The sequence below is a fragment of the Bicyclus anynana genome, chromosome 4 (assembly GCF_947172395.1).
Source record: "Bicyclus anynana chromosome 4, ilBicAnyn1.1, whole genome shotgun sequence".
In the NCBI taxonomy this organism is placed as follows: domain Eukaryota; kingdom Metazoa; phylum Arthropoda; class Insecta; order Lepidoptera; family Nymphalidae; genus Bicyclus; species Bicyclus anynana.
The window spans coordinates 6,959,945-7,248,302 of NC_069086.1; the positions used below are offsets into that span (position 1 = coordinate 6,959,945).

The window sequence follows — 288,358 nt, forward strand, 5'->3', positions numbered from 1 at the left end:
CATAATTCCTAAATTTATAGCTACATTATTGCAAATCCTATAAGTTATCATAAAAAATAATTGATTTTAATGTTTTTAAACCTAGAAACAAACAGTGTAATATTAGTAAACATGCTAGTCAATCTATTTTGAATTAAATACAAATTGATAGGTGGATCACAAAATATATAAAAAACCGGGCAAGTTCGAGTCTTACTTTCCGACTGAGGTTCCGTACAATACTGAAAGAAATTGTTAGTATAAATTAATTTCCTTTAGCTATTTTTTTATAAAGGGCTATTTTTTTTTCGATTTTGTTCACAGCTCCAATGTGACTCAGTATTTCATATTAATTTCAACTTTATATCTCTACGCGTTCCTGAGAAAAAGGAACCTTAACAAATAGACAAAACGAAATGATCTTACAGGATTCCTTATTTCCTTAAAGGAAAACCAAGGATTTTTCCAGAACTTTATAAGTTTACACAACACAGCACTGTGTTGGTATGTTTTATAACTCCCAAATAATTTACCAATAAATACATAAATTGGTAGTGTTTTAAATCTTACAAAAATTGGTAGTGTTTTAGGAACAATTTTGTTTGGTGAACACAGTAAAGCCGAATATCATTAATATTATAAATAATATATCAATCATTTAAAAAATAAAATATTTTTAGAAGAAGAAATTTAGTGACGAAGTAATTTAAAACTAATTTTAAAACTTATAATAACTTAGTACTATTTTACAGTAGTTCAATAAAAATGCCAAAGAATAATCGCTATTAAGGTACTCTTGAAACTTTCGTGGGTCGCATTTGATGAGTGCTACTCAGTGGCGTGCACTTCATATAATCAATAACGCACTACTTATCCTGAGGGCACATTATTCATTGCGAAATTGCTATCTTTTTTTTCAATGGGGATGACTAGGTTTGAATATATTGATTTTTATGATACATTCGGGTAAATAAGGTCAATGTTAACTATTTATACGTAAAAAGCAAAGATTGTCTGGATATTTGCTAAATAAATCTATATATATGAAAATGAATTGCTGTTCGTTAGTCTCGCTAAAACTCGAGAACGGCTGAACGGATATATCTTACGGAGTAGGGTAGGGGTAGAGTAGGGTTAGGGTAGGGGTAGAGTAGTGTAGAGTAGGGATAGGGAAGAAGTACACATAAGTCATAGCGAAGCTTGACAGGGTCCGCTAGTAAGTTTATAAAAATTCAAAATCTATTAAAAATCTTTTATCGCAATTAGATGAAAATTCATACAGTTTTAGCTTCCTTACATTAAATGTGACATTTTTTAATATATGAACTATAAACATAGAACGCACAAATAACAAAGATATCAGTAATTTTGTTTGAACGACCTTTTGTGTTACCTACGACGTTATTAGTTCGTACCATTTTGTATGGGGCGTTTTTCAGGGATCCGCGGCAGCGCCGCAAATCTGACCCTTTAAATCCCTGTAGCTCCGAAAGTAATGATCGCAGATACCCTGTTACTTTTACAAAATAGCTTTACTATTACCATACTCTTAATTTATATACAATTCAAAATACAGTCATCATCCCTATTCTTTACAATTTAGCCCGTGACTGCAATCTCTGACTTCTTGACTGTAAGTGAAGATGCAATCTAAGATGGAAGCCAGCTAACTTGTTAGAATGAAAATCCACACCCCTTTATGTTTCTACATTGTACCACCGCACCATAGGCGATAGGGCGCCTTGGACAAAAAAAAATGAAAAAAAAAAGGCTTGGCATGGCTTCACCAGCCATACCTGGACGAATTAAGAAAACCTCGACCGGCCCAGCTGGGTATCGAACTCAGGATCCTCATCTCCGTCCGATCGTGCACTGTGTAATATAAACAACTGTTTCATACAAAATGTATGTCACATTTCAAATCCTTGCCCCGTCCGGACCACATATATGGTATGACCCAGTCTAATATAAATCATCCCTAATGCTCAGTTCGGCGTGTTGCAACTTCAGAACAGACTTATGACAAAAGACGCAGTCCAAGACACCCTGTTAGTGATCAAGCATGCTTGACAAACCTTATTCATTTAGTAATGTTTGAAACAAACCAGCAGATGATCAAATTGATTGACAAAGACGTTTGTTTTGACGAAAAGTTCGATCGTATACAGGTCCTTAAAAATAGATGCAGACAAATATCATATATAGGTACCTACATATACAGGGTGTATCATAATTAATGAAACAAATGCAAGTTGAAGACATCACAAGAATTTAAAACTAATATTGAATTAATTTTGAATAAAAAAACAAAGTTTTATTTCAAATATGAAAATGTAATACTTAGTTACCCTACATTTTTTAACTAATCACAGGGCAACGGGCACTAATGTATAAATACTATACCCAGGCCGTACTTATATTAAAAAACTTATATTGCTGACTCCCGCGACTTCGTCCGCGTGGAATTCAGTTTCTCACAAATATCGCGGGAACCATGGGTTGTTCCGGGATGAAAAGTATCCTATGTGTTAATCCAGAATTAAATCTATTTCCATTCCAAATATCAGACAAATCGCGTCCATAGCCGCAGCGTAAAGGAGGAACAAACATACACACACACAAACTTTCGCCTTTATAATATTAGTGTGATTGTGTTATAGAGTGGAATATATAGAGTAAGAATTTTAGTTTACGATAGTTCGCATTATTGTGGATATTGTAAGTTCGCACTTTGTAGATAATATACGGGGTCGCCATTCCAGCACTTTGGGACCCCAACGTCCATCGGCTCTTTGAACTATGTGTCCCGCCCATTGCCACTTCAGCTTCGCGACTCGCTGAGCTATGTCAGTGACTTTGATTTGTCTGCGGATCGATCTGATTCGATCACGCAGTGAAACTCCTAACATAGCCTGTTCCATCGCCCGCTGTGTGACTCTGAGCCTTCTTATGAGTGATCTTCCATTATTGTGTTTGATTCTTTAATAGTGACACCCTGTATAAATGTATATAGTATATCTATCTAAACATACGAGTGGGTCCGTGTGTCTGTGCGTGCGTCGCGACATGAGTCGGCAGGTAGAGCGACTCTGAGCCTTCTTATGAGTGATGTATCTTCCATTATTGTGTTTGATTCTTTAATAGTGACACCCTGTATAAATGTATTTAGTATATCTAGCTAAACACACGGTGTGTCTGTTCGTGTGTCGCGACATGAGTCGTCAGGTAGAGCGACTCTGAGCCTTCTTATGAGTGATGTATCTTCCATTATTGTGTTTGATTCTTTAATAGTGACACCCTGTATAAATGTATTTAGTATATCTAGCTAAACACACGGTGTGTCTGTTCGTGTGTCGCGACATGAGTCGTCAGGTAGAGCGACTCTGAGCCTTCTTATGAGTGATGTATCTTCCATTATTGTGTTTGATTCTTTAATAGTGACACCCTGTATAAATGTATTTAGTATATCTAGCTAAACACACGGTGTGTCTGTTCGTGTGTCGCGACATGAGTCGTCAGGTAGAGCGACTCTGAGCCTTCTTATGAGTGATGTATCTTCCATTATTGTGTTTGATTCTTTAATAGTGACACCCTGTATAAATGTATTTAGTATATCTAGCTAAACACACGGTGTGTCTGTTCGTGTGTCGCGACATGAGTCGTCAGGTAGAGCGACTCTGAGCCTTCTTATGAGTGATGTATCTTCCATTATTGTGTTTGATTCTTTAATAATGACACCCTGTATAAATGTATATAGTATATCTAGCTAAACATACGAGTGGGTCCGTGTGTCTGTGCGTGCGTCGCGACGTGCGTGGGCAGGTAGAGCGGCAGGTGTCACACTTGCTCTATCATAGGGAACTGCTCGGGGTCGTCGCTCGGCGGCAGAGTCTCCGCGTCGTACAGACTCGCGTGGAGAGCTACCACTGTCACTGTTGCTCCTGGAATATTTTTTTTTAATTCTGAATAGATTTGCGCTTGACTACTATCATGCCAGGTGGAAGGCAATGATGAGGTCTATAGGTTGGAGTGCGCTTGCCTAGAAAATGCCTATTCACACACACCACAACAAAAACATCTCGAGACAAATGTCAACTAATAGCGACGCAACTATAAATATCACTCTCTCTTTCATTGCGTTGGGAGGACTGGGACAACTCTGTCGCTATTCATCAATCTTCACAAGATATGTCATTGATGCATGCATGCCTACTGGAAAGTCATTGAGAAATGCAGGCCTACTGGAGAGTCGACCGATTTATATAGGTCATTATATAGGTCATAGTAGATCTAGTTATTAACCGACATCAAAAAAAGGACAAGGTTTTCAATTCGACGCGCATGTTTTTAGACGTGACAATGTCTTAAAATTCGATGGAGCCGGCTGCATACTCCAAAAAAAGATGACGTCATGCGTCGTTCCCTCACTCTAGGGTTGCCAACTTTTTTTACAAGAATTAAAGTATATTTTGGTCTATGAAGATTATTAAACAGTATTTTAGAAAAACGAACATTTTCTTTTGAAAAATGCAACCATTCCATCAGTATTTTCTTATGACGTTCAACTATCGTCAATAAAACGACTTTACAGACAACCGATTTTTTTTTAATGTTTGTTACATCATTCGTAATTTATTTGAAAATTATTTTTTTGTTTCAAAGAGTATAACTTCCAGATTGGTTCCCATTTAATTTTCACAAAAATTGATAAAATCATAATAACTGATACACGTCTTTGAAGACGGTTCCATTTTTATGTTAAAAAGATTATAGCAAATATCTCACCCAAGACCCAAAATAGGACAGCCCCAGCGCCGGCTAGCCAGCACAGCGCCATCGAGCCCGCCGCCGCCACCGCGTACTGCTGGGTCTTGGTCAGTTCCCAACCACCAATCTAGTAGGAAGGTTTCACAGACACTGTGTAAGTATGAGAGACTAGCTTACAGTGCACAGGTGTAGCCACAAAGGAATAGTGAAAGTTCTCATGTGGGTAAAAGTAGGATAATTGAGGGTGCAATCCTATTATGGTGGAGCAAGTAAAACCATTGAACGACTGTCGTCTCTGGTTCCTGGTCTCACTATAACGACACCGATGTTTACCGTTGAACGATGATCGTGGCTAGGTGTTCCCATCAGATCGGGCCGATATTCAGTCAGTTTACCGTCTCTGTTTATCGTGACGATCTTTTACCGTTTAAAGCCGTGCTAAACGATACATTACATTAACACGGTAATCTGTCGTCACAGCAAAGCAAGGATTTTGTGAACATCCCCATTTACAAGCCACAAAACTTCAGACTACACTGTAAACATTCGCTATAAGATAATGGGAACACTGACTAATAGGATGTACATACCACTTTAGTATTTTAGTCGAGTACGAACAATTTATGGATTTACTGGCCAAAAATCATTCCTACTCAACTACTAAAGCAGTCTGAACTAGGCCTAAGTGTGGATTGAATCAAATCTTTGAAAGGAATTGATGATTTTGAAATGGATTATTAATGAAGATCTTGAATGTATGTACATAATAATTGCTCATATTACTACATTAGTAATGTAAAAAATATATAACATCACTTGATGTTATATATTTCTTACATTACTAATTTTGCATGTCCACCATCAAAGTAATGTTTTATATATCAAAAATCAAATCTCTAAAATTTCGAGTTTCAGAATAGTTTTAGCATACAGAAGTAAAGTAAGCAAAGGAAAAACTTACTCTCGGCTGAAAAATAAAACAAAATAAAACTTGAATAACTTGACTGTTAAGATGATTGTAAATAAATAGTATTAGTAGGATTATGCTACAAAAAAGTCTAAATTATTTTAATTAAATAAAGGAGTATCCAAAAAGTATACCTTCCAAGTATTAGGTCCAGATGTAAGCTTCCTGTAGCCAAAAAAGCTTGCTACCATTGCAATTAACAGCAAAGGTGATGTGATTCTGAAATATTGATTCAAAGATTATATTATTAGTTTCAATATTGTTTATATAATATTGAGCTTGTTTGTATGTTACATTCTCAATTGACTATGATAAAATTTCTCATTAAGGTTGTTGGAAGACAGATAAACTGATGGTAAAACTGGCCCTAAAAATCACAATTTCTTTTTTCTCGGTTTTACCACCTTCTAGTAAGTCTCAAATAACTTATTCCCAAGACATAAGTAACAAAGTTACAAAAGGTAGTGAAACCAGTCCTACCTGCGGGTATCTCGGGAGCTTCCCTTCATCATTAATCACTGCTGAGCTCGAGTCTCCTCTCAGAATGAGAGGCCAATAGTCCACCACATTGGCCCAATGCGGATTGGCAGACTTCACACACACAGTGAATTAAGAAAATTCTCAGGTATGTAGGTTTCCTCACGATGTTTTCCTTCACCATTTGAGACACATGATATTGAATTTCTTAAAATGCGCACAACTGAAATGTTGGAGGTGCATGCCCCGGACTGGATTCGAACCCACACCCTACGGAATCAGGGGATCATATCCACTGGGGTGTCACAGATAAATTATTATATTTACAGTATAAAACAATAAAAATATTGATCAAGACTATAAATATTTAACTTTAGTAAAGATAACTTACAAACAATAAGCAAACAAGCCCAAAAACACTATAAGATAATTTGCTTGAAAATGTTCTACATTTCTATAAAATCTCCGGGACAATCTTGGTAAAGAAGCTGGAGCCTGAAAATTAAAAGAAAATCATTTTAAACACATACTTTGGTTTGTAATTCCGATAATGTAAAAAAAAAACATGTCATGCATAAGGAAAACTAATTCTTTGTTTTAATCATAGCAAAAATTAAAAAATTTAAATGATTATATGGCAATTTGTTATTTTCTATTAAAAAAAGGATGACAAGTTATTAATTAATTACTTATGGGATGCATTAACTAATTAACTTTGACTGTTAACAAACACTCCCCTTTTCCACTCAAGTCACTCTTCCCGCCTATCCCATAAAGAATTACACAACAAGAAATGTGAACGGCTCAAATGGCACGAGCTCAAGTCGCCTTATAGCATAAGTTTTTCCCGCCAACTGATCGCTACCCCTCTCTAAACTCCCTACTGTTTACAGAAATAAGTTGTACCACCTAGCGTCGGCATGAGCAACACAAGATCGAGCAACGTCATATCCGTCTCAGACTACTATTTCCTACAATATGATAAGTAGTAATAAAAATTAACCCAAAGTTTGAGGCACCTTAAAGTTTTCAGTGGCTACAAATTGTGTCCACGGGCGGCGCGTGTTCAACACTCCCATCACTAGGGCCGGAGCTGCACCGCTGCGGACATGCTGCAGCAATCTGTAGTACACCAAACATGTAAACAACTAATCTTTTATACATATATAAATAAAATTAAAGTGTCTGTCTGTGATTTCAATAAAATTCTGTTTTCTCAGGTGTTTATTTACACAACCGTTTTGAAGTAAAGGAAGCCCATAAAGTGGTGAAATAGAAGTTGAAAGTATACATTGATTTCCACACGAAGTTGCGGGCGTTTGCTAGTAGTCTATACTCCAAGATTAGCTCTTACTTTTCTCATGGAACAAAACCTATGCAGATGGGCTGATACACTGGGCATTGTTAGTTTATAAATGTGAAATTTACTATAAGTACTTAAATGTACAGATGTACTAAATAGATTAGGACGCAATTTAGATACAGATAGTTTATATCTTGAATAAAAAATAAAGGATCCTTTATTGGAGACAGGAGACTGAAAGTATAAACAGATTTTTATGTGATATCAGTTGAATGGATTAGCTAGGATATATTGGAACTGGATTAAGCTTAGCTAGGAGAGATTGGAGCAAATATAGTTTACTTTCTAGCTACTTACAACTTTTGTCATGCTTATCACGCACTCAACTTATCTAGGTAAGCCACTGATCATCCAATAGGCATCTGATAAAACCAATTGTGTGTTGGTCTCGATGTGCATGAAATCATTCATATTTAAACCAACACACATTCAGTTTTATCAAATGCCCTGCTCCTAACAAACAGATTGGGTTTTGAATTACTTAACCTCGATAAATGGGAGGATGGAGCTAGGGAAGTGGGGGGAGGAGTGGTTACCCCTACCCTATCCCTCCAATCTCCTCGAAGCGGAGAGTCATAGTTTTTTGAATCATGCAAACTTATTGGATGGTCAGTGGCTGACATTATGTACATGTACATTTTTGCTTAGGTATTCCTTATGTAAACAGTGATTAAACTATGTAACTAACTATTAAACTACGTAAGCTAGTATAAATTGTTAGTGTGCTATTAAATAAATAAATAAGTTATATTATATACAAATCTTGCAAATAATATTTTTAAAAGTTGTGAATGATTAATGCTCACAGAATTATTCTTGGTACCTACATTTTGTGTTCCAACTTCAAATGGATCAGTGTATGAATCGTGATAAAGTAGTAAGGTTTATTAATTGGAGAACAAATTATAAAACGTATATTGGCATACAAACGTTAAGAAAAGTAATAATTAAAACAGAAATAATGACAAGCTAGAGCAATAACAAACCACGTATCACCCTTGTTTTGTTAGTAAAACTTACAATTCCATTTCATTGACATACTTTTGTAATCCTTTCTTTTCCGGAGTAGCATTAATTTCACCAGAAATCTCAATATTTACGTTCTCAGCCATTAATAATTTGAGCCTCACAAAAATTGAGTATTTTGATTTTGATATTTTCTATTTTGACGTTTCACTTTTTTAACCACAGCACAGCACAGATCATAGTAAGAACATAAACGATCACAGAAGTCAAATGAAGGTTCTTTTTTCTTGTAATCACAGAATTTATCTAGTACTCCATATATACCTACGATACCTACTAATTACCAGTCTTGACCAAAAAAAATCGAAAAGAAAATCAACTGGTTCTGACTTAAGCGTGACAAAAATACTGAAATATATTTTTGTATATATTTATGTTTCGTATTCATAGCTTTTTAGGCTGAGACGGATATGACGTCAGGTGGCGCGTAGTTTCCAGAGTGAGGAGTTAGAGAGGGGTAGCGATTGGTTGGCGGGAACGACTTGCAATTTATGGCGCTCGTCGTGGGGTCGGCTTCAATATGCTACTGTGAACCATAACCTTTGTTAGACATTGGTTTTCTTATTTTTGTAATTCAGAGTCTGCTAAAACTAGGTAATAAAGAAAATAATTAATATCGGTTCTGTGGTTCAACCTGCTTTAGCCCACGCCCACGTTTAGCTGTGAAAAAAAAATTATACAGACATCAGAACATACAATTCGCACTATTCCACGAAAAAAGTCCCGTAGACGCGGCGATAATGTCTTGAATGAATAATGTTAACTATTTTTAAATGTTAGCTTTCTGTATTCTCCGTTGAAAACAAAAAAATCTCGTGAAAGAATTATTTCGATACGTTAATTAATTCCCGAGATATAGAATTTTAAAGCGCGCGGTGATCAGCTCGCGTTTAACGCCGTGACGTCATCAAACAACATTTGCTTGCCCGTTATAGGCAATTTCGTACTTCTGCTTTAACTACTGACGAATTAGAACGACGGTTAGAATTGAAAAATTATTATTGTGTTGAAAAGCCCGTTTAACGAGTAAGACTATATGCTACATTACATCACGCTTCGACCAATAGGAGCAAAGCACCGATCAAAAATATGGCCAAAACGGGGAAAATAATGTTTGGTCGTCGGCTAGTGCTAGTCTTCTCAATATATAAATGCTAATATATAACTGCTAATTAATATATAATGCTAAATAAAGGTCATTCTCACAAAATCTCGAAAAACGCTTGACGTACAAAGATGAAATTTGGCAGGGAGGTAATCTATAGTTAGTAGGTATCTGCTTATATTGGATTTTCGATAGGGCCGGATTAAAGAGGTCTAGAGGCTCTCACAAGTTTGTATGAAAGTCTTTCATTTATTATGCTACAAACTGGAAATTTAGTAGGGAGGTGGTTTATAGTTGGTAGACGTCTGTTACAAACCCATTTTACAACAGGGCCGGATTAAAGAGGTCTAGAGGCTCTCACAAGTCTGTATGAAAATCTTTCATTTATTATGCTACAAACTTGAAATTGAGCAGGGTTTATAGTTGGTAGACGTCTGTTACAAACCCATTTTACGACAGGGCTGGATTAAAGAGGTCTAAAGGCTTTTAAGCTAGATCTCCTTAATCCGGCCCTATCGCAAAATTCATTCTATAACAAACGTACACCAACTCTGTTAAACTGTTTACTACCTCCTAGCCAAAGGAATTTTTTTGGGTTGAGTAAGTGCCAATGGCTCCATGTGGGACCACTACGGCGTCACCAGGGGGTTTGGGCGACTGCAAAAACATCGCCTGATGAGACCCGAAGGCTGAAAAAAAGATAGAGAACAGAACGACTGTCTAAAGGCGTCTCCTATGAAACTCGGACCTCGGCTTAGAGGGCCATTCGGGAGGGTGTAACCGTGACCGTCAATCTAAAGAGCGCGCTTTAATTTGAAGAAATTTTAATTTAATATAAAACATCAAAGAGGAGTTACTTAAACAGTCTGTAGACGCTGCTGTGTGTTTATTTCTCTGTCTACGGTGTTTTGGCTGTGTAATACCGGAAATATGAGAGTCTATGCTTTATCAAACAGGATATAGAGTTTTTGCGTCATTTCATGGCTGGCTTTGGAGCTTGAGCTTGATTTACTTTTGTTACGAAAGAGAGCTGGGTTTTCTTTGAAAGTGGCGATTTCTGTCAGATTACCTTTTATTTACATGTCGGCGATCTTTACTCGGTAATGTTTCGCAAAGTGATTATAATTGCGACAAAGTGATAATGTTTTGGATTTATTAGGTGCAAAATCTGCCAAAACAAAATGAACGACGGGGATTGGATTTGCGGCGATCCAAATTGCGGTAATATAAATTTTGCACGTCGTTCCTCATGTTACCGTTGCAATAAAGAAAGACCCGAAGCAGCGAAACCATGTAAAAAGAAACTCGGAACGGAGATTGGAAAATCTGCAGCGGAAAAGTCTCGGGGGCTTTTCAATGCCGACGACTGGCAGTGCAATAAATGTGCTAATGTGAACTGGGCCCGGCGCCCAACTTGCAATGTGTGCAATGCGCCAAAATTTGGCGAAGTGAGTAGTTTACGTATCTAGAATCTTCATCGTTATTATTAATATAAGGATTACTTATTATTACAACTGTAATATTTTAGGTGGAAGCTCGCACAGGCTACGGCGGAGGATACAATGAGCGCGGTGTGGTGGAGTACCGAAGACGTGAATCTTCATCAGAAGATGAGTTTGATGAGTTTGGACGAAGGAAACGGAAGCGACTACTAAACTCTGATGATAAGGTATGGATCACATTTTTTTGTATTATTGACACTAAATATTCCAGTCATTTAAAACAGTTTTTTAATTCTTAATTTTAAAACTGTTTTCTTCAACCTATAGTTAAACCTTCAAAATATAAAATTACCAGTAATTTTATATTTTATCATTAATGTGGCAGATAAAGGAATTTTCAAGCTAAGAAGATGTATGTTTACTGCTAAGTGAGATAAGTTTTGAAGCACATCATTATTAAAGTGGAGATAATTTTTCCTGCCTTCAGGTTGGCATCACTGAAGGACCAGTTAACAAAATTTTGCCACCAACATTGCTGCAGAAGGGAATAAAAATGGACCCTGTAAAGCCAGTGCCAGCGCCAACTGATTCATTGCAGGCTAAAAAACAAAAACGCAAAATCAATGGTAGTCTTAGTGATGGTTCAGTGTGTGATCATCCTCCACCAAAAAGATTTGTACCCAAGAGAAATAACAATATCCCTTATCATTACAACTCAAGGAGAACAATGATACCACAAAACTTTAACAATCACTTTAGAAATAATGGTTTCCAACGTAAAAGATTTCCTAGCATGGGTGACAAAGATCATACTGGATCGTCTGGGTACGAAACTGGTTCCAAAAGGGGCAGAAATGCCTTTAAATCTAATAACCCAGTAATGGAAAATAGAGTTTCATCCACAAACAATGTGGTCTACAAGTTCACAGGGCCTACACCAGCTGAAGACTTTGAAGTTACTTATACAGTTAAAGAAAGAGTAACAGCAGCTGCCTTTGCTATTGTGTATCACAATTGCAAAGTGAGTACTCAAAAATTTGAGGAATTGTATGACAAACCTGCACCTGACTTTAAAACTATCTTTGCATGGAGACAAAGGCTGTTACAAACAGGATGCTTAGTTGATGGACACTTAGAAATGCCAAAAACAGATGTGGAAAAGTCTGTGCCTGCTGTAACTAGTGTGTGCACTAACAGACCAAAGATTACAGAAAGGCTACCAAATCCTGAAGAAATTCCTTTATCTTCTGATTGTGAGGATGAACATCCTCAACCATCATTAGAGAAACATTCTTCTTTTGTTGGAAGTGACAAAAATGAAAGTGTGGAGGTTTTGCAAAACAGTGCAATCGAAAATGAAAATAAAGCTGGCTCAGTAAGCACTGTAGATGACAGGGGATCACATGGAGGTAGTCATTCAGCTTCAACACACCGTAGGACCAGGTCTAGTTCACGCGACAGTCAAGATTCTAATTATCCAGATTCTGACATAGAGAGAACAAACTCTAAAGTTAAGAGGAAAAGCCCAACTATAAAATCAAACAATACAAGACATTCCAATAAGGAGTCATCAGATTCCGAATCAGTATCTTACAATAGTGATGAAGTTGATTTCAGATCAAGGGTTTTTGGCAACAGAAAAGTCAAACGTAAACAGAAAAAGCATTCCATTCCAGTTACGCCAACAAACACATATGCACCAAATGAAAATCACTCTTATCAAGGTTATAGCACTGTTAAACCAATCGAACAATCTCCTTTAACTACAGGTAATATTTACACAATGAATTTACATAACATGAGTGTAAAGCAGCACGATAATCCTCTTGACACTGATGGGTGTTCTATAGAATATGTACCTACAAGGATGGCTGCAACAGCTAAGAAAAATTATCAAGATTTTAAGGACAATGTTAAGAGAAAAGGATTTTGGGCTAAAGCAAATGGAAATACTTTTGCTAACAACAAAATAAAGAATCAAACAGACCTAAAGCCACAGACAAGAAGTAATTTCATTACAACACCTATTGTTGATAAGGTTAATAACTATTTGAGTGAGCCTAGACAGTACATTTCCACTCCATGTTCACCAGTTTTAAATCAAAATGAAAATGACTTTACAAAAGATGAATTTGAAACAAATGTCTCAATTGATCAATATCTGCCATTTGATAAACCATTACAAACAGAAGTACCTTTTATTAAGCCATTAAAAACAGATTTACCTTTTATTAAGCCAGTAGAAACAAATTTACCTTTTATTAAGCCAGTAGAAACAGTACAAAACTGCAATGTCTCTGTGACACCTGACCTGAATAACTCAAGTGTGTTTGAGGTGGTGCAGTCAAATTCCATGGGCAAAAATAAAAGCATTATGGATATTTTCAATACCAATGAGACTACAGAAGCCAGTCCTGAAAGAAACAGTGATTTAGAAAGATTTGACACACGAAAAACCTATGAAACTAAATGGGATGAAGATGATGACGCTCTCTATAGTACATCAGAACCAGTTGATGATCACCCCACACAAACTCGGTGCACTCCTTCACCTACGAGTGTTGTATTTGTTCGAACCGAAAGTCCTGTGACAAACATGTTGTATGCAACAAGTGATGAATGTTCTCCTAGACCGACCAGTACAGTTAACACAGAATTCATGAAAGACACTTTGCTAGATCTATTAAAAGATTTGCAGGGTGACAATGATTCCATACTCGGTAACAATGGCCCGTGTCATAAGGATTTAAATGAAAATACCAATGAAATCTACCAAGTACAACAACAAATTAAAGTTCCAAGTTTACCAATAACAAGCAAAGTTCCACCAACTCCAGAACTTATTCCTATGGAAATAGTAGAAGAAATTAAATCTATGGCAAATGAAAGACCAGAAACGCCTATTGTTAATTTCCCTAAAACGATAAGTCCTTCAAAAAAAGTACACATTTTGGAATCTATAACAATCAAACCGTCAGACGGTCAAATAAATACTGGTGTCATAAATAATGTAGAAAAAGTGAATGTTCATAAATTGCCAGTTGTTATAGAACAACCTAAACAGAATGTACTACAGCAAAATATAATGCAGTCTGAAGTCAGTTTACCTGCAATACAAAGTTCGTCTCAATTAGATCTGTCAAATTTATTATCTGGGATAAATACAAATGCTATTATGTTAGCTCTACAAAATTTGCAGCAGTTTACACAACAATCAACAAATGAAAATCCAAACATAGATTTAAATGGTTCAAATCAGGATAACCAGGCATGTGTAACTGAAGTTGTTGAAACAATAAATCTAACAAATGATGAATGGGAAAATGAATCCAATCCTGACGAGAGAATAGAAAGGGAGTTGGAGAAGTTAGATGGCAACCCAAGTGATGCTCGTTTTTTGAGCGACATTTTTGATCCAGGACCAGTTGTGATACCAGCGAATCTGTGTAAAAATTTAAACATAAATCTCAAGTCTACTGAAGATAATAAAACTAAAACACAAACACCGCATTTAAATGAAAACGCGCCTGTGATAGGAAACTTTAAAAGTTTTGCCCTACCAAAGCCGATAATGTTGAATAGGTTAAAGTTAGCAGTTAAGCAACCTGAAAAGAGCAGTAAATCATGTAATGGAAAACGATTAAAAAAATCGAAAAAGGTGTGTATAACAATCATTGCTGTACTAAGTCATCCTATAAATTATGTATATAAAACAGTTTGTATAAAAATAATGGATGACATGATATCTTAATGATGTCTTTCTTGGGTTGTTCCTTTATTGAGAATTTGTTTCAGAGTAAAGCATCTGGTTCTCAAGGAACTGAAGTGGGTGGTGAGGAAGAGGACGAGGAAGAATCCGGAGATGACGCTGACCTCTCTAAGTATGATCTGTGGGGCAGCGATGGGGAACAGGGCAACTCATCCAAAATGGGTTAGCGGTGTTGCTTTGTGAATTCATATTTAGTCAATTTTAAACACATAAAACTTTGTATCAGTTATAAATATAATTTTAGTTGCAATTATAATTTATACATTTGCAATTTCTAGTAATTGTCTTGTACATTTTTAGATAACGAAGAGAAATCCAATTCTAATGAAAATACTAAAGATGAGAGACAAAGTCTACTGGACAAAAATGGAAAACCTGAAACAAAAAGTAAAAGAAGGTAATATACCATGAAACAGATAGTGGATATCATTAATTCACTATCAACTTATCTATAAAGTCCACGGAAGTGGAGCGAGGTAGCGGAGCCGAGAAACAGAGAAATATAATCAATAGGATTGCATAACATCTCCGCTCCACTTAAGTGACTTGCGAGCTAGTTTACAAATTCATATAAAACTGGTGGTAAGCGGAGTGGGGTAAAATAAATTAAATTCAACATTTATTTATTTAACTTAACACATTAGTCGGTTTCTCTGCTACGGTTTACTCCGCTCTGGTGGACAGGCAGCCTAACTAAAAAGGTTTTTTTAATCTATTCATGTTAGAACTACAAGTATGTCATTAAATGAAGGTTTAATATTTCAGAAGCAGTAGTTCATCGTCATCATCGAGTTCGTCTTCAAGTTCCAGTTCGAGTCACAGCTCTGGACCAGACCTACCAGCAAACAAGTAAGATTACTTATTTCTATTACATTATTTTGAAACTAAATATTGAGCTTTTCGAAAAAATACACATTATGTTTTCACCACAGTAATTATATATCGTATTTTTTACATAAGTAGGCCAGTAATTTGATTGCCTTGCAAAGTATAGGAATGATGACTGTTTTTAAAATTGTATATAAATTAAGAGTATGCTAATAATCGAATTGATTTTGCAAATATCCAGACAATCTTTGCTTTTTATGTATAAATTAGTTAACATTGACCTTATTTACCCGAATGTATCATAAAAATCAATATATTGAATCCTAGTCATCATCCCCATGATGGTCCTTGCGTCCAGAAAAAAAAATAAAAATGTCCTATAAAAATTGACTGACAACATAACCACTTGATTTCAAATCACTCTTAATATCCATACTGCAAAAGTCGGTTCCTAGGATGCAATTTTTTCATTTAAAATATTCATCATTCTGCCATAATTTCCATAATTTCACTTTGTTCATAATTTTGGCTGATTCACCATAAAATTCATATAATATATACAAAGTTTAACTTGTATAATCATGAATCAATGTTGTGTATCAATTTTGGTTGTGGGTCCAAGAACTACAACTTTATTGTGATCATAGCTACCTTCAATGTGTGTTTCTTGTGATTCTACATAAAATATTATTGTATATATCATACTAAAAGTGCAGTAATAATATTTAAAGTACCAGAAAATTTGCAAAAGAGACGTGATAGACCAGTGGTTATGACCTCTGCCTTCGATTCGGAGGGCGTAGGTTTGAATCCGGTCTGGGGCATGCACCTCCAATTCAGTTGTGTGCATTTTAATAAATTAAATATCACGTGATAAAGATCGTGAGGTAACCTGCATATTTGAGAATTTTCTTAATTCTGTATCTGTGTGAAGTCTGCCAATCCGCATTGAGCCAGCGTGGTGGACCAAGGCCTAACACCTGTCATTTTGAGAGGAGACTCGTGCTCAACAGTGGGTTGTTGATGTTGATGTTGTTGTACCAGAACATTAAATGTAATTATTCTACAGATTCGACGACTTTAATCTGAACAGTGAGCGCGAAGGTTCACCGAAGGCGCGCAAGTCTCGGTCTCGTTCCCGCTCGCCGCGACCGCGCTCTGGCAGTGCGCCGGCGCGACGCAAGTCGCGCGACAGTCGCTCAGGGGGGGAATCTAGGTTTGTACACTAATAAACACTACTGTTGCATAGCCCTTGAAGCATTAAACTATGTGTGTGGCCAGTTGGACTCGTAACGTTAGGATAAGACGTTTAGTTTATAGCCATAATTTACTCTATACACAGTGTAAATTATTATATAAAATATAAAATAAAAGCTTTTTTTGTTATTTTTCTCATTGTTATTATTAAATGAAAAAAAGTTTTGTTTATGCAAATCTTTGTAGAATCTAAAAAAAATTTACTAATAAAACTTTCAAATACTGTGGCGTTAGGAAGTTCCTGCAGAAGGCCTGCCTGAAATGATAATGATAAACTACGAATTAGAAAAAAGATAATTAAATTTATAAAATGTACCCCATTATCTCATATTGTGTTGTATAGTCTTATTAGAAACCTAATAGAAATTAAAAGTTAAAACTAGGCTAAAATGAAAAAGCATATTGACAGCAGTTTTTGACAACTGATCCAATGGTTGAACATTCACAGATCGTCGCGCGACAACGCGTCACGCGAGAAGTCGCGCGACAGAGAACGACGCGACAGATCGCGCGGCAGTCGCGAGCGCAAGGAGCGCCGCTACAGTCGCGATGGCAACAACCACTACAGCGCGCGGGGTCGACACCGCTAGCATGTACAAGTAAGATTCAATTTTTTTTTTTGGGTTTTGCGAATTTGTTGTAAACGATATTCAAAAAAATACAGGCATATTGCATAGTTGTAGGAATGATAGTTCTTTTCTAAAATTTTCGTCTGTCTGTCTTTCTGTTTGTCCGGGCTAATCTATGTAACTGCTGAACCGGTTATAACAGGACTTGCACCGGTAATCTGACGGGCGTCCGCTAGTCTATAAATAAAAACTAAACACACTATTGGACAAAGAACATTTTTTTTATATGGAATAAGCTCGTGGTCAAGCCATGATCTCGCTTGATGTGGCCTAAGGTGAATGTTTTTGACGGCCTCCGTGGCGCAGTGGTATGCGCGGTGGATTTAATGACGGAGGTCCTGGGTTCGATCCCCGGCTGGGCCGATTGAGGTTTTCTTTTTTTTTTGGCGGATTTTCATTCTCCTCCTAACAAATTAGCCCGCTTCCATCTTAGATTACATCATCACTTACCATCAGGTGAGATTGTAGTCAAGGGCTAACTTGTAAAGAGTAAAAAAAAAAATAAGGTATGAATGCCCTTGCCTAAGAAATGCATTTTCTATTCTCTCTCTTCTTAAAGATGCCCAGGTTGTAATTAGGACACACTGACTTCGGGAGACTTCTGAGAGTTCCATACCCTAGCCATGCGTATAAGAACGTAATGGAAAATTTCAAATGTAATGGAATACGTAGACTAACTTTTAGTTACATTTCGAATTCGAATTTTTGGAATTTTGAGGTTTTTCGATATGGGGAATAAGTACCTAAAAAAAAACTTAAAATGGTCCTATTTCTGTTTTTACAGTGTTCTACAATCTCGCCAGAACGGAGTGACGATCCAAACGGATTATAAAACATTAATTATGTACTATATTATAGTAAATAACTGTAAAAATTACGTGTAATTTAGCTTTTGATCCTTCAAATATCAGTAGTGATACTGTTTGAGTTTGCATTGCATGCATATTTCTTTGTATGTTTGTAGGAAATATTTTTAATTAGGCCAATGCGGCTAATTTGTAATGTAACTTTTATGTATTTAAACTAAAAATATCACTTACAACATTTTTAAGTATAACAGTAATGTAAATAGTATGATTTTAGCATACAATGTTATGTCAACTGTTTATATTATTTTTGTATTACCAACTGGCGTAAAATATGTCAGAGAATATTCTTTCAGCAGCTGTGAGTGTTTACGTACAACATGCGGGAGCGGGAGCGGGCGCGGAGGCGGGCGCGGTTGACTAGGTGTGCTAGTGTTGACGTTTGGGGGAATGTGACGTGCGTGTGTTCGTGCGTGCGTGTGTGCGTGTGTTCGTGCGTGTGTGTGTGTGTAAGTATGTTTGTTCCTCCCTCCTTTACGCTGCGGCTACTAAAGCGATTTGGCTGAAAAAGGAAATAGATTTTACTCTGGATTAAACACTACTGTTTATCCCGGAAAAATCCATGGTTCCCGCGGGATATGTGAAAAACGGACTCCCATGCGGATGAGGTCGCGGGCGTCCGCTACTAAATAAATCAAAAACATCAAAAATAATTTAGAATTCACAATTGTTGACATTTTTAAATGTGTATTTTTGTTGTTGTGTGTTGTGTTGATTGATAAATGACACTGATTTGGACATTGTGATGGTTCATTCTCACGTGTTTTTTGGACGTGAGCACTTGCGCATTGTGACGTGTGTTTTATATTTTGTGACCGCGCCCGCGTGCCAATGTGAACAACCTTAGCTATTAAAACTTGAAAAATATTATCAGCATCATGAAAGTACATGGTTTACAATTTTACATTGTTGTTATATTAAGGAAAGCTAGAAATACATTACAAAACATTGGCCTTTAAATAACATTTTAAGCGGCAGCATATATTTCTTAATTCCCTTTTATCATGATACTTAGATATTTTGAATACATAAATGCGTAAAATATGATATAGGTATCTGTGTTATATCGACAAATTGTGTTTAATTATTTTTATTTGACATTATCCTTGACAATTTTGCGCTGAAAAAGTTTGCAAGCGAATTTTAGTAATTGATCGAATTTATTTCTTTTGGAAAGTCAAAATGGTTGACCGTGTAAATAATATGCCAATTCCTTTAAACCGGCCCGGTTTAGCCCGAAATTGCCAGAAAAAAAAAGTGTTTTTTTGTTTTTAATTTTTTTTAGTTTATTTCCTACAAATACCGACTTCTAAACAATGTTTATTCAAAAAACAATTACGTTTTTTTAATATTGCATTATAAAATGCACTTTTATTTTGACTGTGTATACATTTTAAGGATGAAACTATGGAATCGTTTTAACGCCTTTCTTAAGTTAGAATTTCATTTTTATGTTTTTTACGACATCTACAAACTAAGGGCAATTAGTTTAGATAAGTATTGTAGAGCTTTTTCAAAATGTCAACGCATTAAGTAAAAATGTCCACGTGCTTTTTGTATAAATAAAGTTTTATTAAATAATTTCCGCTGTTTAGATAAAAATGAAAACTTATGTGATTTAATTTAACGACTTGTAAATAATAGAATTTCTTTGTATTAACGTGTAGGTTTGTCTCTTTAGGCATATATTTGTTTTTTTTTGGCGTACCTACTTTTGAAGTCACGCTTATGTTATTCTTTAGGTTGACTATATAGACGGGCTATATTTGAACAGCAATATTCACTTACTATATATGAAGTTGTAGCTTTTGCATATATGATAAAAATCGTTAATTGTGATCATCTGTATTACTAACTGACCCGAAATAGTTCTGCAGCCTGCCACAGACTTTTCTAATTATGCATTTAAACATACATATAAAAAGTCCTGAATCACATCTGTCTGTCTATTCGCAATAAACTCGAAGACTACTGAAGGGATAGATATGCAGTTTTCAGTAATAGTAAATTATATATCTAGTCAGGATTTTGTGTAAATTGTTGAAATTATAACGAAAATAGTTGGAATTGTTGGCAAAAGAATCTGGTAACTTACGTAAAATACGCTGCTGAATCCCTGAATATTTTTCTTTTGTAAATCAACCAAAAAGTCCGCGAAGATTTTCGCGACGCGGAGAATTCATGACTTATGATATGACATGATAGACTATGGACACAAATAGGACATTAAATTAAATTAACTAAATTGTAGTCAGTTTGAACGGCAGTCCAGGATCCGTGGAGCATTTTTTCTGTTACTAGCCAGACTTTTTTACTGTTGCCTAAATAATAGTATTACAACTCAACAGCCACAATGTCCTACAAATTGCGTGGTACATTATCTCATTCCGACACTCACAAATTGTTATTACCTGGTAACCCAGTTAGCTACCAGAATCAAGAATTTTCTTAAATAAATAATTTGAGCGTCTCATCAAGGTGAAGCTACTTACGGAAAATTAACTTGATAGTAATCAATTGTAAAAATTTTCAACGGATCCTGGGCTATTACCTAGTAACTCTATTCTAGATGGTTTTCAATCTCGATAATTATGTATCTAACGGTTGAAACAATCTTACGATGACATGTACTTATAATGATGAGTTGCATAATGCAATGAACATCCTCTGCAATATACTTAACTGAATTTGTCCAAATATAGCTCGTTTATACAGTAATTGTGTTTAGGTCTATAACTAAGGTGAACTATATATGGTAATTGATTTACCAATAAAATCCGTTTAAACAAAGCTTTGATTTTTATTTTCATGATTTCAAAAAATAATTAAAAACCTTTTATATTCTCATCTTCGATTACACTCAGTGTTGTTGCATAGTCGATCACTGGTCTATGCGTTCTGAAACAAATTATAAGTATACAGGATGCTCGGGAGTATTTCCTATAACTCTAGGTTTATATTCCCTATGGAAAATTAATTAAAAATGTCTAAGGAACATGTGTTCTAAAATGAATGTAAAGGAAAATTAATAGCAGCGTTTTACCTGAAATAAAACGCATATTAAAATACTTACCTCACTGGAAGCTTTATATTGAGAGTAGCATTTCCGTTTCCGTCGATTTCATACCAGTTTTCGTACTTTTTATGACGTCACGTCTGGCTATGTGGCGCCACCTGGCGGTGTCGGGCTCGGGAAGTTTCGTAAATCGCTGAGCGCGACTTTAGCTCATTGGCTCAATATATCACCAGGCAGGAATTACTTAAAGCTTCCAGTGAGGTAAGTATTTTAATATGCGTTTTATTTCAGGTAAAACGCTGCTATTAAAATATTGACCGTAACTGGAAGCTTTATATTGAGAGCCTGTTTGTTTTCGCCTGGTGACGCCACATTATGGTATTATTTCGCCAATGTGATTATTAAAATAAAACTTTTTATAACAATATTATCTCTAATTCGATTAGGCTTTATTTAGAGAACAAGCTAGTAACGAAGTTTGACTTACTGTGTCTGTGCATAATACAATATTCCATTTTGTTGGAATGTAGCAAAAATACATGTCTACGGTACAATGGTAGCCAGTAATAAGTATCTATTGTCTGTGGATATTATTTATTCAAACTGTCAACTCTTTGACATTCAAGTGTCATAATATGTCATCAGCCATTTACTATATTTTACAAATATTAATAAATAAAACAGTTAGCAGTGCTTAACGTGTTTTCGTTCATCTCGCGACTCCAACTCTCAACACATTCAAAAATAATCAATGAACTAAAAACATACCATACATTTTTTGGATTGGAGTTCAATACTTTTAATTTTAGGGATTTCATCATATAATTGATATTTCACACTAAATTATTTAGGAAAAACACTGCTGACCGATATAGTCGTTATGAAGATTTCTTACGTGACGTCTTTACTCATTCTGCTATAACCATATGCGAGGCGGTTTTTTAAAAAATTTATTACTAATATTAATTCTTGCTGCATTTAGTCGTAGTGGATAGTTATTTTATTTAATAATGAAATAGACTTATTATTTCCTAAAGAAAAATTATGATAGTGATTATTTTATTTACAAATAATTTCCAGCCAGAGTAAATACTTCTATCGGTTTTTGAGCCAAATTGCGGCCAAAATTAAATAAAATCATCAGATTTTATACTATGTTATCCCTATAATAAGTAATGTTAGGTCATATACACGCCTTTCAGAGTGTACCTACAAAGATATAACTATTGAAAAAATAACTTATTAAGAAGTTACTAACATTCCAAACTGGTGGCATGGAATTTTTAGGCTTTCTTAACAATTTGGCATGAATTTAAGGATATGCTTTACAAAGTTATTGATCTCTTAAGTAGGTTACTTGAAGATTCAAGAAACTTAAACTGAGTCAGTTCTTAGACATTAGGTCATATAATGTACTAAAACTTTTACTTTTAGACAAACACTACACAAGCCGATTTTTAAGTTTTGACAGGAAATTAAAAATAATTTCAGGTTTTCCCATATTTCTTGAAGACTACCTCTAACAGTTTTGTAACTGCTAAGTCCGTTGTCGTGATTATAATAAATTTGTCTTCATTCTATAGAATTATCGGTACTGCTAGCACTCGGAATCTGAGATCCAAATGACATAAGACTTACTCTTATCAAGGCTATTAAATATATTCCTGTCAACCGATTCTGATGATTCTCTGAGAATCAGTGTAAGTGGTGGCGATACCATAAAGCAAGTGGGAAATTCCCTATACACACTGTACACATCGTATAAAACAACTTGAGCGTAAGTTACATCTCGGGATACGTACAAGTAATCATGGACTACGTGTACCTTATTTAATGAGTCAGATCAGAATAGATCAGTCACCGACATACCCTATTTCACAATCACTTTTTCTATGCTACAGTAATGAAAGCGCCAAGTATGGAAGATGGCGATGTTGTATAACAAGTGATTTGCATGCTTGTTGTTCCTGCCGCGTATACTATTGTGTACTGTCGTGAACTTAGTGATAGTCTAATTAAGGTTATTAGACATAAAGATCTTGCAATTTTAACTGTTATATTCTATATTTAAACTCATCTCTCTTTTCCTCCGTAATATGTAACGGCAGTCATTTTGTCCTATTGAATGTTGCTTAGGAGGTGAGTTTGATTCTAGGGGCATATACGAGTAGTATGACATACATTTCCTTTTTATTGGAATGCAGTACCTATTCCTCTCGTGACCATGAATACCTCAGAGGGTGAATGTTTAATAACGCTGCCCAAGCGTGGTCAAAGGCATCTGCTACTAACAAAAACACTGGCTGAGGGTGTCAGTGAAGTAAGGTCATTCATTCATTCAATGGTAACGGGCAAGTTTTCGATATAGTCTACATCTACGCTTCGTATTATTTTCTTAGTAAATGATAAAATTGTCTATTCTTAATTCTACATATCTCTTACAAAACATGCTGCGAATTCGATAGCATTGAGAAAGTATTTGAGAAAGAGACATGCATAGTTCAAATGACAAGGAAGTAATGTCCAACAATTCCCTGTATACAAAACGTAGGAAGCACCTTTGGGATTTTATTACATACACATGCAAGTAGGCTTGTGTTCTTCAAACTGAGTTTTTGATGCTGTGCGTATTTAGCAAGTGGAAATGAGGTTAAATATTGGTTCGGCTTCAGTATTAACAACAGAGCATGGTGCTTTTATGATCCTTTGTATTTCATTAAGTAGACAATTGTTGATATTTCTTCCAAAACAGGAGTGTGGAACGATGTTCCATATAGATTAAGAAAAACACGAGGTTATTCGAGAGAACGGTAGGAGATAACCTCAGATTAACCTCTGTACGTTTCTGGTGCCACCATTTTCTCCCACTGAAAAAGGTGGTGAAAAAGGTGGCTAAAAAGACCGCTTGAAATGAAGTCTATCTCAAAATACTTTAGGTTTTCTGGATGCATTAAACTTTAAAGCATACATAATACCCTTGATGGGCCTCGAGCCCCTGAAAAAGGATTCATTTAGAATCCTTTGTTGTAATAGAAATTTTTATGTTACCGCTTATGCGTTTTTCTACATTTGCTAGGTGACGGAGGGTATCATAATATGTTTTACCTTTTCGTTTGTTTCTAAGTTTTATGAAACCTGGAGTATGGTTATAAATTTTGCAAATAATAAACTGTATACATCCAGTAATACCTTTAAAAAACTTTGATGTATTCGGAAAAATAAGTTTCCTGCCTTTAACCTCTATACCAAAATGTACATGATGTTTTAATCTGACGCTTTCGTTCATCAGATTTTTACGCCATTGTTACAAAGTAATTAATTCACCCATTGGTTACAAATCTAGTTGGCCTATTCACTATTTCGGTCTTTATTATCAACCTATATCAATTGGAAAAATGTCATTGACCTACTGTGGGATATTCACGAGTAAGCAATAAATGACATTTTTACATAGAAACTCAATTTTGTATATGTCAACTAGCAAACGTAAAAGATAGTTTCCTTGTGCATGGAAAAATGCTTTTGTAATTCCTATACCCAAAATAAAAAATCCTACTTCTTTTTCTCATTTTCGGCCTATCTCAATTCTTCCGTTCCTCTCTAAGGTTCTTGAACGTATTGTCCATCAGCAACTTCAACATTTCCTTTCTGAATTTCACATCTTAAGCCCATACCAATCAGGTTTTCAACCCGGACATAGTACCGTCACTGCTCTTGTGAAGGTTTGTGACGACATCAGACACAATATGGACAACCAACTACTCAGCGTTGTGGCGTTACTTGACTTTAGTAATGCGTTCAACACTGTTGATTTTGATATTCTTTTAGGCATACTGAAGTCAATTAACATTTCTAGCAGTGCTGTCTCTTGGTTTAACAGTTACTTGCGCGGTCGCCAGCAATGTATTAAAACTGATAGCTCATTCTCAACGTACAGCCCACTCACGGCAGGTGTACCACAGGGTGGCGTCTTATCACCTCTTCTTTTCGCTATTTACATTAACACTATTACTCAATTTCTTTCCTCTTCCTATCATCTTTATGCTGACGACCTTCAAGTGTACACTGCTGCCCCGTCTTATGATATATGTACTGCTATTGAAAATCTAAATAGTGATCTGAGTAAAATTAATACTTGGAGTGCATCCTACGGTCTAAGTGTTAATCCAAAAAAGTCCCAGGTTGCCATACTGGGTGGTTCCAAACAACTTGAAAAGATTGCGTCGATTAGTTTACCTCCCATTCTACTTGGCGATGCAGTTGTCAGCATTAGCCCGACTGTGAAAAACTTAGGATTATTAATTGACAATACATTATCCTGGCGCCCACAAATTGCTGAGGTGAGCCGAAAAATTTTTGCCACTATCGGATGCCTTAGACGTTGGAAGAATTTTCTTCCTATTAAAACAAAAATTTCCTTAGCGCATTCTCTTATTCTTCCACTCTTAGACTATGCCGACTCTTCCTATCCTGACTTGTCTGAAGAACAGCTCAACAAACTTGAGCGTCTTCAGAATATGTGTATTAGATTCATCTTCTGTTTACGCAAGTTTGATCACATATCTGAATATCGTGCTCGTCTGAAATGGCTTCCTATCAGACAACGTCGTAAACTGCATATTCTGTCTCTTTTATACTCCATCCTTTATCATCCTTGCACTCCTTCTTATTTAAAACAGAAATTTTCTTTTCATGGCTCAAATACTGAGCGCCAAAATTTGAGAGCTTGTACAAACAGTCGGTTGCATGTTCCTCCTAGCCACACTAAGTTCTATAATAAGTCATTTACACGTACATCAATTATTCTCTGGAATGGTCTTCCTTATGAAATACGTAATTCAAAGACACTGGGAACTTTTAAAAGTCGTTTATTCAAATATTACCTGTATAGTTGTAATTCGTAGTTTCTTTATAATTATTACTCAGGTATATTTATATATTTATTTTATTATATATTATGTATATTTTATATTTATACATGTATTATATATAAATATACTATTTTAATTATTATATATATATTTTTTTTGTTGCACTATCCCGCATTTAATTACATTAATTCCTTTATCCAAAGGTTGTCTGGTAGATATTGCTATAAGCAATAAGACCGCCTTTGCACATACTTGTTTTCTATGTTTTCTTTTGTTTTCTTTGTTATTGTTTTTGTTTTGTGCAATAAAGTATAAATAAATAAAAAAATAAATAGTGAGTCAGCCTGCAAGGGCTTTAGGACATTAGTCTCTTGTACATTGCTGATAAACACCCCGCGAGAGTGGATTATAATGATCATACAGGCAAGGCTGCGCAAGCGTTCCAAGCGATGGAATCTTAACATTTTTCATGCATTACCCTCGCGAGGGGTGGCGATCACACACACGACATCGACACGGGTATTTGAATAATTTATATAGATAGATAAGATATTCGTATCCATACATCGTTGATAAACACCCTGCGAGGGTGGATTGTATTGATCATGCAAGCAAGGCTGTGCATGAACGTGTGCGCATTACAGATATGTATATTCCGTGTTGTATGTTCCACGCGATGGAACATTACTCTTCATGCATACGCCCGCGACGGTGGCGATCAAGGACACCGGTATTTGAATAATTTATATAAAGAGATAAACACCCCGCGAGGGTGGGTTGTAATTATCATGCAAGCATGGCTATGCATGAGCGTTTGCGCATTGTATGTATATTCCGTGTTGTGTATTCTACGTGATGAAATTTCAACACTTTTCGTGCCTTGCCCTTGCGAGGGGCGGCGATCCTCAGTATTTGACTGGAAATACGTCTAGGAATGTTAACACTTTCTATAACCTCGTCCCCATGAGGGGCGGTAATCTATTAGTCCGGTATTTGACTGTGCAAATACGTCTAGGAATATTTAAACTTTCTATACCTTACTCAGTAAGTTGGTTTTGCAAATACGTCCAGGAACGTTCAAAAACTGTGTATACCTTGCCCCCGCGAGGGGCGGTAATCTATTAGACCTATATTTGACTGCAAATGTGTCCAGCGACGTTAACAGTGTCTACGCCTTGCCCCTGCGTGGGGTGGCGATTTATAAGGCCAGTAATTTACATCCAATCAAAATTCCTGTGCTAAATTCTGGCGGGATTTGTGAACCTTTTTTCAATGCCGGTTTGAATTGAAGTAACAATATGTTTGAGTAACTTCCAAAAACTCTTTGTCTAACTTGTCTTCGAGCATTCGTAATTTACGTACTCCTTTGAAACGAAAGCCACTGGCCACGCGTTCGTTTTGTAGTATATATGTTAGACAACAGTCTATTGCTAGAACGTTCACTTTGGTTTCTGAGTTCACATTTTTAGGAAGCCTGCTGGGCCCCGCCACTTTTAATACTATTTTAACTGTTGAAAAATCACTACAAAGAAAATATTATTATATACATGCAAGTACGAAAACATTTGCAAAAAAGCAAGACTTTCAAACACATGAAGTAGTGATCCGAACGGAAAAACCGTTAAAATAATGATCACGTACTATTTTCAAACGAAATTTGAAATTTTACATTTACATTTTACATAATTTTACGTTAATTACATTAACGTTGTATGTAACAACGTAATAATTACAACGTAATAAAATATAAAGTACTCACAGCGAATTTACTTCACTTATTACACTTTATCTTGCAATGTCGGGTACCAACTGATTGCAAGATGTTGCTTCGACGGTAAACAAAACGCCAATGAGCTAAAGTCGCGCTCAGCGATTTACGAAACTTCCCGAGCCCGACACCGCCAGGTGGCGCCACATAGCCAGACGTGACGTCATAAAAAGTACGAAAACTGGTATGAAATCGACGGAAACGGAAATGCTACTCTCAATATAAAGCTTCCAGTTACGGTCAATATTTTAATAACAGTTTGTGTAACGTGTAGAAAACGTGTAGAAACGGAACTAACAACACTATTCAACTTGTCAGTTGGTAGTGTCAATGCTGTCAAAAGTGATTATTCTATCGGCGTTGTCTCATGCCCTACAGACTATTTTAGTATTTTAGTCGAGTACGAACAATTAGTGGGCGGTAAATCCATAAATTGTTTGTACTCTACTAAAATACTTAAGTACCTAGTCTGATCTAGGCCATAAGGTTACGTTTACGTTTCTTGTATTCGTGTTGCTATAGTGGCGCCTCTATTAATTTCTACTCTTTTTTGCCAGGCTATAAAAATGTCAAAGAAACATAGTGTTCTAAAATAAACGTAGGGATTGTATAAACATTTACTTAATTCAGGAAAATGATCTAATGAGAATCAAGGATGTACAAATTAAAATATGCTTACCTAGACAGCGGCACTCCTGTAAAATAAAAAAAAATGTAATAATCAATTTCAGTTTTAAGAACTTGTAGCAAAATGTCGCATGAAATAATTGAACGGAAACAGCCGTATCAGATGAGTTGACAATACCACACAGTACGGGTAGTACGTGCCTAAAAATCACCGCAAAAAGTGAACGGGTAGCAGAAGAATACGTGCCTACAAAATCACGAGGTCGAGGTCCTTGGTTTGATTCCTGTGTCTGACCGAGTTACTGAGCTTTCCTTTACTCTACTTTTAGTAAAATTTCCCAGAGATGGGAAGTTGTTGGTGTTGCAACTTACAACCCCGTACTTCGGAGATAACGTAAAGCCGGTCGGTCCTGGTCAAGGAATTTACCGTAAACAGTATTACCCTATGTATGCCGTGATAGCCCAGTGGATATGACCTCTGCCTCCGATTCCGGAGGGTGTCAGTTCGAATTCGGTCCGGGGCCTCCAACTTTTCAGTTGTGAGCATTTTAAGAAATTAAATATCCTGAGGAAACCTGCATACCAGAGAAATTTCTTAATTCTCTGCGTGTATGAAGTCTGCCAATCCCCATGGACCAGCGTAGAGGACTATTGGTCTAACCGCTCTCATTGGGGAGGAGACTCAGCAGTAAGCTGAATATGGGTTGATAACGAGTATCACCCTAAGCCCACAAACCTGCATTGAAACAGCATTGTGGGTCTAAGCTCCACATACCCCTCTCCTATAAGGTAGGCTCGGCCCTGCAGTAGACCGTTAAAATAAACCGATAATTTTGTTATTTTTTACTACTAATCAAGATATCTTACCGCTGTCATTAATTCAGAGCTTGGATGAACTGGGGGGCTCCTTTTTGCTTTTTTCGGAGTACAGATCTCCGTTGTCCCGTCTGTAATAAAATAACGGTATATTATTATTTTGTTTCTTGTTCAACAAACAAACATTAAGATAGGTATATGTAGTGTGATACACATGGTCTATTTTCATTTCGGAAGACGTTTGGATTTGGGTGTAATGACAAGGTGAACAGAATGGGCTACGTATATGTGTGAAGTAGCATTGACAACGCAGACACGTGTATAAGTTATTAATATCTGTGGAAGCAACAGTTTTTGGTAAACGGGTTTCGACCTCACACGCCTCCCCTTCTATCACTGTACATAATTTTACAATGCGTTTCGGTTGTGCTGACGTTCCTTTAGTTTTCATACACAAATGGCTTTTTATGTAACCTCATTGTTACATCATCTGAAGTCTTGTTGTCTTGAAAATTACTATAACTATTAAAAACTATTTGGACTGACCTGTACCAACATTAGCCCCCTCTACAGTGCTCACTTTGTACATCTGAAAGAAAAATATAATAAGTAAAGATTAAAAAACAGTTAAGCAATGATCTCGGATGGTGAGGAAAGAGATGACAAGTTTTGGAAATATATAGCTAAGGAGATGCAGGGGATCAGCTGTTTCAGATTTAAAAAAATATGGCCAACTGCTTGATGAAGTGCCCGAGGCAGGCCACGCGCTTCGCCGGAGTGGTCACCGTGTGAGAACCGATGCAGTAGCGGCTGCCAATGTGTTTGCCATACTGTGACGACTGCGGGGAACCGACGCAGTAGCAGCTGCCAATGCCATACTGTGGCGACTGAGACTATCCTACATTGTCCTGATAGTCTTTACCCTGCCGTCGTCTTCGGCCGCTAGTCCCGAGGACAGGGACACAACATCCGGCCCCCACTGCTTGATGGCAGGCCACGCGCTGCGCTGGGGTGGTCACCATGTGGGAACCGCCGCAGTAGCGGTTGCAAATGTGTTTGTCATACTGTGACGACTGAGGCTATCCTACATTGTCCGGATAGTCTTTACCCTGCCGTCGTCTCCGGCCGCTAGTCCCGAGGACAGGGGCACAACGTCCGGCCCCCACTGCTTGATGAAGTGTCCGAGGCGAGCCACGCGCTGCGCCGGGGTGGTCACCGTGTGGGAACCGCCGCAGTAGCGGTTGCAAATGTGCTTGCCCGTGTCTGATCTGCGGATTTATTCATTTAATTACCTACGAGTATTAGCACAATAGCTTTATAATTGATGTCGCTAAATATGGGACTGACAGAATGGAACAGACACAGAAAATAATTCTTAAAGATCTCCATTTTGTTTTTTATCACCCCCTTAGGTGTTTTTAAAAGTAGGTATAGCCTCGATTTCTACTTTCTTATACCTAATAAGATCCTTATATCGTTGTCATTATCAACTCATATTCAGCTCACTCCTAAGCTCGTGTCTCCTCTCAGAATGCGAGGGGTTAGGCCAATAGTCCATCACGCTGGCCCATGGATGCGAAAAATTGGCAGATTTCACACGCAGAGGATAAAGAAAATTATCTGGTATGCAGGTTTCCACTCGACGTTTTCCTTCACCGTTTGAGACACGTGATATTTAATTTCTTAAAATACACACATCTGAAATGTTGGAGGTGCATGCCCCGGACCGGATTCGAAAACACACCCTCCATTGGAGATACAGATTTATAGGCGTGCAGGAGAAATCCGCAAGGCCACAGATTCGACTCCTAACTATAGATAGCAGATACTCCTAAGTTTAACGACCCTCCGCAATAACCTAATGTGTAAGATTCTTTATTGCCTAACAGGATTCGTCCGCCTATTTTTAAGTTTTCACTTCAAGCAACTTAACTTACGCCAACAAATCAAATCCCTTATTATTTATTATTTATGAACTTTTTAGGTACCTACCTATGCTCATGCATTTCCCCATGAATACCTATTCACTTCAGTACCTTTCTGATCAATTCCCACGTGAATAAATAGGTAAGTAGGAAAGAGGTGCCAACGTACTTGGGCCTTTGCGGTTGTTTCTGCTGACCCATTTGTTTGTCGATGTTCTCCCAGTCATGCATATTCCGTTGAGTCACGTTCGCCGCCTGCGCCTTGCGTATCGTATCTATTATTCACAAATCAGATGAACGTCTGTATCAAGAGAATCAACATCAAAGTCTCAGTCAATTTACAATCCGGTATACCTTTGCACACATAGAACCAATGTATGGGTGCTAAACAACTTAACATCTCGAAGAGCATGGGCGTAGCCAGGATTGTATCTAGGGTGGGGGGGGGGCGCTATACTTACCGAATTTCAGCCTCAGTTTCGGTTTCGTCCGGTTTTCGTAAGTAACCAACCGTCCTGGGGGGGGGGGGGGTCATCCTCGAGTACTTCGGTCACATTGCCAGGAGAGAAGGAGATAACTTAGAGAAACTAGTGATCACTGGCAAAGTGGGAGGAAAGAGACCTCCAGAAAGTAGCCCGATGCGTTGGTCAGACCAAATCCGCGCCACTCTCTACACCAAGGTTCTGAAAGTCTCTGAAAGTCGCGAAAAGCCGAGCCACATGTCGCAACAGTATTGAGGAATACGAAGCAAGGAGAAGGAGGACCTTTGCACACGTATATCAGAAAAAAATCAGACGCAGTTGTTAGTGCTTTAGTTTTCAAAAGAGAGGTCCTGAATTTAATTCTCAGTGCGGTACATTTAGGATTTTATACTTATTTTCTAAATTGATTCAGGTCTGTTTAGGTGGCAGGTAGTGTCCTGCACTGCTTTCATTTGTGGGTACCCAAGCTGTGACTTATTGTTAGTTAATTATTTGTTACACTTTCACAGAGATATCTCTGAACCGATTAAACAAATACAAAAGGAAAGCTACTTTTTTAATCTTTACAAGTTAGCCCTTGACTACAGTCTCGCCAGATGCTAAGTGATGATGCAATCTTAGGTGGAAGCGGGCTAACTTGTAGGAGCAGGATGAAAATCCAAACCCCTTTGGGAACACTAAATAGCTTGGCGGTACGGCTTTGTCGCTAAGGTGGCATCTAGCCACGGCTTTATCCTCCCACCAGCTAGACCTGGACCAATTACTCTTAATTGGTCCAGGTCTAGCTGGTGGGAGGCTCCAACCGTGGCCGATTGAGGTTGTCTATCTGATGTCAGAAGGCCGTACCTATATATTTTGTCTCTGTGATGCTCCCACAGGAATGGAACCTAAGCGGTTGATACCGCAGGCCGTCTGCTAGTATAATACCTAATATAATATAATAGGAAAAGGTATTACCTAGTTCGTAGCTAAGATACGGTTTCATAGAAAGGTTGGCCGGCATCGGCCTGGACACTGGCAGCGCAGATGGTGCGTCCATTGGCATCACCACCTTCGCATCGCAGGAGATACAATTCACATCCCTGGTTAAACAAAAAGGTTCACCTTCAAAACATTGATGACGAAGAAGATAGACCACGACGGTATGTGGAATTTCATAGCTAGTAATAGACTAACACTTCGCAAGACATGTTTTAAAAGTGCTGCCAATGTGAGGCGTAGATTTAAAGCATCATGTGTGCCTGGTACTTAAGGTCAAGTACCTACACCGGCAACCTTGCCCTTAATAACGAAACATAGCGTGGCGATGAAAATCAGCATGGCGATTGGCGTTGGCGATACGAGTAGTAGGTAGGTACTTCCCCATACTAATGTATACTATCGTAAGTGCCTAAACAAATTAGGTAAATCTAGCCTAAAGAGACGGTACTGACATTTGAGGGTCGTAGTCACAAACAGTTTTCGCTCGGTCAAAACCAACGACATTTTATACTATAGAATATAGATGGTTTGATCATGAGACAGATGATTATACGTAAGTACCTAGGGACGTACCTAAACCCTGTCTCCTAATCCCTTTTCTATAAAAGATGCCTATTCACGTCTCTATGTAAATATTGTTACGAACTAGGGTTCGAAGATTTCGAATGATACACGTTGTGACTTGTATGAGACTTTATTCCACTTCTTATTCCGAGTATCAATATACACTTCCAAACGTAGGCAATTCGTTGTTTAAAATCATAGCCGAGATCACTATTGTCCACTTGTATCGCTTGTGTCACTTCGATGTTACTCCACTTCGTTCCGAAATTACACGGATTTTTTTTTATTTTTATGCCTGGCCTGGTGCATCACGTCGGTCGCGTATTTTAAACCCATCACAATGATTTTAGATTGTTCTGGGAACGCCTACACGCGAGTTGTTTATTCCACGAATTTCGACGAAAAAACAATAACAAAAGATAACGCGATTTAAATAACTCTTATACCTACCTTAATAAACGTCGCTTAGTGCCTGCTGCCTCAACCTCAAGCCGCATGGCCGCTATTTTCTTCAGATTATCCTGCAGTTGCTTCAGTTTGGTGTGGAAGAAATCTTTCAAGGGAGACAGTTCCATTTTATCCAACTTCAGTTCGATTTCTCTTTGAATATCGTCCAGAGCTTGCTGCCATAATGCCTCCTAAAGTTTGAATAATTTTGTTTCAGACTTTCAGTACTTAGTAGTAAAATATGTAGACAAAAGGTAAAAATAGATTATTTCATTTTTACTAACGACAGCCCTACCGGATCTACCAGCTAACTACTGTTTTCCAACAAACAAATTTGAAATGAAGGTAGAACAGGCATGAATATTCATAATTTATTTATTTTAAATTATGTATAATTTGTTTTTAAAATGTTATTCAAAATATATTAACTAAACTACCTCCCTACCAAATGTACTGTACTGAACTGGCGACATCAAGCGAGTCGCAGGGATTCGTTGGATGCAGGCGGCTCAGTATCGTGATGTTTGGAAGTCCCTACAAAAGGCCTATGTGATGCAGTGGATGTCCATCGGCTGATATGATGATGACTATGTTAGATACCCACCTGTACATTGAGCTTTCCAATTGCATCCTCCAGTCCTCGTGATAGATCATCGCATGCTACTTCAAATTGATCGTGCGATACTTTTCTTGCAAGCAAACGCAGATCTGCTTTCTCCGCCATAGCTTCAATCATGTCTTCGCGGTCTAGTTTGATTGTTTTTAGCAACTCTATTTGTTCAAGCAATGCCTGTAATATTTTTAATAGGATATTATCTATACTAATATTATAAAGCTGAAGAGTTTGTTTGTTTGTTCGATTGAACGCGGTAATCTCAGGAACTACTGGTCCGATCTGAAAAATTCTTTCAGCGTTAGATAGCCCATTTATCGAGGAAGGCTATAGGCTTGTGCAAACCAAGAGAGCGCCGCGATACGCATAATAACAAAAGCGATGTCGTGAGTGTGGTTTGCCTAAACAGCCAAAAACGCGAGGTTGTTAAAAGAAAAAAAAGAACGAGAAAGAGGGTAGATCGATTCTTCCCCTAACAGCTGACTTCACTTCTCATCTCGCAACTTCAGTTCCGTCGTCACCACGATCCATGCAACTGGGTCGAAATATCGACATTAAAAATCTCGTCTTTTTATCCCGTACCCGTTTAAATAACATTCATATCAGGCGGTGAGTCGGAACACCGTGGGGTTTTAGTCGGTTGAAGTCCGACATAACCTTCTTGCCTCCCTGTGGCGAGAAGGTATCCATGAGGATTTCCCCACGTTAAAAAAAAAAGGTCTGGCTGTGGCTAGTTACCACCCTACTGGCAAAACGTACCGCAAAGCGATTTAGCGTTCCGGTTCGATGTCGTGTAAAAACAGAAAGAGGTGTGGAACGTCATCCTTTCCTAAAAAGCCCGCTTCCATCTTAGATTGCATCATCAGGTGAGATTGTAGAAAATTTCTAACTCGTAAAGAGACTTCAGAGAGATTATACTGTACGAGAGATTTGAAAAATATCTAACATTCATATTATACTGTCTATCTTCTTTTTCCTCTGCCAACTGGAGCGCTGTTTCGTGCACTTGTTTGAGCTGTTGTTGCATCTCTTGTACAGTTTCGAAGAGTTTCATTAGACCTGTTTTGAAATAGCTCAATGAAAAGTCAGTTGTATAAGTATGTATTTGTAGAAACCTTCATACTTAATTATTGAGACAATATTAAGTATAAACGCGAAAGTTTGTTACTCTTTAACGCCGATGCTAACCCGATTTGGCTGAAATTTGAAACGAAGACAGATAATATCCTTGATTAACACATGGTCTACTTTTCATCCCGGAAAAATCAATGGTTCCCACGGGATTTGTGAAAAACTGAATTCCACGCGGACGTAGTCGCGGGCGTCCGGTAGTACCAATTATATTAGCTATTCGGATATAACAAAACAAAAAAATTACACAATATTTATATATATTAAACAGTTTTCTCACCTTGCAAATCCTTTATAAGGTCAGGAGACATTTTTCCTAGTGATAACTCCTGAGTTAAATCATTGACTTGCTTCATTAAGTATTCCAATTGATCTTGGAAAGAATTGATCTGTAATGCAATCATACTCGTGTTAATATAGTCATCACCATCATGGGCTGAATAATCATAATCATTACAACCGATGGACGTCCACTGCAGGACATAGGCCTTTTGTAGGGACTTTCAAACATCACGATCTATCCAGCGAATCCCTGTGTTAGTTGAATAATGGTGATGATGATAATTACAACATTTCATCATCATTAACAACCCATATTCGGCTCACTCTTGAGCTCGAGTCTCCTCTTAAAATGAGAGGGGTTAGGCCAACTGTCCACCACGCTGGCCCAATGCGAATTACCAGACTTCACAATCACACACGTAGAGAATTACCTAAGAGAATTCTCAGATATTGAGGTTTCTCATGATGTTTTTCCTTCACCGTTTGAGACACGTGACATTTAATTTCTTAAAATGCACATAACTGAAAAGTTGGAGGTGCATGCCCCGTATCGGATTCGAACCTACGCCCTCCGAATCGAAGGGGTTATATCCACTGGGCTATCACGGCTCCGAAACTACGCCATGGATTTTAATGCAGTTTTCATCATTACATAAGAGTGATTCAAGAGGTTTATACGTATTCCGTTGAAGAAGTTCCGCTTTTCCTAATGTAGGACAACTTCCGAAATAACAGCTTCAGTCCAACAGTGATAATTCGTGGGTTGAATTCCATACTAATATTAAAAAGAAGAAAGATTTGATTGTTTGTCTGTTTGCATTGAATATGTTCTGAAAATAGTGAACCGATTTAAAAATTCTTTCACTGTTGGGAAGCTACACTATCCCCGAGTGTTATATGCTATATTTTATCCCCGTATTCCTACGGGAACGGGAACCACTCGGGTGAAGTACCTAATAAAGAAAATGAGTAAGGTTCATTTACCTGATCCTGCACGCCTCCGTCAGATTTACCAATTTCGTCACAGCATTCTTTGAGACGTTTTTCCAGTGCAATGATCCTCTCCATCACATCTTGCAGTGGAAATTCAGATTTTCTGCTTGCTGTCACTATAGTATGAAATGAATGTTATGGTATGTGGAAGTAGGGACTTATATTTTCAAGTTGACGGCAGCAGCAAACAAATGGGTTACCTACTCAGTCAATGATGTTATATACTGTTAGATTTGTTACTAGGTCATGAAAAATGAGGCTCTCAAAAGAGGAAATTTCCACATCTGAATGTTATGTGTAGTCAACAAAGAACGTTATTTAAACAATTTCTAAATATCGTCTACAATGTCGATTTGTGTGTTCAGGTAGTGTAAAAACTATATACATAAATAAATAATGGAATTAAAGACAAAATTGTGCATGTGTGCGCTCAGTTTTGTAGTCTATTATATTATACGGATCACTTTTTGCAGTGATTTTTTAGGGATATAACCGATCTATAATATAAAATTATCATTGTACTCAGTCTATTCCGGGTAGTCCGTTTGATTTTGGAAGGTAGGTAAGGAGTACAGGCAACCGTTTGACGAATGCATTGTTGAATTAAAGTGACTGCGTGTGTTTGTGCGCACACTGTGATATCCAAGGAACATATATTTACTGAAGTGATAACGATCCTTCAGTTTAGGCAGAGTTGGTTTAGGTATACACACAATCTCGGTTTGTCTGTCATCTAACCGTCCATACCTACGTCCATAGACAAACAAGACTTCCTATAATAGATAGAATGTGCCAGCTGAAAATCAGCACTGTGCCTCTGTCCTAACTATTGCTTGGTTGATGCAGCCTATTATTGACATCCTTCTTATCAAGGTTTTGCCAAACTTCTTTTTTAATATTTGCCATATGACCAATACTCTCCATTCTCCTCCAATTAGCCGGACCATTGAATAATGTTAGATTGGTAAATGTATGTATGCATACCTGTGTATGTTAGGTAAGATTATGTTGCATTTTTTAAAGTAAACTGCATATTTAATAATAATAATAAGGTTTAAACTTACCTGATGGTGCCGCTCGCGCGGGTGTTGGAACGTCTCGTACTCCGGGTGCTGGAGGTGGAGGCATATCTGGAGTCACATTTATTTATTCTTACAGTTGCCATAAGAATGCCAAGCCTACCTTATATTATAGTACGAGATAGCTTTATGCTTAACTGTAACTGGTTGCCTTTGATTAAGGGTTTCCTAGATTTTGTATGAAAAATATGTTTCGCCGCAATTTAACTAGGCAAAGTCACAGGCGTCAAGTAGTCATAGATTCTAATGTGACCGTGTTTGTCTATATATTTAAATACGGCTTACCTGGACGAGATTCTTGTAAATCCGCTACAACAGTGTAGAATGAGTTGGTTAAATTGTTGAGATCGCCGCGTAGACTTTGCAAAGCAGCATATATTGCTGCTATTTCTTGTACTGATGCATCTGGCGCAGGTTGGAGTGGTGGCTGTGGTATTGCGGCTGGTGGTGGTGGTACTGCAGTGGTTGCTGAGGTAATCGCGGCTGGTGGTGGTGGTATGGCAGCGGTTGCCGAGGTAATCGCGGCTGGTGGTACTCCTGATTCAGGTAATCTATGTCAAACATCAGAGAATATGATTAAAATCATTGTAGACAAAATATAGAGTAGATAGCGTACAAGCTACGTCTTTCTGAATTGGATTCAAAGTGCCAAGACACGGTTAAGGTTTTTAACTAGAGTAGGTGCCAGGTGGTAATTGAACAAAATGCATTTTCCAATAGACTTCGGAGAGTAGGCGGTTCACTATTAGAATACCTACTCTTAATTTACATACAATTAAAAAAAACTGTCACTATCCCTATTCCCGTATGCTAATAAAAATAATTAGATAAGTAATAATTACTTACTGTCCCGCGGGTAGTTTTTTCACAAAATCCTGTAGATTAACCGTGTCTGATATCAGGTCTTGGACCAATGAGCTTAGCTTAGTCAACCCTGTCTCAGCAGCCTCCAGTCGAGAAGATACATTCAAAGAAGTCCACATATCAGTTATGGCTTTTAAGTTTGTTTGTGACCTATAAAATTAAAATATGGCAATGATAAGGAATGGCGACCCCGCACTAGAAAGCGCAGTGTTGGTCGAATGCAAGTGGCACTCAGTATCGTGGATGTTTGGAACTCTCTCCAATAGACCTATGTCCTGCAGTGGACGTCCATCGCTGATGATGATGATGATGAAATTAGCGTTCTAAAATCAGTGCAATATGAAAAATCCTTTTCGGTGATTTGAAAACCTGGGATACCTTCGTTGTTTTATAAAAGCTGCAAGTTAGAAGTCTCTAAAAAGGCCTTTGTCCTGCTGTGGACTTCCATCAGCTGATGTCATGTTGATCATAACAGTTGTTCAATTGATACATTAAAATAAAACTAGCAATGTCAAATAACCTGACTTCCTCTAGAATTTCTTGATTCTTTGGCATACTCCCATAGACACGACTCTTTAGATCGTCAACTGTGTTTTCAAGGATGTTGAACTTGCTGATGGTGACAAGCGACAGTTTCTCGGTGGACGTCATCGTCTGCGGAACGCGTCGAGACGGAGGCGATCTCGCTCTCGTAGGGCTGGTGACTACTAAGATTTTATAGAATGGAAGATAATGATATAATATACTATTAGATATGTTACGTGTCCACAAAATCACCGCAAAAAGTGATCCGAACTCAGCTACTAAACTGAGCACACAATTTGTGTTCTTTGGAGCAAAGGAAAGCACTTATATAGTTAATCAAATGCGGCAGTGTCAATGAATAAAGTATTGAACAAATATAACAACTCATTAATGCTTAACTATCCGGCATCTACCTGTATTTTATCGCAGTTTTCCAGGTTGAACTCAACCCTTTTAATTTGTACTAAAATTGCTTAAACCATTTACTAGCGGAAGTTGATTGTTTTCACAAATCATCAACATTTTCTTGGAAATTGAATGACATCATTATTTTGAATTTATTAAATTGATATTTTACACACCTGACAACTCTGATGATCTTTTTCGCCGTTCAACTGTTACAGAAGGAATGCATTTATAATACTTTACTTGATTAATGTTAATAAGTTATTAATTGTTACTCATAAATCACCTCAAAATAATTAACTATGATTATTCTTACCGACTAACATTGTTTCCTTATCCGCTACTTGTGGCGGTGGGACTGGTTCAACTAAAAAAAAACAACATTTTATAAAAAGAAAATAATATAAATAAAAATAGCAAAGCTTGTTAGATGCACATACCTTGCTGCGGTTCCTCTGAAGGTTTCTAAAATAAAGAATAGTTAGATTAATTTAAAATATATCTATTAAATAAAAAAATATAGTAGCTAAGGTTCATCATCATTATCAACCCATATTCGGTTTACGGCTAAGCACTAGTCTTAGAGGAGTTTCAGGGAGGAGGAGGGGGGAGGAGGAGGAGAGAGGAAAATTCAGAAAATTCTTAGGTATGTATAGGTTTCCTCACGATGTTTTTCCATCATCATTAGAAATACCTACGTGACATTGAGTTAAAATACACATGACTGAAAAGTTGGAGGTGCATGCTCTGGACCGGATTCGAACCTCGCCCTCCGGAATCTGAGGCCCAGGTCATATCCACTGGGTTATCTCGGCTCTTAGCTACTCGTAAGGTTAAGTCTAAATATATAAATATTCGTTGGCAAATTAGAGAAAAATCTCAGGTTACAGGATAATGAAAAATGACTTGTAAAGATGTATAAAAGTGGTAATATTACCAACCTTTCCATCAGTTTCGACGATATACTCGTTAATTACTATAGTCTGTTGGTTTTCTCTGCTGCCTGGCACTGGTAGACTTGCAACTTCACCGCGCAATTCCACATTCTTGCCAAGCACGCGCATCTGTTGTGCCAAGCAGTGCAAAACTGTTTGAAGCATACAAAAGTCCACCACGCCATTCTGAAAAATAAAATCAATTACAATAAATAATTTGTTTATTTAGTTACTTTTCGCGAAAAACCAATGAAACCAAGCGACGCCGCATTCACACCGACAAAAGCCTGGCCTATTCACTAAGTTGTCGTTTCAATAACAACCACATCTTTCGTATTCCGTAAAACCCATAGTTAACGAAAATAACAATGTCAAACACACTGGTAATTTTTATCAGTTAGTAATAGCTTAATATTGAATACTAAATCACATAACTTAGGAATCACTAACAAAAGTTACCTATACTGATGACACTCCCATGAAATACTGGGGTGTGAAGTCGTGCGCGCGGGCAGAGGGAAGGCCTGCGCGGGTATAAAGTCGTGCGCACCTCCCGGCCCGCGCGTACCATCGGGAGTGTTACAAACGTATTTACCAAGCTTATAGTTGGTCATTTTCGTTTAAGTACTCAAATTTTCGGTTAAATTCGTCGGAGATTTGCGGAAAAATAAAGTATTTAGCAAAATTAACTTATCATATTAATTATTTTCCATAACTGAAAAATAACGCCTTCTTCTATTTTCAAGCACTATAGATAAAGAGTGTCACACACAAGCTAAGAATATAGATAACCAAACTAAGTTTAATTCTAGAGATAAATGGAATCGAGGGAAATGGTATTCTACAAGTCATTATTAAGATACCTCAGGAGTGCCGATAGCGAGATCAATCATCTCACTGATGTTGAGTAGCACTGATTCATCTGTAACAATTTAATCAGTAGGTACTTTTTAAATCAAAAAATGTAAAAATCCAGATGCTTATTTGACATGGATTACCTATGTTGTAGGAAAAAGGAAACCGGAATAACTTTTAATGTACTCTTTTCTCTTTTTAACTCTATTCTCTCTTTTTAACTTTCAATGTTGAGCGCGTGTCTCCTCTCAGAATGACAGGGGTTAGGCCTTAGTCCACCACGCTGGCTAAATGCGGATTGGCAGACTTCAAACACGTAGAGGGTTAAGAAAATTTTCAGGTATGCGTTTCCTCACGATGTTTTTCCTTCACCGTTTGAGACACGTGATATTTAATTTCTTAAAATGCACATAACTGAAAAGTTGGTTGGCCATATCCAATGACTGGGCTATTGCGGCTCTCAAAATTGATAATCCTCCAAAATACTTTTACTTTTTTGATATGAGCAAAGTTTTTAATTTAGCATTACATAAACTTTTATTTTAAAAATGTGAGTGATATGGAGAGGAATAATAAATAATTGGTTGAAATCCTACCTTAACAACCGTAGACTATATACTGCGAATAATTATAAACCGAAACTAAGAAAAGGTTACTTACAAATCAACGATTAAAACTAGCCATTGGCTTCCACAAGGAGCAGTGTTAGGTCCATTACTCTTCTTAATCTATATAAAAACTTACCAGATATAACACAACATAGGTACTAACTTTTCGTAGCAGCATTCGTACCTGGCATAACAAAAATACTTTTAATTCAGAAAAAATAATACGATTAGAATCATCGTGAAAGTAAGTATCACTAGATAAATATAGAAGTCATGGATGCGACTCCTGGGACGGGCTATGAAATACTAAGTTTTTATTGAAAATTCTCAGCCCATAGTTGAAGGTATCACACCCCCGTGCTTTGGAACGCACGTTGAGTCAATCCCGGTTACAATCATTAACTACTGATAAAGAGATTTTAATTTTAAATTTTCGACTTTGATTATTACCATTGACTCATGACATAACCTGAAATTTAAGTGCTTGTAAACTTAGCTTAATTAAAATAAATGAATTTTGACTTTGATAGTGATTGTTAAATTCTCAAATCATTTACCATAAATACACCATCCTCATTTCTAAATATTTTTTTTCTTTACTAGTTAAAACTGCAATCTCACCTAATGGTGAGTGATGATGCTATCTAAGATGGAAACGGGCTAATTTGTTAGACGTAGGATGAAAATCCATTTCGGTTTCTACACGACATCGTACCGGAACGCTAAATCGCTTGGCGGTACGTCTTTGCCGGTAGGGTAAAAACTAACGACGGCCGAAACCTCCCACCAGCCATATCATATATCTCATAAGAGGAGGGTAATGTAGAATTGGGATAGAGAAAAAGTGCACATCATAAGTCAAAGCAAAGCTTTGACCGAGTCCGCTAGTATCTCATATACGAGTATCTCATCATCTCTATTAGCAGGGTCATGTAGTGAGCCGTTAAAATAAGCAAATTCCATGATGATGATTATAACGAAATATCCCTAATGGTGTACGATTTTATATGTGAACAGGATTTTACGAATATGCTATGCATCTCATCTCTTGATAACGAATATTAGAAACACCAAACAATCGTATTTGGAGACACAGGAAATTAGTTCACGCATGTATAAATTAGCCGCTATAGTAAATAACGGCGTTAAGCCATGCGTTACGATAGTCATGACACGCTTCATCACACTGGATAACTACTACCAGAGTCGTTGGGAGACAACATAATCACCGCGCACAGATCTTTACAGCCATATTGACATCCTAAGATGAAAAACGCCGGTTCTTCTTTACATTTCTAACGCTAACGCTAACGCAGCAGCCTAACCCTGAAGATAAACCCCGAGGGCGCTCCAAATACCGTCTGGCTTGGCATTGACACCGACTTTAGAGCCAACAAACTAAAAAGGACGGATGGCCCAAGATCAGGCAAAATGGGCGAGAATATGCCGAAGGAAGAAGAAGATTATCAGCTTATTTTAAAGGGCCAGGGCCTCCCTCCTTATAGCTTAGCTTCGACCCACTACGCTTCTCGAATGCCCACCATGGGCATGATAATGTTATACTCTTTTATGTTATGACCTCTTTTATAGGACTGACAACTTAAGCTAGCCACCCACCATCCAATAAGCCCGCATGCCTGCAGACTAACGGTTTGACATCAAGCATTCACTACAGGCATCTGGGTTTATCGGAAGGTGGGTGGCTAGCATTAACGTACTTGCCGAGGCATAGGGTGTAAAACCACCAATATCTCCACTCCGGGTGTTAATTTTTCATTGAAAATTTCTTAGAATAAGCAAAAGTTCAGTATTTCATAGCTCGACTCAGTACTAAAACACAGGACTTCATAAACCGATGCTACACCTCGTGCGGATTAACTTGACACCTGACTCGAATGACATTTGTACTGTGTTTGTTTGGTTGTGTTTGAAAGCCAGGTGTCAAGATAATGTGCACGAGTTATACGTGAGATAACCACTGGATCAACAAGAACCGTAATCGAGATCATAGAAGGTTGTAAACTTACCGGCCATTTTATTTTCTTAAAATGTCGCTATTTTTTATGATAATAATAATACGAAATACAAACATATATTTTTATAAATCAATACATAATATTTCTATAACCATTGTACATGACATATTTGCGTTGTCAGCTTTATTTCAATTTGACAACACTTAATTTTTAAATTTTTCTTCAGTTTCGTAAGAGGTTACTTATACACACAGGTCGTATTATAATTTATCCTCTATGTAATTATCAAATCAAAATCTTTATCGTGAATCTTCTTTGATAATAATCCGTTTTGGTTTTGTATTTTATCCTGTTTAGATAGTTAGAACGAGACGTGAAAGTTAGAACTTGTTTTATAATATGCAATAAATAGTGGTCAGTTCTAATTCGCTAATTTCTAGTTAGCTTAGTTTACAAGCTCTTTTGAAACATCAAGTGACGGTTTAGAGTGACTATATAGGTTGGCAAATTCGTTCGTAACACTCCCGATGCCCCACGCGCAAGACTTCATACCCGCGCAGATTTCCCCTCGTCACCCGCATATCATGGGATCATGTCATCAACAAACTACTGATTTAAAAGGCAGATTCCATTGAGAAGAGCAGCAATTGCTATTTTAAAATAATTTTCTAGCGGACCCCTCGATTCACCTGCGTAGTTTCCGTTCCCGTGGGTTGAAATATAACCCATGTTACTCTCTGTTAATGTAGCTTTCCATTGGTGAAAGAATTTTTAAAATCAGTCCAATCGTTTCGGAGGTACAAACTAATCTGTCCTCTTTATAAGATTTGGATAAATTAATTATTTGTCCTTACAATTACTTATTATCAGATTTCGATTAATTCACGTTTGTTTTAAGTAGGTAACTAACGAACAACGATGCTATTTAAGCTTGTGGAAATGCCAAGCGATGCCCTCGACTATAAATAAGGCCTCAGTTTGTAAACTGCCAAGTGAAAGCAAAAGCAAAACCATCTAGAGTTGCGAGGACCACCCGATGCTTTCGAGTTCACCTGCCTCTCAACATCCTGTTTGCTCTATATAACTTCGTTTATAATAGGAATGAGATTTATTTAATGATATTTTAGGGTTTTTTTTAATAAACACTACAATGCGATCATGCACTTACAAGGCTTTTTAATTTTATGAGCTGTCTTTAAAGTACTGGATTTTGTATTTTTGTATTTGGCCCACTTGATTTAAAGTGGCAAGTGCATAGTTTTTTAAATAACATTATAAGCTAGCAACACACTTTACAATGCGCTGCTTTGTGACCATACAAGGCTTTTTAAATTTGAATTTTAGCGTTTTGCATTTTTTAATTTGGCCCACTTAAAGTGGCACATGCATAGTTTATTAAATAACATTATAAACTAGTAACACACTCTACAATGCGCTGCTCTGAGTCCATCAACTACAAGTTAAGCCTGTATAATCTAACCGGAAAACTAAAAAGCCATGTTACAGAAAAATAGGAACCAATCTAGTAAATAACATTTCAGTGACAGTTGCACTTGTCATTTTACTAACTGGAATTAGTCCTCCGAATTACTACGTATCAGCAATGCTGCTTGGCAGAAGACAAAATATAACCGTTTTCCCCCCAAAGGGCAGAAAACGATTATTTAGGTTTCAGCCAAAGCTTGATCCACTTACGAGATTACCCTCCAAATTTTGCCCGTTTGCAGTGTTCCTACCCTACATTTCATTGGGTAAATGAGGTTTTGACATAACATCACGCCGTCATCCGCCGGCATGTCGCTTGACAGTTGTCAATGTCAATCAGTACTCTCGTAAGCCGGCAAGGCATGAAATTTTAGTGGATCAAGCTTTGGCTGAAACCTAAATAATCGTTTTCTGCCCTTTGGGGGGAAAACGGTTATATTTAGGTGTTCGAGCCTTCAGCTTGATCCACTTACGAGATGTGTTTATATTCTGCCGGCGATGGCAAGGCGTACTGTGATGACCATTTTTTATGATAGTAAAAGAAATGATAATCATTATACATGTAAATTAATGATCAACGACGTTTAAATTATCAGTATATAAATCAGTATATTATCAGTGATTATCATAGAGACAAAATATTTTTCTCATCTCTGAAGTAATTAACTAGATATCAAATTTAATTGATATTAAAATTATTGTCATTTAATTAATCACAGTTATTAATGTAGATTTCACCCAAAAGTAACACACATATTTTTATTAATTGATATTTTATTTAATGGTAAAAACAAAACCTATACAACCCATATATTCATTTAAATTGGTGTAAATATGCTGCACTTAATGCTGTAAAGTAGTAAAGTAAACCTCAAAACATCTGAGGAACTTCTTCAAGACAGCGTAGATATATTGACTACCCACTTTAAATTTCTATTGTATTTTATTAAATCTGTATTTACAGATGCTTTTAAAATTATCTGAGAAAGCTGAAAACGTGCTAATTTCAATAAGCTTCGCAGTTATACCGAAATGACTGCGAGCAGCTACTTTAATCTTTGTCTTCTGCTAGACATAATAAACAAACCAGATTCATTGACATGTCCAATAATTTCTTTACCCAAATATAACAAATTTGTAATATCAGTTTGTACTAATAGATATAGCCCTCTGACTACATAAAGTTAACCAAACCAATGTTTGATCTGTATTTTGTCAGAACCGTACTGTGTATAGTCAAAACATGAACTCTCCACTCAAGATAAAAACAAGGAGTCATGACATGCTACTTAAAATAAGCTATCAGTTGAGTATTTAAATAGACTCATAGGTGACCAACCATGTTAGAGGTTTTGGTTTTAAAATTGGTTTCAATGCTAGTCTAACTTTAGGTTGATCAAGTACCTAGGTAATTATCTACTCGATAATTTTTGGGTTTATAAACCTATTTGACTAAGGATTTCTAAAGATCAATAGTTCTGAGTACGAGTTCTGATTTATTTATTAAGTATTTGCAAAAATGAAGTCCTACCGAAGTAGGATCTAACTGTTAACCCATTCCAACATATCCAGGCTTGATTACACGTATTAATTGTGAATTTACGCCAAGCTGTTTCTAAAATATTCTGTCCTCTGTTGCCAAGGACCTTAGTAGTACAGCAAGCACATACAATATGTTACTGAATGTGACCTGTTGGTACTCGCGAAAGAAATGTTAGATTGTTAATTGTAAATGGTTGGCTCTTGGTTCTCTGGTACAATGGAGACCTGGAGAAGAGGAATATCATAAACTTTCTCTCCTATCTGGAGCTACCAGAAGATAGGTTCTCAAGCAGTGATTAAGATGTCTCGAATTATAGGTACTAGCGTTAAAGATGGAAATAAGCTAGGGCCACCACAGCCTTTAGTTTAAGTCTTTGCTGAAGACGTCGACGAAAAGCAATCATATTTTAGATTGGTTAGATCACTGCCCTTGTACTGGTAAACAAGTCTACTTCTGGTTTTTCCATCACCTTGAATGTTGTCTGAAGAGCTTCATAACTTTAGAATTTAATCTTGCAATTCTAATAATCGGTATAGACCCGTCTATAATCCCAGAAAAGTACCTGGCTTAGGTATATTTGAAGTTGGTTAGCTAAATCTAGAATTTACTGCTTAATGCAAAGAGGTATAGATTTATATATTTGTTATCTTCTTGAAATATTGCATACAGTTTTTTCTATCTAAGGTCCTTTCTCACTCGCTCTCTCATAGAAAATCCAATACAATCCATAATATCTCTTTAAGCTTGTGTCAAACATGTTGCCGTTCATTTTAGAAACTGTTTATGAATATTAAGTTTCTTATAGTTCTCTACTGAATCCTATTGCATCTGATGTTATAAAATTTCAAGTAGATGGTCTTCTCTAATACGTATGCAGATATATTGTATAATGTATACTGAATGAGGCGAGGAGCATGCATAATTTATAAATATTATACACTGCTATAACAGTTGCAAGCCACCATGCCCACCAGCGAGATTTCTTTATGAGTAAGTAGCATTTCTTGACTGTTCTTTTGTACTGTCTTTGGCGACATACAGGCGATTTTCCTATTTGTGTTGACATGAGATTGAATTTTCGATAGTTTATATAGATACCACCCAATATTGGGTAGCTGTATCTACCACCTATATGATGAATAGAGGCAGTATGCTTGAATCGTTGTTAAAAAGAATATCATCTATAAGTAAAGTAACTAAGTATAAGTAGGATGAAATCTGAATTACTTAGCTAAATATATATCCATTAACAAATCTATACAGAGTTATCATTCTACAAAGTAGACATTTTTCAAAAGTTTAAGAACAGAAACCGTCTATGAGGCAGGGAAAGATGTGGCTTGTGATACCTTTGCCTGTACGTTCAAGATATATAAAGCGACGGAATGATTGTATCGGCAAATCAAATAAGCTTTTGTGGGCAAGAGTAATTAATTAATACGGCCATATTTTCCCCTTGAAGGAGAAGGAAATATTTATTCGTTCCTAACTCTCTTAATTTCCCCACAATATATGTATTATATGAAAAAATTTCCATAGATTAATTTTAAATCTATCATATATGACAGATTGACAAACTTAGAGAAGAAATGCAAACAAAGTGTAATTTTAGATCCAGGCACACTTAATTAAGTGCATGAATATTTTGAGCACTAAGATCTTTTCTGACTTCAAATATAATTTATTTATTTTTCCTTCTCATATTTAGTTCGTGGACATTTTCTCGAGCCATAGCTTCTATGGAGTGACCTGTTTTAATTGGGTCTGGTACCGGGAATCGAACCCGAGCCTTTATGTGTGAGCCAAGTATCTAGCCAATAATGACTAACCCATACCGGAAAATATTTATTTATTACATCTTGCATTTTAATATGATAAAGCCAGTTGACTTTCGGTGGCTAAATGGGTGTTGTACAGTGAAATACATTGCAAAAGATTGTGGAATCTCTTATTTGAGGCTTTATATATAGGTCTCAGGCATTGTATGATTGCCACCCTTTTTGTATCTAAAGTGCAGTCATGTATCACGAGTATCTGAAGTGCAACATTTACTGTCACTGTCACTGCATTATGAAGTGATTGTCTGTGAACGCGGGGTCATCTTTGCTAATGCACTATTTAGTATTATCTTCAGTCAAGTGAAGACTGGACTGTTGTTGTATATTCGAATATTCGCGAAGCTTCTGAGAATGATATCCTTGCTTGGCTAGGAATTTTTACTGCATGTCCCATTTTGCTTTAAGATAAAGTATTTATCAAAATAAAAAGATTAGTTTCCTGGTCTTGCTTGTCTTGCTAAGATAATCTTCTAACTGAACGGGAGCAATCCAACAACATTCAGTATTTATATACTCTAATAACATTGTATGATGCTTGGTTCTAAGATTTTATTACGTTGCTCCAATAAACTTTCTGTGCAAAGTAAATTTTTCTTCCGATACAGTCAAGATGAGGCAACTTCGTCCATAAGGAAGGCCATCAACTGAATCTCTTAATATATACAAAGCCTCTCAAAATAGAGGAAGGGCAGTAAGGACAAAGAACATCCGTTTTAAAGAACCTATTATCGTATGCATCGATCAGAAAGATTTGTTTCATTGTTGAAAGTAGGAAATAAATCAGGACTCACAGCAGTAGTTAAATAATTATGTTAGCTTCAAATGATAAGTATGCTTTTGCGTTCTCTAAGCCCATGTGAGCTTTAGACACTATAAACATGCGGTAGATGGAGAGTAGGTATAGTGAAACGCAGTAAACGCGTAATTTTCATATTCCACTGAAATCTTTTCTTCGAACACATCCAGGTTTGATGTGTTACCAAGGAGCTTCAATATTGATAATACAAATTCATCAAGCATTTATAACTTTCTTAAAGACTCCCAATCAACTTGAGTTATGTATTCCATGATCTATAAAGATCGTCATTAAGCTGATTACTGACGTTCAGGGACCCTGGTAATTGAAGAGTACCCAAATACGCGCCTTAGACTTCAGGCGCGCAGCCGACAAGGCAGCTGTCAGAGGTCACTTAAAGGACAAGCAAATAGCAAATAGCTGACAAATAGGCATCGTAAACGCCGGCCGTCTCAGCCAAAGCATCGACGGTCAACTCAGATGACGTCTCAGTTAGCGAATCAGCCGTGCAGCCGACATTCCAGGCGACGCGTTGGTCAACATCCCAGACAACGCGTCAGCCGATATTTTAGACAACGTCTCAATCAGCGAATCAGCCGACATCTCAAACGACACGTCAGCCGACATCTCAGATGAAGTCCCATTAAACGACACCTCAGCCTCAGTCTGTGCGGCCGACGTCTGCACAGCCGACGTCTCAGCCGACGTCTGTACAGCCGACGTCTCAGCCGACGTCTGTACAGCCGACGTCTCAGCCGACGTCTGTACAGCCGACGTCTGTACACCCGACGTCTCAGCCGACGTCTGTACAGCCGACGTCACAGCCGACGTCTGAGCAGCCGACGTCTCAGCCGACGTCTGATCAGCCGACGTCTCAGCCGACGTCTGAGCAGCCGACGTCTCAGCCGACATCTCGGCTGACGTCTCAGCCGACGTCTGAGCAGCCGACGTCTCAGCTGACGTCTGCGCAGCCGACATCTCGGCCGACGTCTCAGCCGACGTCTGAGCAGCTGACGTCTGCGCAGCCGACATCTCGGCCGACGTCTCAGCCGTAGTCTGAGCAGCCGACGTCTCAGCCGACGTCTCAGCCGACGTCTCAGACGACGTCCCAGGTGGGACGTCATCTGCTCATCATTCAGTAGGACTATACAGCGAGTCTGCCGTCCGAAGAGCGGGCATTCGCTAAGATGAAAAAGAGAAAAACTCTCATTCAGTATAGATCTACATAGCAAGTCTGCCGTCCGAAGAGCGGGCATTCGCTAAGATGAAAAAGCTTGTCGGGAGTCACGTGGACACTCGACAGCGAACAATACACATCGGTCGTACAAGATGGCTACGATTTTTTCGTTACTGTCTTCATTTGGTAACTAGGTCTATCCAGCGAGTCTACCGTCCGGAGAGCGGGTATTCGCTTAGAATTGAGAATAATCTCTCATCTAACTAGACCGTTGACAAAAATATTCTCCAACAAATTTCACTGTGCACTACCACTATTTATTAATATTCACATTTAACACTGCTCACTTAACAAAATTTGAAGACGTACTGATTGACATTGACAACTGTCAAGCGACATGCCGGCGGATGACGGCGTGATGTTATGTCAAAACCTCATTTACCCAATGAAATGTAGGGTAGGAACACTGCAAACGGGCAAAATTTGGAGGGTAATCTCGTAAGTGGATCAAGCTGAAGGCTCGAACACCTAAATAACACTACTACAAATGAATTAAAAACCCAAACAAAACAAAGATTTTTACCTACCCACCACATTATACGAAGTAAGTAATGATATTATACGAAATAATTAATTAAATTAAAAAGCTCTCGAAAAACTCGAGGGTGGCTATGAGGGTAGGTACAGAAAAAGGTTCCAAACCGTCAGACATTCTCATTCCAATCCAATCTCATCGCCATAAAATTAGGCCAACGTTGGTTAATGTACCTACGGGTTTGTACGAATTTCGCTTGCAACTGACCTAGTTTTGGAATATAAATTCTACACATATTATGTAGATCGTATAGGTGTTTATTTTCGCCGGCGTATTCATTCTGTGATAAACTGCAAAACTTTTTGTATACGAGTAGATACATATTTTTAAAAATAAGCGTTTCTTTGCGGTGTATGATGATAAACATTTCTCTCTCTTCTCTTGTTTTTATTATGAAGATAATTTACATGTTTGGCTTAAGGCACACATTGTTTTGCGCTAGTCTAAACCGCAAAACCGACGTGTTCTGTGCAATCTATGAGACTTATCTAATATCCTGTACTTACCTAATACGAAGTACGACATAATCTATACTTTATGGCAGGGTTTCTCAAACTTCGGCTCCACAAACCCCTGTTAAATTTTCCAAGTGACAGTGAACCCCTTAGTAACTAATGAACACCCCCCCACCAAAGAAAAAATAATTTGACTGTTGAAGAAAATAAGGTTTTTATTTGAATAAAAGGTAGCACATAAAGTACCAAAAGGAATATCTTTGTAATATTAATGTGATGGGTGTGCTTGCTTCTTGTCGCAAATGGATTTAATGTTAGGAGTAATTTTGGACAATTTTAAACATAATTCTAACTTAGTGTCAGTTACGTAAATCTTGTCGCGAACCCCCTGCCGTTGAATGGCGAACACCTAGGGGTTCGCGGACCCCACTTTGAGAAACCTTGCTCTATGGCAATTGGGAATGCCTCACTTTATTTTAACCGAGAGGTTCTAGGATTGATTTTTTAACTCGAATCAATTAGGAATTTTATATTTTCTATAAATAGGCTTTGCACTGGTCTGGTGATAGTCTTCAAGCTCAGCAAATGATCATCAATCAAATCATCTACAATTTATACAGCTTCAAGGCACGAGTGAAAAGGCACTTTGTAGGCCAATGCGACCCATTCTTGAAATCATCTTTGCTTTCCATCAAGAGTGATTATAGTCAGACTAGCCTATGCCTACTGCCAATCGATTTAACGTATGATGGTGTAGAATCCTTAAAAAAGGTCATGATTTTAATGTTTGCTACCACATACTGACTGCCGACTGGGTTCTCAAGTTCAAGGTAGATAACAAACAAAAAAGATAATCCCATGCTACCTACTGAAACAGAGAAATGTTGCCCGCAAAACAGTAAACAGTTCAAAACGAACTGTAAACAATGTGAGAAGGTTTCTTTACTTTGTATCCATAAATATTGACGTAGGACATACGCCGAGATAAACCATGGAATGGAAACAACGGGTAAATTGAATCGAATATAGGTACGCTTTGTAACGATGAGTTGGTTTGTTTCGATAATTACATGTCGACCGCTAAAATACGTGCGTTGTTTATTTTGTTTATTATCAACAATACGTCAGATTCTTACTACTACAAGTTCCTTCCCTCGCTGAAGGCGAAATCTATAGACCACACTCCCACCGCAGCAATTTCCGAGATGTTGAATGATAGATAATGTATCCAAATTACAGCTTGTAGCGTGCGAACGGTTCGTACTTTGTATTTTATGTGATGTGTGTGAGTGTTTAAAATTTAAAGTCTTATACAAACTGGATCAGACCATCCATTTGGATGTCAATGCGGCTCGGTAAACGTACGTGGTGATGGCGTACCTGTATTTATATGGGTATAAAGTGCTGTTTGGTTTCGACTTTCGTTCTTATTTCGGCGAAATATCAGGATCCTATTTTTTTAACAGGCAGGTGACCGGTCGAGCGAGCGGGATGGGTGTCTCCTTCGTACGAAAGCTCGCGAGAGTCGGGAATTTGAGATACAGTCTCGCGTCGGCACGGACTGCGGTCGACCGCCTCGCGTTCTGCCATTGGGTTGTATTTCGTCGGAGTCGAACGTTCGCTAACTTTACGTATAACATCGTAGATTCAATATTGTTCTGTTTAATAAACTTCTCTTACTTTGTTATATTAGTTAATACCAATATAATTTTATTTGTGTTTCGATTAATTTAGTTCTTGCACTTGAGAGTATTTTGTGTTTTTTTGAAATTTGTGAAAGCATCGAGTGCATGCGAGTGGCAAATCCTGTTGCACCTTCACTAGTGGTGAGTATTTTTTTTTTATTTCAAAAGTTTAAGGCGAAATAGGCTTTGGTATTATAATGTACCGGTTAGTAGTTATTTTGTTGCATTTAAAGGTGCGATAGATGACTTCGCCTTATCTTTAATGAATAGGCTCTTAGATAAGATAAACATCTAAATACCTACCTACTTATTGTTTAAAGTAGGTTTAATTGTGACATACTTTGATACTTATTAGAATTAAGATTTATTTTGAATAATTAAAGGATATTTTTTTAAACTGTTTTTAAAATGTACCGTTTCTTTAGGATCGCGGATTCGCGGTGAAGTTTAATGTAGGGTAGGAGGATTTTTTTGGGAGAGTTAAAACTACAGGGATGGAATTAGGTAGATATAACCCGTGCGCATTAATGTGACGCCTGGTTACTACCAAAGACATCTATACAAACACAGTGCCATCATTCGAGGCAGGTGTCAAGTTAATCAGCACGAGCTGTACCTTACTTTTCGAACTTTTCGATTTAAGTCCCGAGACCTAAAAGTAAATATTGAATGATCGCTACCGTTGGAATTTATAAACAATGGTGTAAGTTTATAGTTATTTATCAATTCACTATAAGAAAATTTATATTAGGTATATACCTACTTACCCATTATTGCGTGAAAATAACAGTTAAGTAATCGAGTCTCGCTTCAGATGCTGGTTAATTATGTAGGTAATCAGAGTTTAATAAACGATGTCAAACAAATTAAGTATTTTGTTTAGTTCAAAAGTTCCTATAGCCACCTTCAGATTCCATTGTCAGACTACCTCCATGATGCAGTATTTTTGCATTATCATTGAAGACATGAAAATACCCAAGTATACCTACCTGCTGGCCCATTCACTAATTTGGTCTTCATTAACAAGCTATTAAAATAAACATCAAATCAACTGAGAAATGTCATCTAGGTAGTTACTGTATGATATCCACGAAAGGTTGTCAGTATACACCGGTGATATTTGTTATACATTTAACCTCAATTTCGTATAAGTTAAACTTAGTGAATAAGCTTACTGGTGGTACTGGTGAATCTTTGGTTAGCGTATGCGGCTTCGGGCTTGTACATAGGTATGTTTTCTGTGCTTCGGGTCCCGAGGTCATGGGTTCATGTCAGGCTTAAACATCTTAGGCAAATTTCATGAGACCCGTACTTCATTACTTTTACCAGGGGTCGAGCTTTCCTGCGAGATCGGGTCAAGATATTTTCTGTAAAATTCTCAGCCCCGAGTTAGGTGATGTCAGTGGTGTGCATACCATAGATGCAAAAGACGCCCTGCCTACCCTGGGAACTCATTACGAACCTGTATTGAGATACGAAATTTCCATTTTTTACCTATAGTGCATAGTCTAGTTAAAACACTGTGCACACCAGTGGTGTCACAACCCCCTTGCCTTGGAGAGCACGCTAACTTATCGGACATTTAACGTCTGATAAGTAATGATCGTTAAAGCTCATTATCACCCTAAACCCGCAAAACATTCACGCAGCTAGGGTTTAAGCTACATGTGCATTCTCTTTTATAATAGGTGTGTTAACCCTTCAAGTTAATAGGCTAATGATTAATAATAATAAACTATTATCGCATGTACTTAAATATACTTGGTATAGGTAAACATTTAATACTGTCATAATATCAGCTGAGCCTGCTCTAGACGCTCTATCCATTACAGTGTCACTGACATTAAACCGGTAACAAATTTCAGGACAGCAGCCACTGTACATTTCAGGCGTACTAGAGGAAAATCTCATGTTAGATGTTATATTACAAGTAGGTAGGTACGAGATAAAGGTAACAATAATTAAGGTAAGGTAGGTAGGTATATTGGGCAAAAATAATTGTTTTAATATGTTTTAACTGTTTTTTAAAGTCATAGCATCTATTTTAGGCTCTCTTCAGACTATTAGAAAAGCGTAAAATCTCACTTCTGATATAAGTTGGTTTTATTTATTTTAGGCTTCATTATTTCGGAATCTAAACCAAACCCAGTAGGTAAAATTATAAACAGTAAACTAAAGTAAAGGGAACTCACAAGACAAATATAATTATTTTTAAAAATTAAAGGCATTTAAATCGACTATCATTATTATTATAATGAAAATGTTTATGTTTATGTAATAGCAGACGCCGCGCGGTTTGCCCTGCGTATTTCGCGTTCCCGGGGATATAATATAGCCTATAGACACTCGGGGATAGTGTAGCTTCTCATCAGAAAAATATTTTTTTAAATCGGTTCATTAGTTTCAGAGCCTATTCAATGCAAACAAACAAACAATCAAATCAAATCAAATATTAGTATATATAATAGGTACCTACTCCTACATACTCATACAATAAACATTGTTTTATTATACCTACCATAGCAGCCGTCTTTAATTAATTCATTTATTTTTTACCCTCGAAAAGTTTGAGTTAAAATAGGTATTTTCCTTAAAATTAACGTTAACAGATCTTTGATTTTCATTATTCATTTTCAGATTCATTCTATTTATATTTTTAAACATGGGAGTTTTGGGCCGTGGCTAGTTATCACCCTACTGGCAAAGACGACCAAGCGATTTAGCTTTCCGGTACGATGCCGTGTAGAAACCGAAAGGGGCGTGGATTTTCATCCTTCTTCTAACAAGTTAGCTCGCTTCCATCTTAGATTGCATCATCACTTACCATCAGGTGAGATTGTAGTCAAGGGCTAACTTTTAAAGAATAAAAAAAAAGAAAAAAAAAAGAGAATCCACTATCCCATATCGAATGGCTTGGTGGGGCTGCATCCGACAAAGGGCACAATGGGGCCGATTGTATGACAATAGACCCCACGGTCCAGTGCCCGAGCCGTGGAATGAAAACCGGTCAAGTCTGACCCTCAATTGATTTTTTTTTACTTTCTATTCACAACATTTGTATGTGAAGAAAGTTTTATAACTACCCGCTAAGTCAGTCTACCTTGTGGATTATTTTCTTTTAACAGGTGTTTACCTGTATAGGAAGCCGTGATAGCCTAGTGGATATGACCTGCCATATCTCAATTCATCATTTCATCTTCATCATCTCCTTTACCTTATCCCACTTAAGTGGGATCGGAAATATTAAGTCGACCTCTTCTACTCGATTCTATAATTCGTCACCCTGTCATATCCTTTTACACACATTTGTCCTCTAAAACACTCCTGAGTCTCTTTTTTCGCCTTTCTCTCCTCTTTCTTCTGGTACTCGTTATATGACTTTCGTCCCTATGTTAACCAATCTAACCATTAACTCCTCAACTTTTCTGTCACTGGCGCCACTTTCAGAATCCTCCTTATGTGATCTACCATGCTGCTCCAATATGGCTTGGCGGCATAATAGTGATAAGGTTTGACTATTTAACCGTCACATGACCGGGACCGACGGCTATTTTTTTCATTTTATAGTAATACTAGCGGACGCCTGCGATTTCGTCCGCTCGAAATTCAGTTTTTCCCAAATCCCGCGGAAACCATGAATTTTTCCGAGATGAAAAGTAGTATGTGTTAATCCAGAGTAAAATCTATTTCCATTCCAAATTCCAGCCAAATCGCTTCAGTAGCCGCAGAGTAATAGAGGAACAAACATACTTATATATTTACACACTTGCACACAAACTTTCGCCTTTATAATATTAGTGTGAGTGTGATTTTTACCTGTTAGAAACACTAATAATGCTCTGCCCAAATCTCAATTACGATGGTAAATCTCGCTTGGAGATTATCCAAATACAAGTGTATTATGTAAACAACTGCGCATTCTCAATTATCCGACTCTCATACTGTTTAGACTGTAATCTGACACGATTGGATAGACTCAGATACCAGATATTCGACGGTCTCCGTGGCGCAGTGGTATGCGCGGTGGGTTTACAAGACGGAGGTCCTGGGTTCGATCCCCGACTGGGCCGATTGAGGTTTTCTTAATTGGTCCATGTCCGGCTGGTGGGAGGCTACAGCCGTGGCTAGTTACCATCCTACCGGCAAAGACGCACTGCTAAGCGATTTAGCGTTCCGATACGATGTCGTTTAGAAACTGAAAAGGGTGTAAATGCTTCTACGATATTACCTATTTACTTTGTATTATTTATTCAGTAGCGGACGTCCCAAAGTTTCATCTGCGAAGTCTCCGTTCACGTGGAAATATGGTATAAAATCTTCTTATAACATCAGCTATCTGAGGGCCTAGTGGTAGTTTGATACTGTTACTGTCACGTAACGTAAACGCGAATTTCCAAGGAATTGAAATAGCGCCATCTAGTGGCACTACTCCACAACTGTTTCAATTCCATATAAATTTGCGTTTACGTCAACGTGATAGTAACAGTATGAAAATATTGAAAACTCGCAATAGGCACACTGCACGTGAAAGTACCGTCGAAATCGATTCAGCCGTTTCAGAGATTAGCCGGAAAGAATAGGTATTAAAATGACAAACAGACACTATTTTATTTATCTGTTTACTTATTTGTATATTTATTATTGTTTATACATACCTAATAACCTCAAAAGCGTAATATAAAAATTATCTCCTATTTACAATGTAATGCTGTCTACTAGGATTACATAAAACGTACGATAAACACGCATACTTGTACTTAACTAGCCAGTAACCCGATACACGAAACAAACCGAGACAGAGATTGTTTTATCAATGTGTTGCGGCATGAAATATTGATTGTGGTCTCCTATACGTTTCCAAAATCATCACATTACGTAATCAGTAATTGTAGGGACTATGAGCACACTATGAGCCTCTGAAGGATTTTCCTCATCTTATAAAACTTTGTCTTATACTAACATCGATCGTAGATCCTTAGATGGGCCTCAAAGCGTCGCGGAATTGTCATTGGTTTCGCACATTGAGTACGTCATCACTCGTAAACCATTTCTCTTTATTCATGTTGTGGCTTTTGTTTTTACACTTCCGAATTGAACACGAAAGCATAATTAAGGGATTAAAATAAAATAAAAAAAAACAGTAAATATTTTTTAAGTCCACGTCCACTTACAGCATGCGCTTGTTACGTACTAAGATAAGATGTGCGTGCACCTCTTTGGGTAATGACATAAAATTGTGCGTTCTTTAGTATGGAGGGGCCCATCTAACGATTTATATCGATGTATACCAACTCCTACGAGTACCATAGGTAGGCAACAATGTTGATGATGATGAGTTTGGAGCATTGTGGCTTTGAGAAGCAGGTATCAATCAAGTTGTGCGAGAATCTTTATCAACCCATAATCGGCTCACTGCTGAGCTCGAGCCTCCTCTCAGAATGACAGGGGTTAGGCCAATAGTCTACCACGCAATGCGGATTGGCAGACTTCACACACGCAGAGAATTAAGAAAATTCTCTGGTATGCAGGTTTTTTACGATGTTTTTCCTTCACCACCTTTTTAATTTCTTAAAATGCACACAACTGAAAAGTTGGAGGTGCATTACTTGGACCGGATTCGAACCCACACCCTCCGGAATCGGAGGCAGAGGTCATATCCACTGGGCTAGCACTCGGGGATAATGTAGCTTCCCAACAGATAAGAATCAATCAATTCAATGCAAACAATCAATCAAATGTTTCCCCTTAATAATATTAAGTATAGATTTCTCGCATGATTAAGAAAAGTCCCATATTAATTATACAATCAATATTGAAATCGTTCGGCGTCTCTAAGTGGAGTGCGTCCGCCGCATGCGAAATTAGTGCATAAATAGATTATAATTGGTATTGCGTTTGTTTCCAGACGATTTACTTTTTAGCCTCGTCTTCAGTATTTCTCTACGCAAACACTGGGGAATCGGGAGCGTTTAATAGCACGCATTGTGATTAGCATAGCATGCATGATGTAATTATAAACAAAATACTATCTGCTGGCACACAGACTTTGCCGTATGTTATTAAATCAGGAGTAAATCTTATAGATAAACAATTTAGTGAAAGTAACAGGGTATCTGCAATCATTATTTTCGTAGTTACAGGGTCAAAATTGCGGCGCTGCCACGGATCCCTGAAAAACGCCCCGTACAAAATGGCACGAATTAATGACGTCGTAGATCATAATGATCGTTAGATTTATATGTACGGGCGTTCAAACAAATTATACCTTTGTTATTTGTGTGTTTATGTTTATATAGTTAATATATTGAAAAATGTCACGTTTAATGTAAGGAAGCTAAGCAACAAACAACTGTATAAATTTTCGTCTAATTACGATAAAAGATTTTTAATAGATTTGGAAATTTTATAATCTTATTTATTTTGCAAACATCCAGACAATCTTTTTACGGATAAATTATTCGGGTAAATACCTTATTTATCCGAATGTCTCATATAAATCAATATATTCAAACCTAGGGGTTGTCAGTCAGCCACTAGATGATAATTTTTATCTATAATCTCAATTTTGATCAGTAAGCATTATACATATTATTGAGAATACGAAATTGCGTGATTACTAACAAAAGCTATAGATATATTAAATATAGTATATACGTCATAAACCGTGAATTAGCTTGCTGGTTATTTTGCCCTGCCCTTGTGTCAATAGTAAACCTTAGAAATGGAGATCAAAATTAAGTTATAATCATCTTTATAATCTTTAGCCGGTTCTACCACCGATAGGGTCAATAGTAAACCTTAGAAATGGAGATCAAAATTAAGTTATAATCATCTTTATAATCTTTAGCCTGTTCTACCACCGATAGGGTCAATAGTAAACCTTAGAAATGGAGATCAAAATTAAGTTATAATCATCTTTATAATCTTTAGCCGGTTCTACCACCGATAGGGTCAATAGTAAACCTTAGAAATGGAGATCGAAATTAAGTTATAATCATCTTTATAATCTTTAGCCGGTTCTACCACCGATAGGGTCAATAGTAAACCTTAGAAATGGAGATCAAAATTAAGTTATAATCATCTTTATAATCTTTAGCCGGTTCTACCACCGATAGGATAGCTAACTTATTGACAAGTTTTGTTTTTGTCATTTTACATAAAGTAAGAAAGTGACAACAAAGTAACATCATTATTCAGTTATCTGAAAGTGGTGATACCGGGTTCGGCTTATTCTTACAAATAGAAATGTGATTCGTTTTTCGAGGCATCTAAACTGCCTATATGCAAAAAATCTTTTTGTTTTACCACTGAAGCAAGTAGCCTATTTCACCCTCGGAAAAAAAGCTTTGAGACAACAATAAAATCACTACCGCCTTCGTAGCGAAAAAAATTTCACGTAGATACTCACATTAAGTATGGACATCATTGGACATTGTGATTGCTATGTGAGCCGATACTTTGTAATCTAGTAGGCTATCAGGAAGTTCGGACCATAGAGAATGAGTAGGAAATTGCTTTATTATCCGCGCTTCTATATAAATTGTACCGAAAATTATATCAACTTATACTGTACTAGCGGACGCCCGCGACTTCGTCCGCGTGAAAATCGATGTAAACTTTCAACCCATATTTCACACCCTTTCTTTTTATATTTTTGCAAGTTTTTAATAATAATAATGATAATTGATTATAAAACACGGCTAAAACTCACGTGATATTAGGACGGCGTATGAATGGTTCTTGCAACGCGGCACGATCCGAACTGTTTTAGTTGTGAGTTTGGATCGTGCCACGTTGCAAGAACCAGCTTATGACTAAGGGCCCCGTGTGGTTCGAAACTAGTCGGGCATACTCCGACCTAATATCACTTGAGTTTTAGCCGTGTTTCGTAACCAATTAATATGAATAACACTCACGATAGTTTAAATTCAAAAATAATAATAATCTCCTACCCCTACCCTACCCCACCCTACCTCTAGTCTACCCATTTTTATATATGTACCTACTACCTATAGATTACGTAGAAAACGTTTATTTTTTATAATACCCATCTTCAAATATACATCTTAACAAGTCTATTTAATAAGCTAAACGACCATGACAAGCAATCTAGACCAAAAGTAGGACGAAACGGACATAAATTAATAAATTCTATAGCAATGAAGGCCAATTCAATTCTGTAGCATGGAAAGAAAGTTAATGTTTGATTCCTTGAGTGAAAACTAACGATTTATCTTACCTAGCATATTCACTTTATATCAGACGACCCGCGGTTTCACCCGCGTTTCCGTTGGAATACGGGGATAAAATATAGCCTATGCCACTCATAAATAACTTGACTTTCTATTGGTAACAGAATTTTCAAAATCGGTTCAGTAGATCTAGAGATTTCCCCCTACAACCTCACAAACTTTACCTCATAATAGATAATACTTGCCGACGTTCAGCGGTTTCACAAGCGTAATTTCCGTTCCCTTCGGATTACGGGGATAAAATATAGCCTATGACACTCACAAATAACGTGGTTTTCTATTTGTAAAATAATTTCCGGTTCATTAGATCCAAAGATTACCCAACAACCTTACAAACTTTAACTATATAATATTAGTAAAGCTATATACGAAAAGAACAGACGAACAACGATGGCAGGACTCGAAACCAGGACCTTGTGATAAAATTCGACATGAGCTAACTATTGTGCCAATGAGGCATACTGAGACATTTTGACGGTCTCCGTGGCGCAGTGGAATGCGCAGTGGATTTACAAGACGGAGGTCCCGGGTTCGATCCCCGGCTGGGCCGATTAAGATTTTCTTAATTGGTCCGGCTTGGGAGACTTCGGTGGTGGCTAGTTACCACCCTACCGGCAAAGACGTACCGCTAAGCGATTTAGCGTTCCGGTACGATGTCGTGTACAAACCGAAAGGGTGTGGTTTTTTATCCTACTCCTAACGAGTTAGCCCGTTTCCATCTTAGATTGCATTATCACTATCAAGTAAGATTGTAGTCTAGGGCTAACATGTAAATAAAAAAAACATACATACAGCTGAACGTAGAACCTCCTCCTTTTTGGAAGTCGGTTAATAAAAAAAAAATAAAGAGGCACTCATACGTCCTTAGGAATAAAACTATTTAGGTAATTAAAATGATGACGTCGACATTTATCTAGGTCTTGGTTGACCTCCCAGTGAACCTTAAATTCGGGACATTTGCCACAAATTAATGCTAAAGGACTAGTTAAAGAGGAACAGAGGTTATATAGCTCGGCCTCGAATGTCAATGGCCTGGTGAACCTTTTGCTTTTAGACGCCATTGGCGAATACTTGTAAAGTCAATATGAATAAGTCTGCACATCTTTTATGTACATAATTCAATGTTTGAGCAACATATTTTTATATCTGACTAGCGGACGCCCGCGACTTCGTCCGCGTGGAATTCCTGCGGGAACCATGCATTTTTCCGGGATGATAAGAAGAATACGATGTGTTAATCCATAATAAAAGCTATTTCCATTCCAAATTTCAGCAAAATCGCTTTAGTAGCTGCAGCGTTAAAGAGGAACAAACATACTTACACACTTACACAAACTTTCCCCTTTATAATATCAGTGTGATTGATTATTTGCTATATGCTCCATAATGAGAAGGCAGCAACGTCATTATGGGAAGATTTGGCGAATGCCGAAGCCTATGTTGTTTTTCTCTGTCTATCTATACATATTTTAGAATCAAAATCCTCCGCTGCGTGTGCACCGCCGTCTTAAGCTCGGCTCCGATATCTGACGTCACCCAGACGTGGGCTTTTTAACTCACGATCTCGGGGGCGCCCGGACTGATACACTCAGGCCAAAACACCCTTCCCGAACGGCCCTCTAAGTCGAGGCCCGAGTCTCAGAGGAGACGCCCTTAGAGAGTCGTTCCGCCCACTACTTTCTTCTGCCTTCGGGCCCCATCAGGCGATGCTTCTGCGCTCGCCCAAACCCCCCGGTGACGCCGCTGAGGTCCCATAAGGAGCCTACGGCACTTACACAATCAGAAAAAAAAAAAAAAACTTAAGCTCGACTGGGGCCCTTGGGCACACAAGAATTTGGGGCCTTTTGGAAAGAAACAAAACGAATTGCTTATACTATTTTTTTCTTACTACGTATGGCCATTTATTGTAGATAAGCAAATATTATAATTATGTCATCTTAGAATGCTGCTGGTTTTTTGGTTACGATTACGATAAGTTTCTTTTTGGGATTTTGTTGAGCAAAATATTCTATTAGGTATATACTTAGTCAACATTTTGAAGGATATTGTCAGTCTTTCGGGGCCCCCTCAGAACTGGGGCCCTGGGCACGGGCCCCGTGTGCCCTTATGGTAAAGACGGTATTGTGCGTGTGTCTGTTCGCGATAAACTGGAAAAGTACTGAATGGATTTGACATGTGGTTTTCACCAATAGATAATGGTAAAATGTCAAACATTATATATCCGGATGAATGATTATATATAATTCGTACAGTTTACGTACGACTAGCTTCCGTAATAAAGCTAATGATGATAAATCCACAAAGCTATAAACTTACTACCGTTAACATACCAAGTGTAGAACAAAAAACATTTTAATCTGCGATACAGACATAATCATTATCTCCTTAATCTTTAAGAGCCTGTCGGTTAATATTAAAAATACTTATTTCTTATTGTGTTCTTGAAACAATGCTCCGTAATGAGACGTAAAGGGGTCTTTAACAAGGTGTTACACTTGTCGGCGATGAGCAAAGGGAACACAGAAAAAACAAGCAATTACTGTTTCATTCATCTGTTCAAACTTCTCGGAAGATAAAAGATTAATATTAAATACACTTAAAACATAAACATCATCGTCAGCCTATCCACTGCATGGCATTGCCTACTATGGAAAATGGGCTTGAATGTACCATCCTGCAGGGTTATTATGTATCTCGGTGTACCATTCGAATAATGAGTTTTTCAACATTTTTCGTTTATGCAAGAATATAACTTCGTATTTTGAATGAAATCACATTAGTATCTTCATTTTACGTAAAGTGGCCTGTGGCAGTATTATAGAAGTGGTAGTAGGAAGTGGTAAGATTATTTCAACAAAAAACTCTTATTTACTAAATCAATATTATTTCGTTGTCATTGCAGCATTATAAAGTAATTTCATTGTTGAAAGTTGAAATAATCATGTTAGATGACCGTAAAACAAAAAAAAAATCATTGTCGTAGTCAGTTGACGTAGTCGAGGTCATTTCGTTGAAATAACTGTTAGATATTCACAATTCGGAAAATACAATTAGAAACGATATAGTGCCTTATTTATTACTTGAATGGTACACCGAGTTACATAATAACCTTGCAGATCTACAGGGGTGGCGGATAACTTTATGATGATTATTGGTGGATGTCAATGCTTAATGTACTTTTATTTAAGGCTCGAAAGTGAAAAACCTAAACCTGCTAAAGTTTCTGAAAAGGAATAATAGTCAAAATTTCATTTAATTTAATTTAATAACCCGATCTGGAACTCTAGCACTCATAATCATTACCTTAGGGAGTCCCTTCACTACCTATATTATGATACCTATATGATGATGAAAATGAAGAATAAAATTTCATCATCATCATCGTCAATAAAAATAAAATTTCAATATTTATTAACTCATCCTTAGACTATTTTTAATCAGGACGAGTATGAATTAGTCATTATTTCATTAATTAACATTAATTATAACATAAAATAAACTCAATTTACGTCACTATTATATGTATTGGGGGTTAAGCCACGATAAACGCGAAAAGATTTCATCGTCGCGTTAACGTTGAAATCAAGGTTGTAAGCTTAGATAGTAGAAATGCGGAACTCCGTAATACACCAAGAAATGAATGCACACTTTCATGAATGCTTAATGGGGGACATTTCTCACGAAAAACCGTGAAGTATGGTCAGGTACATCCAAGTTTTTAACCGTAACTTGAAGGGGCTCTCGGTTCTCGCCCTCTTTTTATGACGCCTCGGGTTGCCCTCGGCGGGGTTCTACAAAAGAAGTTATGAATGACTGGCGTTCTTTATCTTCCGTTCATTATAAAACGTTAAATAAAATCTTGAGATACTTACTGTGACAACAGCGACAATTATTATCATTATATAAGTGACGCATAACAATGGTTTGTCTTACTTGAAAGTGCAGAAACCGTGGAGTCATTAAGAAATACAGCCCATACTTACCATTTTAAGGGTTAACTACTTGTGTTGTTTTTGGTTTAGATTATAGGTAAGAAACGTGTAAAGATTTAGTAATTTACTTATAACAATGCGCTCATGCGATTAGATTAAACCTATAGTTTGTTGTAAATTAAACATTATTATCTCCTCTAAAAATAGTGTGCTGGTAAAAACTAGCCAAGACGTTTAGACAGCAACATGTTTAATTGGATTTTTTTTGTATTTTTCTCGAAGTAGGTACCTAATTGACAACCTAAATCATGTAAAAACATATCTATACTATTATTATAAAGCTGAAGAGTTAGTTTGTATGTTTGTTTGATTGAACGCGCTAATCGATGGTCCGATTTAAAAAATTCTTTCAGTGTTAGATAGCCCATTTATCGAGCAAGGCTATAGGCTATTTAATCCTGTATTCCTACAGGAACGGGAACCACGCGGGTGAAACCGCGCGGTGTCAGCTAGTAAATTTATAAAATTTAAATAATCTTTTTAACACAAAAATGGAACCGACTTCAAAGATGTATTTCAGTTATTTTAATTTTAACACAAAATTACTAAGCCGATTTTCATGAAAATATTAAATAACGCAGTTATAATTTTCAAAATTGGTTAGTAAATGACGTAGTTATGAGGTAACAAATATTTTAAAAAAAAGAAAAAGAAACAACAAACGTGTCGAATTTAGAACCTCCTCCTTTATTTGAAGTCGGTCAGTAAATAGGTATAATATGGTTTAGAAACTTATTTAAAAATAACACATACATGAAAGCCACATCGAAATACCTTATTGTAATACAGCCTGCCTGGTTTTTATTTCCATAGCAGTGAACCAGTGACTACTAGGAATGCAGGAGTATGTGGGCGTTGTATATTTTTTTGTAATCACAGATTAAAATGTAATGGAATATTATATTACAGACGCCACATCGTCGGCGCGTTCGTTCAAAAAACCCTGACAAATTTGAGGTAAACTCGCGCACCGAGGGTTCCATTCTTTGAAAATGTAGTAAATATTAGATGTGTACCGATCATTGCCTTAGCGAAAAGGTCTTAAGTGCATTAAAAACTTAACTTTGACATCTAATAATTGTTATTTCTATTATCGATATATCTTAAGTTTGCCAACTGCACATTAGTTTTTGTAACTCACTATAAGATTCCGGTTTTTTTGTATTATAAGGCATGCGAAATGTCATGATTCTATTATGAAAAGCAAGACAACAGTGGGTTTGGATGTCATTGCAAATGAAAATGTGCGGCGTATCATAAATGGCTGCCGTTTTGCCTTTTGAGTTACGGAACCATAAAAGGATAGAACGACAAAATACCGTAGACTATCAACACCTGCCCCCGTAGATTGAAGAACAAATAATCTCTACCGAGGACGGGATGTGCGATTGCGTTAGTGTAATGTTTTTAATTTAATATGTTTTGCAATATAATTTATATCCTTTCTTCAGATCATCTATTAGCATAGAAAATAGTAGTCTGAGGCGGATATAACGTCGTTCGATCTCGTGTTCGCTCGTGCCGACGATAGGTGGCGCGACTTGTCTCCGTAAAGAGTAGGGAGTTAGAGATGGGTACCGATCGGGCAGGAACGACTGGCGATATAAGGCGCCCGCCGTACGGTCGGCTTCAGTATTCTCATGGCTGAATTGTCCATATTTCTTGTTGTGTACTTAATTCTTTATGGGTTATTTGGGATAGGCGGGGAGAATTGCTTGAGCAGTGAATGTATGCAGTGTAGGCATGTCAAAAGGAATCCCTTTAACTTGCAACCGGGGTCATAAGCTTCTGGGACTGCTCAAGCTATTCTCTGCCATTCTAGGGTCTTATTTTAGTTACAGTTTGGTTTGTTGATTAAATTGTCCTGACAAATATTGTGAATATTGCCTTTCTTCGACATTGGTTTTCTTATTTTTGTAGTCCACTTCTGAGTCTGCTAAAATAGTATAAACTATTTCATAATATGATGTACTAATTGTACAGAAACAAGAACACAGTCTAGTACCTATAATATGTTTTATTAGTTTTCTGCAGATATGTTTGCAAAAAAGTCTTTCTTTAACTATTCTGTTCCATTTCACGCCTGCCACTTGCCTAATGTTATCATTTCATCTCTTCTGTGGCCTACATCTTGGTCTTTTCCTTCTCCCTTTGTCACTAATTTAATTTGTCATAGTGGCAAATATACCTACTCTATTTTTCTAGTCATAATTATGGCCTCTCCATCGCCTTCTGATTTTATGGGTATTATCACGATTTTAGATAACGTCGTCATTTTATATTTTTTGTAGTCTACCACTTCTTCTTTTTCCTTCTCAAAGGTACACTTAAGTTACTAATTTTCTGCATTTGTCTAGTCCTTTAATCATGTGTCTTGCTCATCGCCAATTAAGGCTTCTGATTTTGTGTTATATAAGACCTTTGTACGTACATATTTGCTTTATTTGTCGAACTCGATTGCGTATCGGGAGGTTGCAACTTTTCTTGCCGCGATTTATCTTGACATTCATGTTTGACGCCCATGTTTGGTTACGCTATGTACTAAACAATAAAAAATATAATGTACATATTAGATGTAATCCTATAGCAACTAGGTATTAATGTTCTAGCGTATTTATATCTGTGGAAGTGCCGAATAAGGTGTGATCCTGAGGGAGCATCCAAATATGGACGCTAAAGATTCCAGTATAATTAATGCATTCTCAGTAATAGACAGCGGCATAGATTAAAATGGTATGATGATAGTCACTCGCTACGTGATTAGATGACCGGATGATAAGAAATGATGAGTAGATAGTAGATCTTTTTTATACTTTGTACACATTTGGTAACTTGAAACGATGTGCTGTGCAGGTATTTAAACCATCTACATGTTACCAAGCAATAACTCGTTTATTAGAAACGATAATCGATGTTTTATTACGTGTCAATAATATTCTAGAACTAACTGACGCCGCGCGATTTCACCCGTGTGGTTCCCGTTCCTGTAGGAATACGGAAATAATATATAGCCTTAAGCTTTCCTCGATAAATGGGCTATCTAACACAGAAAGTATTTTTCAAATCGGTCCAGAAGTTCCTGAGATTAGCGCAATCAAACAAACAAACTCTTCAGCTTTTTAATATTAGTTTAGACATACATGAAAGTAATAGAAATGAGAGAGCTTCATATATAAATCAGGTTCTTTATATGTGCATTATGTTATAGACATACGATATTATAGCTTCTTTATAGGTAAACCAAGAAAGGTTTACCTATAAAGTACTTATTCTCTTCCTTAACATTTGTGTCATGTTATCCTTGCGTTTTGCAAGAAAAGTTTTATAGATCATCATCATCACATTAGCCGATTGATGTGTACTGCTAGACATATAAAGCTTTAATAGAATCTTTCATAAACAAAGTACATCAATAGTGCCCTGTAACACTTGTCTGTACGGTCAACCGGCTAAGTGCGAGCTAATAATAAAAATAAAACACCAATCAATAAAATTATTTCATTTGAAACTTATGAAAATAAAATTAATAACTTAAATTTATAGACATACTTATTGCTTAGTTATAACTATCACTTAAGTTTAATAATTATGTATAATCCAGAAAACATTTAAAAATGCGATGTCACACCTACAATATTTTTGAACACTTAAACAATGATAGATGCCGGCCCATCACTATTATTTTTGGTTACCCTTAGGGTCCACTCCACATACATTAGTATTTAGTATGTTAGACTATTATTATTATTACTTTATGCTTTTTTAGAGTTCCGAACGTACGCAGTACAAAAACAGAATATATAATATAACTCGCGCACATTTCAATGTCTGTTTTTTGTAACGTACATCTATTAAAATTGTAAATAACTAGTAACTAGTGGTCTAAAATGTTACTTTAAAAAGGCTAGACGGTCGTTTAACTAAATAATAATAATAATAAAAGCCTTTTATTCAGACAGTATTACAGTTAAAATTAATACGTATCTTAAGTATTCTATTACTGAAATTTTTAACATAAATATTATATTAATGAGATTCTCACCACGCTGGCTGAGTGGACTGCTCAATCTATAAACATTGGCTTTCAGTGCACCAAGAGCCTAATAAAAAGTAGCAGAACATACGAACATGTATAGATAATACCTATACTAGTTAGACAATTAAATTAGTGTAATGTCAATTTTAATTACTATTTACTATTTTTGTATTGTTATTATTATGTTTGTTTTACACTGGGTTTTTACCTTTAAATAAAAACTATTATTATTATTATTATTATTATATTTAATTCCTTACACTCTATTACATACTTAATTATTTGTTTTGCATCAATATCTCTGTCTGTCTGTATGCCACTGTTGGCAAAGGCCTCCTCCAACTTTCTCCATTTTTCTCAATCCTGTGCAGTTCTTGTCGTGCCTTCTAACTAAAAGGAGCCGATAATTCCAGTACGGTACACCATAATACTCACAACTCAGCCATGTCGTGGTATATAGACTAGTAATGGAATTGTAGGCGTTAAACCTTATCCGGCAAAGTGTCGGCGTACCCATTCTATAAATAAACTTCATCCCTACTCAGAGAGGATTAAAGGGGTTGAAAAAATTAAGCTTTAATGTCTGAAACATTTAGGTACTTAGATAAATGGGCAAACATTTTGTTAGTATGAATTAATGTAATATTTATAGTAGGTATATGAACTACTAGCAGACTATGTAATTAAAAAGTATTCAATGACTACTCCCTTCACGATTTCTTGCATCTTATTCTATACTAGAGTTTAGATTTTAGGTTAAAATTTTCGTCAACTATCTATAGTAATACTAGTTTGTTTGTTTGCTTGAACGCGCTAATCTCAGGAACTACTGGTCCGATTTGGAAAAATATTTCAGAGTTAGATAGCCCATTTATCGAGGAAAGCTATAGGGTATATATTATCCCCGCATTCTTATGGGAACGGGAACCACGCGGACGAAACCGCGCGGCGTCAGGAGTGAGATAATTTTGCACGTTAACAGCTAAGCGAAAATATGTTAAATTAATATCTTTAACGTTAAATATGCGAAATCTGTATATCAATCCTGTATTAATAATTAGCATTTCAACAGTCTTTGACTGGTAAATCAAGTTTTTATTATGAATTTTTAAGAAGGGTGTCAAGAGTTGTCGGACGGCTTTGATCGCTTTAATAAGTAATTTCTTTTCGAATTTATTCTAGAATAACCCCGGTATCTTTCAAGTTCATTCCGCTACCAATCCATCCTCGGTAGCTTACGGTAAAATAAATAATCAGGATCTATTTAAACAGTGTTGCTTCGAGTGTATGTGGAGTGTGTTAATAGACGTTGAAAATATTGAAAGACTTGGTTCATTGAGCTCGTTAGAAATCTCTGCGAATTCTCTGACCATTATTTCGTCTATTAATATATGTACATTATTCTATTTTGGAACCACAGACTAATCAATAATAGGCACACGGAACACGACGGTGTCGTAGCCTCGTCAAATACAAAATTCAAAAACGAATACATTCTAGAGTCAGTACGACACGACGCGTCGCATCAGTAACTTTCAATATTATTTAAGAATAATGGCGTCATAAGTTTTTAAATATTTTAAAAACTGTTCACATAAACTAAAGAAATAAGTTTTTATGGGTTTAAGCGGCTTCACGACGCTGCTTGTAAAGACTCACATATTTATTGTGTTTGGAACATAATATGAATTTGTCTTATAATAATGAGTAGGTAAGATTGATAGCAGATGAATTCACTTCAAACCTTTTCTAATTACTTACTTTTTAAGTAGTAAAAAAACCTTTTTTTGTTTTTTAATCATAACAATACATAGAAACGTCATAGCCCAGTGGATCGTTTAAAATACAGTCCACTAAAATCACTCCCCGGGGGAATCTCCCCCACATTTATTGGCCTTCGTAGCCAGATATTAAGTTTTCTTTATTCTATTTATTCGAAACACGCCATACACGTATTTTCTTATATTTTATATCCTAAAATCATTATAATCGGAATTCGAATGACGCCATACCTATTGTTTCATTCTTTGTTCGTTCTTCGCATTCAAAGTTAAATTATATAGGTCAAGTTCTAGATGATCCATTTATTTCGTTAAAAACTGCATAATATAATAATAATAATTAGTGCCGCGTAAGTTTCGTAACCCATAAATCATAAATAATAATTCATTCGTAAGTAATAATCTAAGTTTTCGTAAAAGTGATAATTTTTATTACGAAGTGAGGTACCTACCTACCTTACTAATTTTCGTTAGTTTCGCCAGTTATTTTATTCGTTTCGTTCGTATTATTTTATCTTAAATATATCGTAATTGTTTGTAATTGTTCTTTATACCTACTCGAGGTGTATTGAATTAGTTCATTTTAGTTCGTTTTAGTTTTGAGATTACGTTGAGTGAAGTAAGTTCGATCGGATTCATGTAGCATTTATACCATACGATACGATTACGACTCACGACATTGTTCGAAAATATATTTAATTTTTTCATTTTGTTTTTTTTTTATATTTGAGTTTTTATGTTTTCGTGTAGTAAGCCGTTCTGTAGTGGGCACGGCAGTGAATACGCCAAGTTCGGTAAATAAAAAATATTTTTATTCTTGAACTTTTTTTATTATTTTTTTTTATTTTTATTTATAGTTTATTAATTATTTTACAATATGACGGAATCAACAGAGCACGCTGCTTTAATGCATCGCAGGTTGCATCGAGCGCGAATTGAATACTATAATTGAGTTAGGTATGGAGGTAAACTCAGACGTGAATTCTTATCGAAAATTTATGGTTTCTTGTATGGGACCCCGTATACAGGACCAATTTGAACAAATTCAATCGTCTATTGAAACTTTGGAACTGGAAAGCACAAAAGTTTTGAAACCTGAACACAGCAATATTCGTTCGACTTTTAATGACTTAATTAGAGAAATTATGAGTATTAAATTCGGTTTAGAGGAATCTACTTCCGAACCAAAACCGGAAGTAAATCAAAATTTAAATTCAAATTATACTGCAGTAAAATTACCGCCTTTATCGGTACCACCTTTTTCCGGTGATTATAAAGAGTGGAATTCTTTTAGTGATTTGTTCTTATCATTAATCGATCGTAATAAAGATCTTTCAGATGTAGCTAAATTTCAATATTTATTATCGTACGTTCGTGGCGATGCTAGTAAATTGTTAAAAGGAATGTCGATTACCAGTAGTAATTATAGAAAAGCATGGAGCATTTTAGAATATAATTATAAAAATGAACGATTAATAGCAATGCAACATATGGACGCTTTATATAAACTTCCAAATTTAAATTCACCGTCCGCCTCCGGACTACGCACTATTCTTAGTGGGTTCTTAGAAAACATTGGTGCCTTAGATTCTATGGGTTTCCCTATCGAGGAGTGGGACTTCGTGTTATTTCACATGTTGTATAGAAAGTTGGATCAAGATACGCGACTTACTGGACCAGTAAAGTCTACTCCATGTCAGTACTCAGATATATTATGAATTCTACTGTTATTTCGTCTATTTTGGAAAATGTACCGTAAAACAAAAGTTGAAGGGCCGAGTTGTTAATGGAAAAGCGCTGTCGCTCCAGCTGGGCGACTGAAAGGCGATCGACCTTTTGTGATTGTATCAAAAAATAGCTGTTAGAAACTCGCACAATTCTAGATAAAAATAATAATTTGAATAAAAGTATATAAATCCAATGAAAGTTTTTTATCACGAAATTTCGAAAATCGCTTGAGAACAAAGTTGAAATTTGGCAGGGAGGTAGTTTATACTTAGTAGATGTCCGCTAAGAACGGATTTTGCGACAGGGCCGGACTAAGAATCTCTAAGGGCGGATTCTGTATTTCTTATTTGAGCATTAATTACTTAATTAAATTAAACCTATAGATGGAGTTTAAGTTTACATCAATTTAAAGGCCAATTTAATATATTGAAGATGATGGTAATAAATTTTGCGAGCAATATAAATAGCTTAGATTTTCTAGATTATTTAAATTTTAAGTAGTATTGATTCTCTCCAGATTATTAGATAATTTAACATAATATACAAAATATATACTAATAATGTAAAACATGTAAAATATTTAATGATGTTCATATTCATTAAATATTATTTAATATTAAATTATAAGAGCCGTGATAGCCCAGTGGATATGACCCCTGCTTCCGATTCCGGAGGGTGTGGGTTCGAATCCGAACCGAGGCATGCACCTCCAACTTTTCAGATGTGTGCATTTTAAGAAATTAGATATCACGTGACTCAAACGGTGAAGGAAAACATCGTTAGGAAACCTACATACCAGAGAATTTTCTTAATTCTCTGCGTGTGTGAAGTCTGCCAATCCGCATTGGGCCAGCGGCGTGGCCTAACCCCTCTCATTCTGAGACTCAAGCTCAGCAGTGAGCCGAATATGGGTTGATAACGATTAAATTATAACATTTAATTCTGTAAAATCATAAAAATAGTTTAAGGTAGGTGTTCTGTTTAAAACACGAAACTCGAGCTAAGTAAACCAGATATAAAACATTTTAGTGGAATTTGTCTAACTACACAAAAGTGTTGAACTGCACAATGCTTTAGTTTTCCAGTTTATTGAAGTTTGTTTTGCTTGAAACAGAAAATACGAAACTTCGTCCGAGCGGCTGTGTGGAACATAAAAAGCTTAGCACAAATGACAAAAAGTATTAAATTATATATTTGGAAATATAAGAAAAATACGAGTGTTAGAGATATTTGCTCAGGTTGAGCTTATAAAGCTCTGAAATAATGTTACTAATTTAATTAAAGGAATAGGTTCTCAATTCAACGCGTATGTTTTTTTTTTTATCTCAAAACTTTGTCATTTCTTAAACGATTTAGAAAATTCTGTTTTTGTTTGAAAATTATAGTTCCAGATTAGTCCCTGTAAGGGCCAGGCTTAATAAAACACTTACTTTGTTAAAACGGCTTAAATCGGCAACGTACGTGGTGACAGTTAGGCGCTTGGCGTAAAAGTCGTTTGTATATTTAAAAGGCTGTCAAAGTATGACTTATGCTGTCACCATATACGCTGCATTTTTGCCTCTTTATTATAAGACACAGATTAAACAATAAGAATGGTATTTGCGTCGCTAACAGTACCATTAAATTTTCATGAAAATCGGTTTAGTAATTTTGTGTTAAAATAAAAATAACAAAAAATCACAAACTAAAAAGCGAAAAGTAACATTGTATATGCTACCTTCTGATCACCTTGAAGGCGGTGCCAACACAGTGATGCATTAACTTAGGCTGATTAAATCATAAAGTGTTAGGATTCAAAGACAGTTCTTTCCTGTGGTTCTTTCAGAAACGGCTTTCATTAATACGTCACCGGCTTTGCGCCTTCAAAGTGATCTGAAGGTAGCAAATACGATATTATTTTTCGCTTTTTAGTTTTGTGATTTTAAAGTCGGTTTATTTTTTTTTTGTTTTTATATAGTCACAAAGGTCTGGCTACCACAGGCTCTAAATCTATAATTAGTGTTACAACAGCATTGGTCTCACGAGGGCGAAGTCCCTGTGTACTAAATCGACAGTAATCAAAGCATATCAACACCTTGGGAACTGAATATTAATTAGACATTCATTTTGAATAATTGTTGTTTTCGCTTTCACTAACTGAATCCACTTTTACTAGTTATTGAAATGCTATTGATGCTTTTCTTGTCACTAAGAAAGTATGAACGTTGCATTAAACTGTTGCTAATTTGTACTAAGTGACTAACTCTAAAGCCGCGTACATACTGTAATTTTATTGTTATTTAGTACTAATTATGTACTATGTTTTGTAGCGATAGTTTGTTTAACTTAACTTAACTTAATTATTAATAATTAACCCTAACTTATATATATAGAATAGATTGGCATTAATAAAATAAAGATCAATCAGGATGCACTGGCGGATAGCACGTGAAAATCGACAAAAAGATTCCATCTATACTACAGCCATTATTGATGAGCACTGGAACCACTGTGGTGGACATAGGCCTTTTGTAGGGACATCCAAACGTCATACTGAGCCGTCTGCATCCAGCAAATCCCTGCGACTCGCTTGATGCTTGATGTCGTTGTCGTGTATGCGTTTTACTTAATATTAAAATGCGCTTTTGAATTAACAAACACATGCAAAAGATTGTATATATTTTTGATTATAGAGATTTTAACTTAAAGTAAATAATTAGGTTTGGTTGTGGTTTAATAAAATTAAGTTTTTGTGTGATCGCGGCCTAAGCCTCGAAACTCGTTTATCAATACAGAAGGCCTTTGAACCTCAACAGGACATTTAATAGGATGTTATTAGGTTTTTTATTAGATGTGACGTTAGGACTTGTAAATTTAATTTTCACAATTAATTTAATCTCGGTTAATATATTATTTAGTCACGCTAAAGGCGCGCTAAATTGAATGCAACTTGATGGATACTTAAAACATTAGAGGTGATTTCTGTTTGTTTAGAAAAAGCTCCGGAGAAAGCTAACTTTCTTTAGACAAGAAGTACCTATGTTTATATTTTTTTAACCGACTTCTAAATATAAGAAAGGTTTTCAACTCGCCAAAATCCTTTATATTTTACTTTTAATACAATACTAGCAGACGCCTAAAACCCTTACAATTTTGAAGAACAGACTTACTCACAAAACTTCCCACCTAATGCCGCCCCCTCCTCTTTAAAGTAGGTAAACCTATACTCCTCGTGAGTCCAGCATGAGTGTGGCGGTTTACAAAAAAAATTGTTGTCGCCGCGTTGCAACGACGCCGCCGCATTTCAATTTACATGTTTTTAATAATTAGATTTTAACTATTAGGTTAATAATTATAAAATGTGAAATATAAATGTATGTATAAATAAAATAACAATAATAATAGGATTAACATAGACTAAAAATACTTAAAATTAAATTGGCAGCACTGTCTAGTTCGCTTGACATCGTGCGGCATCACTATTGGCTCCCGCTAAAAGCGGTGAGTTGCGATTGGCTCCCTCTAAAAGTGAATGTTTGTAAAAGAAAAGGTTGTGGGAGATCGCACCTGAGGCGATTGGGACCTCTGATAATTTAGGAGTAGTTCAAGAGATTAGCGCATTTAAACAAAGAAACTCTTCCGTTATATAACATTATCTAGTATAGATTATGAAGTTTGTTGAACTTAAATGTAAAAAAAAAAAAACATACATACAGCCGAACGTAGAACCTCCTCCTTTTTGGAAGTCGGTTTAATAGGATATTATGGCCTAGTACCTAGCAATAGTATTACAACAGTGACATGGACTACATATAATCGAAAATGTACTGCTTCTTTACTGTATTAGAAAATATTCTTTTTGTATTTGTCCAAACTTAACATCGGTTAAGCGTCAGTGTTCTTATACAATAACTGGGTGGGTAGTTGTCTTTGTATGCCCACGTTTGGCCTTCGTGCTTCGATGAACGCACCGACCGTCCAGCAAGGTTACAATCATTACTTATGAGCCCATTACCTACGCAACATATGGTTGTTAACTTATGTTATTTTTAGTAGCAGTTGAGCATAGATTAATCAATCAATCTTCTCCTTTAAGCCCTTATTCGCACGAGAGATTTTTTAACGGACGTTTAAAAAGCGTTCAAATACTACAAATGCATTCCCAAGTATATGTTAACACGCCGGTATTTTTAAAACACCACATTTTTTATTGAGCAATGTTGCATTTTCAATTTTGGATGTTGGATTTCCAGAACCTCATTCAACTTACTATACGCTACGCCCGCTAACGCTGGGTTTTAACGCATCGCTTTTTTAACTCTTGTGCGAATGAGGCTTAAGGAGAATGGTTCTAAATAGGCTGAAGAAGAATAATAGAGCTCTTTATGCAAGATCTGAACAAAAACATGAGGAATAACAAACGTCTGATATAACGAATGATTATATGTGTTGCATTGCTCCTCTCAACCTGAGGTTAAATTATAATACACCATCATCATCATCATCATCATCATCATCATCATCATCATTAACAACCTTTATTCGACTCACTGTTGAGCACGACTCTCCTCTCAAAATTTAGGCTTATAGTTCACCACGCTGGCCCGATGCGGATTGGCAGACTTCACACGCATAAATAATTAAGATAATTCTCAGATATGCGGGTTTCTCCATAATGTTTTTCCTTCACCGTTTGAGAAACATGATTTTTAATTTCAAATGCACATGACTTAAAATTTTAAGGTACATGCCCCCGACCGGTTTCGAACCTGCGCCCTGTCAATCGAATTTTGTAGTTATATCTACTGGACTATCACGGCTCTATTAATCAATGTACAGTATAATTATACCTGTAATAATATCCTTTAGATTGGAACACGGTGATACTGTTTAACCACAGAAATTACATGCCGGTTTTATTTTCCCGGACGACCTCTTTCACAAATTGCTCTATTAGTAAAATTCATGCATTTTTATAAAGCCAGCCAGTGTGTTTATTATTTATTCCAAAAGATTTTACACAAGACTTCGCCGCGACATATTTAGATTAGAATTCTTATACACATAAGCCCCCATTCGCACGAGAGTTTTTTAAACGGACGTTAAAAAAGCGTTCAAATACAACAAATACATTCCCAAGTATATGTTCAAACGACAACGTTTTTAATACACGACACTTTTTCAAACAGTGTTGCATTTCAATTTTGGGCTTCGGAAGTAGACCCTCATTTAATTTCATACTACCTATATTGGAACGTTTTTTAAAACATCCGTTAAAAAAACTCTTGTGCGAATGGGGGCTAAGCGTGTGGAAGCGTAATCTTTGTTCCAAGGCTATACGATTAAGATAAGTACGGTTATTATGTAAACGTTGCTTTAATATGCTAAAAGCTCAGTTAGAGCTAAATGAGATATCTCGAATGCGAACGATGCCTTAATCTAAACAAGATCGTGGAGGATATCTTTGAAAGTTTCACATTCGCAATATTATAAATTGTGCACGCTTTTATGAGATTCTGCACAGTGTAAAGAACGGTATCTTAGTCTAAGAGACGACGGTCAAAAGATTTATAGTCTTCGAAACTATAATAAATCATGACCTTTTCATGATCCTTTTTATAAACTAGCTGACCATAAATTGGTGAATTATATGTCAGCTCGTCTCACAAGCTTAATAATAAAATTCAGTGATTTCTTTTCCTAGATTGAAAAGTACATTATCGGCATAAAAGACTCTCCGTCATTTTTATTTTACTTCGAAATCGCAGCGCACGATGTAAGTGTGATCTCCGATAATACCTCTACTATATATTCCGCGCCACGAAATAAGTCCCAACTCCCATAGACGCGGCGCATATGGCTTAATGGAACTCATTATCATTTGGTAAAGGCGGTCATAATGTCACTTGTGTAAGGCGCTGTCAATTTTAGTTCCAGTTTTAGCCGCGGGATTTCTTTAGTGGCGTGTAGTCTAGTCCTCTACTCATAGAAGTCACATAAACGAATAAAAGAGTGTCAAGTAACATGGTACTCTAAAGTGTTTTGTTACCGACTTAATATTTTAATAACGCTAACAGCTCGGTTAGAAGGAAATAGGATATCTTGCGATGTGCGCGATGCCTTAATCTGAACATGATCGTCAACGATATCTTTAAAAGTTTTGCATTAGCAATATTATAAATTGTGTACGGTTTTATGCGATTCTGCACATTATATATATTATTATACACTAAGTAGGGTTATCCTAGTGTGTGACACGACGGCGACGGTCTAAAGTTTTACGAGTATAGTCCCGGAACCTGGCAAGGATTTTCATACCTACATCAAGGCCAAGCATATTGTAGCACTTAGCTATTAAGGTAACTCGTAAGTAGGTATATATTGAAAATAAAAATGGAATAAAAAATAGTTAACAACTTTTAATTTATTAAAAGACGAAGTTATGTTTCATTTGTAATTCTAACTTCATTATATATAATTTGTAATAAAAAGGTTCGATTTTTCTGACGGAACACACAGATCAAGTAATCGAATTTTCTGTGAAACGAGTCTAAGCAATGTGATTGATAGTCTGTGTAAATGTGTGTGTGTGTATTACACAAAGAATAGCTATGTGTAGTGTAAGGACGTATAATATAAATGTATACCTCTTGGTGTTAAGTACTTTCGATGTGTGAGTTTACCTCGTCCCCCTCAAAAACCGATAGACAATTTTGTTTTTAAATTTGGGTGCAATGCATCTCGATATGTAATTCGTCGGTCTATACGGTATCAGACCAAAATATTGACCTTTTCCAATAAAGCACACGAATGATGAATATAGAATGTAATGTAAACGCTCGCTAAATATTATTGGTCACACGCTCTTGGTCTAGTCGGCCCGTTATGGAATGTCATCTCGATTTGATATTATCCGTAGTCGGTACACTGTTACCGCAATGTGGTGTTGCTATATCTTAAGAAATAATTGCTGCGTAATTAGTTCCTTCATCTTGTAATATAATAGCGAAATGCCAATCTCCTTATTCTTAGGAACTATATACCAAACTATGAAATTATTTTACGATAATTAATTCATAAATTGGGGAAAGTGAAATTAATAGATTTTAGTAAAAAACTTTAATATTAAGTTGCGTTTATGGTCAACATAATTATCAACCATTTAACGGCCCATTGCAAGGTCAGGCCTCCCTTTTTTATAGGAGAGGGGATATGGAGCTTAAACTTACCACACTGTTCCAATGCGGGTTGGCGGGCACCAACTTTAACACAAACTTTACGAGTACATCTTTATAATATTGGTTTTCTAGAGATGTAAACGGGAACGAGAACTACGGTGAAACCGCGGAGCGCTGAAGTGTCTTAGAGAGAGATTTTAATTACCACTTTCATAAATTATTTTTAACCGACTTCAAAAAGGAGGAGGTTTTCAATTCGGTCGGTATTTTTTTTTTTTATGTATGTACACCGATTACTCAAAGACGCCTGGACCGATTTTAAAAATTCTTTTTTTGTTTGAAACGGTATAGCCCCCATTTGGTCCCATTGCCATCATGTGAAGATCTGATGATGGAATCCTGGAGAAATTGAGGGGAACTTTCGAAAATTATATGAGTGTCTAGTGTGTTAGTAAACTTTTCCATTAAGTACTTTTAAGCACTACAAATTCATGAAGGTTTAAAATCGATCTGATGATGCAGCCATAAAACAGACGAGGAAACTCCTCGGCGATTTACAGCAGTTACCTTGTGTTTGGGCTTGATTAATTTGTATTAATGAGAACTTTCCACGTAGTTAGTTTGTGACTGTCATTTAGGTGTTTGGTGATGAAGACAAGATAATTTAAGCCATTTCTGATAGGACCACATGAAACAACACTGTCTGCGAAATCGAAATCTATAAGATATTCTCACATGGCTTGAATTAATACATCACCGGCTTAGCACCGCCTTCATACTAATCAGCAGGTAGAACATATTATGATGTTATTTTTCGCTTTTTAGTTTAGTGGGTACGTTTTTAGGTTTTGAAGTCGGTTGTATTTTTTTATTAAAATTTTTATTATTATTGGTTATATATATATTGGTTATATATATATTTTTATTGGTTAGTTACAAAGTTTATAACAAACTCCGGAAAACCAAGAGCATAGCTTATTTATTCAAAACAGATGTCGATTAAGTAACCAAAAGGAATGTTAACAGATATATCTAATTAAAACATTTATATTCATATTTGCAGTACATTTTCATTTAATACTGCGTTGATTAGAGGATCGGCGCGAGGTGCGCTTAATAAAGTACCTTCCGAGGCACGGCGGGAATGTAAATGGTCAATTTTATTAACAGTATTTACATCCACAGCTAGTCCAAATGACTTTCGATTAAAGACGCAAATATCCTATTTAATTGTTTTCTTGTTTTGCCGATGTAGTAGGAACTAGAGGTGAATTGTTTTCGGTACAAACCATTCCATCCCTATATGTCATTGGCTTATAGAATTCGTACGAAGCGATTTGCTTCTTCGTTTCATATACATTTGACGGCCTCCGTGGCGCAGTGGTGTGCGCGGTGGATTTACAAGACGGAGGTCCTGGGTTCGATTCCCAGCTGGGCCGATTGAGGTTTTCTTAATTGGTCCAGGTCTGGCTGGTGGGAGGATTCGGCCGTGGCTAGTTACCACCCTACCGACAAAGACGTACCGCCAAGCGATTTAGCGTTCCGGTACGATGTCGTGTAGAAACCGAAAGGGGTGTGGATTTTCATTCTCCTCCTAACAAGTTAGCCCGCTACCATCTTAGCTAGATTGCATCATCACTAACCATCAGGTGAGATTGTCAATAGGGATGATGACAGTTTTTTAAATTGTATATAAATTAAGAGTATACTAATAGTAAAGCAATTTTGTAAAAGGAACAGGGTATCTGCGATCATTACTTTCGGAGCTACAGGGATTTAAAGAGTCAGATTTGCGGCGCTGCCGCGGATCCCTGAAAAACGCCCCATACAAAATGGCTTGAAATAATGACGTCATAGGCAATGTAAAGATCGTTAGATTTGTATGCGCGTTCAAACAAAATTACTAATATCTTTGTTATTTGTGCGTTTATGTTTATAGTTCATATATTAAAAAATGTCACATTTAATGTAAGGAAGCTAAAACTGTATGAATTTTCATCTAATTACGATAAAATATTTTTAATAGTTTTTGAAATTTTATAATCTCATTTATTTTGCAAATATCCAGACAATCTTTGCTTTTTATGTATAAATTATATAGTTAACATTGACCCTATTTACCCGAATGTATCATCGAAATCAATATACTCAAACCTAGTCATCATCCCCATTGTTGTTGAATCAAGGGCTAACTTGTAAAGGATAATAAAAAAAAAAAACGCATGGCTAGAGTATGGAAGTCTCTTCCGAAATCAGTGTTGCATTATTCTTACAACCTGGGCATGTTTAAGAAGAGAGTGAATAGGCTACCTCCTAGGCGAGTTTTGCCTTGGACGTGGACCACATCTGCACTTAAGCGCGGGCTTATTCCTTCCAAAAAACTAAATAAAATACAACTTAGAGTTGCACTTTTAAACGTTAAGTTGCTACGGGTTCGGAAGGCACACAGTGGTACTTTAGAAAGACGGTTTACAGCGTTGTAAGAGGTTTAAGGTGAACAGACATTTATATGTATTAAGTATGACAGACGATTTGGAGTGTAAAATACCACATAATAATTATGTACCTACTAGCGACCGCCCGTGACTTCGTCCGCATGGAATTTAGTTTTTCACAAATCCCTCAGGAACCGTGGATTTTTCCGGGATGAAAAGTAGCCTATGTATTAATCCTGAGTAAAATCTATTTCCATTCTGAATTTCAACCAAATCGGTTCAGTAATTGCGGCGTTAAAGAGTAACAAACATCCATACAAACTTTTGCGTTTAAAATATTAGTAGGGTTATTAAATTATAATCTGCCTGTGGTAATCAATTAATATTAATAATAGACTAGCAGAACCTCGCGGTTTCACCCCCGTTCCAATAAGGAGTTAAAATATAGCCTATAGCACTCAAGGTCAGTGTAGTTAAAATATAGCCTATTCTATGCAAATAAGCAATCAAATCTTTCTTTTTAAAATATTAGTAGGTATAGATTAGTATTCAAATGGAACTGCCGTTCCGTTCTATGATAGTATCACCCTTTTCCTAATAAAGGACGCGGTCGTTTTGTATTTCGGACTTCCTCAAATTGTTTCAACGTAATCGGATTCTGATGACGTCATTAACTCCAGCACTGAACTGGACTTTGCGAGGATAATACGGGGAAATTGAATAAGGGGCTGCCTCGCTTTTACTGTTCGCACGTGCACAATGTTTTGACTGTTGCATACATAATCTTTTTAACATAAAAATGGAACCGTCTTTAAAGGTGTATTTCAGTTTTTGATTTTAACACAAAATTACTAAACCGATTTTGATGAAAATGAAAGCATGACATGACTTGACTTAAAACCTACTGACGGACAATGATTGACGATGGATTGTGCTTGACCACTTTCGCCCTAATAGAATAAATAATTAGATAAAAATAATTATTATTACTTGAGGACTGGCTAAGCCATGATTAAAAAAAATCAGTGTAATCTGAATTATATATTAGTGAGTAATTAGGGGAGAGTCTGGTATATTGTACTTACTGCTTAATTACTATTTTTTTTTTTGGCTAAGTGGCTAAACTAAAAATTAAGCGGTAACACATCTACTATACACTACGTATACTATACTATAGTACTAATGTATAATTCAGATTTTGAAAAAAAATGATATTGATTTTCTATCCCGTGAATAAATATTAGATACCCTTTTATTTTTGTCAAAGTATTTATCTGTCGTTGGTTTATGGTTGTAAGAGAAAATCGTTTTCTAATAAAAATTGATTGTAGTAATTGTGTTTGTCTGTAGATTAAAACATGAAATTGACTACTTGTTTAGACACTTCCAAAGCTCACTATAGGCTGAACTGTATATTATGGAAAGAAGTTAAAAAAAATATACCTTCCTCAATAAACGATGACGGAAACGGCGACGCAGCCATTTTTTATGTTATTTCGAGTATTCTTTTATGTTTTCCCTACATTATTAGTTGATTTATCGTTTATTATTAGACGATGACTGTCAGTGTAATATATAATTTTATTTTATATCGCGATCCGCCCATAAAACCCACATCATTATACGCATTAGCATATTTTATCAACTTACTTGTTATGAAACACATCTCTTATTACATATAAAGACTTTACTTTAATGAATAAATTCGGATTTCAAAGAATAGGCTTTCATATAAAGTTTCACTTCTCGTGAATCGTATAGAAAAATATTTTTGAAAAACGAAACGTTACAAAATTGCGATTTCTTATTTCTTGCATTAGCCTCAGCTTCAAATAGCAGAATAAAGTATTGACGGCCTCCGCGGCGCAGTGGTATGCGCAGTGGGCTTACAAGACGGAGGTCCTGGGTTCGATTCCCGGCTGGACCGATTGAGGTTTTCTTAATTGGTCCAGGTGTGGCTGGTGGACTGACTAGTTACCACCCTACCGACAAAGACGTACCGCCAAGCGATTTAGCGTTCCGGTGCGACGTCGTATAGAAACCGAAAGGGGAGGGGGGGGTCTCCTCCTAACAAGTTAGCCCGATTCCATCTTAGATTGCATCATCACTTACCATCAGGTGAGATTGTAGTCAAGGGCTAACTTGTAAAGAATTAAAAAAAAAAGTATTAAACACCAAAAACAAAAAAAAAAAAATATGAAGAAAAAATATTTTCTCATACATTTTGTATAGACCGGTATTTTTGACGATATCTCAAAAGCTTCAGATATTACCCAACCATCCAAATGAAGCTCTGGATAACGTCTGTCTGGGTGCGCTATATGCAGTTGCAACGTTTATGGCAAACAATGAATTTTCATACTCTTGATTTTTTTACTATTTTCAAAAAGTAAAGAAAACGTTTTCATCAGCAACAATGTCCCAAGCCTCCCTCTGCCATAACAATCAGTTTTGTAATAAAGAGACGTGCTCCGAATCTGTCTGAATGGAATGATATAAATTGAAATGATACTTTAAGGACAAATTATAAGCTCGAAATAGGGTTCTCAAAACAATAAATCCTACTAATATTATCAACGCGATAGTTTGTATGGATGTTTGTTACTTTTTAACGCCGCAACTACTGAACTGATTTGGCTGAAATTTGGAATAGAAATATTTCATACCGAAAAAATCCATGGTTCCCGAGGGTTTTGTGAAAACTAAATTTCACGCGGACGAAGTCGCGGGCGTCCGCTAGTATGAGATAAAAGCTATTAGATACAGTTTAGCTGAGTTTACAGAAACAATTAGTGTTTTGACAGATTAGATCGAACTAGAATACTATTTATTTATTATACTTAATACTAATACATAATCAAATGTATAAAAATGTACTACGGCTACGTATTAAATACATATTAGGTTATGAAACTGTTAGGTACTATTGTCACGGTATTTTCTACTTTGTCTTGAATAGATATGTCGAGTAGGTATTTTCTACTTTGTCTTGAATAGATATGTTGAATGATGTACTTGTATGCTACGACGCATTTCCTCAATATTTTCAAACTCAGTTTTAATTAAACATTTTTGTGGTTTTATTTAAAATATACAGTTTCAACTTGTGACAAACAAGTAAAAAGTTAACTTTTTCAGTCACATTTTTAATCTGAGGTTACATATTGGCAAGTGAAAATCGTACTATATCTATTGACACGAATACCTCAGCACGCCAATCACTTGTCTATTTACTTTTCTAACTATGATTGACTCTTTGTTTATTTTTAAAAGAGCCATTTCTTATATTTGAATAATATGTTTAATATGTTTGTCAACCCTAGACGTGTTATGATGTGGCTTAATCAATGCTGCACCGGCCAGCCATGCGAAAGCATTCTGATATGGCTCATTTATTTCATTGCGGCTTAAAAAAATTAAGGGTTCCTGTCTTTACATTGGAATGTACCTTGTAAAACTGCCGACTATGTTTTTTCCTCCGGAGAATTCACTTGATGTGCAGTGACAAAAATTTTAACTCTTTGATTTTAAAGATTTAGAAACTGCGTTTCTGTTTAGCAGACTACATAAAAATATATGTAAGAATATTGTACGCACGGAGTTGCATAACGCAGTTCTTCGTTTCGTTTGTATTGATTTAATTATTACTAAATTATCTACTAATTTAGTCAGTGTCATTCGGGACAGATTAAGAACTTCAAGCATACCCCTACTGAAATTAATAACACGATTGTCGAAACATATATTTATTTATACGCAGGTTACAGAGGTCCTTCATAGAAACAAGAAATAGAGTTGGGCCTAAAATACTGCCCTGTAGAACACCATAAGCAATTTGTAGCTCATGAATTTTTTAAAAATTTATGTTAATGTCAAAGTCAAGAAGTAAGCATCAGTGTTCTTAAATTTCATAAATAGCCCCTGAATATAAATAGATTGGTACAGGTATGTAGAAGTTTCAATGTAAGTTAATAAAATTTTAATGAAATGAGCTTAGAGCGGCCGCCGACCTTTGACTAAGTTCCAAAACAAACGAGTAAATTCAAATCCATTCGTTTAAATCCACCCGCAGCTTTTGTACGTTAAATACAGCCTCAAAGGTTTCGAATTTCCACGTAAAAGCATAGGACTGTGTATAACTAAGCCCGAGTTAGTAATTCATCGTCCACCTGGCATTGATTACGAAAACCAAAGATATACTGTCTTGGAAAAAATCATACAACAAAGTCCTTCGCCGCGTCTATCCATCTCTCTGTTCGTGACAAACTCGACTACTACTGAAAGGATTTTTATGCGCTTTCACCAATAGAGTGATTCATGACTATTTAACATTAATCCAACGAGAAATCACTGCTACTTGATGGAGTGCCCCATGTTTTGAATCTAACACCAAGGATAGTTAGCATAATTATCTAGTAAATGTTTTTAAACCTTCCTCCTCCTTCCTTTCTTCGTTATGCTGTATGGTAATGTCGTTAGTAGGCATATGATTCGACGTCGCTCTCTCTTCATTGAGATGGGAAGAATGTTTTCAATTCCGCGGCTATTTGTTGACAATCGGCATTTGCCTTTCTCTAGTCTCCAGATATGTCCTGGCCTACAGGCAGTTTCGTACCACCAAATCTGCTGCGAAGCATTTTGGGATTGATATACTTTCGAGTCAAATTAGGTACACAGCCATGAGATGTTATGGGCATCGTAAATAAATATATTAACATAACAAAGCCAAGTGTAACAGTGAGAGTAATATCAGTGGTATCGGTCGGTATACAATTTATACAGTCCGGTATATCCTTAAGACACACTACGCAATATTTATTAGGTACTAAACTGTCCCTATAAGGAAGACCACAGCTCCCTGGCTCGCAGAATTTAAATTTGTGCTCGTCCATACTACCATACAGGGAACCATATATTTGATATTTAATCCAGTAGGGCAGAAGAATAACAATAAACTATACTTTATGATGGTACTATTTTATTTGATATTATATTCGATAATGAGATACTTGTGGCTTGACTGAGTTCTCATAAAGAAAGTAATGCATAAATAGTAGCCACAAAAGTATAGTACACTTATTTACACGTAAAGATTAGTACACTTTTTATTAAAATTGTGTAGACTGTAAATAAACTACACTTTTTAATACGACTTCAAAAAGTACGGATATTATATTCACCTTTTTGTATGTTCATTATTATCTCCAGCGATTCTGAAAGTTTCACCTTTCAGAAGCTTGAGTTATTATTAGCAAGTAAATCATAAGACACCCAACCAACTAAAAGAGCTTTTTTTTATAAATTCGCTACGTGGACGAATTCAAATATATTTCATATAACTTAATGATAAAGAATTAACAATAAGAAACCTTATTATGCAAGATAATCCATGAAATAGCGCTATCAATACCTATAACAAGTGAAATATATTCTAAAAGCCACGACGATTTGCATGACTCATTGAAGGAATTTATATGAGGACCCAGCTGAATTAATTAGACAGTGGAAGACGTCGAAGTGTCTGCCGGGAGTAAAATACGACACTTCCTGATTAAGATGGTATCATTTTACATTGACGTATGGTGGTTATTTAAAGTTGACAACTAATTGATGTTAATCATGTCAATAGAATGAATAGCAGACGTTGAATTTATATTAAATAATTGGTTCACAGACCAATTACCAATGGACCAGTATCGCACCCAAATTCAAAAATAAAAAATAGTAACCTAAATACTGAATAGGCCAGCAGTAAACGCTAAAGCTAACGCTAACGCTTACCACGCACTATTCAATGACATTTATATTCTGTACTCACTTCTATCCACACTGAAGGACAATTATTTGTTTGCCCCATGAATATATTATTCGTTATCATCTAAATTTCAGGCGTGTATTCAACCACGTACTAATATATTCGACAAAAATTATCCCACTTACTCATAACTGTTTAAAAGTTACGCTGTATAACGCCGATTGTGCTGACGAGGATTACCTTTAGCAAACTTGGGTACGAACGTGAAAAATATCCAACAAACCGGAAAAATATGGAGGTAACAGTATAAATATTTGGCGTCGAAAGGACTTGGAATTATGTTCCGAGTTACGCCTTGGAGGGTTTCCAAGGGCTTCCCATACGAAATATAAGCAAAATTTGTCATGACCGCTCATAACTCCGGCTAAGCTGTATCAGATTTCGCGTATGTCTACCCTTTTATTAACCACCGATGCAAAAAGAGGGGTGTTATAAGTTTGACGTGTCTGTCAGTTTGTCTGTGGCACCATAGTTCCTGAACAGATGCAAGACTTTTTTTTTTACTTTTAATTTAGTTTGTTTTGTATGAAAAGTTATTTATGTGCAAGTATTTTTAGACAATTTAATGAAAATCAGTAGAGCCGTTTAAAAGTTCTGGGGGGTTAAAGTGGGGAAGAATAACCGAATGTCGGCAAATATACTCGAGTGGGGTCTCAAATGAAAACGCACAGAAAGAGAATATTGACTTGATCGAGAGTGTAATTAATAATTTCATGACCTTCGCAGGTTTTTCAAAATTTTAAATTTTATGTTATAAAAATAAGTAAAAATGATTCCTTAAAATAATGAGGAAACTGTGAACATATACAAGGAAATTATTTATTATGTTTAGAACACTTAATATAGTGAGCATGGACTTTTTTTTAAAGCAAAACTGGTCTATGTAGAGGTTGTTTACTTTATTTTTAAATGATCTTGTATTTGAATTTTGAATTTAGACTGACAACTGACGTAATTATAATTAGGTAATTATTAACTCTGTTTCTTGGTAATTCTCTTGTTTTTATTGTAAGTGATAGGCAAGTGACATGCCATAATTAACCAGTAAAATATTTTATTTAATACTTTTTGATTTTGTTACATCGGATAAGTAGATAGTCCGCACGGTAAGCAAGGCAGCTATGGGAGCTTACGATATTCTTCTTTGTCGAAATTAAACTTCAACGATTGTGAAAATCATATTATTTATATCATATTACTAGGAAAATGTTGAATCTGCAAGTGGAAGGACATAAGAAGAGAGGAAGGCCATAGGAGTTGATGATGAGTTGACAAGTAATAGAGACGAATGGAAAAGATTGACATATTTTTCCGACCCCACTTAAGTGGGATAAGGTTAAGGAGATGATAATGATGATGATTGTGAAAATCATTATTATAATTCTGACATTTTCGCTTTTTTTTTAGTTTTGGTTCCTCTACTCGTCTGGTAGTTGTCTGTCGCTTAGAAAAAAATTAGACATTAGATAATGATCGCAAAAAAACTGCGACCTGTTTGATTGGCGCCAGACCGAAGACATTTTAATTAACTCAACGACAATTTGGGTAATTAATCATTCGGAATCGTATTAAAGTCAAGAATGACGGGGGGGGGGGGGGGGGGGAGGTTTGGTCTGTCTGTCTTTGAATTTTTACTATACATATAACTTACTACTAATAATAAATAACTTTATAACAGCAATCTCTGCTAGCGCTCTCTATATTTAGTTTATAGTAGCGCCCGCCCGTGACTTCATCCGTACCTTCAACTCTTCCCTACTCCCACCCTATACCTACCGAATAAACCGATGGCTTTTTACTAGAGTAAAGAGTCTGATTCTGTATACTGAGCAAGAAATTCCAAATAGACAGACTATTTTAAGTGTTTGTATTAATTTGATTTCACCTAAATTAGATAAAGAAATATAGAAATAAGAAACTCCTAAGAAATGCCAAACGAAATTAACTTGGGACTTTATGTAAAAGTTTAAAATAAACACATTTTATGCATCTAAATTATGAGAACGAAGATATACAGTATAACAAATTAATAATTTATTTGAATTAATAAAATTTTTGTACCGGTAATGGTAATTAAAAATCGATCGAGATTTTATTGAAACATAATTGTGGAATGTGGTTTGAGTCAGTCGAAATGAAGCCATATTTTATGGTCAACTTCTCGGAATCTTTTCCACGACGGTATCGTGTAATATAATACATATTATATTCATATTGATAATAATTAATTAAACCAACGACATAATAAGGGTGTGTAGTGATTCATTTTGAAAGTATTCTCATTTCCTTCAAAATTACCATATTTTTGTAAGTTAAAAATTGACGATTGATTGATAGACGTCCATGATACTAATGTTACTAATGCTATAGGGCCGTGGCGCAGTGGCATGCGCGGTGGATTTACAAGACGGTGGTCCTGGGTTCGATGCCCAGCTGGGCAGATAGAGATTTTCTTAATTTGTCCAGGTCTGGCTGGGAGGCTTTGGCCGTGGCTAGTTACCACCCCACCGGAAAAAAACGTACCGCCAAGCGATTTAGCGTTCCGGTACGATGCCGTGTAGAAACCGTGTAGGGGTGTGGATTTTCATCCTCCTCCTAACAAGTTAGCCCGCTTCCATTTTAGACTGTATCATCACTTACTATCAGGTGATATGGTAAGTGGTAGTCATGGGCTAACTTGTAAAGAATAATATATATATATATAAAAGTTACCTTTTCTAAGCCAAGCTGAATCAATTTTGATGAATTTTGCGCAGTGCGGAGATCAATGAATCTCGGAGCAGGATACTTTGTGTCGCGAAAATATAAATAGAAGAAGGTGAAATAGTGTTTGATTTTTCAAGTTATCTTCATGAATTAATATATTGGTACATTAATATCGACCTTCGCTAGTTTCATAAGTGTTTGTGGTTTATAATAAACATCAGTACCGCGAACAAGGACGCTATACTCATAGTAAGGGAGCCGAAGAGAGGATTCTTGCAGTTACTCGAGCGCGGCAGAAAACATAAGGGACTATACCTTCCACGTTGTTGAGTACCTCCACCAAGTAATGGATTGAAAACGCTCTTTATATTGGTGGGTACGTTTAGGGCAACCAAAAAAAAAAACTTAAGTAAAGTACTCAACCAGCACGTCAGATAAGGATATAGTAGATTAGTTAATTACTAAAAGGTGTGCATTACGAAAATCTGATTTGAGCTTATTGTTATGGAATCGGAGATTACTCAAAGTTTACTTAATTACTCAAATTACGCGCTATTATTTTTATACTTATTTTGAAGAGAATAATCGCTATGACTATTCTATTTTCTGACTATTTCAGAAAGCCAAAGTAATAAAAATTGCTTTTTAAATCTGTAATTATTTTCTAGAGCTAAAAGGAAAAAATTAAATAACCATTTAATCTTCATATCATTTTATCTACCAAATGTAATCGGTCCCCATGACGTAGTAACTGCAAATTTAGCATCCCGGGCTCCTCTACTACTATATATTACTGGAAGACTTTATTGTTTTGTAAACTTAAACCGTTGGTGTTCGATGTCACGTGTAGGTACTATTGCGCAGTCGGCGGTACTGGGAAATTGTTGCATATTATTTCACACGTAGAGTGTAAACAAACGTCTTTATCCTTGCGGTTTTTTGCATATGGGATTTTTGCTTTGAATTTTTTGCGTTTCCCATTGGTAGAGGAATGTAAATATTTTAGTTGGTCATGTACGCAAATACGTGCATAGAGTTTTTGTTCTTGTAACTTACATAACAACGATTTTGAGATTTTGGAAATATGCTAAGAGTTTGTTGAATATTTCTTTTTGTTATAGTAGCTAATAACTAACAGACCACTTGGAAAGTTAGGCTTAAATGAAAATACCTAAACCAAGATCGGAATATTTGTGACTTTTTCGATCGACTCAATAACGATGAACGATAGATAAAAAAGGTAGATAACCTTAATTGTAGAACGTATAAACAGCGACAAAACATAAAACATATTGAGTTAAAACTTTCGTATCTTAACGGAGAACCAAAAAAAACCTTAATTTCAGTTGAGAATTTGAAGTTAAGCTTTATCTAGACTCTCCCACGTCATATTCAAAATTTAGTTTTCTCGGTTAGTTTGCATTTCCAAATGTATTTAAGATAATTACATATTATACCAACTGGACTACATCGCCTATAAACGGAGCACACGTCCTACAAAGTGCTGCCCTGTGTCCATATATGGTATGCCTTATCTGCCTGTAATAACCTCGCCCTTCAGACTGGAACAAAGCTATTTGTCGGAAGAAATAAGTACGGCAGTACTTCCCCGGATGCGCTCGATCGCAAAAAACTCTACTGCTACTAGAGAGAGAGACGAATATCTTAGCATTCCATGGATTCACCGTGCGGGTGCCGGGTCCATCGTGTGGTAGAGAGAAAAACTCCGAGCAGAGTCCTGGACTTGTGACTACATGATGTAGGGTTAAGGAATTCCTTGACGATTGATCAACACTCCCCGTTCTCTGCTCGTGTTGTTCTCCCTGCCTAGCTAAATTTGGTAAGATCCTATAAGAACGAGTATCCAAAGCTGCTCTAAGCTTTGGATACTCGTTCTTACATAGAACTAGCTGCACTTCTAGAGAGGCCAACGTCTTTAAGCAAGTCATAGGGAGATTTTGCTGGAAATCCTCTTGCACCTACTTCTACGGCGTACAGACTAACTACATAGCCATTTTTAGTTAGTTAATTTGTTAGGTCATAATATTTATTTACTTTTATACTGTGGTCTTTCGGAATGTTATTCTAACACGGCATAGTAAGCTCTACAATAGGTACGTTATTTACTTATTTTCTAATTCTTTTGGCGCCATCTTCATTCATCACGTTAATCGTAACATCAACTATATTGTAAGTAGATACATATTAAGTATTTCTACTCTCGTAATATAGTAAAGATTATTTTACAATTACAATTGAATAAAAAAACTTCCAGTAGCGGTGATAGGTATAGAAATTGATACTTCGGTTTTCGTTCGGGAAATCGAGGCTTACCCTGCTCAATCTTGTGTGCACACCACTGAATTCAGCCCTGTATGTTTCGAACCTTTGTTCTCATGAGCATTATCTAGGCATTCCACATCCGCGCGCAGTGATAGACCTATAATACTTCCAACGTCACGTATGTAAATAAAGTGTTATTGTGTGCTACATAATAATTGCAAGGTTCCCTCGCTATGCCGGCTGTGTTGACACCACCCACTATATTATATTTTAAAATAGCTTAAATTTACAGTAAGGGTTTATTTACACGAGCAGAATGTTACCAACGGCAGCTGGCAACTGCTACCGACGACTGCAGTCAACGGCAATTGACTGCAGTCGACGGCAGTCGTCGGCAGCAGTTGCTGCTCGTGTAAATGAACTCTAAAAAGTCTGTAAAAAAATTATCTTTCACTGTAGATTCAAGTGACTAGCCCTAATAGCTTAGACTCACCTCGCAACTTTTATGCAGACTTAAATTTCGTCCATCTCATCTAATCTCATCTCACATCACTTTACCTCATCTCTTCTCATCATAAGTCACCTCACCTCACCTCATCCCATCTCATTTAATTTCGTCGTCTATCGGCTGATAAGGTATGGAGTCCTCAGGGTAAGCAATGCATTTTTGTGATATATGAAGTGCACGGCACTGCGTTTACGTCACCTGCGCGGTAAGAAGGTCACGCATACACAGGATTACTATTGGTAGGGCGCCAAATCATCCATTAGCAATCGTATCGGTGCATCTATAAATCCACGTAGGTTGATGACATATTTATTTAGACAAAGTAATAAATAGACATACATATAGCTATTTATTATCTACTTTTATAGACAGACACATGTGTAAATAATAACAAGTGAGCCGTGATAGCCCAGTGGATATGACCTCTGCCTCCGATTACGGAGGGTGTGTGTTCTAATCCGGTCCGGGGCATGCACCTCCAACTTTTCAGTTGTGTGCATTTTAAGAAATTAAATATCACGTGTCTCAAACGGTGAAGGAAAACATCGTGAGAAAACCTGCATACCAGACAATTTTTTAATTCTCTGCGTGTGTGAAGTCTGCCAATCCGCATTGGCCAGCGTGGTGGACTATTGGCCTAACCCCTTTCATTCTGAGAGGAGACTCGAGCTCAGCAGTGAGCCGTATATGGGTTGATAACGACGACTTAACGACATAGTTCAACGAGTCGTGAATCGGAAGTGGCAATGGCGGGGTACATAGTTTGAAGAGCCGATTGACATTGTGGTCTTAAGGTCCTGGAATGTTGACCCAGATGATGATGATGATGACATGCCAAAATACGCGCATGATTTCTGAGCAACAAAATTGTAAAGAATGTGTTGCATGGTTAATGTATCCAATTGAACTCGTTAAAATATACCCAAAAATATTTTTCCATTTTTAGACGTTTTTTTTTAATATTTATTCAACGTCTGTCGGCTCTGTTAGTTTTAAATAATCGAATGAACAGGATTAGTCAAGTAAAACGCAACATGAGTTCAGTTTATTCATATTTTGTCTTTGTGATTATGCCGACTTATGGGTGGATAAATATTAACATACGACATTAACGGCAAAAAATAATTAAAAGCCACAGCGTCAAAAATCTTATCGTTTATATTTATTCAAAATACTGAGGACAAAACAGCCGGCGACAAAGTCGTACCGTTTTTGTGTCTAGATGATTTGACTTTATAATGCGTCCACTTCACATAACAAATGTTTTTGTTTTAAAAAACAAAATTCAACTGCGTAGTATAGAATTTCATGGGTGCTATGTCGCTTTTTAGTGTCGTTTTTTCCGATATTCTGTTTTGTTTACAGTGTTATTTGCTACTTCAATTCTATTCATTCTTTTTCAATTCAATGAGGGCATACTGGTGATATGCATGTTTTCAATTTATTAAAAGCACCATGTGGACTGACGACATCAAGCGAGTCGCAGGTATTCGCTGGATGCAGGTGGCTCAGTATCGTGATGTTTGGAAGTCCATACAAAAGGCCTATGTCCTGAGGTCCGACCTGATAATGATGATGAAAAGCTCATTGTTACATGTAGTATGCAGGCACCTTCGATTGTAATGCTCAATTTGGATTAATTTGGTATTGAATAATATTTATTCCACTAAGATTCAGGGCTGAAGCTAACCTTGGAGATGTTAAATTTCTACGACCGAGGTCTACCACTAGGTGACTCTTTCCCCGGTATCTGACATCTATTCAGTAGGGCATGACTGAATATTGGGAAATGGTTCCCGCTCTGGAAAATATTCACTCATGCCTCATACGGCTAGTGAACTTTTCTATAAGAACCAGAAGCGTTAGCTGTAGGGCGTTCCAAAAAAGTGGACAAACATACATACATACCCTCAAAGACATTACCCTCTTTCTGACGCAGTCGAAAACGCAGTAAAGAAAACAAATTTGTTGATAAAACATGACAAGCTTCCGAATATCTGAAGTCCTTTTAACACGTTTGATTAAAGTTATTACAGGGGAAGAGATATTTGTGGAGACTATTAATTTTAATTGTAACAAAGCGACTCCCACTTAACCAATTCGGTTGCTATTTCCATACGGCGCCTTCATCTGCCTAATGACTTAATGTGTAGTGATTACATGGGCGTGCCTGTGCATTCATAACAGGTTTCCAACTTGTGGAATTCACCATATTATTTATTATCATTTAATTTCGTGTACTCCGTCTAAGTTTGGCGGTCGAAGGCCCATTAAACAAATTAATAGATGGGTTAACACCAAGGAAGTTGCGTAAACTGTTAGAGATTTGTACCGTAAATTGAAACTAAAAGGGTTAAAGGTATAACGGCCTTTACCCTCTCTTATTTATAACCGAGTGGTTTATCTGAACTCCAAAAGCGTAGTTTTCACCATGATAAGCTTTAAGCACGAATTAGTGTTATTTATGGCCATTTCAAGTTTCAGAACCGGGGAAATTCTAAATACATGATTTTATATGAGTTTTACACCGGTTTTCTATTGATGGCGTTCGTTGTTCATACAAGTTTCTACTGATTAGGAGTTTTCGCGATCAAATTCATATTGCTTTATTTCAAGCCGGCTTTATTTGCAAGCACTTTTGAAATTTGAAAGATTCTACTAAGTACTAACTAATCGGAAGGCAGAATCTACCGAGAAGAGATGGCAAGAATGTCCGTAATTATTCTTTTAAATTAAACAGTAGGTATTAACAAGAAAGAAGCATTTCATAACTTCGACTACAGGCTATTTTAGCACATTAAAATTTACCTTAGGATTAGGATTTCTTTACTTTTCATTATAGGCTTTATAAAAGGGGTGAGATACTATACATACTTTCAGAGGTAATTTACAGATCGCGTATCTATAATAATTTGTTAGCGGTTTATCTATTTGTTGCCAAAATGTCTTTTTAATGTTAATCAGGTGATTTTTTAGAAGACACTGCTACTCGACTACAAGATGTTAGGTACTGACATTGAAAAAAGCGGTTTATATGTTGATTCTATGTATCTTTTTGTCGTTAGTCTAATGACTAGCGTTTACCGGTCATGAATCCTGAGTCGTGATTATTCCTCAGAAACATTATCATCGTGATGCCAAAAAAAGGCATTGGAAAAATGTGTGGGTCTCTAAATTTCCTCTCCTGAACATTGCTGTGGATCATTAAATTGCCATATCGCATTGGGCCAGCCTAACCTCTCTAAATCTGGGAGGTGACTCGTGCTAGCCGAGTATGGGTTGTAATTATCATTAGAACAGGTTAATGATGATGACTGTATGATTTTGTAAAGTGTGTAGCCTAAGCAATATGATCTATCTGCTTTTGCTTATTCGGTACTTATGTTCAAAACTGCCGTTTTCAACACTTGTTATGACTGAAAATAAATTAAATTTCTCATGTGTTCAGAACTACAAAGCGCAGTAAATTTGTGGCTGACATCACAGTTCTATGCAATCGTCTAATATTAGCTGAATGTTGGTCCAAACGAGTATTTTAGTATGTTTTGGCACAGAATAGTGTTACCAGGCTTACATCGTGAAATTATAGGATAAAAAGTTGAACTAGTTTGACGATAAATCGAGAGTTTCTTGTTGAAATTCTCTACTTAGGCCTATTTATATTTAAATGAAATGAAAATACACTTTATTATACACCACAAACAAACATACAAAACGGTAAGAGCAGTTGGACTCATCGCCGAGGGGTGGTGGTTCAATCCTCACCCCGTTGGCTTATTGTCGTACCCACTCCTAGCACAGACTTTCCCGACTAGTTGGAGGGGAATGGGACTATTGGTCATATTATAATAGATAGGGCAAAAATTCTTAATAATAAAAATGCACCATACGCGACGTTATACATTTTTTTCTAAATATCCTATTTGATCATGTTTAGTCCACTGTCGGCTGAAATCGTCAAGATTTAGAATGTGCTAGACTAGACTAGTTATAGGTTGAATAAAGATTTGTCACTTAACATCCGGTGCAATTGAAATAAAATGAAATCAAATGAAAAATCCTATAGAATTCTGTGCTTGTAGCATTCATTTGATTGTCCTCAAATCTAGTAAGAACCATTATTGAGAATAATTCATTGTCGTAATCCTTTAAGTTACATTAGATGTTCACAAATGTAGTCACCAATGGCTTTTGTTATCTATTATTTTTAAAGAAGTATAAATAAAAATAAAAGTTGCCTCTACATTCACAAAGCTTTTAGCGTTGGTACTATAACAAAGTCCGAGCTTAACATCGTTACGTTTTACCAACCTGTCCAAAACTGGGAATTTCCGATAAACGAGATACGCATGGCGACTCGAGCCGTGAGCTTGCCAGGAAGAGAAATCCTATTACAAGAACAAATTGACTACGCAGACAGCAGACCAGTCATTGTTCTTTTTGTTTTATTCAGTGATTTACTTGAGGGTTTAGTCCACATCTAACAAGAAATCGACTGCTGTAGATAAATTATTGATTAATTTGAGGAGGTAAATTTGAGAAAGTTATCTATACGTTCTCACGAAATATGAAGCAAACGACTTCCATAGCTTGGCAAATTCGTTGATGATACTCCGATGATATGCGGGCGACGGGCGGAACGACTGCGCGAGTGTGAAATCGTGCGTGCGGGCAAGTGACGTGCATCAGTCGTGGGTTTTTCATTCATCGCTACACGCCCCCCGCCCTGCGGGCAACATTGGGAGTGTTACGAACGATGTTGCCAAGCTATAGTTAAGGGTATGTATGGTATTTGGCATTTGTTACAATAGAGGTTTGTTCCTACGGATATTATATCCCTTGAATTACTCGACTGGTAATGTTGCGTGAAAACCAGTTCTGTCAATCCATCGATGTCTGACTAAAGATGAGGACATCTTTAGTCTGTACACAAATCAAAAGCCAGATTCATAATTGTCTGACGTTTCGTGTCGTGACGCATTAGAACAGAATCGGTAAGCCAACGTTTACACTTATGTGTTGTGACATGTCGTGATGGCTTTTGATGTGTCGCATACAAAATGTATGAAACTGATTCTGTTCTGATGCGTCACAACACGACACGTCAGACAAATGTAAATCCGGCTTAAATAGAAAACTTACGGCTTCAAAAGAATACGACTTAATTAACGTTCTTTCGAGTTATGTTACAATTTTAAGTACGTAAGCATACATAGTGTTAGTAGGTAGTTTTTAAGCATTAATTGTATCCGTACGTAAATAAATTGCAATAAAATCATAATGGACATAAAATCAACAACATTATCATCATTAGGCCTCCTGTATTGGATGCAACGTTTTCCAAACACCATGACCTCGAACCGAAACTATATCCAGCGCTTCTGCACAGAATTACGGAAAAATACTTGAAACTACTTGAAACTACTCGACGGATTTTAACGAAACTTGGTACAGTTATTCTTCATACTTCTGGGCAGGTTATAGTATAATTTTCATCACGCTACGATCAATAGAAGCAGAGCAGTGAAGATAAATGTTGGGAAAACGGGAGAAGTTAATCCATTTTTACAGCGATACTACTGGACTGGGATTAAAGAGATCTTATGTCGGACAAAGTCGCGGGCGTCTGCTAGTCAAAATATTTTTTTTGATCTTATGTACGACTCGCATACGCGCCGCCATGGCGGAAAGGTCGTGAGATAATTACTATTTTAGCTTTATTAAATCATCAGTTTCAAAAGTCATCCCGTCTAGACACTACATCCTTTAATTTTTTTTATCAATCTGCGAGTCACAGACCTTCAAACGGTCGATAATGAGTTTTTGATTGCAGCGTACTGGTTAACTGTTGTTTGTCTTTTTTTGTTATATTAATGAATACCTATTGGATCTCTTTGGTATAATGAGTCAAGTATCCGCCTTGCTAGCTGAAGGAACTGGATTCAATTCCTGATACCCGCTGTTTGTTACTTTCATTAAAAAGGTGTTGCTGGTTAGTTAATCTATTTGTTTTACCACTAGCAGACTCCCGCTGTTTTACTTGCATCCCCGAGAATACGGAGAAAAAATAAAGCACAAGTTAAACGATGTCAATTTAGCTTTCTAATGGTGAAGGAATTTTTAAAATCGGTCAAGTATTTTGATTTAAATCGTATCAAACGAACAAAAAATCAAATCATCATCATTTTTTTTATTATTTACAAATTAGCCCTTAACTACAATCTCGCGGTGGTATGCACGGCAAGTGGTATGCGCGGTGGATTTACAAAACTGAGGTCCTGGGTTCGATCCCCGGCAGGTCCGATTGAGATTTTCTTAATTGCTCCAGGACTGGCTGGTGGGAGGCTTAGGCCGCGGTTAGTTACCACCCTACTGACAAAGACGTACCGCCAAGCGATTTAGCGTTCCGGGACGATGTCGTGTAGAAACCAAAAAGGAGTGTGGATTTTCATCGTTCTCCTAACAAATTAGCCCGCTTCCATCTTAGATTTCATCATCAATTACCATCAGGTGAGATTGTAGTCAAGGGCTAACTTGTTAACAATAAAAAAATACAAAAAAAAGTAACGCTTTCGAAAGGGGAACATAAGGGCACCTCAGGACTACTAAAAACTCGTCAGAAATAAATCCTCGATTACGTTAACTCTAGGATTAAACGATTAGCGACAATTTGTCTAAACATTTATCATTTGCGTAGTCCTTAAAAGTTTACAACATTACTAGAATTTATTGGTTAATACATATGAGGTTTACATATGCACAATAATATGGACTACGCTTCGTACAATAATAACAATCGTGGTAGCACGTGTTAAATGTGTAAATTACGCTCATTGTTTAGTCTGTTACGCTAACTCGGGGTATACCGATACGTTGAACGTTGGGTATGTATTTATTTGTGTTGGCGAATAAAATAACGTATTGTATAGACAATGTTCGACGTAGAGGCGCCACATGGCCCGATCTGCGAATGAACACGCCCGTGGGAAAATCTGTATGCGAATCTACTGTCTAGTTGCTATTATTATCAAGGATATCTAACAGTTTGTTTATTACAGCTACGAATGCTTCGTGACCTTTATCTTACTCAAGTGGGGTGGACACAATGAATAATTTTTACTTTTAAAATTATATACTTACTTGTTTTTTAATTACTAATCAACGCTTCTGTGACCTTTCTCTCACATTCTTCTAATGTGATTTTCATACAACCCCTATATTTCATATACCATGATAACAAGTTGCTCTCGAGTTTTCTTTTTTTATTTAGTTTTACGGATATGGATATTAGTCACTTAAGGCCTTCTCAAGTTTTCTACCCAATAGCACCACAGACAATGATAAAATCTATACTAATATTATAAAGCTGAAGAGTTTGTTTGTTTGATTGAATGCGCTAATCTCAGGAACTACTGGTCCGATTTGAAAAATTCTTTCAGTGTTAGATAGACCATTTATCGACGAAGACTATAGGCTATATATTATCCCCATATTATTACGAGAACAGGAACCACGCGGGTGAAACCGCGCGGCGTCAGCTAGTTAAGAAGATACATCGTAATCATTTAACTAAGGAATGAGCACTCGTCAATACCGACTTTGAAGCATCAATAGCCGGGCCGGACTCATCACTGAGAGGTTGGGGTTCGGACAAATAAAAAAAAAAAAACATTTTAAGCCATCAATAGCACAGAGTGAATACCGAGCGGTCATGATTTTGAACTTTGCCCATTGGACTATTTTCGTACCCATAATACAGACTTTGATTGGAGAGCGAGGGGAATATTAAACACATTTAAAAAATATAAGAAAATATGAAACTTTTTGTAAAATAAATTAAATTAGCATTTGCATTAGGTATTGTTTGAATTATGTTTTGTTAGTTTTCCGTTGTTGCTTTTTTAATTACAGTAGGTACCTAATCTAATTTTAATTTATTCTACCTAGCTCAACTTCTTCTTTAATTCAAGTATACATTGTGTAACTTTTTATGTTTGACTACTAATGAATAAACATGATGACATAGAGGTAAAACATCTACTTCAATGCATGATATATGTATGTACGAATACGAAGCACTTGCTAACTTATAATAATCATAAATCATATTTATAGCTCGCTCGTCACACTTCCTAGTAGGCAAGTTTACGAGGCAATATGAGTCTAAAAGGCTGTCACGATTTGTTGAGCATGTCATGTAATATAAGAACTAACAAGTCGCAGCAATTGCTTGCATACGCTGACATGCATGTAGTTTTTTTTTAAAATATTTTAGGACTATACTTACTTCGGTAAGTAGCTCTAAAATAGCCTTGACGACTAACACATACATGTATGCGGTTTCACCCGCGTGGTTCTCGTTCCCGTAGGAATACGGGAATAATATATAGCCTATAGCCTTCCTCGATAAATAGGCTATCTAACACTGAAAGAACTTTTCAAATCAGACTAGTAGTTCCTGAGATGAGCGTTCAATCAAACAAACAAACAAACTCTTCAGCTTTATAATATTAGTATAGATTAGTGGATAGTTACCTCCCTGCCAAATTTCATCTTTCTACGTCAAACGGTTTTCTATATTTCATGATGAGTAACTTTTTGCTTTTTATTTATTTTATATATTTAGATACATGAATACATATAAATAAATACTAATGTAGAAAGACAAACATCCAGACACATCCATGTTCATCTCACAATCATCACAAATTGGACCCATGGCCTTGAATGCAGTGGTCAGTGTCCTAATATTACCAACTGCACCAATCGGAAATTTCTGGAAAATTGTAATTGACCAGTTATTCGGTTTAATATGAGATTTGTATCTAGCAGATAGTAGAGCAGCTTCATTAGTAGTATTGCAAACGATTGTTGATTTTGTGATCCCGAAGTCAATGATATTTTATACTTTTTATATTATAATAAGAGCTGTGATAGCCCAGTGGATATGACCTCTGCCTCCGATTCTGGAGGGTGTGGGTTCGAATCCGGTCCGGGGCATGCACCTCCAACTTTTCAGTTGTGTGCATTTTAAGAAATTAAATATCACGTGTCTCAATCGGTGAAGGAAAACATCGTGAGGAAACCTGCATACCAAAGAATTTTCTTAATTCTCTGCGTGTGTGAAGTCTGCCAATCCGCATTGGGCCAGCGTGGTGGACTATTGGCCTTACCCCTCTCATTCTGAGAGGAGACTCGAGCTCATCAGTGAGCCGAATATGGGTTGATGACGACGATATTATAATAAGCGACCAAATAAAATTAAGACAATTTTATTTAGTCGCTTACAAAACAACGAAAGTTATTTAAATACATAATAGATATCTAAATATTGTCTACAATGTGGAGTTGTGTGTTTAGAAAGTGTAAAAACTATATATACACAAATATTATAATGTAAGTAAACACAAAATTGTGCTTAAGTGCGCTCAGTGAAATCGCCAAATTCGGTGATTTTGCTGTGATTTTGTAGGTACATATCTATATAAAATAATCATTGGCTAAAGCATAAAGCTACACGAGTAACATATCAAGTCTTTTATAGCTGAGCATTTCCAACTAAGAGTACTCGTTGTAGAGCTGTATTGTCGTGGTCATGGTGGCATTGCGCCATGGGCTAATGAAAATATCGCGTGGAGGCCGATCGTTTATATCCTGTGAACCAATCTTGAACGTTCATTTTGTTTATGTCCCGGATTTCGTGCCACTGCTTTGGTACTGCGTAACGTTTGTTGGGCATTTAAAGAGCATTTACTGGGCTTGTTTATGATACCCTCTGTTTGTTTGTTAATTTACTGTATATAGTTGTTTGTTACACGAACTGAATGCATACTAGAGGATTTTCCTTACAGGTTATGGTTTATATGAATATATGACTAGCTTGAAATTATCGTTTATTACGCATTGCGTTTATAAAACTAAATAAGAATACTGATGGAGGAATGTTAAGGCTTTAGGAAAAAGAAGAAGGGAACAGGAATATTGGATATATTTAATATGTGCCAATTACTCTTAAAAAAAAGTGTATTATCAGTATTTTTATCAACGTTAAACACAGATTAACGATCTAATACTCGTTTAACTACAGCAACGTTTAATATACTGTTCGTTAGCGTTTATTAAACGATACTTCGATTTGGCATCTGTCTAAATAATTAATTCACTATTCGCTCGCTATTCTCTACAAATCATTCGACGAATTAAAACGAAATGACTTCGCAATTGAATTTGAAAAATTTGTTGGATTGTCCTGCGCAGGATTATAAGGTAACTCGGTGTACCATTCAAATAATAAGTCACTACGTCGTTTTACATCGCATCTTCGTAATTGTGATCGTCTCCTTAACATAGTTATTTCAACGAAATTATCTTGACTACGTCATTTTACATCAAATAGCAGTGATCGTTTTGTTTTACGATCATCTAACATGAATAGTTCAACGAAAATACGTAAATAACGGTTTTTCGTTGAAATATTTTACTCATTGCTACTGCTACTTCAATATTACTGCCACTTTACATAAAATGAAGATATTTATGTATAATGTACATATTATTGCATAAACGAAAATATGATGAAAAACGATATAGTGACTCATTATTTAAATATACACCCAGTTGCTTAAGAACCCTACCGAAGACAATCTACAATGTTCAATTGCGAAGTCATTTCGCTTTATTTCTTCGAATGTTTTTGTAGATACATAATTACCCTGCTGGTACGCGGAGTATAGCAAAGTTAATGAATTGATTAACATTATGAACTTCCGTAAAGTAATCTCTGTTTTGATTCAATATTTGCTTATATCGAGGCGGTCTGGAATTGAACTTCGGACGTGAACAAATAAAAGTTGTTTGACAGGTGAATTAAACGATTCTCTCAGCTTGACCCCTGTCACTTCACCCACATTCGCAAGTGCCCTTTTGGTAGCACTTTCTGGGCCACACAGAATACTTTTCTCTTGTTTCATATTTTTTATTGAGGTTGGTATTTTCCATTCCGCAAGTTGATTTTTGCCTTGAGTGAGTGTTGTAAACCGTTTTGTTATTTTTATTGATTTTTGCCGTCTTGGTTTCTTTTCTCGCTTTAAATAAATATGCTAATATCTTTTAATTGTGACCAATTTTCCCGTTACTAAATTGTTACAGGAAAATAAAACAAAAATACATAAAAAGGAAAATTAAACACTACTGCGCAAAAATTGTTTATTTCTATAAGTAGGTACTGGTTTTATTTATTTATTACTTTATCGGTTCAGTAGATCCAGATACCAGGGGGTAAAAAATCAACCTTTATCTACGAATCTAAGGTACCTAGTAGGGAGCCTGAGTTGTGATAGCCCAGTGGATATGACCTCTGCCTCCCGATTCCGGAGGGTGTGTGTTCGAATCCGGTCCGGGGCATGCACCTTATCCATCAAACATCATACACATCTATTGATATGCACCTCGAACTTTTCAGTTGTGTGCATTTTAAGAAATTAAATATCACGTGTTTCAAATGAAGATTAAGGCAAAACATCGTGAGCAGACCTGCAATACCAGAGAATCTTCTTAATTCTCTGCGTGTGTGAAGTCTGCCTCGAGCTCAGCATTGAGCCATATATGGAGGGACTACCCCTAAATCACATTTATTTAGACTTGATTCTAATGAAAGTTGAAACTATCAAAGATAAAATATGTAACCTCGGATAGCAAGATCAGTTTCAGCCATTATTACTAATCAAGAACAACCATAAACGACCAGCTTTAAATGGTGCTATCAATATCAATACTAAAGGCAGGTCTACACTGTAATTTTTATTCGAAATTCTAATTTTTTGGAAATGCCAATGGGTATTCTAACTCTCAATAATAACAGTACTACTTTCAAAATCTCCGAAAGGAGTGTGGATTTTCATCCTCCTCCTAACAAGTTAGCCCAATTCCATTTTAGACTGCATCATCACTTACCATCAGGTGAGATTGTAGTCAAGGGCTAACTTGTAAAGAATAAAAAAAAAATCACCTTAACGAGACTTCATACTTATTTTTATTTTATTTTCACTTACTTATTTGCTATGCATGTGTTGACTTTTCAGCTCTCATAAAATTATGAAGGTTTGGTTATCCATCCTACCATTATTTTGTAGTTTTAAGCCTCTGTACTTTCAAAACGCATATAAGGTGTTTGGAAGTCGTCCTCCGTGTCATCTGTTTAGTATTTAGTCATGTCTGTTGACTATTAGAGAATAGAAAGTGCACTTTTGTTTGCGCTCTCACATGAGCACTATGTCTTTTGTGTTGTGTCGTTCCGTCGTTCAAGCTTAATTCGATCATCGAAGAAAATATTATACATTGATAAAATGTGTGAGGCATGAAGTTTTTCGACGCTCCAACAAAAATACAATCAATTTCAAAAAGACCTTCAATTTCAATTTATATTTGGTTATAGAAGGTGAAATTGTTAGAAGAATCAAAAGGTTCTTGTAACTTTACTAGGTTCTCTAATTCTGTGAGTGAAGGGTTTTTTTTTAATTCTTTACAAGTTAGCCCTTGACTACAATTTCACCTGATGGTAAGTGATGATTCAGTCTAAGATGGAAGCAGGCTAACTTGTTAGGAGGACGATGAAAATCCACACCCCTTTCGGTTTCTACACGGCATCGTACCGGAACGCTAAATCGCTTGGCGGTACGTCTTTGACGGTAGGGTGGTAACTAGCCACGGCCGAAGCCTACCACCAGCCAAAAACTCAGCCTAGACAGGTACACATCTACTTTTCTAGGGTCAGCCTGGAAAAGTAGATGTGTACCTATCTTAACAATTGCATACCCAATCAACAAGAGCAATTCAATTTGAGTGGCGGCCACACATCGGTACGTTACTTATTTAAACTGATTGATCTTAGTCTGTAGAACGAGAGTTGGCGGTAGCTAGATACACTTCATTTTTTTTTTTTATAAAAGCTGTCACTCCGAAATTAATTGTCATCACGAGCTTATTAAGTACGTTTAGGGTATGATACTAGAGCGATCTGACACATCTTATTTTCTTCCTTTGAATACCTGGTATTTGTGGAGACTTGCTCTGTGTCAGGTACCAGGTTACGCAACTACTCGAAGACGCCAAGATCAATTTGTAATTATTTTTTGTTTGATAGCTTAGACCATTAAAAAGAAAGGACCTGCCTCGTACCCCGTTACCCCTCTGTCAAAGATCGAGAATCAATGATCTAACGCGTTTATAAAAACTGTTGCTATAGAATCGATGGTTCATTGTTGTAATCGTTTTCGTCGTGTAAAGAACTCCCTAAAAATGCCGGTTTGTGTAGTTGAATGGCATAAAAAACGGCCAAAAACATGTAGTGTAGTAAAAGATGGAGTAACGTTTCATTTGTTAGTATTTCTACCATAATTTTATCAAAATTGTAATTAAAAAACGATTTCTAAAAATAATCGATTCTTTTGACGGAATAGCAAAAAATCGATCAAGTAATCGAACATTCTATTTATATATTCTGTGGATAGTCTAAGCGATGTGTTGGTTAGTCTGTGTAAAAATTACGCGTGTGTCTATTGCGAGTCAATTATAAAGTGTCAACTAGCCTATTGTCTACCCTACTTACTTACCTATGGTAAGAACATAGTCTAACAAAGTTTCAACCTTCACAAAACGAGGTCTGACTATCTCAGGCGCTGAGTCCACTGGAGTACGCCGCATTAGCACATTCGCGTCGCCTCGCGGTTGAAACAAATGCTGCGTATTTATCAACCGCTCGTTCGCTTATGGGTTGAACTTTATAATTTATCGCATTATTATCACCCGACACGTACTTTCGAGCTTTGGTTAATGTGAAATAAGATTTGTTGCGGCTTAAGAGAGTTATTTTAATCTGTGTTAAAGATATTTTCGTTTTATTGTGTAATCCTTTCTCGATAATTTGCTGAGCTTTTAGTCGGTGTTTCATCATTGGGTCGTAAAGATGTTACGCATATTTAATTGAAAAGTTTTTGTTTCTTTTCATATGATTTATGTAAAGACTTGATGTTTAAAATATATACTGCAAACAACGATATATATAAATTATATATGTGCCAGTGAATACCTAACTATTATGAAAATATAATTTTTAACCGACTTCCAAGAAGGAGGAAGTTCTACGTTCGGGTGTGGGTTTTTTATGTATTTCCAGCGATAATTCCGTCATTTATGGACCGATTTTGAAAATTCTTTTTTTATTTAGAAGGGTTTACTTCTAGGGTGGTCCCATTAGTTTCAACTAGTTAGATATTACGATTATTAAGACTATTATAATACGGGAGCAACAATCAAAGACCGCGTCGGTGACATAACTGATTTATTACCAAAGTACCCACATACAACACGCCCCCCCTTAAAAAAAAAGTACTTATACAAAAAAAAAACGCAAGCAATAAGAATAGTAAACAAAAAATAATGAAAATTATAGGATAGATCGTCCAATACAATTTGTCTCAAAATCATACGGAGATACAACTAATTTATATATCAACATGCAAAGTAAATTTAGTTTTAATAAACGAGATAAAACGTAAACTTAACATTTTCCATATTTCCCAGTAAACCTACCGGCACGTCTGGGGCGTGTGCGCGGTTCGTCTGTAACATTAATCGGAGGCGGAAATGGTTCAGCAGTGTCGCATACATTTACACCAGATGTATTAAGTACATTCGCACCTGACGGCGCCGAATCGACGTTGGAATCGGGTTGACCCTCCTCTGGCTCATTAAACTCATTAGAGGCGGAGCTTTCAATAGCAGGAACGGAAGAGTATCGAGCTGGCTTTCTCACTGATAACAGCTGATCTATGTGACGTTGGAATTCTCGACCGTCAGACGTGCGTACTCTATAAGTACAGGGGGTCTCCCGAGCCGTAACATCAGCTGGTAACCATTTGTCCTGCCTCGGACTGTAATTACGGGCTAAGACTGCACTACCGACCTCCACGCTCCTGTCCAATCCAGGTTTTTGCTGTCCCGATTTCTCTTGAGAAGTTACCATGCGATCCGCCGCAGACGGTTTCAGCACATCGAGTCGCCCGCGCAGGCGCCGGCCCAGGAGGGCGACAGCTGGCGCGACTCCCGTACTCGCATGTTCCGCATTACGGTACTGGAATAAGAATTTGTTGACCGCCGTATCAATATCCATACCTTCATGCACCGCTTTCTTCATAGCCTTCTTCACGGACTTCACGGCGTTTTCCGCGGCACCGTTTCCCGCCGGTCTGTATGGACTGGTTATAGTATGTGTAATTAAATTTTTACGCATATACTCGGCGAATTCGAACGAACTAAATGGAGGGCCTCCATCGCTGACCACGACCGATGGTAATCCAAAACGTGCGAACAATTCGCGTAGCTTACCTATAGTGGCTGTGGCTGTGGTACCATCGTTCATTTTTTGTACTTCAACCCACTTACTGTGAGCATCCACCGTGATTAAATAACGCTTACCTCTAAATTCCGCAAAATCAATATGCAAACGGCTCCAGGGGTTCGCCGGGAAAGCCCACGGATGCAGCTGGGCACGCGGCGGCGCGTCGCGCTGCTGGCAGCATGCGGAGCATTCGCGGGTTAAACTTTCTATTTCAGCATCTAGCTGAGGCCAGTAAACATACCCCCTAGCGATAGATTTCATCTTTACGACGCCCAGATGCCCCTCGTGAAGTTCGCGTAGCACCCGGCGTCGCAGCACCTCTGGTACCACAACCCTATGATTGTATAAAAGGCACCCCTTTTCAATGCTTAGACTGTCCTTGCGGTAAAAATAAGGTTTTTCGACTTCTGCTACTTTGGAAGGCCAACCGGTTTCCACATATCGATAGATATTTTTTAAAACACAATCATTCACGGTATTTCGCGCCACTTCCTTAGCGGAAATCGGGAATGAGTCTTCAACGTAATTTATGTACGCCATTGGTTCCATTTCCGCCTCTCTACGTTCATACGGCAAAGGCAGACGCGATAAAGCGTCACTACAGTTGTCCTTAGATTTTACAAATTCTATTTCAAAATCATACGCTGCTAATCGTACCGCGTATCTCAACAATCTACTGGCAACTGTCTGAGGCAACCCTGATTTTGAGCCGAATATAAACACAAGGGGTTTATGGTCAGTCTTAATAATAAAATTACGACCGTACAAATAATGATGATTTTTACTAACCCCACTGACAATGGCTAAGGCCTCTTTATCTAATTGACTATACGCGCGCTCGGCCTTATTTAACGTCCGCGACGCGAAACATATAGGGCGCTCCTCGCCATTCGGGTAGCGATGTGCTAGTGTGCTCCCGATGCCGTACGAACTACTGTCTACAGATAGCACCAACGGCAGCGTCGGGTCGTAATGAACAAGAATATTCTTATTTATTATCATGTTCTTAATTGTTTCGAAGGCTTTGTCACATTTTCGCGACCAATTCCAACTAATATTCTTCTTCAACAACTCGTGCAAGGGTGCCAGCACCGTACTGATGTTAGCCAAAAACTTAGAGTAATAGTTGACCAACCCCAAAAATGAACGCAACTGTGGTACATCGGTTGGCGCGGGTGCGTCGACAATTGCTTTAACTTTGTTCGGATCTGGATGTAATCCGTTTTTATCAATAACAAAACCAACGTAGGTTATACTATCTTGTAAGAATGAACATTTCTCATACTTAATTCTAAGACCGACATCACGTAAGCGTCCCAAAACGCGTTTTAAATTAGCAACATGTTCCGCCCTGTCCCGGCCGGTCACCGCGATGTCGTCCAGATAAACTACTACTCCGCTCAACCCACGCAGGGTCTCCTCCATGAACTTTTGAAACTTCTCGGGAATGCAATTCAATCCATATGGCGTGCGTTTATACACAAACGTACCTATGTGTGTTGATATCGCGCTATAGGGCTGAGAATCTTCATCTAATAGTAATTGCTGATACGCGTTAGTGAGGTCGATCTTAGAAAACTGTTGACCACCACTCAAAGCGGCAAATAATTCTTCGATTCGTGGTAGTGGGTAGGGCTCCCGTAACAATTTCGGGTTTATGGTCACTTTGTAGTCTCCACAGATGCGGATTTCACCCGACTTTTTAATTACCGGCACGATTGGGGTTCCAAAATCGGAATAATCCACTTTAACTATGGTACCTTCTACCACGAGCCGATCCAACTCTTTCTCGACTGGCACGCGTAAGGCTAAAGGCAACTGTCGCGCTTTAAAAAATACCGGAGTCTTATCTTTGAGTTTTAATGACATCCTTACCGAACATGTACCTAATCCAGGCGCGAACACGGTAGGAAACTCTTGACGCAGACTCTCCACTATGGTGTCATTTCTTAAATTACAAAGAAAATCATTAATTTGTAACGCATCAATTTTTAAATGACGAAGCCAAGAACGACCCATCAGCGGAGGGCCCCCGTCCTTAATGACAAATAATTTCAGTTGACTCGCCTTGTACGTTTCCAGTGTGACGTCGACTAACAAATAACCTACCGGTTCAATTAAAGTTCCCGTATAGGAACGTAAACGAACATTGTTTTCCCTTAATGTACAATTTTTAAAATATCGCTCATAACAGTCATAGTTAATCGTAGATAACTTACTGCCAGTGTCCAGCTCGAAATCCAAATACACACTGTTCGGATTCACAGCACATTCGTTTACCTGTACACGCACACTATATGGGCGATCACCTAGGCCGCACACTTTTAAACTAAACATTTCACTTTCCGATGCACTATCACTATCAAGATATTGAATTTTACCCCGTGCGCGACCTTGAACTTCACTGTCGTTAGTTCCGCTCCGTCTCGCGCTCTTCGCACCGCACGACGAACGAACGTGCCCCCTGCGCCCGCACCGCCAGCAGGTCACCGCAGTCGACCAGCCGCGCGCGGCGCCGGGGCCGCCACCGCCACGGCCGCGCGCAGCACGACCCTCTGCCGCCACCCGGAGCAGGGGCTCCGCCGCGGGTGCACACTCTCCGCCAGCCGTACTCGATGACACACTTGCTTGCGCGTGTCTATCCGCCGCCTCAAGCGCGAAAGCCAATTCCACAGCTCTCTTGTAGGTCAATTCGGGTTCAGCAAATAAACGAGACCTCATATCGTCACTAGCCAACCCGGATACGAATTGATCTCTTAAATTTTCTTCGAGATTCGATCGAAAATTACACGTACTCGCTAGATGTTTCAGTGCTTGAAGGTATTGACTGAGTGGTTCGCCGGCCCTCTGTCGGCGCAAACGAAAAACATGTCGCTCCGCTATGTCGGATCGTTTCGGTTCAATATGTTCGCCGATTAATTTCACCAAATCCGCGAATGTTTTTGTTTCCGGGTTATTAGGAGCACACAAATCACTCATGAGATCATACGTAGGTTGGCCCACCACCGTAATCAACGTTGCGACTTTTAAATCATCGTCGATTTTATTGAGTTGAATGAACTGTTCCACGCGTCGTATGTAAGCCGACCATTTTTTGCTATTTAAATCGAAGCACTCGATTTTTCCAATAGGCATTTTGAATGACACTCACAAACACAAACACTAGGTATAATTTTTCTCGTCGCCAGTTAGATATTACGATTATTAAGACTATTATAATACGGGAGCAACAATCAAAGACCGCGTCGGTGACATAACTGATTTATTACCAAAGTACCCACATACAACAGTTTTATGTTTGTTATATTGAATGTAAACTAACGAAATTATTCAATAAATTGAACTTATTTTATTGTAAAATATTAAAATATATAATTGTAACGCAATATATAACTGAAAGCTTTTCCAGCGATGTTTCTTAGACATCACTTTTCTTGAAATTATTTCACTTTTTTTAGATATTTACATCACAATCAATTCAGTTGTTTACAAAACATGATAGATAAAAATTAGGAAATCGAATATTTTTAAATATACCAGAGCTATTTAATGATGGGTAGGTATTAGGTACGTTTCAAAACTTCAAATTAACTTGTTATCCACAGAAAATCATCTGTTAATCACTTTAAAGGTACATTACTAACTATTCTGTCTATGTAGAGCAACATGAAGTTAAGTAAGCTCACGTCAAAGTATTTTAAACGTTCATTAGATCGAATGTTGTATTCCAGAATGATCGGTGATGTGGTGGCATAATGGTGCTGATTACCTGCATTTACGACTGACCTTCTAACTGAATGTTTACCACCGAAGTAATTGACGTCTTTCAAAATAAACACAGATATTTAGGTGCATTTAACGCAGACTGTTGAAATACTGTTTGGTACCCATGCACGAGATTTAGTTTATCTACCAGCTTATTGTTTTGGTACAGTTTGTTCTCTCAAATTAAAAATGTCAATGTTTTTTTATTGAGAAAGAATACAATAAGGAACTATCCTAACAACTATAAAATCATGCCCACGTGGAATGGTTGCGAGAATATTGGGTGCATTTCCTCGCTGGACAGCCAAGGTGATTCTTTGCGCTAAAAATGAGCCAAATTTAATAAAGGTTTTTTTTTAATATTGACTAATTGACATATTAAACTGCATATGTTTTAATCTTCCGCGAAATAGAGTAGCATTGCTCGTGCCATTGGTAGGTAAGGAAGCCAATTATTTAGTTAATTAAGGCTTTGGAAGGTAGCAGCTTTAAAGGACAATAGGGTAGGAAAATGAGTGGATATTACCTCTGCCTCCGATTCCGGAGGGTGTAGGTTCGAATCCCAACCACCAACTTTTCAGTTATGTACATTTAAAAAAAAAATATCACGTGTCCCAAACGGTGAAGAAAAAACATCGTGAAGAACCTGCATACATGAGAATTTTCTTACTTTTCTACGTGTGTGAATTCTGCCAATCCGCATTGGGCCAATGTAGTGGACTATTGGCCTAACCTCTCTCATTCTGAAGGGAGGCTCGTGCTCGAAGCAGTGAGTCGAATATGGGTTGATAATGATGATGTTAGGAGAACAGGCTGACAAACTTTCAGCCCTAAATAAAATTAGGTGTGTCTGACTTTCGCATACTCTTACTCCATAATTAAATTCTGTGAATTTAAATATTCGTTTAAGATACAAAATCCTGGTAACACAAAACACGAACGCCTCAAGAGCAGTATTATTCTCGGAAAGAACATTTCCTAATTGTTATTCCTTTCGCCTTGTCTCCGTTCTCCTTCATTTAAATACTCTCAAAAGTGTCAAACCTCTCGGCTGTTGTACTGGTACTGGTAGGTATGTCTGCAGGCGTGGAACACTCAATATTGTTAACAGGCGCCGACTCCGATCGTGATGTACTGACTATGAAGCCAATAAGGTCCTATGGACCCGCCTTGTAGCACGCCCGGGATGCTTTCAATTTTAGAATCGGAATATCTCACATTAGGAACGATACCACGACGAATTAAGCCCCATTCGCACGAGAGCTTTTTTATCGGACGTTAAAAAAGCATTCAAATATGACTTGACGCGAATTCGTCTACGTGGAATTTAGTTTTTCACTAAGCCCTCAGGAACCAAAGATTTTTTCGGGGTAAAAAGTAGCCTATGTGTTAATCCAGGCTATAATATATCTCAATACCAAATTTCAGCTAATTCGGTTCAGCAGTCGAGGCGTAAAAGAGTAAAACATTCATATCATCAAAATCACCAATTTTCGCAAATCTCAGGAAACCATGGATTTTTTGGGATAAAAAGTAACTTTCCCGTTTATAATATTAGTAGGAAGTAGGATGTTAAATGAAGGTCTGTTTCCAACGCCCAAAATTGAAAATGCAACACTATTCGAAAAAAAGCGTCATGTTTTAAAAACGCTATCGTGTGCACATATACTTGGAAATGCATTTGTTGTATTTTAACGCTTTTCTATCGTCCGTTAAAAAAGCTATCTTGCGAATGGGGGCTAAGTGTGCTTAATCAAAAAAGTACGCATTACATAAGGAATGTAGATTTTTTATTGTTTTTGTTTATTCTAGTGAAGTTATTTTGATAATGCTTGGGATAACGATTTCTAGTTCTCATGTTATCTGAATTTGCTCTGTTTGAGGGTAGAATTCTGACGTGGATAGTTCCGAACCTATCGATATGAATTAGTTTACCATTCCCTTTTCTTAATGATCTTAAAACGTATGTAAATAAATTGTACAGTCACAGATTAAAGAAGAATAGGCAGATGGAGCGCACGGAACACGACGGTGTCGTAGCCGCTCCAAATACAAAATTCTAATACATTCTCGATGCGACACGAAGCGTCGCATCAGTAGTTTTCAATATTTTTCAAGAAAAATGGCGTCTTAAGTTTTTAAATATTTTAAAAATTTTAAATTCTGAAACTATAGAAATAAGATGGAGTATTTTTTATTGGAAATTATTGATTTAGTGTCAAATTTTAAAATGCAAAATAAGAAAAAAGTTTGTACCTATATGCGGATGTCAAGGAGACGCGTGACTTTTTTTAAGGATTTCACCGGCTTCACCACGCTGCTTGTAAAGACTCATTCTGGATCATCTTTATTCTGTGTGTGCGAAAAACCGAGATGAACTTTAAAGTAAAATTTTATTATAATAACATTTATATCTTACTTGATGGTGCTTAAAAATTATAGAATCTTAAACGTTTACGAAAAGCAAACATGTGCTGACAAACTCGTAAATCATTTTGGCTATTTTTCAATTTAACCGCGCCGTGTGTAAGCCCAGAAGATTTATCACCAACATTTTTATGCTTGACCAAGCAAACGCTCCTCTTTCGAAGATTTATACGGATAACTTGGATCATAATACGAGTAGGTAGGGTTTTATGACCCTGGTAATGTTTAAGGCACGTTTAAGGACTTGTTTTGCAGAGACAAAGGTAAAAGTATACGACTTCTTAACTTAAACAAAATAAAAGATCTTAGAAAGGTCAATTCACTATTTATTATGTGCCGAGAAATAAATGATACGAAAGGGCATGAAAGGGTGTTTTGTTTTATTCTGGTCATAAATTAGATTACACAGATGTTTTATTAGTAATAGACAAGGTACTAAAATTTTCAGTAGCTTGATTAAATCTTAATAGTGGTCTGGATACTTTCAGAGGTTCAGTTTTAGTTACAGAATTTAATTGTATTTTATTATTACTCAAAGTATTTTTTGAAATTGATAGGTTAAATTTTAGGAATAGAAGAAGCAAATTACTTAGTAATAAATTATATCGAAATATTTTTGTGTATAAATGGCGTAATATACAACAGGTATGTTTTAGATACAAAATTTAATTGTATTTTTTCGTTACTCAAAGTATTATTTGAAATTGATAGACTAAATTTTAGGAATTAGGTAATAAATTCTATCAAAATATTTTTGTATATAAATAGCGACTATTGACATTCTCTACATATACATTATACAACAGATACTGTTCCGTATGTTTTTTTTTTTCTTTTTTTTTTATTCTTTACAAGTTAGCCCTTGACTACAATCTCACCTGATGGTAAGTGATGCAGTCTAAGATGGAAGCGGGCTAACTTGTTAGGAGAAGGATGAAAATCCACACCCCTTTCAGTTTCTACACGGCATCGTACCGGAACGCTAAATCGCTTGGCGGTACGTCTTTGCCGGTAGGGTGGTAACTAGCCACGGCCGAAGCCTCCCACCAGCCAGACCTGGACAAATTAAGAAAATCTCAATCTGCCCAGCCGGGGATCGAACCCAGGACCTCCGTCTTGTAAATCCACCGCGCATACCACTGCGTCACGGAGGCCGTCAAAATGTAGATATTGTATAGCTATTAGTGAGAGTTATACTAGAAGAATAACCTTATTCTTTCTCACAATGAAAAAAAACTCATTATAATTAAAAATCACGTCTTTTCTTTCCTAAATCATTCAGTTTAATGCTGAGACCTTTCACGGAATGTTGTTGGGATTACGACATAAAATTTTAAAGAGACGTCGGTAATTGTTCTCTAAATGGCGATTGCCGCCCGGCTGTTAACGAACGTAGTAAACAAGTGCACTTAAAATGTAATGAAGCTCGACTTAAAAATGCGATTCGCTGTAGACATAAGTTTTTTGGTAAGGGTAAGCCGTGCGCATACATAAACAGAGGTTCTTACCGCTTCTTTCTTCACAAGTTTGAAATAAACTTTATCCTTTGTTCTTTTGCGAATATTAATTGAACAGTTTTAGGTACAAGTAGGGTAATTTATATGCTCCTTTAGTTTGGGTAGTCTGAAAGAGATCAGTCTTAATGTTAGGGGCCTTTTTAACCGACTTCCAAAAAGGAGGAGGTTCTACATTTTTGTCATCTACACTAAAGAGGAGAGATTTAGTAGTGCCTTTGTAGCTGAATGTTTAACTAAAACATTCATGATTTTTTCAATTTAATATTTACAAAGCAGCGAATTCAACTATTTAAGGCAATTGTTTAATTTTCTGTTAAGTTAATTACTTCGAAAATAAAACAGATCTTTAACTATCTTTTAATACGACGATTCTGTCTGGGTTTTAAAGTTAAATAGCAAGTAGTGCCAGAATGAAACAGTAACAAAAAAATCGAAACAACAAATTTTGGTAATCCAATTTCATAACACGATCTTGAACTTTTAAATACTTTCCTTACTGTGTGAGAATTTGGGCAGTGAGTAATTGCGGCGTATAATTCCAAAATTAATGGAAAGAATAAAGTTTGTTTAAGCCATTAACGAGATTTACTGGGTATGGTGTGTAAAACTTCGCGAAATTGGTGATTAGTCGCTGATTTATGTGGTCCAATTAAGTACCACCTAACTTAAATTGAACGACATGTGTTTGCGATTATAATTATTATAACTAAAACCCAAATTATATACCTAGCTGACGCCGAGTGCTTACACCCGCGTGGTGCCCGTTCCCGTAGGAATACGGGGATAATATATAGTCTATGGCCTTCCTCGATAAATGGGCGATCTAACACTGAAAGAATTTTTCAAATCAGACCAGTACTTCTTGAAATTAGCGCGTTCCAACAAACAAACTCATCAGCTTTATAGTATTAGTATAGATATAAAAACTGAATCACAGTATAAAAAGTTACACTTATAGAATTTCAATTCGAAAGACGTTTTTAATTAGGAAGAGCAAATCAAGATTAAAGAACTGTGATAGCCAATTCCGGAGGGTGTGGGTTCGAATCCGGTTCGGGGCATGCACCTCCAACTTTTCAGTTGTGTGCATTTTAAGAAATTAAATATCACGTGTCTCAATCGGTGAAGGAAAACATCGTGAGGAAACCTGCATACCAGAGAATTATCTTAATTCTCTGCGTGTGTGAAGTCTGCCAATCCGCATTGGGCCAGCGTGGTGGACTATTGGCCTAACCCCTCTCATTCTGAGAGGAGACTCGAGCTCAGCAGTGAGCCGAATATGGGTTGATGACGAATCAAGTTTAAGTATACAACGGATACGATTAGTACGAGTAATAGCAGTTATTGAGTTTTGCTTATTTGCTCTATGGTAACAGTTTAGGCAAATACATTTCTAGTGATTTACCTTCTTGCCAATTTTACAAATGCTGTTTTGTTTATTGTAAATAGAAAGCCCGTTTTCTCGTTGGCAAGAAACGGGCTATAATATCAACAAACAACAGTGTTAGCAAAGAATAACAAAGGGCGTCAATGAACCGAATGTTTACATCAGGAAGTTTCATTTCTGCAACTCTCACAATCCGGTAGTTAACGTTTTGTTTATAGAGCTTAATAACATTTTATGAACCGAGTGCCAGCGACTTAGTCTATGGACTATATTTATCTATATTAATATTCATATACTAATACTATAAGGGTGAAAAGTTTGTGGTATTGTGGAGGGTAATACCCCTACTGAACCGATATTGAAAGTTTATTTACTACTAGAAAGCCACATTATTTGTGAGTCTCATAGGATATATTTTATGCCCATATTCTGACGGCAACGGGAACTGAGCGGGTGAAACTGCCGGGCGTCGGCTATTGTTTTTTAATTTAACAATTTTATTAAGTGAGTATTTGCATGGAAAATAAGAGTTCAAGTCCTGAAGTGGGCCATATGGCTCATGACGATAACCAGATCGAATTAACTAATTTCTGTTAATGAAATTATTTGAATTTGAGGATATACATATTATTTTAAATGATATGCGTTTGGTCGTTGTTTTACTTTTACAATAATGACGAAAATTTGTTGGCGCCAGCACAGAAAATATATGTACAAGCGCCAGGTTACCTATACTTATTATATTATTTATTGAACATCACCAAATTAAAAATAAAGTTGTATGACTTTGCTTATAGTCATCATCATCATCATCATATCAGCCGATGGACGTCCACTGCAGGATATAGGCCTTTTGTAAGGACTTTCAAACATCACGATACTGAGCCACCTGCATCCAGCCAATCCCTGCGACTCGCTTGATGTCGTCAGTCCACCTGGTTGGGGGTCGGCTAACACTGTGCTTACTAGTGCGGGGTCGCCATTCCAGCACTTTGGGACCCCAACGTCCATCGGCTCTTCAAACTATGTGTGTGTTGCTTATAGTGTAATGCCAAATGATCAAAAAGGAATATTTTAGAAGGAAGGATTAAGGTGGTCTTAATTGGTCCAGGTCTGGATGGTGGGAGGCTTCGGCCGTGGCTAGTTACCACCCTACCTGCAGACGTACCGCCAAGCGATTTAGCGTTCCGGTACGATGTCGTGTAGAAACCGAAAGGGGTGTGGATTTTGATCCTCCTCTCAAAGTTAAGAGAAGGATCAAAATTAAATTGCATCATCACTTGCCATCAGCTAACTTGTAAACAATAAAAAAAACATTAACATAAACAAACATAACATAACATAAACAAACATCACGATACTGAGCCACCTGCATCCAGCGAATCCCTGCGACTCGCTTGATGTCGTCAGTCCACCTGGTTGGGGGTCGGCCAACACTGCACTTACTAGTGCGGGGTCGCCATTCCAGCACTTTGGGACCCCAACATCCATCGGCTCTTCGAACTATGTGTGTGTTGCTTATAGTGTATAATGCCAAATGATCAAAAAGGATTATTTTTAAAATCTAACTAACATACAATGTTACAAATGCTTGATAGTTTATTAGGTACATATTTTTAAACTATTGTATTTTCACCTAAAGGCCCTTAGTGTATGTAACCCGTGAACAACGGCTATACAATTTTGCCGAAAGGTCGAGAAAATTACGAACATGCTAAAAGCTTTCACATAAATTATCGATAGCTACAAAGCCCACGGACTTCGTCAGAACCGTTTTTACTGATAAAACTTAAAGTGACTATTAAGTCTCCGTTTTCCATTCCCATAGTGCTCTACCTATTTTTGAAAAGTTAAATAGGTATTATCTAATATGTATACTTAGTCCGCTTCCACTAAGCGCGCGTAAATCTGGGTCAAATCTAAGTTGGTACAATATAAAATTGATATTCTTCGTTATTTCAATACACTACATTTTAGTAAATTGTCCAATGGGCGGGCTACGAACCCACGATCTTCTGGAGCTGAGTCTGGCCCCATTACATGGTGTTATTGAGTCTTAAAATAATATAATAAAGCCTCGTTAATTTATAATATAGCCCCGTTAATAGTTATTAATGCCACTGTCATATTTTAATGGGGCCTTTGTACCACGAGTGATGTTTTGTTTTGCACGTAGAAAAAATATTGAATGCCACTGCACGTAATTAGCGACAACTCGTGCTGTCTAATGTCACTCGTGCTACAAAAGTTTTAAGTGCAATTTAATTTCTTAAATGCACATACCTAACTAAAAAGTTGGAGGTGTATGCCCCGGACCTACGCCCTCCGAAATCGGAGGCAGTGGTCATATCCACTGGGCTATCACGGGTATAATGAATAGCTTTGTGATTTTATGGTTTGAGGTTTTATATTCAGTAGATTACGAATTATGAGTAGAATTTTTTAATAGACAGAAGTCGGTTAGTAATGTTCTTATAATAAGTAAGTAGAGTAGTGCATCTAGATGCTAGGAGCGTATTCTTGTCTGTCGGTCGTCCACATCGATCGTCGTGAGCCCCTATCAATTACGTCACGGTTTGCACTGCGATAAATCAAGATCAATGGCGCGCGCGCTGGGGTGGCCCTAGCAACATACTCGTCGGTTGTATACTTATCAGAGCTTTTATACTTGACCTTTGCGTCTATATTTGTGTTTGCGTTTATACTGTTTAACGTGAGACTGTGCCAGACTGTGACAACTAACAGTTGGTAGTGGATCTATATTTACTAAATTAGCTAACTTTAACGCATGTTTGCTATCTATTTAACATCAAATCAATAAGCACCGCATTTTATGTATTCCTTCATCATTATCAACCCATATTCGGCTCACTGCTGAGCTCGAGTCTCCTCTCAGAATGAAAGGGGTTAGGCCAATAGTCCACCACGCTGGCCCAATGCGGATTGGCAGACTTCACACACGCAGAGAATTAAGAAAATTATAATTCTCTGTTATGCAGGTTTCCTCACGATGTTTTTTCTTCACCGTTTGAGACACGTGATATTTAATTTCTTAAAATGCACACATCAATCAAATCTCAATGTCATCTACCTACCTATATGATAACAACAAAGTCAGTAAGCGCCGGATGACATTTTTTATCTCAATTTTAAATATTGGATAGAAGCAGGCGTTACTTTGCGGAAGTTCATCGTGATTATATAATGATATATATATATATATATTACTGACTTTGCAATTGCACGTTGTAGAGTCAACATCTCCTGAGGATGCTCCGGTTTCGTGGTGAAACGTACGTAGAGAGTATTTTGTCGGACCTGGGTGACGTTGTCGCATGGGTTCGTCGACTTTTCGCGGATGATAGCAAAATAAATAAATCATTATATATCTCAATTTTAGCGCATTAAATACATAGTGCACGAAGTCACGTGACTAATTGACAATGGTAAACGTGACGATACGAAATTTAATAACAATAGCTAGTTATAAATTTCGTATATAACCACTAACATTACATACGTCAAAATTAGTGAATTGGCCTGCAGGTGGGTCAATGACTAACTTGTCATTTAATAACAATGGCGATTAATTAGTGTAATAAAAAAACTAATTAACCTAAATCCAATTTCCGAATAGGTTTTACGTTTTTCATTTCAATTGGCTAAGTGAATTAAGTGAATCTATTGAAATTGAAGGGAGCAGTTCATTTCTCCAAAGGGCCCCACCATCGATTCGTGCAAGTTCAATTCTGTTAAAAGCACCTCGCCATTGGTTCATAGATAAATTGCCATGAAATAAATGTTTCACTTTATTATCTACAGTAACAAAGTATCAATATTAATAGCTGCAATAAAATTGCACAGTTAATATTTATAGTTATTTACGATGGCTATATGACATTCATATATTAGTACAGTGTTAGGTACAATATAAAACCTAGTATACATAGTAGGCACTTGTGTATAGAAGGGCAATATTCACGGCTTGTATTAATTTCTCTTGCAAATTCAACATTTTTCTAGTAATATGACTTTCATCTCTCCGCAAATGTCCATACCAAGGTGTCACTGGCGCTACTTTTAGATTTCCTCTATATATACTCTTTTCTCCATTCTTCTCATTTCCTTCATTCTTTTCTCCATTCTTGTCATACCAACTATCCGCCTAGCCTGGACAATCACAAATAACGTGGCTTTCAACTGGTAAAAGAATTTTCAAAATTGGTTATTTTTTTTTATATTCTTTACAAGTTAGCCCTTAACTACAATCTCACCTGATGGTAAATGATGATACAGGTTAAGATGTAACTTGTTAGGAGGAGGATGAAAATCCACACTCCTTTCGGTTTCTACACGACATCATACCGGAACGCTAAATCGCTTGGCGGTACGTCTTTGGTGGTAACTAGCCACGGCCGAAGCCTCCCACCGGCCAAACCTGGACCAATTAAGAAAATCTCAATCTGCCCAGCCGGGGATCGAACCCAGGACCTCCATTTTGTAAATCCACCGCGCATACCACTGCGCCACGGAAACGTCAAAAGGTCGTTTAGTAGATCCAGAGATTACTTTCTCTACAACCTCATAAACTTTACTTCTTTATAATATTAGTACAGGTACATTAGTATAAATTATAACAATAAGTAGAAGTAGTAGTAGAAACAAATATTAGAGTTAAAATAGCAGATACTCTTTGAATACGAGTTAGAGATAGGCCGTAACTCGGGCAACTATTGTTATCTAATCGAAGTTGTGTTGGTCGCAATATTATTAAAATAAATAAATTAATTGTAATTTTGCTTGTTTCAGGTGAATCATGATGGCTACTGAAAATGCACATCGCTCTTTGAGAGTGATAAAAATGCTGGTAACATGAAAATCTATCAAGAAATGTTAGAATAATCGAAAGCACTAACCACACTTCATAGAAGTTTTATTTTTGTGATACAATTAAAATACTAATTATAAGATGAATTTTAAAATTATATCCCTACTTTTAACATGGAACTTCATCCTTATAACTGCTAAAAGAGATTCCTTGGAAGACGACGATTCTCGGGCCAGGGAATTACGAAATAAAGAAAATAATCGAAATCGGACTACATTTAATGGAACCCTGACAGATTTACCAGAAAGGAGATATTTGAGACATAGAAACAGTTCAAGAAACCGTGGTGATCGTCGACGCTTCTGGGAAAGGGATCACGAAGTTAGACGCGACAGGAGAAGAGGCTCCGAAGCTCATTCCTCAGAGGAATTGTCAAACCGAACAGATCCATATAAAAGAGATGAAAAGCCTCGCAAATCTGATAAGCATTGGAATAAAAGTGACACCGAGAAAGTAAACGATAGAAGGAAAACTGCTAATCAGAATAAAACACCCGATAGATCATCAACAGTCCGAGAGAATACAACTAGATTTAAACCGAAGACTGCTAACAAATGGCAATCGGGCGGTTATATTCCGTATCCTCAGCCGAGGGAGAAGAAACCCAATATAATTTTGATATTAACAGATGATCAGGATGTGGAGCTAGGGAGTTTAAACTTCATGCCGCGGACAATGAAGGCTATTAGAAGTGCAGGAGCAGAGTTTCGTCATGCCTATACAACAACACCAATGTGCTGTCCGTCTAGGTAATTGACTTTGCATATTATTTATATTCCATAGATGACATTCCTTTTTGTGACAGAGTTCTCCGGGGAAGAAGGTTATGCTTATTTCGCCGTCAAGCAGCATTGGGTGTTATGATCTAAAGAGATCTCATGAGAGAGAAAGATCTCATGCACTTTCTAAGATGTGTTTCTTGGAAGCCCTATGTAGTGTTGCTCTGTTTGTAGACTTTCTGTTTTTCCAATTACCATCAATGGGCCATCTGGTTAGATAATTGTCAGTATATAAGACTAGTAGACGCCACGCGGCTTCACCCGCGTGGTTCCCTGTCCCGTAAGAATAAGGAGATAAAAATAGCCTATATTAGCCTTTCTCAATAAATGGGCTATCTAACACTGAAAGAATTTTTTAAATCAGACCAGTAGTTCCAGAGATTAGCGCGTTCAAATAAACAAACTAACAAACTCTTCAGCTTTATAATATTAGTATAGATAAAGATATCAATCACAAAACAGCTCAACAGCTCGTGATACACATTGATTCGCAAGTTTTTAAACAAGGCTCGAAGAATCGCAGAATTGCTTAAATAGATTTATGTTAATACTATAATCTACCGTCTTACCTTTGCATGTTGTATATTGCAGTCATAAATTGAAAATACTCGTGTTCGCAGAGTTGCGAGAAACATAATATTCGTTATATTATGCGAGTATGATTATAGGGGTTAGCCACGATAATGGAGAATAGGTCGTTTGTTCCGGTTTATCAATAGAGGATATGAGCAACTAGATAATGTGGTGCGTCTTAATGTGATGACCAGACTTTGTGCGATTTCTGTACTTGAATACAATCGATTAAGACGATCTGTACAATACAAGTATTGTTCGATTTTTAATAAAAGTCATATGATATTACCCTAGATTAAAAATTAGGCTACTTCTCATCTCGGAAACTATGGGTGCTGTAGGATTTTGTGAATAAAAGAAAAGAATTTCACGCGAAGGGAGTCGCAGTCATCCGCTACTTGATAATTATATAATAATATATTTATATATATTAAATAGCTGAGGGATTGGGCTTTTGCAATCTGCTACCTCCCAAAGCCTCCCCGTTCAAAACTCCGTATATTTGTCTATGTTAGGTAGGAACATGAGCTGAAAACAGTTTTTATAAATGAGGTCTAGCAATCACAGGTTGTCGAACTGCTAAACAAAGCTTGCAAGCTCGTACACATAAAATTAAATTGAGCAAGATTAACTTTAATATAAATGAAGCTTTTTTACATGAACTGTCACCAAGTACCTATTTTATTAATTTTTTTTTTCACAGGAGCTCCCTCTTGACCGGTGTGTACGTTCACAATCACAACGTATACACCAACAACGACAACTGTTCGTCGCCGATGTGGCAGGCCAAGCACGAGTCCAACACATTCGCTACATACTTGTCCAACGCTGGATATCGCACTGGTAAGTTGTTGAAACTGAACTAATTCATTCTACTACTTATCAGGCAATTATTTCAATAAGTTACACAATTTGAATTTGTTCATTATCAACCCATATTTGGCTCACTGTTGAGCACGAGTCTCCTCTCAGAATGATAGGGATTTAGCCAATAGTCTACCATGCTGGCCTAATGCGGATTGATAGACTTCACACACGTTTTTTTAACGTATACGTTATAAACCTCTCGCTAAAATCACTTACGGATACATAGGAATACGCAAACAGAATAGAAAAGTTCGCAACCTTATTATGATATACTAGCGGACGCCCGCGACTTCGTCCGCGTAAACTACCCCTAGCCTACCCTACCACTACCCCAACCCTACCCAAGCCCTACATCTACCCTACCCCTACGCTACCCTACCCCTAACCCCATCCTACCCCTACCCCCATCCCACCCCTACCCTCCCCGTACCCTATCCCTTTCCTACCCCTATCTCACCCGTACCCCTATCTCACGCCTATCCTACCCCTACCCTACCACTTCCCTATCCTACCCGTACCTCTACCCTACCACTACACTAACCCTACCCCTACCCTACCACTACCCTAAACCCGGCCCTAAACCTACCCTACCCCTACACTACCCCTACGCTTCCCTATCCGTACCCTACCCTACCCTGTAACTTCTCTATCTTACTCCTACCCTTAGCAAAATCGGTCCAGTCCTTCGAGAGTGGTGGTATGACCAAGAGAAATAGAGACTTCTATGCTAATAATATAAAGAGGTAAAGTTCGTGTGGTTGTAGGAGGTAATCTCTGGATCTACTGGACCGATTTGAAAAATTGTTTTACCAATAGAAAGCTACGTTATTTGCGAGTGTCATAGGCTATTTGATCCCCATATTCACACGGGAACGGGAACTACGTAAATGAAAGCGCCGGGCGTCATATAGCGGAATTTCTGCGTCTTTTAGAAATTTTGTATTATTTCCGAAACTATTTAACTAATTAACATACTGTAAAGGGCAAATCTTATCTCCATAATATCCTTGTGATTATTAAATAATTTATTTTAATAAGGATTAAAGTTTAGTTGTATAAATAATGACGTTAACCTAAGTATATAAAATTAATAATGTTTAAAACACAAAAGGTACTATATCTGCTAATATATAGAAGATAGATATATGGTGTCGCGGACTTTTTTGGAGAACTATTAAAGATACATAAAGTCTCCATACATTAATTTCAATTTTACACAATAATTAATGCAGCGCATGCGAATAAGTCTGTTTAAGAGGATTTTCAGTCCGACCTGTATGACAAAAACTGTGATAACTCGGCTAATATATATGATACCAATATAAAATATAGCCTATAGCACTCCCCGATAATGTAGCATTCTACTGGTGAAAGAATTTTTAAAATCGGACCAGTAGTTCCGAAGATTACCCCATTTAAAAAATGTGACAAACTTACAAACTTTACCTCTTTATAATATTAGTATAGATTAGTATAGATATATTAAAAGGCCATCAACGTAGCGACTTAGTTCAAGATTCAGGACGGAAAGTGAAAAACAAGATAGTGCATTTAATTGTGCACATCTTGTCTAAAATGCATAACAGGACAGAAGACTAAATTAAACTCTTAAAATACATACCTACATGCCAGAGAGACACTATTATAAATTGTAATGTATTCTAGAAGATATTTAGTAGTTCCCGTTCTCGGGAATATGGAAATAAAATAAAGCCTATTTATTCAGAGAAAAAGAATCTATTTAACGGTTAATTCTTTTTTTTAATCGGTCGAATAGTTTTTGACTTATATCGTAACAATCAAAAAACTAATCATACTAACTAACATTAGTTACAAACTAGAAAAGACGTTAGATTATATTAATACGCTGTTTTAAAAATCTTGATAAATCTATTGAATGATTAAAAAAGTAGGCCAAGAGTGCGTTGCTTCAAACAAACCCGAACGGATACAAAAAATAAATCACATTATCATAAATAAAAATGTATGAAACATTAACAAGCACCGACACAGTTTTTCCCATACTAATAATGCAGCTAATCGGTCCATCGGAATGAAATTTAATGGTTGCAATTACATACTAGCTGTCAAGTATTTACTAGCTAATGGTACATTAATATTGATGTCGGTAACGAGTAGAGGGAGAGTTAATCAGCGGCGTTATTTTATATGAACAACCTTATGAGGTACGAGATATTAATGAAAAAAAAATTATAATTAATGTAATTTTTTCATTCAGATTATGTTAGAGTTTGAAATACGTGCAATTTACATTTATACTAAGCACCCACATAGATCTCCATTCCGTGATACTTATGGGATACTCCACATTATAATGTGTTAGCCATTGCCTCGCGGTTTTACCCCCATAGTTTCCGTTCTCGTAAGAATACGGTAATAAAATATAGCCTATGACACTCACAAATAACCTGGTTTTGTAGTAGTAAAAGAATTTTCAAAACCGGTTTAGTAGGTCCAGATTACCTCTTAAAACACCACAAACTTTATCTTTTTATAAAATTAGTAGGTATGTATAGTTTTGTGTTAATTTCCATTTTAGATTAGAAGTTACAAGTGGTGTAACGAACCCGCGTTTTTTAGGTATATTTTATTAAATATTTTGTTTTACAATTTTTGAGCTCCTGTAATCAATTTTAGGTTGGACATTCCTCTTAAAAACAATTTATGAACTATACACAAATTGTATTGTAATATGTTGATCTGAACGCGATGTATAGATTTTGAACTTGAAATTTCATTAATGTTATGTAAGTCGAAAAATTCAGAAAAAACTGCTGTAGAGTTGAAAACCTACAATATATTTAAAAAAAATTGTAATCAATATAGACTAAAAAAACAAAGCTTTCGCCAGCTCTCAGACTATATAGATATATTGTAAACAATAGCAAATAGACACATGATACTTACCACACCTGAGAATGCAAGGTGCTTAGGTTTACAAATTGTGTATACGGGCTAAGGTGAAATATGATAAATATTTCTATTCTGCACTACTTTTAGGGCGGGTACACATCTACTTCTATAGACAATCTTTTGACTTATGAACTATTACTTTTTTCATAACTGGTTGAACGTCTTTGGGAAGTTGTAATCCTTGTGTTATATGAGTAACTACGTATTCCAGTTTAAAGAAGGAAAGGAAGAAAAAACGTTTGAAAAATTGTGCCATACACCACAATGCCAAATCAGTGTCTGGTGCTTCAACCACCAAAACAATTGAAGATCAAAACGAAGGTAGTTGATGCATCATTTGACGGCCTCCGTGGCGCAGTGGTATGCGCGGTGGATTTACAAGACGGAGGTCCTGGGTTCGATCCCCGGCTGGGCAGATTGAGATTTTCTTAAATCAAAAACCACTCCCAACAACAAACACCAATGAAGCTACAAAACCACTAGTTTCGAAAATAAAGTTCAATATTCGTAGGGATTCACTGGATGCAGGCGGCTCAGGATCGTGATGTTTGAAAGTCTGTAAGGACTTTTCCTTTCTTTTCTGGGAAGTCCTTATGTCCTGCAGTGGACGTCCATCTACTGATATGATATTGATTGAATGACTGATGGCTTAAAATTTAAAAAAAAAACCCTGACTTCAATCCTGGCCGACTTGAATTTTAAATTGAATCATGAGCTGAGGTACATATTTTATAGAATATTTCTGGTTCGGTTACGAATTTTTATGCCTACAAAAACTATATATAAACCATATAGATCATATCAGTTTTCAAAAAAACCATACCATATCATAATAATCGATCCAATCTTTCATTCAGTATTTTACAACATTGCAATATAAAAACTCGTGATCGAACGTGATACCAACATAAGCCGAGGAGCGTTGAACGTTCGTCCGACAAATACCTACGGGTTTTAATGATGCCATAAGTTCAGGAATGCCGGCTGACTTACTACTTTCATATCAGCTTTACTTACGACCATTGCCATGTCCGTCCTCGAGAAGCCACTATTTGTTGCTTCTACCTTCTACTGTTCTTATTACAATAAATGAAATTGTAAATATTTTCTAACTACAACACAATCTCTAGTTGCTACAAATATAGACTTAGAACTTTTGTTTTTGGGTTTGTTAAATTATGGGCTTTCCAGAATAGATTAATTTTGCCAGAAATTCTACATTCATAATATAGCTAACGATAACGGACAAAATTGATCGTACAAGGCGAAAGTTTTCATAATGTCAAAAACTAAGGAAACGCTTTATGTAACGCTTTTTAATTCCGTGAGTAATTCCGCATTAGGCCAGCGTGGTGGACTATTGGCCTTACCCCTCTCATTCTGAGAGGAGACTCGAGCTCAGCAGTGAGCCGAATATGGGTTGATGACGACGATTCAATATTATCGTTAAACATTGTTTGGGATTATAAACTATGTTAGTTTGAATGATATTTATATATAATAGAATGTATATTTATCGCTGTGGGACAAATATGAGTAAAAGAGCTGTTGATTTAGGAAAAAACAAAAATCTTTTAAATGATAAAGAGAACTATTGTAACCCATACGACTATAATAGGAATAATAAAAATTGCGCATTGTTTTGAAAATATAGAATTGAAATAACTAATACAACGATTCTTAGGAAATCTCTTTCAATAATAATAATAATCAATCAATTATATTCATTAAATTAATTGCTCGCGTATAAAGCAAGTGGGAATATTTATAGACTGCTACGTAATTCAAATATATAAAATTCCACTTAGATGACTCTATGTCAAGGGTATATTAAATATTGGATTTTAATGGTAAATCTCAGAACACCTAGTCAAAGGTACAATAAACAGAAGCAGTAGCTTTTGTGTTCGTTCCTACTTCGTACCATTTATTCCAATGTAATGAAACTATGGTGAATTATCTAGTCTACACACGAAGGGAAATACCGTTTTAATAGTTTTTAAAGTGGCTTCAGCAAGCTGGGAAAGGCTTATATAGTAGGTATGATTTATTTTATATTAAAGACTCCTTAAAGTTATGTACCTATCTTAAAATATTATTCAACATTATTTCATATTAACTTGTCATTAATCAATCTTAATATATGATATATATATGGTCTCACCTTAAGATTCTCATCACGCAACTTACATTTTATTGTAGCACTAGCTGACGCCGCGTGGTTTCATCCGCGTGGTTTCCGTTCCCGTAAGAATACGGGAATAATATATTATAGCCTTTCTCGATAAATGGGCTATCTAACACTGAAATAATTTTTCAAACCGGGTCAGTAGTTTCTGAGATTCAAAACAAACAGACAAACAAACTCTTCAGCTTTATAATATTAGTATAGATTTAATCTCTGGCTCTAATTCACTGGTTCTGGTTCTCTGGTTTCACTGGTGCAATAAATCTGGTTTAATTATCTGGTTTAAATGATTGCTTGAAATTATCTATTAATTAATTATTATAAGTGTTATCGCCGTGTTACAACGATTTGCGGTACGGACGGCTTCAGTGTGCTCGTGGCGTTTGAGCCGTCCACATCTCTTGTTGTGTAATTCTTTATGGGTTACTCGGGATAGGCGGGGAGAATGACTTGAGTGGAAAAGGGGAGTGTTTGATATCAGTCAAAGGATCCTTTAACCCTACTCACATCGTTCACAAGTACGTGACTTCACTCAAAGTCATTCTCTGCCATTTTAGGGTCTTATTTTGGTTACACTTTGATTTGTTAATTAAGTTGTCCTGACAAGTGTTGTGAATCATAACCTTTGTTCGACATTAGTTTTCTTAATTTTGTAATCACCTTTGAGTCCACTAAAATAAGTGATATGCTGAACACAATATTGATATGAGTTAGGAGTACTTGCAGTTTGTAATTTCTAGCCAAAAAGTTTTCAAGACTGCTATTTAAAGTTTTCGTAAGAGAATGTTCACGATACTACTACTACTACCCATTTAGGTTATAACCTACTCTTTGTTTCACGAATGAAGCATATCTTTTACCGAGAATTCCGATTCTGGACTATATTTATACCCACCATCCTTGCTTGTCCGCTCGTTATCTTATCACGCAGCACAAAGGCACATAAGTCAATACTGATGGTGGAGCCGACAGAAGTAATTGTATAAGCAACATGTAAGATTTGTTCTAAATATTGTATCATAGGTCGGGGCGTGGGCGCACGTGGGACGCCGGACGTTGGCTATTTGGACGCGTCATTTGCGGTTGCCAGCAGACTTGCTTTCTTGAGATAAATATGTTCTCGACAACATTTTGCTACGAACCAAACATGTATGACAGAACAGGTTGGCCATAATGAGACGAATATCTAAAGATACGAGTTCGTAGACAGACAGCATCTTACCTTGTATATTATATATTCCAGACAACATGTCGCCAGGGAAGGTACTCGTATTTTATAGAAATACATAGAAAGACATGCGTCGACTGCTGCTTCTGTCTACAGCCGTCTATGAACTCATACTCATATCTTTGGCATTTCATTCATTTGTGACACTGGCATAGTTCTAAAGGACCCATTTAATACGCGCGTCATAACCTTCACTTTGTTGTTCTCCCTTCCCAATAAAATTTGGTAGGCTCCTACTAAACCAGCTTGAGATACCCGTTTTAATATACAACTTGCTGCAGTTCTAGTGAGGCCAATCTCTTCAAGCAGGTAATACAGAGATTTTTCTGGTAGATATGTCCTCTCGTAATCACTTTTACCACATGTAAACTAACAACAATATCTATTAACTTAGACTGTGTGGTCTTTATCCCAGACGAAACCTGTCAGTATCATTATAAAATGACAACAAGTGTAACAACCTCTTAAGTGGCCAATCACTCGTGTATCATAAATTCCGTAAAGTCTTATTATACCTATACAACTTGGCTTAAGTTTAAGCTGAAAATTTTTGCCTCACCTGTATTTTTATACTCAAAATGGCATTAAATAAAAAGGCTATTGGAACGGCGTAATTTGCAAGTTCATTTTTGTAAACATTATTTATATTTTGTCCGTTTTACTGTGTTGGTCTTCTTAATGTCTTCATTTGCATTTCTTTCATTTGTCCTTCTTCTTTTTAAGGTGCCTCTCCGACTAGCGAAGGTTGGCAGTCAGTTTCTTGAACTCGTCTCTATCCTTCGCGAGGCGAAATAATTGTGCAACGCTCGCGATCTTGTCCACCGTTTGCTCTTTTCAACTGGTAACCCTATTCGAGTTACCGTCACGTATGAATAAATTCAGATAGAAATGTCCTTGCCGGTATTTGGGGACGATTGTACTCCATCCGGCGAAGACGGGCAGTGATTTGAGCAGGACGGAAAGAATCGTTTGCAAACGTCGCATTGTCGTCAATAAAACGAAACGCTGTGAATCACTTGTGCGGAATGCTAGCGAAATAAGTATCTCCTTTGCAAAATAATGTGTTTTCCAAGTAAGTTTATCTCTCGATATCGTTTAACTTAAGCCTTTTTATAAATTTATAATTCTTACGAGTATATGTAAGAAATTCTGTTTTTCGTTTTGCACATAATACGGAGAAATCGAGAATCCGATGCTAATAGTTAAACTACTTTTGCATTTGTTGTAACTTTGTCACAAAATGAGAATTTCATTACAAATCCTAGATATTTGTTCTCATGTTCTTTAATACATTTACGTTATATAAGATGGACCAAGCAAATGAACTACGTGCCTGATTATCGTCAGTTCCTGATGATAAGTGGAAGACCTTCAACTATATAGACAGAGTAACACATCAAGATACAGGGCTTGCAAGGAACACGTCCTACAAAATGTTGTCGTTACTGGTTTTACTCTATCAATTCATCATCTCATCATCTCCTTACCCTTATCCCACTTAAGTGGGGTTGGAAAAATATGTCAATCTTTTCCACTCGTCTCTATTACTCGTCAACTCATCATCCACTCCTTTCACACACATGTCCTTTTTCACACAATCCAACCATCTCTTCTTTGACCTTCCTCTCCTCTTATGTCCTTCCACTTGCACACTCAACATTTTTCTTGTAATACGACTTTCCTCCCTACGCATTACATGTCCATTTCTATCACTGGCGCCACGTTCAGATTTCATCTTATATATCGATCAATTCATCAATTACGCACTAGAAATATGTACCGAAGTGACAAAAAGTAGCCGAGACAAGATACTCCATTCCAGTTGTGCACGCTCCGTGTTTCCACATGTTTTATGTTCTCCAATTGTAGTCCCATACGCCATGGGCCGTGGCACGTGTCGGCAATTTATCACGGAGTCGTTAAAGAGTCCATTTAGCTTGTGAATTTATGTTCCAAACGAGCTATCATAAGTTCCATGCTTTCCTCTGCGACAGTGACGTGGGCGCTACGGCCCACCGTTTCAGAAGACTTGAGACTCTTCGATTTAATCACATAGATTGCTGCTTCCGTTAAGAAACGAAAGTGGGCGTAGGTCGGTTTCCTATCTAGTATGTTTATTGTGAGATAAGCGGTCTTACTTGTCTTATCGTTGTAGATTCGTATGAATGGCAGCGAAACTGGTCTTTTAATTAAAGATAGTTAACTATTATACATTTTATTATTAAAGTCGCTCAGCGAGCTATGGAGAGGGCTATGTTAGGAGTCTTTCTGAAGGATAAAATCCGGTACGAGGAAATCCGTAGGAGAACGAAAATAATCGATGTAGCCTGAAGGATAAGCAAACAGAAGTGGCGGTGACGGGCCATATCTGTCGTAGAACAGATGGCCGCTGGGGCAGACGTGTCCTGGAGTGGAGACTGCGTACCAGCAAGCGCAGTGTAGGACGCCCTCCAGCAAGATGGTCCGAGGTAGTGGGAAGATAGTATATCAAGAAGGTAGTGGGAAGGGGCTGGATGAGGAAGGGGAGGATCGTGTGTGATGGCGCGTTCCCGGAAAGGCCTACTGGCCTATGTCCAGCAGTGGACGAACATAGCCTGTTGATGACGACAAACTATTATCATAATTGATGTCATTAATGATTCTTTCAAATGTATTTGCAGCCGTAATACTTGGATTGCAGAAAATGCATTTTAAATGGGGAATAATTGATTTATTACGCTATTCTCTGCAAAAAGTCTTTAGGAGATGACTAGTCTGTATACTATGTTTCTTCACAATCACAAAAGGCAACATCGCCCGAGGAAGCTTGGGTATCCCAGTGAAACGTCCTTAGACGATTCTCTGTTGTATCTGGATTTTATTGTTGGTTCTTACTTCATAGAGATTTGTCGGTTTTTTTCTGAGAATAACAAAATGGGTAAATTATTTCGTATTCATAATGAAGTTGCTACGGCAAACACATTTTACTTGCAATTTTCTGCATAGTTTAGTTTAAACAAAGTTTTATGTATCATCCAGCATATACACTTCTTTGAAATAGTAATTGAATATATTCCTATAATGCTATAATTTCTAGTATTCATACATAGCCTCAAGGCTCTCTGAGAAATATAAACATACATCAATTCAAACATCGTGCTTTTGCCATATATGAACGTTATGATGCAAACGTACAATGACTTGTTTATTATGGTCCTGAACTGTCGAGTCTGTCAACGAGGTCACATGGTATACGAGTATCTGGTTATTCCTCGCTATCCATCGTAAATATCTTACTCTGTTTGCATTCTTATGACGTATTTAAGTTTATACCTAGGCAGTTTTCGACGATACGTTTATTGAGACCTAGTCGAGACTGGCGACTATTATTCTTACAACAGTCTCTTATAAAGCGTCATAAATTTAACAGTGGATACGTTACACTTGGCAAGTATACATTACAATTTGAATAGTTTTGCAAGGTGAAATATCTCGATCTCATCTTAAAACTAACCTCCAACGTAGAATGATATTGTTACCACTGCATGTAGGAACCTCCCTCAGGCTAAAATGCTCTACTTGATGGCTCAAAAACTATTGGCTAGGGAGAACACTGTAATTTTTGTTTCGCGAAATAAGTAAAGCCAAAATACTGTAACTCAAATTACCATTTTATGCTTTTATAAACTATGTCTTCTTTTGAATTACAGTCTTGTTGGTATACTCATATCTCCATAAATATTTAAAAAAATCATTTTTTTTTTATTGGGGTATAAAGCTCATTAAAATTAGTCAAATGAGCGCTATAAACCCAAAACACTGTAACTCAAGTTACAGTGTTTTGGGTAAACTTCTGCCGTGTAAACCCAAAACACTGTAACTCAAGTTACCGTGTTTTGGGTTTACACGGCAGAAGTGTACACACACTTGTGTGTAGTCCGATGGGATGGTTACATTGACACGTCTGAAGAGCTGAAATATACCTACGTATAGCACAATGACGGTTCTCATTTGCTCTCTAAAGCACGGGAACAACTATAAATTACTTTTGGTTTATTGGAACCATCATGACGACGTAGAAACTATCATGGACCTTAAACTTCTAGTATTACATGATAATTTATTTATTTAGAGTCATCTGTCTGCCAACATGACGAACAATGTCACATGTTATCGGTTCTCGGCTGTCAAGCCGTTAGCGCTGCAGCCATATGAGATTACTTGATTGTGAGTGGCTGACAAGGTATCCTGGATGAAAACTATATCCATAAGCATAGAAATATGTCTAAATAATATAATAATAGATCAGCAAACGCCTCAGAGAGGCAACAGGCGACCCTCGGGCGGGCAGCTTTCTCGCGCAAAGATTTTCAATCGCAATTCAACGCGGGAATGCTGCCTGCGTGATGGGCACCCTACCAAGGGCGGCAAATTTTGATAGGTATTTTTAGGTATTAGTTTTAATTTTAATTTATTTTAATTTTGTAGTTGTAGTTATGATATTAGAATGATATATCCTTATATTTTATTTTTATAATAAGTTTAGCCTATTTAAGTATTATCTTCATTAATAAAATATTTTTCATATATTTACTACAATAATTGCTTTCTCCTAAGTGTTTCTAAATCTAAAACACGTTAGACATGTAGGCTATCTAATTCATGGCATAGTCAAATTTTGATTGAATTTGCTTCCGAAAATATATCTGTTAGCTCTATATAAAATTAAAACGTTTTCAGCCACCATTCATAAGAAAGGAATGCATAACACTAGACCACACATTCAGTGAGTAGCGATGCGCAAATGTGAAATATTTTTACGATCTGGCAACTGAATAGGTTCAAATGAGCAATCTAGTCAAGCGTCCATTGAAACGAATGGAGTGGAGATATTTTGCGATTGTTCAGCGCATAAAAGAGTGCCTACATTCAGAATATTTCTATTTTCTAAGCAAATACTCCTTTAATCTATTTAGCTTCATGCTACAGTATTTTACGTGAACAAATTGAATGAATCCAAAGGGTTCATTCAATCATTTATGGGTTTTAGACACGTAGCGATTTCTCGTGTTCTTGAACCGTAGTGATTGGGTCACAGTACTAAGAGTTACATATATATACTGTGGTAATGGGTAAAAAGAAAAGAATCATGCATATCTAAATGACAAACAGTACCTACTTGTATCCTTAACTACAGACATATTTTGGAAGAACGTGCTGGAATAGCGACCTCCCACCAGGTGGACCTGACGACATCAGGCGAGTCGTAGGGATTCGTTTGATGCAGGTGGCTCAGGATTGTGATGTTTGGAAGTCCCTACAAAAGGCCTATGTCGTGCAATGGAAGTCCATCGGCTGTTATGATGGTACATACGATTAAATATAATACAATTGTGTGAATTATATGTGACATCATTAAGTGGTACAAGTAAGTATAATAGCTTAGTGGTAAACAAAATCATTTCAATCATTGCGCATCAGTGGTATGATGAATAATAAATCCCAACTAATATTAATACGAATTAATGTGTGTTGTTACATTGAAGGAAAAACTTAACTATGCGGTTGGAAAATTGTTTTCCCGTATCGAATTTGTATATCTACTCTGTAAGAATGTTATTATAACTTGTAAAACAAAGGAATTCACTAATTCCAAATAATAGTAAGAAAGCTAAAATAATCCGTTTTGTTTATTTTCTAAGCTTCTATACGAATATTATAAAGAGGTCAAGTTTGTGAAGTTGTAGGGGGTAACATCGGGATCTACTGAACCGATTTTGAAAATTCTTTAACCAATAGAAAGCCACGTTCTTTGTGAGTGTCATAGGATACATTTTAACCCCATATTCCCAAAAGAACGGGGTATAAAATAAAAAGGAATGAGATGCAAATAATGAGGTTGTTGTATGTAGGTATAATAACTTACTCGATAGAGGAATGTGTTTGATTACTTGTAAATCTTGTTTTCCATTTACATCGTGAAATAGTGGATGCGTTTATTGTAAACTTGATTGCGTGGGCGCAGCACAGCCGCCATACTGTCTGCTACGTGTATTTGTGTTCGGGCCACTTTTGTTTTTATTATTCGAAATAGACACTGTTTAGGCAGTTTATTTATTTTCGGATAATGTGAAGTGTGTGATGTGAAAGTCGTATGACACGTACATACATCCATTTAAAGTAGGCGTTCACAAATTTGCCTGGTGGGAGGCTTCGGCTTTCGGCCGTGGCTAGTTACCACCCTACCGGCGAAGACGTACCGCCAAGCCATTTAGCGTTCCGGTACGATGTCGTGTAGAAACCGAAAGGTGTGTGGATTTTCATCCTCCTCCTAACAAGTTAACCCGCTTCCATCTTATACCTACTGCATCATCACTTACCACCAGGTGAGATTGTAGTCAAGGGCTAACTTGTATAGAATTAAAAAAAACGGATTTTTACCCGAGTACTTGATAAATATCATGAAGTAGCTTACTAATAAAGTGCGGAGTGCCAGTTGCCATATCTTGTCGATATCGACAGTCTTACATTTGTCAGTCTGGTATGTTAAAATGCAAGGATAGATAAAAGCGTTTGTTACATGGATAGTCGGAATTAATAGAATTACTTTGTATGTTTTTTTTAGTTGAATAAAAATTTTTATGCAGTTCGACTCCTATAAGTGGACTTGTCAACACCTTGAAGTTATGGCAAATATTCCGCAACACCCTGTATAATAACTAAATCCATTTTGCTGTTAGAAAATATGAGGTACTAAAGAATACTTACATCAATGATAATTTTATACTATAGATTGATTACGTCCCTACAAAATCAAAAAAATCAAAGTCCCCGCAAAAAGTGATCCGAATAGTAGGCTACAACATAATGCACACACGTGCGTAATTTTGTCTTCAATTTAATTATATATTTATGTATAGTTTTTACACTTCCTGAACACACAATTCGACATTGTAGACGATATTTAGGTATTATTTGTTGAAATAACGTTCGTTGTTGACCACAACTAACATTGAGTTGACTATAATTTTCCTCTTTTGAGCGCCTCATTTTTCATGCGCTAGTAACACATCTAACACTATTTAATATCATTGACTTACATACATACAAGCGCGAAAAACCCCTTCTTGGCAGTCGCGTAAAAAGAACATAGAATAAAGACAATTTGAACTATTTCTACATAAACCGATTTAATGTATTCTTATATAATTACAGTTACATTTAAAGCCTACTGTCCATTAACGAGAAAATGCTATCCTTACTCTGTTCTACATTTTATGAAACTGGTTCAAACAAATTGTTTATTCAGTAAACATTTACTGGGCGTGTCGTAGGCTGTAGATAATGCACTTGTCGTGTTTAAGATAAAATTATGTTTATTTAGAGTAGGACCTTTTTTTATTCTTTACAAGTTAGCCCTTGACTACAATCTCACCTGATGGTAAGTGATGATGCAATCTAAAATGGATGAAATCCACACCCCTTTTCGATTTCTAAACGACATCATGAAACGCTAAATCCCTTGATCGATTTGGCTGAAATTTGGAATGGAAATAGATTTTACTCTGGATTAACGCTGGCCCAATGCTGGATTGGCAGACTTCACACACGAAGAATTAAGAAAATTTTTAGGTATGCCGGTTTCTTTACGATGTTTTTCCTTCACCATTTGAGACAAATGATATTAAATTTCTTAAAATGCACATAACTGAAAAGTTTGAGGTGCATGCTCCGGACCGGATTCAAACCTACACCGTCGGGAATCGGAGGCAGAGGTCATATCCACTAAGCTATCACGGCTCACTAACATGCGTTAGAAATAAACAAGGTGGTAGTACTATCCCAAGTGTACCTACTCTATACCAGTAACCAGAGCCCTACTGTAAAACAATGTATAAACAACTATAAAAGTTTACAAAGGTAACCATTATGAGCCACAAGTTAGCCAACCTTGGGATGATAATAGTCCATTACGGAGTCGCATAATGCTTGTGGCTGTAAGCAATGCTGTTTCGCACCTGTGTCGTTAAGGGTCATGACCCACTTGCAATTCTACGTACACTTACTTTGTAGTTTATTATATAGTTAGCTTGTTTGGGTTGTTAGTTGCTTAATACTAAGCAACGTGACAAGAATACTCTACTAGATAAACTCTATAGTTAGATTAAATCTTAGTTAAAACGAAATAACTAGACTGTTGTTATATAACAAAGATTTAATCTATGCTTTAATAAAATTTTAATAAAAAAAAATACAACCGACTTCAAAACCTAAAGACGTACCCACTAAACTAAAAAGTGAAAAATAACATCATAATATTATTATGTTCTACCTGCTGAGTAGTTCGAAGACGGTGCTCAAAAATTTTTCAGATCCTGACATGATGAATATGGGAACACATGGGGAGTAGGTATACCCTTTAAAACAAAAAAATATTTTTTTCAAGTCGGTTCAGGCGTCTACGAGTAATCGATATACATACATTAATTAAAAAAAAAAGAAACCGGTGAACTTGAGAACCTCCTCCTTTTTGAAGTCGCTTAAAAATAAAAATCACTAGCGGAAGCGCGAAACTTCGCGTAAAATCTGTTCCCATAATCCCGAAAGAACCATGGATTTTTCGGGCCAAAAAGTCATCTATATGTTCTGCTTCAAGGTCGACTTTGTCCCTGTACCAAAATTTATCAAAATCGGTTCCGTGGTTTCGCCGTGAAAAGGTAACAGACAAATAGACAGTCAGTCTCAATATATTATGTCATCATCATTATAAGCACTTTTTAACACGTTCGCTGCGGCACTGACATTTTTGACCTCGTACTAAAACTTTATGTGGTGTGGTACGAGGTTCGTCGACCTCGTAACTGTTTAAGAGGCTAGACTTACGAGGTCAATTGACCTCGTATCACAGCGAACGTATTAAACGGCCTACTACAGGACGAGTCCCTGTAGCGAAATGGCACGTCAATTCTCTTTCTACGATTGCAAACGCTTCGATAACTACAAAAATGTATGGGAATGACAGATCTTGATGACGTGACCTGACTATAGCAAATGTCATTCGCGTACATAGCATAACACCCTCCGGAATCGGAGACAGAGCTCATATCCTCTGAGTTCTGACGGCCTCCGTGGCGCAGTGGATATACAAGACGGAGGTCCTGGGTTCGATCCCCGGCTGGGCAGATTGAGACTTTCTTAATTTGTCCAGGTCTGGCTGGTGGGAGGCTCCGACCGTGGCTAGTTACCACCCTACCGGCAAAGACGTACCGCGAAGTGATTTAGCGTTCCGGTACGATGCCGTATAAAAACCGAAAGGTGTGGATTTTCATCCTCCTCCTAACAATTTAGTCCGCTTCCATCTTAGACTGCATCATCACTTACCATCAGGTGAGATTGTAGTCAAGGGCTAACTTGTAAAGAATAAAAAAAAAAAAGAGCTAGCACACTCGTAGGTACGGTTGTTAAAAATCATATCAAAGTTATAAAAGAAGGTAATTATTATGAGCTCGAGGATCCAGACTTCTCTTGTTTCTTGATTGTTCTTTCTGTGACACTTTGCGATCGCGGGCCGTATTTATGCGGCTCGGGGACCGAACAGCCGGGCCGTATCTTTGACATGTCTGTCCTAGAACAAAGAGCCGTAAAGCTAGTTTAATGAACAAAAAATACCAGTCCCCAATAAACAACACAACTTTCATTCAACTGCGTAATATAATACCGCCTAATAAAATCATTAAGGTATGGAAAGATAAAACAACTTTATAGAGGCTATAAACTCCTACGATAGCTTATCAAAATACAGTTAGTAAGTAAATATTGATCAATACCACAAGGCGAGTTGGTATGGACGCCGCCCTGTCTACTTTTATTAAGCACTTTGATATTGGAATTTCGATCTTTGCTTGGCATTATAAATGAATGGGTAAACCGGTAAAGGCATTGCAAGCTCTATATCTATACTAATATTATAAAGCTGAAGAGTTTGTTTGTTTCATTGAACGCTCAGGAACTACAGGTCCGATTTGAAAAATGCTTTCAGTGTTAGATAGCCCATTTATCGAGGAAGGTTATAGGTTATATATTATCTCCGTATTCCTACGGGAACGGGAACCACGCGGATGAAATCTCTCGGCGTCAGCTATTATGTAATATGAGTGAATGTATGAAAATGTTTATAGAACTGTGTTAAATTAAGGATGGCATCAGTAGCAACAGCGAAAATAAACAAAATGCCACGTTCATCATCATCATTATCATTAACAAACCATATTCGGCTCACTGTTGAGCACGAGTCTCCTCTAAAAACGAGAGGGGTTAAGCTAATAGCTCACCACACTGACCCCCAGACTTCACATCACGTAAAGAATTGATAAAATTCTCATGTATACAGGTTTCCTCACGATGTTGTTCCTTCACCGTTAGAGATACGTGATATATTATTTTTTCAAAATTGGCGTTACATCCTCTTTGCTCGTAGAACAAAGCCGTTGATCGTCTTGATCACTTTCAAAAGTGCTTATAAACGCGTACGCCTTGGTTTTTTTTAATTAAGATGGTCACTTATTAGGAAAAATCATTTTCAAAGGAAATGTGTCCAAAATTGTATGGATCAGTCATTGTACCCTAGCGGAAATAAAAGAAAATATTTACGAATTTACTTTAATTCTTTCGAAATAATATTCATTATCTCCCTAAAAATGTTAATAACCTAACGTTTGCTGTCAATTGTCATGTCATAGTTGCTTTAATCTTAATATAACTAAAAAACTTGGGTTTTAATTTTATTTATTTCTTTTTATTTAGTTAGATTGATTTATTTACTTATTTAAATTTTAATAAAATCCTGGTGTTTTTTAAATTTTAATGATACTTTGTTTTTAAAATGTTTCGCTTTAATTGTATCAATAGAACGGTACTAAAACCTTATCATTGGCATCCATCAGGAATGATTATAGCCAATCTAGAGCTATTTTAAAAATTATATACGAAAAAAACACTACTAATATTTATAACCCAGACATCTAAGACGTCGACATTTTACATAAGCATTTACGAGGACGTACTTAATAGGTGTGTTAACATCGGAAAAGGTTAATGGCAATCCGTTTCGTAATCGTAAAAGTTGTAAACGTTGCGTGGGGGAAGTGGCCCTTCAGACCGTGGGCGATATCAACCTGACTGAATAACAAACCAGGCACCTACGTTGGGCCTAAATTTGGTCAGGTATTTACACAAAAAAAAAACAAAAATCATTTATTTCAAGTAGGCTCAGTTTACAAGCACTTTTGACACGTCAGTTGACTATTTGTAAAGATTCTACCACCGGTTCGGACGGCAGGTTCTGCTGAGAAGATACCGGCAAGAAACTCAACAGTTGCTCTTTTGAAAAAGTCATACAGTATTATAATTTACAATTGATAACAATTACAATTTCTTATAGTTTTATTTCCTGTTATACTATTATAGTAGTATTATATGTACACAATTATAATACACAATGGGGATGATGACTAGGTTTTAATATATTGATTTTTATGATACATTCGGGTAAATAAGGTCAATGTTAACTAATTTGTACATAAAAAGCAAAGATTGACTAGATATTTGCAAAATAAATGAGATAATAAAATTTCAAAATCTACTAAAAATATTTTATCGTAATTAGATGAAAATTCATACAGTTTTAGCTTCCTTACATTAAATGTGACATTTTTTAATATTTGAACTATAAACATAAACGCAGAAACAACAAAGATATTAGTAATTTTGTTTAAACGCCCATACTAATCTAACGATCATTAATTGCCTACGACGTCATAAGTGCGTACCATTTTGTATGGGGCGTTTTTCAGGGATCCGCGGCAGCGCCCCAAATCTGACCCTTTAAATCCCTGTAGCTCCGAAAGTAATAATCGCAGATACCCTGTTACTTTTACAAAATTGCTTTACTATTAGCGTACTCTTAATTTATATACAATTTAAAAAACTGTCATCATCCCTGCGTCTGCTAGTAGCAGACGCAATGCAGTTTCACTCACGTGGTTCCCGTTCCCGTAGGAATACGGAGATAAAAAGCAGCCTTTCTAGACTATTATCTTACTGAATTTAATCCAGATCCGCTAAGCTGTTTTGGAATTATACTCGTATACGTATACTGCCCCTGTAGCCAAGTGACACGTCGATTCTCTTTCTACGATCGCAAACGCTTCGAAAAATGTATGGGAATGACATTTTCGATAGAAAGGTCACGTGATCAAGATCTGTCATTCCCATAAATTTTTCTAGTTTTCGAAGCGTTAGCGATTGTAGAAAGAGAATCGACGTGCCACTTGGCTACAGGGGTTGGTTAGTTACACCAGTATATATATTTTTGTTTTGATTATATGTATGCATATATATAAATAGCCTATAGCACTCGGGGGGTAGTGTAGCTTTACAATAGTGTAGTTTCAAGGCAAGCAATCGAACAATCAAAGCTTAACTCTCTAAGATATTAGTATAGACTTGCCGATGCCCCGTGGTATCACCCGCGTAGTTCACGTTCCCGTGAAAATACAGGAATAAAATATAAAGAATTTATCGTCCTTTAATTTTTTCTGTACCGTGCTGGTACAGTATAAAGAACCAAAAAGCGCAATATGCACCTCAAAGCCCGACCTCGAACTCAGGACCGCGTGATCCCAAACCACATAAGGTAACCACTAGACTAAGCATTGTTCAATTAGTCGCTGCTTGTATTATGAAGATACAGTTTTGAACGTGGTGTCAGGCAATTAGTGCCTGTCCTGTTGTTAAGCAGGACGTACACGGCCGTAATGTCAACACTCCCAATTGCCGAATAGACGTTGGTTAGCGGAAGTTCATTAGGAACAATATTCTCTTATTTATAATAGCTAGCGGATGCCCGCTACTCCGTCCGCGTGGAATTCAGTTTTTCACAAATACTAACGTTTAATCCGATTTCGCAGGGCCCCAACTAAAACGCGTCTTAGACAGGAAAGCGTACGGGATATGTGTGGGGGATAGCTGTGAAAAATATAATTACTAATGTATACATACATATTATAAAAATTAGTGTATTTGGTGTAAAGACTACTTATTATGATATTTCTGGTATGACAAAAAGATTTGGATGAAGTAGCAAGCAATTACGAAATTTTCAATTAAATGTTCCTTTTGCAGTGCGTCTTCAAAATTTTTAGTTTAGAATAGCATCATGTAAAGGGTCGTCTGCTGTCAGGTTCTTTCAGTTCTTTATGATATCATGTCTAGTCCTGCAACCTTGTTTAAAATACATTTTACAAATTGCGTGTTCCCGTTCAATACGCCTACGAGTCGTAGGCGTATTAAACGGGATGACGAATCGTATTAAGAGTTGGGAAATGTATGAAAACATGTCTTAAGTTCTAGGGGCTGGCGTAAAATGACGTATTAAGCGAGAAATCGTTTTAAGCGTGATCGTCTTAACTGTAACTTTACTACTGTACTGTGATAACCATGGATTTTTCCGTGATGAAAACTAGCCTATTTGTTAATCCACAAAAGAATCTATTACCATTCCAAATTTCAGTCAAATCGCTTCAGTAGCCGCAGCGCAAAGGAGGAAAAAACATACACACAAACTTTCACCTTTATAAAATTACTGTGACTAGCTGCGTCCATCGATTTCGCTCGCATAGATTACTTTACCGTGGAAATATGGAGATAAAAGTAGCCTTTCTCGACTATATATTTTACTGAATTTCATCCAGATCTTTGGAATTATATATACTTCTGTAAGTAACCCCGACTTTGTTTTATTTAGGTGCATGTTCCTATAGGTCAATAACTAGCTGACCCGGCTAATGTTACACGAATTATATGAACTTTAATAGATAAATACTTAAATCGCGACAAAAATTACTCTACGACCTGTTCTCCTACCAAATATACAACATTTCCATTAAAATTAGTTTAACAGATTTGAGCATTTTTGTGAAATACAGGGTTTTTTATAATATTTACTTTTTATTTCTGAATAATTTCCTTTTTTGAGAAAAACCAAAGCAGGCGTTTTTCGCACTGATTCGTCGGTTTTTCACGGAGAATAGCTGAATAAATTTATCATTATTCATTGTTCCACTCCAGATTTGTAAATTGAATTAGCATTAGAAGTGAAAATATAAATAAGTAGACATGAAAAAAAATGTAAGTGGGAAAAAAGTTTGTCACACTCAATTAAATATTTTCTTTATTCAACAAATAACGAAATAAATTTTGCCTATTATTCTAATTACAACTCTTTCTTCTTAAAAAAAATTATATTCTTTAATTAATATTATAATTATGATTATGATATTACGATTTTTCTTTAAGGTTTTTTATATAGTATTGCCTCAGCAAGCAGCGCACATTAGAAAATCTTCTTGACGAAATGATAACTTTGTTATGAGTGGTTTGTGGACGGATACGAATTACGATCTCTCTCTAGAATTGGTTGTGATTCGAAAAATATAAGAATAAAGAGCCGTGATAGCCCAGTGGTTATGACCTCTGCCTCCGATTCCTCAGTTCCTCCGACTTTTCAGTTGTGTGCATTTTAAGAAATTAAATATCATGTGTCTCAATCGGTGAAGGAAAACATCGTGACGAAACCTGCATACCAGAGAATATTCTTAATTCTCTGCGTGTGTGAAGTCTGCCAATCCGCATTGGCAGACTTCACACACGCAGAGAATTAAAATCCAGCGTGGTGGACTATTGGCCTTACCCCTCTCATTCTGAGAGGAGACTCGAGCTCAGCAGTGAGCCGAATATGGATTGATGACGACGACGACGAAAAATAAAAAAAAACGGGAATGACAATGACAACCGATTTATTAAGAACACTGATGATAAGATTGGCTAGAATAAACTGACACACTCGAAAAACCCGCCATACGTAACTTGGCCATAAGTATTTGATAAAATTAGAGAAAGTTCTTTAATTTTTGTTTTTCTCTATTTCTGTTGTTATCTATGCTACTCAGAGAAGTAGAAGTCAGTTCACTTCAAAGTGACGGCCCTGAGATGCCCCTTCCGTTTTTACTAATTACCTTCATAATGAAAGTTCGTGGACGTGACATTAAGACGCGTTCTCTAAATAAAACTTCTTATGTTTCTCTTTGAAGGTGTATATTTTTGTCGTCTAAAGGGCATTCGAAACTTTTAAAACAAGTGTCCCAAACTTCTTGGCAAACTGCGGTGTAATTCCGCTATTTTAAACTCGTCGATGTAATATTCGCCTATAACAACTTTTATTATAATTTGAACTTTATGGGATGACAAAAATAAATTGTCACTAACGACGTAGTTGCCATGGAAACGAGCGATGTCACATCGCTGTAAGTTAACAGAATGCAGGGCTGGACTTCTCCATTATTATTTAATTTCTACATTATTATTAGCTAACAAAGCTGCCTGCAAATTATCAAATTATTTGACAAACACGTTTGATCTCTTGACAAAAAGTTTGATCGTTTACAAGGCGCTTTAAAGTTCTTTACAAAATAATTCACATTTAAAAAATTTCACTTTCTCATAACTGCTCGTCTGCTCGCGGTCTATTGCTTAGTCAGACGCTAATTTTCCTAACGCTGCCAAAAATTCTAAAGATTAAGCTACTTTGGCGAAACTCCATAGTACCCTAACGTATTCCTCTACGGTATTACCACGGAGTTCTAAATTACAATGGTCACAACACAGGCTGTGACCACAATTTATATTAAACCAACGTTACTATGTGGAATGTGGCCTCGGTAAAAAACCGACAGAGATCTTTGCCGCATCTGCCGCTATATCGATAAAAAAAAAATTAATTAAAAAGCATTCGTCCTTCGGCCAACAATTCCCATTATTCCCATATTTATCGCCGGCAATTGAATGCGGGGCATCTTATTTTTCCCAGCGGCGACGCCGTCCGATGGGGCACCATTGTATTCCTAATTAAGTTGTCAATCGATCCTCGTCCTTGCCTTGAACTCATTAATATCGCCCACCCACTGCAGTCCGTTAGGAATCGACTTCGTTTTGTTTTGCCAGTGTCACATACCAAGCGATAAATATCGAACGGTTCGATATTTTGGTGAATTATTTTTAGACGGCCTCCGTGGCGCAGTGATATGCGCGGTGGATTTATAAGACTTAGGTACTGGGTTCGATCCTCGGCTGGGTCGATTAAGGATAAAGAAAAAAAAATAGCTGATAACTCAACACGTTTACAAGTTGTGATTGTGTTTCTTATGTTGTCGATGAATGAAGACTTGATGTAATTTTCAGTTACTTTTCAATACGTCGTCATATCTGCTGTTTCGTAGATATTACAGAAGCACTATGTATAATGTGATGGGTTGAGTTAAAAACATTTACATAAAATTACTTATTTGTTTACTTTAGTACACTTTTACTACAATTACAATTAGTATTTGCGGCCGGGGTCGTGGTTTTATTAACTACTTTACGGAAGACTGCCTAGAAGCAATTTTCCTAAAACTCGTGAACTAGGTATATATTTATTTTTCTTTTTGATTGGCACCATTTTTTATATATTGTATAACAGGAAACAGGATACATATACTTTCATTTATTTTCATTCATCTACTGAAATATTTAAGTGACACCTAACAGATAGGGATTATGCTCAGTGGCGTGCACTTTATAGATGCAAAAATGCACTGCCTACCCTTTGAACTCCTTGCAAAACTGTATTGGAGTACAAATTTTCTACTAGAGTATTATGCTTACCCTAGGTGAAAACTTTGTGCACTCCACAGATCATGCTGGTTATAAACTCCTATAAACCGTAAACTCGTAAGTTTACCAAAGAATTCGGTAGCGTTAGCGGTTTGACTACAAATCGGTAAGCTTCCTCCATCTCACCTCGTGGGCGTAGCACGTGGCGCCTCGCCGCCTCGCAACCCATTCAGAATTTATATCAATGACATTGTGTTTGTCAATGACTCTTACTTACGCCGGCTACACACGAGCGCCAACGTTGACCATATTTGTCCAACATGTAGATCTAGATAGATACACTCTTTATTGCTCATAACAAAATATAAAAAAAACTACAATATTCATCAAGAAAAAAATAAGTACGTAGAAATATACACAAATGAGAAATATGCACAAAGGTGGTCTGGTCTTATCGCTAATAGCCTCCTACAGACAACCCGCATTGTAAGATTCATGTTATAGAAAACGGATAGTGCAATAATAAATTTGCATGAGCAAAACGAGTTTGATCGTATGATCATTTTATCAGAAGTATGTGTGCAAAACTTGCAAACCGTTCACACGTTGGTGTCAACTTTAGTCTTGTTGCAAAACGCATCGAGTACCTACGTCGTACAAGAATGTCATTATCATCCACAAAATCGCTACCTGAATTAATGCTGCTGAGTTTTATTTCCGACTCTTAATGTAATCCTCGTACATTGTCATACTCCCAAACATACGAGTACAAACTGGATGTCATTTGAATTTCGAATTTTATTGAATTCTAACTGGCTCCTATATCTATTGTAAGGAACACGAATCGTAATATTTTTTCGGAAACGTTGTCTCTGCTATAGCGGGATAGAGTTAGTATACATAAACATGTATCATCATTATCAACCTATATTAGACTGACTGCTGAGCTGAAGTCTCCCCCCCGAATGTGAGGGGTTAGTCCAATAGTCCACCACGTTGGCCCAATGAGGAAGACTTCACACACGCAGCGAATTAAGTAAATTCTCTGTTTTTCTTTCACCGTTTGAGACACATAATATTTAATTTCTTAAAATGCACACAACCGAAAAGTTGGAGGTGCATGCCACGGATCGGATCCGAACCCACACCCTCCGGAATCGGAGGCAGAGGTCATATCCACTGGGCTATTACGGCTCTCATATAAACATGTATGCCTCCCATTAACCGGCCACTGTTGGTACAAACGTTGGAGTGTTGGACCATCGTGTGGAGCCGGCCTTACTCTTTGATAATGCGACGATGCGTCCGTATTATGTAAATGATTGGATTCTTAATACGCCCAGTGGGTGACGGTTTTCATTAACACCTACGTGAGTGGAGCAACATTAAATCACATTTGTTGATTTAATTTCACATTTCAATTGCAGCGACCAGTTCTTACCGGCAAAAAATTCTTATTACGGTACAGCGTTTGTATTCATTAATTGATTTTCATGAATATTTCAAACTAGTAAGTGTAGCCATTGGACCAAAACACCTGCTAGTTAAGAGGCCTCAATATAAATTGTTTCAAAATATAGTTCTGTGGTTGCCAATCCTAAATTTGTAAGATTATTATTAAAGCTGGGAATTAAAGTACCTTTCTGTTATAAATTCAAAAGTGCACAAGTACGACAGTCATTATGTCAAAAAAAACTGAGAAAGCTTTTGGATATGCCGTAAGGGGAGCCTAAAAAATCTCGACCAAGATATCCTATGTGCATTTTCCGCCATCTTGAAAAAAGGGGAAAATTCACTTTTTTCAGGCTCTCGGTTGAAATACGAAAAATTTGACTCAATACTTTTTTGGTGCTCTTCTAAGCTCTATAATTAAGGTATTTTAAGTGTAAATAACCCCCCCACCTTATAATAGGACTAAAGAAAAGTCAAAATTGAGAAAGGATCAGCCTGGCTGTCCAGCACGGAAATGCAACCAGTATTGTTTCCACGTGGGCATGATTTGTACAGTTATTAAGATAAGTTAGCGTAAGTTCCGTTGTATTCTTTCTCAAAAAAAGAAAACAAAAAATAAAATATAATCCTCAAATTGTAACAGCATCCGTAATATTAATCACTATGAAATGCTCTTTACTTACACCACATTTAGACACCTACTAGTAAGCGTAACTTGCAGCTGCTGTGACCTAAAATAAACATTTTAAAGCTTTAATACTATCATCGCAATTATCTAGAAATGTTGACTCACTATCTCCTTAGAAATTGAACACGAAACACAAATAGCTGTGACTGGTAAATTAGCGTCTACTCGTGATAGTAGGGGAGCCCGGTATTTTAAATTTGCAGTTACTGAATCGTCATTGGAATCGATTAGATTTGGTAAGATGATAGAGATAATAAATGGTTATATACATTTTTCGCTATCAGCGGTGGTGAAAAAATACAGACTCTAAAGACAGTTTTTATTACTTTGGCTTACTGAAATCATCAGAAATCATGAGCGATTATTCAGGAGATTATTTCATTCAAAATAAATAAAAAAATTACCGCGTCTGTGGTTCGATAACAGAAATATAAAGGTTTTATTTTGTAACTTTGTAACCCTCCCATTCCATTACGTTAGGCTGAAATCTCAGATTTTCAAAATGCACACGTTTTAGCTATCATCTCACCTACCTTATCTTAATCTGACGTGCTGGTTGAGTATTTCTGAAGCTAGTTTTTTTTGGTTGCCCTAAACGTATCCACCAATATTAAGGGCTCATACTTGGTGGAGGTAGTGAACAACGTGCAAGGTATAGTCCCTTATGTTCATCTGCCGCGCTCGAGTAACTGCAAAAATCCTCTCTTCGGCTCCCCTACTATGATACCTCGAGCATTTTGATAAGTCGTTGCAAGCTGGCGGCTAACGTATTGCCACTGAATCGGGAATAATCTACCAGTTAATTGCTCACCGACTTCTATTATTGTCTATGTTCTAATTAAGTTTTGCGGTTTCTGAATAATAAACCATGTTGAAATTTCGGAAGTGTCTAATAAGTATAAACGGTGTAAACTATTTCTGCCTATTTCCTATTTTGGTCTTTATTATCAAAAATAAAAACCGAATCAATAGACAAAATGTCATCCATATACTATGATACTAATTATAAATGTCATCCGGTGATTACGGTGGATATCATTTATAGTAGATGACACTTTGATGTCCACTTTAATAGGTTGTTAATAAAGACTATAATAGTGAATCGGCCTACTCGATACTTCTGTAAAACGGAGTTTCTGGTTTTGTATACGTATGTAATTATAAATTACTAGCGGACGCCCGCGACTTCGTCCGCGTAAATTTCGATGTCAACTTTACTACTACCCCTACCCTACCACTACCCCAACCCTACCCTACCCAACCCCTACATCTACGCTACCCCTACCCTACCCTACCCCTACCCCCACCCTACACCTACCCTACCCCTACCTTACCTACACCCTACCCCCATCCTACCCCTACCCTCCCCGTACCCTATCCCTTTCCTACCCCTATCTTACCCGTACCCCTATCTCACGCCTACCCTACCTCTACCCTACCACTTCTCTATCCTACCCGTACACCGTAGTGGTAGGGTACCATGGGTACCCTACCACTACCCTACCTCTATCCCTACCCTACCACTACCCTAAACCCGGCCCTAAACCTACCCTACCCCTACGCTTCCTTACCGGTACCCTACCCTACCCTGTAACTTCTCTATCTTACTCCTATCCTTAGCAAAATCGGTCCAGTCCTACGAGAGTGGTGGTATGACCAAGAGAAATAGAGACTTCTATGCTAATAATATAAAGAGGTAAAGTTCGTGTGGTTGTAGGAGGTAATCTCTGGATCTACTGGACCGATTTGGAAAATTGTTTTACCAATAGAAAGCTACGTTATTTGCGAGTGTCATAGGCTATGTTTGATCCCCATATTCACACGGGAACGGGAACTACGTAAATGAAAGCGCCGGGCGTCATATAGCGGAATTTCTGCGTCTTTTAGAAATTTTGTATTATCTCCGAAACTATTTAAGTAATTAACATACTGTAAAGTGCAAATCTTATCTCCATATTATCCTTGTGATTATTAAATAATTTATTTTAATAAGGATTAAAGTTTAGTTGTATAAATAATGAAGTAAACCTAAGTATATAAAATTAATAATTTTTAAAACACAAAAGGTACTATATCTGCTAATATATAGAAGATAGATATATGGTGTCGCGGACTTTCTTGTAGAACTTTTAAAGATACATAAAGTCTCCATACATTAATGTCAATTTTACACAATAGTTAAGGCAGCGCTTGCGAATAAGTCTGTTTAAGAGGATTTTCAGTCCGACCTGTATGACAAAAACTGTGATAACTCGGCTAATATATATGATATCAATATAAAATATCAATATAGCCTATAGCACTCCCCGATAATGTAGAATTCTACTGGTGAAAGAATTTTTAAAATAGGACCAGTAGTTCCGAAGATTACCCCATTTAAAAAATGTGACAAACTTACAAACTTACAAACTTTACCTCTTTATAATATTAGTATAGAAGTATAGATTAGTATAGATTAGTATAGATGTATGCAGATATAAGTTTCTGAGTTTGCAGATTTCTCAAAAACTCGATCTGATTTGAATGGAGGATACTTTCCTGCCGTCAATATGGCTATATTGACGGCAGGAAAGTATTCTCCATTCAAATCGGAAATAGTTTTATAATCGGAAATCAAAAATAGTTGAATCAAGGTAAATGTCTTTATTCTGGTTGAATTGATTCTTGATTCATTAGATAGTTAATCGGCAATAAATTTTTAATTAGGTAGTAAAATCTAGAACATGCGGTTAATGTGGTAACATGGTTTACTCTTGACGTATACAAAATTAATTTGGAGTAGGTATGTGTTTTTGGCAAGCTGAATTTCGAGGGCTTTGCGGTTATTTCGAAAATCTTATGCTTTTTCCGAAAATCATTTTACTTCAAGGACACGTGAATCGTAATTCTATAAAACCTACAAATATCTATAACGTCTTACAAAAATATAGAGCGACCTCATGAATTATGGACTCAGAGATTTGGGGTCATAATTTATCAATTTAGGCCACCAGTTATTAACGTGTCGTAACCAATTTAAGGCCTAATAGATTAATGGGCCGCAGTAAGTTTCGTAGGTAACTTGTGTGATGAGGTCACAACAAAGGGATCCGTTTAAGTCCTTGGAATGCAATACACTTACTAAAGTCTTCAGCAAATGAAATTCCTTCGTCCCTCTTACGCCGTCAGAGTAAACGGTAAAACTGGGACTTTCACAGAATTCCTTGACAATTATTAATACAGCTTCCTGGAAGGCTGACAAATGTTACGAGGGAAAATTCCAAAGCTGGTTATACACTTGAGTAGGTATGTAAAGGTATAGGAGAAAATTCAGTGTGCCTAGTGGGAGTTTTCTATATTTTCATATTGTTACTATCGTGTTGACGTAAACGCGAATTTCAGCAGGCAGGTCATCTCCTCCCGAATAAAAATCCAGGTGGGGGTACGGGCCTCGAGGCTATGTCTCCTTGTCCGGGTAAGGCGCGGGGGATCTTTTTCCCCCGGTCATGTTCTTCCAGCCCCTGTCGGGGCTGAGGCCTTTCGGCCTAAGGGTAGTAGAGGATGGCAATCAATGTGCCTCGCGCAGACTGCAATTTACTCGCTATCCTGCGCTGGGGCAGTATTAACGCGAATTTATAAGGAATTGCAACAGTTGTGCAGTAGTGCCACTAGATGGCGCTGTTTCAATTCCTTAGAAATTCCCGTTTACGTAAACGTGATAGTAACAGTATCAAACTGCCACTCTGATTATAAGACCAGCCGAACTATTTACTAATTTGGTTTCTACTCGTATTAACAACCTATTAAAATAAACATCGAATCAACGATGAATCTCGATTTCGTCTATATCAACCACAGAATGAGAGCCATGATAGCCCAGTGGATATGACCTCTGCTTCCGATTCCGGAGGGTGTGGGTTCGAATCCGGTCCGGGGCATGCACCTCCAACTTTTCAGTTGTGTGCATTTTAAGAAATTAAATATCACGTGTCTCAAACGATGAAGGAATAAATCGTGAGGAAAACTGCATACCAAGAATTTTCTTAATTCTCTGCATGTATGAAATCTGTCAATCCTCATTGGGCCAGCGTGGTGGACTATTGGCCTAACCCCCCTCATTCTGAGAGGAGACTCGAGCTCAGCAGTGAGCCGAATATGGGTTAATAACGACGAACCACAGAATAAAAAATAAATCCAGAATGAGTCTTTACAAGCAGCGTGGTTAAGCCGGTGAAACCCATTAAAAAAAAACAAACGTCACGCGTCTCCTTGACATCCACATATACAAATTGTTTTTCATACTTTGTATTTCAAAATTTAACACACTAACATGAATTACGTAAACTAATATAATTTACAGTAGGTACAGATTAATTAAAAACTATTAATATTTTAACAATGTTACAAAAACAACTACTTTGTATTTTGGCATCTTTTTTGTATTTGAACCAACATAATAAAATATTTTTCAAATCGGTTTTTCGAGATTTTCGCGTTTTAGTGAGATTAAGCGCTATAAACACGTTAAGATTGTGTTTGTAATGACTCGACTACCAGTTCGGAAGGTAGTCATGAGAATTCGGTATTAAACATTATTTAGTTATTTAGTTAAACAACATTTTCGATACAACTAGACACAAATGCAACTTATCAACACTAATTTACACGTTTCACAATGTTATCTAGTATCACGACCTGAATCACTTCAGTGGATTGACATTAATTACTTAAAGCTCCATTCGATACAATTACACAACCAAGTCATTTGCATCGAACAGAACGTATAAATTATAGGTAGGTTAGGTTATATCTTTCTCAAAAATGCCTTTGTGATTTTCTCTTATTTATTTAAATTTTAACTAAAGTAAAGTGATGTACAATTTTACACGCGCGCCGCACATTTTCATCTTATTTTCATTTTTGCGATTTAGACCAGGTGCTGTGAGGAATTGAGTGTGCATAATTCGAAGACCGCATTCTGTTTATAGTTTTGAACTCAGAAAAGCATACCTACCTAAAGGCAAACATCTTTCTTTGTGTATTTTTTTTTTATTCTTTACAAGTTAGCCCTTGACTACAATCTCACCTGATGGATAAGATGGAAGCGGGCTAACTTGTTAGGTGGAAGATGAAAATCCACACCCCTTTTCCGCTTCTATATTCAATTCAGAATTCAGAATATACAGGATGCTCGGGAGTATTTCCCATAACTTCAAGGTGTTGACAAGTCCACTTATAGGAGCCGAACTGCATAGCTATTATTTTTTTTAACAAAAAATATTTTTTTTTTATGTTTTCATACAAAGTAATTCAAATAATTTCGAGTATCCATATAAAACACATGCCTTTATCTATCCTTGCATTTTAAAATGTGTCAAACTTGATTACTTTACAATTATAGAGATGCGTAAAAGGGACACATTTTAGGATCTATTTACAAAAGAAATATTATTTACCCTGAAAATGTTAATTTTAGAATACATCGTTAAACATTTTTAATTACTTTTCGGTAAAGAATAACCCCAGAGCTATGGGAAATACTCCCGAGCACCCTGTATAAGATGTGTTGTCAATTTAATGACAGAACATGACAGCGATTTGATAACAACGACAGCAAATCCGAGATTAGATACGTGACTCGAATGTATAATGTGCTGCACCCAGATTATTTGAACTCCACCAGACTACACAATCAAAATTCCGATTCGGCAGCTTATGAGATGGAGGTTTAATAAATAATAATAATAATAATTTATTTATTCATCAGAAAGCAGGTTTACAAAGATTACTTAAATATAATAAGACCCTGATACTCTCTACCATAATAATTTGGTGTATGAAAAATTTAAATAGACTATGTATAATCCTAATTTAAAAGCAAACAAATAAAAAAAGAAAACATATGTAATAGCTTATACAATTTAACATTTTAAGATTCAATGATTATGACAAATGTAACTCAAAACTACTGTGACAGATAAAATAAAATAATAGTCATAATATATACTGTCAAAATTATTAAACCTTGTTAAATTTAGTGCAAAGTCAAGTAATTATTACCAGTGAAATGTTAAAATGTCAATTAAAATTATGTCAAACACACATGTCAATTAAAATTATGTCAAAATATTTATCATACGTCAAAAAGAAAAAAAAAAGAATATCATTAAAATTTGTAATTTAAATACTCATTTAAGTTATATAAACATATATTAACAAATATTTTTGTTTGCTAGGTTATTCCTAACGTAAGTATAAATTATTAATTCATTCATTTTTAGCCCGGACATTCTAAGGTGCATAAAATCCCAACAAGCTGAAAATCAGTAAAATTGTTCAAAACATAATTATAAACTATGTTTAAAAGTTCCCCATCGTTCCCGTGTATGGAAAAGGTCAAAGTCAAAAAAAAATGTTTTTCGCGATTTTCAAATTTGATTTGCAAAACGGTAAGTTTTATCATAAAAGTACTTGAGGCAAAATTGTAGATCATAAAATTATCTATAAAAAAAGTATCATTACTTTTTTTCTTACGAGCCACCGTTTCTGAGATATAACGATTCAAAAACGATTCATTCTACACGACATCGTACCAGAAAGCTAAATTGCTTGGCGGTATGTCTTTGCCGGTAGTGTGGTAACTAGCCATGGCCGAAACAACACCAGTCAAGTTAAATCCGTAAGCAACGATGTATCTTACGTAGATAAGTAAGATACTTGATTCAAGCCGGACGTGTGTATCAATTGACTCCATTCATCATTCACCTCACCACAAGGAACATTTCACTATGATACTTTTAATAATTCATTCATATATATCGAAAACTCCATGTTTAGTTACAAAAATGGCGTGAAAATATTTCTTTACTTACATTTTAAGACGCCTGCTAAAGCGTGGAGTAATCAGCGCTTGATCGTTACTATCCGTATTACGTAGGGCTGCGAATAAGGAACCAAAAATTCCATGATCTACAATTTATAGGATACTACAAGCGCTCTTGTATACCTCGCTCTATTGTGTACTAGGATTTGATTACCAGTTTGAATCAATACGGATTTTAAATTTATGTCTCAGAGAAGATGTCCCTACAGATTAGCTGTTCTATCCTCTCACGTTCTTCTGTAGTTCTTGGACTGTAAGCACAAGTTCCGATTTCTCCCAAACCTGCCGATGACGCTGCTGCGTTACCACTATGAAGCCTACATCAAATAAACGATCAGGACAAATATACCCTTATATTTCTTTCAACAGACTTCATTGTTTTCACATCTGCAGATGCTTTAAAGTAATCCCGCCATGGTTGAAAGGATTTAAAATTTTGTAAAATCAATCTTCAAGGAGAAAAGTCCTTTCATATTTCACCATAACAACAGATTAATTCAGGCATAAACCTAAATGTGCTTTAAAAACACCGATAATATAATTTCGCCTGTCCTAATTTGTCGACAACCCTAGTAGAGCGCTCGCCGGGAAAATGAAAAAGCTCGCAAGTCGTATTCAACATTGCATCTCTGAGGCCGTAATTAAAATTTTGGTACTTTTGTCTTTTGGAAAAATTCGTCAGACCGTCTCCCTTTGTATCTCTCGTACGATTAAGGCCTTGTCCAGGATTATCGGAGTGTTTTGATTGCGATTATAATCACTTCCAAATTCCAACAAATATTCGTTGTTCTTATATGTAGAACAGAGCCGTGATAGTATAGTGGATATGACCTCTGCCTCCGATTCTGGAGGGTGTGGGTTCTAATTCGGTCCGGGGCATGCACCTATAACTTTTCAGTTGTGCGCATTTTAAGAGATTAAATATCACGTGTCTCAAACGGTGAAGAAAAAACATCGTGAGGAAACCTGCACACCAGAGAATTTTCTTAATTCTCTGCGTGTGTTAAGTCTGCCAATCCGCATTGGGCCAGCGTGGTGGCCTAACCCCTCTCATTCTGAGAGGCGACTCGAGCTCAGCAGTGAGCCAAATATGGGTTGATAATGATGATGATGACATTGAAAAAAGTCAAGTGACCCTTTTATTTGTATTACCTACGTATTAAACGTTATTATTTACTTTCAGCATAGTTTAAAGTAAAGTCTTACGTATACCTAATCCTTTGTTCTAGGTTATTTCGGAAAATACTTGAACAAATACAACGGCTCGTACATCCCCCCCGGGTGGCGCGAGTGGGGTGGTCTCATCATGAACTCTAAGTACTACAACTACAGTGTCAACATGAATGGGAAGAAGATCAAACACGGTGATGATTATCACAGGGTACGTTATAACTACCTACTACCAATGGTCATTTTATACTATAGATCAGTTATGTCCCTACAACATCACCGCAAAAAGTGATCTGAATAATAGGCTACAAAACTGAGAACACACATGCACAATTTTGTCTTTAATTCCATTATTTATTTAAGTTTATATAGTTTTTACACGTCCTGAACACACAAATCGACATATAGGTATTATTTATCGAGTCGATATTTAGGTATTATTTATTTAAATAACGTTCGTGTTGACCACAACTAACATTGAGATGTGGAAATTTACATATCCAAGTCCAAGTAGTAAGACATATCCATATCCAAGTATTAAGCGAGCTTAGCCCCATTCGCACGAGCGTTTTTTTACGGGCGTTAAAAAGCGTTCAAATATAGTATGAAGTTAAATAAAAGTCAATTTCCAACGCTCAAAATTAAAAATGCGACACAGGTTGAAAAAAAACGTCACGTTTTTTAAACGCTGAAGCGTGAACTTATACTTGGGATTTGTTTTATTTGAACGCCTTTTTAACGTCGTAACGTAAGAGTTTAAAATTTTCAATCGTTTCAGGATTACTATCCGGATTTGATCGCCAACGATTCTATAGCCTTCCTCCGGGCTTCTAAGCGAAGGTTTTCAAGGAAACCTGTTCTGTTGGTGATGTCCTTCCCTGCTCCACACGGACCCGAGGATTCGGCACCACAGTACTCTCATCTCTTCTTTAATGTCACTACACATCAGTAAGTAAACTGTAGAACTGTAGTCTATTGCGTTAACCGACTTCCAATACGATGGAGGTTCTATGTTCAGCTTTATGTACATATGTTTTTTTATATTAATTAAGTAAACATAAAACTGGCGACTGCCTCTTTGTCCACTGCTTCGGATCATCAGGTCTTGGTCTCAGTTCTTGGATTGGGTTATGCAGTATAGTAGAATTTTCTTTCTATGCAAATATAATTGCCTATAGCTGTCTGGATTTGGGAAGTTCTGAGCGTTACACCCTTTGAAGATGTCAAGCCGTCGGTCCCGTCATTATCGAATGATAATTAGATGAATGGAATTTCGACTCTGCTCCGGAAAGCGCAGTGTTGGTCGCCCCTAGACTGAAGGACCGAGGACATCAAGCGGTTTGCAGGGAGCCACTGGATGCTGGCGGCTCGAGACCGTTGTGTTTGAAAGTCCATGCAGGAGGCCTATGTACAGCAGTAGATCTCCAATGGCTGATAATGATGATGACGATGAATTAGGTATGTTATGGCTAATAGTGATCATCATTACAGAGTTAGACATTATCACTCTAAGCCTGTCTGGACCAGGAGAGAGGCTTGGCCCTGTAAAAGGACTTTAAAATAGTTAAGTTATACGAAACTTTAGTCAAAGCTTTACATGATTCCCGAGGTTACTTAGTGAACATTTATGCAGTTTATCTTCCAAAAATACAAGAATTTAAACCTTTTAACCTTTCACATAGGCTAACGACCTTTACCACAACAAGACGACACGAAAATATGTAGATACGACGTAGCTCCATTAACGACCCGCCATACTTACACGTAATATGCACAGTCACCGGCATTTTCATTCAAAAATACCTGCAAGTCTGAGGAGCTCCTAGGAATGTCATTCATTCGCCAACACTCCATCTACAAGTAATATAAGACGCCACCTTAAGCAGGATTAAAAGGACGGTTCGTCACCCTCATTTTTAATGCTGCTCTTTTGCATTCATATTCGGTGGATCTAGTTTTTCTCTCATTTAGTTATGTTCCTTGTTGACTACGGAAGTCTAAAAATACAGCATTCTCGTTGCGGGGCTTGGAAGTGTTCAAGCTAATCGAATTAATACTAATGTGTCGGTGGTTAGGGCTCCAGAGTAAATAACCTCATGCGCCATTTCAAGGATTACTGCTTTTTATATCAGATCCTCGATTCAACAGTCAGGCGAAGCTTTTTAAGGTGTTGTACAAGCTTTCCCTACAAGACTATTGACTGAAACAACTATCGGAAGGACGACGGTTGACTCAATATTCCACATGTCGGTAATCTCGTGACCAAGGCCTAAGTATTTTTTTCTTTTTAGCCTTCATTTGGTATGTTTTTAGTTCAGCATCGTAATATTTCTTTTGGGGCGTTTTACCTTAACCTACAAACTAAACGATCTTCATTTCACGTCAAAGCTTTGATTTTAAATTTTAAAGCAGTGTCAACACTTCCGACTTCTGAGTAAAGTGCTCTTAACTTTTTAGTAAAAACTATAATTATTTTGTATTCTTTGAGATCGCAGTATAGATGTTCAGACATGTTGGCCTTTCATATTGTCCTTCGGAGAATTTCTTAAAGATTTGATATTGTCCTTAAGTCCTTCATATTGTCCTTCGGAGAATTTCTTAAAGATTTGCTATGTTAAAGAATTTAATCATTAACATTATCAGCATATTTAAACGGCCAACAGTTTCGCATCTTTTATGAGTTAGAATATGGATTTTAAACCCATCACGCTCATCATATGTTGTCATCATAGGGTGATGTTTAGTTTGATCACTATCAGATGTTACTTTTAATACGATTTAATGTACTCTCCAAAGCACGGGATAATGACATCACCAACTCCCCAGCTGCAGGCTGGGCAGAATATTTTGGACAAAAGAAAAGAATCTCGTGTTCTAAAGTCACATGGCATTCTACGTCTAAACAATTATTTGCAAATTCTCGTAACTTTAATTAGTTTTCGGCCAATTATTATCACCATTATCTAATAATATAAACTGAGGTTTGAAAGGTGCTTGTAAACTAAGCCTAATCGAAATAAATGAACTTTGACTTTTTCACTTTTGAATATATTGATAATAAATTGGTCTCCACTTATATTTTATCTTATTGGCTATCGTATTCACTAAAACGGCAAATGCTTTATTTTATATGCTCTATAAAGCCATTGAGCTTTAGGGAATTATAATGAAGTACCTGCAATCCAATCAATATCCTAATGAGTCACTAGTCATCACTCAATATAAAATCGAGACTTCCCAAAAAAATCGTATAGCATTTTTAAGCCAGCAAAAGAGGTAATTTAAAAAATAATTATGGTAAATTTCTGTCAACATACGAGTACAAGCAATGTTTAAATTCCAGAACTCCATTACATCGCATAACCGATTTAGATGTTATCACAAATCGCTTTATAATTGGATCTCAGAAGAGCGAGCATTATCAACAAAACAGCGTAAAGTATTCACATAAGAAGCAGGGCCTTGAACCGACCTTGTTTTTTGTTGCTCGGAAATTTCGCGGAGCTATATCTTCAACGTACTTATGTTACGAATAATTTCATCGCCATTTTTAACTGACTTATAAATCATGTTTCTGACTATATGAATACTAGTATTCATATAGTCAGAAACATAAAACTTCGGCCTTGAGGGACTAAAGTTCAAGTTCGAATTTCTATGTTTGGGCTAACGATGGTTTGAGTAAAATCCGTAGGTACCGAATATTTTTCTCTATAATGGAACCATGTAGCAACTTAAGCTTTATCTGTATAGTGCGTTTTACTTCGTGTATAAGATAGGTAACTTAAAATAAAAGCGATTTAATGCTTTTTGATTATTATGTAATCCTGGTAGGTACGTACGTTATATTTATAGCAAACCTGGAAAATTCAGGAAATGCTCTTTTTGTTAGATCGAGGAATTACTTGTTAATTTAGCTTATCACTAATAGGCCGTATCTACAGACAATTTTTGGTAAATCCAAAAATTGTTCGCACTCAACTAAAATACTAAAGTAGTCCGTCAGAACTAGGCATTAGTTTGAACAGTTTAGGTACCTACTGTCTTTGCTGTTGAATGACCCATTCGTTTAGGACTAGCTCGGTCATAGCAGTTCAGTTAGCACTACAGGTTATTTCACTACAGTCTTCGACTAACGGCCTATCTCCTAAATAAAACTGGGCACTAAGTAGTAGTCAACTTACAAGCGTCACGAATACTGTCAGCCTAATCAGTAAACAAAGAAGTTTTGTTCCACAAAACTTAATGGTCAAATATTATTTAACGGTAACTTGTATTTGTCATCGTGAAAAGTTAATTTTGCGGGCGTGCTACAGTGCACACATAATTAGGTATCTAACAATGGAATTCATAGACGTTGTAGGGGCAACCCTAGGGGATCATTCACCCGCTGAGTGTCAAATTCTTAAACAAATAGAGGTTAAATTCGACACTCAGCGGCTGAATGACCCGCTGGGGGTGCCCCCACAACGTCTATGAATTCCACTGTTAGTTTCAAGGCGCGAATATTTCAATGAAACAAAACGCTAACGGTCCTAAGACTTATTCAATGACAAGCGGACGCCCGCGACTTTGTCTACGTGAAATTCAGTTTTTCGACGGCAAATCCAAATCTCGCGTTATTTTTGGGACACTCAATCGAAGGATTTAATCGAAGGATTTAATCTAATGGAACGAAAAATCAAGAACGTAAATTGGATTATCATCTCCTTACCCTTATCCCACTTATGTGGGGTCGGAAAAATATGTCAATCTTTTCTATTCGTCTCTGTTACTCGTCAACTCATCATCCACTCCTTTTACACACATGTCCTGTTTCACACAATCCAACCATCGCTTCTTTGGCCTTCCTCTCCTCTTATGTCAAGAAAGTAAATTGGATACATTCAAAAATTAACGACTGTTATGAAGTATGTCACAAAATTACGACTCAATGGGTGCTAACTGATCTGAATAAATTTTGGCATAGGGATAAATTATAGTGTGGTAGGTATAGCATATATAGACTAGGATGTTCCCACAAGAACGGGTTATGGAAGAAGCAAACTTTTGATTCCTTACTGTAGGTAAAACTGAGTAATTTTTTAGTAATTTTAAATTTATAAAATACTAGCGGACGCCCTCTACTTCGTTCGTCCTCAGACCTCTGTAATCCAGTCCTTACAGTAGAATCGCTGTAAAAATGGAGTAACTTCTCCCGTTTTCCCAACATTTCACTGCTCTGCTCCTATTGATCGTAGCGTGATGAAAAGTAAGTAAGATATTATAACCTGCCCAGGAGTATGAAGAAAAAATGTACCAAGTTCCGTTGAAATCCGTCGAGTAGTTTTTGTTTCTATAAAGAACATACAGACAGACAGCCAAAAATTTTACTGATTGCATTTTTAGCATCAGTATCGGCCACTAATCACCCCCTGATAGTTATTTTGGAAATATATTTCATGTACAGAATTGACCTCTCTACAGATTTATTATAAGTATAGATGATTTATCCTTACGCGTTGGCATATTTTGAGACGGTGACTTTAATAATGCTATATTTGTCGCAACTCGCAAACAGTCTCGCTGCAAAACAGTCCATTTGCTGCAGTTGCTCACGACGGCAGTTGTCACAGCTGCGCCTTCACATTCAAATATTCCGCACCAAGAAAGTTGTCAAAGCTGTCGGACTTCACGAACTCAGTTCAGTATTGATAAATATGCAAATGAATATTCAAATAGGTATGAATTGTGAGCAATGTGTTCTGGAATTTAATATCCTACGAGTTAGTATTTCATTTCATTTTATAATATAAGTACCTAGTACCCACTCTACTCTACTTGAAAGTTCATTTTTAGTGAGGACTAACTAACTTAGGGTCTCTGGCGAAACGTTTTCACGAAGATCCTGCACCTTTCAACAAGTGGCATTTCGATTCTCTTTCTACGATCGCAAACGCTTCGAAAACTAGAAAAATGTATGTGAATGACATTTGCTATCGACAGGTCACGTGATCAAGATCTGATTCCTCAAGAAATCCCGTAGAAAATATAAAAAATTTACATAATCATCTACTACCTAATTAAAAAAGAAGACTTATTTGAAACGTAAACTCTAAGCCAAAATAAAAAGCTGGGTAGGTAGGTATATAGCACGCTAAAGTTAACGGATTAATTAATCATGCAAAATGTCGAATGTATGTTATCGAAAACCAATATCAAAGCCACAGAAGTAAAAAGACTTAATGAAACCTGACCACTACATAAGATGCCGCCCGAGCATACGAACCAAGCGAACGCATCAATTAATTTATATCGATCCGTTCTTGTTATTTGTCAGCACATTAAATTATTTGTGTACGGATCTTTGCGGCAGAGAGAATTATTCTATATCGATGCTTATGTACTCGTATATGTTCTTTAATCTATTGAGTATTATGAAGTTCATTCACTGCAGCGTCTTGCAGGTTCAGGCTTCTTAGTAGAAAGGCTACTCTTATTACGCTTCGACTTAGCACGCTGAGTAACAAGAATCTATACTAATATTATAAAGCTCAAGAGTTGGTTTGTTTGAACTCGCTAATCTCAGGTACTACTGGTCTGATTTGAAAAATTATTTCATTGTTAGACAGCCCATTTATCGAGGAAGGCTGTAGGCTATATTATCCCCGTTAGCTTCAGGAGGTACTGCCCCTGTAGCCAAGTGGCATGACGATTCTCTTTCTACGATCTCAAACGCTTTGAAAACTAGAAAATGTATGGGACTGACATTTGCTACCGACAGGTCACGTGATCAAGATCTGTCATTCCCATACATTTTTCCAGTTTTCGAAGCGTTTGCGATCTTAGAAAGAGAATCGTCGTGCCACTTGGCTACAGGGGCAGTACCTCTTGAAGCTAACCATTGAACTAACGAGGCAGTTCTATAGGTAATCATTTTACGCGGAAAAAGTTGCAGGCAATATAAATAATATGCTGAGGTCCAGAACTTAGCATGCAATCGTGAATCGATACAACAATAACTGGTGAACCCGAACAAAATTGCAATTCCTTTAATATCGAACCGTCGCCGTCGGCGATTTGTGTGGCCGCCAAACCTGTCCTCTGGAGCGTGCCGATGTTAATAAAAAATAAAATGCATTAATGTCCTCACATAAAGGTATTAACTTACTTCGCTGCAATACACAATTTGATTATACAAACATAGGACTCTGCTCCTTATAGTAAACTATTTATAAGAATAAACAAGAGAACAAATAAGAAAATATATTTCATGTTATTGCTTCGAATTGACTCGGAAGTACTGGATCGATTTTAAAACGTCTTTCACCAATAAAAAGCAACATCAAGGGGTTACATCTATACTTATAATAAATCTGTAGAGGTCAATTCTGTACAAGAAATATATTTCAAAAATAACTATCAGGGGGTGATTAGTGATCGATACTGATGCCAAAATCAGTAAGTTTTTTGTCTGTCTGTCCGTCCGTATGTCTGTCTTCGATATATAAACAAAAACTACTCTACAGATTTTAACGAAACTTGGTACAATTGTTCTTCATACTCCTGGGCAGGTTTATAGTAGACTTTTCATCACGCTACGATAAATAGATAGGAAAGAGAGGATAGGGAAGGGTAGGGGTAGGGTAGGGTAGGGAAGGGAAGGGTAGGGGTAGGGTAGGGAAGGGTAGGGGTAGTTCAAAGTTTACATCAACTATCACGCGGACGAAGTCGCGGGCGTCCGCTAGTAGGCGAATAATAGCATATTTTATCCCTGTATTCCCACGCGAACTACGCAGGTGAAACGGCTGTGGATCTATCAGTAAAGAGTTATTTTGATTTTTTCAGCACTCCAACTTACGATATGGCGCCCAACCCGGATAAGCAGTGGATCCTTCGTGTTACTGAGAAGATGAAACCCATCCACCGCCAATTCACGGACTTGTTAATGACAAAAAGGTTGCAGACCTTGCAGAGTGTAGACATGGTGGGTACTTTTTAATATACCCCACTGTTGGAGGCTCTCTGTTTCTCCTTAAAGGGAGGAAAATTGACATTATCAATCAATATTTGTAGAAAATTACATAGATGTAATTTTCTACAAATATTGATTTTCTAAAAATAGTTTCGCACTTGTTGAAATCGTTACATAAATTAAAAAATCCTATGACGTTGTCTATCCGAAGGTTGCCTGGAAGAAATTGCTGCTTAGCCGTAAGGCCGCCTTTTGTATGCTGATCTCTTCTTAATATGTTTTTTATTAATCTTGTTTTTGTCATATGTTTTTATCTATCTATATATCTATCCGTGTGGCATCTAGTAAATCAATTTTTATGGAGTTTTGTGCATTGTGAGCAACTATTCATTGCGAGATATACCTACCTAGTTTTAGTATTTATTCAAGTATTATTCGATCTTGTAGATCTAGCATACGTACTCTTTGTTAAAAGATATTTAGATACCAGAGTCAGACAAAATTCCTGTAGATGCCTCAGATTGAATTCCTTATTGTTACACCAAAAGTCAGTTGAAAGTCACGATGCTATTAAATAAACTACAAATGTTCTCACCAAGATAGCTGATCGTAAATGTTCTTGTACTTGTAAATCAAGCCTACCCATAAATTCTGATAGCGAATGCCGATTACATCAGTTGTAAAATTGCAGGCTGTTGAACGAGTGTACCAGGAGCTCAAAGCGTTAGGGGAGTTAGATAACACTTATCTAGTCTATACATCGGATCACGGATACCATCTGGGCCAATTTGGACTGGTTAAAGGCAAAAGCTTTCCCTTCGAGTTCGATATACGAGTTCCGTTTCTTGTTCGCGGTCCTGGAGTTGAGCCGGGCACTGTGTGAGTGTGAAACAATTTATATATTATTGTATTTATTAGTGTAGTAAAATCTTAGAAACTAAATTTAGCATTTTCCGTCTTTTGATATGCATGCTGGGTCAGACTGGCCATAGGAACTCTTATAACAAGTTGAGTCAATTGAGTTTGGGCTCATTAGTCTAGTCATTCTGGTGTTAAAGCACAGACCTCATTGACCGTGGTCGCAAAAGCTTGGGTTTAGCTGCGGCCAGATTTGTGGCCACGACCACGACCAGTAATGCGGCTAATTGTTGGGGCGCGCCGCATCTGCTGTCACAGTGCGCCAGCACTCTTAGCAAACTATACGTAAAACCATCTGATCGTGGTCGTGGTCACCTAGTGCGCCTTACTGTTAAAACATTTCAAACTTAATTTTTTTTGTTGATGGCAAGATTATTTTCATTTTAGCGTTGATGATATAGTGCTGAATATCGACTTAGCACCGACGTTCTTAGACATGGGTGGAGTAGCGTCCCCTGCTCATATGGACGGGCGATCGCTACTGCCATTGTTGCAGCCGCGACGACGAAGGGCTGCGAATGCGCACTGGCCTGACACATTTCTTGTTGAAAGGTAAAAAAAAAAAACAAATTAATCATAAATAAACTACCTAAACCATCATTAATAACTTAATTCAATTGTGATGAAACTTCAGACAAAAACTTGAGTCATTCTATAGAGTTCTCATCTATTACATACTATCTTAACTTTATATATTGTTACAAAAAAATTATAGGTATTCTAGAGCTAGCATAGATCCCACATTATTTTTAATAAAAGTAGGTAATGGGTATTTGTTTGCTTACCCATCTTAAACCTCTTGAACGATTTTCATGCAATTTTCGTGGGCAGATTTGAGCTTACGCTGTACTTGTTTGATAATACAAAAGAGCTTTTTATATTGGAAAAATTTAAAAATATTCCAGTTCCGGTCGACGTGAAACCCAAGCACATTTAATGGAAGAACGTCTAAGAGCTCAAAAATATAGTCGAGAAATGAACGAGAAGAAAGCAACTACGGCACCATCTTTAGATTTGTCATCAGAAAGTGGTGATTTCGATGATGAAACAGAAGACGACTTTCTAGAGCTTGATGATGACGATGATAATGAAGATATTGTAAGCATATTTTAACTTACTAAGCAAATAAAGTTTAACGAATATGGTAATTACAATTATTAAGAGCAAAACATATCTGTTTAAACAATTATAGATCACAAATATTTTTAATTTTTTTAGGAAAGTGTTGAAGATCACTTTGAATCAAAAAAATTATCAGAGCCGCTCCAATCAAATGAAAGTCAATCTACTAACCTTGAAGCAAGTATGGAAAAGGCTCTAGACGCAGAAGAGGCGGGAACAAACAATCAACTAAACCCTTATTTAACTCCTTCAGGTATATTATTTTCTAGTTTTACTTCTTGTAATTAAGGTGCTGCATTATAACTCAATTACAAATCAAAAATGGTTCAAATCAAATTAAAGTACATTAAGTTCATTGAATCATAAAATGAAGAATTACGAATCACTTAAAATTATAATATTATAATTTAAATACACAAATAGGCGTAAGACGGGATTCAGTGTGTATATATGATGAAGAATAATAGGAAATGTTCGTTTTAATAAACAAATACACAAAAATTTAACTTGTAAAAAAACACTTTCAATAAAACTGGTAGGTACATTTACAGTACCCAACAGTGGGTAATAGGAAGAATATTTGAAATGGCGAATAAAAGGGGAAATCATTTATTTTGTAATTGATTTAAAATTTGTAACTCTACTTTGCAGAACTTGAAAGCAACGGAAAAGCCGCACGTTTAGCAGTCGAATGTTCCAAAGCCGAGTTGCGTGCTCCATGCTCCGTTGGACGGAAATGGAAATGCGTTCTGGTGAACGGGCGATGGCGCAAACACAAGTGTAAATATGAGGTGAAATAATTTTAACTTACACCCTCGTTCTTATTACAGCTACAATAAGTCATAAAATAGAAGATTCGTCCTTTATAAATGTCTGTTTGGAAATAAACTATGTATTCTAATGTATGTAAAGTAGTAAAAATCTTGTGTTCATTTGTCTCTACATGTTTCTTAGACGTGTTTTTCAGTTACACCTCGGTTTTTTTTTTATAAATTATCTTTTATTTCCAGCCGGATATTAGCGTCCCTCAACCAAAAATGAGTACGAAGAAATGCGCTTGCTTCACACCAAGCGGACTCGTTTATACTAGATTGGAAACCGATGGCACCATTGCTAGACGGCCTGCCGAATTACTCAAAGAGAATAATAATACTAGGAGTCGTCGATCAATCAATGATGTTTTTGAACCCAACACTGTAGATGGAATTTTAGAAGAAAATCCAAGTATAGGACATTTAAGTTTTAAAAATGAACCTGTGGATGAATTGGAAAAGATAGTTATTGAAAATAACGTTGATAAACTGATTAAGGAAACTGAAGCATTTATTGAAGCCTATGAACGTACCAAAGATAAGATAGATCATAAGAGAATTAAACGGCGCGCACAACATTGGAATCATCTCAAACATAAACAAAGAAATGATCCAATGTTGAATAACGACGAATCATCATTAGAATGTAAGATTGATCAAAATGGAACTGTTAATTGTTCGCAAGTAATTTATAATGATTTAAAGGCATGGCATACAAATCGTTTGAGCTTAGAAGACCAAATAAGACAACTGAGAACAAAACTAGAAGACTTGAAAGAAATTAAGAGGCATTTAAAAATTAGTAAACCTGCAATTGAAATACAAACTTTAAACCCAACATTTATTATCAATAGCATAGATAACAAGACCGTAATTCATAGTAATCATACAAAAGACAACGTCAGAAAAAACCGTATTCACAGAATTAGATCAAAACACAGAAACATTACTTCCTTTGATAAAAAGTTTAGACAGTCAAATGAATACATTATACCTACTGTTAATGCTAACACCAAAGATGATATTTTCAATACACAATTAAAGAACGAAACAACTACTGAAACAATTGTGCAATTTGTTAACATTTCATTCGATCAGACAGAAACAGTATCCAATCAAACTAACGTTCTAGAGGAGCTACCAAAGCTTTCGATAGCAACTGTTACGACCGAGGCAAACTTTATTGAACAAAATACGATAGACTATAAAGATACGCATACCGGTTTAACAGATTCCAATAACGACATAAGCACAACAGAATTCTTAAAATCAACTGAAAGTACCAGTACCAAACATCCCACATTTAAAGAAAGTCCTACAAGTAATACAAAAACAACAGCATCTGATATTTTGTCCACTTTACATTTCTATACATCAGCAGTAGATGATATTATATCAAGTCATAAATTGAATCCTACACCATCACCACATCACCGTGTTATTAGACCAAAACAGCCAGTAAGACATAAATCTACTGCCGGTACATTAGGCCCAACAAGATTCGATGCTTCAGAATATGAACAAATAAATCCAAACAAAGGGAACGCAAACAATAATGGCATATTTAGTAAACCATTCGATATATTCCAAAGAAGACTTCATCCTTTATTTATAGAAAATGAAGATAAACATGTTTGTTATTGTGAAGAAAACCGGTAAGTAACATTTACTTCACTTATTAAAAAAAATACTTTTAAAATGAATTCCTTTAAAAACTCTTGATTCTTTTACAGCAAAATAAAACCATCAACTAACACTTATTTGGAAGCCGCCCAAAGATTGAGAGACGAGCGACGAAAGTTAAAAGAACAAAGATTGAGGAAGAAATTGAGAAAAGCGAAAAAGAAAGTAAGTAGATAATTTTGAGTCGAATATATCCTCATGTATTTTCAATGGACATTTATAATATGCTTCCGTATGCTAAAATGAATTGATGCAAAGAGCTACTTGTATTCTGTAAGGACGCTTTTTTAACTCGAGTTTTGGTCCAACCAAACATATTCATTGATAAATGTCATGAAATAGCTTACTAGTGAACTGCGAAGAGCCAGTTGTGCAATATCTCGTCTTACCACTACGATTACGTATTTTAAAATGCAAGGATAGATAAAGGCGTGTGTTACATGGATAGTTGGAATTATTTGAATTACTTTGTATGAAAACATTATTTTTATTTAGTTAAAAAAAATTAGTTATGCAGTTCGGCTCCTATAACTAATAAGTGGAGTTGTAAACACTTTGAAGTCATGGGAAATACTTCCGAGCACCCTGTACAATAATTCAAAATTAACTGACGTTCGTTTTAAATTAGTTACGTAGACGTCTCTTCAGGATAGACTGAAGGTTGTGGCCATTTTTCATTCATATTTATTTTATTTTCAGGCTGAATTGGAAAGGCTGTGTGAATCGGAACGCATGAACTGTTTCCGCCATGACAACGACCACTGGCGCACTGCGCCGCTATGGACTGCCGGCCCCTTCTGCTTCTGTATGAGCTCCTCCAACAACACGTACAACTGCGTGAGAACTATCAACGCCACTCACAATCTATTGTATTGCGAGTTTGTCACTGGATTAATCACGTATTACAATTTACGTATTGGTAAGTAGCTAGTTTCACGTATGGAAATTTTCGTTGCAGCTGAATCTGAACAGCCACCACGAAGTTTTAAAAGAAATTGTGAGAGTTGATTACTTAGTTATTTAATTAATTGATTGTGCTTTGAGTGGATGACAAAAAGTTAAATTGTCCAGGGATTTCAGCCAACTTTAATTTTTGATATCTACCCACAGCACAAGGAAGCAATCAATTCACAAATTATTTATTTATAAAATTCCCCATTCGGTATGAAACCAGATAAATTTTCGTAGACGAAGCTTACGAATCGTGAATCTCCATTTTTATGTCACGTTAACGTAGACACCTTCCAAGTCTGCCGTAGACCCCTAGGGGTCCAACTAAATCACTTAGGGAATCTATGATCTAAACTAAACTGTACAAAGGCTAAAACGGTTTATAAAATGGATACTTAAACCAACAAATCGAACGTCCTGCCATTCCATTGTGTTATACAGGAAGAAAATTTTTTTAGTGCGGATATTTTTATATTTTGTACATAAACAAAATTTAATGATCACGTATTTTTTCTTTTTTTTTTTAACTCAAAAATAACAAAATTATCGTTAGCTAAAGTTATTTACTTTTGAACAGAATTTTAGGGTCACCCTATTGTGCGTTTATTTTATTTTCGTTTGATACCTAAAGGACGTCACCAGATCACTTTTAAGCTGAATATATCTTGTTTAGTAATAATATGTACATTATTTTGTTATTTTAGAGACATAAATTAAAAAAAAATTACATAAAATGTATCGAACTGTTTGTAGATTTATATTCTATTAATGATACAGAACCACGAAAAAAAATATCCGCACTAAAGACCGAATCACCCTGTATATATAAAATGTTTTTGTAGATCCATTCGAAACACAAAACAGAGTGAAACACCTGACAGCCGCAGAAAGAGAGTACTTCCACAACCAGCTGCATCAATTGTTGAATTGTCGCGGACCATCTTGCAGGCGATTCTCTCATTCTAATTTAGGTGGTAAGTAATGTGTAAACATAAGTATATATAATGCGCCAAAAATTTATTAGATGTCTGCTGATTGCTAATGGAAGGAAAGAAAGGAATCCTTGATTTATTGCAACACTGCGTAGTTTTAGAATCTACAAGCGTAATTATTTTACCTCAGGCAGTTTGACCTTGGATTTGGCTGCTTAGTAAAAAATGCTTTCAAATACCAATACAGGACACTTTTACTATTTCTTTAATAATTTAATGTTAGGTGCTCCTTACAAATTACTTACTTACGATATACCTATACGAGTATCTTCTATATAGGCACATATTACTCCGTTAAATCGAATTATTTCTTTTGCAGTTAGCAATGAAGATGTAAGCAGACGATATGAAAATGATCATATAATGTATAGGGGCGAACCTGGATACAGTGAAAGGTAATCATTCTAGAATATCACCTAATAATTTTCCTTATTTATTAGAGTTAAATAAATACCATTTATTTTATACCATATTATACTGGTATTTATACCATATATAAATACCAGTTTTTTTTAAATAAATACCATAGATTAGTTACATATTAATTTTTAAAAGTAGGTAATTCTCACAAAATTGTATATGTATGTTTGTACTGGAAATAAAAGGCTTTTTTATTTTTATTTTATTTTATTAGAGTTAAAAGGATCATTCTTTAGTCAGAGAAAGTAAATGACCATTGCCTGGTATATCACTGTGTACCTGGTACCTATCACTGTAGGTACATTTTTCTTATTCAATAAGTTAAATCTTCTCTGATGATGATTCTCGGATCTTAAAACAATGCATACACAAGTTCGCAAGAGGCGGGCTAATTAAGAATTTATTAATTTACTAGCGGACGCCCGCGACCTCGCCTGCGTGAATTTCAGTTTTTCACAAATCCCGCGGGCACTTTTTTTAGAACTTTTAAAGGGGAACGATTCATACATGATTTTTGCGAAACTTTAAGCGTTTATGCAGCGCACGCAGCGTATGCTCTTATTAGGAAAAAATCCCCCGATTTTGAAACATTCTTTATCGGTGCTCCGCTCCTATTGGTCTTAGCGTGATAATATATAGCCTATAGCCTTCCTCGATAAATGTGCTGTCTAATACTGATAGAATTTTTCTCTAGATCTAGTCTGTGTGCTATTAAAATATGCTGCAGCTGATGATGATACTTTCTAACTGTACAAATGCATAACGTTTGATGATTTTTAATAATATTAATTTTACAGAGCCTGGCGATGGAGTGGTTACGGTCGTCGCTATGCAAGAGCGAGGGAGTTACACCGACGTCGACACACAATGGCGTTCTAGTCGATTTAAATTAATTATTATAGAGTTTAAAGTATCGTGAGCTGTACTCTGAATAGTTATAACTGGACCAGTCTGTAGGAACGGACTATTTTAGTTGTGGTCAACGGAACTATTGGAAAACTCCTGAGTCTTCGACTGCGCGGTGCAGTGACGTCATACCATAGTCTGTAACACGTAGAGGAGTCAGTCATGTGGTTTACGTTATAGCTTAATATCCAGTATGTGCCTACATAGTTTCTTTGTGTAGGTACATATATATGAAACCTGACCTGAAAACCACAAGTGGTTTTAAAAGTAGCTGACGTATTATAAAGCCGGCATGAAATACAGATAGATCTAGTATAATAACTTAAATTAAACGATTTAGTAAAACTGTATGTAAAAACAAACTGTATGTAAAAGTTGAGAAGCAAAGAATACTGGCAAATATCTCAAAGAATTTATGTTTTTTTTGTAAAGAATTAATGGTAAAATTATGATTTCTTTATTTGAATCAAGCCCAAAGCATAATGAATTTATGAGGGACTATAAAAAAAAATATTTTTAAGTAGAAATAACATACATTTATGTAATTTATGATTGGTTCGCAATTTACCTAGTCGACGTTTCATGATAAATTGTTATTATTTATTTATTTTGGGGATGACAGATCCCCTGGCTAGGGCCTTAAAAAAATTAAATTACATCGAATCTTGTAGGGCTTCCTATATAATCGAACATCGTCAGTACATATTTATATTATATACATTTAATAACTAAATAGCTTTACCTATACTATATAGATAAAACTTAACAGGTGACTATGTTATTCGCTTAAGAATAATGAATATTTATAATACAGATGCGTTATGTATCAGATAAAGATTTTTATATTTTTTTCTTCTTGTAGACTGTGTATTCTCAAAACTATTAGCCTTACAAGTAGCTATATCTCTAAAGAAGTCTTCCTTACTTTAAGAGATATCTTTAAACAATTATTGTATAAATAAAGTTGGTAGACAATGATGCTAATTTATTTGTAGTGTACAAATTTCTAAACTAAATTGATTCTAAACAGTCAAATCAAACAGTTGCATAAAACTATCCTTTTTAGAATGTGTTCTATGAACAAGGATAAAAATAAGCAGCCGTATTTATAAACATAGATTAGGATTTAAGCCTCGCAATTTCTTCAAAGTAAGGTGTACTTTAAACAGTAGTGATTAGATCCATTTTACTTCGAAGAAAATTGAGGTTTAAATTCTTATCCATGTTTATGAATGTGGGGCTATGAGATTTGTACACAGCCAAATAAGAGCCAATACCAATTATTATTATATAAACTTTTGCGTCGCTACCGTAAAGTATTATTTATGTAAAATAATCTTTAATATTTCTATAACTTATTCCCAACAATAGGGGCGAAAATAATCCTGTGATTTTTTTTAACTTTGACCTTTTCTAGAAAGGACCCTCAGTGTGAATGAATAAAATGAAATCATTTTTCACTGTTCAAATTTAATTTAATATGAAATGCCTTTTACATCATGATAAGTATTATGTGTTGAAAACAAGTTTGAAGTATGTTTAAAATATTAGCGGTTGAAAAGTGATATTAAGTTGTTGCCATGTGATGAATAAGAATGTTTAACCTTAGATTATTATACAGTTGAAATCTGAGCTTTGCGTTTTTTCAACAAATCCTAAAGTTTAAAATACAAGTATTTATGTACAATCTTTAAAAGACTTCTGGAAAGAAAAAGTGTTAAGTGTGATCACACCCATGTGGGTTGAAAATGTTTGACACTGTAAGCATCACTATTAGATTTTAATACTAACTGCTGCAACCTACCAATACTCACTTAGTCACACATTATAATATGGATATATGATAAAATAAATACTTGTTCTATATGGATGGTCCCATAAAGGCAAAGCCCCGCACCCCTGTATCTTGCATGGACTAAATACCAGTTCCAAACTGCCATTATCCAGCAGCTCTCTGTGCTTGATGCCGCTGTACACCTAATGGAAGGTCAAACAAATACTCCACTTTCCCGTATGGGTCGCCATGTCCAATGTACATCGGCTCTTTCGAACTATTTGATATTACTACATCATTAAATCAACTACACAAACGCAAAGCTCAGTATGTTTTGTAAGGAAAATAATATCTACCTATTTATCAATTTCTTATAATATGTCAACATATTATTTTTCTTAGAGAATCAATCAGTAGGTGTTGTTAATGATGACCAGATAGAATGTCTCTGAACATTTTAGTATCCTACGTAAATAGTGAGAAACGTCCAAACGTCTAGTCCATTTTGAAGTTGTGATTTGAGCTAAACTGGATCTGGTATCATAACCCTGTTGGGACTAGAAGTTTGGTGTTTGGTGTCTTCTGACATTCTGACCTAGCCAAGTATGGGTAATCTAAGGTGTTATTATAGAATAATGCTATTTGCCAACCATGAGTATCTTAGACATTAATGTGCAGCATTAGAATTTTGTGAAATATCCTGTGTATCGGATTTATTAATAAAAAATTTTGATAAACCCAATATTAGTTTTAATTTATGACCACTTTCAAAAATAGTACCTACACAAAAGTATATTCAATAGTAGTAACACAACTTTGGAATAGTATGTACCTATAATAGTTAACTTTGTGGAAGTTTATTATGAAGAGTAAATAATTGTTTTCTTTGCCTTGTATGTTTGTTACTTTTTTTGTATGGTTCACTCCGAAGTCAGAACATATTTAGTATAAGGTGACTATAATGTTCAATTGCAAAGTCAATTATAAAACTTTGCTGTTGCTTGTATTTTCAGTTACAACTGGGTCAAGATTTCCTCTTTGCTGTTGAACAATGTATTGTCAGTCATAATTATTCACTATTAAGTTGATTAGGATAGCTTATGACTATTAAATTAAAAAATAGATAAAAAGATGAAAACATATTCTACTATTGGAATAAGAAGTATAAATTAAAAATCCAAAATATCATCTAATTCATTATCATCACACAATGAAAATATAGGAGTAATGGAAGAGAGATCTTTTTCTGTTTTTTGGCTATTCATGCAACCATCTTTTTCAAGTTTCTCATCATCATTATATTCATTGTTTTGTGAATTGTATACAATGTTTTGTGCTTCATCTTCAGTGTCTTCATAATATTGTATATTATCTTCTGAGGAATCAAAATCTTTTTCTAGAATCGTATTATGATCATTAGTCTCATTATTTTCATATTGAGCCCATTTAGAGGTTTTACTTACTTGAAAATTCATAACTTCATTTTTCTTTCTGTTTGATTCAAACTGCTCTTTCATACTACTTTCATTATTGTCTGTCTGTAACTCTGTGAAATTTCTATTATTTACGCTATTCAACTCCTCATAGCAAGAATTAGATAAATTAATGATATCTTTGATAATCTCAGCCTTTTTATTACAATCATTATTAGAGGGTAACTTTGGAACTTTGAATGTGTCGCGTTTTCTGTTTATTCTACGTTTTCGTGGTAGTTCTAAACATACTTCTACATTGTCAATAAACTCTGGCTCTTTAGCTGTGAAGATTTCTTCTTCTTCTACAAAATTTGACCATTTGCTTTCCTTTTTAGCGTTATTTGTTGATAGTTGAGTTATGTTTTTAACATTTTCTGTTTTAATTTCATCAATAGTATTATCTGTGTTACTATCATCACTATCACCTGCACTGTCTGAATCTGTAGTGGTTAGTTTTGGCTCTTCCATATTACCTTGCATATTATTTAGCTTTTGGACGTGTATTCTACAGTCTTTAGCAGTGCCTATACCATAGTGTCTTTTAACTGATTGCTTCTCACCACAAACTTTACATTTCCATTTATTGCTCTTTTTTGTTTGGTGTACCTATTGAATTACATGATTACAGATGAATTACATGAGTGGGCTATGAATAATGAGTTTTTTTTCTTGTAAGAAAAGTTTACTCTTTCTTGGCTAAGAGTTGACAAGATGATGATATTACACCTTTTTGCCTCTGACAGCATGTTAAGCCAGTCAGTATCATTAAAATATGACAGTGGTTGTTAAAGAATTTAACATAATCACCTTAAGCTGGCCGATCTGCATTAGGGCAGCATGGTGGGCTGTTAAAATAGGCTGATACTGATGATGAATCTACATCACTAACAACCCATGTTCATCTTACTTTTGAACATGAGTCTCCTCTCAGAATGAGAGGGCTTAGGCTAATAGTCCACCACGCTGGCCCTTTGCTGTTTGGCACCTAGAGAATTAAGAAAATTCTCAGGTATGCAGGTTTCAAGAGTGATGCATCTGTAAGCGCGCTCCAACTTAGACCTCACTATTGCTTTCCATCATTCTTAATTGCAGACAAGCGCAAGCTTAAATTGTACAAAAAAGTATAAGTAAAATGTTTTTCATTAATAACTTGTTGCTTAAAAGTGTTCTATTTTTGTGTCTTTCACGACGCATAATTGCGTAGTTAACTCGTGAAAGTATACAAACAGACAAACTCAGTTTCAGATTATTAGTATTGATGTGTTTAGAATTTAATACACGTTCTTACAGACCTGGAAAATGGAACATTTGTAGCATTTCAGCACTTGAAAAACTTGGGGCATTGTAGACAAAAATTTTCTATATGTTTATTCGTATTCGGTAATCGGTTCCAGCATGGATTTCGAAAAGAAAATTACACGTTCCAGTTGATGTGTAAACTGCGGAAAAGTAAATAAAATGAAAAATCTACTTTGCAGTTTGCACTTTACAGCAGCATTCAAAAATATTTTTGTTTTAATTTTTCAGCTTCATAATTTTTTTTAATAGCTTTAGTCGGTCTAAGCCTCTAAGGTACGGCTCTGAGTTCTAGACTAGCACAGACACAGAATATATTGGTTCTAGCCTCTAGGCTGTAGGCTCTGGCTTTATTTGTGTTGGGCATCGGTTGAATATTTTTAAAAATTTCATTACTTAGACGAAATATATACGGATACTGACGTACACCGTTATCCCTTATCGATCAAGCGAAGAAAAAAAGATCAAGCGATGTTTCACTGTTGTAATCGTTTTCGTCGTGTAAAGAGCTCCTTTAAAATATATAATGTCGGTTCGCGGATTAAATGACTTAAAAGCGGCCAACAACTTGTAGTTAACTAATACAAAGAAAGAATTTGCGTTTTAACTTTTATTTGTACTTAATTTTTGTTAAAAAAAACAATATTTAAAAATAATCAATTCTTCAACCGGAACAGCAAAACAATGATCAAGTAATCGAATTTTCTGTGTAACGAGTAGATGCGATGTTAGTTAAAAATACAAGTGTGTGTATTGTATGTGTAGTTGGACACAAAATATATTTATTGGTGATATTTTTGATGTGTGAGTTTACCTCGTACCCCTCGAAAATTTACATACAATTTTGTTGGTGAATTTGGGTGCGATACAAGTCCATGTGTAATTGGTCAGAGTTTTTTTTAAAGTCACAGAGAAATATGAACAATGTCACTGTCAATCATATGTCAATTTAAATTGATGTTGATAACGTCAACACTTGAAATGTTACCATATATAGAGTACAACTTCATACCACTACTAGTTTTAAATATACAGGTTGTCCCGTAGTTAATGGATAAAACGCAAACGATAGATACACCACCTAATTATCTAAAACTAATTTAAATAGTTTTCCAAAAATCCCCAAGGTGACCAAGTTATATTCTTTTTTCAGATTTTTCATAATTTTTTATCTTGAATCAGTTTTTTCAATGCTGTAGCTGCTGTAAGATTAATATTTTAATAATATGATTTTTGTTAAATACTACGAAATAAAGTATCAACGTACTATATATATACTATTTTTATAAATAGTGTTTTATTTGCTTTGTAGAAGAAGCTTTGAGTGCAATAATTATTTTTATTTCATTATGATACGTTTAAAAAAATAGTCCTGTAAAAAAATGTATGGGACTGAAGTGTACCATCATTTTTAAAAATTTGCATGCTTATCGAGGTTTGTAAATTGATATAAAATTTGTGTCTACTTTTTGTAGTTACAAATTACGGAAAAAGTTTGTATATGCGGATGTCAAGGAGACGCGTGACGTTTGTTTTTATGGGCTTTACCAGCTTCACTACACGGCTGCTTGTAAGGACTCATTCTGGATCATCTTTATTCTGTGACAGAGGTGTACATAAAAGAAAGGAAAACCATAAAAACAATCCAATATTTTTTTCGCAACCAATCCAAACAGTATTTAGGTAACAATAAATCTCAACAAATATATGATTTTATAATTTTATTATCTGAGCCACATTCATCACAGTTTTCGTATAATATATCAACTAGATTTTTAATACCTTCTGTTTAAAAGATCAATAGGCACACGCAAATTTTGTACCTACTTCCTTATTTATTTGACATTGTTATGTTTTAGGTAGAAATGTGAATATTATAACAGACACAATGAAATTTTGAGCTTTAAGTTAATCAAATAAAGGTCAAAGTTTTGTATACCTATATATTATTTTACATTATGTCCTTTGAAAGGAATTCTTAGACGTACTACAAAGAGAGAGATATTATTATCACCACGAAACACAACATTGAAAAACCTATAGTTATGTATTATTATAATTTTATTTTATTGGACGAACAGACGTTACATACATTTTTTTACATTTCAGGTATATATACATATACAATTTGTATTTGGGAAATATTAAATTAAAACTAGTCTTAAATATACTAGTACTAGGAAGAAAATACTACATAGCTAAACACTTTGAGATTTAAGAAAATACAATAATGAGAGTGAGATTTAAAAATAAATTCATTAAGTATAATATTATTATTACATAAATCAATACATATTAAACTAAAAATGTTCTTAAGTAAAAATAAACAGAGGTATAATTAGATAATTATGCAAATATCAAAAAGGGGAAAATATTTTAAATATTATATAACTGAAAGATTACTTGTACCTTGAACATTTGAGCCTTTTATATGGAACATCTTGAGAAATAGAAAGGTAAACTATTAATATTTTTTTATTAAAGATCAAATCTATCAATTATCTACATATCTGAAGAAAACCTCATCAATAGGCATTAAGATATTATAGTGAAGATTTCAGCTTCTAAATAATTCCAAAGGTGATAATGATAAGTATAATACGCCTCAAATCACACATAAGTAGGTACTCTCTGCACAACCTTTTATTATTATAAACAATATTATAAATGCATACGTAGAATCAGGAAAATAAAAAAAAAACTGATTAACGCTCTTCTCCAGTCTTTATCTCAGTATTAGCATGGCTTACCATAATATCCTTAATAATATCAAATAATAATAATTATAAGAAAATATATTTACTTTAGTTATGGCTAATTATTTTCTTTTCAATGTTACATCTTAGAAATATGGATATTGATTGGGTATTAGAAATCCTTTTGGCTGACTTATGTAGGAACTAAGATTGTTATTATTTTCTATTTAAATTTTACAAAGGAGTGTTCGATATTTTTCTTACTTAAAAAATATTTAATTCTTTTAAATACTCGAAATATATTAAAATAACATAGAAGTAAACGTGTAAAAATAATGAAATGAAAAATTTACTAATTAAAAATACACGAAATAAACAAGGATAACTCTTGCGTTGATTTATCTAAACAAGTAGTCGTAGCGTGTAGATACAATAAATAAATTTATTTTTATTTGTAGTTAAAAATACCACTATTCAAAACATTTCTCAATTTTGGCACTCTATTTATAAACATTTGACACAATAAATTGGCACAAAATACTGACCAAGGCCCTTAAAATAGGCCGTTCTATCAGAGTTAAAGAGGAACTTTTGTTAAAACTCATATTGTGTGTATGTGACACATTTCATCGTCTAGCCCTATGTATGCATGACGGTAGTCCTGCGCGTATATCCTTTTCGTGTAGCGCCCCCTGAACCTTGTGCTTCACATTCTCGTTTTACTCTGTTTATAATGTCTGCTACTAACTTTTCTTCCCGTACTCGCTTGTCATCCCAATCAGATTGGTTGTTATAATATGTTCCTGTAACTAAAATAAAACGTTTTACATCTCAAATTAATTTTAAATCAATAAGTTAAATAGAACACAATCATAATTATGTTTTATAGAATTAAAACAATAAGCATTAAACAAAAGTTGCCATATAAATCATTTAATAACTTCAATGTTACTAATTATTGTTTTACTGACCTTTAGTAGACGCGTAATTAGTGTTTTTGTAGAGTTTTCTATTATCTGAAGATCTGGTTGTGATATTTGTTTGTCTTGTATTATTTTGGTAATTTGGTACACTTGTTTTTGGGATCACTAATTCAGGGTCTGGTTCTTCTTTGATTTCAGTTTGCGTAGTAGTTGTTTGCTTTGACATAGCTTCAACTTGCGAATTTGTTAGGACAGGGCTGGCATCTCTTAAAACTTCACTGTGCCTGCTTGCTATATGACCAATATAGCCTGGAAAGAAATTTATTTGTAAAACTTACCGTCTACAAATAAAAAAATGTGCGGTTACTGCCAAATCTCAAGATTCACTCACTCTCATACACACATAGGTACATTCTGTTTAAAACTTATTCGTTACATGAATTCTGCCGTTCATTCCACAATACACCCAATAAAACTTGTTTCAATAATAACTTTCAACCTAGTAGTAGTTAATCAATTCGAAATACTTACGAATTAGTAGTTTAATTGTTTTGTTAAACATGAACATGGCAACATTATTTTTATTCAAAATTCTGTCATATTTTTCAATCAATAATTATTAATTTAATCTGTCCACTTGTCCAGTGTCCAATGTTTGGCTATTAAAAGCAGAATGAAATCGCCCGCCAAATTTAAAAAAGCTGGAGTAAATTCTCAAAATTATAGTGCAAATATTGGAATATAATAATAATAACTGAGTTTAATACTTATAGTATAGACAGTAATGTATTAACAAACGAAAAAATATTTTATTCAAATTATGAAAACGAACGAAAGTGATTTTTGAAATTTGGCGAGCGATTTCTGTCTCTACTTTCATTTTCCAAACTTTAGTAACCAAAGAGTATTTATTCACTACGTTTTGTACATTGAAGTAACTTTCTGAAATCTGATTTTGTGTGAGTGCTTATGCTGGCCTGCCAGCATTAGAAAAATAACTTCTCGTTGTCATTGAGTATAGAAGCTACTAATCTAGAGCGGACTAGACTAGAGCCAGGCTCACGGACTTTTGCGGTAACCTATTCTCAGTAGCTTGCAACTAGAATAGTAGGCACTATAGTACAAATTGTATAAAATGGAAAATTCCTCCTTCAATACAGGTTCGTAAAGAATCCTCATGGAATGCATTGCGTTTATGCATGTATGAAGTGCAAGCTACTGCCTATCCTCGTTTATCTCCGTCCACCAGTGTCCAGAACGCCGGCAACAGACAGTCAAGTCAAGTATTCACCAACATTGTTATTGGTGTGATTACGATATTTTTTACTGCATACACCCCTACGCGCGCTGCAGACAACGTAGTATACTTGACCGTCTGTGGCCGGCGTGAGAAACAGCATTCTTTGCAATACTCACCTTTTCTGCTTTTAAAATAGACCAAGCACTGTTCACACTGAAATAATGATGTTGGATTCAACGGATGTACTACGTGGAGTTTGTATTTATGCCTGTACCAATGAGTGCGGCTCTGCAAAATTTCACCACAGAGCCTACAAATAACACTGCCGTCGTGTCTCGTCATGTATTCTAGGAATTCATTTTTCGCTTTCGGTGGATCCTTTATATTCTCTTGGTCTTTGTTCTGGTTACTGTCATCGTGGCTGGGCTGTTCTGTAAGAAAATGGACTCCCGCCTCCTGTACTTCAATATTTTGGGTATCATTGTAAGGTCCCTGATAATTAGATCCTGATTCTGTTAAAACTTCCAAGGTGATTATAGGCATATTGTTCATTTCGTCCTCGTATGCGTAGTGGTATTCTGAAAATTTTAAACAGATACCGTCAGGTTAGCTCTAGAGCCCTAAATATCTTGCAATTAATAGGTACTAATACCTACTTAATGCAGGTACCTTAAGCAGTCAGCTAACCCGGTGAAAAACATCCATCCTGTATGTTTGGCCTTCAAGCAGTACCTACCCGTAATAATAAAATATCCACTTCTAGGTTGTTTCAATTAAATAAATTATTGTGGCAGTTTCAGACCATACCAAAGTTTATTATATTGACACTATTGCCTTGGCTAAAAGCCGCGGGGCAAAATTGCTAACAATAAAATGGTATAGTCATACACCTATGGTAGAGTCCTTTTCATGAAAGAAGTCCCGCGGCTGAAACTCGAACTAAAATTGCCTTACACAAATGATAATAAGACCGCCATTATCAAATGATAAAGAGCGCCACCTAAGACATTAGCGCAGCGTCTGGGGGACTTCTTTCATGAAAAGGACTTTAAGTATAGAATCCAATCACACGGAACATGATTCAAGTTCAGATTTTTTAGCCAAGGTAAAAATCTGAATTTGAATCGGCAACATTATGTTTATGAAGCCAATGTCTCTACGGTTAGGAGGCCGGACACAGCACCGAGGTCATGGGTTTAATCTGCCCCCTCTGGACTATTGTCTTACCACCATCCACTCTTAATGCTAGCCACTCACTATCCAATAAGTCCACGTGCCTGCAGCGCTAACGGCAGGACATCTGCATGATTTCATGCACATCGCGACTAACACACCGGTCAGTTTCATCGGATGTCCTGGCGTTAGTGCTGCAGCCACGTGGACTTGTTGGATGGTGAGTGGCGAGCATTACAGTCCTTCAGTCATGTTTGAGAAATATTGGTCGTGACCAATGAAAGAATGTAGGTATTCTATTTAATAATTTAAATAAAATATCTAAAATAGCGTGATTCAAGTTAAAGAATTAAATCGTAGCGCCATCTACCGGCTTCAAATATGGCTAAAACCATCCAGGAACCCCTTGAAATTTAAACACAAATTTTCATTGAAAACCATATTGGTACAGTCCTTAAGGACTTAGAGAATAAAATACGTATAGAATAATCATTATGTATCTACTTAAAAATCAAGATAAATGGATCACTTGTTCTTTCAGTAGGATACTATCATACATAAAGGATATGAGGTTGTTTGAGATAATATATAATACACATTGGTATTGATAAAAATAATTTAACAATTTTAGTATTTATACTTTTATTTGAATTATTATTTGTAGTGTACATGTTTCCGCATTGCAAACGAATGCGTTGGTAAGATTCTTTCCCTTAAATAAAACTAGTTTAATTTTTTGTTACATGCTTTTTTACATCGAATTTACTGTTAAAGCTCTGCTGTTTGCAACGATAATTTTATACTTACTTAAGTAATTAACATATTTATCCAGTTAAACTGTGGTAGTAATGTTAACTTTTATATAAATGTTATAGAAAATCTACCAGTGCTTACATTGTAAAAATACTATAAGAATAGCAGGTATACCTAAATGTTAGTGTCCAATAACAATCATAGTCTCTGATTATCTAAAATGCTATCGACAGTTTCCGCCCCCCAATAAACTTACAGTAAACCCTCTGTTGATAAAATCTAAAGAAAAACATACATTATTTAAAATATACAAATTGTAGTAAGAATAATACTAACAGCCCTTTCACACTGGCTTTTTCTAGCGTAGGTTCTCGACGAATCAGGTACGTTCATACTGGACGAACTTGATCGCGAATCAATAGTTGCAATTGCGTGCGTAAAAGTATCGCAAATTCTCCTTGTGTTTGTTCTGAATGAACCGTACTTCGCAAAAACTACGCAACGTTGGACCACCGTCTACACTGTGCAATGTTGTCGTTAACTCTGCGCTACGAAATGTTCGACCACCGTCTACGCGGTACGACGTTGTCGTTACCTCTGCGCTACGGCAACGTTCGACCACCGCCTACGCTGTGCAACGTTGTCGTTACTCTACGCTACGCAACGTTCGATCACCGTCTACGCTGTGCCACGTTGTCGTTAGCTCTGCGCTACGAAATGTTCGACCACCGTGTACGCTGTGCAACGTTGTCGTTAACTCTGCGCTACGAAATGTTCGACCACCGTCTACTCTGTGCAACGTTGTCGATACCTCTGCGCTACGCAACGTTCGACCACCGTCTATGCTGTGCAACGTTGTCGTTACCTCTACGCTACGCAACGTTCGACCACCGTCTACGCTGTGCCACGTTGTCGATACCTCTGCGCTACGAAACGTTAAACCACCGCCTACGCTATTGTAGTATCAATGCCACAATATTTGAACGGCAAAATAAATATTTTTCTGTACTTCAGTAAACTATCAATTGAAATAGAATCTAGAAAAAAAATTAACACACGTATAAAACATTGCACTACCTTGAATGTAACTCTGATGTTGTAGGTTGTAAATAATAATAATATATTTGAATATACATTATAATATATAGGAGCGATCTGAGCGAATGTTCACAAAAAATAATCGCATTCCAAAAGTAACAGTCTACAATCGTTTTGAAAAAAACATAAAATTTAAAAAAAACAATACAAATTTGTGAATCGAATAATTTATATGTGATTCTCTACGTAAATTAAATACGATTATTATTTTGCAAATAAAAGGTAGATGTAAAACATCGTTAATTGTTAAACAATTAGATTTTTAATTAGACTTTTACATATAAGAAATCTCTATGGATAATCAACTCAATAAAAATAAATCAAGTGCACAAAAATAATAATAAAAATATCAAACAGCATCAGCTATGATATTGAAATGATGACTTATTATACAACTCAAAAACGCCGTGAAACTTAAAATATAAAACGGTCTATTAGGTACTGATCAGATCTTACTACAGAAAGTCCTAATCTTACATTTTTAATGTAATTTTATTTAATGAAAACGCTTAATGTTGCTGAAAAATGTACTGTTCATAGTTAATTAATGTAGAAAGAAAATTACATATTATTTAAAGTAAACTCTATTTATTTATTTCTTGTTAAAATTTAATATAATTCCAATTAATATTTATTAGATCCACGAATATTTAGAGTCACCTCTGAAATGTGCCTCAAAACTTTTAAATAAATTAAATAAAATTACCATAAAGGTAAGTTTTATTAATGCTCTCTCTCTGTCTACTGTATTTGATCAGTACAAACAACCATCTAAAATTCTTAAAAGTAAAAATACACGTGCATCGTGACCATAATACTAAATGAAAACAATTATTTGTATATAATTTATATATAGGCTGCCTGGCAGCATATGGTTGAAAGGAAAAGTAAGATACAACAATGAACATGCTGCTAACTTAGTTAGCACTAATATCACAAAACAAAATACTACAAAAAGAAAGAAAAATAAAAATATAAATAAAGTGTTTCTACTCAAATAAAAAATAACTCAATTTAAAAAAAAAATAGTGTTAATAACAGGAATGGAAAAGAAAGAAACGTCCTGAGAGATTTCCCATTAAGAATCTGTTTGCCGAGACAGGTACAAAGATGGTGGACTAATTCTAAAATAAAGGCTTTAACATTCATGATTCATAAATGTTAATGCACTCATATTATATGATAACATTTAAAAATAATGTTATTCAAATGCCCAAGTTACACCAGAACGAGTATGACAGTACCTAGGATATGGAAGAAATGAATTCCAGAATGAAAGTAGGTATTAGAATTATTTTCAAAGTATACTTTTATTCTTACAGCTTTGACGGTGGGTATGAACAGTGCTAAGAGTACAAAATAGTTAAATACTTTCTAGCAAGCAGTGATTGATCTGTGATACAAAGTCTCGTTTACACATAATGACTTGGTAAACCGCGAACCATCAGTTGTAGCTGTTTCGGCATCACCCAACAATACGTACCAAACAACGCTATCGAATGGCTAATTTGTGCGATTGACTGGCGCTGATATACTCGTATCTATCTAAAATCACACTAAAATTGTTAATACCTTATCGGCAATTATAAAATCTATAACGATTCAAGTCTATCCTTAATTATATACAGAAACTTGAACCTATAAACCTTACATAAACTTAAAATTGTGCGCTAAATTTAAACACAAACTCAATAATATTTTAAGTAGATAACCTTAACACCTAGATAATATATAATAATAATATATTCTACACATTTTTATATAAAATTGCTTGTGTTATGAAAACTCTTTTATAGAAAATCTTACAAGAATAACTTTTAAAACGAAAACTTATCAATATATCTGTGGAGATAATATTTATAATTATAACTAACAAATTATTTCCCTTATCAATGGAAGAACTGCTGATTGTCGTTTCACGTCTTCTAGGCGACCTAGAATCTACTTTACCCTAAGTCCATAAGTGAAGTGGACACGTTATTTTATACAAAATTAACATATGCGCTATGGCACTAATAGATTTTACATAAGCATATTGAATTTAAACATTATTGATCTATAACTTTAACTATTTATTTCGATTCTAACAATTTAAATATTCATCGTAACAATAGGCTCACTAAAATTGAAACAGTTAATTAATATAACTATATAAAGTCTTCAATAAGAAATATTTGATATTATATACTAATAATATATAGGTAGGTATATAGTTCTTTAACTTATACTTATTTTGAAATTTTACTTGTAATTTGAATAACCCGTCAAATCTTTACAAAATTAATTTAGTATTTTAAATAACTGATGGCTTTTTGTAGTTAGGTAGTAATTATTTTTTTATTAATTTTTGAAAATGTATTGCGAAGACAAATAAATGTTAATTACAGTCTTTGGTCGGTGTCTTGCGATATTTATTTAAAATTCAAAATACAAAAGAGGAATCAAAGGGAAATTTGAACAACAGGTTTATAAAGTCGAGAGTAGAAAACGATTGGAAGGCACATTTCAGACTTGCATAGTAGATACCCATTAATGCTAGTAAATGTAACAAATAAATACGCCTTAGTATTTGCGTAAACTGGCCTCCATTAAATTGTGTAAATTATTGTCTAATATTTGCACAACCATACTTTTACAAGTAAAAACAATGAGCTCTATGTAACAATCATTAGATATTAAATGCATAACAGTATCATTGGAAATACTTACAATATATGTGTACGTTAGTACATTAAAATTTCACTCCAAAAATAGAACAAATACTATGCCTATTGAACTCTGGACTTTTAAATCTAAAGATATTTTTTTTCAAGAATACCTACAGTATGAAGGCGTTTTTGAAGGCACTATAAAAACGATTCATAACGATAATTATATGGAATCCATAATACTTGTCACAAGCTAATTCAAGCTTGTGTGGGGTCAGGGGATGAATGAGATGGTGTTGAGCCATGAGGCGATACCGATCCGACCGCCTCCATCTTTATCCCAGGAGGCAATTGGCCTTCGATACCAGGTAACATAAAGAAGGCATTCGGTGGATAGACACAGTCCTTAGGTACGTAATAATCGTGTGTTGTCTTCATATGGTTCTTCATTTTGTCAGGTCTAGAAAACTCCTTGCAGCAGACAGGACATGGAAACACTTTTCTCTGTTGCCCTTCGTGATAGAGGAAAGCGTGCCTCTGGAATGAATATTTGTTTTTGAAAGTTTTCTGTATGTTTTCTTTAGCGCACTCTGTGCATTGGTATACGCCTTCGTTGACGGAAGCGTATCTGAAAAGATTCAATCCCCTAACAGACATTTCTGTCAACTGTTCCGCGGGGTCATTGGACGCAGAGTTCGCTCTTCTCCTTATACGCCTTCTCACTGCCGGTCTTTGCATTTGTCCTCCTGTTGGTAATGTGTTATTATTAATGGAATCGTTATGATATTCATTCGAGGTGGATGCGAATTGAGTCGATGGATTTATACGAATTTTTCCAAGGCCATCACTTGTGGGCGAATGCTCATATTTAATGTCTCTATTCTCAAAATCAGGTGTACCACGACCTGAAATTAGTTAATTTTTATTTTGTAATAGGAAAGAAAATTGTGGATACTAATTGAATTCATCTAGTTACAAAAGAAATAATATACTGCTACCGAATTTAAACTACAGTTGAAAAAAAGTGCAATGGATTAAAGGAGCATAAGGATGGAATAAAGAAAAAAAAGACGAAAATATATTAATATTTATTTGTTCAAAATTGAATGACGAAATTAAATACACCATGATAAAAACGAAAAAAAAATCATGACAGATGTAACTACCTTAGGCATAGACAAGTTTATCATAATAGGTAATAACGGATTAATGTAGAACAGTTAAGTAGCACCAACTTTTTTTTTTACAATCTTCTACAAATGTTGTTTGACTAAACAAAATGACAAACTCGTCTACGTGAATCCTTAAATAAATACATATCAAATTATAAACAAAAATAAAACAAACATGAATTACCTAATTAAGTTAGGTAGGTACACGTCAAAATTCATAGTGAATATTTTTTGTTCACTCCGTGTGTATATTTTGCGGTGCATGTATCAAATTAATTGAATCGACACCAGGCAGTGATGACAAATTTAATAATTTAGACGAATTTTTTTCCCGAGGAAATTAAAATAATTAAAAACTATATAAAGTAATCATTAAATCTACGTAATAAATTAAAAAAATAATGTAACAAAAAAAAGATAGCTTTTACTATGTAAAAATAGGACTCAAGTATTTGCATTTGGAACTATTTCGGCAAGTGTAGTAGGTACATCATTTAATAAAAAAAATAACGCATCTTAGTCAACAAGATCACATAAGGTGGGTTATTTAATTGAGATAGATAACTCTGGCAAGGATTCATTTATAGGTCTCAATTGCTGCCCTTTAAGAAATTAATAAAAACAAAAAAAAACAGCCTCACAATTGATTACACTTCACAAGACATCTAAATCTATTGATTAAAATAAAAAAAATACAAAAGCAACAATTTGTACTGAACCAAAAAATACTTTGTTTCGCATAGCATCAATTTGAGCAACTTAGAAAGCATGTATGTTAACGTAACTAGCTCTAACCACACCGACTACTTGAGAGTAGTATCATATGACAATATACCTACCTGATCAGTCCTCTCTTCGTGACTACTAAGTTTTCTACAGAATAGAAAATTCACTCCATCGTAAACAACACAATTTATGCCTATTATAATATTATAAATAACTTAATCTAATCTTTACTAATAACCCGTGTTGTTACTTTGCTACTATAAATCATAGTATTCTTTATTGTAGTTCGAATTAATTTATATTTAAGCATCGTTGCTTGTATCACTATTAGAAGGTACGCTTGAAGGCAAATGAAGAGTGTCCTTGACCTCTGGATATATTCGTTTGAGGCAAAATTATATCTAAATTTTCCATTATTATATATATATCAGGTATTGGAAGTTAAAGAATAATAGTAAGAGATTTTCAACAAACAACAGAAATGCCATGACGTAAATGTATATTTTTTAATGTAACCACAATGGTGACTAGGTCACTTGGTTCAAAAATTCGTCGAGCGGAAATTTACAAGAAAAAATATACAAATATGAAACAGCTGACAAAAAAGATACAAATAATAAAAGGTCCGAAATAAAAATAAACAATGGAACGTAACCAAACAATAACATCAATAGAAAAGATTTAATTTAGCTTTAACTTTTATTATTTTCTTTAAAGATTCTAAAAATAGTAATTAACACCTTATTGTATACGATCGTATTTCCTTCAATAACAAATAATGCTATATCGTGTAACCTTCGAATCTAAATCTCTCTAAATATGTATTACACTTTGCATCTGCTATTGTCTAAGTGCGAGTAACAAAGAAAATATGGAGTCAACATTTGGCTAAGAACTATGTAATAATTTATTAATATTATGCTTCAAATTTACTGTGTCATGTTGAGTTAAAATATTTGTTGTATAATTTTTATTTAAAAATACATAAGAGAGGTGTAAAATTGTCTATTTAATTGAAATTTCTTCTTGCTTGAACCGTTAACTGTTTCTTCTAACCTTAACCTAACCCTGAGGAATGCACTAAGAAAAACTTTGAATCTTACTTTATATATCGATTTTCTTTCTTTTAACAGAAATAAAAATATATCGGTAAAAATAATTTTGAATGTAATAAAACTTAACATAAAACACGAAATCAATAAAGTTGTATATAAAGTAATTGGTTTGAGTAAAAATCTGAGTAAACTGAACAAATTAGCACTTAACTGATCTATCGCGATCTAGTAATGAATTGAATTTAGAGCAAGATGGACGTAACTAATATTGAAGATATCTAGTTCTTCTCTGATCGAAACAATCCCTCACTTAGAAAGGTAAATAATATTTATCAAGGAACTGCAATTAATTTTGTTAGATGTAGTAACAATATTAATGAAAGAAAACAAAACTATTCGAGGGAAAATAAATCAAATTCATCGAATTGCGGAGAAAGTTGTCCATTACTAATGAAAATTCAAAACAACCAATCAAGGGAACTTGCACAAATTCAATTTTGAAAGTAGCGATTGGAAACAAATGACAAATTGATCTAAAAAATTAAAGGTGTTAATAATATAATTATGATCGTCCATAAATGTTGTGACAAATAATATGAAAATGCTACTAACGAAGTAAGATTAGGCTGAGTTTAATTATTATTTTTGTAATATGTCGCCTATGTACTTATTCAGTTCGCTTACAGATATCCGAATTAATCTTGTTACAGTTTACGTGTATGATATAAGTGCAAAATTCGCTAGATGGCGCAAGGGTACAAAATTGTATCACGTGACCATAAACATTGGGCTACGTAATAAATACCCTTACAGTATCCATGCAGAGGTGTCTGTGTATACACTTATACATACTACGCTTTTCAGTAAATTTGTAAGTAACAACCACCTTTAAGTATAATTTACTATCAGCTTGAAAAAAGTACTGTGTCAAACAGTTCCGAATATTTTTGTAGGTTGACATGATAATAAGTACATTTACAAAGTTTGGATAGCGATATTATAAAGAAATTTAACAAACATAATACAAAAAATAACACCATCGAAATATATATATATAATTTAAACAAATAGTAGGTATATAACGTACATATTATTGAATCTCCGTTTTAACTTTAATTGACAAAATGATATCATTTAACCATTAATCTCTCTATATGATAAGTCAAATTTCTACTTTCATGAAAAACTTGAATGTAAACATGTTACTAAAATATGAGTTTGAATTGCTTTGGTGAACACCTCTCCTAAACCACTGTCAAAAGTAATTTTACACAGGAAAAAAAGTGACATGTAATTATTTGTAATTAATATATTATTAGATATAATTTATATTTTGCAAATGTAATCTGATAAATTTACTACGAAATCCTATTTAAGAATATAATATAATTTGTAACATTATATAAGCATATATATACTCTGAGAATGAAACATACGCATAAATCTATTATTTATCTGTAAAACAGTAATACATATAGCATCTGTACATAAACTCTTTGTATATAATGTAGCTGCCTTTATGAAGCCCCGTATAACAGTACATTATTTCCTCTAACGATAACAGAATTAGGGCCTTTTATAGATGTATTTCAAAACAACAATAACAAACAACATACTCTTTAGGGACAATTCATTTATACGTCACATCACATGCGACGTCGCCTTAAGTTTAATTTAGCACCAATTGATGATATAGCTTTAAGTAAATAATGTTCCATCAATTTAGAAATAAGATATTCTAATTAAGACATTTCTCGTTAACATAAATAGAACTTTTATAATTGTTTATAACAAATACAAATAGAATTTACTATTTTATTTAAGTAAATATATTACGTAGAATAAAAAGGAACTCTGAAAGGAGAATGATTAACATGATTTAAATAAGGAAAGTTAGAAGTTTCGACTTTTAAAACGTTTTAAGTTTAGGCACTGGCTAAATTGACTATTATTAAATATCTGAAACTTCCGACATTAGCCTCACCTTGAAATATATCTAAATTTCCCATTTTAAGTACCTATCCCTGATCAAAGATAAATTTTTTCATATAAAGATTATGAAAGGTACAATAAATTCGTTTATATGAATTCAACAGTCTTGACATTTTTTTAACTAGGCGCCTCTGCGCCGTTGTCCCAATTTTATTACGAGTGTTTTTTTATTACAACGTTTTTTATAATTTTCATGTAAAGTGGGACACATGAGATGATAATCCCTAAATTTAACAATATACTTTTATATTTAACTACTTGGGCCTAGAGGTTTCTATAATCCTAAGGAAGCTTCTTAAAGTAGATTGTAAACTTTGAATAATGAAAATAAATAAATATACATAATATTCTTTGAAATTTCTTAGTTATCTAGTAGTCGATTTAACTTATTAATATACAAGTAAAGGCACACTAATAGGCAAGCGTTCCCTGGACCTACTACTTATTTTTTTTGGAAACCGGTAAGTTTTGGATCAAGAACGTAAAATTTTACCAAACACTGCGTTTACACTTGTGCCGTAGGAACCATTGCTCTTCAACATTCCGTTTCCCTAGACCAGATTTTTTTCTTAAACGTTCCTTGCCTTAATAATTAAATATAACGCAAGTAAACTATATGTATATACCATCATACCACATGACATTTAAAACTATTTCAGCGATTAAAACTGAAAACGCACTCTTTTGTCAATAAATGGAGAAAGTAAATAATTATAATTTCTAAGATCAATCAATATACTTATGTATTTTTTTTTATTTTAAAAAATGTTTAAAATTAAAATTAGAAAGCTTAAAGCTCGAGGGGGAAGGTACTTAGTTTAGCTGACGTTTGGTCCACACTTTTAGCTTTTGTTGTAAGTTTTTGAGCTTTTAGTGTAAGTTTTAAGTTTAGCATTGCGTTAATTTGTATGTTATCCATAGTTTAGTAGTTTGTTTAGAATGAAAAATAAAAAATTCAAAGTAAAATTGACCAATAATGTAAAACTATTGTTAAGTATTTTTAATATTTCAAAAAAGTAAAGTAAGTTTGATGGTCATAATGATAGTGAACTAAAAAAACATTAGGAAGATCGATATAGACACAAATACCTAGATAATATATTTAATTTTAATACTAGGCATTTGTGTTTAGTAACTTACGCGAAAGGCCGAATAAGCCTTCCACCAAATTGTTGCCATATATTCGTCATAAAAAGGCATTTACGTCAAATATTCACTTAATTTTGGAAAATACAGGAACCTGACAAGCACAAGTGTAAACTAAGTATCCCGATTTTTTGACCACTTCGATATTTATATTATAGAACAACTGAATGAGAAAGTGTATCTATCATTATATGGAAGACTACTTTTGCCTCTAATTTAACTAAATAATTTAATAAGTACAATACCCTAGTATATATATTTAAGGCATTTTGATTCATACTAATAGAATTTACAAATCATCTCATGGTTCCATTTAATTTTAAACTTTTCTCCAAGCACCTTGCTAAAATCACTTTTTACAACAATCATGTTGTCGTTTAAGTAATATTTACAAAACTAAATGTTTTATTTTGTATTCTTTACACATTCATAATAAATAAAGCTGCTATAACATGAAATTGGTAGGAGAATATTATTTCATACGTGAATGTTATATAAGTATAACGTCCCCATTTATCTACTACACAATAATAATATGTTCCCCTACGAACAATTTACAATATTGTCTTTGACAGATACTCGTTACAGAAGGTACATAATTGACCTATAGATAAAATATGTAAAGTGTATAAATATACATGCATCTCGACAAAAGAAATTACATAAATGGAAAAATCGTGGTTAGACTCTTTTACTACTGACAAAGCTGCGTACATTTTAAGGAACTGAACCTATACTACGATTGTTTAAATGAGATTATTGTAAGCTATTCTATCTCTTAGCCATCATACATTATGGTCTATATTTGAATAGAATAACGTTTACAACCAAACATTTCAACATTGATAAACTATTTTAAATTAACCTTAACAAAATCTACACATTAAAATCATAGCCCGTGTTGAGTTTTACTTCGGAGAAGTTACATTATAAATTATACAACTAAGATCACTAATAAGGCAAGTTAAATGAAAATGCACTTCACACCACTACTGATAATGGCGTCGATAAGCCTTTTTGTAGAGTCTAGCATAGCCTCTCATCAGGAAATATTCAATATTCTGAATCTTAATAAATATAAATTTACAAAAAGGCTCCGCCATTGGTATACTCGTAAAAATAACTCCTAAACTACATTAACTAATTCAGTTCAATGAGAATTGCGTGTAATCGAATAGACTACGTTTGAAATAACGATCACCATGAGTAGTTACTTTGTACCCTGAAATTTTTGTAAGTAATAAAATTAAGTAACAAGTGAGTGCAAAATAACAAGTAAATTATAGAAAAATTTTATAAATCTCTTCGTAGTTCAGCACTCTGAGAAAAAAATGGAACAACATAAATAAATAGATAAATATAACAACAAACGACTTATGTCGCTCAAAATACCAACAAACTTATTGTTATATCGTGAAACTTAGAGCTCGAACGCCTATCCACTTGCAATCTACACTTTTAACCGCTATTCGTAAATTCAAATTCTAATTTACTTAATGTTGAATTTAAAAATTAAATCAGATCTTTTAAAATAATCGTTAAAATATATATTTGTATTATTAAGACTCTTGCTTTGCCGTTTGTTCGTTGGCATGGGGTTGATTTTTATGAATGATTTTGAGATGGGCGATCATGTTATCCTTTCGGGTGAACTCTTTATAACAAATGGGGCAAGGGAAAACTTTGACGTCTTTTTTGTGGGAAGTGACGTAATGTCGACAAAAATTGCTAATGTGAGTGTAAACTCGAGCGCATATCTTGCATCTGAAGACGTTCTCGCCTTCCTTGATACAGTAGTCCCTTACTGATTCATTAGTTTCCTCGTGGTAGCTACCAACGTTACCTATGTTATTTTTTCTAATTGGCGAAGGAAATATACGATGTTCCCAATTAGTCTGCCCTAAGTCAACAACATCGTTGTTTGTCATGTTTAAATTATTTTGTTCCAACTCGGCAGCGAACAGTTGAGTAGCAAGAGCCGGCATGAGGACAGTCTCGGGAGGGAATTTGTCAAAGCTGTTGAGGGCAGGATTTAAATTGGAGAGACCAGAGAGCTGATTGAATAAGGTTCGGGCTCTAAATTTTGACATTTGGGGTAGTAATTTTTTACTATTCTTTGGCTTTAAATTACGACCTTGTCTGATTTTGTCATCGGTATCTTTCAACGGACCTTCCCGGGAGTTAGAGTTTTCACGGCTCCTATCTGGATTGTATTTGTATTCGATTGGCTCATTGTAATCGTCAACGGTTTCAGCATTGGGCTCCTGTTTAATTGATCCATTCTCAATCGATAACACCGGTCCATTCGCCGGAAAATTTTGATGCGATCCCTCTCTTGGCGTTATATCGACTTCTGAAAATTTACAAGACGATGTCTTACTAACTGAACTATCGACGTGTCTGAGGTATTTAATGAAAACATAAACGTAATTGGAAATATTTTAGCGCGACCTTATGTATGAGTTAATTAAATAACTAGAATATTTCCAATTTAGCCTTTAATGAAGGAAAGCTATTGGGAATAAGCCTTGTCTGTTTTCCCTTTTCTTATGTTAAAATATATATTAATTTTAGGAAGATTATGAGAGTGAAATATATTATTCAAACCATTACCATACCGAAATTGCCCCTGGCCATTCCTCTAATAGCTCTCCCCGAAAGCAGAAAAGCAAGCAATAGTTACATATATCTTTTGTAGAAGTAACAAGCATTAATTTCTTGAATATGTATGTCAAATAATTTGAGAGATTATCACTTACCCCTTCAGAATAAAGTTTTAAATAAATATAATAGATATTTAAATTACACTTCACTTTTCACTTATTATATAATTTCCTAACATCAAAGCTTATATCCCAGTAGCTTTTCTCTTTACTTTAACGTGATATTCTATTTTAAACGGTGTTAGGTAAATGGAAAGGAAGATTAAAAAATATTTACAAGAGACAAGCGAAAATTACCATGACATTATTTATCATTCACGATATTGAAATATTACATAATTTTTCGCTTAACTTTTTTACATAACGAAAATGGAGATTTCGTTTGAACTATCGTAAAAGGAAAACTTAAGCTATAGGTACATCTACCAAGATCTAACTAATCCGCTAAGAATGTGAACCTTAACTAAGATAATGTTCAATATCAACATACCTGCTGATTCCGAATCTTTGCCAGACGCCGGAGCCTCATTTGACTGAGCATCGTCACCCTCGTCGATCATTAGCGCCTCTCCTCCGTCTTCTCCGCCCGACGTGATTCCATCTTCTGCATTAAATCCATCCATCGACATTTTAACTTCTAACATTTCCGGCGAGCCACGAATCAGTTGATCTCCTGCCCTATTGTTCGACGCATGCGACGCCGATTCCGGTATGAATTCACCCGGTGGACTGGCGGCTGTGTTAAGGGCATCACTAGAGCTTCCACTCAGTTTTCTGGGTCGACCTCGTTTCCGTTTTGGTTGCATTAAAGCGTTGCCCAATAAAGGCATAAGTAAATTAGGAGGTGCCCCTCCACTCGGAATACCTGACGCAGGCCTCTTTTGGTGCATGTATGGGTGTATTCTGTGTAACTGCGGCGGTGGAGTGTGTGCAGATGTATTGGTCTGTTGTTGTTGTATTAACGAGTTGGTCAATGCGGGAATATCGCATTTCTCTTCATTGACTTCTGTAAGTCCCTTTATCCTCAGACTTTCAGCCACTTTGAGGAATGCCGTCAGACGCTCTTGGTCGACGCTGACCTCACCTCTGTACATAAAATCTAATAAGCTTTTCATATCAGAGTAAGGAACATCCTTCAAGATAACGATCGGATGTTTTTCCTGGTGGTTAACGAATAGGGCTTGAAAGTAAGGACTGCAAGCCGATAAAACCATTTTATGTGCTTTAAGCAATTGGCCTTCCACGGCCAGCGTTACATCAGTGAATGTCTCTGCATGTAATAGCTGATCAAACACTGACAGCATATTAGTTTGGTGGTTGTTCCACCTTAAACAAAATCTTTGCGTAGCCATCTTTACCATTTATTTCCTTCTTTGGAAGATATTATCAGTACAAGTCCTGGCGTATAAGCTAACGTATCAACAATATTTCAATGATGTATACATAAGTATTCTCTCGTATTCCATGAACAATACAACAAATCTTTAACAATGTATAATATTTACTTAGAAGCCATCTTTATTTGTTTCATAGTGCTAGTGCATTCCGTTTGATGGGCGCAGGGAGATCTGCAATAGAGAAACAGAAAGCTTTATCAAAGTCAGACATCCGACGGCTTTTCATATTATCTATGAAAGAAAATATTAAAATACATACTAGTATAGGTATTATGTTCCCACCAAAATCAATTGATATTTCCGTTTCAAGATTATTTACTTAAATATTTAGAAAATTAAGTTCATAGATAAGACTAAGTATCATTTTTTTTGCTGACCGACATTTTTACACTTTAGACTTTTGTTTAAATAAGATTCCATCTAATAGTGCGTTTTTTATTCTAAGGAGGGTTTTATTAGAGCTTCAATAATTTCGTTTTGATAGTGATAAGATGCGGAAACGGATATTTTGTACTTTTGGTAATCTATAATTGGGTAATCTATAAGATGCGGAAACGGATATTTTGTACTTTTGGTAATCTATAATTGGGACTCCCAAATGTTCAAGTCATTATTAGATAAATATTGTCAAAAAGATGCTGTAAACATTAAATTGGCAAGATGAGACTCGTCAAAAAATGACTCTAGACACGTTAGCAACATATGTATTCTGTGACGTTAGCATATCCTGACATAAAATTTATCTACTATCTATGCACCATCCCACAATTTATACTAATATATTAGGATTATATTTTAATATTCATATAATTATATTAGCTGTGACGTCACACGGGGCTAAGCTAAAAATCAGCGTCGTGTATTATGCTTGTCTGTAGTGCACGGCATATGCTGAGCTGTACACCCTTTATTTTTAAGGATAGGGTACTGATTGTCTGTAACTTTTAGATATAAATAAAATTTTCTTTCTTCTTTCATTAAAAAAAATATTATAAAGAGGTAAAGTTTGTGAGGTTGTAGGGGGTAATCTCTGTATCTACTAAACCGATACTTTTAGCAGAAAGCCACGTTATTAGTGTGTGTGTGGCTTTATTTTATCCCCATATTCACACGGGAATGGCAACTACTAAAATAGCGGGGCGTTTGCTAAAGTATTATAAAGTAAAGTTTGTGGTATTGTAGGGCGGGTAATCTCTAGATCTACTAAACTGATTTTGAAAATTCTTTCACCACTAGAAAGCTCCGTAATTTGTAAGTAGGCTATATTTTATACCCGTTATATTACGGGAACGGAAACTGCGGAGCATCGGCTAGTTATTTATATTTTCCGTTTAATTTGATTCTAGACAAAGTCTAAAGGTTAGGTAATAAAAAAAATGTATAATAAGTTAAATTTTTTTCTAATTTAAGCGAACGTGGAGGACATTGCGCATTTTTTAGAAAAGCTAGATAGGTCACTGTAGAAGTACCAGTACGTATGGTGGTGATATAATGATTTTTGTACTATGGAATCTAAGCTATAAATTAAGGGGCTTAATCAAAACCCCTTAAGTTTATAGCCTTTTATGATTATTAATTACTCAATTACCAAAAACATAGCAATTGTTTATTGCTTAATGGATTGTTTACTTAGACCATATATTATTATAAGTCATCACAACATATAGGTATTTAAGTTTAATAATAGGTGTTACAGCAATTTCAGTCTGTTGTCTGTGGTTATAAATAATTGTTAATTATTATTATTTTTATATAAATTATATTAGGTAGGCATCACATGTTTACTGTCAAAATTAAAAATAGTGATGGATTATCGATAGATCTAAGTAAAATAATGTAAGTAAGCTTAGTTAGCTCAAAAATTAACTGGTAGTTAAAACTTTGAAGTCCTACTTAGCTACCTTATTAGTATTGTAAAAAAAATTGCTTATAGAACTGTCAATGCCTTTAAAAGTTACTATGTAACCTATAATAACTCCTAAAATACACTCATGGTAAAATTAAACAACAAAGTATAAAATAAATAAACAACAACATTAAAAATAAGCAACAACATTCCTAAAAGCTATTGGTCAGTTATTTACAATACATTTGAATAAGCTGTACGGTCAGCGATATTTGCAGATCCCATGGAGAAAAATTCGAAATAAAGAAATCCTTTCAATATTACGAGGGTACATTTAAATTGATCGTGTTGTTTATGATTATGACGTCATATTGTTATTGTCTATGACACGCGGATTGCATTACTCAGAACCGAAAACAAATCGTTTTTTTTTAAATCTAGAAAAATGAGAAATTAGCATAAGTTATTAGGTGAGTTACCTACCTACAGCGAAACATGCCGAATTAAAATCATAATATAAACGTAACTCAAACAAACTGTTATTATGCGACCACTTGTGACATAATATCTAATTGCAAATTTGAATAAAATGTTAATTCAAATTCAGAATGTAGAGTTCAAGGGTAAGTTATTATAATTTTAAAGTTTTGTTGTGACTGATCCAGTAGATAGGTACCTCGTAGATTCTATCAAGGTTAAAAAAATCGAGGGCGCCTCTAGCGCGGGAGGCGTCCGTGGCTCCGTGCAACGAGCGCACTGCAGTAGGAAAACATTCTACGTGCGACGCTAGGTACGTACGAATACATGGAAAACATTATACGTATGCAAAATGTATAACCAAAACGAACGCTTCCAAACCATCGCTACGTATTTTTCTACACACGCGAGCGAAATTAAACCGCCAAAAATAAATCTTATTGGAATCCCATTGGAATCGGAATTTATTCAAATCGAAATCCACCGAAAACATAATTCCGCTCCACATCCACAGGTGCTGACCACAAACGTTATCGCGGTATAAACGGGCGCACGAATTATTACTACGCACCCAGTCGAGCGCGTTACATTACGTCATCACAATGGCATTATTACCTACGATATACACATTAATTCAGCCGATACGGCGAGATAAGAACAGTTTGCGAGCAATTATATCACTGCACTAACATAATAGAACATACCACACGTATCTGCACCACGATCAACTCGACCCTTTTATGGGAATGAGGATCAGCCCTTCCGCCATAGTCCGAGACCGCGTTAGCGTCGCACCCCGCTCACCCGACGACTGACGGCCGCAGCCCCGCAACCCCGTTACCCCGCGCGCGAGCAGCGACTCGCTCCGCTACTCGAATATCTCTCACAAAAAATACGTCGTCATCATCGAAATGGCGGCAGCGGATATATTCAGCGCAGGGTGCACGGTAAAATATTGATTTATTGAAATTTATTGATTTCCTCTCGTGCAGCGGAGATCGCCGCCGCGGTGTTCGGAATTATTAGAAAATCAACGTGACTCACCCATTAGGGTGGGTGGTATATATTTGGCAATGATTTTCGAATACCGCATGAGTTATAATCACGTTTTTTTTCCATGGGGTGGGACCGGTACAAATAGCTACGCGTTAATTTCCGAAAATATTGCTATAATTATCCTCTCCTGTGGTTTACCACGTAATTCAACATTTGCGATTTTAAATTAAAAAAATGGAGCAACTAAAAATAATTGAGGACTTTTATTAATTTAAGCAATAAACCTCATCAACTTTTTGCTGCCTATTTCCTAGATTTCCTACCTAGTTTCATGTAATTTCTCAGTGATGTTTATGTGATATTATGAGGAGATTTACATCATGGACATACCTTAGCATAAATAGATTGAAGGGATGAGTTTTCCACGTGAAACATCAATCCAATCGTGTTGTCGCCATGTCAGCAGCGCTTTCCGTCTCTCTTGCTCGCGGACGGGGTGGGTCGGACGCCTTCCTAGAGACGAACACCGGCGGAGACGGCCGATCTCCGTCACTTTTCGCAACCGAACGCATGCGATACTGTTCGGAAAATAGACCGCGGGGCGCACTATTTTTTTTTTATTATTAAAAAATTCACTTTGTAACACTTTAAATAAAAAATAACTTAATATTCAAATTAAATGTTTGTCCAATCCACTTTGTTTTAATGTACATAGTTTTTTTTATATAATAAATTTTGAAGGATTCAAGGACGACGAAAAAAGTCCGCGAGCGATTTTTGACACGGAAGTGTTTTTAATAAAAATGGCCTGCCGCCTCGGCGGGAGGAGTGGCAATGGGCAATGAGGTCGGTACCCTCTCTCTGGCACCCGCGCGCGCCCCTCCCTGCCTCACTCCGGCACAGGGTTAGAAAGTTACAAAAGTGAATCGAGGAAAACGCGCGGCGAAGCTATAACGTCCTGGATGATGGGAACGTAGTTCAGAGAGGGATGGCTATACACAGCTATTGTACTACTTAAATTAAGTAATATAACTTTTTTTTTATTCTCACACAGTCTCACCTGATGGTAAGCGAAGATGCAATATACGATTGAGAAGGAAGCGGGCTAACTTATTAGGAGTAGGATGAAAATTCACGTCGATTTCTACATGACATCGTACTGGAATGCTAAATCGCTTGGCATTACTTTCTTGCCGGTAGGGTGGTAGTGCTGGTAACTAGCCACAGCCAAATTTAATCATTATCCAATGTCGTCTCATTTAATGTTGCTGAGTGTCCCAATCTTTAAAGGTTTTTAAACCTTTTAATTAAAGGTCAATGATCATACGTACATTCATTCTTTCATTTTCACCACTGTCTAAGACCTGGATATTTACTTAATTCTTCTATTAAGTAAGCGCTTAATGCGATATTTAGTTAAATATCGCATTAAGCGCTTACTTAGAATGTATAATAAGTAGATGCTAGATAGATACATAACTTACTTAAGTACCCAATAAGTACTTAATTTATCATACCTTTGATAGGTATGATAGTCATGGAAAACTTCTGTGTATGTAGAGGTAGGTAGTAAATATGAAAATAATTATTGTTTATTTACTACTCAAAATTATTTCCTTTAGAAATAACCCAGAAAGATAAACTTAAAACATTTTACATAATTCAGATGAGTAGGCCTTTTTACACAATTTAAGATAATGTTTAAGCAGGAACTATCAAAATAATTACTCAACTAAGTACAAGATAACTTGTTATAATAAAACAATAATTTTCTTATCAGTAAATACAACTTTGAGAGTCGCGCAATGTTTTATGTTTTTTCCAAATGTGAATTTTAAGTAGATAATGCTTATTTGTCTATATATCAATTACCTCCTACTGTCTCTGTTATATTGTTTTAATGATCACGCAAATATGTCTGACCGGTTTTTTTTAACGCGTAGCTATTATTGGTCTACGTTTTCATATCATAACCATGTCATATCTATGTGTAACGATCTTCATCTATATGATAGTTACTCTGTACCTCAGACCAATTATTGTATAGGACCTGCCTCGCTAGACGTTACTTTTCTGTCAAAGTATATGATCAACGATCTAATGCAATTATAAAAACTGTGTCTATAGAATTGATGTTAAATAGTTGTAATCGTGTTCGTCGGTTAAAGAGCTTCGTAAAAATACCTTTTTGAGTAATTGAATTGTGTAAAGGCAAAAACTTCTAGTTTAGTATAAGATATATACCAAATCTAAGCTCGTTTTCCTCAGAAAATGACAGACATATTAACCTTCTATAGTTGGTATGAGCTCTGTACAGTACTCTTAAATCTATGATAGTATTTTATTAGACAGTATGCTGTAGCTGTTGATATTTTTTTTTTTCGCAATTGAAAGAAGAAAGAAAAAAATATCTTTATAAATTTTGTCACAGCACAATTTCATTATGGCCCTTTACAAGTTGAGAATTTAACAAAAATTATTGAGTAGCAGATGTGCCACAATAAGTCTACGATGTGTGTTCTAGCAAAAGGTCCCAGCTGACCAGTTCCGAAACTATACTTATACATAAATATATAATGTAAGTAAACACAAAAATGTGCATGTGTGCTCGTTGGAGTCGCTAAATTCGGATCACTTTTTGCGGTTATTTTGTAGGCACCTAACATATCTACAGTATAAAATAAATAATCATTGCCACAGACGATTCTTCTCTTCCATAATTACATTTTATCATACTATCACACATTTTAATGGCGAAAGTTTGTGTGTAAGTATGTACTCGTAAGTTTGTTTCTCCTACACGCCGCTACTAATATACATATGCGTATATGGCGGGGGGTCGGGTGGGCCATGCCCACCCTAGAATTCTGACCTATACTGATTTAAAATGAAAAATCTATAAAATCAATTGAGCCGTTTCAGAGGCCTGCGGCCAAAAACATTGTAAACAAAATTTTTATATTGAGTGTCGACTCTGCTCAGCGGCATGTTGGGGCCAGGCCCACCCCAGGAAATAATCCTAGATACGCTAAAATTTTGAATTGAGATCGATTAACTGTAATAACATAAAGGAAAATTGATATTATCAACGGGATTACCTAATAAAATACAGATTTCCACTTGAAATGTGTAGCGGGCGTCTGCTAGTATTAAAATTTGAGGCGCATTTCATATTTATTAACGAAAATTCAAATAGTAATAAAAAAATAATTAATCCATCCATCCTAATTTTATAAATGGGAAAAAATGACTGCCTGTCTATTTTTTTTTCTTTTTACGGCTCAAGTACTGTGCGATTTGGATGACATTTGGCGAATAAATAAATTGCAGCAGAACATGAGCTACTTTTTATCCCGCGGGATTTGTAAAAAACAAAACTTCGATGGAATAGAGTCGCGGTCGTCCGTAGTATGATAATATATTTGTGGATCGTCGTCATCAACCCATATTCGGCTCACTGCTGAGCTCGAGTCTCCTCTCAGAATGAGAGGGGTTAGGCCAATAGTCCACCACGCTGGCCCAATGCGGATTGGCAGACTTCACACACGCAGAGAATTAAGATAATTCTCTGGTATGCAGGTTTCCTCACGATGTTTTCCTTCACCGATTGAGACACGTGATATTTAATTTCTTAAAATGCACACAACTGAAAAGTTGGAGGTGCATGCCCCGGATCGGATTCGAACCCACACCCTCCGGAATCGGAGGCAGAGGTCATATCCACTGGGCTATCACGGCTCTTTGTGGATCATTAAGGATCAATCATAAAAATCGCTTCACAACCAACAAATATACTATGTAACACCTAAAAGATACTTAGATATTTCCGTCTATATACCTTCTAAAGATATTTCCGTCATGATCCGTTTTGAAAGTCGGTTAAAAAGCGATACAAGAAGATAAAGCATGATAATGTTTTGATATGAGTATAGATACATTATTGGCACTCCTTTCAAAGGACGGCGTTACGAGATCGGTTATCTCTATCTCTATCTAACTGTGATACGCTATCGCAGAATAAATTTATCTCAGATCCATCATCTAAAGTGGGTTGAACTCCATCTGAGTCGTCATAATATTGAGAGATTATTGATTGAGTTCTTTGCGATTGAATAGTGTAGTCAATATTTGAGTATTTTTTTTTTATTTTATTTATTTAGTTGCAACATCCAACGTCATCATCATCATACCAACAAACCCGTTCAATATCCTTTTGGATTTTGGACGGGTCTGTTGGTACTACCTAAATTACATGTTTATAATTGTTTTTGTTACAAATGCTAATACAATTTTTGTTTGTCTGTCCCTATTCATGATTTACTGTTTATGATATTTAAGAGATGTTATTTATATAAAAAAAAAAAATTGAGAACTGGAAAGCCAAAATATAAGTTACCATCTAGCTAGTAGCTTTAGCGACCTCTCTGTCGCTATTGGTAATGCTTTAGCCCCTGAAAATCTATAATCAATACACGTTAGTTATTGTGGGTTCCATTTTATAATTGTTTAAATTATAATTGTTCGCAAGGAACCCTGAAAACCCTGAACAATTGACCAATCAATAAAATAATTTACTGTCAGCATCATCGTATTTTAGTCGGTCAGTAAAATATACACGTAAAAGTTTGAATTTTATCAAAGTTGCCGACGTATGATTATTACAAGTAGGTGCCTACATTATGATTCATTCATTGTAGTAATAAGCATTTTTTTATTTCAATCAGCCAAAGTTTAATGACCTATTTAAATTTTCAGCAGAGATAGTAAAGGCAGTGATGAATTCTAATTCAATTGAAAGTTTGCGTGTGTTTAAGCACACATCTGAGATTTACTTATACATACTCTTATTTACAAACATTTCTCGGAAGAAAGAAAATCTTTTTAGGATTAGCCCAGGACTCGAACCCAGGACCTAGTTAACCAAAGCCATACCTATAGACTAGAAAACTTCGGGACTCTTACTATACTCATACTGACATAATTTAATAAAATCTGCCCCCTAGCCAAGTGGCACGTCGATTCTCTTTCTGCGATCGCTAACGCTTCGAAAACTAAAAAAATGTATGGGAATGACAGATCTTGATCACGTGACCTGTCGATAGCAAATCTCATTCCCATACCTCTTTCTAAATTTCGAAGCGTTAGCGATCGTAGAAAGAGAATCGACGTGCCACTTGGCTAGGGGGCTATTTAGTTCGATAGTACTTAATTGTTATTTTAGTAGTACTTAGTAAAAGCACAGTAAAAGTAAAATAGGAGTAGGGTAGATATTTTACTACTTAGTAAAAGTAAAATCACCCTTAACAATGACATACATAAACAAAACAAAACAAAACAGTCCCGCTAAAATTTTACCGCAGTCTGGTTATTTTTATGGAACGTGAATGCAGTTATTATAAAATTCGGTCATGAAAAATGTGAATAAAGCTTTTCCATCGATTCCCAGCCGAGAGTAATTCACTGGTGACCTGACCTAGGTCATCATGTCACTGAGCTGAAGTCCTTACAGAGTACTGACCTAGTTTCTGCCGCATAGGCTTCACAGTTTCTTTTTTAAAAAGCGAACGTGGCCTGGAATCCTGGTAATTTGAATATCAAGTACCAAGCATTTTTCTTTTTTTAATTACTTCCGAACTGTATCTTATTTTATTCACATTTACACTAACTAAAACAATAATATTTAACTAAATTAACTAAGGAAATATAAATACTGACTTGTTTTTTTAGTTAAGCCATATTTTAACCTTAGATTTGAATATATTATTACATAATTTACAATCTGAGCCGCCCGTTTGAGTACTTAACTTTAGAATTACTGTAGGATTATCTTCTGTAATAGGTTGGCGTAAAAATATGGAATTGAAATAATATTTGGCAAAAATTGAAAATAAAAATCAACGCATCTACCTACTTTTTATTTTAGATATAATATACTTAAGTACTTTTTAAAAAATAAAAAACTACTACCCTATCCTACTCCCACTCTACAGCTAACCACCATACAGGGGATGAGTAGGGACTCAACCCTACCCCTACCCTACCCTACCCCTACCCTACCACGCGGCGGAATCTTAAAAGTGGAGTAACTTCTCCCGTTTTCCCAGCATTTCCTTTACCTGCTCTGCTCCTATTGGTCGTAGCGTGATGAAAAGTATACTATAACCTGCCCAGGAGTATGAAGAATAATTGTACTAAGTTTCGTTAAAATCCGTCGAGTAGTTTTTGTTTCTATAACGAACATACAGACACACAGGCAGGCAGACAGACAAAAATTTTACTGATTGCATTTTTGGCATCAATATCGTTCACTAATCACCCCCTGATAGTTATTTTGGAAATATATTTCATGTACAGAATTGACCTTTCTACAGATTTATTATAAGTACCTATAGATGTACGGGTAGATAATTTACATTATATTGATGAAAATAATTAATCATGAAAATTTTTAACAGGCAATCGAGTATAACAGTCTGTTATTTAAAATTAACTACTGCTACAATTATGCAGTATACAGAAGCAGGTTAGTGTGATGTTAATCTACATAAAAATGACCTTGTTTCTCACATAATATATAACAGAATCCTAATCTCGGAGAGTGAGTAATCAAAATCAGCGATAGTACTAGTGAGAAACGTCTAACTTTGGGTGTTCGAGTGTCCAATGAATAAGCAGAATCACTGTAACGGCGCAGAGAACGGTGGTTTAACTGTTAACCAAGAGAGGTAAAAGCTGCGAACAAAAAGAAATCCTTAAGCTTTCTAACGTATGCATTCTCTCGTTTGCCACGGGAGATCATATCTTTGCCTAATTTGTCATCATTAAGATATCGGTTTGTTCTCACCTACTTGTTTACGCTGGTCAGGTTTCATTCTAGGTATCTTAATCGTCCATCGTTAACATTAATCAACGGATATTGAAATTACTGTCTAGTTACGCAATTGTGTTATCATAATACTTTTCTTAGTATCAATAATTTGCATTTTCTACAGAACCAGGACTTTTGACTAAGTACATTATAATTTATATGTTATGTCATTAAATAATTAGGCTCAGTATTGTTTAGTACTTAGTTTCCATTTATTAGATTATTTATTGATTAGGATCTGAGGAAAATAATGGTCGAGACGATTTTAATTCATATTTTTTTTTATATATTAGAATTATGCGAAAATCACGGGCACTAATTATTATTAATTTTCACAGTAGTGAAAATGAAGATCATCATCAGACATGACGTCTTTTTGGGTTGAAATGATATTGTATTCATTCGCCTAAGACTGTCTGGGCCAGACCTTCGTCGTTATAAAAGTTGAAAGGTGATCCGACATTGATGGGACATATTAACCCTTATGATGCTCCAAACTTGAGCTACCAGTCAATTTTTCAAAATGTTCGCTGAACGACAGTTGTATGTCCACTTGTATGTAGTAGCCTGTGAACTACCTTTAAATAACAAAACTCCAAGAAAATCCAAAAAATCGGTAAATTCCCCCTAATTAAATTTTTGGCATCTTAAATAGGTATAGGGTTTTAAGTGCTAATTTTGAAATCTATTTATTATTAAATTAATTAATTATTTATTAATTATTTAATTATTTATTATTAAATAGTTATATACAACAGAAAAAGTTATTGAGAAATTTTTTATAGATAAATTTGTCTAGAGAATTTTATAAAAAAAAACTTTCCTAAAAATCGCCAAAATCCCATTTTTTTAACCTTTACCTAAAGTGACAACTTTTAATATTTTTATTTAAAATTTTGTTTTGATTGATTATACCAATTTTCAGCTTAAAGGGAATTAATGACGGGTTATACACACGTTACAAAAAGGTTTATTATTAACATACATGCGAGTAATATAGGTGGAACATACATAAATATTTTAACCGCGAAAGGTTACATCTAAAAGACCCATTCGTTAAAACTTGGTATATGACTTGCCTACATTCCGCGGCCATCAAATTTAGATGCGATGAAAAAAATTGGGTGCATCAGTGGGAGGTGGAAGGGCCCGTCCTGCTAGATTTGAATCGGTGCGCCTAACGGTGAGGTTTCGGTTCATTGACTCGTTTCGGACGTTCAATTTTCGCTTGTACTGTTAGATATCTAATAACTCCGCCAACGATGCCTCCCGGGGCTATCTTTTGGATGAATATTGTATCCTTGTTTGCATTTTATATTTGAAGCTTTGTTTGAATAGTTTAAATACAATTTTATTTGATACCCTATCCTACTAAAATTATAAACGCGAAAGTTTGTATGAATGTTTGGATGTTTGTTACTCTTTAACGACGCTACTACTAAAGCGATTTGGCTGAAATTTGGAATGGTAATAGATTTTACTCTGGATTAACACATAGGCTACTTTTTATCTCGAAAAAATCTATAGTCTCCTGAGATTTGCGAAAACTGATGATTTAGATGGTATGAATGTTTGTTACTCTTTCACGCCTCGACTACTGAACCGAATTAGCTGAAATTTGGTATTGAGATATATTATAGTCTGGATTAACACATAGGCTACTTTATATTCCGGAAAAATCCATGGTTCCCGAGGGATTTGTGAAAAACTAAATTCCACGCGGACGAATTTCGGGCGTCCGCTAGTTTTTAAAACTAAGTACCTAATTATTACATTGAAATGTTCTTTGAAGACTTGAAACTAAGGATCTATACTTACATATCTCAAGTCCTCCTCCTCCTTGCGTCGTATTCCTCTGAATCCCTATTACTGAGGGTCGTGACCCCTAACACAAGCTTGCTTCTCGAAGATGCTGCGCCATGTGGCTTGGCTTATCGCGACTTGCAGAGCTTCGTGTACCTTGATGTGGAGTGTGGTCCGGATTTGGTCTGATCAACGCATCAGGCTACGACTTCAAGGTCTCTTTCCTTCCACTTTTCATTACATATTGATCGATACATCAAACGGTATCACTGTGAACCAACTAACTCGCTTTCAACCTATATAAAGGGGGTAAAATGTCAATAAAGTTCAGTAAGTGAAATAGTGGTTACAATACTCTACACTGGCGAATACTCTAAAGTAGGATTGAATAAGAGAATGGGAGCCTGATATTAGTCGTCATCATCCTCATTATCATATGATTATTAGGATGATCTGATGGTCAGCCAATGGACCTCAAATGCGGATAGAGGTCTCGCTTTTGAGCTAAGGACTGGTAATGCTAGCCTATCACCAATCACCATCCAATAAATTTACGTCCCTTTTTTCTTTATTATTTTTCTTTTTAAGTTAGCCCTTGACTACCTGTCTCCTATCTCACCTGATGCTAAGTGATGCAATCTAAGATGGAAGCGGGCTAACTTTTTAGGAGAAAAATGAAAATCCACAGCCCTTTCGGTTTCGGCCTGATTTCATCTTAGATTTCATCATTTGCCCTTACCATCAGGTGAGATTGTAGTCAAAGGCCACCTCGTAAAAAAAAAGTTATATATGTGTGTGACACGATAGTAGCTCGCTAAGCGTGTCACGATGGAGATCAATGTGTCAGACATCATAATATTAAATTTACAATAATTAATTAAACAGTGGATGTGCATCTTGAATCGTTACAAATTGATCGTTTTATAGTTGCATACGTGTGTGACACGATAGTAGCTCGGTAAGCGTGTCACGAGGGAGTGCCTCGTCCTGTCGCTACCGAGTACCAACTCCCAGTTCCTAGAAGGGCGCGGGTTAGATTTGTAGGGCTGTCACCAACGATGTTTCTAGCCGATTAATATGAGACAATGTTATTTAATTTATTATCTGACTGACGACTGACTGACTGACACGAAGATTGTCGATGACCTTGTTTGTACACACCTTGTGTGTTTGTGTTGTTTTGTTTATTTGTAAATTTGTACAAAAGAAACAGAATATAAGGTTCTTATCGCTTCGTGACAAATTTCTTCCAGTCAACCTTAGGATCCGGAAAATGCGATGATGGCCGATTAAATATTAACTATCAATGAAAATATGCTTTAAATAACGAAATCCTCAAGTAAATCGTATCTGTTATTTTCGAGTAAATCATAATATATTTTTAATAAGTATAATTATGTGTATTATGTACTAGCGGACGCCCGCGACTTCGTTCTCGTGAAATTCATTTTTTCACAAATCTCGCAGGAATCATGGATTTTTCCAAAATGAAAAGTAGCTTTTGTGTTCCAGATCCAATCCAGAGAATAAAAGAATCCAGAGTAAAATCTATTTCCATTCCAAATTACAGCCAAATCTCTTCATACAAACTTTCGCGTTTATAATATTAGTAGGAAGTAGGATAGAAATTATCTTTATTGCTACATATGCAACAGCAGAAATACATCTATATATACTTAGAATCTAGATACTGGAATGTATATTTATTTGATGAATATTCTGATTGAAGACAACCCTAGATTAGTGAGAGCCAACCTCGAGCCGACGCATTATCGCTCGTATCTATACGTATATTATGACATGCGAGATATTTTGCGAATGCTCCTACATCCGTAACGTGGCCAAGTCTAGATTCATTCTTTTACCTGCGATGCAACGGTTCAAATTGCACTTTATATTTGAAATAGGAACGCATGGATGATGTCATTAGTGGACTATTTATAAAATAAGCTGCATATTAGATTTAGGTCTGTTACACACACACAATAATATTGGCAATAAAATTCATATTGTCAATAATATTGCGACTTACAATTTTTAATAATGTTTTGTATTTTATACTTATATTGTTAAAAATTAAAAAAAAAGAAGTAATAAATAAATGAGAGAGAAAAAAGAAATTGCGACTCGTACCTATTGAATTTTTTTTAAAGCTGTGGTTGATAATTAGGTGTTCGAGAGGCTGACTCTTTATCTAAATATATAAAAGCGAAAGGTCTTACTCATCACAAACTATCGAAAATCGAATAAATAAAGAGGAAGTTTGGCATGAAGGTAGGTTATACTTAGTAGACGTCAACTAAGAACTAATTTTGCGAGAGGGCCGGATTAAAGAGGTTTAAGGGCAGAAGTCGAGCTGTGATAGCTCAGTGCATATGAGCTCTGCCTCCAAGCCCGGAGGGTTAGGTTCGATTCCGGTCGGGGCTCGCACTTCCAACACATCAGTAATGTGCATTTTAAGAAATTAAATATCACGTGATTTGAAATAATCTTTTACTGTTGGGAAGCTACACTATCCCCGGGCTATAGGCCATATTTTATACCCGCATTCCTACGGGAACGGGAACTACGTGGGTAAAACCGCGTGGTGTCTACTAGTAAAAGAATTTTCAAAATTTTCGGTTTAGTAGATCCAGAGATTACCCGGTACCTCTATAACACCACAAACTTTACATCTTTATAATATTAGTATATATACTAATATTATAAAGCTGAAGAGTTTGTTTGTTTGTTTGTTTGATTGATTGAAAGCGCTAAGCTCAGGAAGTACTGGTACTTTCAGTGTTAGATAGCCCATTTATCGAGAAAGGCTATAAGCTATATATTATCCCCATATTCCTACGGGAACGGGAACAACGCGGGTGAAACCGCGCAGCGTCAGCTAGTGATATTTTATAGTGAAAGAGTTTGTTTATTTGTTTGGTTGAACACGGTAATCTCAGGAAGTACTGGTCCGATTTGAAAAATTCTTTCAGTGTTAGATAGACAATTTGCCGAAAAAGGCTATAGGCTATATATTATTCCCATATTCCTACGGGAACGGGAACAACGCGGGTGAAACCGCGCAGCGTCAGCTAGTGATATTTTATAGTTGAAGAGTTTGTTTGTTTGTTTGGTTGAACACGGTAATCTCAGGAACTACTGGTCCGATTTGAAAAATTCTTACAGCGTTAGATAGACAGTTTTTCGCGTAATGCTATAGGCTATGTATTATTCCCGTATTCCTACAGGAACGGAAACCACGCGGGTGATTCCGCGCGGCGTCAGCTAGTATTAGTATATGAGTATAGATAGGTACCAAGTTTCACGGTTGTTTTGTAGCCAAATGAAGAGAGTCATATTCCTTGCATCGTATGTGGGTCAAGAGCCCTTTAGAATGCATATTCATATAATGTATGTACATACACGCGCTCATGTTACTTAAATACAGGAGACAAATGTTTTACTAACTCATAGAATTTCATTTCTGCGACGGTTTACACTTGCTGGTACCTACCTACCTACCTGGCCTAGCCTAGGTCATCGACATATTTTACTATTATAGATGGCAGTACATAATCTATACTTATAATAAATCTGTAGAGAGGTCAATTCTGTACATGAAATATATTTCCAAAATAACTATCAGGGGGTGATTAGTGATCGATACTGATGCCAAAAATGCAATCAGTAAAATTTTTGTCTGTCTGTCTGTCTGTCTGTCTGTCTGTCTGTCTGTCTGTCTGTCTGTCTGTCTGTCTGTCTGTCTGTCTGTCTGTATGTTCTTTATAGAAACACTGGACGGACGGATTTTAACGAAACTTGGCACAATTATTCTACATACTCCTGGGCAGGTTATAGTATACTTTTCATTACGCTACGATCAATAGGAGCAGAGCAGTGAAGAGAAATGTTGAGAAAACGGGAGAAGTTACTCAATTTTTTAAGCTTCCGTCGCGTGTACAGCCTTAATGGTTAAAGCTACGTAGAAATCATGTATGACGGAAATGTTATCCATAAAATTATCTATAAAAACACAACAGCATATATATGTCTATCTTTTATGGTTGACTCACAATAACACGTGTAACTCCCGAGAGCTTAGCAGTTCGGAGCTTACTAATTATATTTGTCTACTCTTATGTTTATAACACTCATCACTTATCCCTAATAAGAAAGTTAACATTATTACCTATTCAATAAAAAAAGAATCATAAAAATCGGTAAAGAAACACCAAAGTTATACATGAAATACGCTAAGCCATCGCGCGTGAATACTAATTCATGCTTTGAGGATTATTTTTGTGTAACGGTTGCCGCGCTCGACGCGACTCGCGGTGGGAGGAATAAATAAAGAAGTGCAGCCTTAATGAGTAGGGTAGGGGTAGGGTAGGGTAGGGTAGGATAGGGGTAGTTGAAAGTTTACAACGACTTTCACGCGGACGACGTCGCGGGCGTCCGCTAGTCTATACTAATATTATAAAGAGAAAAACTTTGTTTGTATGTTTGTTTGTTTGTTTGTTTGTTTGTTTGTTTGTAATGAATAGGCTCAAAAACTACTGGACCGATTTTAAAAATTCTTTCACCATTCGAAAGCTACATTATCCACAAGTAACATAGGCTAAATTTTATTTTGGAAAAAAATAGGGTTTCGTAAGATATTTAGGTTTTTCGGACACAAGGTGTAAAAAACCAACCAGAAATGTAGGGTAGGGGTAGGTAGGAGTAGGGTAGGGGTAGGCTAGGGGTAGGGTAGGGGTAAGTCGCGGGCGTCGGCTAGTAATTAATATAGGTAGCTTTTAGACACATTACTATATAATATAATTATATAGAATTTAAATGCTCGAATATCTCGGACTCGTCTACACCTTGAAGTTATGGAAATTTTGGCTTGTGGGAGGCTTTGGCAATAACTAGTTACCACCCTACCGGCAAAGACGTACAGCCAAGTGATTTAGCGTTCCGGTACGATGCCGTGTAAAAACAAAAGGAGTGTGGATTTTCATCCTCCTCCAAACAAGTTAGCCCGCTTCCATCTTAGATTGCATCATCACTTACCATCAGGTGAGATTGTAGTCAAGGGCTAACTTGTAAAAAAAAAAAAAATAAATAAAATAAAAACTACTCCCGAGCACCCTGTACATCTACAAAGACTTTTACTTGAAGTTTAAATGTGTAACCATCATAGATAATGATAGAAAATTTATCTCATTTATTAATTTATATTTTATCTTATTTATTAATTTACTTGAAGTTCAAATGTATAACCATCATAGATAATGGTAGAATACCTAACGAATTTCAGAGTTCAGTAATGCTGCAAAAATTCAATAGCCTGCCGGGGGTATATTTGTAAATCCGTCATTCTTTAAGCCTCCTTATGTCTTTCGGACATAAGCTTAAAGAATGATTTCCTAATCATTATTTATTTTAATGTAATTGAATGTATCAGAAAACCACAATATCTAATTGCATTCATCCATTAAAAAAATTCTTTAAAAGGAATTCCTAAAATGTCTTTTTAATTTAATGATGGTTAACGATTTACTTAATCGTCATTTAATTTTGCTACTTCATATATTCCGGTTATTATCGATTTATAATAATCATTAGCTAGAAATACTTTATATTATTTTTAACATGTAGCAAAAACTTGTGGTTGTCTAACGGCTAACCAGCCCGTGGCACGCCGATTCTCTTTCTACGATCGCAAACGCTTCGAAAACTAGAAAAATGTATGGGAATGACATTTGCTATCGACAGGTCAAGTGATGAAGATCTGTTATTCTCTTACGTTTTTCTAGTTTTCGAAGCGTTTGCGATCATTTTTTTTTTTTATTCTTTACAAGTTAGCCCTTGACTACAATCTCACCTGATGGTAAGTGATGATGCAGTCTAAGATGGAAGCGGGCTAACTTATTAGGAGGAGGATGAAAATCCACACTCCTTTCGGTTTCTACACGGCATCGTACCGGAAAGCTAGATCGCTTGGCAGTACGCCTATAGATAGAATCGACGTGCCACTTGGCTACAGGGACAGTGCTAAGATGTAACTACTCGTAAGTGACGAGAAATAGACAAAATTTGATCCAATGGCATCGAAGTTTCATTGTTGTAGGTATGTAAAACGCATAATTATAAAATGAAGTATCTAATATTAAAAAATCATTGGTGTAAATACGATCTTTAGAAATAAATTTACTTTTGCGAGTTTTAAATCCCTTACAAATTGTGTAAATATGTAAAGCCATAAATGTGTATCAAAATTCAAAACAGATAAATCACAATGTTTAATTATTTCTCTCTATCAAGCTATTAAAAACTCACGAAGTTGCAGATAAGTGATAAAGTTTTAAACTTTTAAATTACATTGACAAACAATCTGACGTCCGTACATCTAAAATGAATGAAGAGCTTGCAGTACCCAGACCAACCTCATTTCAAAGATTTTATAATAGAGATATGTCACTAGCGCGTCAAAACTGAGGCGAACAAAAGCGGCTAATTGTCTTAATATCATTGAGTCGCATAATAAACAACGAAGGTTATTTAAACAAATAATACCTACCTAAATATATTGTATACAAAGTCGAGCACCATAGTATACCATAATTATAATTGTTACCGTAGATAAGTACCTACGGTAGCCAATTATGCAGTTGGAACCGAGGTGGTTTTGATGGAAGGTCTCAAAGTTTTAAGGGACCCTCAACCGTCCGAGCATAAACCGTATTTTTTTAGTTTAATCCTCGGTATTCAAGGAATCATGTCCACAGCCCCAGTCACTGTTTACTAAAACTTTAACTAGTCAGAAAAACACGGTTTTAGTTTATAAGTTTATTATAGTTCATACTTTTAGGGTCTCTACTAGAGAGAGTGTTTTTCTTAGGGATGCCACAAAGTTTTAGTGACTAGTGACTAGGGTTAGGGACATGACTCTAGCATGGTTGCCGCGAAGCTAAAATATCACTTATTGCAGCTTGATTGATTGATGATGATAATGATGATAACTCAATCGTCTAAGTATCAATTTATACTTGGACAGTTGATCTGGAACCTTTACTTACAAAGCCACCACGAACCAAACTCTTGTGGCTAGCATACTTACCTATGGTGGAAGCATGAGCTGCGGAACAGCCTTTATAAAATGAGTTATATCTGGCCATTCCAGGCCCTGGTTCTATAGTAGTGTATCAGACGCGCCGTCCCCGTCAAGTGTTCCGTTATTATTCGTAGCACAGATTAAATCTCACGATAACTCCACTTTTGACGCTAAATTGATTAACCCTACACTGTGTCCGAGGCCTACTAACTAATCTGAAGATTTAGAAAGGATGCTCTCGTTTCGGGAGTTTCTTTTTTTGTCTATTAAAAGTTTGTATGAGTATTTTTTAGTAAAATCATAACAAACAAACAAACAAAAAATCACCTCTCTTCACCAACTCTTAGCACTTTTAGTATAGACGCATATGTAAGTAAGTACTAGGAACTTATCAAGTTACGGAGGTTATTTATCAAGTAGTTCTGAGATCGGAAATGGTTTCCGCGAGATTTGTAAAAAAACTGAATTTCAAGCTGATGAAGTCGCGAGCGTCCGCTTTCCATCATCATCATCATCATATCAGCCGATCGACTTCCACTGCAGAACATAGGCTTTTCTAGGAAGGCGACTCGCTTGATGTCGTCAGTCCACCTGGTGGGGGGTCGACCAATACTGCGCTGTCTAGTGCAGGGTCGCCATTCTAGATCCTTGGGAAAACAACGTAAATCGGCTCTTCGAACTATGTGCCCCGCCCATGGGTACTTCAGCTTCGCGACTCTTTGAGCTATGTCAGTGACTTTGGTTCGTCTACGGATCTCCTCATTTTTGATTCGTTCGATCACGCAGAGATACTCCGAGCATAGCGTACCATAGGTCAACTGGCAACATGCATTGTTCGAAGACTTTTGTCTTCAGGCACTGAGTGATTTCGGACGAAAATATATCACGACGTTTCCCAAATGATGCCCAGCTGCTTTAGATTCGAAAAAAAAAACACTCAAATATCCAAAAATAGTGACTTCATTTTCTACTAACAATCAAAGAATTCAAGCGGGTCCGAGTCATTCATTTTAGACTATCGGGTCGCTGTCCAGTGCCCAATCGTAATTCCTTGACACGGACTACGTTGATAAGTTAAGGAAAAAATGTTAGAAGCGAGTTCATTAGGGTATCGCAGGGCAGCGGGCAAAATGGCGGACTCGCCCGTGGAGCGTGGAGTGGTTGTGAATAGGGTTGTCACTTTCATAAAAAAATTCTTGCGTCAAACCAAAAAAATATTATCTGTACAATATTATTAAACAAAGTCGTCTGCCGCGTTTGTCTGTCTGACTATGGTCTCACTATACTCTCGGAAATCACTGAACCGATTTTCATGCTTTTTCACTAATAGATATAATGATTCATGAAGAAGTTGTACCTACGTATATATTTTGTTGTAGTTTTGCGTAAATGTGAATGTGTTAGTAGTGGGTTGAGAGGTTTCTCCATAAACGAAGTCGCGGGTTCCAGAATATTTGGCTATTTGGCTCAAATCGAGATAAATTTATTATGATCGCATTATCGCGAAGATTGCAGCCTAAAAACGCAACAGACATATAATATATATACACTTAAAGTGTATCAAGTGACTAGAATGCGTACTTTTTAATTTTCTTAGGCAACTTATTAATTGTGCGTAGGAAACTGAAAGTGAATCTTGATTCTTGGTTTCCAGCAGGCCTTGGATATGTATGCATCACGAGAAGGAAGGAAATACGAATGTATAATATAGCGGTAGTATAAAAAATATCGCTGTCTTTCATTGCGTTGATGCGAAAGAGTTGGTACTGGGACAATAATACTAATCGTAAAGTCTTCGATTTAGACGGCCAACTTACAAATGTATGTCTGCGGGAGCTCCTCATTTGGAATGTCGTTAAAATATTTACGTAGTTGACAACCCTAGCAGAGTCGAGATTGCGTAAGCACGGGGCCGATTTCTAGCTTGGCTCCCACGCCGCAAGGTCAGCCTTCTGGGATTGCTCCCACTTGCCATTCGTAACTACTATTGAGTTGATCATCGCAGGCGATTCATAACGCATCGCTTCCACCCACTGCCAGCTGCGCGTGGTAATATAAAATAATGAACTACCGTCATGTTGGGTAACTTAGCTTTTCAATGTCAATTTGACGATGTTTCACATAGTTAAAAAAAAAACATTCAAAATAGATATATTCTTAAAACAAGTTATTAGGGCAGGGTAGGGTTAGGTACCTATCTACTGTCTGTAACTTAAATTGAAATAAAGGATTATTCTTTCTTACTTACTTTCTTTCTTAGTAGCAAATATCTACCTTATATTTTCGTGTTTTTTTTTAAATTGTATAAAACCTTTGCATAATTTGCGTCTTGATTCTATTAAAAAAATCACTTAATGTTTGTTTCAAATTAAATGACATATTTCTGGATTTTTCCCGTGACTTCTAGAGAATTTTCTAGAAATTTTCTAGAGATTTTCTAGAGAAATCTTTATAATATAATAAATAAAAGCTCGAATTACGACTTTTTCTCAAAAAAGTTCTTTCCTGCTATCTTGGGCTTATACCTCATGATACAGAGCTAAATAGTTACATACCTTTACTTTCTCCAAGAAATTAACTTTATATCAATAAATCAGCATCCAAATCGGTCTAGCTGTATAACACTTACAGACTTACAGCCATATTTATATAACTGGATTGAAACCTAAATTTTCTTCAAAGTAAAGTAATCTTTATACACTTTACTTTATAGAAAATTGAGGTTTAAATCCTAATCCATGTTTATAAATATAGCCGAAGGAGGTTATTTGGTCTTAATTCTCAAGATATGACTTTCACATTAATATTCCATATTATTTACAGTAGATAATCATAACCATACTATTAACCTTTTCGGTTATTTGCAATAAATTTATTATTAGAATGAATTTTATAGACTATTGGCTACAAAGTCTACAGCTGTAAAACCTTAATAGAGCTCTTCGTAAATGACTTTCTAATTACCTTCGACATGCATGTCCTGTTTATGTACTTTCGGTATATTTTCGGTTAATTATCGTCCTCTAAAGATAGACTTACAATTTATACATCAATTTAGGTAGTACTGACAATTTTGGCTTTTAACTTCAATTTGAAATTTCATCAATATCCTAATCATAATAGAAAGTTATCCTCAAACTCTTATGTTCTTATTTACCTCAGGAATCTCCCGTTCTACTCAGTGACTACTTCATACATGCATAACAGTACTGCATATACTAAGAGTTGTCTCCTCAGTGCTTATTAAATACAGATTTTTCAAGTTTGCTCAATTTAATGATTTTAAACTTATGATTTGCTCAATTTTATTACTGGTGCATACCCTGATCGACAACCTTATGCACGCCACTGTTGTACTGATGTCATCATCATCATTATCAGCCGTTAGACGTCTACTGCTAGACATAGGCCTCTGGCATGGACCTCTGAACACAATGGTCTCGAGCCGCCAACGACGATGTAAAAGGTTAAAATTATGGAAAGACCTAAGTTGGGCGATCTTTAAAACGAAGATAAAATAAGCAGAAACAGCGATAATTGTATCTAATATATAAATTATTTTTGTCAGTATTTTTGCCTAATATCAGACGAAACAAATATAGCTTATTTAACCAGAACGAAATAGAAAATTCAAGATGGTCCTTTATGTTATACTAGCTGACGCCGCGCGGTTTCATCCGCTTGGTTTCCGTTCCCGTAAGAATACGAGGCTTATATTATATAGCCTATATAAATACAGTGAAAGAATTTTGCAAATCGGACCAGTAGTTCCTGAGATTAGCGCGTGCAATCAAACAAACTCTTCAGCTTTAATATTAGTATAGATAACAACAACATAAAGTAGTATAAATTAAGAATACAGTAGACATCAAACTACCAATAAAACCAATATGTTTAAACATGAAAGATTGAAGAGCTGTTCTGTGGGAAGACATAAATGATCAAAGGTTGTAACTATTTATTAATCATTCCTCCACGTATCTCTGCACAAATGCTCACACAAACACAGCTTGTGTACGTAAGTGTACTTAAATAGGTAATCTGCGCAACCACCATAGTGGCGTAAGACCTTGGGAGGCAACGCCTACCTATCACATGTTAATACAACTAAGTACTAATTCCGCGCTTATTTGAGAAGACTATAAGAAGTTTTGTTTGTGTGTGTACAGTGACATTGGTTACAATGATTGCTTAGGGTTGCTCTGGTTTCCCCGTATTTTTATTCACTTTCAAATATTTTAATGGATAATCATTATCATTAATGAACAATAGATAAAAATGTATCGACACAATATGTATTTCTCGCTTAACTCGAGATCGGTTAATTCGGCTAATTTATTTTTTATGTTTTGTAAAGCTTCGAAGAAAGTTTTTAAAGTACGGTAAATAAAGAAAATTAGTAGAATTAGCGCGTAAAAAAAACAAACATACAAGAACTTTCGCTATAAAATACCTTTAAATATAAAAAAAGCAAAAAGGAAGAGAGAAAAAAAGTTACGAGAACTATAGATTGGTCCTTTTTCAGTTAATTCAAAGTGTGGGTAGGTATGTCGTGGGGGATTTTATGAATCTAGTCTTTTCTAAGTAATTACTTGCACATTAGTTTATTAGCACTGTGATGCAAGTCACGCCTCCACGCCGTGGCGTCCTAAGACACCTCGCGCACTATGCGGCTACGACCACATAGTGACTACGGCTATAGTCGTTGGCCGTGGTCGCGAAAGCTACAATTGGGCTACGGCCTCAACCGGTCGTAAAATTTTTGTGTGCTGCATTTGCCGTCACAAAATTAATAGCAAACTGTAAGTGGTTGCCACGACCAGTCGTGCCAATTCAGTCTTCCTTTTTTTTAAATAATATTTACTATATTTTTTTCATATATGACCAACATTACCATTACCCCTCAACTAGTCGGAAATGACTGTTTTAGGGTTGGGCCAATACCAGTCCAGCGGGCAGGGATCGAACCACGGCCTTGGTGGCTTCGATGAGTCAACTTCAATTTGTCTATTGGTCGGTATGATATGCGCGATGTTCACATGGTTACTTCCAACGTTTTTTGTTAACTGCCTTAAGGGCTTAATACAAACCAATGTTGGACCACTGATTACTTATTAGTTGTACAAGGAATTTCCCATTTTTACTTATAGTGAATACCCTACTTAAAAACGCCACTGGTTACTTCAGTTAACATAGTCATTGCGACCACTGGTCGTGGTGGTGGGCACCTAGCGCGCGAGGTGCCTTAACAAGTACTATCATTTAACTTGTCAACCATAGATTTAAGTAGGTCTCTTGTAATGATAATGGGTATTCACAAAGGCAACTCACAAGGTCACCGTCCTGAACCATTTATTTAGTCTGTGACAGGCCTAGTATCCTCTGTGATCGATTCACCTGTAGACATATTTCCATACTAGCAGAACCTTGTGGTTTCACCCGCGTATTTCCCGCTAAAATACGGGGATAAAAAATAACTTATGTTACTTCCTGATAATGTACTTTCTATTGGTGAAAGAATTTTTCAAATCGGTCCAGTAGTTTTGAGTTTATTTGTTACATACTCGTACAATTCTTGCCTCTTTATAATTTTAGAGTACGTAGATAACTTCCATCTATTAAAACCCTTGAAGTTTGATCTTAAATTTTGTTTACTAAAGGCGAATGGCGACATGACTTTTCAAATTATACCAAGGACAATCTTAAAAAGCTACTCTTAATATTTGAGTGTTGAACCGGCTAGACCCTTGCCGCTACCTTTCTATGTCACCATATTCCCAACTCCAAAATTGGCTACCTTACATACCTGGCATACTTCGCAGAATCTTAGTCCGTTACTAAGGCTACTGGACAAAAACGAATTTAGAATTATATGACTGTGCCGATGTACCAGGTATAATAATACCGTAAAACAAAGACACCGCACGGCTAATCTAACACGACTCTAGGTACTAATAAAGTCTATAAATGAATGTAAACAGGAAACTCGGCGAGTGAATCCACTGTGTAGCGGTATCGCTGCGTTCTCAGAGCCTCCGGCTACAAAACAAGCGAAAAAACCATCAGACGGCGACGATAGAAAAAACTGTGCTCCTTTTCCCCTACTTTTCCACGAGTGAGAGGCTGTGTGAAATGCGAATAGAATAGGGATTGCTGCATTGTACAAAAGTGACGTGCAAATATTAGAAAAGAAGTATTTCATAGCGAGTAGATAGTTAATGCTAGTTTGGATGAATGTTTGTGACTCAAGATTGTTGGAACGAATGAACATATCTGCATGAAATCTGGCACAGATGCAGGCAATACTCTGGAATATCACAAGGGCTGCTTAGGTGACTGTAGATAAAATTGTGCTCTTCCACGAGTGAGAGGCTGTGTGAAATGCAAATAGAATAGGTATTGCTGCATTGTACAAAAGTGACGTGCAAATATTAGAAAAGAAGAATAGTTCATAGCGAGTAGATAGTTAATGCTAGTTTGGATGAATGTTTGTGACTCAAGGTTGTTAGAACGAATGAACATATCTGGATGAAATTTGGCACAGATGCATGCAATACTCTGGAATATCACAAGGGCTGCTTACGTGACTGTAGATAAAATTGTGCTCCTTTTCCCCTACTTTTCCACGAGTGAGAGGCTGTGTGAAATGCGAATAGTACAAATGTGACGTGCAAATATTAGAAAAGTAGAATAGTTCATAGCGAGTAGATAGTTTATGCTAGCTTGGATGAATGTTTGTGGCTCAAGGTTGTTAGAACGAATGAACATATCTGGATGAAATTTGGCACAGATGCATGCAATACTCTGAAATATCACAAGGGCTGCTTACGTGACTGTAGATAAAATTGTGCTCCTTTTCCCCTACTTTTCCACGAGTGAGAGGCTGTGTGAAATGCGAATAGAATAGGGATTGCTGCATTGTACAAAGTGACGTGCAAATATTAGAAAAGAAGAATAGTTCATAGCGAGTAGATAGTGAATGCTAAGTTTGGATGAATGTTTGTGACTCAAGGTTGTTAGAACGAATGAACATATCTGGATGAAATTTGGCACTTAGGTGACTGTAGGTAAAACTGTGCTCTTTTTCCCCTACTTTTCCACGAGTGAGAGGCTGTGTGAAATTCGAGTTCATAGTAAGTAGATAGTTTGGATGAATGTTTGTTACTCAATCATGTTAGAACGGTAGAATATATCCGGATGAAATTTGGTACAGATGTAGATAATACTCTGGATTATCACAGGGGCTGCTTATGAGACTGTAGATAAGTATATGCTCCTTTACCACCAGTGGGAGGCTGTATGAAATGCGAATAGAATAGGAGCTGTTGTACAAAGTATCTTGCAAACATTAGAAAAGAATATAGTTCATAGTAAGTAGACAGTAAGTGGTAGTTTGGATTGATGTTTGGTACTCCATCATTTCAGTACAGGAACAAATTATTTATGGATGAAATTTAGTCTGCATCAAAAATTAAATATTTTTTATTATTAATCTAAAACTAACGAACGCCCGCGACTTCGTCCGCGTAGAATTTAGTTTTTCACAAATCCCTCGGGAACCATGGAATTTTCCAGGATAAAAAGTAGCCTATGTGTTAGTCCCGACTATAATCTATCTCTACTTCGAATTTCCGGTGATTCGGTTCAGTAGCCGAGGCGTGAAAGAGTAACAAACATTCATACCATCAAAATCATCAGGTTTTCGCAAATCTCAGGAATCTATGGATTTTTTCAATATAAAAAAGTAGCCTACGTGTTAATCCAGAGTAAAATCTATTTCCATTCCATATTTCAGCTAAATCGCTTTAGCAGTAACGGCGTTAAATTTGTATGGATGTATGTTTGTTTGGATGTTTGTTACTCAAACATCCAAACAAACATTTATCCATACAAACTTTCGCGTTTATAATATTAGTAGGAAAGTAGGATGTATTTCAAATCAATTAGCTTTAAATTAGCAGGATGTATCATTATTTAAATAAATCATTTAAACGAAAAATTAAATGAGTTATGTAACATAAAACCGTAACACATACCTACTCGTGTTACTATAGCAGAACGTACGTTTGCTGACTAAATTTCAATGCATTATGCTGCTGCATAAACAACTTACGCTGAGTCGAGTTTTTCTGCGACGTGTGTATGCAACTAGAACATTACATACGTATTCCGATCTCGAGGACATGGGCTATGAAATATTGACATTTTCTTTCTTCAGAAAAAATCACAGCAAAGATTTTTTATTTTATTCTATTACAAGAGAGTCATGCGATCTCACCTGCAGGGCTATTCTGGAACTATGTTTTTTACCTCTGCCTTTGATTCGCAGAGCGTAGGTTTGAATCCGGTCCTTGGCAGGCACCTCCAACTGTTCAGTTAATGCGCATTATAAAATTTTATTTTTTATAAGATTATTTGCCATATTTTTTATAATATGACCATATGATGATATATATATAGTCGGGAAAGACTGTGCTATTAGTGGGTACGACAATAGACCAACGGGGCGGGGATCGAACCACCACCCCAGGTGATGAGTTCGACCGCTCTTACCGTTGAGCTATTGAGGCTTATTAGAAATTAAATATCACGTGTCCCAAACAGTGTAGGAAAAAACATCTTGAACAAACCTGTAAGTATATCTACCTCAGAATTTTATGAATTCTCTACGTGTACTCCCTCGTACTCCCTCTCATTCTGAGAGGATACTCGTGCTCAACAATGAGCCGAATATGAGAACTGATTGAGATGGAAATCGAACCTTAAGTTAATGGTGTTACGCCCCTCTACCACAACTGAGAGAGGAGAGCAAGCCGTCGGTCCAAGTCAATAACATTAACATCTGATAATGACTGTTACAGATCAAAGTCACTCATCCTAACCCTGCCAACCTGAAGCAGCGTGGTGGGTTTACGCCCAATATTACTTCTATAAGGAGGGTAAATACCAGTGGCGAAGGATGGAATTTATTTGAAGGTATGCGTCCCTGAGAAAAGGAAATTGATATACAAACTACGGTTTCTCATGTACAGTACAACAATGAATATGTATGGATTTTTAAAGGTAACCCGGCGGGAATCGGCTTGCATGAACTCTTCGCCGCTGGTATATACATATACAAGATGTCCCGTAAATATTACGACATACTCTACAGGCTTATAGAGTTTGGCTAATGAAAGTAGAGACTGAAATCGACCGGCAAAACAAAATGAAGGGCGTTCCTAAAACAATAGTGCAAATATTTTAATAACTCAATTTTGATAATTGATATTTAAATTTTTTTCAATATGTAACTGGCCGGGCGATTTCAGTCTCTACTTTCATTAGCCAAACTTTAGCTGATATCAAGACCTACTAAAATAACTCTAGCCGAAATTTTACGTCTTTTATGTTATATTGATTTTTCTACAAAATACGAATTTTACTACTTTCAGTGCAATTTAGTAGTACCATGTGCTGAAAAATTACATAAACATTGATATTTATAATTGCTAATTATTTTCAAGAGTATATCGTACTGTTTACGGACACCCTGTATATTATAATAGGCTGTTAATGATAAAACTAAAAATTCACGATAGACGCTGAATAAAAAAGTGTTCAATATTTGAATACAGAATAAATTAGTATAATTTGATAGCAATTCTGTGATTCGTATTGCATAACGCAACTTGTCTAGCAATAAAGTGGTGTTGTCTGTCTATCGTGTTTTTTAAATATTAATGAAGTTATTTATGTAAGTATGTAGGCAGATAGGTGCGACCCTCGCTCGTTGGACAATTGTCGTATCCACTCACAGCCGCACAGTTTTTAGGATTAATTTATAATTTTGAGGTAAAAGGGAAAAACAATTCAACCGAGCGAGTGACTTGATAAACCTATTTTTATTATTAAAAGTTTTGAATATATAATTTTATTTTTTGATGACGCTTTCGACGGAAAATATCCCATTTTTCAATCAAAATGATTCTAACTTGACAAAAAAATCTGGCAACGCTGCGTGAGATACCTACAAGTTCATTCTCCCCATACCTCTGAAGGTTGGTCGACCCCCCCACCAGGTGGACTGACGACATCAAGCGAGTCGCAGGGATTCGCTGGATGCAGGCGGCTCAGTATCGTGATGTTTGGAAGTCCCTACAAAAGGCCTATGTCCTGCAGTGGATGTCCATCGGCTGATATGATGGTCATCATCCACTACTGGACGTTTGGGTCTTTGTCTGGACTTCTAAATACAACGGTCTCGAGCCGCCAGCATGCCTTGTAACCCGCTGAGCCAATATCTTTAAACTGACTCGAACTGCAAAACCCAGCTCAAGAAAACATACTGCGCCAAAGAAGCGAACACTTATTGGTATACAAGCAAAATGTGAATGTGTTGACATTTGACAATTGACAAGTTGAAAAAATCTAAATATACCGACTCACCCACCTACCTGTTTATGCAACACCTTTTATCTATTTGTCTGTCTAGTGTGTCATAGAGAGGGACCGAGGTTTTTTGATAGGCGCTTCGGACAGCGTCGCGCGGCCACGTGAGAATGAAATGCTAGAGCGGCGCAGCGCTATCGTCTGATCACACGTTAGACAAGGACGGCGTATTTGAAATTAGGGTGGTTCCACGTGAGTTCAATGACCCATCGTGACACGCGTGTAGGTGATTTTTATAATTTAGATTTTTTTGGGATAAATGTCCAAATTGTAGATGGTCGAAACGTGAACTACCAGTTTTAACAATTTTGAAAACTTTGATATATTAATTTGATCTAACCACATTCTAACTTTAAATAGGTAGGTGTAGGCACTTATTTAAAGTTAGATCTAACTATTTTATAAAATAGGACATAAAATATGATAGAGGCAAATGTTACAGCAAATAGGAAATTATCTGTTATTTATTCAACATCATAAAACCTAAATAGGTACTAGGTAGGCAGGAAAGAAAAAAAAAGTCAACTTAATATGAAAGGAATTATAAAAAAGGAATAGACTATACATTACGTATCTATCGATGATAAATGTTATAGACATTCGTATAAATGTAATATCACAGCGCTTTGATAAGAAATCGCACTATCACGTTAATATACAGCACACACAAAACCTTAGCTGAAAGTGCGTGGGCAACTCGTTTTGTTCCGGTTAAATTAAAACATTAGGAAACAAAACAAGCAAAGATAAATAAACAAGATATAATGAAAGAAAGAGACGTGATTACATGAAAATTTTAGTTTTTAGATATATTTAAAGCCAAAACGCCTGTCGGCCATGGTATAATGACGTCACTATAACAAATACCTTACAAATGGAGCGTTATAATTATTTTGACGTTTAGTACACCAAATAACATTGTGACGTCACTAAATGGACGACAGCGTTTTTGACGTTTGGAAAGGAGATGGTCCATTTCAGGTACACTCTTGTACCCCGTATCATTAAAATTAAAAAAATGCAAGGATTTTATTAAAATGTAAATAAGTGAATAAATCTAACTATATAAAAATAAATAAATAAAATTAAAAACCAAGTTTATGAGTTATATCAAGATGGCGCCCATAAAGCAACTATGACATGACAATTGACAGCAAACGTCAAAACGACTACTGCATTGAAAACGTCATCAATCCGCCATTATTATCCGTAATAGTGTTGCATTTCTTGGGAGATAATAAATATTATTTCGAAAGAGTTAAAGTAAATTCGTAGATTTGTATAATCAAAAATAGTTAAAAAAAATATATTCTTTTATTTTCGCCAGGGTACAATGTCTGATCCTGGGTTCCATACAATTTTGGACCATCTCCTTCGAATACACACAAAATTGTGCCAGTGTGCGCTAAGTGTAATAGCTAAATTCGGATCACTTTTTGCGGTAATTTTGTGTACACGTAACATATCTATAATATAAAATATCGTTTAAATTTGTAATATATATATATATCATTTAAAGTATGTATGCGTATGGTTTTTTTATGCTATCAAACATAAATAAAAACCATACGCATCGAAATGAGAACCTCCTTTTTTGAAGTCGGTTATGTTAAAAGTGCGTAGGCAGATGCCTTCTTCAGAGGCTCTATAGCGTCCATAATAATAATAATTAATTAGCCCAGACGTAGCCAGATGTGTCGACAAGTAAGCTTATATAACGATTTGGTAATCGTGTTCCACAAACTGCCATTGTATGATAATGTTGACCTTCAAGTCGGAGGTACTTTATCACCCCCAATATTGAATTCTATTCATCTCAGCTTACACTGAATATGTGAAAAGTAACGGTAACGGTCCTAATGAGAAAGTTCACAGTCATTCGCTACTGACAGACAGCTATGCACCGAGAAATCAATACATATAAATAAAATTAAATTGTCTGTCTGTGATATCAAGATAACTGTGTTTTCTTAAGTGCTTATAGTTATTTACGCCATACTGAAACAAAATCATGCTTCATCTTATATCATACTAGCGGACGCCCGCGACTTCGTCCGCGTAAATTTCGATGTCAACTTTACTACTACCCCTACCCTACCCTACCCTACCACTACCCCAACCCTACCCAACCCCTACATCTACCCTACCTCTACCCCCACCCTACCCCTACCCTACCCCAAACCTACTCCTACCCTACCCCTACCTTACCTACACCCTACCCCCATCCTACCCCTACCCTCCCCGTACCCTATCCCTTTCCTACCCCTATAACACCCGTACCCCTATCTCACGCCTATCCTACCCCTACCCTACCACTTCCCTATTCTACCCGTACTTCTACCCTACCACTACCCTACCTCTACCCCTACACTACCACTACCCTAAACCCGGCCCTAAACCTACCCTACCCCTACACTACCACTACCCTAAACCCGGCCCTAAACCTACCCTACCCCTACACTACCCCTACGCTTCCCTACCCGTACCCTACCCTATCCTGTAACCTCTCTATCTTACTCCTACCCTTAGCAAAATCGGTCCAGTCCTTCGAGAGTGGTGGTATGACCAAGAGAAATAGAGACTTCTATGCTAATAATATAAAGAGGTTCGTGTGGTTGTAGGAGGTAATCTCTGGATCTACTGGACCGATTTGGAAAATTGTTTTACCAATAGAAAGCTACGTTATTTGCGAGTGTCATAGGCTATGTTTGATCCCCATATTCACACGGGAACGGGATCTACGTAAATGAAAGCGCCGGGCGTCGTAAAGCGGAATTTCTGCGTCTTTTGGAAATTTTGTATTATCTCCGAAACTATTTAAGTAATTAACATACTGTAAAGGGCAAATCTTATCTCCATAATATCCTTGTGATTATTAAATAATTTATTTTAATAAGGATTAAAGTTTAGTTGTATAAATAATGACGTAAACCTAAGTATATAAAATTAATATTTTTTAAAACACAAAAGGTACTATATCTGCTAATATATAGAAGATAGATATATGGTGTCGCGGACTTTTTTGTAGAACTTTTAAAGATACATAAAGTCTCCATACATTAATTTCAATTTTACACAAAAGTTAAGGCAGCGCATGCGAATAAGTCTGTTTAAGAGGATTTTCAGTCCGACCTCTATGACAAAAACTGTGATAACTCGGCTAATATATATGATACCAATATAAAATATAGCCTATAGCACTCCCCGATAATGTAGCATTCTACTGGTGAAAGAATTTTTGAAATCGGACCAGTAGTTCCGAAGATTACCCCATTTAAAAAATGTGACAAACTTACAAACTTACAAACTTTACCTCTTTATAATATTAGTATAGATTAGCCTATGGACGTCCACTGCAGGACATAGGCCTTTCGTAGGGACTTCCAAACATCACGATACTGAGCCACCTGCATCCAGCGAATCCTTAAGACTCGCTTGATGTCGTCAGTCCACCTGGTCGACCAACACTGCGCTTTCTAGTGCGGGGTTGCCATTCCAGCATCTTGGGATCCCAATTGCCACTTCAGCTTCGCAATTCGTTGAGCTATGTCGGTGACTTTGGTTCTTCTGTGGATCTGACCTGTTGAACCATAGGTCATCACTGGCAACACGCATCGAAATGAATCTGAATCGATTTGAACGTGGCAATTTATAATTTTCACTGGCAGATAGAGAAGGTTTTTAAAGCAAGATATATTATGGTACTTTAGAACTTAAACTATCGTGAGTGTTATTCATAGTAATTGATTACGAGAATATACCCGACTAGTTTCGAACCCATACGGGGCCCTTAGTCATGAGCTGGTTCTTGCAACACCGCACGATCCAAACTGACATACTCCGACGTTGTATTACGTGAGTTTTAACCGTGTTTCATAATCAATTATTATTTATGGTACTTTTTATCCAGGAAAATCTATTCTCAATGTCCTGTGCTAAGTTTCTAAGAGTTCACTTAAGTCTTATAGTGGATTATCTATACTAATATTATAAAGCTGAAGAGTTTGTTTGATTGAACGCGCTAATCTCAGGAACTAGTGGCCCGATTTGAAAAATTCTTTCAGTGTGAGATAGCCCATTTATCGAGAAAGGCTATGGGCTATATATTATCTCCGTATTCCTACGGGAACGGGAACCACGCGGGTGAAACCGCGCGGCGTCTACTAGTATATTATAAAGCTGAAGAGTTTGTTTGTTTGATTGAACGCGCTAATCTCAGGAACTACTTGACCAATTTGAAATATTCTTTCAGTGTTATATAGCCCATTTATCGAGGAAGGCTATAGTCTATATATTATTCCCATATTCTTACGGGAACAGGAATCACGCGAGTGAAACCGCGCGGCGTCAGCTAGTTAATTATAAAGATTCTCGTAAATGAGAACTCCACTAATCTATGTCAAGACCTGAAGAACCTCTCAAGTAATTTGCGATTTTTGTGCAAACCTTTCAATATTTGCGAAGAAGAGGAATTTATTATAGGTTTACTTTGAAGTATACCTACTAATGATGTTATAATGACGTCACCAACGTTTACTGTGACTCACAAAATCATTGGAACCCGCAATTGTTAGTCTTAATTTTGCCCCAGGGTTGTTCTAAAAGTTCTTCATTTATAAATAACTGTATTTTATCACGGTACACAAACACAAACATACCTAAGTATAAAAAAAAAGTCAACCTGTTTGCCTGTATGTCTGGACTAATCTCTGGAACGGTTGAACAGATTATAATGGGACTTTCACTGGAAGATGGAGGGGATTATTGAGTAACCGACAGTAATTAAATTAATTATTGTATGTAATTTATTAATTTAAGTCGTTTGTTTTTCATGGTAGTGTTTTAAAATTGTATAGGTGTGTATCTTTATAATTGACACATTATAATTATGCAAATATTAATGTGCGCTTAGTACTGATATATTAATGGAATTGTCTGTTTTAAGTGGCATATTTTATTTTGTATAAGGTGTAATACAGACAGTCCAGGTAGGCAAGTCCAATTTCGAGAAAGAGGTGAATCGCCGAATCCAGCTCGGTTATGCAGTGTTCTGGAAACTTCGCGACATCTTTTCGTCAGAAATTCCTCAGTGCCTGAAGACGAAAGTCTTCGAACAATGCGTGTTGCCCGTGATGACCTACGGATGCGAGACTTGGTCGCTAACTATGGGCCTTATTAGAAGGCTCAGTCACTCAGCGGGCGGTGGAGCGAGCAATGCTTGAAGTTTCTCTGCGTGATCGAATCAGAAATGAGGAGATCCGCAGACGAACTAAAGTCACTGATATAGCTCAGCGAGTCGCGAAGCTGAAGTGGCAATGGGCAGGCCTCATAGTTCAGACGAAGTCGCAGGCGTCCGCTAGTCTCGAGAGAATATTATAAAAATATCAACATACGGAGCTAAAATACTGAATTACGTGCATACGATTAATTTATGCCCATGACATTGTGGTCAATCTTATCAGCAATTTACGCAAAACCAAATAAACCCATTGTCGTACTAATTTCCATATTATTCCATTCTATCACTATCACTTTTTTAGTTTTAACAATGCTTGTGAAAAAACAAAATATAAATCGTATCAAAAAATCTATACTAATATTATAAAGCTGAAGAGTTCGTTTGTTTGTTTGATTGAATGTGCTATTCTCAGGAAGTACTAGTCCGATTTGAAAAATTCTTTATGTGTTAGATAGCCCATTTATCGAGGCAGGCTATAGGCTATATATTATCCCCGTATTCCTACGGGAACGGGAACCACGCGGGTAGAACCGCGCGGCGTCAGCTAGTTATAAATAAAAGACGCCCTCCCGTTGCTATGCGTTTCGAAGGTACCGCAACCGCATATTTTGAGGAGGTTCCACACTCTGGAGCCATATCCAAAGTGAGGAACCTCCTCCAAATATGCGGCGTCTCAAGGATCTTCTGTGTCAGAACCTTGATTCAACCAGTTGACTCGTGACTACTACGGAAGGTTGTTAAAGTGTTGGTCGAAGCTTTTCGCTGTATGTCCATTGTCCATTGACTGAAATTGACTAGGTACTATTTATATAATATCTACTAGCTTACACGGCAAATGTTGCTTAATACTTAAATCGCAATTAAATGGGGCAGGGGGTAGGAGGGTTAAAAATACTTTACGACCTATTTTCATACCATTCCTACCAAATATATAAATTAGACTATATTTCAATTAAATTATTAAGTTATATGCCATTGCTACATTTTTCTAGATCTATAAAAGAGTAATCCATTATGTTTTTGTTAATACTTATCTCAATCAATGTTTTCTATGAAAGCTCCCAGGCGGCTTGACTTTTCTGACACTTCCATCATTATCATCATTATCATAATATAATATATCAATAAATCACAACATATTCGTGAAAACCGCTTGAAAATCCGTTTAGCAGTCGCAAAATCGCGAAAGACATCAGACAGAGAGACGCAGCGTAGGACTCTGTTTTATAATTATATATAATCTAGTATTATTAATAAGTGGAATAAAAGATAATATTATAATATCAACGGTCAAGGTCGCAGCGAGATCGCGACAAAACTTAAATGTGCTCAATTTATAACGAACGGAAATAGTCAAAAATGTTCGCTCCTCGAAAGCCTCTTGAATTCCGCCTTTCTCTCCAGCGGGCCATCGGCTCCGATAGTTTGGGAGCGTAGCCTTGCGTTGCGCAACGCTGCCCCCACGTGCATCCGAAAGGCGCACTCGGAGTTCATCCACTATGATCTACGAAACTCAAGACATACCGGTCGCGCTATGGATGAAATGTAGCAAACTAGAGGCCGCCAGCGACGACGCTCGCATGGAATTCTTGCTTCTCAGCTTCACTTGTAACTATGTGTGAAAATCTTGGAATATTAATTTGACTTACTTCCCGGTCTTCGATTAGGATGAAATTTTGCACACGCTCAGAGTTCTGATGACGATACATGACGTCGTTACATGTCCAAATATGGCGGCCTCCCCAAGATGGCGAACTGACTGTTTGTAATGATATCGATATCAAATGAAAGGGTTTGTTTGCTGACAGGAATACGAAAATTAGTACACTACAATATTAATTTCGCATAGTACATAGAATAAGGATCTCAAAAATATCGATATTAATTAATAAAAGTTAGGGATTTTATATAAAACTTAATTTAAAAACTTGATTTTTTTCTAAATTTTCAAAACGTTAAAATCCATTTTATGACGTCACAATGTTACTTGATGTACTGAACGTAGGACTAATTGTTAACTAATATTATTGTCAAACGCTCCGTTTGTAAGAGATTTGTTATAGTGACGTCATGAAACAATTGAAATGTAGACCATCAATATATTCTTATAAATATTTTAGACATGTAAAACCAAGAGAAAATTGCAACATTTTCTAAGAGACATGCGTATCTTCGTTTGTATGTATCAACGTTCGAACCGTTATTTTTCCTACTTCACAACAAGTATTACAGCGTCATTCATATCGTAAAAGTAGGAATGTTTAATTAGAGAAAGGGCGCCCGCCATGTGTGAGATTTGAGAGGCTGTTGGCGTTGCATTATTGCAACGGACCGTCAAAGGGCAGAATCGTTAGCCCCGAATATAACGCGCTATAGACATAGTACCTACATTCAGTATACAATATCGATTTGATATCATTATCAGGCCTATTTTAACAGCCCACTACAGTACCAGGCCTTTCTCCTTATATAGGATATGGAGCTTAAATCCACTGCTCTGTTTCAATGCGGGTTGGCGACCTTTTGGTGGTAGGTAATGATTATCTCTTTGACGATCATTATCAGATGTTTCCTCCGTGGCGCAGTGGTGTGCGCGGTGGATTTACAAGACGGAGGTCATAGGTTCAATTTACTACCCTACCGGCAAAGACGTACCGCCTACGGTACGGTGTCGTGTAGAAACCGAAAGGGGTGAGGATTTTTACCATCTGGCGTTAGCCCTTGACTACAAGTTGTTGTAAAGAATAAAAAAAAATAATGTAGATGATTATGATGATGATAAAGATGTCACTTATAAAGACCGTGACTTCTCCCTCTTCCTTGGGAATACGGTGAAAAAATATAGCCTAGGTTTCTATTGGTAAAACAAATTTTCAAAACAGTAAATTTAGGGTATAATCGTTACATACAAAAATACAAACTTTGCTTGATTTTTTATAATATTAGAGTAGATAGAAGAGAAATATGTACCCCATGTTTTATCCTAATATAAAAATGCGAAAAGTCATTCATCACGAAATCTCGATAACCGCTAGACGTACAAAGATGGCAGGGGAGGTAGGTCATAGTTAGTAGGTGTCCACAAAAAACGGATTTTGCGATAGAGCTGGATTAAGGAGAACTAAGAGCGGACGAAGTCGCGGGCGACCGCTAGTTTTCTATACCTGAGAGCTACACAATTATCAATTATCAATCTTATTAAGGTACCTATAAAACTATTTGCGACTGCACCTCTTTTACCCGAGCCGAGCAATATGAAATTACGAATCTACAAAAACCCACCTCTAAATCCTAATACCTGCATAACTACCAATTTTTATTGTGTTTATAAGTAACCTAAATAAAATATTATTAGAAATCAGAAGTGGTTAAAATAAACAACACGAGATTACATTAACACCATGTAATCATCAAAAATAATAATTAAATAGACAAAGTATGAGACCCGACCGGCCATAGCTACCACAACCACAGAACAAAACTAACCATAGACCAACTATAACATTCTATGCTCCTCTATTATCTATGATTGGCTCTGCGTTCCTAGCACAAATATATCTAACAATATAGTATGAATCACAGCTACCCTGTATCACAGAGCGCGCAACGGTCGAGAGGCCTGGCGGGTGAGCTGCGCCCGCGCCTCGCCCTCCCGCTCCCCGCCCCGCGCGGCGACACCCCCGCGCCACACACGCGGGAAAATTGTGCTAAAGGTTAGGCCACGAGCTGTGAGCACGGGCACAGTATACATATGATATATATTTACATACAGTATATATATTTTTTATTATATTATATATATTTTTACTGTGGCACGGGCGAGTCCACGATTGTACGTAGGTATTTATTATCGTACACTAGCGGACGCCCGCGAATTCGTTCGCCCTTAGATCTCCATAATCTGGCCCTCGCGATAATCCGTTCATAGAGAACGTCTACTAACCATAAAACCCCCCTGCCAAAATATCAAGATTTAGGGACCTTGCACTTTTATTTCGGCTGTCTAGCGCGGAAACGCAGTCAGTATTCTTGCCACCATTCCATTCTGGTGACACGCTGTATATGTTTCTTTGCCTGTAATTTATTTTATTTCTGGTAATAACGATGGACGTCCATGGCTAGATATATGCCTCTTCCAAACTCCGTGGCCAACCGTCTGTCCATTGTTAGGATCCAACGGCTCTCTGAATCCTAATTCTCGCTTGATTTTTTTTTTATTCTTTACAAGTTAGCCCTTGACTACAATCTCACCTGATGGTAAGTGATGATGCAATCTAAGATAGAAGCGGTCTAACTTGTTAGGAGTAGGATGAAAATCCACACCCATTCGGTTTCTACACGATATCGTACCGGAACGCTAAATCGCTTGGCGGTACGTCTTTGTCGGTAGGGTGGTAACTAGCCACGGCCGAAGCCTCCCACCAGCCAGACCTGGACCAATTCAGAAAATCTCAATCTGCCCAGCTGGGGATCGAACCCAGGACTGTAGTCTGTCTACTTGGGAGTTCGACAAACACTGCGCTTTCCGGTGTCTCTAATTATAGCGATAAAAAATTATTCGTCTCAAATCGGCACGAATATGCAAACCGCTATTGCTGTGGCCAAGCCTTTCTGTCACTGCCAAGAAAATGATGGCGTGGGACAATCGATTTGCATGCTACCGCGCTGCGATCGCAGGATGGTAATCTCTTGTCCTTGAATGATCATTTCGTTATACCTAGGACTACGTTAAATGTTATTATACTCTAAGTTCTTAATTTGTCTTTCTTTACATTATAATTACATAAAGATCGATTGCAAATTGAAAAAGCTTGACTGATTTTAATGAACTTTAATTTTGCATTACTAGGTCGCAAAGTAATTTTCATTTTCTCAACCCCATCCCTCATTTTTTAGGAAGAAGAAAGATTACGTACAGGATTGATTCAGAGTGAACTTTTCGGAGTTCTTAGATGTACTCCGAAATGATTTTGTCCTTATATTTATTCAATAAATATCATAAAATCCATTAAAAAGCTAGTTATTTGTTACCTGTTTACCTATATAATGCAGAATATGTCTAGGTGTAACACATTTTTCTAATATTTTTTACGAGTTTCAAATGTGTATGTTTTAAAATGAAGAATGTTTTTTTAGCTGGTGGGAGGCTTCGGCCATGGCTAGTTACCACACTACCGATTCCGGTACGATGCCGTGTAGATACCGAAAGGGGTGTGGATTGTCTTCCTACTCCTAACAAGTTAGCCCGCTAGCATATTGCATCATCACTTACCATCAGGTGAGATTGTGGTCTAACTTGTAAAGAATTAAAAAAAAAAAGGAGAGAATATTGCCGCGCAGAGTAAACCACCTACTTAAGTAATTTGCATACTTAGTAGGTAACCTTGACTCCTGCATTATTTTGTATATACGTATCTATTGAATTATTACTGTTACTCATCAATTTTACTAAGTCAAAGATAGTGGAACCCAATGATGTTAAATACTGTTAGATGTGTTACTAGTTCATGACAAAAGAGTTGCTAAATAGAGGAAATTTCCACATCTCAATGTTAGTTGTAGTCAACAACGAAACGTTATTTAGTTTCCTCACGATGTTTTCCTTCACCATTTGAAACACCTGCTATTTTAATTTCATAAAATGCACACAATTGAAAAGTTGGAGGTGCATGCCCCGGACCGATTTCAAACCCACACTCCGTAATCGGAGGCAGGGAGGTCATATCCACTGGGCTATTACGGCTCAGCAAGATGTATTATAATATAATAGTGTCCAAATATCCTATAGGATAGTGAGAAAGAGTTATATATTTTGTAGTCGTTAGTTGCTTCTAACAGTAAGTGTTCATTTACACGAGCGGCGTCGACCGCCGCCGAGAGTCTCCTGCAGTCGACGACGCCGTCGCCTGTCGCCGAGACGTCTCTGACTGCAGTCGGCGACGCTGTCGCCTGTCTCCGAGACGTCGTCAACTGCAGTCGACTGCGGTCGTCGGTAGAGATGCCGCTCGTGTAAATGTACCCTAACACACCATATCAAGGTCTCTTATATTTCTGGTCGGGTATTAAAAAAGCAACAATAGTTCGAAGAACAAAAGATACCAGTCAAGATTTCCCATAGATTTATAATAGTGTCAATTATAAAGAGCACAGGACGGAGGGGCGCGCGTCCTCTATCAGCCGGAGGTCAGGGGGTCTTCCGTATCACTCACCACTCCAGTAACCTTTTAAAGCGATTGTGAAGATACGCGCCGAGCTTGTCAGCTGTTTTGTACAGATTATCTATGTCCCCTATACTATAGTAGAATAGGTAATTAAAAAAAAATACTTACAAAATTAAATAAATATTTTTATTTAATTTAGTAAGTATAATAATAATAATATTTGACGGAACAAAGGAGATATAACGTCATCTGATGTTCAATGGAACACGATTTTGTATTATCAAAAACGTCAGCAGTTAGCAGTTTCTATGTTCTGTGTTTATAATAAAGCAACACTCCTTAAACACACATCAATACTATTTGAAGATAGGAACATGTTGACCTTAGAAGATGTAGTAGAGGCTTAGAAGTTACGTTGTCTCAGACTTACACACAGATTTATTGATAGACACTAACACCCCTAGATATTTTACAACGAGTGTTATAAATCGAATTCGCATTAGTAGTGCGTTTTATGTAGTACATGTACATTGTACATATTATAAAACAAAGTACTTCGCCACTACTAAGCTTAAAAATATAACCCTATATTTTGATTTTTACATCACACAGATTAAGAATAATAGGCAGATGGAACGCACGGAACACGACGGTGTCGTAGCCGCTCCAAATACAGAATTCAAAAACGAATACATTCTCGAGTCAGTTCGACACAAAGCGTCGCATCAGTAACTTTCAATGTTGTTCAGGAAAAATGACGTCTTATGTTTTTAAATATTTTAAGAACTGTTCACAAAACTAAAGAAATAAGATGGAGTATTTTTTTATTGCTAATTATTGATTATTATATTAATTTCTTAATAATTGTTGTTAGTGTTAAATTTTGAAATTCAAATTATGAAAAAAGTTTGTATATACGGATGTCAAGGAGACGCGTGATGCTTGTTTTTTATTGGTTTCACCGCTCTCACCACTCCGCTTGTAAAGACTCACTCTGTATAATCTTTCAAATTTATACATCTGTATTTGTCTTAATAAAACTCTTTCATATACGACGCAAGGAGAAGGATTCTATCTTCTAAAAAAACATCACGTACAATGAAAGTGTACACCAATTTTCTCGGGGACAAAATCGCGTGCTTCCATTAGTTATAGACAGTGGCGTAGCTAGATAACCAAGGACCCTGGTGCTATCTAAATTGGATAAATTTTATAAATTAAAAATCTATATTAATATGTATTATAACGCTGAAGAGTTTGTTTGTTTGAACGCGCCAATCTCAGGAACTACTGGTCCGAATTGAAAAATTCTTTCAATTTTAGATTGCCCATTTATCGAGGAAGTCAACTATAATATATACATATACTTATACAAATGCTAAACTACTTTATCATTAGCTCTTTTTCGTTTTCGAAACTTTGTAAGTTCAGTTCGATCGCGATTTTCTGGAAAGGCCTTTTCAAAGCCTCAACTTGAGAGCCCCGGGACATTGCACCGCCTAGCCCCAGCCCCAGGATTATAGATATAAATATTTCTACCGTTTGATGATAAGAAACATTACTTAATTATGATGATTTTCACATTACCTTCATTACAGTTGGTATCTTATCAGATAGCTGTAATACAACGTAATGGGGGTAATATGATAACTTGGTTATTTTTTTTTCATTAAATAAGTTATTTTTATTCGAATAAATAACACCTGTATTCACATTTCACAGATAATATGAAGATTGTGTAAAGATAAGTACAGACGACAGATAAGAAAGCAAACAAATACGAAAAGTTAACTGTAGTCACTTCATAAGAAACGAGGTCTTCAATTCGTCACATTTTTCCGATTTTAATAAAAGTCTGGTGGTTAGGCAATCATCATCATCATCATTATCAACCCATATTCGGCTCACTGCTGAACTCGAGTCTCCTCTCCGAATGAATGGGGTTAGGCCAACAGTCCACCACGCTGGCCAATGCGGATTGGCAGACTTCACACACGCAGAGAATAATGAAGACTTTTGCGGGTCGGTGTTTTTTATCGCTCGTATATGGTGATGAGTCCGGCCGCTCTTACCGTTGAGCTATTGAGGCTCGTTTAATGTAAGTAAAGATCCTCTTAGTAGCATACCATCAGTATCGTCACCCCCACCTGTAGCGTCCCCCAGCGGAAGCGGGGAATTTGCATCACAATCACAGTACCCTCGCTAGCTCGCTTCCTCCCGTGCCCTCTGCGACCCCGATTGTGATCCCGCTGTAAATGTTCACTTCCGGACCCGTTTTCGTCATGGAAAAGCGGAATTGTGCAAACAATTATAGTCCTTGGGTCCAGGAACAAAATATTTATTCATGACCATACTGCTAGAACTTTGTGTATATGGTATTCGTGGTTGTGGACAAAGTTATGAACGTAGCGAACCATGGTCGTGGGGCGAGTTCAATCGAAACTAATTGTGGGAGTTTCTAACTTTTTAGTTACATTGTTGAATTCGAGTTTTTAATAGGTACAATTTTTTTTTTATTCTTTACAAGTTAGCCCTTGACTACAATCTCACCTGATGGTAAGTGATGATGCAATCTAAGATGGAAGCGGGCTAACTTGTTAGGAGTAGGATGAAATCCGCACTCCTTTCGGTTTCTACACGACATCTTACCGGAACGCTAAATCGCTAGGCGGTAAGTCTTTGTTGGTAGGGTGGTACTAGCCATGGCCGAAGCCTCCCAGCAGCAAAATTATGGTATGTATGGTATGGTAATTATCAACATAGTATTCGTGCTTATGGACAACGTTATGAACGTAGCGAACCATGGTCGTGGGGCGAGTTTATTCCAAACTAATTGTGGGAGTTTTTATAGTTACATTGTCGAATTCGAGTTTTTATTAAGTACAATTTAGTTTTTAATGCTCTAAAGGATGAATAGAAGGTTATTGTGTGGAAAATATTCCTTGAAATTCCATTTTATAGGGATCAAACTGTTTCCACGCGGACTAATTCATGCCCATCTGCTAGTAATTACTTATTAAGTAAAATGTGAATCAATTTATGCTTTAAGGTCCTTAATATTTTTCAAAATACATCAATGTCAAACATTGGCGTATCTAGGATTATTTCCTGGGGTAGGCCTATATATCACTGAACAGAGTCGACACTCAATATAAAAATTTCGTTAGCAATATGTGTGGACGCAGACATCTGAAAAAGCTCGACTTATTTATTATTTTTTCTTTGTATCTATGGTAGGTATCAGAAAAGGTCTTAATATATTTTTCAAAATCTTTATAACTATTTGATATTTTAAATGTTAATTTGTGTAAAATTATTAGTATTTCGGCGTCCATCATAGAATTTCAAATTGGTAGCCCAGTATGGTGGGCGCTGGACTATTATAGGGTGGGCCCTAGAATATATACATTATACGAATATGATGTCAAAATATCGTGGCGGTCAGGATACACTAATAACTTATTTCGGTAAACTGTATGTATCTCGGTCCAACACAGTATTGATTCCGCTCTCGACGTCATATTGCGCGCATCGCCAACGTTGCAATTTATTATCTCCGGTAACGTTTTGGGAACGAATTCGATGCAACATGGCTTAATTTCAAATAGCAGGAGTTACTTTGCGAAAGGCACAGAATAAAGAATGATCCAGAATGAGTTATACAAGCAGCGTGATAAAACCCATAAAAAAACAAACGTCACGCGTCTCCTTGACATCCGCGTATAGAAACTTTTTTTCATAATTTGTATTTCAACAACCAATACAAAAAATACTCCATCTTATTTCTTTAGCTTTTGTGAAAACTTTTTAAAATCTTTCAATACATAAGACGCCGGTTTTTTTGAATAATATTGAAAATTACTGATGCGACGCTTCGTGGCGTACTGACTCGAGAATGTATTAGCTATTGAATTGGAACGGCTACGACACCGTGTTCCGTGCGCTGTATCTGCCTACTATTCTTTAATCTGTGACATAAGGTTATTAAGTAAAATGAATTAAATGCAAGATTTTTCGATTAATCGACAAATCGATGCTGCAATGCAATTCAAAGCCGACAAAAAACACTCGATATACCTACTTACAACGAAACACCCTCAAGAGAAGTTGACTCGACAACATTTTTTTGCCTTTTAGACTTTTTGATTATACGCGGACAGCAGTAAATATTATTTTTATCGATCAAAGTGTTAAATATGCTACGTAGGAATATTCGTGAATACCGCGAATCGCAATTCTTTGTCTATTACCTACTCTGTCAATATTTAAGACAGTAATTACTGTTGTTAGCGTAACAACTAGACCCTGACACAAGAAGAACTCACAAAGAGTAAAAACTCACGATAAATGATGATGACCAGTACCTGACCATAGAAATAAAGACGTTAGGTGTGTGACAAAAAAGATTAATTATTAACTCAATGAAAATATACGTTGGCGCGAGAATCTAAAATAAAATTTGAGCACTAAAAGTAATCATTGTATAAAAATAAAAAAAAATATATTTATTTTTCATTTTTTACAAGTTAGCCCTTGAGTACAATCATACATACTTACCTTGGTTAGTGATAATGTAATCTAAGATGGAAGCAACTAATTTAGGTGTAGGATGAAAATCCACACCCCTTTCGGTTTCTACACGACATCGTATCGGAACGCTAAATCGCTTGGCGGTACGTCTTTGCCGGCCGAAGCCAGACCTGGACTAATGGAAATCTCAATCGGCCTAGCCGGGGATTGAACCCAGCACCTTCGTTTTGTATATCCACGGCGCCACGGAGGCTGTAAGTGCCTTAAGTATAATACAGAAATTCTCTGAATAACAAAGTTGAATGTGGAAAAAAGCATATTACTTAAGTGGTTTTTTTTTAATTACTACCAAGTTTTTTATTTAACTTGGTTGGGAGATAATTCTCTGCAGTGTAAGTATGCTAGGTGGTATATGCATGCTTGTAGTTTTAACTAAGTAAAGAAATTCGGCTTCCGTAGCGCAGTGGTATGCGCGGTGGATTTACAAGACAGAGGTCCTGAGTCCATCGAGGACTGGACCGGGCTGGGCCCATTGAGGTTTTCTTAATGGGTCCAGTTCTGGGAGGTGGAGGCTTCGGCCATGGCTAGTTAACACCCTTCCGACAAAGACGTACCGCCAAGCGTTCCGGTACGATGTCCTCCTCCTAACAAGTTAGCCCGCAATCTTAGATTGCATCATCACTAACCATCAGGTGAGATTGTAGTCAAGGGCTAACTTGTAAAGAATAAAAAAAAATGATGAGTATATATATATAGGTAGTACTCGTAGTTAGAAGTAGGAACTGAACAAATCAACATAATAATTACCCATGACTATTACAATTCACAGTTTATGCCCAAGGGGAAATATAATCAAGACCGTAAAAATCGTAACATGCAGAATATAAAATAATAAATGCCCAACAAATCAGAGTCAATGGATAGGTCGAGGTAATTGGTATGCAAATATCCTCTTCCGGTCTATAAAGGGGTCTAATATGCGTAGGGGTCGTGTTCACTTTGCCGTTAAAAATAAAATGCCACACACTTTTCGACGGTAATTGTTTTAGCCGCTTGATGGATGAAATCGAAAGGGTAGGTAGAAATTGACATTAAATTACACCCATCTCTTGATTCCTTATTTATTTTGACTCCTGATTCTGCTTTGTTCACGTCGATGCCTTACATTCTCATTTACAAGAGTTTTATTATCAACTAGTGGACGCCCGCGACTTCGTCCGCGTGGAAATCAATGTAAACTTTCATGCCCTATTTCACTACTCTAGAGTTAGAATTAAAAAAAAAATTTAATTCCAATAAATTTTGTATTCTTTTATGATTTATGAACAAATTTTTAAAACTGTGACTCTAAAAATTAAGGACTTTGCATACAAACTTTCAACTTCTATTTCACCCCCTTCTTATTTTATTTTCGCTATAAAAAGTATCCTATAAGCTTATCCGTTTTTTAACGTCCGTTAAAAACACTCTCGTGCGAATGAGAGCTTTTTATTAATATTTCTGTACTACTAACCGTTCTTACAATAAGCAAACAGTACCGAGATAGGTTCGCGAGCAACCGTGGATATGACCTCCATGGTTACACCGACTACACGTGCTGTGTATTACGTAGTACGTATGCAAATTGTAATTTGTGACGGTGATATTTTACAGCGCATACGTTACGAGTTTTCATTTTTAAATTGCGTAAAAAAAGTTAATTTTGTTAGAGGTTTATAGTTGTTCTTGATATTGTAAAAAAATTAACATTCATCAAGACCTATAGGACTCCAAGCAACACAGTTCTGAGCAGTGGCGTGAACTTCGTAGATAAAAATACCCTGACAACCCCAAGGACTAATTTCGAACCTGTATTGAAGAAGGAACTTTTCATTTTGTTCTATATGTTCATATAGTGACTATCCTAGTTCTAAACCTTATGCACCCCACTTATTCTGAGCCGCCTGCATCCAGAGCCTCAAAGCGAAATGCTTGATGCCAGTCCACCTATAGGGGGGTCGACCAATACAGCATTTTCCGATGCGTGGAAATTTTATTAATAAGATATAAATATTTTTATTTATTAATAAGATATTTTTTTTTTATTAACATTGTTAACACATGTTCTCTGTGATAATTATTAAGTATTATTCACTCTTATTCACTATACCGCCGGTTGCATGGCACTCAAATGTCCCAAAGCGGGAGGGTTGAATTTTTTTATAAATTTTTTAGCTTTTTGTATTTTTAAAATCGTTATTATTAAATTTTGATAATATTGTGTTAATTTAAGATCATATAATAATTGATTGCCTATACCTATCGCTCGGTATTGATACCTACCAATTATTTTTGTACACAAAACAACCAGTTGAATTTGCAGATTTTGAAAATAAAGAGCCGAGAATACTTACTGTGTGGAGAAATTTAGATCTTTATAAATACTTTGGGACGTTACAGGCCGTCACCCAAGCGTGCGCAGACGCAGGGGGCGGCCACCCCGGCCGAGGTCATTCACCTCTCCCTCCGTGCCCGCGTCCCTCGCAATCTCAGCCCTTTGTACGAGTTAGGGCTACTCCGAGAGGGCAAAGACTCCATTTGTGTTTCTTTGTTTTGAAATGCCTTCTAACTTGAAGGGTCTCCAGGTAACCCGACTGCTCATCGGAATCTTAGTTTCCGAGAACGGTGCGTTAGATTTTTTTGTCGCAATGTTGTAATTTTATTTAAGCGCGTAGGTATTTTAGCGAATACGTTGAAATTTATATATATTTGATGGTTTATTATTGTAAAATATATTTAAATTAACAAGATTTTATTTTTAACATAAAATACCAGTATTAGTAAACTCAAACTCTAGGAGTTTGTCTGTTTAGGAGATTCATCTTCGATCTTTTAAGTCAAATCCAAATGTAGGAAGTGGTACGAATTTGACTTCCTCAAATATATGCTATAGTTACTGGCTGTAAAATATTGAGTTTCTCTTTCTTTCAGGATTTTTTTCTTAGCCTGCAGTTAGGACTTTGGTAGTGTTATCTATCCCCATGGATCGCAGAGAGCCTCAAGACATCGATCCCGTATTATCTCGTGGTGTATCTAAGCTCCAAGTAACCTACCTCTTCTAGAGAGATCTGGTACTTTAGTAATCCATGAAAAATTATAAATCTCATTCTCTTTAATGTTTGTATTTTTCACCTTAGCCCCTCTCATTCTGAGAGGAGACTCGAGTTCAGCAGTGAGCCGAATATGGGTTGATGACGAATTTTTCACCTTCCCTGATGTACCCAGAGGATTAATACGTAAGAATACTAATATTATAAAGGTGAAAGTGTGTGTGTCTGTCTGTCTGTTTGTTTGTCCGTCTTTCACGGCAAAACGAAGCGACGATTTGAACGACGACGTGAATTTTTAAGTGGAGATAGTTGAAATGATATAGAGGCACTGTGAGAGAGAAGAATGGGGGGTGAAAGTTTGTATGGAGCATTCTACAATTTGCAAGCTAAAAATTGGTATGCAGACTATTTGTGACTAAAAAACCGTGCGTGCAAAATCATTTTGTTTTTGAAAATTCGCCCCCAACCTCTTAAGAGGGGTTGAAATTTTATATGGGACTTTTCGGAGTTTTTAAAGTAGGATGCTAGAAATCGGTACACAGACTCTTTTTTACTTCGAATTTAGCGCGGGCGAAGTCGTGGTCTAATGTTAATAGAGTGTATAGGCACGACTATAGGTTGCGTGACGCAGGTGAATGTAATTTTTTATTCTCAATCCATCTCGTGCAATTTAAGATTGATCACGGCAACTCGTACGATATATGACGACAAATAAACTGCGGATCAGCTACACGGCATCTCGCTAGCACTCTAAATCTTTTAGCTAGTTACTATAATAAAACAGTAGTTCTGTATCTCAGAACATACCTACTTAAATGCCAATACCGATATAGTACAGGCTGAAATAAAAATTCATTTCACTAACTCTTGGTCAAAAACACTTTTCCGCACTTGGCCACAAAGTTTGGCCGTTTTACGTCGATTCATTTGGTGCTGGTCCCCGCTGGAGTCACTCCAGCCAACCGAGCTCGCTCCAGAAGCTTAGCAGGCCGCCCAGGTCGCCGAACGCCTCATGGAGGAAGAAGAAGAAGAAACACTGTCATATTGCTGCTTCACAGGGGCTAAAGTGGTTTAACATCCAAAATAATAGCATTTGTAGGTACATGTAATAATTTTGAATTGAAATAAAACATTGAATACTGTACTGAATTATTTTATTTAGTGAAAAGTATAGTGTAGGGGCTAAACCCATTATATCTCGGTCTCTATTTACCACCCTCGCCTTACGGCTTGTGCACTAAAAATACCTAGTATATAATGGGTCTTTTTAGTCCCTTGTCTACTATTTAATTACTAATAAATCTACTATTTAATTTTAGAAAAATTAGGAAAAATACTGACCATATACATATAGACCGAGGACATCAAGCGGGTTGCAGGGAGCCACAGGATGACGGCTCGAGACCGCGGTGTTTGGAAGTCCATGCAAGAGGCCAATGTCCAGCATTAGATGTCCATCGGCTGTTAATGATGATGATGTTTTAGACTTTTTTTACTATATGACAAGTTACTCCTTGACTGAGGAGAACACATCTGTTATGTGATGATGCAGTCTATAAGATGGAAGCGGGCTGACTTTTGCGAAAACCCGTATTTTTATATAGATCCTCACATAAATGCGGTTTTTGGCAATTTTCTTGTCAACGGTCACACGGCGAAAAAATTGCTTTTTTTGAAAACAGTTACAAACTAGGTATTAATAAAACTAAAAATTTCAATTAATTACTCTTTTATAAGACAACGGTTGGAAAAAAATTAATTATTCTAAGTTACAGGTTGTTTACCTTCCTTACTTAGAATTAACGATAAAATTTATTAAGATTGGGGTTGTCTATGGCACTTGCTTATTCTTGGGGTAGTTACTCGACTATATCATAGTGTACCGATGCATGACCCACCCTTGGACATCAACGGACCTTGTTAAATGATTCTACCATAATGCCTACATTGCGGTAACGGACAAGTGTAACGTTTTAACGAAAAAAAAAGCAATTAACATTATTTTTCGTTTATGGTACCCAACGTAGGCAGATTCAATGAAAAAATAGCATTTTTTGCTTAGTTTCAAGAAAAGTGCGTCTCGAAACGCTCGACAGAAGTGATAAATTAAACCTGCTGCCGTATTCGTGACAAAAAGGAAAGCCAGACACTGTGGCGCTGTAACGCGTTACGTTACGAAGCGGTTTACTCTCCTATAATAAGTAAATGACACACCTGAAACTGTGGAGACTATGCATCACCTTGTAGGACATAAAAGGAACACCTAACACGATCGACAGTCGGTTGAAGAATTCTTCAGAAGTCTTCAGAAGTCTTTCAGTTGACTGGCTGCCCTCTGCCAGTCAACCGAAAGACTGCTATGCCTCGTTTGCCTGTAGGTAACTTCACTGGTAACCATACTAATCATACCTACTTATTTTTTATCTGCCGGTCAGCGGAACCGCTATGCATTACGTACTGACATTCTACCTAAGATTATTTCTTAGGGAGATATAGAATCTCTCTTTCCTTCTTTCCTTTCCTCTCTCCTAATCATAATTGCTCAGAGCATCTGTAAGTACCTCCTCCATTCCTCCTCATCTCTCGTCGCGCATCCATGTTGCCCCTTGGCCTCTGAGCCACTGTTCTTAGGTCAGCGCAACCCGCACACTCGATCGAATGTCTCGGAGTGTCCTCCTCGCCGCAAACGTGGCAGAAGTCGCAGAAGCATAGACACAGCAATGATGTTAGGGCAAACTCGAACCTAAAATTCATTAATTTCAATTAGGTTTAGTTCACAAGCACTTTTGAAACGTCAAGTTATGAAGATTTAACGGTGATAATTAAAATCCACAACTTATAATTAAAAGCGTGTAAACCCTCTTAATTTTACCCTCGTAAGTAAATCGTAAGGTAACGCGTTCCAAACGCTCACAACAAACTCAACCAAGGTTTATGGCAGTTTATTATAAAAACGTAGACAATTACCCTTAAAAGAATTACTTACTATTTTTTTTTATTTTCTAGTGTGGTGTCCACATGTGGCAAAAATAACGACAGAACTTCTGCGAACGAGCTAACTCATTGCGTTTCATTAATTCCATATTTAACTGATAGTTCAAGTTGTAACCACATCTAAACCCTTCAAATGCGTCCAAAATAAAAACATCCCCTTCAGAAAATAAACGAAGTAAAAATAATAAAAATCACCATCCCACCCCACCCGCATACCGTAGCATGGCGCTCGTATCAAATTGAACTGAATTTAGTGCATTACACCAATTACGAACTTACAGTCGTAAAAAGAGAAACTTCACGCAATTTTAAACTCTATCATCACAGACATAAGGCCTATACACAACATAATTGATAAATAAAAAAAATATGTTCAAACACTTAATATTAGACGAGGGTGCAAATAATAGGGGTGGATTGTTTCTATCAATGAAATTACGCATTCATCCGGTTATTTTGGTCGTTGACTGATAATTCCTTAGATCGTTTTCATGTTTCAATAATTTATAAGGGGTTGCTTCTACGACCTTTGTCGCACCATAAACTCACATTTATGTTATGGGAAATTAGGCTTAATCCACACCATATCACACAACACATTTATATAAGTAACCACATTGTTTTCAAAAAATAAACACATGATTCTTTTTGTAGATTTTTGAAATAGTCTTCTAGTTAATTCTAAAATTAAACATAATTATATTATAATAAAACCGAAAGATAAATATTATCTTTCGGTTAATTCGAATAATATTTTTCTTGTAAAAAAGTAAAAAGCCTATTTTAGAATGCCTTACAGATCGAATTGGACCTCTGGAAAGATTTCTCAGACTTGAATTTAGCACCTGTCGAAATCTAAATGTAGTGAGACTAGTTAACCTTAAATAAGTTTGTAGGTATTTTAAAAGGTGATCCTCCATCAGATTCTCCTTGGGGATGTGGTCTGCGTAACGTAACAGTAGTTTATGGTTCGTTAAAGCTAGCACTCTGTCTAGCTAAATATAAACTTGTTAATAAATACAATTATTTGTTTCAATGTTCGTTTCCTTGAATTTTTAAAAGAAACGAAAGTTCTTTTCCTTTAATTTTTAAAACTTTAAATGAAGAAACTGAAGCTCTCTTTTTTCTTATTTCCAATCTCTTAACATATTACACTCTACATTTGAAAACAAAATGAAAAAAATTAGAATATAAACGGATTAAAAAAGATATACAGGTTGTTCGAGAGTATTTGCCATAACTCTGGGTTATATTCTTTACCGAAAATTAATTAAAAATGTTCAAGGAACATGTGTTCTGAAATTAATATTTTTGGGATAAATAATATTTATTTTGTAAATAGATCATAAAATGTGTCCCATATACGCATCCTTATAATTATGACGTAGACAAGTTTGACGTATTTTAAAATGCAAGGATAGATAAAGGCCAGTGTTACATGGATAGTCGGAATTGTTTGAATTGCTTTGTATGAAAACATGAAAAGTTTTTATGTTTAGTAAAAAAAATATTAGTTAAGCAGTTCGGCTCCTATAACCGGACTTGTCAAAACCTTTAAGATATGGGAAATACTCCCGAGCACCCTGTATATTTTCTGTGTTGTATTTCTCATACATATAAAATAATTGTGTACACCTATCTAACGTTTCTGCTTACTGTTTTACTTTACTTTTCTTTTTAACCGACTTCAAAAAGGAGGAGGTTCTCAATTCGGTCGGTATTTTTTTTTTTTTTTTTTTTTTTTATGTATGTACACCGATTACTCAAAGACGCCTGGACCGATTTCAAAAATTCTTTTTTTGTTTGAAATGGTATAGCCCCCATTTGGTCCCATTGCCATCATGTCAAGATCTGATGGTGGAATCCTGGAGAAATTGAGGGGAACTTTCGAAAATTATATGGGTGTCTAGTGTGTTTGTATACTTTTCCATTTAGTACTTTTAAGCACTATAATTTCATGAAGGTTTAAAGTCGATCTGATGATGGAGCCATAAAACAGACGAGGGAACTCCTCGGCGATTCACAGCAGTTACCTTGTGTTTGGGCTTGATTAATTTGTATTAATGAGAACTTTCCACATAGATAGGTTGTGACTGTCATTTAGGGGATTGGTGATGAAGACCAAGGACAATTAAGGGAACTCCTTAACAGTTTACAGTAACTACCTTGTGTTTGGCCTTGATTAATTCGTATTGCTCAGAACTTTCTACCTATATGAGTTGTGTCTGTTATTAGGGGTCTGATGATGAAGACCAAGGTCAATTAAGGGAACTCCTTAACGGTTTACGGTAGCTACCTTGTGCTTGGGCTTGATTAATTTGTATTGCTGAGAATTTTGTACCAAGATGGGTTGTGACTGTCATTAGGGGTCTGATGTATTCGTTTGAGATGAAATTTAACACTAAAAATGGAAAAATAATAAAAATTTTAATAAAAAAAAATACAACCGACTTCAAATCCTAAAAACGTACCCGCTAAACTAAAAAGCGAAAAATAACATCATAATATGTTCTACCTGCTGATCAGTATGAAGGCGGTGCTTAGCCGGTGTTGTCTTAATTAAAGCCATTTCTGACAGGACCACATGAAACAACACTGTCTGCAAAATCTAAATCTATAAGATATTCTCACATGGCTTGAATTAATACATCACCGGCTTAGCACCGCCTTCATACTGATCAGCAGGTAGAACATATTATGATGTTATTTTTCGCTTTTTAGTTTAGCGGGTACGTTTTTAGGATTTGAAGTCGGTTGTATTTTTTTTTATTAAAATTTTTATTTGTAATGTATTTCTTTTTGTAATGTAGCCCTATTTATTGTAATTTTTGTAATTAGTCCTAGTCCAACGGAAAACATTAGAAAATCCTACCTGGTCTCCACGATACAGATCAATCTAGTGTGGAGACCACAGGGAATGTTATGGTTTTTTTTGTATCTATTTTCGGTTAATAAAGATTTTATTTATTATTTTATTTTTTATTTATTTTATTTATTTTGTTTATTCGTTAGTCACAGAATACAAAGCGCTTATGTTATGATTTTATTCAATTGCATTTCGAGTTACGTACGTGATATAATATCATCGAGTGTGATGCCATCATAGCATTGTAATGTCATCATAATCAAGCAAAAACCGTCAATCAAAAAAACATGTATTGCAAAATAATAAATATAACTCGTGCGCGTAAACTTGACACTTGGCTACCAAACACAACCAAACAAACAGTACAAACATCATTCGAGCCAAGTGTCAAGTTATTCCACACGAGCTGTATGTAAACGCGTGAAAGCTTGTATTAGAACATTTTATATTCTAAACTTTTTTCAAATGTCAAGCAATGTTTGCTTTATGTAATTCAAATAGAAATTGTCTATTAAACCAGTGAACGCCCGTGAATCGTCTTGGTGGATTTGGCTTAGATATATCAAATATCTTTTTTTTATTTCTCATCCGACTAGCGAAGGTTGGCAGTCAGTTTCTTGAACTCGTCCTTCCTTTGCGAGGCGAAATTATTGTGCGGCGCTCGCGATCCTGGTCCACTCTCTGATGTTTCTTAGCCAAGACTTCTTCCTGCGACCAACGCCTCTTCTACCAGCAACCTTTCCAACAACGGCAAAACAACGTGCCCTAGATACGCGACTTTTCTCGTCTTGACAGTCTGCAAAAGTTCACGTTTATGATTGACGCGTCGCAGAACTTCGGCATTCGTCACTTTGTGAGTCCAACTGATAGCCAGCATGCGTCTAAACGCCCACATTTCGAACGCTTCTATACGTTTCCTGATGTCCTCTTTTACTGCCCAAGTTTCACATTCGTATAGAACACCTAATCAACGGGAAATTGCAGGGATGGCGAGAGTCAACTGTTTTAGTACTTTTTTACCAGTTTATATGTACATAAGTAGGAAGTTTACCTTTATACAAGGTACGATTGGAATTAGCTTCTATTTATCTTTGTTATGCAACAGAATAGTTAGTAGCGGTTATAACTAACTACGGTTTATCTACACGCGATAAAAATAATAAGCACTTTAAGGAGTAAGGACAAACGATAACCAACAAAGCGAGACAATCTCATCACTGACCTTGTACTAATAGGGGAAACAGTGAGAAAGTCGGTTCTTTTGAAAATTCCTATGGTAAGGGCTTTCCACGTCCACAGGGACGAAATATCAGGCGTTTGCTAGGCTACCTAAATATTTAAAAAAAAATTATTTTTCCTTTGAAGCTCGATTTGATTTTTAATTTCTTTGTTTATTTGTTATTTAACTCAAAACTACTTCATCGGTTTTAAAAAAATCTTTCGCCATTAGAAAGTTATATTTTATCCCCGTATTCCGTTTCCCACGGGAACGGGAACTACGCGGGTGAAACCGCGGAGTTTCTGTTATCAGTAATAAAGCGACTCCCCCAAACCGCTAGTGCACTGTATAAGTGTATATAACCTGAGACTGAAGCGCCCCCCGACGCTTATCGGCGCGGTGTCAAGCGACAAGTGCTAGTGGTTCCACTACCAAAGAACAGCGCTACTAGAAGTGACCTCAAAAATTACGAACTTCACAGTAACAATAACAAAAATATAATATTGTTAGGAGAATTCTGAGATAACATCGTCAAAGTAGGGATAAACGGTGGAGGTAGTACGCCGACAAGGCTATATTAGTCGCTACGCGCTTCATTCGAGACAATTTTCGTATACCGACAACAAGTAAGGTCAAAACTCTGTCTATTTGAGTTTGAGACTTTGTTACAAGATTTGTTATAATTTGTTGTAATACTCAATCTAAAATTATTAACGAGTTAGATTTGATTTTGTTTACATTACCATTACAAAGTACTCGTGTGTGTAAATAAATTATTTGTATGTCGTAATTTTTATTAAATTTCCCAACTGGTTCCTAAAAATATAATAATCTGTAACTAAAGCGCCCTCCGACATTTATCAGCACGCAGTTTCAAATGATATGTGATAGTGGTTCTGACAGTTTATTCAGAGATGTAAAAAATATTTGTAATATGTTTCGTTACTTGTATTGTTATCGTTTGTAACGTACGCGCCGGAACAAATAAAATGGATCTGAAGTTATAATTTGTAACGGGTTACGTTTTTTCCTTTTGAGGTACCCTACGGAACCGTAAAAATTCATCCCTAATCATGTAGGGGATGTTCTCCAAATATATTTTTCAAGATTTGTACGTCTTTGTTGGCGTACATCATGCACTCAATGCATATTGCAATGCACTGCTTAATTACAGCTTATTAGTATGACGGGCGGACGGACAGCCGGATTGGCGAAACAATAAGGATACCTTGCTGACTACGGAACCCTAAAAATACGATGTTACTACATATTACCGTTTCCAGTACGTCTATAGTTCCGCGCAAGCGTCACAGAGCGTCACGTGACACAGCGACATGGGGAGCGCGTTCATTCATATTGTCGATCCGGTCTAGTGCCTGCAAAGAATCAAATTATTATCCACCTACCTAAATAATTCAATTAAAATAACACACACATAAAACCTGTTTTTTAAATTATTATTTTTTAATTGTAACCAACTAAGTATTTGACCGAGTGTGTTTTTAGGGTCCCGATCGTCGGAGTGTAAAAATCGTATCGCATCAAACAGATTTTTAATTTTACGGTAGATAAAATCCGTTCGATGCGATTCGTACGATGCAGATCAGTGGACGCTCTTTGAATTTGACTTTCTAGGAGTATACAAAAAAACAAAAATACGTTTGATGCTATGCGTCCGATACGTACGATGTGAACCTGTGGATGCCTGCCATTAAGCTTACTCGCAGGTCCATCTATCCGTCAAACACTTATTATTCTAATTTGCCCAAAGTTTATACATTACTAGCGAAAGCCCGTGACTTCATCCGCCCTTTTCCCTTTGTCATGAAACACATGTCCTTTCGTAGCAAACATCTACTTTGTACTACTTTCATGCCAACATCTTTGTACGTCAAACGGTTTTCGTTTTTTCGTGATGAGTGCCTTTATCTTTCGCTTTAATATCTATACTTTTAAACTAATATTAAAAAAGCGAAAAGATGTCTGTCTGTCTGTTATCTTTTCACTGCTAAACGGCTGAATCGATCAAGATGAATCCTACTATATAATATTTATTATTAACGCGAAAGTTTGTATGGATGTTTGGATGTTTGTTACTCTTTAACGCCGCTACTACTGAAGCGATTTGGATAAAATTTGGAATGGAAATGGATTTTACTCTGGATTAACAAAATGCTACTTTTTATCCCGAAAAATCCATGGTTTCCCGAGATTTGCGAAAACTGATGATTAATGATAAGAATGTTTGTTACTCTTTCACGCCTTTTTTCGACTACTTAACCGAATTAGCTGAAATTTGGTATTGAGATATATTATAGCATGGATTAACATATAGGCTACTTTTTATCCCTGAAAAATCCATGGTTCCCGAGGGATTTGTAAAAACTAAATTCCACGAGGATGAAGTCGCGGGCGTCCGCAAGTCAAAACTAAAGGACGAAGAAAAACACCTAAACAATGTTCTCACACTTATTAGGAACTAAATTCGTACGCGGCGTTCGAGATACCTAGGTAGCAACATGAACGCCTCTAATTGCATCGTTACAAAAAAATCGAAATCGTGAAGAAATCTCCCACGAGATGCCCTCGGAGGGGAAGGGGCGCCTGGGAACGGCGGGTGGCATGTTTTGTACTTTTTACACAAGTCCAAACCCGAAGGGGGATGACCGGCTGCGGCGTTTTATCCCTCCTTGTTTCTCTTGTTTTGGAATTTTGAAATTTTGGCTCACTGTCCGAACTCACGAATGCATCGTCTGCAGACTCAGACTAAATACATAAGGACTAGTATCGCATCCAAATTCACGAACAAAATTTTCTGCCATTTTCTAAGGAAAACGAGCATAGATTTCATACATATCTTATACTAAGCAGCTTTTGTTCGTTTTTTACACCATTTAACTACACAAGAAGATATTTTACGAAGGTTTTTAACCGACTGACACGATTGTAAACTATGAAACATCGATTCTATAAAGACAGTGTTTATAATCGCATAAGAACGTTGATCATATACTTTGACAGAAAAATAATGTCTTGCTAGGCAGGTCTTTATCTAATTAGTCTGAGTCTGTAGAGTTTTTTATACTTTGCTCTATGGTTTCACCCGCGTAAATCCTTTAGAAATATTCGTTTATCCTGCGTGATTAGATTTATACTCACTGACTTTATAACGCTAAAATTCTCTTGACCACAACTACGCGTGATAGTTAGCAATGATGATATAAATACTAAACTACAACCATGAACCCGTAAGATACTTCTTATAATTACTTGCTGAGAGTTGCCATTTTTTTGAAATGCAAATTAAAGAGAGATATTTAAGGTTTAGGACAATAAATAAGGTAAATAGGGTGTTCCATTCGTTGATCACGAATCTGGTTTAGAAAATCGTACCGCAAATGATGGTAGTATCTACCTAGTGATTTTAACTAATGCTGGTTTGCTGGATTTTCTTATAAAAGATAACACCTTCCTTCTATTAAAGGAGCTTAGTTTTACACTGCCTCGGTGCAGGTAGGTGCAATTAGGCTATGTTTTGATTATTGCTTGTTATTATAATGATCGGGACCGACGGCTAAACGTGCTCTCTGTGTCAACAACCTACTGCCCAGCACAGGGTACATCATCATCGTCATCTGGTGGACGCCCACTGCTGGACATATGCACTGGTGGGGTCTTCGAAACACCAGGGTCGTGAGCCGCCAGCACACAGCGGTCTATTAAAAAGAAATAAAAACAGTATTACTTACTCGTAGCAATAATTAAGTAACAAATGTCATCTCCAATTGTTTATTAAACTAAAATTATAGCTTGAATAACTTAACTCATATATCTACTTAATTCGTCATTTATCATCATTATCAACCCATATTCCGATGAGAGGAATTAGGCCAATAGTCCACCACGCTGACCCAATGCGGATTGGCAGACTTCACACACGCAGAGAATTAAGAAAATCCTCTGATGTGCAGGTTTCCTCACGATGTTTTCTGTCACCGTTTGAGACACGTGATATTTGATTTCTTAAAATGCACACAACTGAAAAGTTGGAGGTGCATGCCCCGGACCGGATTCGAACCTACGCCCTCCAGAATCGGAGGCAGAAGTCACATCCATTGGGCTATCACGGCTTCTACTTAATTATGTTCACTAAATGTCCGATGTCGTTACAACTGAACCAGTGGCTTGCTCTTCATAGATGCTTATAACACTTCAAAAAAGAATTCATTACAAGCCTGCATTGGAAAAGGAATTTTCCCTACTTTTACCCTTTTTAAAAACCTTGCACGCCACGAACTAAAGCTATCAAGTTCGTAACGAAGGCCAGCCTCAGCTTGGAAAAATAAGTAAGAACAATGTGGAAGTTATTAAAGGCTTTACAACGATTATAAATAATTACCTCCTTATTAAGATGAAAATGCTAGTAATAAAAATGGTACAACAATAACTAACAGTAATCACGGACGGAACAGTTAGCTTTCTCTTGTAAAGTAATATTACCTTTACGTCAATAGTTTATGTTAACTCACAGTAAGGCCGAGGCCCCATTAGTGCGTTGCGCTGCGTTGCGTCGCGTCATCGCAACGGAACAACGCATTGTATGCCACACCTGTGTTGCGTTGACGCTGCGCCAACGCAACGCAAGAGGGTATGCACGCCGACGCAGCTGCGTCTCAGTTCAGCCTTTGCAATGGATAGATACAAACGTGTTCTTTTGTTGCTTTTATTACGGCACCGCCGAAATAAACGTAGAAATCATAGAAGATTCTGGATATCTCCTTTGATAGCATTAAGAAATAGTGATGGTCAGTTTTTTATGCAGGAATATAGGGAGTTGTTATTAGATGAAAATACATTTTTTAATTTTTTTAGAATGAGTGTGGCCAGCTTTAATAATTTGGTTGAAACCTTAAAACCACATATAAAAAAGCAATATACCAAATTCAGGAACCCTTTAGAACCAATTGAAATGATTGGTATTACATTGAGGTAAGTAATTCAAATATCATAATACTCGTAATGTTAATCAGTTATTAATTTATTATCTTTAAAAACAGTTTAATTTAAGTATTACTATTAGGTAACAAAGCAAAGTTATAATCTTCTTCTTGACTATCATCAGTAAAATTATTAATCGTAGTGTTGGTTGAGTAGGTAGCTTCGAATTCATCTGTTCGATACGATGATGGCGATGGTGACTGGGCATGTTGTCCAGTTTGATATCCGCGTGACTGCAATGGTGTTGCTTGATACTGTTGTCCAGTTTGATATCCGCGTGACTGCCATGTTGTTGATTGAGTCTGTTCCCCGAACCGAATTTCGGTAATGATATTTATAACTTTGCTTTGGAATGTCAAAGTTTGTAATTCCGTAAAGCTGTCCAAAGAAGGCAAAATTCCTTTGAAAAATGATAAGTGGCGGTTTTCTTTCTCTTGCAACGCTTTTAATGCTTGCGCCTCGAAATCATCTATTGCTTGGTTTGATCTCTTACGGCTTGCAGGCACGTAGCGAGAAGGACCTGGGGGTAACGAGGACATTTCTTTTGTAGGAAATGGAGAAGATGATGCTGTGTTTTCATTTCGTTCCGTTTCTTCAGACACCATTTCAAGGCTACTATCAGTTTTATTTTGGGCAACTTTCATCAAAAACAGCAACTGATTGTAATAATGATATTTCTTCAATTGTTTTGCCCCTGATCCAGACGAACTGTTTTCTTTTATTTTTTTTACGTATCGAAAAAAGTTGTCCTTCACGCTTCTCCATTTTTTCACAACCTCGTTACCTGCAAAGAAAGAAAAAAATGTGTAAGTACCTAACTTGTCTACACTGACCAATCTAAATGGGCCACCCTGTTTATTTTTTTGTGTTTCTATTTCAGGTACTTAGGCAGCGGAAATTCGATAAACGACTTGCATTTCAAATTTAAACGTGGAAGAGCAACAATTTCTAGAACTATTTCGTCAGTTTGTCAAGCTATATGGAAATATGTTCGACCACTGTACATAGAAGAGATCACAGTAGAAAAACTACAAAATATTGCATTAGATTTTGATCTCAAAGCTAACTTTCCTCATTGCTTCGGGGCAATTGATGGGAAACATATACGTTTAATAAAACCAGACAAAAGTGGCTCTCTGTTTTATAATTATAAAAAATATTTTTCAATTGTTTTGCTGGCGGTTGTTGACTCAAATTATAAGTTTGTTTTTGTCGACGTGGGTGCATATGGTAAGGAAAGTGATTCTACTATTTTTAGAAATTCGACACTGTACAAGATTTTAATGAGAAATGAATTACCATTGCCTGATCCTCAACCACTTGGAAATGATCATAATAACGAGCCACCCATCCCTTATGTACTCGTCGGTGATGAAGCTTTTGGTTTAAGTAAGCATGTTATGCGCCCATACGGCGGATCCAATCTCAATGTGAAACAAAGAGTTTATAATTATCGCCTTAGCAGAGCACGTAGATACGTGGAATGTGCATTTGGGATCATGGCAAATAAATGGCGCATTTTACATAGGCCAATTGATACGTCATATGATTTAACTATTAATATTGCGAAAGCATGTTGTGTTTTACACAATTTTGTTATACAACACGATGGGTTAAAACAACAAGACAATATGGCAATAAGTAGGTTCTCACAATTGAGACCCCATAGCAATGAAGAATCATTAGCCGAAAATTTTATCAGAGATCAATTTGCTAATTACTTTATGAGTCCAGAAGGGGCTTTACCATGGCAGTTGAAAAAGATATAAATTAACTTATGTATTGAATTTACAAATAATATAATAAATAACAACTCACCAATTTTGTTCTTTTTTTGGTCCTCAAACTCCTCGTAATCTTGAAATATTTTTTTACAAACAGCTACCCATTCATTCGCTTTACGAAATTTATCACTGTAATGTTCGTGTGATTTATCCCATATAATGGGTCTTTCTTGGACCAAGGATATGAGAAAATCTATATCAATATCCTGCTCACTCATGGTAAAATAGAAAATGTCGTTACGCTCGTCTAGCTTTCTCCTCTAGCAGTGCATCACTGTCCGTCGTCGCAGCGGAGCTCCGACAACGCAGCGCATCACCCTCCCTCCCGCTATAGTCTCTTGTCCGTCGATCCGTTGAAACGTCGCGCGCGACGACGCAACGGTCTAATGGGGCATGTCATAAAAAATGTATGGAAAACGACGCAGCGACGACGCTGCGACGACGCAACGCAGCGCAACGCACTAATGGGGCCTCGCTCTTATATAGCTGGCTACAAATTATGATGCATAAAAGATTCAAAGTGACATTACACTGAACGGGAATATGACGTTTAATGTCGATACTCTGACTAAGCTAACAATGGACTAAAGTTTGACAGGGCAGTTTTCGTTATGCTTTTGTTGCAACGATCAAGTAATTCGATTTTAGGGTTCCGTGGCTAGATAAAAATGTAGAACCACTATAGGATCACTTTGTTGTCCGGTTGTCTGTCAAGATCAATCTATTTCTTAAATAATGATTTATTTATTTTGCTATCCTTCGCGAAAAGCCGACGAACCCATGCGACAACGTCACCCAGATCCGACAAAATACTCTCTACGTACGTTTCACCCCAAAACCGGAGCATCCTCAGGAGATGTTGACTCTACAATTGCAATTGCAGGTTGTAGAGTCAACATCGCGAAATAAATAAATCATTAAATAATCATGATGAACTTCCGCAAAGTAACGCCTGCTTCTATCCGTTATCTATTTCTATTCTATTTCGGGAAAGAGTGGAGGGCAGAGGTATCAGTTAAAGAAAACCATATATTTACATAAGTAGTACAGACTAAGTCCTTTGATATTGTAAAAGAAATCTAAGCTAATGTAAAAAAAGATACGGCCTTTTACGTCGCAAAATACGTACATTTCAAGTTTCGACACTTGTTGTGTCTTCGTCTTCCGTTGAATAAAATACTATAAAATATAGCAAATAACAGTCTCATACAACAAACAGAGAAAATTCTGAAACTATACAATAACAGTTTTAATTCATTAGTAATTAAATCGTAATAAAATATAATAATCTTCAATCATCGAGGTTAAACAAATATTAATGTACTTACCTGCGTACGGAACCCTCGGCGGGCAAGTTTGACTCACACTTATCCGATTTTTAATGTTTATGTCATCCATTTCGCGCTTGACCGAAGAACTTTCAACAAACATAAAGATGATGAAAATGGATAATGGTTTGATGTTAAAACTATAAATTTGTATATTATTTCAATTTGTCGTCGTTATTATTGAGAAACTGAAATAATACATAATTGTGTGTTAACGAATTTTCAATCGACGTAAGACAGAGAGAAGGCTAACAATTCGACATGTGTATTTTTTTTTATGTTACATCCGTAACTTTTTACCGAGTTGTTCGAATTTCATTTTTTTTTATTAGAAAGGGTATATTTCGAATTAGGTCCCATATAAATTTGATTAAAAATATCCAATCCGAAGTGTAGGAAAATAGGGGATGATTGAGTGTATACCCATTAATTGTAAATTAAAACTACGCCTAACTTCTTTTAGTGTAGTCCGATTTTGATAATTCTTGTTTTATTAGATAGCACTTCAAAATCAATCTCGAATTAGATGAAAAAGAAAGTTTCTACCCTAAGGGTGGGAAAATAAGGATGATGTGTTCATCACTAACCGACGCCTCACAGTTTAATTCGCTTAGTTCCCGTTAACATGAGAATACGAGGATGAAATATAGCTTGAGATACTAACAAATAATGTGGCTTTCCCAACCAGATAAAACCTCAAGGCGAGGGCGGCTCGTCTATACTAATATTATAAAAAGGTAAATTTTGTGATATTGTAGCGGGTAATCTCTAATCTATCTATTAAGCCGATTTTGAAAATTCTTTTACCACTAGAAAGCCAGGTTCTCAGAGAACAGGAACTCGCGGGTGAAACCACGCGTTGTCGGCCATAATAAAATTAAGAAACTATTTTTTTTGAATTTACTCCTTGAAAATCGATTTTTTCATATATAGCCCCCGGTATGAAAAATGCGTTACGTTTTTGTGCGCAACCTATTCTGCGCACCTTTTACCGTGCGCTGCCACCACCTATTTAGACAGTCGATCTGAAAGAGCGTGCGTACATGCGTCGGAGCTGATACACACTTTTTATAATGTATTATTGTACATACCTACAGGTATTAAGTATATTTAACCGTTAAAATGTAGGTTTGTTAGAACATACCGATATTTAAATAGATAAACAGATCTGGACCTTTTCAACTGATACACTGTCTGACCCGTAAATTTATTAAGACCTAGGCGAACTAGGCGCTGCACGCTAAACATAAACCTGGATCAATAGATGTGATGTTTGTGACGCAATAACTAAGTTCCTGGTTATGAAAGTTACGTGGGTTTTATTAAAATTACTTTCAGTTATCTATCTATATTTAGGATATATATATGTTATATGGCGTATTTTCAGTTGTGTGCATTTTAAAAAATTTAATATCAGGTGTCTCAATCGGTGAAGGAAAACATCGTGAGGAAACCTGCATACCAGAGAATTATCTTAATTCTCCGCGTGTGTGAACTATTGGCCTAACCCCTCTCATTCTGAGAGGAGACTCGAGTTCAGCAGTGAGCCGAATATGGGTTGATGACGACGACGACGATATATGTATATATATGTTATTTGGTTATAAATCCATGTAAATGTGGTTTACAATACGCGAGTAAAATACTCGTAAGCAATACTTAGTTTAATTTTAATACATCCAATTATTTTTTTGGGTCTTTGAGTAAAAAAAGTTATGTGCATTTTAAGAAATTAAATATCAGGTATCTGAAACAGTGAAGGAAAAACATCTAGAGGAAACCATACTAGAGAATTTTCTTAATTCTCTGCATATGTGAAATCTATGCCAATCCGCATTGGGCCAGCGTGGCGGACTATTGACCTAACCCATCCTATTCTAAGAGGAGGCTCGTGCTCAACAGTGAGTTGTAAATGATGATGATGACACAGAAAAATTATTGGAAAACGCAGACAAAGTAGCGGTTATCCACTATACACAAAAATAATAACAGTTCGGTGTAGAATTACAATTCATTACCATATTGCCACATTGCCAGATAGCTAATCTATTTCGGGGCGTAACTACCCTCGAATCGATCGCTCTATGCGGGCATTATCGACGGCATCGGGAGGCATCCCACCCCCCCAGGATGGGGTCCTGTTATCCCAAAATAACTCCTATCACAAGCCATTAAAGACCAGGAACTGGTTGCAACACGGATAACAGCGATCGATACGGTGGAAAACTACCGACATGGAAAGCCAATTAACTCCTCTGTACCCGTATTTTGTGACCTAATTGAAATTGTCCTGGCGTTTTCACCCTCGCACGTCATGTTTAAAGATAATGTGGCGCCATAGAAAAGGGTTCAATCAAACAATCAATAACAATCCATATTCGACTCAATATTGAACACGAGTCTCCTCTCAGAATGAGAGGGGTTAGATCTTACTCCACCACTCAGGCCCAATATGAATTGGCAGAATAAGGCAGCCCAGTGAATATGACCTCTGCCTGCTTTTCGCAGAGCGTAGATTACTATCTGGTCAGGGGTACCTCCAATTTTTCAGTAATGTGCATTTTAATACGTAAAATATCTAACGGTTAAGGAAAAACATCGTAAGGAAACCTGCTTATCAGACAATTTTGTTAATTCTCTGCGTGTGTGAAGTCTGCCAATCCGCATTGGGCCAGCGTGGTGGACCCTGAGAGGAAACTCGTGTTCAAATGTGCCGAATATGTGTTGTTAATGATGATCACGTGTCTACTTCAGTGCTAATGCTAAACAAAAGCTATGACATTAAAGTCTTAGAAATCTAAACTGTATTGTCATTTGCTGGGCCAGGCACCATAACGGCATAGTCACTGAACCATTTATCGCTTCAGCAAACGGATCTGGGGGAACTAGTCCTTTGTATAAAAAAGTTTACGAAATCTGTACGTAGTGTACAAACAGAGCGTGACCACCCAATCATGACGCCATAAATAATTTCCTGTAGCAATTAATGTCATAAATACATCCGCCCGCAGATACCTAGTTGTAGATAGTTTCACGCCAATATTACCGCAATTTTACATTTTTAACACTGAACGCTAACTCTACTAATGGCCAAACCCCTCTCATACCGGGAGGAAACTCGTGCTCAGCAGATGAAGATGATAATGAAGTTTATAAGGTTTATAGGATGTGTATCTGTGTGGCGTCGTAGCTATCAAACAGAAGAATAAAATTTAAAAGAAAGCTGAGTTTTTGGAAAAGGATTCTGATATGCCAATGAAAACTTCATCGTTAGTTAGGTAATCCTATCATCTTTGGATTAGCATAATTGGAATTTACGGATATACTTCACTACCAGTTTTTTTTTATTTACTTGTTTTCTAACTATTCCATATTATGTCTAATAATTTCTACAGATTAAACTATCTCAATACCTCATTTAAATCTGGGAAAGGGAAGAAATTATGCCAGGGTTTAATGAACAAACCTTCTATAAATAAAGAAGAAATGTGATCCATGTATTTCAAGTTAAGGGCGTAGTATTACCTACTACGCCTAATGTCAATTCTAGATACCATGGAAACGCAACCACATCTATATTGTATTAAGAGACAAAATTTTATAATCTTCTGTGGGATTATCTGTGACGATACTAGGTGGCAAAGAATAAGTCTGAATGTTTGTCGTTCTGAAAGGGAATGTTAAAAATTCCCATGTCTAGTAGTCTAGGACAAGCCTCTAAAACAATATAGGTATGCGTAGGTAATTTTCTATATGCACTGTTTGTAATAATTTTGTTTGTGATTTGCTTCTTGTTGTAGACCCAGCTTCATTCCTCTATAGAATGAGGCTTCGAGAATCAATATTTAAAGTGTGGCCACTCATATTGAAGTAGGTTACTCGATGGACCAGTTTCTTCCTTCCGCGAAAATTTTGCGTTGACTTTTTTTGTTGTACAAGTCCTTTTTAGATTCAGGTTGTAATATTTGGAGTACCTACTTTTAATACTACAAGTATATATTTTGGTACCTACATTATTTCCTTACATGCTTTAATGAAATGTATATGTTGCTCTACCTACATAATTTTTTTTTATTCTTTACAAGTTAGAACTTGACTACAATCTCACCTGATTGTAATACTTACCTTAATATATATTTGTGACAACCGCGTTAACTATTGATCAAATCCCGTTCTATATAACTAGATATTTACTAATCCTATCTACCTATCAAAGTGAAAAAAGTCGAAAATTGGTTTTGTATCTACACGATATAAAAGAGCAGCTGTCTTCTTGTATGATCAATAACTCATTCGACTTGGAGTTATTTTAATCAAAGTAGCTTTGACAATTTAGTAATTACTAATTACAGCTCAGTCGATTTCCATCGTGTATCTAATTATAGTAAGTAGGTAGGTAGGTAAAGACTACTAAGTATTCTGCGCGCTGTTAAATGTAATTCAGTGATGAGCGTTTAATCTCGCAGCATTGGTAATCCAATCTGTGGAGGTGGTCAATTTGAAAGGTTACCACCTCGGTCTCGCACCTGCGTCGGACATTCTCACCGCCATAGCCGAACTTATCGTCTCGCGTGACGCAACCAAAAACAGGATCCACCTCCCAACAAAAAGTACCACGGCCACTATTTCGAAACTCGTGCGCACCTAAATAGAGAAAGGCATCTATGTGCTTGTACATCATTTGTAGCTCCGCTAGTCGCAACCCACGGGGTACGGGGTGAATGCCCTTAATGTCCTCCGTCCTCCTCGGGTATAGCTCCATCCCGTTCTAGCGTGCGAGAATCCCTCTTCTTTTGACTTTGAAAAGAGGGCACGTAATTCTACGCTACATTTGAAACTCAACTCTATATCTTTGACTATAGAGTATAAATTTACTTAGGTGGATTGTTTCTGTGTTCGGTTAAGGGTGTGTGCGCACGCGCATTGCGTTTGTATTCAAATGAGGACAGTGCGTTCCGCGCCGGAGAGCACTATGATTGTACTTTTTTAGTCCATAAGCCGTAATCAGCTACAAGGAAATGGGCATCCTTAGGGGTGGCGAGGCGTCTCGTCGGCCAGCTATTGAGGGCAGCATCTTGTTAATACAGCAATTAAGAGCGCATAGCACATGTGCTACATCGCAGATCATATTAATGCACGCTCCGAATGTTTGCTCGTGAATGTATTGTCAATGTGATGTAATGATCATATTAGTAGACGTGATTGATTTACCTGCATACACTTCCTTTTTTTTTAAGGAGCTGAGTCCATTTTGGACTATGCCGCTCCGTAACCGCCTTTTTTTTTCATGCGCTTGACTACAATTAAGCCTGATGGTAAGCATTAATGCGGTCTAAGTTGGAGCGCGCTTACCTAGAAGATGCCTATTCACTCTAGCTTTGAAGGTGTCCAAATTTTATGGGTCAGGAAACACAAACGCCGGAAGGGCATTCCAAATTTTTGCTGTACGAATCAGAAATGTAGATGCAAATCTTTTCGTACGAGTTGCCTGGACATCCACAATATATGGATGCCACCGTTTATAACCTTTATAACAATACTAATCTTATAATTGAATTAATTTGCTTAATACTTTTTCTATTAGGCAGTACCAGCGCCCTGGCCTCCTTTGACTGAGGATGTTTTTTTTTCTGATTGTGTAAGTGCCGTAGGCTCCTTATGAGACCTCAGCGGCGTCACCGGGGGATTTGGGGATTTCGTCTGATGGGGCTCGAAGGCAGAAGCAGAGTAGTTGGGCGGAACGACTATCTAAGGGAGTCTCCTCTGAGACTCGGACCTCGGCTTAGAGGGCCGTTCGGGAAGGGTGTTTTGGTCCGAGTGTATCAGTCCGGGCGCCCCCAAAATCGTGGGTTAAAAAGCCCACGTCTGGGTGACGTCAGATATCGGGGACCTCGTGCATTATTACAGCCGCCCACCTCTCTTAGTGCAGGAAATCTTTGCAGTACTTCCTGTCGCACTGCCTCGTTTCTGACATACTCCAACACGTGGTAGATGTCTTCTGGCTTGTCACAGTCTGGGCACTTTGGTGACGGAACTTTTCCCATCAGGAAAATAAACGTGTTAGTTGGAATGTGTGCAGATCGGAGTCGCAGGGTATCAGAAAGAAAGAAAGAAAGATCTTTATTTTTAAGTAATGCCACATATTACATTCTTAAATTCTAAATTATTACATAGCTTAATTGTCCACGCAAAAAGTGGAGCAATAAAAGAAGAATGCCTTGCAATATGTGGCATAACCTAGAAAAAGGTAAAAAATCGACAGCGTCCTTTCGTCTAAGAGAGCATAATAGGTACTTGTATTGGTTAGTGATATCTTGATGTAAGTCCTTTTGCCTCGTGTCTTTTTAATTAGCTCGTTTGTCTACTGATTATTAGACCTTTAAAGTTTATTTAGGTTGGTCCAAATTAAGGCTCATTTTTTTATCCCGAAACTGAAAAGTTATTAGACTACCTCGATATTCTAATCATAAAATCTTAAACACATTCACAGAGCTATTAAATAAGGTGGCTCTAATAACTAAAATTGTACTTCATGGAAGCTATATATATACATATTTTTTTTATTCTTTACAAGTTAGCCTTTGACTACAATCTCACCTGATGGTAAGTGATGATGTAATCTAAGATGGTAGTGTGGTAGCATCCACACCAGCCAAATATGAACAGCGTTCAACAACAAACATTCATAGGTTGTTAAGATGATCTACCAGTCCATAGCTCCAAAAGATCTTTTCCAAAATTTAAAAAAATGGTGGAGATTGATATTATAATCATTTTGTCGAACCCGAAACTTAAATGGGATAAGGTAAAGGAGATTATTTGAAAAGGAGCACTTGTTTTTTGAACTTGAGAAAATAATGGTCCCAAATTAGGTATGGTGACTTTTGAAGTAATCGGAATAAAATATAAGAATTACTAAAGTTTTCTTAGATACCATATTCTGGAGTCTAGACAAATTGTCAAGTAAAATTATTATTAAAAGCTATTAAAACTAAAGATTATAATTAAATATGAATACAGGCAGCAATAAGCCAATAACTAGGTACTAGGTATATAAACGTAACCAACCCATCAAATTATAATTGAATGAACATTAACTGCTCCGCTCCTGCTGTGTAATCCTATGAAGTTTAATTAATTAACAATTATTGTAATTGCAACTTGTATAATGGTGGATCAAGTAATTAATTAGGAATTAAACCTACATAAATAAGAATTACGATATACCTACCTTAATACGAATATATCATAAATCAGACGACAAATCATTCCATCAGTCACTACGCCCTCATTCGCACGAGAGTTTTTTTTAACGTGCATTAAAAAGCGTGTAAATATAGTAGGTATAAAGTTATATTAAGGTCTATATCCAACGCCCAAAATTGAAAATGCAACATTGCTCAAAAACAAGTACGTGAGTGAAGAGTAAGGCTTGCGATTAACGCATCATACTTTCATACCTACTATATTTTCTTTCGACTCCTGCGCTGGAAATATGTACGGCGTTTACGGGTTAATTATCTGTATATGTGTACAAAAGGAATTGCACAAATGCCGTAAAGTACCTAATAAATGACCTATTTTGCTTTTGCAGTTGTCGACGAATTAACATTTGTTCTGACTTCCGGCACCATTTTAGTACAGCACTAGGATTTTCGACATTTATTTTTAATCATCTTTAACACTATAACAAAGCCATACATTAATAATTAGTCGTAATTCATCATTTGTACCTGAGAAATTCCATTCATTCGCGTACTCACCACTCAGAAATGTCGGCATAGTCATTTTCTGATATAGTAACAGCCTTCTAAGCGTTATTCACGTTGGTTCATTTCACAGGTAATTTTTGTTCAAGGGCTTGTAGTCTATAACAATGAAGTTGCTATGGAAACGAACGATGTAACAACGCTGAAACTTTGCAGAATGCAGAATGAGCGTAAAGACTCTCGTGCGAATGGCGGTGTAGTGTGATCGTCTATACTGTTAATGGCGTCTATACTTTTTATTAGGAATGCAACGGCACGACCATCAGCACTGAATGAATGTGAGGCTGATATTGTTGCGCGTATTATACCGGTTCGCGACGTAAGAGTATTTCGCGCAAAATTCGCTTTTATTTATATCACTAGCCGCGAATTCGCACGCGTACTTTCTGATTTCCCATGACATTTACATCTATTCTATCTATACATATAAACAAAGTCCTTCGTCACTGTTTGCAATAAATTCAAAGTCTACTGAAAGGATTTTCATGCAGTTTTCACTAATGTATAGATTGATTTATGACGAAATTTTTTTTACAATTTGTCAAGATTTTGTGTACTATGTACCCATTACCTAGGTACCTATTTAATCCTAAAAATAAATAAAATCCAAAATCGATGAAGCTGCGTGTCTTCGCTAGTGTTACTATAAAATATGCACCGGATAGTGGCTGTTTACTTGTCGTTTTCCACTAATAAATTTAATTATTTTTATTTAAAATGGGATTTTTATTAACGGGACAACACTTGACCCCTGTTTATCTCAATAACAAGAACCCATCGTGCACGAGTCTATAAATAAGTTGCAAAGCCAAAACGCCAAAGGGCCTTGTAAAAATAGACAAACTTTACGATAAGTACTTACAATCACTTAAATATGATAAGTAATAACTTAGCAAGTTTCGTATTGTATCACTTGAAAATGTTGCGCAGATAAAGACAACTCTTAAATAACTCTAAATAAAGCTAAATAGTACATACTTATAATATAGATAGGTATATAATCTTATGACAAAGGTTATATCACCTCATCTCTTGAATACCACCATAAGGTCGCGCGCACACTATACATACATACATACATACATTTCAATTTACTTTGATATTAAGTTGATTGACGGCTAGAGATAATAATACCGTAATCTTGAGAAACTTGCATTCAAATAATGAATAGGAATCAACAGCTTCCATAGGTACTATTAAAGACTAGCGGAGCTACTAAAACTACTTAGGTAAGTATAATACTGACGAACAAATGCTCTCACCATTAACGTTATGACCATCGTCATATCAGGCGATGGACGTCCATAAAGAGTCTAAACTTCCCTATTAAACACCACGTTCCTATAACCCCCGGTGACGCTGTGATCCCCATAGCACTTACACCAACAGAAAAAAAGATCCTGAGCTGCCTGCCTAAAAAAGGCAAGCTCGACGTTCGTCTTGGTTATCTCTTCACAGTGACCCATTGGAAAGTGTTTGCATGGCGATGTTTTATTCCCAAAATCAAGCTAAACGTTCGTACAGATGACCAATATTCCCATTTCCCCTCCAACTAATCTTAAAAGATTATGTTAGGAGTGGATACGACAATAGTCCAGAGTACAATCCTCGGCGATTTTGCGGCAAATACCAAAACTTATTCCGACACTACGTATCGCTATATTTGTGATTCGTTTACGCAAATATACAAAAATAAAGCACTAGAGGTGGCTAACAGAAATTCCGTTGTGAATAAACCCTACTGTCGTCAGTAGTTACGTGGGCGACATGACCTTCACAAGTCCTGCGTCGTCTTTTTCCTACAGCAGATACCATTTATTAGAAGCCATTTTACAAAGGTTTGCTTTGCGAACGCGAGGTTACTTTGATCTCGAGATTTATCGTGATGATTCCATCACATTATTATTTCTTGACCATGTTGTATTCAAGCTTAGACCTTAGCCTGCATTGTCAGTTAACTTTCAATAAAGCGTTAATTTGTAAATGAATTTAATGAAGGAATAGGTATAAATGTTGCCGAAAAAGTCCGTGCTTACCTAATTTGGTTCAGCGTTGAATTTTTTTCCAAGGTGTAAAATGTAAAGTTTGAGATCGACGAAAGAAAAATATAATAAATATAAGATTGATAATATAGTGCTATATGTTGAAAATTGTTGTGTAATTTTGAAGTTCATAGTGTTTCTCGTTCTAGGTATTAAGATACTAGGTTTTCACTCTTTTTATATCCATTATAGATTGAATAAGAAATCTATACTAACGGATGCGTATGTCTCAGTTTGTATGCAAGTTCCAACTCAGTGTTTTTTTTTCGTTCACTCAATCTTTATCACTATAAACTTTGCCAAACTACTTGGCTTTACTTATTATAATCATCACCTATTTTGTACGCCTCTCTCTTTACATATAAAAGAGGATTTAGAACTTAGACCTACCGTGCTGCTCCAATGCAGGTCGGCAGGAACGTGACGTATTAAAATATCTTTACCTACACTAAAATTGATATAACGCAAACGAAGTCGAGGGCGTTGGCTAGTCAAATATTCTTTTTATGTCATCCTCGTGTACCCGTCCCGGATTGCGCAAGGTGCACTTCGTGTTTATGTCTAAAGCTTCGGCCACATCTACGCAGTGTCGTTTCAGATGTGATTAACACTTACGAGTATAGTTTAAATGTAGTACCTATATTTAATGCAGTTCTTGTATATTTATGTATGATCCTGGGGACAAGACGGAAAATATAGTAAGACGGACCAATTGTAGTAAGCACATATTTGACAAAACTTCGATTCTAATGTAAAATTATACATGATGTAAAAAGTACATATTAAAAATCAAATATAATGTAGATGTAACAGTTAGTTTTTCAGAGATAGATACAAATATCTTAAACCCTTTAATACATATAAGTATAATAGTATATAATTGACGTAATTATCCATACTCGTATATGAGTTCTAGCACAAGAGAGGCGATGGTGCGTCTCCTGGAGATCCCAGAGCTTCTCAATATGCACTAATGGTGACCTTCGAGGTTTAATGGAAAAGTGCCACTTAACCCTATTATCCACTTATTCTAAACCTACAATTATCTATCCAAAATAGGAGACTGACGATTTTGGAAAAAATGCCAGAGGGTAAAAGGAATTCTAAAAATACCTATAGTAAATTTTTTTTGTAATATATGTGTTTTTGTTGAAATCGTGCATTGTAAGTATAACGTACTTACTTGCACATAACTTGAATTTATATGCAAGTATCAATGAAACTGAAATTAAACCAGTCTAAAACTGATATTATGATGTAATAAATGACATTAATTTGGACATTGTAACGGTTCATTCATCAATTTGGATCCAGCAATACATGAAAAATGCTCAGCCTCCTTTCAACCCCAAAATATCCACCAAAAGGTGACGTAATTAGCACAAGTGTAGAAGTAGCTTTACAGCACTCTCTCGCTATAGACTGAGGAAGTCGAAAACGTGTTTCGCCTATTATCAGTCGAGTCAAGTTCAATATCGACTGATATCGGACTATTTTTGACTTTTAAATTTAAGTTTAATCGTGTTCTTAGTAAGGTCATTGACCCCCATTGTCTGCATGATGATTAGTTCAAAATATGCAAAATTAGTTGATTATATAATAGTACTAATCGGTACATAGAGCAACAGTACAAAGGTTCAACGTGATTTTTGCTGAGTCAAGTTAGGTAGACTAGTTATGTTCCTAAAGTAGCACAAAATCGGATGTACCTATTATTTTAAATAGTCGTCGTTATCAACCCATAATGGGCTTACTGCTGAGCTTAAGTCTCCTCTCGGAATGAGAGGGGTTAGGCCAATAGTCCCAATACGGATTGGCAGACTTCACACACGCAGATAATTAAGAAAATTCTCTGGTATGCAGGTTTCCTCACGATGTTTTCCTTCACCGTTTAAGACACGTGATATTTAATTTCATAAAATGCACACAACTGAAAAGTTGGAGGTGCATGCCCCGGACCGAATTCGAACCCACACCCTCCGGAATCGGAGGTAGAGGTCATTTTCACTGGGCTATCACGGCTTTTCAATTACAAGTATTTTTTTAATTATGACTGACTATTATTATTAAGGAAGGAATGAGCAACATACTTACATCCCGAGTTAAAAACAATTTCAATTAACTAAACGATTAGGTACCAAAGACTTAATTTTCTGATCGACTATACCAAAGACGTAACAAACAAACAAACAAAGTAGTCAGTATTAGCATGAATTGATTTCAAAGTTCGCGTTTGTAATGTTATAAAGATTATGCGAGTGACAACACGTGGAATTTTAGTTGTATCATTTTCACGGCCAATATGGCCATTAAGATGACTCAACTTCACGTCGAAAATCAATCATTTCTCATTTCTGTGAACCAGCAGGTAGTACCGGCCTCAATTCACCCCACTGTCTCCGCAGTTTCCATTCGCATCGCAAAAACTTGTGAACGGAGCTACGGGCGGGGCGGTGATATCGGCAATCTTGGCTAACCACCAACGTAAGATGACACTTCCAACCCGTTGACAATGTCTCCTATAACACCCAGGTTTGTGAGAATTCCGGGAGGGTGGGCAGGTCTCTTTGGCTGGTGTTGATTTAATGACACATTGTTGATTCAGAGAAGAACAGTTTGAGATTATTGTGAAGTTCTTGCGCAATGCTCACCGTTATCCTATTTCCGTCCTCTTTACGATTATCTAGGCGTAACAATAAAATCCGATGATGATTTTGAAGGTATTAAAAAGGTTTTTTGAATGTTTGATTCAAAAAATGACATTAGGTACTAATAATTTCGTTTGATTTCAATTTTAAACAAACCAAACATCTTGTCTTTCGTTTTTCTCTATTTTGTTTTTTCATTGGCAGGCTTACTTCAGGTAATGCTCTCATTCTCATGCTTCTGATCCCTCCTCATCAAATATTTCTTTCCCCATAACTATAAATAGATTAATCGTTGTTAACAAGTACCAAAGTCAGCCTATGTAAGCAAGTTAAATATTATTTTCTAAGGACATGTGTCCCCCTTTCGTAGAAGAAAGCAGTGCTTAGAGGTTGCGAAATGCAGAATGATTCATAGTCCCTGTGCCTTATGGCAATTATCTGAAGCAATCAGATTGCCTGGATCATCAAAGACATGGTAAAGGAGACATCCACTTCAATCTTAGAGTTAAAGGGAAACAAAACAGCGCTGTCAAAGTGAAGAGTAGTAACCCAATGGATATGGACTTTGCCTTTGATTCGGAGGACGTAGGTTTGAATCCGGCCCGGGGCTTGCACCTCCAACTTTTCATGTGCATTTTATGAAACTAAATATCAAATACTTTAAACGGTGACGGGAAAATTTGTGAGGAAATCTGCATACCTAAGAATTTTCGTAATTCCTATACGTTTGTAAAGTCTACCAAATCCAGCAAGCTAGACTACGGCACCTCATTCCTAACCTAACCTAGCCTAACCCCTCTCATTCTAAGAGGAGACTCGTGCTTAACAGTGAGCCGAATGACGAAGCAGTCGGAGGGAATTTCCCAAATAGACTTTCGAAATTTTAGAGTTTGCTCGTCTGTAATCGTAAGCATGATAGTTACATAACCAACCAATCTCATGCAGCAAAAACTGCACCCTTCTTGCGTTGAGAAAGAAGCGTCCTAATAACAAAACGCTTTTACATAATAAAACAAAACTGACCGCAAGTCAATGAACTGTTTTGTAATCTCGAACACAAACTGATAGAAATATTGTCTTTTTAAAATACCTAAGCGTTGGTAAAAAGATAATGGAGTGACTAAAGCAACTTCGATGTGTTTAGAAGGAATTTGAGCATTCTTTTTATCATTGTCAATTGTTCATTAGGGTATATGATGGAGCTGACATGTTATTTATAATAAAAGTCCCTAAAAACTTATAGTTAATTAAAAAAAGATTTTGAGCTGATAGCTCGGTTTATTTTAAAGTTCTTTTGGAAATAAATTGAGAATCTTTCATTTTGTTTAGTTTTAGGAATTTGCTCTACATTATTCTTCTTTATTTGGTCATATCACAATTTTTTTTCTATGTCTGACCAATGTCTTCTTTGCATCGCGAAATACGTCTTTAAGTTAAAGATTTTTTTTATAGGAGACATTGCAGGCCAAATCTTCACAAAATTTGAAATCAGGTAGCTAAATCGTAATAGCGGACGCATAAACAACAAATAAAAACCATAAATTATTTTTAACCCACTTAAAAAAAGGAGGAGGTTCTCAGTTCTCTCAATTTTTTTAAATTTATCAACCAAATATTTTCAGTAATTTAATAGTTATCAACCCATATTAAGCTCACTGCTGAACTCGAGTCTCCTCTCAGAATGGTAAATTAGTCCACTACATCGGCCCATTGCGGTTTGGCAGACTTCACACACACAGATAATTAAGAAAATTCTCTGGTATGCAGGTTTCCTCACGATGTTTTCCTTCACCGTTTGAGACACGTGATATTTAATTTCTTAAAATGCACTCTACCCCCGGAATCGGAGGTAGAGGGGGGGCTGGGCTATCACGGCTCTCAAATATGTATGTATAAGGTAATTATGTAGTAAATAAGCTATTTAACGTAAATTTAAATTGCTTATGAATCTTTTTTCGTTGAACTATAATGTTAAATTAACTTTCGCACCATAATAAATAACTGACAAGTGTAATTAGGATGATTCGCATCTCTAATAAAAAGGCGAAAAAAATATATAATTATAGCCACTAAGCAAACTATGTCAGACCGTTTTAGATGCGTCAGATTAAACTTGTATCTCTGCTAAACAACGTTTTTTGCTCTATAAACTTGATGATCTCTTTTTAAATCGTTAATTTAAAATAGGATTCAAATTGGAAGTTCAAAGAGATACATTTTTTGAATAATATCTGATCTTGTTCTAAGATTTGGCAAAGCTGAAATTTGGATATTAGCTACATTTTGTACCACCAATTAAGGAAGGATTATTTTACCTACAATATGTTGTATAATATACACAACATATTGTATGCCGTTATACCTCAGTGGATGTGTACTCTGCCTCTGATTCCGGAGGGTGTGGGTTCAAATCCGGTTCGGGGCATGCACCTCCAACTTTAAAGTTGTGTGCATTTAAAGAAATTAAATATCACGTGTCTCAAACGGTGAAGGAAAAACATCGTGTGGAAACCTGCATAACAGAGAATTTTCTTAATTCTCTGCATGTGTCTAGTCTGCCAATCCGCATTGGGCGAGCGTTGTAGACTATTGGCCTAACCCCTCTCATTCTGAGAGGAGACAGACCAGTGAGCCGAATATGGGTTGATAATTAATGAATGTTGTTTAATAAGGTTTATAGCGCACAAATCTCCATTAACGTAGTTACTGCATTCTGAATAGGATCAGCCCCGCATTCGGTAAAGTTACAGCACTGAGAAATCGTTGGTTTCCATGAAAACTTCGTTGTGAGTGACATTTGTATTTAGGCAGACCATAGGAATAAAGTTCAAATTCGAACTATAAATTATAACTATAAAACTTGTTATAGGCGAATATTTCATCGATGAGCATAGAATAGCGGAATCGCACCCCAGTTAAGTCGATATTTAAGCATTAGCAGCAAATTTAAAGTAACTATAAAACTACGTTATTACGTTTTCGTATATTTTGTTGTTACAAATATTTTTTCCCTAGTAGGTAGTAGTAATCTGAATTTCAATAAAACTATAATTTTAAACACTTTGAACGATACTCACAAAAACTAGCCTTAACTGTTCGTGATAAATCAAAGGCCCACGAATAGATGGCTCATAAAGGTGGCCACAAAAGCCGTGGTTTTAGAGCCCTTCAGAAAGTGTGTCGCCCCCTCCCCCCCTCGCACCTCGCGCCTCAGCCGCTCTCCATTGGAAACGTCCGTATATGCATTTTATAGTTTTCCTTAGAACTGACGCCCGCAGTACCGGCTTGTTTGAAAGAGTTTCCAAGGTTTTCCTAATATTATTCTAGCGTCCAGGCGTTTCGTACATAAAACGGTGAGAAGAAAGACCTTTGACACTAGCCTTGTAGCCTGTAGGCATTTTAGCTCGCTTTGACACAGCAGCATTTTTTTCTCTACAAGTTAGCCCTTGACTACAATCTCACCTGATGGTAAGTGATGATGCAGTCTAAGATGGAAGTGGGCTAACTAGTTAGGAGTTGTATGAAAATCCACACCCTTTTCGGTTTCTACACGACATCGTGCCGGAACGCTAAATCGTCTGGCGGTATGTATTTGCAGGGTAACTAGCCACCGCTGAAGCCTCCCACGAGCCAAAAATTCTATTTCTATTAAGATTTTTTCTAAGAAGAGAAGAGTCGCGACTTTAGGTCCCTGTAGATCATCGGACACACAGAAAATATTAATAGTTTAAGTCAAAATTAGTTGCGGGGCCCAATGAAGAGTAAAGATTTCTCACAAAAGAAATAAAAAAGCTTTTTCGACTTTTCTCATTTTGTTCTGAAACTCTAGGCAGTTTATTGGTTTTTTTTTCGGAAAGCATAATAAGGGTGATTTTTTTAATTTTGGCTTTCACATATAATGGGCCCCTGTAGTCCATGGACCCCGTATAAATGATACTTACGGCTAATACGGCGTTAGCTACACCCCTGGCCCGAAGACCATCTTAAACCGGCCCTCTTGCAAAAACTACTTCCTTTCCAAATTTCGACTTTGTACGTCAAGCGATTTTTGTAATTGTACATTTCGCTTTTATCTATACTAATATTATAAAGCTGAAGAGTTTGTTTGTTTGATTGAACGCGCTAATCTCAGGAACTACTGGTCCGATTTGAAAAATTATTTCAGTATTAGAGAGCCCATTTATCGAGGAAGGCTATAGGCTATATATTATCCCGGTATTCCTACGGGAACGGGAACCATGCGGGTGAAACCTCGCAGCATCAACTAGTATACTTATATGACCATAAGTATATACTTTTTTTTTTATTTATTTATTTTGTACCAATATTAGTAACACACAAAAGTAAAAAGAAAAACAGTGGACAAGGAAACACTTATCTCTATAAGAGATCTCTGCCAGTGAGCCTTGTCTGCCAGTGACCCTTGGACTTATGGTCATATAGTATAGCTGATACCGATAGATTAGACTAGATTGCCTATTTAGAACTTTCCATATATAATAAATATTTTGATCCATAAAGCACAGCTATACCTATAAACTAAGTACAAAAGGTACGTGACAACAGTGCAGCGAAGTTCCCCGAACCGCGGCAGCTGACCCCTGCGCGCGCGGCGGCCAAGGCACGTAGTGTTATTGTATGCGTTGCGCAACCCTCCTGCCGAGACCACTGCCCTCGAGTACCTACCTCGGTACGAAAAAATGTATAAGCATTTTTGTGGTAACTTTTGTAACTTGAAGGCGGATCGGATAAGCGCACGGCGTCTTGTTACATTTAGATTTTAGTTTTTGAAGTGAAACTTCTTTAGGCGCATGAGGGTAAAATTTTTACAGATGTAACGTCACGCCGGTATGCAACGGAAGTGTCGAAAAATAGAGAGAGAGAGCGATCGTGACCGATTGAGAGAGAGTAAGACAGACCGATCGTAGCATGAAGCAACTAGGCGTGGAGTAGGGAGCAAGCAAGTGAGAAAGATTGAGAGCAAAAGTGAGATAGAGCGAACGTCGTATCACGCACAGTTCTATGGAGTGAGAGGTGGGAGAGAGCTATAGTGAGAGAGAAATCGTAAATATTAAAGAAATAAATTGAAAAAATTAAATTTATAATTTACATTAATTTTCAACACTTTTTATATTTTAATGACAATTAAATTCCTAACCTATCTTCCTTTTTCCCTTCCTCTTAGTCTCGGAAATCTAAAGTTTTAGATTTGTATAAATATAAACAAGATTTATAAATTAGTTCGCCAAAGAAGTTTCACTTCTGACATGGGTACTTTGTACGCACGCATTTTTTTTAGGTAGCCCTCTAGTACCTACCTCGGTACGAAAAAATGTATAAGCATTTTTGTGGTAACTTTTAGTAACTTGAAGGCGGATCGGATAAGCGCACGGCATCTTGTTATAATTATTTAAAGGAGCCCAAAATTGTATGCAGCCCAGATCCAGTTAATACCCTAGCGGAAATAAAAGAAAATGTTTTTTTTTTTACTTTTTTTGATTATACAAATCTACGAATTTACTTTAATTCTTTCGAAATAATATTCATTATCTCCCAAGAAATGCAACACCATATGGGTAATAATGGCGGATTGATGACGTTTTTAATGTTGTTTAACCTATTTTTTACTTTATACATATATTCCTTTTTATCGTAGTGTAATAGTATTCGTTGCTCAACTCTCCTTCCGAGACCACGCATTTTTTTGTTCACTTGAAGCATAAGTTTTCTGTGCTTGGCCCGACACCCACTTGGCCGGTTTTTTAATAATGACTATTTTATACCTTGTTACTCCGTTAACTTGTTCGGCTAAATATCCTGAAGCCCTCAATTCCTTCGTCTGAGGACAATGACAAAATGTTTAAATTCCTACCAAGGAAAGTAAAACATTCGCATGTGTGTACACATTTCATCGTCATTATCATTATCAACTCATATTCGGCTCACTGCTGAGCTCGAGTGTCCTCTCAGAATGAGAGGGGTTAGGCCAATAGTCCACCACGCTGGCCCAATGCGGATTCATACATACGGCAGACTTCATACACGCAGAGAATTAAGAAAATTCTCTGGTATGCATGATTCCTCGCGATGTTTTTCTTCACCGTTTGAGACATATATTTAACAGAATTATTAATTTGTTACTTAATTACGGTTTTGTAATTATAGTTTATGCTTTTTGTATTGCTGCTTGCTACCGTGTGGAGTTAAATGTTTCGATCCAATAATAATTAATCTAAATACCTAGTTCATGTTAATAAAATTATTGATAGCTTGAAGCTGTATCGTGATTTCTCTTCAGATACGACTCAAATAAAATAGATTAGTCATCAACTGCTAAAACTACTGACTTAACATTAATCAATACTAATATTATATAGCAGCAGAGTTTGTTTGTTTGTTTGCTTGAACGCGCTAATCTCAGGAACTACTGGCCCGATTTGAAAAATTATTTCAGTGTTAGATAGCCCATTTATCTATGTAGGTAGGTAGGTACTCAACAAAACATCGACAACCCCTTTAAAAACGGATCTGCCCCCCTAGCCAAGTGGCACGTCGATTCTCTTTCTACGATCGCTAACGCTTCGAAAACTAGACCTACCGTTAATCTTTACAGTAGTTCAAGATTTATTAATAATTACTCATTTTAAGCTCTTGAGTCAACATGATAGACGATCTAAATACCTTAAAAAAACAATTTCTCTTTCACTGTTTATGGGCTACGTAGCTAACTTCCAGACAACCTCGCTCCACTTCTAAAACAATTGGTAACTCTGCCAAATCTGCCGTAGCATAATAGACATGCTATAGGTAATGGGAATAACGTCGAAGAAAGTTTATTAGGTTCTTGACAGTGGCGTAGCGTGCCTGTAAAGGGCCCTGTATCAAAATTAGTTGGGGGGCCCAAATGAAGAGCGAATTTCGCACAAAAGAAACAAAAATACTGACTTTTTAACCTTTGTAGTACAAAGGTTAAAAGTCACTGTTATATTTATTTCAAGCAAGTATTTTTGTTTCTTTTGTGAGAAATTTGTAGAATGTTTCCAACTTTTGGGTGCTCGCTTTCTTTCTTCTCTTCATTTCTTGAGTAAAACTCTATAAAGGCAGTTTTTTTGTATTTTTCTTTATCTAGCACCAGAAACAGTATTATTGTGGATTACTAATCATTACTAATTTTACGAATTTTTGCTTTCACGCGCAAGAGATCTCTGTAGTCCGGGGGACCCGTATCATTGATCGCCGATATATGACGTCACCCAGACGTGGGCTTTTTAACTCACGATCTCGGGAGCGCCCGGACTGATACACTCAAGCCAAAACACCCTTCCCGAACGGCCCTCTAAGCCAAGGTCCGAGTCTCAGAGGAGACGCCCTTAGAGAGTCGTTCCGCCCATCTACTTTGCTTCTGCCTTCAGGCCCCATCAACTCCTAGCTACGCCCCTGGTTCTTCAACACTTAACATACAAAGAAGCGTTTAGGTTTCTTTCCAAGTACTGAGCCTATACTAACTGCACTTAAAGTTATTGGTGTCATTGATTCGCACTGAAGCGATAAAACCAAAGAAAGTAAAGGTAGATACATACTAAATTGACCTAGCGGTTGAATACTAACTACATTTGCCCTTGATACCGTTTTATGCTATCTGAATTAATTGGCTCTATCATAGCAAATATCAGAGGGTAAACAGCAAATCATATCTCGTTTAGTTTATTAATATCCTTCTATTTACTCTGTGTTATATAACAAGAATGTACTAATTAAACAGAACATTCCAACTAATATCTTCGGCTCTTTAGCAACTTCCGGACCTAATGGCTAAATCTGGCACATTCTCATTCTAGTATTCATCACCTCTTTACCTTTAGGGCTTGTAGACAAAAATCTGACTTTTTTTTGTTTATTATTCTTTACAAGTTACAGACTTGACTACAATCTCACCTGATGGTAAGTGATGATGCAGTCTAAGATGGAAACGGGCTAACTTGTTAGGAGGAGGATGAAAATTCACACTCCTTTCGGTTTCTACACGACATCATACCGGAACGCTAAATCGCTTGGCGGTACATCTTTGCCGGTAGGGTGGTAACTAGCCACGGCCGAAGCCTCCCACCAGCCAAAAACTCGAATCAATCAAAGGTTTGGACGCCACATATTCACCATTATCAGCTAACTACAGGGACCGCCTTAAAGAACAGGAAGTATAGAGCATACACCACATAAAAACACAGTTATTACACGGGTTGGTGGGCTTAGTGTAATAATGTTAAATTATTTAACACTAGTAGACGCCGCGTGGTGTTACCTGCATAGTTCCCGTTCCCGTAGGAATACGGGGATAAAACATAGCCTATAGCACTCGGGGATAGTGTAGCTTCCCAACAGTGAAAGGATTTTTCAAATCGGTTCAGTAGTTCTAGCCTATTCAAAACAAACAAACAATCAAACCTTTCCTCTTTATAATATTAGTATAGGCTACAATACATTTTAATAATTATATTGATCGGAAACACCGAGGAAATGTGCTCTCTGACGGGGAAATGTGATAACAACTCCGGGCTGAGAATTTTACTGATTTTTTTTAGAAGGAAGAAAAGTCATACCCCGACCTAAGACTCGAACCCAAGAGCAAGTGATCTGAGTAGTTAGTTAATGGATTATTTTTATTAATTAGTAATCATAGTTAATGGTTTTATGTAATAAAAGGAAAATGAAGGAATTCAAGTACCTATACCCCAAGATATAGGTACTTGGATTCCTTGGATTATATTACGGCATATGTGCATTTTTCTTTACATTTCACATGTGCGTAATCTAATCGTAATGATATACATTACGATATTGAAATTGGTGAAATAAGCGATACTTTAAGAGCAAATAATGCGTTATAATAGCCATTTACCTAACCTCACTGTTAATTAACTTCATACTCATACCTAAACCCTATTATTGACCTCCCGGCGTACAGACTTCACCAGAAATAATATGCAGCTTCTATATTACCTTTAACGCTGTCAGAATCAATACACTTTTCCGATTGATTGACTGAGATTGGCAGCGAAATTTTCCAGTTTTCATCAAGCTGAAAACGTTCCTATATTTAGGTCAAGTGACGCTGCACTTCAATAGTTAAGCAGGATTTTAACCGATTTCTTGTATGCTACAAGTATTTTGTGCAGGAATATCTATACATAGATTTACGATTCGGTACAAGTACCTAATAATTCTATGATGCTATACGACTCAAATAAAATAGATTAGTCATCAACTGCTAAAACTACTAACATTAATGTAAGTTTATTAACTAATATAAGTTTTTTTAGTTTCAGTATTTTTTTTTTTGTTAGAAACAAGCCAGAAAAATCCTGATTCTTTTATCAAATAATAGTTACAGAGTGAAGAACTCCATCATTTTAGTGACCAAGTCAGTAAAAAAACTGCGTGGGTATAATTATAATCTACAGAAAAGGAGAAATTTGTCCATCAGCAATACCTACCACGTTAAATGAGTATGTCATCATCATAATATCTGCCGACGTCCACTGCAGGACCAAGGCCTTTTGTAGTGACTTCGTTTTTCCATTATACGCCACTGATTTATTCCTAACAATAGGACGCCCATTGTGGGAATACTTATGTGGATCACTAGTTATTCGTTTATAATGTAGCTTTCCATTGGTGAAAGAATTATTATAATGGGTGTAGCGGTATAGGCGTAAAAAAGTAACAAACAAGCTCATATTTGCATTTACAATATTACCTAGTCAGATTTGTTTTATGTAGTAAACTTTATATTTTTTTTATTACACGTTAACCCTTGACTGCTATCTCACCTGATGGTAAGTGATCATGCCATCGAAGATGGAAGCGGGCTAACTTGTTAGGCGTAGGATGATCGACACCCATTTCAGTTTCTACACGACATCGTACCGGAACGCTAACTCGCTTGGCGTTACGCACGTCTTTGCCGATAGGGTGGTAATTTGCCACGGCCGAAGCCTCCTGCCAGACCTGGACCAATTAACAAAATCTCAATCGACCCAGTCCGGGATCGAACCCAGGACCTCCGTCTTGTAAATCCACCGCGCATACCTCTGCGCCATGGAGGTCGTCAAGAAAGGCTTCATTCGCCGCTTGGCACGTCTATGTCGTTAGGGTGATAGCTAGCCACGGCCGAAGTCTCCTACAAGCCAAAAAAAGTTGCCAGTATGAAATGGTATTTATGCTTTATTGAATGAATTAGGTACGAAGTGTACGGAGAGTAATTTTGGCTGATGAGTAGTGCATCTTAATTAATTAACGTGTTTTATTTATGCAATCACTTTGCACGCAATAAAATTTATAATTAATCATCTTTATGCACATTATCAACAACACTTAATCGCGAATGGCTCTGATAACTTAATATTTTATAGTGTACGATGTTATATTACAGCAATTTTATGTTAATTTATTAATAAATTATACCCAAAACTTTGGGAATTTAATTTTGTGCTTCAATCTTATTTAGGTACCTACCTCACCTAATTAGATATTATTAATTAAATATACACCTAGATTTATGAGTAGATTTCACAGTTCCATGAAACTGTACTTTAATGTAGACACTGTTTACATCTTTGTAGTTGTTATAATGTAGGATCAGTCTACAATCACTACCAAACTGTATTGTATAAAAAATTACTAAATAGAACCTGACTATTACTACTATTTGGGTTCTTTACACCCAGTAATTAATTAAATTAAAATAAGCCTACTTACTTTTTTTTTGAAAATTTTGTAAATATACAAACAAAGATGTTAGGTATGTAGATAAAAACGAAGTATCTAGATGTAGATTTTCAGGTTCATTTACGTAAGTGCGATGTTCATTATTTATTAAGAAAATTGTGTAAAATAGATATGGATTGCTATCTAAATGCATACTTAATAATTTAAATGAATTCATTACAATGATTTTACGATTAAGTTTGTTTATTGAGTGCGAGCTCGGAGTGTGGAAAATCTCAAGTTTATGTCACAGCGGTAAGTTAAGAAATGTTAAAAAAAAAATTATTATTTAAATAAATAAATATACTAGTTATTATTAAGTTGTAATTAATTTATTTACAAAGATTTATTATAAAATTACACAACAAATCTATCAACTAGTAAGGCGACTACGGGATACGTCCAACTAGTTGGTAGATACGTAGGTAGGTCCACAGGTACTAGAGATCCAGTCGTCCACGCAAGGATGCGCAAGCGACGCATTTCTTTTTAGAAAGTGGCACGTGTCGGGGTTGTTCACCCTACGCGATCCGGGTCACACCGCGCCCCCCGCGCCCCGCCGCTCCCCCCGTACTCCGTACTTACTCCTTGATAAGGAAACTCCATTGACACCATAATCGAGTGCAAGCGGGTCGACGGATAAGGCACTCCTTGTGATATATAGGACGACTGATATGTACTGACTCATGTCGTGGAGATGTGTGTGGGTAATTTTAAGTGGTTGTGTGTCGTTGTACAATAATAATTAGTATGCTTGTATATCAACTTGCTTAGTTATGAATTTATCATAGAGTCAGTAGATATTAAATACTTAAGCAAACACCTATACTCATCTGTTTTTGAAAATCTCAAAGATATGTCCTAATATAGTTAGGTAACTGCAAATAGGTATCTTGGTAGGTACCTGCTTTTACCTGTAAATTTGCTGCATCTGCAACATTTTTAACCGACTTCATAAATGGAGGTTCTCAATTAGTTTTAATGTTTGTTGCCTAATAAATGACAAAGTTACGTCATTTATTAACCAATTTTTAAAATTATTTTTTGTTTGAAAGAATATAAATGTAGGTATTTCTAATTAATTTATTGGGACCAATCTTTCTAACAAAAAAATTTAACGAAAC

General features: G+C 36.3%; 6 protein-coding genes across 11 annotated transcripts; 2 read left to right on the forward strand and 4 right to left on the reverse strand.

The window, feature by feature from the left end:
• Nucleotides 1–1,565: 1,565 nt before the first annotated feature.
• Nucleotides 1,566–8,739, reverse strand: LOC112054323 (prenylated Rab acceptor protein 1). Of its 2 annotated transcripts, none has more exons than XM_024094071.2 (6): nt 8,595–8,739; nt 7,210–7,312; nt 6,582–6,685; nt 5,848–5,932; nt 4,765–4,873; nt 1,566–3,920 (listed from the first exon to the last, which is right to left on the reverse strand). In XM_024094071.2, exons 1-6 carry the CDS (start codon nt 8,663–8,665, stop codon nt 3,817–3,819), a joined length of 576 nt encoding a protein of 191 aa, XP_023949839.1. In that variant the 5' UTR covers nt 8,666–8,739; the 3' UTR covers nt 1,566–3,816. The 2 variants fall into 2 exon arrangements, with proteins under 2 accessions (XP_023949839.1, XP_023949838.1); XM_024094070.2 differs by having other exon boundaries at nt 8,574–8,727.
• A 1,907-nt stretch (nt 8,740–10,646) lies between these two features.
• Nucleotides 10,647–21,265, forward strand: LOC112054319 (uncharacterized). The gene is made up of 9 exons (XM_052891535.1): nt 10,647–11,132; nt 11,213–11,353; nt 11,614–14,784; nt 14,922–15,057; nt 15,196–15,292; nt 15,661–15,744; nt 16,793–16,939; nt 17,429–17,579; nt 18,394–21,265. Exons 1-8 carry the CDS (start codon nt 10,866–10,868, stop codon nt 17,568–17,570), a joined length of 4,185 nt encoding a protein of 1,394 aa, XP_052747495.1. The 5' UTR covers nt 10,647–10,865; the 3' UTR covers nt 17,571–17,579; nt 18,394–21,265.
• A 32,384-nt stretch (nt 21,266–53,649) lies between these two features.
• LOC112047311 (extracellular sulfatase SULF-1 homolog) lies at nt 53,650–177,590 on the forward strand. Its single transcript, XM_024084396.2, has 17 exons — nt 53,650–53,953; nt 123,808–124,635; nt 125,942–126,081; nt 159,376–159,527; nt 160,095–160,264; nt 167,144–167,282; nt 167,962–168,149; nt 168,576–168,740; nt 169,094–169,286; nt 169,407–169,563; nt 169,962–170,101; nt 170,321–171,777; nt 171,856–171,970; nt 172,505–172,724; nt 173,599–173,730; nt 174,068–174,143; nt 174,966–177,590. The coding sequence occupies exons 2-17, from the start codon at nt 123,968–123,970 to the stop codon at nt 175,045–175,047; spliced, it is 4,194 nt and encodes a 1,397-aa protein (XP_023940164.2). The 5' UTR covers nt 53,650–53,953; nt 123,808–123,967; the 3' UTR covers nt 175,048–177,590.
• Nucleotides 177,576–180,875, reverse strand: LOC112047312 (uncharacterized). The gene is made up of 2 exons (XM_024084397.2): nt 179,616–180,875; nt 177,576–178,929 (listed from the first exon to the last, which is right to left on the reverse strand). Exons 1-2 carry the CDS (start codon nt 179,664–179,666, stop codon nt 178,018–178,020), a joined length of 963 nt encoding a protein of 320 aa, XP_023940165.2. The 5' UTR covers nt 179,667–180,875; the 3' UTR covers nt 177,576–178,017.
• Nucleotides 180,876–181,325: 450 nt separating this feature from the next.
• On the reverse strand, nt 181,326–204,463 carry LOC112047298 (protein tramtrack, alpha isoform). 5 transcript variants are annotated; one of them, XM_024084374.2, is made up of 5 exons: nt 204,011–204,463; nt 199,395–200,472; nt 184,655–185,056; nt 183,287–183,547; nt 181,326–183,124 (listed from the first exon to the last, which is right to left on the reverse strand). In XM_024084374.2, the coding sequence occupies exons 2-5, from the start codon at nt 200,263–200,265 to the stop codon at nt 182,955–182,957; spliced, it is 1,704 nt and encodes a 567-aa protein (XP_023940142.2). In that variant the 5' UTR covers nt 200,266–200,472; nt 204,011–204,463; the 3' UTR covers nt 181,326–182,954. The 5 variants fall into 5 exon arrangements, with proteins under 5 accessions (XP_023940142.2, XP_023940141.2, XP_023940143.2 ...); XM_024084373.2 differs by lacking the exon at nt 204,011–204,463 and adding an exon at nt 203,329–203,489; XM_024084375.2 differs by lacking the exon at nt 204,011–204,463 and adding an exon at nt 203,240–203,439.
• Nucleotides 204,464–260,918: 56,455 nt separating this feature from the next.
• Nucleotides 260,919–263,158, reverse strand: LOC128198052 (uncharacterized). Its single transcript, XM_052881208.1, has 2 exons — nt 262,718–263,158; nt 260,919–261,683 (listed from the first exon to the last, which is right to left on the reverse strand). Exons 1-2 carry the CDS (start codon nt 262,899–262,901, stop codon nt 260,965–260,967), a joined length of 903 nt encoding a protein of 300 aa, XP_052737168.1. The 5' UTR covers nt 262,902–263,158; the 3' UTR covers nt 260,919–260,964.
• Nucleotides 263,159–288,358: the final 25,200 nt, after the last annotated feature.

Excerpts from the sequence above, each read along its gene's own strand:
- LOC112054319 (XM_052891535.1), top strand. The coding sequence starts at position 10,866 with ATGAACGACGGGGATTGGATTTGCGGCGATCCAAATTGCGGTAATATA. Across the intron at positions 14,785-14,921 it reads GATTAAAAAAATCGAAAAAG|AGTAAAGCATCTGGTTCTCA; the intron begins GTGTGTATAACA and ends AATTTGTTTCAG. Across the intron at positions 15,745-16,792 it reads CCAGACCTACCAGCAAACAA|ATTCGACGACTTTAATCTGA; the intron begins GTAAGATTACTT and ends ATTATTCTACAG.
- LOC112047298 (XM_024084374.2), bottom strand. The coding sequence starts at position 200,265 with ATGGTAAAGATGGCTACGCAAAGATTTTGTTTAAGGTGGAACAACCAC. Across the intron at positions 183,548-184,654 it reads CTATTTTAAAAGCAGAAAAG|GCTATATTGGTCATATAGCA; the intron begins GTGAGTATTGCA and ends ATTTCTTTCCAG. Across the intron at positions 183,125-183,286 it reads TAATTACGCGTCTACTAAAG|TTACAGGAACATATTATAAC; the intron begins GTCAGTAAAACA and ends GTTTTATTTTAG.
- LOC128198052 (XM_052881208.1), bottom strand. The coding sequence starts at position 262,901 with ATGAGTGAGCAGGATATTGATATAGATTTTCTCATATCCTTGGTCCAA. Across the intron at positions 261,684-262,717 it reads CCAAAAAAAGAACAAAATTG|GTAACGAGGTTGTGAAAAAA; the intron begins GTGAGTTGTTAT and ends CTTTCTTTGCAG.
- LOC112054323 (XM_024094070.2), bottom strand. The coding sequence starts at position 8,665 with ATGGCTGAGAACGTAAATATTGAGATTTCTGGTGAAATTAATGCTACT. Across the intron at positions 7,313-8,573 it reads TATGTCAATGAAATGGAATT|ATTGCTGCAGCATGTCCGCA; the intron begins GTAAGTTTTACT and ends GGTGTACTACAG. Across the intron at positions 6,686-7,209 it reads TAGCCACTGAAAACTTTAAG|GCTCCAGCTTCTTTACCAAG; the intron begins GTGCCTCAAACT and ends TTTAATTTTCAG.
- LOC112047311 (XM_024084396.2), top strand. The coding sequence starts at position 123,968 with ATGAATTTTAAAATTATATCCCTACTTTTAACATGGAACTTCATCCTT. Across the intron at positions 169,564-169,961 it reads CCCTTATTTAACTCCTTCAG|AACTTGAAAGCAACGGAAAA; the intron begins GTATATTATTTT and ends TCTACTTTGCAG. Across the intron at positions 172,725-173,598 it reads GTATTACAATTTACGTATTG|ATCCATTCGAAACACAAAAC; the intron begins GTAAGTAGCTAG and ends ATGTTTTTGTAG.
- LOC112047312 (XM_024084397.2), bottom strand. The coding sequence starts at position 179,666 with ATGCCCCAAGTTTTTCAAGTGCTGAAATGCTACAAATGTTCCATTTTC. Across the intron at positions 178,930-179,615 it reads ACAAATGTTCCATTTTCCAG|GTACACCAAACAAAAAAGAG; the intron begins GTCTGTAAGAAC and ends GTAATTCAATAG.